We start from the raw sequence: 288,358 nt of genomic DNA, 5'->3' as shown, positions 1-288,358 counted from the left end.
TTTATCCATTTCATTTAGATTGTCAAATTTATTGGCATACAGTTGGGCAAAATAGTTCCTAATTATTGCTTTAATTTCCATTTCATTGGTGGTGAAATCACCCCTTTCATTTTTGTTTGTTTTTTTGTTGTTGTTTTAGTGAGGCAATTGGGGTTAAGTGACTTGCCCAGGGTCACACAGCTAGTAAGTGTTAAGTGTCTGAGGCCAGATTTGAACTCAGGTACTCCTGACTCCAGGGTTGTGCTCTATCCACTGTGCCACCTAGCTGCCCCATACTCCTTTCATTTTTGATACTGGTAATTTGGTTTTCTTCTTTCTTTTTTTTTAAATCAAATTAACCAGTGGTTTATCTATTTTATTGGTTTTTTCATAAAACCAGTTCTTAGTTTTATCGATTAACCCTCATTGCCCTGCCAAAAAAAAAAAAAAAGAATAAGCTAAATTTCTTTGTCCAAATGAATGTACGTTCGGCTATCTTTTGGAGCAGCTGGAGTCAGGAGTTCCTGAGTTCAAATTCAGTCTCAAAGACTTGAAACTTACTAGCTGTGTGACCCTGGGCAAGTCACTTAACCCCAATTGACTCACTAAAAAAAACAAACAAAAAGAAAACAAAACAAAACAAAACCAAATGAGTATGTTATTCCCTCTTTGAATTGAATCTAATGAGAGTAAGGTTGAAACAATGTTCATTCCTCCCTGCTTTCCCTCTATTATAACAGATTTTTTTGTACCTCTTCATATGATGTAATTAACCCCATTCCACACAAACTCCTTTTTTTAACCCCTTAATTTTCTTTATATCATCACATAAATGACAACTTATGTTTATGCCCTCTGTGTATAATCCTTCTGTATACCAAAATAGATATACAGTTCTCAAGAGTTATAAGTATTGTGATGTTTAAAATCTAAATTGTGGTCGCCTTAAATCAGAAGCTTCAGCTCCAGTCTAGCCTAGAGTTCCAGCCTGGTTGGGTTCTTCCTGAAGTCCTCCTCCACGAGCCTGCTTTAATCAGGAACTCCCTCCTGCAAGCTGTTTGTGGAAGCTTTTTTATACATCTGGAACAGAGGCGGTCCTTACACACTGCTTCAAGGTGATTGGTTGGCATCATCCAAATCCATTGTCTTTGAAGTTGAGTTCACAGTCTAGTTTCTGAGAACAATACCTTCTTAAGGGATAGCCAGGTGTGATTACAATACAATTAACTTGAAGTAGGCTTAATTAGCAGTCAATCACTCTCACTTGATTCAATCAGTATAGATTAATCTCCCGGTGGGTCTTTGAGCATCTGCTAAATCCCATTATTTCATCACATTCCCCCCTTTGTTTCTTCTAGGAACAGGTGTTCCTAGATGAAACAGTAAAAAAATAATTAAGTCTTTGTAAGTCTTTGCTCAGTTCTCTTGTCTTCTTGGAGTGGGTAAGATGTCATCAGGAGGAAGCTGGATTCTGGTCTGGAAAGCTGGATTCTTCTTTAACTGAATTGCTAGATTTTTTACTAAACCTTAGCATAGCGTTGTCAATGATCAAATTTAGTACATTCCATTACATTCCCTCCTTTATATAATAGAGGGTTGAGGTAGTTATGCAATCTATAACACTTCTTACCACCATGTGTCTGGATCAAAACCAAATTTAGTAATGCGTTCAGGACACCTGAAAATGTTATGGAAAGGTTATCATACCACATCTCATGGTTTTGAGACATCCAGTAATTGTTCTAGTAATTCTGACTATGCCATCAGATTTAGTGAAAGAAAAAGAAAACTTTTAGAAGGGAGAGAGGAAGAAACTGGACTGTGTCCAGCAATTATGGTCTATATAGTTGCCATCATAAGCAAACCATAGACTTACATGTACCTGTCTCTCCTCCTGTTGTACATATATTCTCTACAGGGCCTATATCAAACTCATTGTAAGAGCAGTTAGTCTCAGAGATGATAAGTTTCCATAATTCATAAATCTCATATTAATTTCACCAAAGACAGTATGATGGTAAAAATGCATGTTATGCTGCATAACTGATGATGTACTTGTAATATATACAATAATTCCAAACCATACCCACAATATACATAGTCACAATGACATGTAAATGATATATGAATGTAAATGACTGATAATATTAGACATTATTACATAATCTTCTTTTAGCAAGTAAACACATTATCTTATACATGCATTCTCTATCTAATATGACAGTAACAGATACTTAAAGTGATAAACAATTCATCAAAAAGAAATAAGACTCAATATTCAATATGTCCATTGATAAATCAAGCAATAGGTTTTAAACATAATACCATAAACAGACTCATTAAACTCATGGTTCAAAAAAAAACCAAACAAACAAGCGGTTTACCTGCAGAAGGAAAAGCTTGTTAAGGTTAAAGTATTTAAGCAGTCAGAATTTGGGGTATGCCACATTGTTTTAACTGGTTCCCCAATTTTCTGCATGTCAAAGTGGCAGGGGTTTCCGAATTGTCATTAGTTTTTCTAATGCTATCATAATGTTCTTTATGGTAGAAAATGTGGAGTTCTCTAGCATCAGTTTTGTCTGTGCCACTGATTTTCAATAGGGGCTGATTCAGCTGATGAACTACCACATTCAGTTGATGATGTCTAGCAAATGCTGCAATCATATCATTCCCTCCCCACTTTCCAAGTTGTTTCAATTCATTAACATATTCTTCAAAAGGAGAGTTATTCATTGTAAAAGATTCAAAATCAGTTCTATGGTTAAGCATATAGGAAGCAAATTCTTATCTGTGTCTGAGATGATTCCTACAGTGACCTTCTAGCTGATCTGCTAAGGCCCTAAAGAGGCAATTTCCATCTCCCAATACTTTATGAAGACTGAGTCCCAAAGCATTTAACTGATCAGTGGGACTATCAAATGGGAACTGCCTGTTGCTGTTGGGCTCTCTTTGCTCTTTAACAGTTGCTATTGTTAGGGTTTTTTGCTCTTTAGTGTCTACTTGAGTTTTATCTGAAATCTCTTTACCTATGAATGGTGCAGGCTTTACATGAGAACAATGAATCCAAGAGTCTTTTTCACCAATTTTAATGGCAGTAGGAGTTGTCAATAATACCTGAAAAGGTCCCTCCCAAGCAGGCTGTGTTCCACTGGTTCTCTGAAAATTCTTTACATATATTTTGTCTCCTGGATTTAATTCATGCAAGGAAAAATCTAAAGGACCAGCCTGGACCACAGCTCCTGCCTCATGGAGTTCACGTTGTCTAGTCTGTAATTCCTGTATATAGGAGGCAACAGAAGTATCACCTCCCACCAGTGATGTATAAACTGGGGAAAAAATTTTAGCTTGGATAGGAGGGTGACCAAAAAGCATTTCATAAGGAGATATATGAAGTTCTCCTCTTGGTCTACTGCGTAGATAGAATAATGCCAATGGTAGAACATCAGGCCATTTCAAATGGGTTTCAGTACATAATTTGCCAATCATACTCTTAAACTCTTTATTCATACGTTCAACCTGGCCTGAACTTTGTGGGTGGTAGGGCATGTGGAATTTTGGAGTCACTCCCAAGAAAGAGTAGATTTGGGATAAAATCGAATCAGTAAAATGTGTGCCTTTGTCAGAATCAATGCGGGCTGGTGGGCCAAAACGAGGAACTATCTCTTTAAGAAGAGTCTTGGTTTAGTTTGGGTAAGTGGTAGAGAAAGCTATCCCTGGTGTTTAAAATGTGGTGCTCTCCGCTGACTTCTGTCTGGTTTTGGCTTTTCTACATAAAGAGGATTGTTGAGCAAAATCTGAGCCTTAGGTTCAAACTGAACAGACCAATCCCAAACGGTGAGGAGACTCAAAGGATTGCTTTGTGAGTCCTGGCTTTCCTTACCCATGTTAATATCTTTCTGATATGGTAAATTGAAGAAGAAGGTACTAAAAATAGGTATGTACAGGCTATCTGACAAAACAGTCAAGTAAGTCTCTGTGAACTCAAAAGCTGGAGGATGCTGTTGTACCAACTGCCAAACACAGTCTAAGAAAAGCAGGAAAACAGGAACCTCCTCTTTATCATTCTGGCGTAGATGGTTGCATCAATCCAAGAAACAGTGCCCGCCCATTACCCATTCTTTTTGGATGAGGTTCTGAAAAACCAAACCTGATTCTACAGTATGGGTCCATCATCACTTGTACCAGAGAGGAGATTATGTAGCACAGGTCAGATGCATTCTCCTCTATGAGAAGAACATTTGCATTTTGTACTTCCAAACATTCAACAACTTCTATTGCTTTTTTCAGACAGCGTCTGATGATGTCCAGCCAGTCACTACTTTCCAATAATGAAAACCATTTCACGTCTGTGTCCCAAAATTCAGAACTGTTGTCTATTAGGAATAGCTGTTTAAATTTAGAGTACGAGGCCTGGATTTCCTGTAGGGATATGAAAGTATTTGACAGTTCTTCAGTTTTAAATTTTCATAAGGTGGCTTGTGGATGATCTTGTAAATTCTATCCAAGAAAGCCTTCTGTACTTGTAAAATGGAGTCATCCTGTTCTTTGGGGAAAGCTGACATTTTCAGAAGAGCACAACCATTATGGCAAGACCAACACCAAATTGGTATACCTCGTCTTTGAAAACATGAGATATCCTCTTCAGGCAGAGAAACAGGAACAACAAAGTAGGCTGGCAGTTTTTCACAGACTTTATAGCCTTCATTGGCACTCACTGCTTTGTATTTTATATTTCCTTTCGTTCGCTCCAGCTCCCAATGCCAGTCTTTAATCGTGTCAAACATCACAGTTTGGTGTGGGGGGCCTGTGGCTGTACTGTTTTGTTTAGCACTTGCATAGGAAAACAGAAACAATCGCTTAAGTAGTTTAGGAGCCTGGGTATGATGAATTATGCCACTGACAATCCTTTTTGAGAAATGTCTCTGGAGCAAAGCAAAAGGAAATAAAGAGGACAAGCGAGCAGGCTTCCTTAGTAGTGAAAGGGTATCCAGAGGAGAGGCCATCTGGCTGTTGTGCTTTTCATCAATTTTCTTTTGCAAGCTCTGAACCTCTTCCATCATTTCCAAGACTCTGTTCATAGTGGCCACTGGGCCACCTCCCAGGATCTGGGCTTCTGGAATCCAATGCAGGCAGCGCTGGGCCCAGACTTTAATTTCCGGACCCTCTATGTGAGGGAGCAACAGTCGGTGATCGTCAACAGTTTTGCTGTGCCAGCTATCATAGAATTCTCGAAAACTGTCATGAAGTTCATCAGAAGAATTGATTAGTTTGCTAATTCTCTCGCCCAGGTTTTTGATTAAGTGGTCTGTTTCTTCCCTGAAAAATCCTCTTTTGGGAGATGATAACTTCCTCTTCCTTTGTGTACCTCAGGCAGAAGTGAAATACTCGGAGGTCTTTGCAGTGGATGACGAGCTTTTCAGGGTATTTCTTCAGTTGTCCAAACAATGGTTTTTTTTCTCATCAAACACTCCATAAATTTCGTCAACACAGTGCAATGTAATATCATTTTCTCCTATCACCTTATTCTTAAATTGAGGCTCATTATCATCCAATGTAGATACATCTCCGAGGAAGGCAATCTTGAAGTCTGTGCAAACGAGTTTCCCACAGATTCTATGCTGACCTGAATCATCCTGGATACATTTAAGCACTGTGCTGGCTTCACAAAGAAGTTGTTCACCTGGTAACAAGTGAAGATTTACTTCCTTTTAATTATACAAAAGGACACGATCCTATTCAAGTGGCAAGTTATAACACCTTGCAGTAAATTAACACTCCTAGAGATAGTTTCAGTTGCATAGTCTTTCAATAACCATGTTAAACAAAATACAAAACAAGGACCGTCCATTTTCCTAACCACTGGGCTAGTGATGACATAGCTGAAATCACAAAAATTCTCTCCATATTAGGCCATACCATGATACATTTCAGTGCCTAGAGACAGAACATCTGACATCCATTACAATCTTCATGGTTCCTCCTTTTCCACAGTTTCTGAGCAACTGAAAAGAAAATTAAGTCACACGTCACCTAGATCAACAAACTCATCTTGTTTGGCCAAGTCTTCCTCATCTCCCAAAACCTTCCAACTATTGGTGGGCAAAACTGGCTTAAGGGATAGCCAGGTGTGACTACAATCCAATTAACTTGAAGTAGGCTTAATTAGCAGTCAATTACTCTCACTTGATTCAATCAGTATAGATTAATCTCCAGGTGGGTCTTTGAGTATCTGCTAAATCCCATTATTTCATCACAGTATTATTTTCCTATGTAGGGATGTAAACTGTTTAACCTTATTGAATAACTTTTCTCCCCCTGTTTACCTTTTTAAACTTCTCTTGAGTTTTGTGTGTTGAGATTAAATTTTCTATTTGGTTCTGTTCTTTTCATATGGAAACCTTGAAAGTCCCCTATTTCATTGAATGTCCCATCTTTTCCCCTGAAAGAGAATGATCAGTTTTGCTGAGTAATAGATTCTTGGCTGCAATCCAAGCTCCTTTGCCTTCTGGAATACCATATTCCAAGCCTTGCAATCCTTTAATGTTGAAGCTGCCACGTCCTGTGCAATCCTGGTTGTGGCTCCATGATATTTAAACTGCTTCTTTCTGGCTGCTTGGAGTATTTTCTCCTTCACTTGATAATTCTGGAATTTGGCTACAATATTCTTTGTAGTTTTCCTTTTGGGGTCTCTTTCAGGAAGTGATTGGTGGATTCTTTCAATGATGATTTTATCCTCTGATTTTATAATATCAGGGCAGTTCTCCTTGATAATTTCCTGGGATATGGTGTCTAGACTCTTTTTCTGATCATGGCTTCCAGACAGTCCAATAATTCTCAAATTGTTTCTCCTAGATCTATTTTCCAGGTCAGTTGTCTTTCCAATGAGTTATTTCACATTTTCTTCTGTTTTTTCATTCTTTTGATTCTGTTTGACTGATTTCTGGTGTCTCAAGGAGTCATTAGCTTCCAATTGTGCAATTAAAAATTTTAAAGCATTGCTTTCTTCAATGAGATTATGCACCTCCTTTTCCATTTGGCCAAATGAATTCTTTAAGGAATTGTTTTTCTTCAGTCAATCTTTGTGCTTCCTTTTCCAAGCTGCTGATTCTTTTTTTGTTTGTTTGTTTTGTTTTGTTTTTTTGTTTTTTGCAGGGCAATTGGGGTTAAGTGACTTGCCCAGGGTCACACAGCTAGTAAGTGTTAAGTGTCTGAGGCTGGATTTGAACTCAGGTCCTCTTGAATCCAGGAGTGGTGCTTTATCCACTGTGCCACCTAGCTGCCCCCTGATTCTTTTTTCATAATTTTCTTGTGTTGCTTTCATTTCTCTCCCCATTTTTTCTTCTACCTCTCTCAATTGATTTTTTTTTTTTTTTTTTTGCTGAGGCAATGAGGGTCAGGTGACTTGCCCAGGGTCACACAGCTAGTAAGTGTCAAGTGTCTGAGGCTGGATTTAAACTCAGGTCCTTCTGACTCCAGGGCCGGTGCTCTATCCACTGTGCCATGTAGCTGCACCCCTCCCCCCACCCAGTGGATAGAGCACAACCCTGGAGTCAGGAGTACCTGAGTTCAAATCTGGCCTCAGACACTTAACACTTACTAGCTGTGTGACCCTGGGCAAGTCACTTAACCCCAATTGCCTCACTAAAACAACAACAAAAAAACAAACAAACAAAAATGAAAGGGGTGATTTCACCACCAATGAAATGGAAATTAAAGCAATAATTAGGAACTATTTTGCCCAACTGTATGCCAATAAATTTGACAATCTAAATGAAATGGATAAATATTCACAAAAATACAAACTGCCCAGGTTAACTGAAGAGGAAATAAAATCCTTAAATAAGCCCATATTAGGGGGGCAGCTAGGTGGCACAGTGGATAGAGCACCGGCCCTGGAGTCAGGAGTACCTGAGTTCAAATCCGGCCTCAGACACTTACACTTTGTAATTCTGTTCTAGAGTTCCTGGGTTTGTCTTGGCAAGTAAAACTACCAAGTATTTTATATTGTCAACTGTTACTTTAAATGTAATTTCTCTTTCTGTCTCTTGCTGGTGGACTTTGTTGGTCATGTATAGAAATGCTGACGATTTATGTGGATTTATTTTATATCCTGCTACTTTTTTTTAAAATCCTTTTTAAGCTCTTCCAAGAAGGCTTTTTGATCTTGAGGACAAATTCATCTTCCCTCTTGAGGCTTTACATGTTGGCAATTTGAGAGTATTGTCCTCATCTGAGTTTGTGTTTAGCTCTTCTCGGGGGACACAGGAACTCTCAATGGTAAGAGCTTTTTTTGTTTCTTACTCATGTTGCAGCTTTTTTTTTTAAGTTGAAGTCTGTTCCTGGGGCCCCAGGGTCCCTGTTTCAAGCTTCTTGTGCTGGGGGATAGGGGCTGTGTCACTGGCTTTTCTACACTGAGGCCTCTATGGCTTGTAGATTTCTCACTGCCCTGAGCTTGCTCCCTGTGCTTGCTCTTGACATGCTGTGATGGCCAGGTCTAGTCCTGTGGGTGGCCTTCTAGCTGGCAGCCTGGCTTCTCAGCTGGTGCTGGTGGATCTTACCACTGGCCTGCTGCACCATCAACTTTCTGAGTAAGGATCAAGGGGCCTCAGTTGCTTGGCTGTGGCCTAGAACTTCCTACTTACTTGCCCTGACCCCCTCCATGCTGCTCTGCGCTGAGGTGTGCTGCGCCCTCTTTTTGCCCGAGTGAGACGGACCTTTCCTGAAGTCTTCTAAATTATCTTCAGTTGGAAGATTGTGTCTCTCTGTCTTTTTGTAGGTTCTGTAGTTTCAGAATCCATTTAGAGGCTTTATTTAATGTTCTTTTTGAGGGAACCAAAGGAGAGCTCAGGAAACTTGCTGGCTTCTCTTCTCCATCTTGGCTCTGCCCCTCCCTCCCTCCCCCGCCTTTTTTTAACATTGCATATATTTTCAAACTTTTTTATCCATTGATTAGTTTTGCTGATATTTTCTCTTCTTCCTCTTTTTTTCCCTTTAAAAATATAATCTCTTATATGGGATGGCTCTCTGAGAAGGGGAAGGGAATAGATACTGGTTGAAATTTTGGTGACATAAAAATAAAAGATAACATTTATTTAATAAAAACATTAAAAATAATTTAATAACTCCATGAGACAACAGGAAATATTAAAATAAATTCAAAATATTGAAAAATAAAGTATAGGCATTTCATATTAAAAGCAGCTGACCTATAAAAAAAATAGATTAAGGGGGGATACTTTTAGTATCCTTGAAAGCTCTGTCATATTTCAAGAGACTGGGAATGAAAACTGTTCAGACCTATTCGAACCAGAAGGCAAAGTGAAAAGAGAAACAATTGGTCATCTCCTGAAAGAAAGTCTCAAATGAAAACTCCCAGGAATGTCATAGACAAAATCTATAGTTTCTAGGTCAAAGAAAAAATCTGCAAATAGCCAGAAAGGAAGAGTTCAAGTACCAAGGAGACACAATCAGGATCATGTAAGATTTGGCAGGTACCACTATCAAAGTGAGCAAAGTTTTGAATGATATTCTCAAAGACAAAAAATGTAGGCTTTCAGCTAGGAAGAAATTTACCTAGGAAAATGAAAAAATAATCATATGGGGAAGATAGGTAGATAGATAGATAGATATACACACAAACATATGTGTGCATATATATATATATATGTGTGTGTGTGTGTGTATTTAAGTATATTGGTGGTTGTTGTTCTTCATTCTCAAAGAAAACCAAAATGATATCACTATGTTGGGGTCAAGGTACAGTTTGTCCAATTGTAGATCATCAGACCAACACAAACTTGGTATGAACACAAATAGTCCACATTTTGAAGTGGAAATGTTTCTAAATGTGCACATCTCATTTCTTTTGAGTTGCAATTCTGCTTGCTCATAGAATACAATGCAGCAACACTATGCTAGGTGGTCCTGTGCCAGTGTTTCCTATGTTTTCACAATCAATTCCAAAATCTTCAGAAAGACCTTGGAAATATCCTTGTATCACTTCTTCTGACCTCCAAGTGAGTGCTTGCCTTATGTAAGTTCTCCATAAAATAGTCTTTTAGGCAAATGTACTTTTGGAATTTGAACAATGTGTCCAGACATTTGGAGTTGGCCTCTCTGCAGTAGAGTTTGAATGCTTGGCAATTCAGCTCAAGAAAGGACCTGTGTCTGTACCTTATTTTGCCTGGTGAGCTTCAGAGATCCTCCTGAGTTCAAATGGAAGGCAATTTAGTTTCTTTCATGGTGCTGGTATACTGTCCAGGTTTCACAGGCATACAACAATGTCAGCTCTCTAGACCTTCAGTTTGGTAAGCAGTCTAATACCTCTTCTCTCCCACACTTTGGAAGCCTCCCAAACACTGAGCTAGCTCTGGTAATGTGTGTATTAACCTCATTATCTATGTGGACATCCCTGGAAAGTATACTTCCAAGGTGAGTGAATTTATCCACAGCACTCAAAATGTATCCATTTTACTGTAACCAATGGTTTCACATACGCATAGTTTCTACAAAACAGAAAACCTCTGGTTTTTTGGTGTTTAACTATTAGACCAAAATTAGCACAAGCAAGCAAGAATTGATTCCATATTTTATTGCATTTCAGCCTCAAAAATTGCATTGGGTGCACAATCATCTGTGAACAAAAAGCCAGCTTCCCTCCACTTTAGTCTTGGCCTGCAGGCTTTTCAAATTAAATAATTTACTGTCAAGGGTAGTAGCTAATCTTGATAATGTTTTGTCTTTGTTGAAAGTGTCTGACAACATTGCAGAAAATATCACGCATCGAGGCAAGCACAGCCAACCTGCTTCATTCCATTAGTGACTGGGAAAGCATGAAATCATTGTCCATTATCCAGAACCTGGGCAAGCATGCCATCATGAAACTGATGTACAATACTGATGAACTTCTCTGTGCAACCAAATTTTGCCATAATTTTCCACAAACCCTCATGACAGACAGTGTCAAAAACTTGTTAGATCTTTGAACGTTGTGTATGGACCTCTGTTCTGCTTCTGGAATTTCTCTTGGAGTTGTTAAGTAGCAAATACCACATTGAACATTCCTCAACCCTTTCTGAAGCCACAATGGATCTCCAGTAGATGACCATCTTCTAAGTGAAGGTTCAGCCTATTAAGGGAGATTCTGGCAAGAATCTTGCTGTCAGCGACTAAGAGAAAAACCTCCCTGTGTTTTCTCTTTTCTTTGTAGAGATGGACAGTGGAGCATTCTAGAATTCCTGGGGAATATCCTCCTCTTGCCATGTAGCCCAGAAAAATTGTGTCAGCTTTTATATGAAGCAGTGACCCTCTGCCTTAGTAAATCTCAGCTGGAATAGAATTAGCACCTGGTTTCTTTTCCACTTGAGAGGAGCCTAATGACATTCAAAAACCTCTTCAATAAGAAAGTCAGCTATGAGAGGGATTGACTTCAACCTGAGCTATATGGTAAAATCGATCAGTATTGATTGATAGTGGTTGAGAACACTAGGAAGTGTTCAGCTCATCTCTCCAAGGTCATGTCCTATCACTAATCAATGTGGCTCTGTCAGCTATGAGTAATTAAGATGCACTATTTACCTTTAGCCCATATATAGCCTTCCAGGACATAATGAAAGCACTTTGATTTTTCTATTAGTGTAAAATGGAATTTCATCTCCCTTCTTACTGAGGTAAAGATTCCTGTATCCTCTTTAAGTTTCACTTGCACTTTATTTTTTGCGGGGAAATGGGGGTTAAGTGACTTGCCCAGAGTCACACAGCTAGTAAGTGTCAAGTGTCTGAGGCCGGGGATTTGAACTCAGGTACTCCTGACTCCAGGGCCGGTGCTTTATCCACTGCACCACCTAGCTGCCCCCTGCACTTTATTTTTGATGGAGTTAAACACTGCCTCTTAAAGACAGAGGAACTATCCTGCTGGTAAATCCTGTGGAGTTCTCATTTTTTGTTTAGCAGCTACTGAATTTCCCCATCATTTTCATCAAAGCAGTCTTGATGTTTGCCAGTGTTCTGGCCCAGATGAGTGAATGCAGTGCTGCACACCAAATCCCCTGAAAGCTGTCCACTTCCTTTTCTGCTTGTGTTGCCAACTGTGTGTTGCCTCAGCTTTTGCTCCAAGTTAGCAATGAACTGTTTCTGCTCAGAGAAACATTTTAATCTGTTGGTAGTCATCTTGCCTAGGGCTGCTGCTTTTTGTTGAATGTGAATGTTTAGCTTGTAGAGGATAAATCTATGATCAATCCAACACTCTGTGCCACACATCATCTTCATCACTCTCATATCCTATGTTTTCCTTGCAATGACATAGTCTATTAATGCAAGATATTTGTAGTGAGGTTGCATACATGAAGTCTTATTGCATTTAGATAAATGGAAGACAGTGTTGGTGATAATAAGGTCATGAGATGCATAAGTTTTCCATAGTAAGTAACCACTGCTGTTGATGTTTCTGATTCTGTTCTTCCCAAGAGTTCTCTGCCATGTCTGATAGTCTGTGCCTTCTATTGTATTAAAATCACCAAGAATTATAAGCTTAGCCGTTTTTAGCATGATGCTTATGAGGGTCTTCAGGTCTTCATAAATTTTTTCTTTGACCTCATTAGGTCCATTATGGTGGGAACAAATGCACTGATGATAGCATGTGGTACTTTCCTGAAAGTGACAATCATACTTGAACTCAGGTCCTCCTGAATCCAGGGCCAGTGCTCTATCCACTCTGCCACCTAGCTGCCCTGATTAGATTAGTTTTGATTGCAAAAATCTACTCCTGCTCCACAGTGCTCCACATCACTGCAACCATTTCTCCCAAAAAGGTGTAATTTGCCAGTGCCAGTGCCTTCTTTGATGCATCAACACTATGCTACGTGGTACTGTGCCAGTGTTTCCTATGTTTCACAATCAATTCCAAAATTCTTCAGAAAGACCTGCTATTTGGATGTAATACCTGCCGAGTTCTCTTGCGACAAGAGCTATTCATCTTTCAGGTCTACTGGACTTCATGTTGTCATAAGTGTGTATACATTCCATGTACCAGTGACGAATTGAATCATCTTTACAAAAGTTTTTGTACTTTTTTTGTGTTTTGACCACAGTGTAGGATCCCTTGCCTGCTACACTAAGTAGGCCAGGGTTAGATTAGGTTAGCAGACAATTTTTAGAGCACCTTTTCCAGCCCCTTCCTCCATCAGCAGGTGAGCTGTGCAGTACTTTAAAAAGTCTACTCAGGGGGCAGCTAGATGGCGCAATGGTTAAAACACTGGCTCTGGATTCAGGAGTACCTGAGTTCAAATCCGGCCTCAGACACTTGACACTTACTAGCTGTGTGACCCTGGGCAAGTCACTTAACCCCCATTGCCTGCCAAAAAAAAAAAGTCTACTCAGACACTCAGGAGGCTGCTGACTCCAAATACTGCCTCAGTCCAGTAAGAAGGCAAACCTATGTCCTGGGCCACCTGTGGGCAGGGTTGTGATAACAGCTGCCAGGGTATCCTCACCTGCTGCTTCATCACTTGCCCATCACTGCAGAATTTTGAGATAGGTAAAAATGATAAAATGGTATGAGTGATGTCTTTTGACACAAATAAATTGGATTTAAGTGAGGCAGAGTTGCCCAAAGTCATCCACCTCACTTTCTTTGCAATCATCATCAAAGTCCAGTGTCAAGGCAGAAGTCAAGATGACTGGTGATGATTCAGGATGTGGCGGATCATCTTGGCATTTTTGCTGTCTAACCAAGCTCTAAGTGCTTTGCAGCACCTGCTTCAGCCACCTTTATGGCCACTGGAACAAATTGTTCTCATCTATCCATTCCACTGGGAGAAGTCTTCACGTCCTTGGGGCAGACACCCCTGTTAACTCACTGACAAGTTTGAGACCCTTTGGTTACCTTCAGCATGATTTAACTAGGTCTGCCTAGATGGTTTTTACTGGGTTGTGTCCACTGAGCATGCTACAGTTTCTTGGAGCCACGGGTGAGAATTGGGTGATTCAGGTGGACACCAAAGGTGGAAAGCAGCCCCGAAAAGGGCTCAGCAGCCCTCACACCAGAGTCACGTTTTCCCTGAACACCCTACACTCCTTATATATACATATACATGTAATCAAATAAATTGCGTCTAAGAATTCATGATGATAAGACCAGAGCTGAATAGAAATTTTGAAACACACATACAGATAGGGAAATTTAGAAAGAAAAGTAAACTTGAATAATTGGTAGAGACTATGATGAGGATGTATAATAGTGAAAGAAGAAACAAGTGTCTCCTCAGACCTTTAATGGCTTCAAGGGTCATTGAAGAAGTTAAATAAAACACATCAAGAGCTTATTGGTGGTTTTGTTCTGTTTTGACAATCTTAAGAGAAGAAAGAAAGAGAAAGGAAAAGGAATACACTGGGGAAGAAAGGAGAAGGTGAGCTTAACAGAACCAGATGTCAGACTATACTATTCAGTAGTATATGGTTTGAGACATATATACATACATAGACACACACACACACACATATGTATATATATTATAATTTTTTTAAAGAACCCTTTCATGTCTATGCTTTTATTTTTTTTTTAATAGCATAAAAGAGTACAGGGTAGGGGTGGCTAGGTTGCGCAGTGGATAGAGCACCGGCCCTGGAGTCAGGAGTACCTGAGTTCAAATGCGGCCTCAGACATTTGACACTTACTAGCTGTGTGACCCTGGGCGAGTCACTTAACCCCAATTGCCTCACCAAAAAAAAAAAAAAAAGAGGACAGAGTGGAATAGTGATAGAGGGCAAAACCTGGGTTTAAGTCCTGCCTCTGACACATACTGACTTGTGACCCAGGGCAAGTTATATCTTTAGTGATGTGTTGGGGGTGGGGAGACACGTAGTGCACAAGGGAGAACAAAAGACAGAATGACTCTAATGTAGGGAGACTCAGTAACTGGGAGGATTGTGGCATCTCAACAAAAATAGGGATGTTGGAAAAGTGGGCGAGTTTGTGGGGAATGCTGAGTTTCATTTGGAACTTCTGAGTCTTAGATGTCCAGCAAATAATTAGAGAAGAGGTACTAAAATTGAGGAGATAAAATCAATATTGAATATACAAATTTAGAAGTTATCTGGTTTGAGATGATAATTGACCTGTAGAAGCTAATGATATAACCAAGAAGTAAAGAGAGAAGAGAGGACCCTGGACAGAGGGTCCAGAAAAGGAGACTGATCAGAAGTAGTCAGAAAAGTTGGGAGAGTACCAGAATAAAGAAGTATCATGAAAACTCAGGAAGAGGAGAATATCTGGGAAGCATACCACTCAGAGACTTAAGGTTCAGATTTTTAAAATTACTTTATAAAAATATGAATTAGAAACATTCTGGTAAAAGCAAAATGTGCAAGGGAGGGTAAAAGAAGTCCTCAGGAGGTATGAGGTCTTAAGAAGCCTGTTATAGGTCTTTGTTGCAAAGGGCCCACAGATGGATGTTAGAATCTACTTGGGGGCAAAGCTAACTCAGATTTCCTGTCTGTTCTATAGTATTCTGGCTCCCAATAGCTTTGTTTGGTGGTATGGTTTGGTGAGGGTGGTTCACTTAAGCTTGCCTTGGTTTGCTTAATGTCCTGAACCACAACATGATCCCTCATCTTTTACAGAAATCCCATTGTTGTTAAAAAAACAGCCTGGCCTCTTTAGTGGCATGCAGCGCTGAGGAGGGAGGGGTACAGGGTTGTTAATATTCACTAATACTACTTTGTCTATTCTTACAACTAACAATGGGAAGCTAGGTGGCTCTCAGTTAAGTGTTAGATATAGTGGATGAAGCATCAGCACTTGGAGTCGGGGAGGATGAGCTGAGTTCAAATGTGGCTTCAGAAACTTAGTAGCTGTGTGAGCCTAGGCAAGTCATTTAACCTTGTTTGCCTTGGTTCTGCATCTGTAGAATGAGCTGGAGAAGGAAATGGCAAACTACTCCAGTATCTCTGCTGAGAAAATCCCAAATGGAGTCATGGAAAGTCAGACACTACTGAAATTACTCAACAATAACAACAAATAGCTAATACTAGTCAGGAGCAGTTTGCTTTAACTTGGTAAGGAATTCAGCATACCTTTGTCATTGTGGCCTAGAACTACCTGAACTCTGCCTCATACTAGTGAAGATTCTTAGAGTTGCTGCCTTGCTTGAATAGCTCTGCTCATTGCAAGAGAAGTATAGACAACTGGATCTTGGGGGACCATCAATCAGCAATCAGGAGATATTCTGAGTTATGGAGGTCCTGGAAAATCCTCTTAGTAGGCTGTTTTGAGTCACCTGGCTGGCATATAAGAGAACCTTGAGGGATGACGCAGGTAAGTCATCTCCACTGATTCATAGATGGCGGTCATGAATGGTCTGGGGTCTAGAAGAAACAGGACTGAACAATTAAAAGCTTTTCCCTTTGGGGTAAAGACAAATGAAGAAAATTTTCCCAATGTATTTTCTTTTTTTCTCCATTTGTTAAGAATTTTATTCCCCCCCCAAGTAATTTAATGTCCATTTTGAAAACTTTATGGTCCAAATTCTCTTCCTTCTTCCCTCCCTACTCCCTCTTAAGAACACAAGCATTTCAATATAAGTTATACATGTGTAGTCATGCAGAATATTTCCACATTAGTCAGGTTAAGAAAGAAAACAGACAAAAAACTTAAGAAAAAGAAACTAAGAAAATATGTTTCAATCTGTATTCAGATACCATCAGTTCTTTCTCTGGAGATGGATTGCATTTTTCATAAGTCCTTCAAAGTTGTCTTGGATCCTTGCATTGCTCAGAATAGCCAAGTAATTCACAGTTGATCATTTTACAATATTGCTGTTACTTTGCATACATCTTACTTTTCATCAGCTCATGTAAGTCTTTTCAGGTTTTTCTGAGAGCATCCTGCTCATCATTTCAGTCACTATTGCTAACTGAATTTCCCTCCATCCACTCCCTCCCATGTTTATTTACTCTATTTTTTTTCTATCTTCTTTCACCCTTTCTCTCCTCAATGGTGTTTTGCTTCTGACTGCCCCCTCGCCCAATCTGCCCTCCCTTCTATCACCTCCCCCACCTTATCCCCTTCCCCTCCTACTTTTCTGCAGGGTAAGATAGATTACTATACCCAATTGAATGTGTATGTTATTTCCTCTGAGCCAATTCTGATGACAGTATGGTTCACTCACTTCCCAGCACCTCCCCCATCTTCCCCTCCTCTGTATAAGCTTTTCCTTGATTCTTTTATGTGAGATACTTTACCTCATTCCACTTCGTCCTTTCCCTTTCTCTCAATGCATTTCATTCACCCCTTATTTTTATTTTTTTAAGATATCATCCCTTCATATTCAATTCACAACCTATGCCCTCTATCTAAATATACTCCGTCCAGCTGCCCTAATAATGAAAAAGTTCTTATGAGTTACAATATCATCTTCCCATGTAGGAATGTAAACAGTTTTAACCTTTTAATCCTTATGATTTCTTCTTCCTGTTTACCTTTTTATGTTTCTCTAGAGTCTTGTATTTGAAAGTCAAATTTTCTATTCAGCTCATGTCTTTTCATTAAGAAAGCATGAAAGTGCTCTGTTTCACTGAATTCCCATTTTCTTCAAAAAGGATTATATTCAGTTTTGCTGGGTATGTGATTCTTGGTTGTAATCTCAGTTCTTTTGCCCTCTGGAATAGCATATTCCAAGGCCTCCAATCCTAGTTAACTCATTTAATCCTCACAGCAACCCTGTGAAGTAAATACTATTATTATTATTATCTCCATTTTATAGATGTGGAAACTGAGGCCAAAAGAGATTAAGTGATTTGCCCAGGGTCATGCAACTAAATAAACATTTGAGGCAGTTTTTTAAATCATGTCTTCCTGCCTTCGAATTCTGGGCAATATTCACCACACCACCAAAAATTTCAAAGTTAAGTAAGAAAACACTACTTAACACTCACTTAAACACTACTCAATAACACCTTTGATTAATTTGATTAATTCAAATTTTCCTAAGATCAGAAAAATAATCTTCAATCTGACAAAAGGTATGGAAAATTTTCCAAATATGAAATTCAGAAAGGTGTATCCAAGCAAAAAGAGGTGGCTGTAATACAGGATCCAACATATTCCTTAATGTTTTGTTCCTGGCCCATAAGTGTAACTTTCAATATTCTCAAATTAAAGGAGTACCCAGAAAATGTCCTTTGATAAGAAGGACAGCAGTACATTGGTATACATGTAAATGGCATAGTGAATAGAATTCTTAGCCTGGAATTAGGAAGGCTTTAGATGCTTATTAGCTGTGTGATCTTGGAGGGGGGAGGGGAGGGGAAGGTATCACTTAAACCTCTGTTGCCTCTGTTTCCTTAACTGTAAAATGGAAATACTAATAGCACCTACCTCCCAAGGTTATTGGTAGGGCTGAATAAGGTAATATTTGTAAAGTGATTAGCATGGTGTCTGACAAGTCCTTTATTATATCTATATTACAGCTAGCAATTATAAGATAGGCAAAATGAAAATTTTATTGTGTGGAGGTGCCAGTGGGTCAGGATATAGTTATCTTCTCCTCATGATTACTTTCTTTCCTTTTTTGTTTGTTTGGTTGTTTTTTTTTGGTGGGGCAATGAGGGTTAAGTGACTTGCCCAGGGTCACACAGCTAGTAAGTGTCAAGTGTCTGAGGCTGGATTTGAACTCAGGTCCTCCTGAAACCAGGGCCAGTGCTTTATCCACTGTGCCACCTAGGTGCCCCCCTCATGATTACTTTTTTTTTCTTTTTAGTGAGGCAATTGGGGTTAAGTGACTTGCCAGGGTCACATAGCTAGTAAGTGTTAAGTGTCTGAGGCCAGATTTGAACTCAGGTACTCCTGACTCCAGGGCCGATGCTCTATCCACTGCTCCATCTAGCTGCCCCCATCATGATTACTTTTTAAAAAAAAACACTATCCACTCCATTTTTGGTCTGAGTGGGATGGTTAGCGAGCAGAGAGGAGTGGTTTCCTAATTAACATAATTATTTTTTTCCCCAGTACTTTTAACACATTATTTTTTTAAACGAACTTCTCTTCTACCAATTGTAACATATCTAATCTATGCAGGCTCATGGGACTCTTAAAAACAGATAATTTATCAGGATGTGAATACTAAATTCAAGTGATCAACTAAGTGGGTTTTTTTGTCTTGTTTTGTTTTGTTTTGTTTTTTAGTGAGGCAATTAGGGTTAAGTGACTTGCCCAGGGTCACACAGCTAGTAAATGTTAAGTGTCTGAGGCCAGATTTGAACTCAGGTACTACTGACTCCAGAGCCGGTGCTCTACCCACTGTGCCACCTAGCTGCCCCTACTAAGTATTTTAATAAACAGTTGTGCTTAACTCATATTCAGTTCAAGAAATACTATTGAGTTTTTATTAGCTTTAGTAGTTACTCAGATATTTAGTACTTCAGTGTCTTGCATCTCCTCAGTTTGGAAATTCCCTATAGTTAATGCATCTGGTAACTCTATACCTTACTATATCATACAATTCTTATCCGTGTCCTTCCATAAGTTCCTCATAGACCCAACATACTAATTAGAGTTCTTCGTTATTTTTTCCTGGCACCATGAGAGTACCAATGGAGAACTCTGTGATCCATCTTCATCCCTCCTCCTCCCCCTCACCACGCAGGACCTACTATGTAACCATAACATCTTCCCTTCCTTTCATATGGTTACTTGATGACATCTTTTAATCCTGTTCTTCAACATCCTCATTTCTCATATGTTGCATCTTATTCACACCCATCACAGGTTTCTCCATCACCCTCTGTGGGATATTCATTTTTAATTCTATGAAGACAGTGATATTTCATGTCTTGACTTCATATAGCAACACAATTCTAACTCAGAATTAAAAATATGGGCTTTGTTTCTATGAGAAGCTTGGGCTCATTAATGGAGCCTCACAACATCCTGAAGACAATCCAGCCTACTTGTCTGTTCACCTCTGAGCCCAACCTATTGTCTACCCATACTGTCAGTCCCAGATTTACATATTGATAGATAAGATCTATAGGTTGTACATCCAAATGCATATTATAATCTGGACAATAGACTTTCTTCAACTACTTGGTCTTTCTTGTGTTAGGACCAACTGTTCTCCGTGGTTGCAGATTTTGTTTTCATCTTAAATCTTTTTCTTTCCTACTCCTTTCATCTTCTGGCTATGACTGAAACATGGTCCTTCCATGCAATACCAATAAAACTACCAAAAGATTACTTTAGAGTGCTAGAAAAAATAAAAGCAAAATTCATCTGTAAGAACAAAAGGTCAAGAATATCAAGAGAATCAGTTTATTTAAAAATGGGAAAAAAGGAGCCCTAGTAGTCCCAAATCCCAAACCATACTACAACACTATAATCATCCAAACAATTTGGTAGTAGATAAGAAACAGAGAAACTTATCAGAGGAATAGATTAAGTTCACAATGTACAAAAGGAAGGGAATATGGTAACTTAGTGTTTGATAAATCTAAACATCCTAGCTATTGGGGTAAGAATTCACTATTCAACAAGAACACTAGGAACATTGAAAAATAGAAACTAGGTATAGACCAACATCTTACACTATATTCCAAAATAAGCTCAAAAGTACATGATTTAGAGATCTTAAGCAAATTAGTCAAGCATGGAAGAAATTATCTGTTGGGTCTATGGATAGGAAATTATTTATGACTAAACAAGAGATAATTTGACAGGAAGTAAAATGTATTATTTTAATTGCAATAAAAACAAAAAGGTTTTGCACAAACAAAACCAATGCAGCTAAAATTAGAATAAAAGCAGGAAACGAGGGAAAAATCTTTGCAGCAAGATTTTCTGATAAAGGTCTCACTTCTAAGATGAGCCAACTACTGAATTTATAAGAATAAGAACCATTCCCCAGTTGATAAATAGGTTAAAGGATATAAACAGACTTTTTTCAGAGGAAGAAATCTAGGCTATCAATAGTTATGTTAAAAATGCCCTAAATCATTAGTAATGTTCAAGCAGTAAAAATTAAAACTCTGAGGCTAAGTTTGGCTTAGATGACCAAAAAGGAAAATGACAAAAGCTGTAGGGAAAGTGGGAAAACAAGTACATAAATGCCCTATTGGTGGAGCTGTGAACTGGTTCAATCATTCTGGAAAGCAATTTGGCACCATGCCCAAAAAACTATTGAACTGTGCATACCCTTTGACCCGCAATACCACTACTAGGTCTATACCCCAAAGAGATCAAGGAAAGATGAAAAGGATCCATGTATACAAACATTTATAATAGCTCTTTTCATGGTGGCAAAGAATTAGAAACTGAGGGTCTATCCATCATTTGGGAAATGGTTGAACAGTTTATTGATATGTAAATATGATGTGATATTATTGTGCTATAAGAAATGATAAAGCAGTTATCAGAGAAACCTGGAAAGACTTATATAAACTGATTTAAAGTTATGAGAGGGGCAGCTACGTGGCACAGTGGATAGAGCACTGGCCCTGGATTCAGAAGTACCTGAGTTCAAATCCGACCTCAGACACTTAACACTTACTAGCTGTGTGACCCTGGGCAAATCACTTAACCCCAATTGTCTCACCAAAAAAACAAACAAAAATAAAGTTATGAGAAACAGGTGTAGATCACGTTTTCAAAATAAGTTCTTTCAGAGGCAGCTTTGGTATTACAAAAAGCCTTTATAGCATTCTCATGAGAATGGAACACCCACAGTAAAGCCAATTACTGAGTGCCAAAAGTTGAAAGCAAGCACTCTGTATTTATCCTGAGCCTGACTCAGTAAGTCCCTCCCCTGAGCCACTATAGGTGGCTAGGCTCAGGTTCACAATCTTCCCAGAAGAGTTATAACTAAATACTGTTTGATATGTTACCCCTCCCATACACATACACCTTCATGCAACCCATGATCAAAAATGGGGTGGAGATTCTAGGCATGGGAGGAGAAGTTAATATTCATAAACTTATTAAGCAAGCATAGTAGTGACTAGGGTTGAATTTTTACCTACTTTTACTAGGACGCTGGCAAGAGTCAGCTCAAACTAGTTCCTATCTCTAGCCCTGAAAAACTTACTTTTCTCTTCCTTGAGTTGAGGTAGTTCACTATGTGAGAAACAGGTGCAGACCACCTCAAAATAAGTTCTTTCAGAGGTAGCTTTGGTATAACAAAAAGCCTTTACTGCATTCTCATGAAAATGGGCACTCACAGAAAAAAAAGCAGTTAGTGCAAATGCTGAACTAAGTACCTTCTATATATGCTACACCCTGCCACAATCAGTCCCCTCCCCTGAGCCACCATAGGTTGCTAGGCACAGGTTCACAATCTTCCCAGAAGAGTTCTAGCTAAATCCTCCTTGATAGGTTACCCCTTCCATACATGATCAAAAATGGGGTGGGGGCAGCTAGGTGGCGCAGTGAATAGGGCACCAGCCCTGGAGTCAGGAGTACCTGAGTTCAAATCCGGCCTCAGACACTTAACACTTACTAGCTGTGTGACCCTGGGCAAGTCACTTAACCCCAATGGCCTCACTAAAAAAAAAAAAATGGGGTGGAGATTTTAGACAGGGGAGGAGAAATTAATATTAATAAGTCTATTAACAATTACAGTAGAGACTAGAGTTAACCTTTTTCGTACTTTCTCTAAGACACCAGTGAGAGCCAGCTCAAACTGGTTTTTATCTCTAGCGCTGAAAAACTTATTTTCTTTTTCCTGGCTTGACATAATTCACTAGATAATACTGTCTGTTGTTCTCTATACAGGCATGCTTTCCTTGAGAAGATCTCCTCATGTATTAAGTTATTCTGAGAAGATTCTACCATATATCAAGCCATTACCATGTCTCACAACTAGATAATATTGTCTTTTTTTTTTTTGCCGGGCAATGTGGGTCACACAGCTAGTAAGTGTCAAGTGTCTGAGGTCAGATTTGAACTCAGGTCCTTCTGAATCCAAGGCCGGTGCTTTATCCACTGCATCACCTAGCTGCCCCTGATAATATTGTCTTGCTGTTCCTCACATGGGCATGCCTTTCCCTAAGAAGATTCCACCATGTACCATGTGTTTCCCACAATGTAAAATGAGTAGAAACTGGAGAATAATTTATACAATCACAACAATGTTGTAATGATGTTATTTGACAATTAAGTACTGTGACTGAGCCTAGGGTGGTAATGGCAATTTGACCTCTTCTCCATTGAGGTTGCCCTCTCACTTCTGGGCCCATGAATATGATCCAGGTTCAGTTCCAGGGAACCTCATCACTCACAAGATAGGTCATACTGCTTTTCATGTGCTTCTTGTCTTACTTTACCCTCAATCTAGTGCCTTAGGGGAAAATTACTTAAAGTTTACATTTGGCCCATATCTAAGCTGTCCTCAAAGTGGAAAGTAGAAAATTACTTGACATCCAATATGAATCAGGATTTGGACAGTGAATTGTTTTCTCCACATAAATGAAATACAGTTATCTCTTCTACAACATGGGGCTTAGGGCACAGTGCCCTGGTGATCCAGAAAATCTGTGTAAAAATTTTTGACCCTCCCTTTGTACCAGAAAAGAAATCTTAATTATTGTGTTATTAAAAGATAAATTTATTGGTGCTATATAATACTATACATATATTTTATGCATCCCAAGCACCTTGGCTTCTCAGGGCTTCTTACTGGCTTTGCTAGATCTGGAACATCTGTCCCAGAATCCTGCCTCTAAAGTCACAATGGATCAATTCTAGGTCCAGGGATTCTACTGCCTTTGCCAAGAAAGGAAAAAGGACAAACAAAACATACCAGAATAAATCTCTAAGTCCATTTCTCATGGCCTAAAATGGAGAAGAGGAGTTAAGTAGCCCTTTCTCCCACTCAGTTCTCAGCACCCATGCTGTAAGAACTTTCAATCCCTTGCGACACTCCCAGGAAAGATAAAGAAACTGTCCCAGGTTGGTAGTTGTTTTTGTTTGTTGGTTTGGTTTTGCGAGGCAATGGGGGTTAGTGACTTACCTAGGGTCACAAAGCTAGTAAGTGTCAAGTGTCTGAGGCTAGATTTGAACTCAGGTCCTCCTATCCTTCTGAGCCAGTACTCTATCCACTGTGCCATCTAGCGCACTCCCAGGTTGGAAGTTTTAAGATGGGACCTGTTCTGGCTATACTGCTAATGAACAAGAGGCCATTCCCAACCATGAAGTAGGAAATGCAGAATGTCTTCTCCCAGAAACAGGACTCTGGCATCCTCTGATGTAGGTTCCTTCATGCTAGATAATCTGGGCATGTATCAAAGCTCTGTTTGTTACATTCTAAAAAAAATAATAGGTTTTTGTTTATTTTATAGCACTTGGTTTGCAAAGCGCTTTACAAAATGTTATGTCAGCTTAATCTTCACAATAACCCTTGGAAAATAGGTGCTATTATTAGCATCATTTTACAGGTGAGGCAAAAGGCAAGGCAGAGGTTAAGTGACCTTGTTCTTGGATTACAGCAGCTAGTAACAATTATGGAAGTTGAGAAAATGAAAAGAAAAAAAAGAATATGAAGTTGGATTTAAATTCAGGTCTTCCTGACCTCCAGGTCAAAGCTTTATACCTGCTGTTATATTCTACCGACAAATGATGGGCAGCAGATTTTGTAACCACACATTGCATATGCGTTGGACAAGAACAACGTCTACATATTGACTTGTGTTTTGGAGTTTCAGATAAAGGAGGTGATAAAATACTTGTACTAAGCCTAACAGGTCGGCACAACTTCAATTTAAAAGAGTAATGACAAAAGTAAGAGAGGTAGAGGAAAAAATGGAAAGAGAAATGAAGAGTGATGCAAGAAAATCATGAAAAAAAGTCAACAGCTTGCAAAGTCAAATTGGCCAAATGGAAAAGGAGGTACAAAAGCTCTTTGAAGAGCAACAACAGAAACACATGACATATGATCTAAGAGTGTGTTATGAAACACTTTCAATAAGGAGATAGACTTCTGTTTAGGAACCTTACTATTTAAGGTTCACAGTTTAGCTGACTTCATGGAAAGCTATGTTGCTGAAATACTAGGCCAATTTGCTGTTTATTAAAAAATTTAAAAAAAGAAAACACACACAAAATATCTTTTACTTAAACATATGCACAAAAGTGGTTGTTTTTATAAAACGTTTTTAACTTAAATATTCTTCCTATAAGCCTTTCCCTTTCTTTCTCCTTTTTATTTATCTACTTATTTATTCATTTACTCATTCATTTATTCATCTATCTATCTACTTATTCATTCATTCATCTACTTATTTAGCAGGGCAATGAGGGTTTAAGTGATTTTCCCAGGGTCACACAGCTAGCAAGTGTTCAAGTGTCCTGAGGCTGGATTTGAACTCAGGTCCTCCTGAATCCAGGGCCCATGCTTTTCCCACTGGGCCACCTAGCTGCCCCCATATTTCTCTTTTTTAATAGTATAATTCTTAAACTAATAACATCTAGATTATAAAACAAATAGTTTTGTAACAATATAGCTGATGCAATTGTTTACCAAATAAGAAATTTAGAAATATAATACTTCCCTAAATAATTTTATGTATGTAATACTTTAAAACAAAACCTATTGCCAACCAGATGACCTTAATTTAGTTTGAATGCATTTCAAATTACTTTGCACAGAAAATGATTCCTTTATCAACATTCACATCTAACAATCCATATAAAGTTATCAAGTATGAAAAAATTACCTCTATTAAAGAAATTAAAAAATAGTTAATTTTCATAGTATTTTTTCTTATGCTAAACACTGCCAGGGAAGCAGTTTACAATCATATAATCCCTACAACACTGGACAGGTAGGTTCCATTATTACAGAATAGTAAACTGAGGCAAATAGAACTTTCTTACAGCCAATAAATTTCTTTTTTTTTTTGTTTTTGTTTTGGTGGGCAATTGGGGTTTAAGTGACTTGCACAGGATCACACAGCTAGAGTTAAGTGTCGGAGGCCAGATTTGAACTTCAGGTCCTCCTGAATCCAGGGCCAGTGCTCTATCCCACTGCGCCACCTAGCTGCCCCCAATAAATTTCTTAAAGTCAAATAACAAATATCTTCTCATGTTATGTCCTAATTTACTGTAATAATCTTGATACAGAGAGAATTCTCATACTTGTTCTTATTTCCTTCAGGACAGATTTTAGCTTAAATAAATCAAATCTAGATTTATGGTAATCAATTTAATTTCAAAGGCTTAATACTCAGCACTTGTAGAAAACATTATTATTATCTATAAATTAATATATTTCATTTTCTTTTCTTTCTCTAAACTCATGTGGTGACAATTCCCAGCTTTCTATACCTTGTTTTCTACTTCTTTAAAGAGCTAGATAAATTCTCAGTCCTGTTCCTTTGTCTTTGAATTTATCTCACCAAAAAAATCACATAAGACTCCACATATCTTATAGTCTCTTCTTGAATTATTGTAATTATAATAATGATATCTCTAATTCTAATTCTTATTTGTTTTTTTTAGACTTACACAGACCTTTTCGTCACTTGTGAGCAAAGAAAGGTTTAAGTAGTCCTCCTTGTTCAATAAGTGGAAACTTTTTCCCCTTCACCTGAAGATTTTGCACTAGTGGGGTTCCAAACCTTCCAGATAATAGTGTGACTGGCAAATTGCCTTTAAAAGTGATTTTTTCTCAAAATCTCCAAATCTGTTTGCTTTTAATCTGCTGTTCATAGTCAGTGCAAACAGATTACAGCTTTCTTTCTGCCCATCACTCCTCTCTCAGTCCTACATACTTAAACTTTATTGCTTTCTCTTCAATATAAATCTCTTTTAAAACTGCACATTCTTGTTTTTTTCTTATTCTGCTTTGGTACTTCTTTCATCTTCTCTATTTACTTAAATCATCTGAAAGCAGCAAAATGACAATTGAACCAATACATTACTAAAAACCCTATTTTTCCAAAGTTAGACCCGGGGCATTCTTTTATTAATCTGTTTATTACAGTATTCAGGCATTCCCTAGAAGCCCTTGATTGCTTACTGAACGATTTTGGAAATTAAAGAATCATACTCACCCTCCCCATTGTCTTGCAGCCTCAATTTTTTAGGATTGGAAGGGTTAATTTAACAGATTAAGAGAGCCTTCAGCAACATTAATCACTTTGTGTCTGAGGAACATTAATCACTTAAAAACAACTCAGCTTTTCCAAATTCATCCAAGGCTATGACTACATAGTAGCGGAGAAGCTACATCTCCATGCCTAATTCAAATCTGAGTAATTTACAATGCAGACATCCTGCAGTCAAATTCTAACGTCCCCCACCTTCCTGAGGTTTAGAATCAGCTTCATGAGCTACAATCAAAAACTTATTGTTCACGACAAATACATCTGACACATAACTGACACAAGACACACATAAAACATAAAACCAAATCTTAATCATTTTCTTTGTACTCTTATGTCTCTATATTTTTTTTCTAATTCCCAATTTTGCAACCGAGTCAAGAAGACTGTTCTCCAGAAACTCTGGCAGGGATTCATGCCCCTGCCTGAATCTATTTTGGAAGATTTACCTCCCATCCCAACCTTTTCAAGCTTGGAGCCAGAACCTGCTGTTAACTGAACTCCCCCTTGGAATTTCGCAATGGTCCTACTGTAGGTTTTGTGTGTTTTTTTTGGCGGGGCAATGAGGGTTAAGTGACTTGCCCAGGGGTCACACAGCCAGTAAGTGTCAAGTGTCTGAGGGCAGATTTGAACTATGGTTCCTCCTGATCCAGGGGCTGGTGCTTTATCCAACTTCGGCCACCTAGCTTGCCCCCCAGTGGTCCTACTTTAAATCAGGTTCTGTTTTTCAAGCTTTGAGACAGAAGTTGCTGTAAACCAGTCTCCCTTTTCAAGCTTTGGGACAGAACCTGCTGTAAACTGGGCACCCCCTAAGAACTTTGCCACAGGTCCCATGGTAAACAGGACTCTACTTCAGAGCTACAAGCCAGAATCAGCAGTAAACCAGGTTCTAACTTTGGAACTTTGCAACACTTTCTCTACTAAAACCCCTTAAAACCTATAATTATTGGGGAATGGCTGAACAAGTTGTGGTATAGGAATGTAATGGAATACTATTGGCTGTAAGAAACGATGAGCAGAGTGGATTTCAGAAAAACCTGGAAAGACTTAAGTGGAGTGATGCTGAGTGAAGTGAGCAGAACCAGGAGATCACTGTACACAATAACAGCAATATTGTGTGAATCATCAACTGTGATAGATTTGCTCTTCTTAGCAATGCAATGATCCCAAACAATTCCAAAGAACTCGTGATGGAAAATGTTCTCCACATCCACAAAAAAGAATTGTGGATTCTGAATGCAGATTGAACCTATACTGTTTCTACTTTTTCTTTTTGAGTTTTTTCCCTGTTCTGATTTTTCTTTCACAACCTGACTAATGTAGAAATATGTTTAATGTGATTGTACCTATATCAGATTGTTTTTTGTCTTGGGGAGGGGGGTAGGGAAGGGGAGGGAGGCAGAAAAATTTGAACTAAAAATCTTATGAAAATAAATAGTTGAGGGGCAGCTAGGTGGCGCAGTGGATAGAGCACCAGCCCTGGAGTCAGGAGTACCTGAGTTCAAATCCGGCCTCAGACACTTAACACTTACTAGCTGTGTGACCCTGGGCAAGTCACTTAACCCCAATTGCCTCACTAAAAAAAAAAAAAAAGAAAAAAGAAAATAATATTGAAAACGATCTTTACATGTATGGAAAATAATAAAATACTTTTATGATAAAAAACCTACAACTAAACTGAAATCCTTAAAACCTATAACTAGGGCAGCTAGATGCGCAGTGGTTAAAGCACCAGACCCTGGATTCAGGAGTACCTGAGTTCAAATCCGGCCTCAGACACTGACTTGACACTTACTAGCTGTGTGACCGTGGGCAAGTCACTTAACCCCCATTGCCTAAAAAACAAAAACAAACAAACAAAAAAAACCCTATAACTAACTGACCACCCAGACACTACTTAATAGTCAATTTGCCTATCTGGGATTTGTGCACAAACTTATGTGGTCAAAGAACCCACTTCCTCATTCACTTTTCCTTCAGTCCAGACCAGATTTTTACTTTTTTCAGCATTGTGATACCATTGTTGCTCCTCTTTGGCCTTGTGGAAAGACTGGACCACCTTGTTGCCATTGACTGATCGCCACCCAAGGAAATAATATTCTCACAATGGAACATCCTGCCAATCAGGCAAGGGCTCTGGGGTGGTCCTGAGACCCCCCAAAATCCTAGACCTGCCCCATGTTGAGCACCAAGTGTGAGAAACAGGGCAGATCACCTTCTCAAAATAAGTTTTTTCAGGGGCAACTTTGGTATGACAAAAGCTTTTTATTGCATTCTCATGAGAATGGGCACCCACAGTAAAAACAATCAGTGAGTGCAAGTGCTAAGATGTGTGCAGTCTAGAGTTTATCTTAAGTCCCTGACTCAGTAAGTCCCTCCCCTGAGTCACTACAGGGTTGGCTAGGCTCCTGTTCACAATCTTCCAAGAAGAGTTCTAACTAAATTCTCCTTAACATGTTACCCCTCCCATACACATACACTTTCATACAACTCATGATTGAAAATGGGGTCGGTTTTAGGTAGGGGAGGAGATATTAATATTCATAAGTATATTAAGCAACTACAGTAGTGACTAGGGTTGTACTTTTACCTGCTTTTACTAGAGCACTGTCGGAAAGCCAGCCAAACTGGTTCCTATCTCTATCCTGAAAAACTTACTTTCTCTTTCTTGAGTTAATGTAGTTTACTAGATAATATTGCCTTGCTGTTCCTTATATTGGAATGCTTTTTCCCTGAGAATATTCCACTATTGTATCAAGTTATTTCTGTTTCCCATACTAGTCATTACTGTGCTTACTTAATAGACTTACTCTTTTTTTTTTTTTTTGCGGGCCAATGGGGGTTAAGTGACTTGCCCAAGGTCACACAGCTAGTAAGTGTAAAGTGTCCTGAAGCTGGATTTGAACTCAGGTACTCCTGAATCAGGGCCAGTGCTTTATCCCACTGCGCCACCTAGCCACCTCCTTAATAGACTGTTTAACATCAACTTCTCCAGTGCCTAAAATTTCCACCCCATTTTTGATCATGGGTTGCATGGAGGCATATGTGGATGGGAGGGGTAACATATTAAGGAGAATTTAGTTAGAACTCTTCTTGGAAGATTGTGAACCTGAGCCTAGCGGTAGTGACTCAGGGGAGGGACTTTACCTGAGTCAGGGCTTAGGATAAATAAACTGCACACTCTTAGCACTCAAACTCACTGACTGTTTTTACTCTGGATGCCCATTCTCATGAGAATGCAATAAAAAGCTTTTGTCATACCAAAGTTGCCTCTGAAAGAACTTATTTTGAGAAGGTGGTCTTCACCTGGTGTTTGATTGCATAATATTTAAGGATGATGGATAGAGAATATCACCTCTCCCAATTAAAAACAATTTAATAGCTCCTTTAATTATTCAGAAATCTGATTCTCTCTAAGAAGGTGATATATTTAAAAACAACTTTTACATCCTCATGTGAAAAATGGTGATGGCTTGATACATGGTGAAATCTTCCTCAGAATAACTTAATACATGAGGAGATCTTCTTAAGGAAAGCATGCCTGTATAGAGAACAACAGACAATATTATCTAGTGAATTATGTCAAACCAGGAAAAAGAAAATAAGTTTTTCAGCACTAGAGATAAAAACCAGTTTGAGCTGGCTCTCACTAGTGTCTTAGAGAAGAGTACGAAAAAGGTTAACTCTAGTCTCTACTGTAATTGTTAATAGACTTATTAATATTAATTTCTCCTCCCCTGTCTAAAATCTCCACCCCATTTTTGATCATGTATGGAAGGGGTAACCTGTCAAGGACGATTTAGCTAGAAATCTTCTGGGAAGATTGTGAACCTGTGCCTAGCAACCTATGGTGTCTCAGGGGAGGGGACTGATTGTGGCAGGGTGGAGCATATATAGAAGGTGCTTGCTTTCAGCATTTGCACTCACTAACTGCTTTTCTTCTTTGAGTGCCCATTTTCATGAGAATGCAATAAAGGCTTTTTGTTATACCAAAGCTACCTCTGAAAGAACTTATTTTGAGGTGGTCTGCACCTATTTCTCACACTCTTAATTTCAGAAATGATTATATTAATATGGTTTATATATAGATATATAGTATAGTATAATTATATATATATATATATATATGCTTCATTTTCAACTGTGATGCTAATTGTTATCAGCTGTCTAGAATGTTGGGACTGCTAGTGCTGTTTTCCCACTGGCTACTCTACTGGTTTTTAACTGCTGTAAAGAAACCAGTAGAAATCAATAGAACTCCACATCCATAGCAATATGAAGTTCAGCCTTTAACTTTTCAACACCAAAAAAGGTAATTATTTTAGTATTTCTTTGCTTTTTGGGAATTTTTGCTGTACATAATGGCAATGATTTTTCTCATTTGAATACCTGTCTGTAAACTACTATCTACATTAAGTGTTCCTATGATTTCTAATTGAAAGTGACACAACATGGGTGACATTTGTCTTTATTGCCTCTTCCCTGCTTTTCTGTATTGCTCCCCTACTTAGGTGAATCCAATACTGGTCATTATCATCTCTCATGTTTCTGTGCTGTTTTATGACTTACAAAGTGCCTTTTACTCACCATTCCCCAATATACTGCAAGTATTTTTTTCAATTTAAAATGAGAAAATGAGTCTCAGAGAGGTTCAATAAGTGGCCATGACAGTGATCACATGGCTAGTGAGTGGAAACTTCAGGAGGACAAGCCATGTCTTCTGACTGCAAGTCCAGATCTGTGACCATATCTTAGGCTTCCCAGTGTCACCCTCTACCCTAATGGCACTTCCCTAATAATGATCTTTTCTTCTTTTCCACCATCAACTTTAGTATCTCTGCTTATTTTCTACTAATTCTACACTCTGATAACGGAAAAGTTCAGTTAAATTAAGATGTTAATGGCTACTAATGGTTTAATGTGTCATCCCTGCTGGTTAATTTGCATTTTACCTTTTGCCTTTAGTTATAACATGCAGAAATTTAGGAGGAAGATTTTTGGATTCCATTTTCCCCCCCTGGTGTCCTGACTCCTTCTAATCTTTAATAAGTAGATAACTTCCTAGAGGGAAATGTGATGCTTCAAACATGAAATTCTAATTAATATAAAATGGATATTTTATGTTTTAAGATTATATACTATGAAAGAGAAACTATTTTTACTTGAGGATGACATGATGAGGTAAACCTAGTCTAGGAGATTAATTCAGAAACAGAATCATAAATTTAACTATATCTCAGGTTTGATTCCAGTAAATATATGTGCCCTCAACACAATAATTTCTATTGTAAAATGTGGATAATGTAGACCTGCTTTAACAATGATGTTATGAAAACTGACTAATTAATGACACATAAAATATATTAAAATCCAAAGCAGGAAATAATAACAAGAAGTTAAGTTTGTATACTTACTATTAATTCTAGGGGGAACTTTACTCATTAAGTTAAATAGATGTGAATTTGACCTGATAATGATTTTGTAATTTAATAATATGTAAAATGTCAAATTCATATAAAAGGCATCATATCAAGCTTCCAAGATTAAGAAATAATGTTTAAAACTTTGTTATATGTAATATTTACATTTTCTATATATTTGCTATATGTTAATTTAAGCAAAATAGTGATGTGATATTTGTTTTTTCTAAAGGAAAAATTGTCTGGCATCTTGCTTAGTGCTTCTTGATTTCCTGTTGTTTTAAAGAAATGGTTATGATTTCCAGTTTATCTTTTTTGCAAGTTTATGTGAACACTTCAATAATCACACCTTCCAATTTTAGGCAGTAGAACTCATAAAATTAATTTTTAAATTAGGGGATATATTTTAGGTTCTAGAACTATTAGCTAAAAAATTGGATACAATTTTAGAAATATGATATTTTTAAGTTATTGACATGGAAATGTTCTAAATTCCTCATAATTGAGATAATTTTATTTACCTTCAGTATTTATGGATACTTTGAACATTCTACAGTTATTATAAGATCAAAGAATCATAAATTTAGAGATAGAAAAGGGCTGATTGTACAGGTAAGAAAACTGTGACCCAAAAATTTGAATCCTTGTCCTTAACCCAAACAAGAGCCCTTTCTGGTGCACTATCACAGAAGGATCTCCCTCACTTCAGAACTCTACAGATGTGGGCTCATAAGAAAGCAATTGATGGCTAGTCTATGAGGGTGCTAGTAAAACTATACAGGGAGGGGGCAGCTAGGTGGAGCAGTGGATAAAGCACCAGCCCTGGATTCACAAGGACCTGATATGGTCTAAGACACTTGACACTTACTAGCTGTGTGACCCTAGGCAAGTCACTAACCCTCATTGCCCCGCAAAAAAGAAAAAAAAACTAAACTAAAAAAACAAAACAAAAGAAAAAACACTATACAGGCAATCTAGCATCAAGGGCAATAGGAACCTGTCAGCCCCATCCAAATCTTAAGCATGCTCTAAAACCTTTTTGGATCATAGGAATGGTGGTTACAGAGGGCAAATCATGGAGAAAGGCTATATCATGAGTATCTATGCAGGTCCTTTCAGCAACCTCTATGAACGTTATTATGGAAATGTCCAAATGGAAATCCTTGGAGTTGCCCAAACTGTCTAAAGTAAGTAACAATAAATATAGGATCCCTGTGGAGGGAAAGATATTTCTTCTCTAGAGATGAAGACTAGATGTATTGCTAAGAGTAGTTAAGTCATTTACAATTGCTCATCGAACAATACTACTGTCACTATGCACAATGTCCTCCTAGTTCTGCTCATTTCACTATACATCAATCAGTTCATACGAGTCTTTCTAGGTTTTTCTGGTATCATCCTGTTTGTCATTTCCTATAACACAATACCATTCCACTACAACCATATACCCACACCTTCTTCAGTCATTCCTCAGTTTAATGGACATTCCCTTGATTCCCAGTTATTAGCCACCAAAAAGAGTTGCAATATATATTTTTTGTACAATTTCCCCCCCCTTTTCTCTTTTTCATGATTACTATTGTTAACTATTTCCCCCCATCCTGTTCTCTTCCCCATGATATTTACTCTATTACCTATCTTCTTTCACCCCTATCCCTCTTCAAAAGGGATTTGCTTCTGTCTGTCCCCTCCCCCAATCTGCCCTCCCTCTTTTGGCCCTCTCACTTTATCCCCTTCCCCTCCTATTTTCCTGCACGGTTAGATAGATTACTTTACCCAATTGAGTGTGTATGTCATTCCCTCCTTGAGCCAATTCTAATGAGATTGAGGTCTTTGAGCCAGTTCTGATGAGTGTTAGGCTCATTTACCTCCCACATTAAACAGATTATTCCACCCAGTTGGGTGTGTGTGTGTTAGTCCCTCCTTGAGACAGCTCTGATGAGTTTAAGGTCTTTAAGCCTATTCGATGAGTGTAAAATTCATTTACTGCCCTGCTCCTCCCTCATTTCTTCCCCCACTCCATAAGCCCTTTCCTGTTTCTTTCATGTGGGGATTTCACCCCATGCTACCTCTGCCCTTCCCCCTCCCCCAGTGCATTCCAGTCATCCCTCAATTTTACCCTAAAGATGTCATCATGGGGGCAGCTAGGTGACACAGTGGACAAAGCATCCACCCTGAACCCAGGGGGATCCCAGCCAAAACCTGGCCTCAGACACAAGACCCCAGGTATGTCCCCCAGCTCCAATTTTTCTATGGTTCTCTAGGGTCTTGTATTTGAAAGTTAAATTTGCCATTCAGTTCAGGTCTTTTTCATCATGAATACCTGAAAGTCCTCTTTTTCATTGAAGTCCATTTTTTCCTCTGAAAGATTGTGATCAGTTTTGCTGGTGGGTGATTCTTGGTTGTAATCCCAATTCCTTTGCCCTCTGGAATATCATATTCCATGCTCTCTGGCCCTTTTAATCTAGAAGCTGCTAGATCTTGTGCTAGGACCCATGTTTTTAGAATTCTCTGTCCATAAAGATCAGGTTGAGAGGACTATTCAGCAGTCACCAAAGAGTAGCAAGGATAAACAACCCATAGGCTTCTGGACCTGCGAGCTCCTCAAAGTGATTAGTTTCTGTGCCACTTTTGAAAAGCAATTCCTCTCCTGTTATTGAGTCATTTTATTAACCTTTTATTCAGTTACCTATTATGAATTGGGTGATATGGCCCCTCTAACAAGATGGGTAGGACAATGGGGGGTTCTATCATTAAATAGAAATGGTTCATTTGAAATTGTGCTTGCCCAGGACCCTCAGATTCTAGTGCCTTTCACAGCAACCATGTCATGACTATGCAGAGACTGAGGTTCTAGGAACACTGCCTTTTCTGCTAGCCCAATGAGTCCTCATCTATAAGAACCTAGCTTCTGAGAAATACTGCTTGTCCTAGTTTACTAAAGGGTTCTTGTGCTATGAAGGAGGCATATGTACCAGGAGTTCAACAGGCACTAATCTGGTAAAAAGATACCTTAAGAAATGGAGGTCTGACAAATTCTCCTAGTGAGGGTGAGTTTGAAGTTACATTGCTGGCATGGGAAAGAGTCTTAAAAGATGGGAGAAAAGAGCATCCTTACTGTTCCCTTGGCAGTGGTCATGGGACTGGTCAAGTGGTAAAGGACATGGAAAGAACAAGACTAAAGATTCTTTCCTTTGGGGCAAGGGCAAATGGAGGAATTTTGCTGATGTTGTCTATTGACTATAGGTGTTTGTGAGGCATGTCAGGAACCATTAAGCACATCATATATTTTCTGCTGAACTGATCAGGTTGGAACAGGTTGAGGGGTGTATCAATTACCAATCTGATATGAGGGTGGTGAGGCCATCTTATGCTGGGCATGGGACCACATAATACACCTAAGGATGAGAGAGCTATTCCTGCCCAATGGAGATATTGTATCAGAGTCCCTACCTAACCCAAGTTACCTTCAACTGTTCTCAAATATAATATAGGTTCTTACCCAATCTCAGGCCAAGAGGTTTTCTCCCTGCTATTCAACAGCTGCACTTGACTGCCCAGGTCCTCAAGTTCACCATCCAGAAAGTATTGCTGCAATGAATAAGCCACTCTAGGAAGGAGAAGGTCCCTCTATCCAGTGTGGTTCTTGGATTCTGTCTTCAGTATGACTTCAGAACGACTGATAAGGATTACTTGCTTTTGGACATTTTCTGGCTGACCCAGCACAGAGTCAATTGAGCCTCAAGAGGGCTCCATACATCCTGTAAATAGCTCAGGTCCTCCTCAATTGTCCTTTTTTCTGGGATAATTTGGACAACTCCTTCCAAAGAATGGCTTAGGGAACCAAAAGGGTGGTATTGTTGGGCGGTGACTGTTTTAACAGCTTGGGGCGGGGGTGTGGGGGGCGGAATGTAGGGTGGTAAAACTATGGAGAATGTGTATTTACTTGGAAGAAAGAGGATCCTCTAGCTGATCTGCTGGCAATCCTTCAGTCTTGGATCAAGGTTTTATATAGCCCCCATGTTAAAAAAGGGCAATAACTTCACAGAAGCTTATAAAGTTACAAAGATATTAATATTAAACTCCTCACATTCGTGAGATTAGGATTATTTACTAAAGGCCACTTAAGAGTAGAAAGTCCTCTTTAAGACTTAAGAACTTTATCATCTCCATTCTGGAGAGCAATTTGGAATTATGCCCCAAGGGCTATAAAGCTGTGCATACCCTTTGACCCAGCAATACCACTTTTGGGTCTTTTTCCCCAAAGAAATCATGGAAAGGGGAATGGGACCCACATGTACAAAAATATTTATAGCTGCTCTTTACGTGGTGGCAAGGAATTGGAAGTTGAGGGGGTGCCCATCAATTGGGAATGGCTGGACAAGATGTGGTATATGAATACAATGGAATACTATTGTGCTGTAAGAAATGATGAGCAGGAGTAGTCAGAGAAACCTGGAGGGGTCTTGCGTGAGCTGATGATGAGTGAGATGAGCAGGAAACCAGAAGAAACATTGTACACAGTAGCATCAACATTGAGTGTTGACCTACTGTGATGGACGTATATTCTTCTCACCAATGCAATGGTTACAGAAGAGTTCCAGGGAACTCATGATAGAAGAGGATCTCTAAAATCCAAGAATAAAGAAAAAAAAGAACTGTGGAGTATAGATGCTGAATGAACCATACTATTTCTTTTGTTTTGATGCTGTTGGGTTTTTTTTCTATTTTGAGGTTTTTCATCATTGCTCTGGTTTTTCTCTTATAACAGGACTAATGCAGAATAGGATTAATGTTATTATGTGTATATTATATATATATATATATATATAACCTATATCAGATTGCCTGCTGTCTGGGGGAGGGGGAAGGGGGGGGGGGGGGGGAAGGGAGGGAGAAAAATCTGAAATTGTAAAGCTTGTATAAACAAAAGTTGAGAACTATCTTTAGATGTACGGGGAAAAAACAAAATACTTTATTAATTTAAAAAAAAGATTATGATCTGAAGAACTTTATCATCATGGGGTGAAGTGTGGTGGGATCAATATCCTAATCCCTTCCCTATGCTTATTAGGTTAGTTTTTTCTCTGAAATTTCAATAGTGTTGTGCTAGAGACTTGATCAGTCCAGAAGACTAAGGCTCAAGCTGCACAACTTCCTAGTAGACTCTGCCCATATTGACATGGCTCTTATGCATATGAAAGCATAAAAGACTAATTCATATGGAGTTGGGATCCTTCATACTTGGTGGATATTGCCAAGAAAACATGATTCTTCACACCCTGCCCTATTGACCAAATACTTCTCCAAATAGAAATGGGGGTGGGGGTGCATCTACCTAAGTCATAGTACTGAAATATCCGTGTTTAAAAGATTTTTTCCATGGAATTGGCTAAATAAACTTTCATCTGTTAACTGTTAAATGACCTTTGAGTGCTTCATTTCATTCTTTCTTTTCTTTTCTTTTTTTTTTTTTGGTGAGGCAATTGGGGTTAAGTGACTTGCCCAGGGTCACACAGCTAGTAAGTGTTAAGTGTCTGAGGCCAGATTTGAACTCAGGTCCTCCTGAATCCAAAGCCGGTGCTCTATCCACTGCACCACCTAGCTGCCCCACTTCATTTCATTCTATATCAAATTGACAAGGTACTGGCCTGAGTCAAGTCCTTCCCTAATAGGTAGATAGACTAAATGCCTCTGAGGTTCCTTTCTACTCTAAATATATGATCCTATGAACAAAATGTCATCTACAAACAGGAACATCCAGAGGATTTTCACCATTCTATTTGGCCCTGTGTAGGACAATCCACAATACAACAATGAATATCCTGGCAAGCAAAGATATCTTCTCTGTGGGTTAATATCAAGGAATTGTGTATGATACTAACATATGCATGAGAGACTCCTTGTTGGAATTGTGTTTTCTCTGAGTCAAATGCTTTTTTGTTATCTACAGATACTTAGCAGAACTTGTATTCTTTGCATCACTAGTTGTATGAATGAAGATGTTTAACTGTTGTAGAAAATCATTTTGTAAAAGCTTGCCTGTTCTCTCTCTTTTTTTTTTTTTTGGTGGGGCAATTGGGGGGGTTAAGTGACTTGCCCAGGGGTCACACAGCTAGTGGTCAAGTGTCTGAGGCCAGATTTGAACTCAGGTACTCCTGAATCCAGGGCCAGTGCTTTATCCACTGTGCCACCTAGCTGCCCCCCTGTTCTCTTCTTATAACTTTATCAAGTATGCCACATATATATGTATATGTGTGTATATATGTGTATGTGTGTATATATATATATATTTCTTGTAAAGATTTAATTATCGTGAGAAAATAGTATATGGTTTTATCTGTCTTCCTGATCACCATTTTGGAGTAATCATGTTTGCCTACAAGCTTTTCCATTCTTTTAGTTTCTTCCTCTTCTGGGACATATCTTGTAAAATAATCTTCAAATGTCTTTAAGAATATAATAATTATTCTGTGTGCATAGATTATATAAACACAAAAAGTAGAGCTTTGTGATAATTTCTAATCTCAAGGAATATTACAATATTCTAATGTTCTCGTACTCCAATAAAATCCCACTATCATGCCTCAAAGTGATATGGAGTTGACCCCCAAAATTATGTCAATGGAACCAGGCTTTGGCAGATTCTGCCAAACTGAAAAGGTTTAAGTATATAAGGCAACAACTTGTATATTTGTTTTCTAAAGACTAACTTAGCTAAACCTGAAAGCTGACCACATTTGATATACATTTTGAGTCAGAGACACTCATGAATATCTACTAAAAGCATACTCTATGCTTGGATATGCATCAATGCAAAGGTCCTCCCTGCTTCATCCCCACCCCTCCTCAATGCACCACAGATCCTTAAAGTACTGAAAAAAGAGTAAAAACTCTCTTAGCAGGCAGGTATTATGTACTGTAGCAAGCAAAAAATGAGGTATCAGAAAGATCTAGACCTGACTCTTGGTTCTACTATTTCTGTCTGTGAGAACCTCTGGGTCTGTTTGCTCCTTTACAAAATGAAGGGGGTTGAATTACATGATGCCTAAGGTTCCATCCAGTTATAAATCCAATATGTGCATAGCAGTGACAGTGGTGAGCAAAAAGAGTAAACATTGGTAATTATGATCCATATTAATAAAAATATTATAGATTAATTTTGGCACCTATTTTTTATCCTTTTATTCAAATTATCGGATTTGATTAATTTTAGAGAAAAGTTTTCCTGTGATAATTTTTTAACTTTATTCATCCCCTTTCTCTTCCCTTTCAATTGCTATTGCTTCAGTGCTTGAAATAATGGAAACATTGAGCTATCATTGAAAACAAAATGCCTCTAGCTACATAAATAGTTTTATGCCAAAGTTCCTGGAGATGCAAATGTAGTCATTTAGGATAATCTTATGAAAAAAAAACATAGGGGAAGCTAGGTGGCACAGTGGATACAGCACCAACCCTGGATTCAGGAGGACCTGAGTTCAAATCCTGCCTCAGACACTTGACACTAGCTGGTGACCTTGGGCAAGTCACTTAATCCTCATTGCCCCCAAAAAGAAAAAAAAAATGTATTGACAACAAAAACATAATTGATAAATATCCAAGAAGAAAAGTCAATCATCTAAAAATAATTAGCAAAAGCATAATGCTAAAAACAGATAATTTCTATTAAAAATATCATTTATTTTTTAAAAAAATTCTTTTCTTTTTAAATTTGAGTTCCGATTCTCTCCCTCCCTTTCCACACCTTCCCACCTACTGAGAAGGCAAACAACATGTTATCAATCATACATGTGAAATCATGCAAACCATATTTCCATATTATCCATATTGCATTATACTTCAATTTGAATTCAGCATTCATCAGTTTTCTCTCCAGAGGTGGATAGCATTTTTTCAATTCCCTTTGGAATTGTTTTGGATCATTGTAATGATCAGAGTAGCCAAGTCTTTCACTGTTGATTATCATTACAACACTGTTGTTCTTTTTGCTGTTCTCACTTCACTTTGCATCAGTTTCATATAGGTCTTACCATGGTTTTTTTTTTTTCTGAAACCACCCCCCTTGTTATTTCTTATATATAGCACAGTAGTACTTCATCAGAATTGTATGCCAAAACTTGTTGAGCCATTCCCCAATTGATGAGCATTCCCCTCAATTTGTAGTTCTTTACCACCAACAAAAAGAGCTTCTATACATGTTTTTGTATAATAGGTCCTTTCCTTTATCTCTTTGGGAAATAGACCTAGTAGTGGTATTGCCGGATTAAAGGATATGTACCGTTTTCTAGTCTCTTGAGCTGTAAGAAAGTTCCAGATTGTTGTCCAGAATGGTTGGACCAGTTTACTAGTCCACCAACAGTTTATTGGGGGCAGCTAAGTGGCTCAGTGGATAGAGCACTTGGCCCAAAGTTGATGAGGACTTGGTTCAAATCTCACCTCAGATACTTACTAGCTGTGTGACCCATGGGAAATTACAATTCCAATTGCCTTAAAAACATCTGGGGCCATCTCCAGTCATCCCAATATATATATCGTTGCCAATAGACCAGATGGCTCTGGAGGAGAGAGTGACGGTTGGTGACTTTGCACAGCCCTCCCTCACTTAAATCCAATTCAGTGCAAGTCATGAAATCACCCAATGTTCCATAGGTCCTCTGCAAGAATGAAAGACAAACAAAAACAGTTCATTAATGTACCTAGTTTTCCTCATCCCCTCCAGCATTATCCTTTCTGATAAGGTATGAGATCATGCTTCAGAGTTGTTTTAATTTGCTTTTCTCTAATCAATAGTCATTTAGGGCATTTTTATATGACTATAGATAGCTTTACCTGTTCATATCTTAAATTTGACTTGGTTCCCTTAGATTTGAGAAATGAGGCCTTTATCAGAAAAAACAGGCTACAATTTTTTTTTAATATTACTTCATTGTGTATGGTTCGTTAGCAAAATGTAGTTTCCCTGCTTATCTCTTTTAATTAGGTCTATTTGTGCTTTGCCTGAGGTCATGATTGCTGGCCCCTGCCTTTTTTTTTAACTTCACATGAAACAATAGATTCTGTTTCAGCCCTTTATTTTAACTGCGTGTGACTTTCTGTTTGTCAAGTGCATTTCTTGTAAACAACATGTTGTTGGATTTTGATTTTCTAATCCATTCTGCTAACTGCTTTTTAAATAAGTGAGTTCATCCTATTCACATTGACAGTTATGATTACTGACTATTTATTTTCTTCCATCCTATTTTCTTCTGTTTATCCTTCTCTTTCTCTATTTTTTTCCTTTGTCAAAAATCTGTTTTGCTTCTGGCCATTGCTAACCTTCCCTTAATCTACCCTCCCATTTGTCAATCCCCTGCCCCCTTAGCCCCTTCCTCTCCTACTTCTCTATTGGGTAAGATAGATTTATATACCCAATGAGTGTGTATATATAGTCTTCCCTCCTTTGAACCAAAACTGATGAGAGGTGAGGTTCAAAATTTGCCAGCCACCCTTCCTCTGCATTTCACACCCTCAAGTAAAAGCTCTTCTTTGAACTTTTTTTTTAATTGAGGTAATTTCCCCCATTCTTCTCCCTTCCTTCTTCTCCCATGCATCCCGCTTTCTCACCCCTTCATTTTTTTAAAGTAATAAACATTTTTTATGTATAATTTGGGGTTCCAATTTTTTCCCTCCTCCCCTCCCTCCCCTCCCCCCTCCTTGAGGTGGCAAGCAATCAGATATGGCTTATACATGTACAGTTTTGTAAAACATTACCAATATTAGTAATTTTGTATAAGAAAACTTGAATAAAGATAAAAAGGAAAGTGGAAAATAGCATGGTTCAGTCTGTGTTCCAACAATATCAATTCTTTCTTGGCAGGTGAATAGTATGTTTCATCAGTAGTCCTTTGGGATTGTCTTGGATCATTGTATTGTTGAGAATAGTGTTCATTCATAGCTCTTCATCAAACAATATTGCTCTCTCTGGGCACAATGTTCTCTTGGTTCTGCTCACTTCACTTAACATCAATCCAGATAAGTCTTTCAGCCTTTCTGAAGTCATCCTGCTTGGTATTTCTTATAGCACAATACTATCCCATCACTATCATATACCAGAGTTTGTTTAGCCATTCCCCATTGATGGACATTCCTTTGATTTCTAATTCTTAGCCATCACCCCCCTCATTTTTATGAAATCATCCAATGTAATTGAGTTTATGCCCATGGCCTCTATGTTAAACTCCTCTAACTGTCCTAATAATGATAAAGTTCTTAGGAATTACATGTATCATCTTCCCATAAAGGAATGTAAACAATTTACTTTATTGAGTCCCTTGTAAATACTCTTCATGTTTAACCCTATCTATGTTTCTCTTGAGTCTTCTGCTTGAATGTCAGATTTCTATTCATTCCTGGTCTTTTCATCAGGAATGTTTGGAAGTTCTCTATTTCATTAAATATCCATTTCTCCCCTGAAGAATTATACTTAGTTTTATTAGGTAGGTTATTCTTGGTTATAATCCCAGCTCCTTTGCCTTCTGGAATATCGTATTCCAAAGCTTCTGTCCTTTAATGTAGAAGTGCTAATCTTAAATGATCTTAACTGTGGCTCCATAATATTTGAACTGTTTCTGGCTGCTAGCAATATTTCATCCTTCACCTGGGAGCTCTGGAATTTGGTTTTAATTACTCCTGAGAGCTTTCATCTGAGATCTCAGGAGGTATCAGTGGATTCTTCCCTTTCTTTTTTTATGTTTAGAATTTTATTTTCCAAATTACATGTAAAACAAATTTTGACATCAACTTTTAAAAACATTGTGTTCCAACTTCTCTTCCTCCCTCCCTTCCCACCCTCCAACCCAAGAACTCAAGCAATTCAATATAAGTTTATACATGAGTAGTCATGGAAAACATCTCCACATTAGCTAGGTTATGAGAGAAAACAGATAAAAACAAAACTTCAAGATTAAGAAATTGTCAAAAAAACAGTGTTTTGCGGCAGCTAGGTGGCACAGTGGATAGAGCACCGGCCCTGGAGTCAGGAGGACCTGAGTTCAAATCTAACCTCAGACACTTTATACTTACTAGCTGTGTGACCCTGGGCAAGTCACTTAACCCCAGTTGCCCAGAAAAAAAAAAAAAATGTGTTTCAATCTGTTTTCAGATACCATCAGGTTCTTTCTCTGTAGATGAATTGCAATTTTCATAAGTCCCTCAGAGTAACATTGGATCATTGCCTTGCTGAAATAACCACATGCTTCCCAGCAGATCATCTTACACTATTGCTGTTATTTTGTATGTAGTAGATTTCTCTCTACTTCAGTTCATGTGGGTCTTTCCAGGTTTTATGACAGCATCCTGTTCATCATTACATTTATACAGTACCTTAAACTTGACCAAAGAATTTTCTTTACAATAGCCCAGCAGAGAAGGTACCATACATTTTGCCATTGTAGTCAATCATCATAACTATTTCCCTCCATCCCATTTCCTTCCCATGATATTTACTCTATTTTCTATCTCCTTTTACCCTATTCCTCCTCAAAAGTCTTTTGCTTCTGACTGCTCCCTCCCTGCTCTACCCTCCCTTCATTCACTCTTCCCTCCTTATCCTCTTCCCCATCTACTTTCCTATAGAGTTAAATAGATTACTCCTCCCAAATTGGGTGTGTATGTTATTCCTCCTTGAGCCCACTCTGATGAGGTTAAGGACTTTGAGCTAATTCTGTGTTCTAAATTTTTCTTCCCTCCCTCCCTCCTCAATCCTCCCTATAAAATCAAGCAATTCAATATATGTCAATATATGTGCTGTTATGCATGACATCTTTACTTCCTTGAAAGTGTTTTGCTTTTACTGCTCCCTCCCCCAAACTTCCCTTTCCTCCTTCCCCTCTTCTCCCCCCATCTCCTTCCCCTTCCACTTTCCTCAGCGCAAAATATATTACTATATCCACTTGAGTAAGTATGTTATTCCATCTTGAGCCAATTCTGATGATAGTAAGGTTCACTCACTTCCCCACTCCTTCCCTTTCTTCCCCTCTCCTCCATAAGCTTTTTTTCTTGTCTCCTTCATGTGAACTACCTTCCCCCAGTCTACCTTTCCCCCTCCCACTCCCCCAGTGCATTCCTTCTACCCCTCAACCCTATTTTAAAGATGTCATCATGGGTTAGCTAGGTGGCACAGTGGACAGCAAAGCACCAGCCCTGGACCCAGGAGGTCCTGAGCCCAAATCTGGCTCCAAGACATTAGACACCCCATCCTGCTTGCCCCAAAAGAACAAGGATAAACAAAAATAAATGCTTTACAGATATCATCCTTCATATTCAGTTCAGACCTGTGTCTTGTTGGGAAAAATTTCTAAGTCTGACGGAGGAACAGAAACAGCAAAGTCTCCAAGCCATAGAACATAGATTTATTGAGAGAGGGCCTACCTCACAGTAAAGCCGGTCATTCAGGGGTGGACCTGAAAGACCCTGAGTTACAAAATCAACAGGTTTTTTATACACCTCCAGAGCTTGAATGCTTCTGTACAATACTAATTAAAAGTATCTAAAATTAAAGCATCTTCTTAAGAAATATCAAAAACTGCCTACATGACAAATATCAGCATTTTCCTATTTACTCATATCAACCATCTTTGTCACAAGATTAGAAGGGTTATGACCCTTCTAATCAAGTATATCACTAGTGAGCTGCATGACCCTCTTGAGTCAAGAATAACACTTGTAGCTTCTAAATATAGTATTGGTGACTATTGTATCTTGTGATATTACTTAATGCTTGACATTGGAAAGTATCATCTGACATTATTAAGTAGTAAGAAGAGAGACTTAATCCATGAATACAATTAAAATAAGATATCTAAATATAATAAATCACAATTTTTCAGTTAATATGCTGATTGTTATCATATTAAATCACTTTAACTATATTAAAATCTCTTACAACTAAGGGGTGGGGAAATCTCACTCATAGTCTTCTAAGGTGTATTATTCCTTTCAGCTGCCCTAATACTGAGAAAGTTCTTATGAGTTAGAAGTATTATCTTCCCATGTAGGAATATAAACAGTTTAATCTTTTAATATCCCTCATGAATTCTTTTTCCTGTTTCCCTTTTTATGCTTCTGTAGGGTCTTGTATTTGAAAGTCAAATTTTTCATTCAGTTCAGGTTTTTTTCATCACAAATGGTTGAAAGTCCTCCTTTTTCATTGAAATCCCATTTTTTCCTCTGAAAGATTATATGCAGTTTTGCTGGGTAGGTGATTCTTGGCTGTAGTCCCCAGTTCCTTTGCGTTCTGGAATATCATATTCAATGCCCTCCAATATGTTAATGTAGATGCTGCTAGATCTTGTTTTATCCTTATTGCAGTTCCACAGTATTTTAATTACTTTTTTTCTAGGTTGTTTGCAATATTTTCTCCTTGACCTGGGAGCTCTGGAATTTGGCTATAATATTCCTGGAGGTTTTCCCTTTTGGGATCTCTTTCAGGAGGTGATTGGTGGATTCTTTCAATTCTATCTTGCTTTCTGCATCTAGAATATCAGGGCAATTTTCCCTGACAATCTCTTGGAAGATGCTATCTAAACTCTTATTTTGGTCATGCTTTTCAGGTAGTTCAATGATTTTCAGATTTTCAAATTATCACCTGGATCTATTTTCCAGGTCAGCTGTTTTTTCCAAGGAGATAGTTCATATTGCCTTCTATTTTTTTATTCATATGGATTTGCTTTATTGGGTCCTTGGTTTCTCATAAAGTCACTAGCTTCCATTTGTTCAATCCTAATTCTTAGGCAATAATTTTCTTCAGAGAGCTTTTGTATCTCCTTTTCCATTTGGCTTTTCAAGCTATTGACTTTTTTCTCATGACTCTCCTGCATTGCTCTCATTTCTCTTTCCATTCTTTCCTCCTCCACCTCTCTAAATCTTCCTTCTGTCTCTCCTACTTTCTCTTCAAAGTCCCTTTTTATTGCTTCCATGGCCTGAGATGAATTCATATTTTTCTTGGAAGCTTTGGATGTAGGGTCCCTGAGGTTGCTATCCTCTTCTGAGGGTGCACCTTGATCTTCCTTGTTGCCAAAGAAACTTTTCTTTGCTTGCTCATCTTGCCATCTTTTACTTGACTTTTAACTCCCTCTTACAGTAGGGCCCTACTTCTAAGCTACACTGTCCCACGCTTCAGAGGGTCCCAGGTGTTTTGGTTGAGAGAGGGCAGGTTTTTCTCTTGCCTGGCCTATTCTCTGGTCCAAAGATAACCTCAAGCCAGCTTACTAATTAACCAGCCAGCAGAACTTTGTGTGCTGTGGTTCTTAACTCGGATGAGCCTGTGTCCCTCCCCCATCTGGGTCTCCCACTGCTCAGGATTTCTTCCTGGTTCCCTGCTGAGGTGGGAAAGCCGAATTCCTCCCTAGGTCCTGCTGACACCCCTGCACTTTCCCCCTGGTCAGCCATTCAGCCTTCTTACCCAACAGCAAGCTCAGTTCCAGAAGACACTGGTGCTGCAGCTGTTTCAGAGGCTTGGGTGTAAGTTCCTCTGGAGCAGTGTGCCTCAGGTCTCTCTTGGTGTGATCGTGGGGTTGGACTTTTCTCACAGCCCAGCATGGCCCCTTTTAATCTGTTTATGTCTGTAAAATAATCTCAGCTCATCTTTCTGTGGGTTTTTCTGCTCCAGGGGGTTCTTTTATTGCTGTTTTGGGGGGTATCAGGAGCTCTGTGCATTTAATGCCTTTCCTCTGCCATCTTGGCTCTGCCCAAATATCTTAATTGGTGAATTCTTTCAATTTCTATTTACCCAATGATCTAAGATATTAGGGCAATTTTCCTTCACTATTTCTTGAAATATGATATCCAGGTTCTTTTTTTTGATCATGGCTTTCAGATAGTCCAATAATTGTTAAATTGCTTCTCCTTGATCTATTTCCTAGCTGTTATTTTTCCAATGAGATGTTTCATATTTTCCTCTAATTTTTTAAATTCTTTTGACTTCATTATTTCTTGAAGTCTCATAGGAGTTATTAGCTGCCAGTTACCCAATTCTAATTTTTAAGGATTATTTTCTTCATTGAGTTTTTAACCTCTTTTCCCATTTGGCCAATTTTATTTTTAAGGAAATTTTTCCTTCAGTAAATTTTTTGTACTTCCTTTTCCATTTTGCCTATTCTGCTTTCTAAGGAGTTGTTTTCTTCAGTATTTTTTGTGCCTCTCTTTACCAAACTGTTAATTCTCTTTTCACAATTTTATTGCATCACTCTCATTTCTTTTCCCAATTTCCTCTCTACCACTCTTTCGCTTTCTTTAACTCTTCCAGTTTTTGCTGGCCTTGGGTCCAATTAGCATTTTTCTTTTAGACCTTTTCTTGTAGTGGGTTTTTTTTTTGTTTGTTTGAAGTGACTTGCCCAGGGTCACACAGCTAGTGAGTGTCAAGTGGCTGAGACCCAGATTTGAACTCAGGTCCTCCTGAATCCAGGGCTGGTCCTTTATCCACTGCTCCACCTAGCTGCCCCACTTGTAATGGTTTTTACATTGTTGTCTTCTAAATTTTTGTCTTGGTTATGCCTGCCATCATACTAGCCTTTTATGGTTATTTTATTGTTGTTGTTTGCTCATTTTTCAATCCTGTTTCTTCACTTTGACCTTTATGTTAAAGTTGGTCTCTGCTCACCTAGGGTAGGGAGGCAGTATCTCAAGCTTCACGTTTTTTTGTACTGTTGTTTTCAGAGCTAGTTCTGGAGGTCTGCAAGTTTTTTGGTGTTTCCAACATGGTAATATCCCCAGAGAGGTGTGGTTACTTATTTTATAATTTTTTTATCTTAAAAGCATTTTTATTTTTTCCCAGTTACATGTAAAGATAGTTTTCAACATTTGTTTTTTATAAGATTTTGAATTCCAAATTTTTCTCCTTCCTTCCCTTCCCTTCCCTATAAGTTATACATGTACAATCATGTTAAACATATTTATGTATTAGTCATTTTGTGAAAGAAGAATCAGAAAAAAGTTAAAATAAAAACAAAAAAAAGTAGAAACAGTATGCTTCAATCTGTATTTAGATTCCACAGTTCTTTTTTCTGGATGTGGAGAGGATTTTCCATCATGGGTCCTTTCTTGGATTACTGTATTGCTGAGAAGAGCTAAGTCTATCACAGTTGATCACTGCACAATATTGCTATTACTGTGTACCATGTTCTCCTGGTTCTGCTTACTTCACTTAGCATCAGTCCAGTGTAGTTACTTCTTTCCTGATCTTTATCCAGGAATGGTCCCTACTCTTTAGTAGTCACAAGTGTTAGTGCTCCTTTTGGTCTGAGAACTGTGACCAGGGCCCCTCCTGGTGTTATGACCAACCATAATGCTACCCTCTGCCCTGGAATTGCGACCCAGAACTGCTTAGGGGCAGTAAAGTTGCCAATCAGTGTCAGCTATACTCAGTTCCAGCAAAAGGTCCTTTGTAATCTCTTATTGACTAGTTGTCCGAATCCCTTACCATCTCTGGTCTGAGAACTGAAGCTGCTGCTAGCCTATTGCTGGTGCTCCTGTCATGTACCAGGCCTATGCCCAACCAGGTGTTATAGACCTCTCCTATGGACCTTCTAAATTGTCCTTAGACTGGATAAGTATCTTCCTCAATCTTTTGTTGTCTCTGCACTTCAAAATTTGATTTGAGGAGTTATTTTAAAGTTGTATAGAGGGGAATGTTGGAGAGTTCAGTTGGATCTCAACCTGTACTCTATCATTTTGTCCAATCAAAACCTAAATTACTTCTAAAATTAAAGAAGTATTTGGTGACCCTGGGCAAGTCACTTAACCTCATTGCCCCGCAAAAATTTTTTTTAAAAAAGTATTTGCTGTCATCATGACTTCTAGGCTCCTTTTGAATTTTAAAAAGAAATTAATAAGCATTTATTTTCTCTCTTCCCATTATCTCCAATTGAAAAAGAAGAAAAAGCCCCTGTGGACATATGCATAGTGAATTAAAAACAAATTGCTTCACTAATTCTGTCCAAAAATATATGTTTCACTACATATCTTGAGTCCATCATCTCTTTGTAGCATGCTTAATCATCAGTTCTCTGGAATCATGGTTGGTCACTGCACTGATTAGAGTTAAGTCTTTCAAAGTTTGTCATACATTGTTATTGTAGAAATTGTTCACTGGAAACTATGGGTATGCTTAATAATCAGGGAGTGGTTGAACAAATTATAGTATATTAATAGTATATTATTGTACCTTTAGTCTCTTTCTCCCTGCTCTAGTTTCCCTATTCCATATCTACTACTCTGGCTTCACTTGCATCCATACCCACCTTGACTCTCTAGGTTGCTACTTTAATGATTTGCTTGCCACTATTTTGGAGTCCTTCATCCATGGGATTCCCGACTTCAGAGAATAATAGAATTTCACAACTGAAAAAAGACCTCAGAGTGCAATCCATACTTAAAACAGAATTCCCTCTATTACATCTCTATAAAATCTCTAGTCATCTTCTAGCCCCCAGTGGAAGATTTCTAGCCTTCAGAAAGCAGCACATTCTACTTTGTAATAGCTCAGATTAGGCTTCTTTCCCATTACATACCACACCAAAATCTACCGCTTTTCCTATTTTCTATTTCCTTTGGTTCCAAGCAAAACAAGTATAAACTTTGTGTCAAACGTTCGTGGGAAGGGGAAAGAGGCGAGGAGAAGGGAAGAAGAAAAAATCTTCTATTGAGCATCCTTTGATGAAAATCTATGTGCGGGTTCAGTGAAAATTCCAACACGGCGGCGTGCTCTTTAGTTCTCCCGCGCTCCCGGCAGGGGTCGCCAGGCAATCTCTGCCACTTACCAAGGTCCACGGCTCCTGGCAGGACCCTTACCCCATCCCTCCTCCTCCTCTCCCGCACCATTTGACTGAAGGCCGCGCAAAAGGCCGAAAACCCTCCGTCTTAGCGAAGCGGGCCGTGTGCCGCAGTGCAGCAGCAGCAGCCGCCGCCGGGGAGCCTCGAGCTGTTGCCTCACCAGCCAGAGAAATGGTCTTCGTCGTCACTGTCGCGTTGCGTGGGTGGCGGGCCAGCCGGACGCCTCACTTGACCGCGGGCCGTGGCTTCTCCGCTTGGGCCTCCAGCCCCGGGAGAAGCTCGACCGAAGGAGGGCGTCGCCGTCCTTTCTAGCCTTGGGACAGGTCCTGCCGCCGGCTCGGGGCCCCGCCGTACCCTCTGCTTAGCTTCCAGTCCTCTCTCCCTGTACCTGCTAGAGGCGGGAGCCACTGACCTTGGAGGGTTTAGAGCAGTCTTAGGGGTGCCGGGACCCTTCGGAGCCCGAGGGCAGGAATACGCCCCTCGGGAGGAGCGTGTTTTTATCCTTAGGCTCAGAACTGAGGAATGTGAGCCCCTGATCGGTTTGATGCTTATTGCCCGACTGTGCAGAAGTGGCGGCGGCGGGGGAAGTGCCGGACACTCACCGCGGCCCTGACGCGGCTCTCACCGGGCAGCGGGCTCTCATCGGGCAGCGGGCCCTCACCGGAGGCAGCTGGCAGAGCCACTGAAACAACAGGCGCGGAGCATCCACTCCGAGGAAAACAGAAGTGCCCGGACAACAGGAGCCTATTGTGGACAGAAGATCAGATGGCAGCTGGAGGTGAAAATAATTTTGTTAGTAGGGTGATGATCCTGACATCTTCAGCAAGTCAGTTAATAAACATTTATTAAATGCCTGCTATATGCCAGACCTTGTAATAAGTGCTGGGGGAGACGAAGGAAGGCAGAAGACGGTTTCTGCCTTGAAGGAGCTCCCAGTCCAACGAAGGACACAAAACCAATATGTCGAATGAGCTATACACAATAAGAGATAATCAACTGAAAGAAGGCACCAGAATTAAGAGGGATTAGAAAAGGCATCCAGTAGAAGGAGGAGGGATTTTTAGGGAGCGCTTAAAGCCAGGAGGCAGAGGTGAGGAGAGAAGGAGTTCCCAGAATGGAGGACCGCCAAGGGCAGGAAGGGCAATGTCTTGTGTTGAGGAACAACCAGGAGACCAGTGTCACTGAATCGAAGAATAAGAGGAGCATGGGGGTAAGTTGTAAGAAAACTGGGAAGGGGGTGGAAGGGGGAAGGGGGGGAGGAGGCTCTGAAGAGCTTTGAACACTAAATAGAGGATTTACGTTTGATCCTGGAGGAGCTGAGGTTTGATCCTGTTATTTAAAAAGGAGTGACATGATTGGACCTTGACAGCTGAGTGGAGGATGACTGGATTGCGGAAAGGTTTTTGTTAAACTACAAGGTGATAGGTACCTACACTAGGCTGGTGGCAGGATCAAAGGAGAGAAAACCTATTTGAGAGGTGTAACAAAGATGAAATCTACAGGGCTTGGCAACAACTTGGATATGAGAGGTGAGAGATAGTGAAGAATTGAGATGACATCTGGGTTGTGAGTCTGGGGGACTGGGAGGATGATGGTACCTTTTGACAGAAAGAGGGAAGTTTGGAAGCAGAAAAGCATTTGAAAAGGACTGGAATTTTGCACGGGGTTGTGTAGATATTTGAGAATCATAAACATCAGAGATGCTGATAATTGAATCTATGGAAGCTGATGAGATTGCCAAGTGAAATAATATATAGAGAGAAAAGGGCCCAGGACAGAGCCCTGTGGGATACTGATGATTAGTGGGTGTGACTTGGATTCAGCAAGAAAGTGATGTCAGACTAACCTACAAAGAAGAGAGTATGAAGAAGAGGGTGATCAACAGTGTCAAAGGCTGCAGAGGAGGTCAAGAAGGATAAGGAATGAGAAAAGGCCATTAGATTTGTCAGTAAAAGATCATTGGTAACTTGGATGAGAGCGTGTTCAGAGTGTAGAGATTTAAGAAGAAAGTGCTAGGACAGGAAATAGTGAAACATGTTGTAGCCAGCCTTCTCAGACACCAGGCCCATTGGGGAATAGTGCAGTGACAATCGTGGAGACATTGTAGCAGCAGATATGTGAATTGTCTTAAGACATTTGTGTTTCCTACCCGTGTGGCCTCCCTACTTCTGTTGTACTATGTGTGGGCTTGACCACTATGTGTATCTGTGGGAGATTGCACCTCAGGTTTTTAGGGGTGAATGTTTTGTTACTATAGTTCATATTATACGTTTCATGCAAACAGCTTCTAAACCTGATTTTTTCCACTGGCTCGCTTGAAGATAAATACATCAATCAGTTGGGGATAATAAGCTTTTATATTACAGACCCACAGAGTATCCTGAACCTAGACTAGTCATCTCTGAGATAAACCAACCCTCACTTTGGAGAAGAGATTCCAGACTGGGATAAACTATGGGTCTACATAGTTTACTTACAATTCCATTGTATGCATCTACCACAAATTATTTAGGCCATTTTCTTTGCCACTACAAATGGTGCTGCAGTAATTACCTCCCATTCAACAAATTGGTAAAAATGACCCAAAAAGTCACTGTTGGAAGGGTTGTGGAAAAGCAGGCAATCAAATTCATTGTTGGCAGAGTTTGATTTGTTAAACCATTCTGGAAAGAAATTTAGGATTATGCAAATAGAATGCTTAAGATATCATACCCTTTTAAATCCAGAGATTAATTGCTAGGCATATACCCTGAGGTGGTTATTGACAAAAAGATGAACTCCATATATTTGCCAAAATATCTATAGGAGCACTTTTTTTGTGATAGCAAAAACCTGGAAACGAAGTAGAAGCCCCATCAATTGGAGAATAGATAAACAAATTATGTTAGCTGCATATAATGTATTAGTAGCATGACGTAAGAAATGATGAATATGATGAATAGCATGGAAATATGAGAACCATGGAAAGACTTACATTAACTGATTGCAAAGGGAAATAAGAATCTAGGAAAGCATATACATAATGATGACAACAGTGTAAGTGGAAAAAAAACAATAGCCACATTTGTTGAAAATGAATCTTAGGGGGCAGCTAGGTGGCCACAGTAGATAGAGCACCGGCCCTGGATTCAGGAGGACCTGAGTTCAAATCCGCCTCAGACACTTTACACTTACTAGCTGTGTGACCTTTGCAAGTCACTTAACCCCAATTGTCTCACCAAAAAAAAAAAAGAAAGAAAGAAAATGAATCTTATACAAAAATATTTATAGCAGTTCTTTTTGTGGTGGGCAAAGAAATTGGAAACTGAGGGGGTTGCCTGTAAAGTGGGGAATGAAGGAACAAATTATGGTGTATAAAATGATAGAATACTATTGTGCTATAAGAAAGAATGTAAATGATTTCAGAAAAACCTGGGAACACTTATATGAACTAATGCAAAGTGAAATGAGCAGAATCTGAAGAACAGTTTACACAACAGCAACAATTACTGTAGAGATAAACAATTTGAAAGACTTAAGGACTTTGATTAATGGAATGACAATCACAATTCTGAAGGACTGACTCATGATGAAAAAGGCTATCCACTTCAGATAGAGACTGATGGAGTCAGAGTCAGACTGAAATATCTTTCTTTTCTTTTTTTCCCCCTCTCCTTTCTCTTTTCTTTTCACCATGGCTGCTATGGAAATTTCTTTTGCCTAAACTGTACATATTTGTAATGGGTTTTATTTTTCTTTTCCTTTTCAATGGGGGGAAAAGGGGAAGAGGAAGGGAAAATTCAGAGCTAAAAATAAAATAATATTGAATTTAAAAACCACAAAAAAATGAATGTTGAAAAATTATAAAGAACAAGGTTGCAGCACAGTGAATAGAGTGCTGGCCTAGAGGTCAAGAAGATCCAAGTTCAAATATGACCTCAGACACTTACCAGCTGTATGACCCTGGGCAAGCCACTTAACCACTGTTTGCCTTAGTCTCCTCATTTATAAAATGGGCATCATAATAATAATAATAGTACATACCTCTCAGGGTTGTTGTGAGAATCAAATGCAATAATAATTATAGAGCTCTTTGCACAGTGCTTGGCATATGGTCAACACTGTATAAATGTTAGCTATTATTATTATTATGAGAAGACACCTTCCCCTCACTCCTTTGCAGAGACTGCATATTATGTCAGTTTTTTAAATGTATCAATTTTGCGATTTTTTTTCTTTTAAAAATTTTGTTATAAGGGATGACTTTCTGGGAAGGGGAAGGAGGTGAGATACAGGGAGAAAGTTAGGCAATGTTAAAGCAAAAGATGTCATAAAAATTGATTTAAAAAATTTAAAAAGTAAGTCTTTGAATATTTTGGTGTATTTGAGACCTTTTGAATTTATTGTCTTCCTTGTTTCATGCCTAGCAGTGGAGTCTTTGAGTCAAAAAATACTGGATATTTTAGTTACTTTAAAAATGTAATTCCAAATTGTTTTCTAGGATGATTGAACTGATTTCCTGTTCCACCCTCATCCTAATAGGATACCTGTCTTCCAGCAACTCCTGCAACACTATTTCCATCTTTTGTCATCTTTGCCAGTTTCTGACTGTGTAGTGCTATGGACTTTCATTTATTAGTTTATATCATGATAATGTATGTATGTGTCATACATGCCTACTTAGAAGCCATAAGGGCTTCTGTCTCCTTCAATGCTTAATAGAGTTCTCTTCACATTTTGCTGCTTATGATTTATCAATTTGAATAATGAAGACCAAATTTTCCATACTTCATACAAATTTGGGGTATTTTCTAGCTGTGAGATTGGAATTCTATGCACAAGTTGCCCTTAGGTAACTAATTCAATTGGACACAACAAACATTTAAATACCTACTATGTACAATGCACTGACCTCAGCAGTGGGCATATAAAGATTAAAATAGAACAGTCCCTGTCCTTAGGGAACCTTACATTCTACTTGATGGTAGTGGTAGTTGTAAAGGAAGGGCTATAAAAATACTTCTAAAAAATACACATAAGAGAGCAGAAGGAAGTTCAGAAAGGGACACATATAAGGAGGGCAGTGTTGGAACCTAATGTATTAATTTAATATATAATGAAGAAAATCCAAGGTATTCATAATAGTCTTTCATGATATCATATAGAATACACTTTTCCCATTTTTGTATGAGGAAATGTTCATGGTTGTTGATTTTTTAAAAATTCATAAAAACCAAAAAATGTTTTAAAAATAAAGAAAGAGAAAAAATGTTTTAAAAAGAAAGAAAGAAAGAAAGAAAGAAAGAAAGAAAGAAAGAAAGAAAGAAAGAAAGAAGGAAAGAAAGGTTATGTTTACATAAGGACTGTTTTAGTGAGGAATGGGGACATTCTTACTCCAGCATAGGGTTGAGGCCTAAGGCACTAATCTGATTGGTCAATAAATGGAGCAATCTGATCGGGTCAAACTCTAAGTCAGGTTTTCTTTCTTGAAGAGTTATGTAGTTAACACAGCATTGTTCTAAGGAGGAGCTGACACTCTTACCCAGAAAAGGTTAAGACCTGGTATTGTAGTTGTAAAATCTTGTTGAGCAACTGGTACCATCTGACTAGTTTCTAGCACTGTTATTGGTCTACTTAGTACAATTTGATTGGTTGTTATTGTTATGCCATATGTTGATAGGGGAAAGTATGTAAATGAGGGAATTATAAAATACTGTAACGTGATTGGTTGGAGGAGACCGCCTTGAGGGGTATAAAAAGAGGTGAGGGACCTTTCTTCAGTGCACTCTCCAGCACATTCAGAAGATTGCCCATCTTCACAAAGATGAATAAAGAAGCCTTTACCTACCAACTGCTGCCTGCTTGGATTCTTTGAGCAGCGACCTGCTAGCAACACTAGAGCTGCACAACACTATTGAGTGTTTAGCTGCCTTTCTAACAATCTTGTGAAACCGATTTGGATAAGGAAATTGCAAGCTACTCCAGTATTTTTGTCAGGAAATCCTCATTGTATGAATAGTTGGACTGAACACAATGACAATAACAAAAACAAAAACAAATTGCACAATAGGTAATTTTTGTTTGAATCCTGGCTCTGCCATTCACAACTTGTGTAACCTTGGCAATTCAGTTTAACCTCATTCGGTCTAATTTCCTCATCTATATAGGGTGGTATTGATTAATTAATCCCTGATCAAGTCAGTTCCTCACCAGCCCACTTAATGGAATTACAGAACTTAAGGGGTAAGTTTACAAAAGCAATGGAGGTTTTAGTGTTTTACTTCTTCCCACTACATGTGGACGATTCACTTCAGCAGAAGAGGGTTAGCTTTCTTTTGGGGAAACCATTAACAACAAGTCGTATTTTCAGTTAGAGAACTGCATAGGTCCCTGTGGGAGGTGAGACTAACTGAAGAGAGAAAGAGAGTTGTTTTCTAATTAATGAGCTTGATTTTGTATCCTTTGTGTTTTGTATTTTCTTTTAGGTGAAATAAAGCCTGTCTTGTATTAGAGTATTGTTATCCTGAAAGCTTGCATGGTAACTGAAGGTTGTTTTCCTTTTCTATAGAGATCTAATCATATTTACCAGGAGAGAGAGACCCTGTGTGAGGAAAAAAGCCCAAATGATATGAATAGTAAGAATATTTAACTGGCCTATGTAAAACAGATCTTTGGTCTTAAGACAGGTTAAAATATTCTTTATGGGACATCCAGGAAGAGATATAGGCAGCAAACAGTTAACCATGCATCTTTGCCTCAGAAAAGAGATTAGAGTTTGGAGTTGTTTGCATAGCAGTAATAGCTAAACCCTTAACAACTGATGAGATTTCCAAAACAGCACATATAAAATGAAAAGAGAAACCAATGCAGGAAAGAGCCCTGCGGGCCAGCCATACCAAGTGGGCAGAAGGTAGATAATGATCCAGAAATGGAGAATGAGAAGTAGTCTATACTTCACATGCAGAGTAAGGTATCATTGGAAAGTCACACTGTCTTTTTCAAGTATGAAATCTTTAGAATAAAGATTTTGGAGTACACCTAACCCAGTTAAAAAGAAACTTAGTCAATTCCTAATCTTGCTCCACCAAGCTGCATGGAGTTAATAATTTTAAAAATTTATTATTATTAATTTAAAAAATAACAAACATGAATATTTCCTCATACAAAAATAGACAAAAAGTATTCTATAAGAGATCATGAAACTATTATCAATAGCTTGGATATTTTAGTCATATATAAATTTAACATGGTAGTTTCTAACATTGTACTTCTATGTGTCCCTTATGAACTGCCTTCTGCTCTTGAATGTGTACATTTTAGAAATGTTTCATGATGCATTTTCCTTTTTTTTTTTGGTTTCACTATCACTGTTCTTCAGTTCAAGCCCATCATAACTCTTGCTTACCCAAAGAAATCAAAGCCTACCCTTGTAACAAATAAATGTAGTAAAGCAAAAGAAATCTACAGTTAATTGTATTTGAGCATATATTGCCATTTTACTCTTCTAATCAATCATTTTCTCTGTTTTGAGTGGTCATTGCATTGATCAGAGTTCTTCAAGTCTTTCATAAATTGTTTTTCTTTGTAATGTTGTAATCATTGGTTTGTGAACTTGTTTTAAAAAACATTTTGGTAACTATTTCAATAAAATTGGTTTCCTTTGTAATCTTATGTACTTTATTTTGTGCATTTTAAAACAGTATTCTGAGAAAGAGTATATAAGATTCCCAAGACCATCAAAGCATTAATGACAGGAAAAAGATTAAGAATCACTGGTACAAATTATTCTCCTGGTTCTACTTATTTCATTCATCACTAATTGATGTAAGTCTTCCTAGGTTTCCTTCAATCCACTTCTTTCATCATTTCTTAAAGTACAAAAATATTCTATTAAATTAATACACCACGGAATTTGTTAGGTTTTCTATAACAAGTGTTTCTATAAAGAATTTTCTCTTTAAATTATATTTCTAGCATTGCATTGCAATGTGAGAGGGTAATGCATAGTGTGGTAACTTTTTGAATATGGTACCAAATTAATTTCCATATTGGTTGGATAAATTCATAGCTCATTGAGCTGTGGAGTGTGCCATTAGTAATCTCCATTTTCCTGCATTCTCCTTCATTGACTATAATTGTCCTTTTTTGTCATCCTTGCTTGTTTATTTTCTCTTTGCTTTATCATATTCTATCTGATGTTGGGTATCAATTGTGGATATTTCTTGGAGATCAGATCTTTATTAGAGAGAATTGCTACAAAGGTTCCCCCTTACCCTTAGCTTTATCATATCTATCTGATGTTGGGTATTAATTGTGGATATTTCTTGGAGATTCAGATCTTTCTTAGAGAGAATTACTACAAAGGTTCCTCCTAACCTTAGTTAACTGATTCTCCTTCTAAATCTTAGGAAATTGATTTTTTTGGCTATGGAAAAACTTATGTAAAATTTTTTATGTAATCAAAATTATTCATTTTATCTCCTGTGATCCTCTCGATTACTTGCTTGATAAGAATTGTTCAGTTATCCATGGTGTGAAGTATCTCATTCCCTGCCCCTATAATTTATTTATAACATGACCCTTTAGATCTAGGACATGTCTTTATTTGGAAGTTATTGTGATATGTGGTGTGAAGATACTGATCTAATTCAATATCTGCCAGACTTTTCCCCAGGAATTTCTGTTGAATCAAGGGAGTCCTTTTTCCAGTAGTTTGAGTCCAGCTTGACTGAACTACCATGTTTGATTGTTTCTGAGTTTTGTGTATTTCATCTGTTGCAGTAATCACTTTTCCTGTTTTTAACCTATACCAGATGATTTGATGATTGCTACTTTGTAATATAGTCTGAAATTGATACTGCTAGACCCTTTTCACTTTTTATCATTGTTTTCCTTAAGATTCTTGATTTTTATTCCTCCAGTTAAAATTCATTTATTTTTTCTAGTTATATAAAGTGATAACTCTGGTGTTTTTATTGGTATGGGCATTAAATATGCAAATAAATTTAGTAGGATTTTCATTTTAATTATATATATAGGCTCTGCTCAACCATGAGCAATTAATTAATTTCGATTATTAACTCTCAGTAAAGAGTTTTATAGTTACGTTTATATATTTGCTATGTGTGACTTGGCAGGTGGATTTAATCAATTAATAAGAATTTATGTGCCAGTCATTCTGTATTTATTTTGAAAGACATTTCTTTTTTATCTCTTTAGGTTGAGTTTTGTGGTAATGAACAGAAATCTTTTGGGGGGCTTTATTTTATAAAATTAATTTGGGGGGGTATTTTATAATAAGCTACTTTACTGAAGTTGTTATATTGGCGAGGCAATTGAGGTTAAGTGACATACCCAGGATCACATAGTAAGTGTCAAGTGTCTGAGGCTGGATTTGAACTCAGGCCCTCCTATCTCTAGGGCTGGTGCTCTATTCACTGTGCTACCTACCTGCCCCTACTGAAGTTATTTCAATGAACTTTTTTTTTGGTAGGGCAATGAGGGTTAAGTGACTTGCCCAGGGTCACACAGCTAGAAAATGTCAAGTGTCTGAGGCTGGATTTGAACTCAGGTCCTCCTGACTCCAGGGCCAGTGCTCTATCTACTGTGCCACCTAGCTGCCCCCTCAATGAACAAAGTTAAGTTGAATTTTTAGGATTCCCTAAATGTGACATTTGCAAAAAAAATAATAATTTTGTTCCTTTTTACCTATGTGTATGCTCTCAATTCCTTTTTCTCAACTTATTATTATATCTGATATTTCTATCACTGTAGTAAATAATAATGGTGATAAATATGACATCATTGGTTTTTTTTCCCTGTCTTTTTTGGAAAGGCCTTCAGCATTTTGTCATTACTTATAATGTTAGCTCTTCATTTAGAGAGACACTATTTAACATGTTAAGTAAAGGTCCATTTATTTCTATACTTTTTAATATTTTTGACATAATGAGTATAGCATTTTTGTCAGAAGCCTTTTCTGCATCTGTTAATATAGTCATGTAATTCTTATTTTTTATTAATGTGGTCTATTATGTTTGTAGATTCTTGTTATGCAGTCTTTAATATATAATATTGTAGCTTATTTGCTAATGTTTTACTCAATATTTTCACATTAAAATTCATTAGAGATGGGGCAGCTAGATGGCGCAGTCGATAAAGCACTGGCCTTGGATTCAGGAGGACTTGAGTTCAAATCCAGCCTCAGACACTTGCCACTTGCTAGCTGTGGACCCTGGGCAAGTCACTTGACTCATTGCCTGCAAAAAAAAATCATTAGCGACAAGGTTTATAGTTTTATTTCTCTGCTTTGTCTCTCCATTGGTTAGATATCAGGACCATATTTGTGTTATAGAAAAAGTAAACTGAATTCCTTTTCCTGTTTTTGCAAGTGATTTACATGATAATTAGAATTGTTCTTCAGATGGTTCATAGAATTTGCTTGTAAATCTATCATGGTTCTGGGTGGTTTTTTCCTTGAGAGTTCTTTTATGGCTTATTTAATTTCTTTTCCTAAGGTTGGGTTATTTAAATTCTCTATTTGCTTATTCCAATTAATCTAGTATTTCATATTTATAAAATATCTACCCATTCACCTGCATTATTAATTTATTGACATCTAATGAGTCAAAATAGCTTCTGATTCTTCCCTTTCATGTTCATTTGTTATGAGTTACTTTTTTTCATTTTAATCTTGGTAATTTTGTTTTCCTCCCTTATTTTCTCAAATTACTTATATTTTTGTCTATTAGTTTTTAAAACAGGTCCTAATTTTAATTAATTCAATAGTTATATTGTCTTTATAATTTGTTTTTAACAATTTCTGCTTCTATATTCTGTTGGTGTTTTTAAAAAAATTTGTTGTTTTCCTAATAGATACCATGCTCACATTGTTTTGCTTTTTCTTTCTTTTACTGATGGGAGTTTAAAGATACTGATTTTCCCCTTAAGGAATGGCTTGTATACAAAAGTTGTCCGTTCATTGTGTCATCTTCTTTGATGAAATTATCTGTTGTTTCTTTGATTGTTCATTGATCCATCCATTCTTCAGTGTTAAATTAATAAATTTATTCTCCTTTTACGTTTGAATCCAAGTTAACAAGTCAACAAGAATTTAATAAAGCTTACTATCTTCAGGCTCTATGCCAAAGCACTGGAGATTGGAAGAGAGTAAAAGAAATGCCCTTCCTTGTCCTCAAGGGGTTTACATTCTAATCAGGGAGACAAAATGCAAATAACATTGCATACATATGATAAATTTGGGGTGGATCGGATGTAATTTCAGAGGGAAAAGAGGTGGATGAAGAAAGGCTTCTTGTAGGAGGTGGGATTTTAGCTGAGATTTGAAGGAAGCTAGGGAAGCCAGGAAGCATAAACAAGGAGGGGACAGAATTTCAGAGGAGGACGGCCAGGGAAATGCATGGTTGAGAGTCATGTATATGAAGAATAGCAAGGAGACAAATGTAACTGCATCAGAGAATACATGTAAAATATTGAAAGGAGCAAGGTTAGGAAGGACTTTAAAAGCCAAACAGAGGATTTTAGGTAGGTAATAGGGAGCCACTGGGGTTTATTGAACAGGGGAATGACATGGTGAGATCTGTGCTTTAGGAAGATCACTGTGGTAGCTGAGTAGGGGATGGATTGGAGTGTGGAAAGACCTGAGGCAAGGAGACCAACCAGAAGCTTAGTGCAGTGTTCAAGTGTGAGGTGATGAGGGCCTGTACCAGTGTGGGTAGCAATGTCAGAGGAGAGAAGGAGCCATATACTAGAGATTCTGTGAAGGTAGAATTGACAGGATTTGGCACCAGATTGGATAAGAAGGAATGAAAGATAATGAGGAGTGGAGGATGACACCTAAATTATGAACCCAGGTTCATGATAATGATCTTGAATAATGGAGAAATTAGGAGAAGAAAGGGCTTTCGGGAAAGATAATGAATTTAATTTTGGATCTGTTGAGTTTGAGGTGTCTACAGGATATCCAATGTGAGATGTCTAATAGAAAACTGGAAGTGTGAAGCTAGAGGTAAGGAGAGAGGTTAGAGTTGGAGAAATAGATCAGAATCACTTGAGGAAGATAATAATTGAATCCATGGGAACTGATGAATTTGTCAAGTGAAATAGTACAGAGAGAAAATATGAAGAATGTCAGGACAGAGCCTTGGGGGAATATTCGTGGAAAGTAGGCACAACTGGGATAAAGATCCAGCTAAGGAGACTAAGAAGGAGTGTTCAGATAGGTAAGAGAACAAGAGAAAAAAGAGTATCAAGAAGAGATGATTGATGGCATAAAAGGCTGCAGAAAGGTCAAAAAGATGAGGATTGAAAAAAAGGCTATTAGATTTGGTGATTGAGAGATAATTGGTAACTGGAGAGAAAAGTTTTGGTTCAGTGATAATGTCAAAAGCAAGACCATAGAAAATTAAGAAGAAGAGAAATGAAAGGATGTGGAAGTACCTATCATTGATGACTTTCTCAAAGAATTTTAGCCATGAAAGGGAGGAGAAATGCAGGATGATGGTGACAATACTTTCTTCAAATGTCCTCCATTGATTATATTGTGTATGGTGTTATAGTCATTAAAGGATAAAAATTTTATTCTAATTTTCTGCATTTGTTTATTTGGTTTTTATGCCTTAGCACATGGCCATTTGGGGCAGGGGTAAAAGTACCATCTTCTGCTGAGAACTATGTATTTCTCCTTTTTATTCTCATTCAGCAGTTACCACAGATCTCTCATATCTAATTTATCTGAAATTCTATTCAGGTCCCTTAAATTATTTTTTCTTTATCTTTTTATTAGATTCTTCTAGTTCTCAGAGATGGATATCAAGGTCCCCAACTATTAAAACTTGCTTTATATTTTTTCTTTGTAATTTAGTTTTTGTTCTTTTTCTTTTTTTTTTTTTTTTTTGGGAGGCAATCGGGGTTAAGTGACTGCCCAGGGTCACACAGCTAGTAATTGTTAAGTGTCTGAGGACCAGATTTGAACTCAGGTTCTCCTGACTCCAGGGCCAGTGCTCTATCCACTGAGCCACCTAGCTGCCCCCAAATAGTATTACCTTCTCTATGTTATTATTTTATTCTTTTTTTTTGGGGGGGGGGGAGGTTGAGGCAATTGGGTTAAGTGACTTGTCCAGGGTCACACAGCTAGTGTAAAGTGTCTAAGGCCAGATTTGAACTCAGGTCCTCCTGACTCCAGGGCCAGTGTTCTATCCACTGTGCCACCTAGCTGCCCTAGTTTTTTCTTTAAGTACTTAAATGCTGTGCCATTTCTCACATTTATATCTTGTATTTATATTATTTCCTTATTTATGACTGCTTAGAGTATATTGTAGTTTCCCTAATTATTCTTTTTAAATCATGGCTACTTTTAGTCTTGACTTGTTTGAAATTGTGGTTGCTATCCCTATTGGTTTTTTGTTTTTGTTTTTGTTTTTTTTGGTGAGGCATTTGTGGTTAAGTGACTTGCCCAGGGGCACACAGCTAGTAAGTCAAGGGTCTGAGGCCAGATTTGAACTCAGGTCCTCCTGACTCCAGGGCCATTGCTCTATCCACTGCACACCTAGCTGCCCCTATCCCCTATTGTTTTTTAATTCTCTTGAAACATAAAATCTATTTCTGACTCTCCTTTTTAACTTTATATGTGTCTGAAGCAGTAAGGTATCCTGAGGAAGAGACAGCATGTGCCAAGCAAACCAAATCATCACCACCCCACTTTGACCATTATCTCCACTCAGATCCTGATGGGGACAGCCTAGAACCTTGAACAGAAGAGCTTGGAAATAGTAGTGCTCCCAAAACGGGATATACTGGTAAATGTTTAAAATTGACTCTGAATTGCTGGTTATTTTCAATCCTTGTTTCTTTGAGAAAGTGATTTGTGGATTCTTTATATTTTCTTTCTTTCTATCTTTCTTTTTTTTGTGTGAGGCAATGAGGGTTAAGTGCCCAGGGTCACACAACTAGTAAGTGTCAAGTGTCTGAGGCCAAATTTGAACTCAGGTCCTCCTGAATCCAGGGCTAGTGCCACCTAGCTGCCCTGATTCTTTATGTTTCATTTAAATTTTTTTTTTTAGTTGAGTTGAGCTTTTATTTAATGTTTCAAAAAAATTTAGTCAAAACAGACCAAAGTCCATGTCACCATCAGACTCCTCGGATTTCTTCTTCTTCCCCCCCCCCCCTTCTTCTTCTCCTCAGCTGGGGCAGCTGTTGCTAACAGGAGCAGCACCTCTAGCAAGGGCAGTACCACCAGCCAGCTGCTGGGGCACATCCACCAACTCCTACATTGCAGATGAGACTTGCAATGTTTACATTGTTCAGGGCCTTTGCAAATAATCCAGGCCAGAGTGTTCAACATTTATACCTGCTGCTTTAATGAGGGCATTAATTTTATCCTCCCTGACCATAACCTCATCGTCGTGAAGGATGAGAGCAGAGTAGATTGCAAGTGAGCTGGAGACAGCCATTTCGGGAGATGGATAAGGAGAGACTTGTTTGTAATGGTGCTAGGTGCTGGCTGAAGTGAGGATTTCACCCCAAGGCAGCCAGCTTAGCTTCCAAGGAAGAACTGAACACCTTACAGACAACTGAAGAGAAAGTGCCCTGATTCTTTATATTTTCACTTTGACCTCTTGTACTAATAGATTTGTATAGTTGGTTTTGTTTTTTTTTAATTTCAATATGTTTCTTGTAATAAGCATAATGTTGAATTCTGCTTGTAATGCATTTTTTACTACCCTCCTCCATTTTATGGGTGAGTTTATCACATTCACTTTTACTTATTATTATTGTTAATGGTATATCCACTCCATTATAAACTTTTTTCTACTTTTTGATTTTGCCTTTCTCTTCACAATGTGAAATGTCCAGACCACCTGAGATGGTATCTCACATGAGGATGCTAGATAGGTGTATCCAGGAGAACTGTAATGACATGTAAGGGAAGTTCCTTGGAGAAATTGGAGAATGTTTGGACATTTTGCAACTGGTATTAAAGAGTCAGCCTTTTTGATTGGATGTATAGTTTATTCAAAAGGTCTGTCAGTTTCAGGCTCCTATTCTTTGCCAAGTTTCCTTCTAAGAGATTTCAGTCATTTCTTCATTCATGATTTATGGTGAAGAGAATATAGTCTTGCAAAATGTGGGTCGAAATCTTGGTTAAAAGACCAAGCCACAAGAATACAGGAATCTAAGTCCAATCCCAGTTCTTGAGCCATTTGTAGTATCAATGTTTCAGGGAGCAAGGGACAATCTTTGGAGTGACCTTTGGGGCTCCAATCCAATAGAAGAATTCAGGCAAGCAGTCAAGCCACTTTTGGACATGAACTTGGTAAGACCAGTGCTATGTAGGAATTGAACTAAGCCTAATACTACATGGATAGTGAGATGAAATAAAGGAGCTTAAACCTCTGAGGTACTGGGGGAATATATTTCTATGTTTTGTCCTGCATACATTTGAAACAAAATGCCTTTGTAAAAACATAGATATTAAATGGTTAAATTGACCTGGAGTATTAGTCACTGCCCCTTCTCCCATGGGGAAAGATAGCTATTGGGGGCTGAGCCAATGGCAGGAGACAAAAGGACACCTGAATCCCTCTCAGTGTATTTGAGAACCCTGATGGGGAGATATAACAGACCTGTCCATGAGAGAGTGGGGTCAGAGAGAATCTATGTTACACAATGAAGAAAGGATAAAAGAAAAATAAATGGTCCAATAAACACTAGTAATCTAGAGTTGAAGTGGTCTGTTCCCATTCCTGTTAGTCCTCTCTTTCCAAGTCCATACCCCAAACATTCGTTCTTATACTTTCTCTCTTTTATAATTGTTCTTTTATGACTAACCATCAGCAAAGTTTGCTTTGCCTCCCCAACTCATTATAGAGGTCTCATCACATCAGCTCTCTCCTATTTCCCTTTCCCTTGTTGAGTTTGATGTATTTATACATAAAACACTTTGTGTATTTGTTCAATACTTCTTTATCAGGTTGATTAGAGTGACCGTCATGTGATATCTAACCCTGCCCCCATCCTTTCCTCTATGTTTGGATATTCTTCTGCACTCCATACTAAATTCCTGGGGCAGCTAGGTGGTACAAGTGAATATCAAGTGCAGGCCTGGGAGTCAGGAAGACTTATCTTCCTGAGTTCAAATATGTTCTTAGATACTCACTAGCTGTATGACCCTGGGCAAGTCACTCACCTGTTTTTCTTAGATTCCTAATCTATAAAATTAATTGGAGAAGGAAATGGCAAATCAGTCTAGTATCTTTGCCAAGAAACCCCAAATGGGGCCATGAAGAGCTGGACCTAATGAACAACAAATTCCTCCCATTTCTTCCTGAGTATATTTTTCTTCTGCCTTTTCATTTTCTTCCCTTAATACCAAACAGAACAAACCACATCTAATTCCTATTTTTTAAAGTTTTCTTAATTTTCTATGTGACTCCTGAAATAGCAAGATTCTAATGGGACACTTGTCTCTTCTCCGCTTTTCAGAAGGTTCTTCATCATCATTTAACATCTTCTGATTGTTCAAATGTAATTATCTTTGGAGGTTTCTCTTGATTTCTGTTTTCATTTCAAAGTTTGTACTTACCCATGCCTTTATCAGGATAGCAAGCAACCCTCTAGGATATACTCAATTTTGCAGTAAGCCTTTGGGAAATCTGCCTTTGTGAGATATTTTATTCTAAGATTTTTCTCTTCTTTAAAGTCATTACAGTGTAGTATAGTGTAGTCCTGACTGCACTTTCTTACTATTTGACTACTTTTCTATATTGTAGGATTTTTTTCTTGATCTGAATTGGCTTTGAATTTTCCTGGTTATTTTCAGTTTTGTATGTTTGGAGAAGATGATTGCTGGATTCTTGATATTTTCATTTTACCCTCTTCTAATAGATCATTATTACTATGTAGCTTAATAATAAATACACAATAATGTAGTTTTATGATTCTGGTTTTTATAGAACTTTCATGATCATAATTATTCATATATAGAATTTTAGAATCTTAAATTATATGTTCTTTACCTGTTTTTTCCAGGTCATTTGTTTCTGATAGTTGGTACCTTATATGTTCTTCCAGTTCCTTAATTTTATAATTTATTCTAATATTTCTTGTTGGTCATGAAGTTATTGAGTTGTGATTGCTCAATTCTATTTTTCTGAAACTGACTATCCTTCCAATTCTTTTCCTACAGAGCTCTTATTTAACTTTTAATTTCATTTTTTATCTCTTGCTTCATTTCTTCTAGCTTTTCTTATAGCTCTCATCAAGAAATCACTTTTTTCTGTGGCTCTGCTTCCTGGGATTTTCTCTGAAATTCTCAATTTAAAATAATTAAGTTAAAAATTACAAAGCACAGGGGCAGCTAGATGGCGCAGTGGATAGAGCACCAGCCCTGGAGTCAGGAGTACCTGAGTTCAAATCCGGCCTCAGACACCTTAACACTTACTAGCTGTGTGACCCCTGGGCAAGTCACTTAACCCCAATTGCCTCACTTAAAAAAAAATTAACAAAGCACAAACATTTTAATATATTAAGAAGCCTGGGAAAGTATATTTTATGTAAAATATATGCAGTTTTTCCCATTAATTTATATAATATTCTGGGTTTTTTCTTTTTTTTTTTTTGCGGGGCAATGAGGGTTAAGTGACTTGCCCAGTGTCACTCAGCTAGTTAGTGTCAAGTGTCTGAGGCTGGATTTGAACTCAGATCCTCCCGAATCCAGGGCCAGTGCTTCATCCACTGCCACCACTTAGCTGCCCCCTAATATTCTTCTTTAGTTAATCCCCCACACTTGTATTTACACTTCTGAGTTTGATACTTAGAGAGGACTACTATTTCTAGATTTATGGGGTACCCTGTAGGACCATGGGGATGATACTACCTTTCTCTTTTGGACTGTGTACTGCCACCTATTAGTAGAATTGCTTTCCTTCAAAGTATATATAGATGATGGGGGGTAGGGAAAGAAAATTCCCTCTTTTTTCTTTCCCTTTGTAGGAAACTCCTTTGTAGACAGATTTTGAAATGTACTCCCATAAACCCCTAGAATTTCTAGGGCTTAGCTTTTAAAGCCCTGAAAAAATTTGTTAAATTTTTGCTGGTCCAAAGGAGGTTTCTTCCTTTAAAGTACTCACACCTCACAAAAGGATCACCAGTTGTTAATACATTAACATCTCAATATCTGTGTTATCATCTGTCTGTGTGTGTCTGTCTGTCTCTATCTCTACAAAACCAATACTACATGCTTATTTGTATTTCCTTCTGAATTCCTCCTCTCATTTATATTTTTTAAAAAATGTTTTATTGTTATCCTTCTCTTCTTCGCACTTCTTTCTCTCCCTTCCTTCTTCTTTCTTTCTTCGTCCACTAAGAATTGGGAAGCTGGGAAATATGCTTCATCATGAGTCTTCTGGAGTCCTGATTTGGTCATTGCATTGATTAGAGTTTTTAGTTTTTCAAAGGTGTTTTTATTGATGGCATTGTGGTCATTGCATAAGTATTTCTCTTTGTTCTTATTTCATTCTGCATCCGTTTACTATAAGAGTTCCCAGGTTTCTCTGAATTTATCCCTTTCATAATTTATTATTATGTAATATTATACTACATTAGTATAATTTGTTCTTCCATTTCCTTTTAATTTTTTTTTCAATTTTCAAGGCATTTTTTTCTCCCACCTCCACTCCACTGGAAAAAAAATACAAACCTCTGAAACAAATAATCATATTCAAGGAAAACAAATTCTCATATTGGCCAGGTCCAAAAATGTTTCTATTTTGCTTCTTGAGGTCCTCTGTGAGGAGGATGGCTAAGTATTATTGTATTTTTTTTCAATCATCAGAAGACCTTCCTTCTCATCCTCCCATCCAGATACCTCCATTCTCCTGCTTCCCAGTTGAGAAATAAAAAAAGAAATAAAACTTATTACAATCATGTACAAACAATCAAAACAAACTTTCATATTGGCCATGTTCAACAAAACTCTTGTCTCATTCTTAAGTTCTTTATTCTCTTTATCAGGAGGTGAGTGGCATGTTTCAGCATTAGTCTTCTAGGTTGATCATTATTGCTGATAAGAATTCCTGATTGTCAGAGCTGTTTGACTTTACCACATTGTTTTTATTATATAAATTGTTCTTTCTGGTTCTGTTCACTTCACTCTGCAACCAGCTCATACAAGTCTTCCCAGGTTTCTTTGAAGCCATCTCCTTCATAATTTCTTATAGAATAATAGTATTCCATCACATTTATTTGCCATAACTTGTTTATACATTCTCTAATTATTGGATACCTCCTCAGATTACCATTATTTATACCTCAAAAAGATAGAAACATTTTTTATACATCCTTAGAGTTTGTTTTGCTTAAGACTACTCCCTCCTTTAATGTACTTTCTCTCAAATCACCCCTCCTCTGTTTTCCCTTTACCCTCCTATTTGCCTGTTAAGCAAAATATATTTCTGTTCCTAATTCTATGTGTACATATGGTATATTTTAGCTAGTATTTTTTAGCTAATTCAGATGAAAGTGATGTTAAAGTATCACAGTTCTTCATACTCCCTCCTCGTCCATTGTGTACCCTAATTATGTGAGATGATTTTTTTCCTTGCCTTACTATCCTTTTCCACTTCTCAATATAGTCTTCTTCCCCTTTTTTTTCCCATTCTTTCCTTAAGATGATCAACATAGGGGCAGCTAGGTGGCGCAGTGGATAAAGCACCAGCCCTGGATTCAGGAGGACCTGAGTTCAAATCGGCCTCAGACACTTGACACTAGCTGTGTGACCTTGGGCAAGTCACTTAACCCCAGTTGCCTCACTTAAAAAAAAAAAAGATGATCAACATATAGCATAACTACTCCCTAGGCCATGTCTAATTGGACTCCCTCTATAACCCCTTATGATAAAGAATTCTAAGAGGACACATGTATCATCTCTCTATCTGAATGAAAATATACATATATATATTCTCTATATAATATTGTTAATAGTATTATATTATCCTTGTTTAGTCCATTATCACTGTCCATTTTATAGTTACCATTTTGTTTCTCTTTTTAGTATTTATTTAAAATTTATTTTTGTAATATTAATATTTTATTTCTTTTTTTAAAGTAATAAACCATTTAAATTTATAGTTTTGGGGTTCCAATTTTTATTCCTCCTTCCCTCCCTCCCCTACCCCTTCTCTGAGGCAGTAGCAATCAGATATAAGTTATAATGTATGGTTATGTAAAACATTACCATATTATTAATTTATATAAGAAAACCTGAATGAAAGAAAAAATGAAAGTGAAAAATAGCATGCTTCAGTCTGTGTTTCATCAATATCAGTCCTTTCTTTGGAAGGGATAGTATGCTTCGTCATCATTAGTCCTGTGGGATTGTACTTGGATCATTGCATTGTTGAGAATAGTTAAGTCTTCACAGTTCTTCATCAAATAGTATTGCTGTCTCTGTGCATAATGTTCTCTTGGTTCTGCTCACTTCACTATACATCAGTTCATACAAGTCTTTCCAAGTATTTCAACATTCCTTTTTTTTTTGAGTTTCAAATTTGTCTCCTCCCTCCATCCCCTCTCCTCCCCCTTACCCTGGATGGCAATCAATCTGAAATAGGCTATACATGTACAATCATGTTAAACATATTTCTACATTTACTATTTTGTGAAACAAACAGAACAAAAGTGAAGAACCATGAAAACAAAACAAAACAAAAACACCAAAAAAGTGAAAGTAGTATACTTTAATCAGCATCAGACTTCATAGTTCTTTCTCTGGATATGGATAGCATTTTTCATCATGAGTCTTTTGGAATTATATTGGATTATATTGGAATTATATTGTATTGCTGAGAAGAGCTAAATCTATAATAGTCGATCATTGCCTAATGTTGCTGTTACTGTGTACAATATTCTCCTGGTTCTGCACACTTCAGTCAGCATCAGTGAATGTAGGTCTTTCCAGGTTTTTCTGTAATCTGTCTGCTCATCATTTGTTATAGCACAGTAGTATTCTATCACATTAATATACTGCAAGTTGTTCAGCCATTCCCCAACTGATGGGCATTCCCTCAATTTCCATTTCTTGCCACACAAAAAGAGTTGCTATAAATATTTTTATACATGTATGTCCTTCCCCCCTTTTAATGTTCTTTTTGGGATACAGATTGAGTAGTGGTATTGCTGGATCAAAGGGTATGCACAGTTTGATTGTCCTTTGGGCATAGTTCCAAATTGTTCTCCAGAAGGTTAGATCAGTTCAGAATTTCATCAACAATGCATTAGTGCCCCAATTTTCCCACATCTTCTCAACATTTCTCATTTTCCTTTTCTGTCATATTAGTCAATATGACAGATATGAGTTGGTATCTCAGAATTGTTTTAATTTGCTTTTTTGTAATCAAGAGTGATTGGGGCGGGGGGGGGGGGCAGCTAGGTGGTGCAGTGGATAAAGCACCAGCCCTGGATTCAGGAGTACTTGAGTTCAAATCTGGCCTCAGACACTTGACACTTAGTAGCTGTGTGACCCTGGGCAAGTCACTTAACCCGAATTGCCCTGCAAAAAAATAAATAAATAAACAAACAGATAGATAGATAAATGAATGAATGAATAAAAATAAAATAAATAAAAGAGTGATTTAGAGTATTTTTTCATATGACTATAAATAGCTTTAAATTCTTCATCTGAAAACTTCCCATTCATCTCCTTTGACCATTTATCAATTGGGGATTGACTTGTATTCTTATAAATTTGATTCAATTCTCTATGTATTTGAGAAATGAGGCCTTTATCAGAAACACTGGCTTTAAACATTATTTGTCAGCTTTCTGCTTTCCTTCTAATCTTGATTGCATTGTGGGTTTTTTTTGTGCAAAAACTTTTAAATTTAATTTAATCAAAATTATCCATTTTTCATTTCATAATAGTCTCTATCTCTTATTTAGTCATAAATTCTTCCATTCTCCATAGTCTGACAGGTAAGTAAACTATTCTTTGCTCTCCCAATTTGCTTATGATATCAACCTTTATGTCTAAATCATGTACCCATTTTGACTTTCTCTTGGTATACAGTGTGAAATGTTGGTCTATGCCTAGCTTCTGCCATCCTATTTTCCAGTTTTCCCAGCAGTTTTTGTCAGTTAGTTCCTATCCCAGAAGCTAAAGTCTTTGGGTTTATCAAACAGTAGATTTCTATTGTCATTTACTACTGTATCTTGGGTACCTAATCTATTCCACTGATCCAGCATTCTATTTCTTATCCAGTACCAAATAATTTTGATGATTGCTGCTTTATAATATAGTTTTAGATCTGGTATGACTTTCCATTCCTTTCCATTCTTTTCATTAATTCCCCTGATATTCTGACCTTTTGTTCTAGATGAATTGTTATTGTTTTTCTAGCTCTATAAGATAATTTTTGGTAATTTGATTGGTATGACACTAAATAAATTAATGTAGAATTGTCATTTTATTATACTGGCTTGTCCTACCCATGAGCAATTGCTATTTTTTTCCAGTTTTTTAGATCTGACTTTATTTGTGTGAAAAGTATTTTGTAATTTAGTTCATATAGACTCCCAAATATTTTATATCGTGTACAGTTATTTTAAATGGAATATCTCTTTCTATCTCTTCCTTCTGGACTTTGTTGGTAATGTTTAGAAATGTTGCTAATTTATGTGGGTTTATTTTATATCTTGCTACTTTACTAAGTTGTTCATTATTTCAAGTAATTTCTTTTAGTTGATTCTTTAGGATTCTCTAAGTTCACCATCATATTATCTCCAAAAGAGCAATAGTTTTGTTTCTACATTGCCTATTCTAATTTCGTCCATTTATTTTTCTTCTTTTATTGCTAAAACCAAGTTCTTTTTTTAAATAATAAACATTTTTTGTAGTTTTGAGTTCCAAATTTCATCCCTCCTTCCCTCCCTCCCCACCCACTTCCCTGAGGCAGTAAGCAATCAGATATGGGTTATACATGTGCAATCATGTAAAACATTAACGTATTAGTCATGTTGTACAAGAAACTTGAAAAAAGACAAAAAATGAGAGTGAAAAATAGCATGCTTCAGTCTGTTCAATCAATATCAGTTCTTTCTTTGAAGGTGGAGAGTTTGCTTCATCATTAATCCTTTTGAATTGTCTTGGATCATTGTATTACTGAAAATAGTTGTCATTTACAATTCATCAAATAATATTGCGTCTCTTTGCACAGTGTTCTCTTGGTTCTACTCACTTCACTATACATCATTTCATACATGTCTTTCCAGGCCTTTCTGAAATCATCCTGCTTGTCATTACTTATAGCACAATAATATTCCATGACCATCATATACCATAGCTTGTTTGGCCATTCCCCAATTGATGGGCTTTCCTTTGATTTCCAATTCTTAGCCACCACAAAAGGAGCTGCTATATTTTGTACAAATAGGTCTTTTTCTCTTTTGGGGGATGTCTTTGGGATATAAACCTAGCAGTGGTATTGCTGGTTCAAAGGATATGCACAATTCTATAGCCTTTTGGTTCCAAATTGTTCTCCAGAATGGTTGGATCTTTCACAACTCCACCAACAGTGGATTAGTGTTCCAGTTTTCCCAATCCCCTCAAATATTCAATATTTTCCTTTTGTGTTATATTTGCCACTCTGATAGGTATGAACTGATACCTCAGAGTTGGAGGGGGGGGTTTGTTTATTCTTCAGGGGCAGTGAAGGTTAAGTGACTTGCCCAGGGTCACACAGCTAGTAAGGGTCAAGTATCTGAGGTCAGATTTGAACTCAGGTCCTTCTGAATCCAGGGCTTCTGCTTTATCCACTGTGCCACCTAGCTACTGCCCCCAGAGTTGTTTTAATTGCATTTCTCTGATCAATAGTGAACTAGAACATTTTTCATATGATTTAGGTGGTTTTGATTTCCTTCTCTGAAAACTTCCTGTTCATATTCTTTGACCATATATTAATTGGGGAATGACTTTTTTTTTTTTATAAATTTGACTCAGTTCTCTATATAACTGAGAAAAAAGGCTTTTATCAGAGATATTTGTTCAAAATTTCTTTCCAGTTTTCTGCTTCCCTTGTAAGCTTATATTAGTTTTGTTTGGGCAAAGACTTTTCAATATTATATCAAAATGATCTATTTTACATTTTGTTTTGCTCTCTATATCTTCTTTGGTTCCAATTTCTTCCTCTGCCCATAAATCATGACAGATAAATGATTCCATGCTCTCTTAATTTGCTTATGGTATCATCATTTATGTAGTAAATCATGTACCCATTTTGCCCTTATTTTAGTATACAGTGCGAGATGTTGGTCTATACCAAGTTTGTGCCATACTGTTTACAGTTTTCCCAGCAGTTTTTGCCAAATATGAGTTTTTGTTTCAAAAGCTTGGATCTTTGGGTTTATCAAATACTAGATTACTATAGTCATTTACTATAGTGTAATTTCTACCTATTCTATTCCACTGATACACATCTCTATTTCTTAGCCAATATCAGATTGTTTTGATAATTACCACTTTATAATATAGTTTGAGATCTGGTACTGCTAGAACATCTTATTTCCTTTTTTTTTTCATTGAGTCCCATGATATCTTTGGAGCTTTTGTTTTTCCAGATGAATTTTATTATTTTTTTCTAGATCTATAAAATATTTTTGATAGTTTGATTGGCATAGCACTAAATAAATTAATTAACTTAGGTAGGACTGTCATTTTTATTATATTGGCTTGGCCCACCCATGAAAAGCTAACATTTCTAATACATTATTGAATAATTGTCATGATAATGGGCATCCTTGCTTCATCCCTAATCTTTTTGGGAATACATCTAGCTTATCCCTATTACAGCTAATGCTTGCTGATGGTTTTAGATAGATACCACTTATCATTTCAAGGAAAGCACCATGTATTCCTATGTTCTCTAGTGTTTTTAATAGGAATAGGTGGGGCAGCTAGGTGTCGCAGTGGATAGAGCACCGGCCCTGAATCAGGAGTACCTGAGTTCAAATCCGACCTCAGACACTTAACACTTACTAGCTGTGTGACCCTGGGCAAGTCACTTAACCCCAATTGCCCCGCAAAAAAAAAAAAAATAGGAATAGGTGCTGTATTTTGTCAAAAAAATTTCAGCATCTATTGAGATAATCATATGATTTCTGTTGATTTGGTTGTTGATTTGGTCAATTAGGCTGATAGTTTTCCTAATATTGAACCAGCTCTGCATGTCTGGTATAAAGCCCACCTGTTCATAGTGTATGCTGGTGACAAATTGCTGTAATCTACTAATATTTTATTTAAAATTTTTGCATCAATATTCATTAGGGAAATTGGTCTATAATTTTCTTTCTGTTTTGATGCTTTCTGGTATAAGTATCAGCACCATATTTTTATCATAAAATTAATTAGTAGGACTCCACCTCTTATCCCAAGTAGTTTGTATAATATTGGAATTAATTGTTCTTTAAATGTTTAGTAGAATTCAGTTGTAAATAAATCCTTCTGACCCGTGAGATTTTTTCTTATGGAGTTCATTGATGGATTGTTCAATTTCTTTTTCTAAAATGGGGTTATTTAAATATTTTATTTCCTCTTCTGTTAATCTGGGCAATTTATATTTTCATAAATATTCATCCATTTCACTTGGATTGTCAGATTTATTGTCATACAGTTGAGCAAAATAGCTTCTAATTATTGCTTTAATTTCCTCTTCATTGGTGGTGAATCCACCATTTTCATTTTTGATACTGGTAATTTGTGGGTTTTTTTCTTTTTTAAAACCAAATTGGGGCAACTAGGTGGCGCAGTAGATAGAGCGCCGGCCCTGGAGGTCAGGAGTACCTGAGTTCAAATCCAGCCTCAGACACTTAACACTTACTAGCTGTGTGACCCTGGGCAAGTCACTTAACCCCAACTGCTTCACTAAAAAAAAAAAAAATTAAATTAACCAAAGGTTTATCTTTCTTTTCTTCATAAAACCAGCTCTTAGTTTTATTTATTAGTTCAATAGTCTTTTCTTATTTTCAGTTTTATTAACCTTTGATTTTCAGAATTTTCTAATTTGCTGTTTAATTAGGGATTTTTAATTGTTTCTTTTTCTAGCTTTTTTAGTTGCATGCCCAATTCATTGATCTGTACTTTCTCTATTATATCGATGTAAGCATTTAGAGATAGAATTTTCCCCTAAGTACTGCTTTGGCTGCATCCTATACATTTTGATATGCTGTCTCATTATTGTCATTCTCTTTATAAAATTATTGATTGTTTCTATGATTTGTTGTTTGACCCACTCATTCTTTAGGATTAGATTTAGTTCCAATTAATCTTGACTATACTTTTCTTTGTCCCTTTATTACATTATGATCTAAAAAGGATACATTTAATATCTCTGCCTTTAAACATTTGTTTGTGAGGTCAGTTTTTGTATAGGTGCCATGTACCACTGAGAAAAAGTTATATTCCTTTCTATCCCTATTCAGTTTTGTCCAGAGGTCTGTCATATCTAACTTTTCAAAAATTCTGTTCACCTCCTTAATTTCTTTCTTGTTTATTTTTGTGGTTATATTTATCCAGTACTGAAAGGGGGAGGTTGAGGTCCCCCACTAGTATAGTTTTACTATCTATTTCCTTCTGAAATTCCTTTAACTTCTCCTTTAGAAATTTGAATGTTATACCATGTGGGGCATCCATTTCCCCCCCTGAAAGATTATGCTCAATTTTGCTGGTAGTTGATTCTTGTTTGTGATCCAGCTCCTTTGCCTTCTGGAATATCATATTCCAAGCCCTCCAGTCCTTTAATGTAGAAGCTGCTAGTCCTGTGTAATCCTGAGTGTGGCTCCTTGATATTTTAATTGTTTCTTTCTGGTGTGAGAATCAGAGTGCCACTCCTCTGCTGAGAAAGACATTGTGAAAACCAAAGCAGCACCACCCTGAGGAGAAAGAATATGACTAGTGTCCAGAAGTTACATCTATGCCTAGAACCATTACATCTATTAATAGAACCACTTGTAAGTCATGTCAATCAATGCTACCAGCCAATTAGCTTGGAGCTGTGTGTGTGGACCACCCCTCTTGCGGGGACATGCAGGGAGCTTCTACTCTAAGAGAACAGGGATCTTTCTTTTCGGTTGGAGATCTAGGTGTCAGCTGTAGGGCCTGGATAGCTAGGCTTTTTCTTTCTTTTTTTCTTTTTTTTTGTGTGTTTTTTGTTTTGTTTTGTTTTGTTTTGTGGGGGCAATGAGGGTTAAGTGACTTGCCTAGGGTCACACAGCTACTAAGTGTCAAGTGTCAAGTGTCTGAGGCCAAATTTGAACTCAGGTCCTTCTGAATCCAGGCCAGTGCTTTATTTTATACACTGTGCCACCTAGCTGCCCCCTTAGGCTTTTTTCTTCTGAACTCCATGTGTTCTTCCTCTCTCTTTTGCTAACTTCTCATATACTTTAATAAATGCTGAATGCCCAAACACTAGTGCTATAATCTTCTAATTTAAGGTGACCACACATTAGATTTTTAGTCTTAACAGTTAGATTTTAAATATCACACTGGCTGCTTGCCATGTTTTCTCCTTGACCTGATATTTCTGGAATTTGGCTACAATATTCCTGGGAATTTTCATTTTGGGATCTCTTTTAGGAGGTGATGGTGTATTCTATCAAATACCATTTTGCCTCTGGTCTAGGGGATCAGGCAGTTTTCCTTTATATTTCTTGAAAGAGTGCTGTCCAGAATCTTTTTTTTTTTTTATCTTGACTTTCAGGTAGCCCAATAATTCTTAAATTATCTTCCTGGATCTAATTTTAAGGTCAGTTGTTTTTTCCAATGAAGTATTTTACATTTTCTCTATTTGTTTTCATTCTTTTGATTTAGTTTGACTGATTCTTGATTTCTCATAGAGTCATTAGCTTCCACTTGCCCATTCTATTTTCAAGGAATTGTTTTCTGTAGTTAGCTTTTGTAAATCCTTTTTCCATTTGACCAATTTGCTATTTTCTTCAGTGGATTTTTTTCCCAGTTGGTCAGTTCTATTTTTTTTTTTTTTAGTGAGGCAATGGGGATAAGTGACTTGCCCAGGGTCACACAGCTAGCAAGTGTTAAGTGTCCTGAGGCCAGATTGAACTTGGGTCCTCCCGACTCCAGGGCTGGTGCTCTATCCACTGTGCCACCTAGCTGCCCCCCAGTTCTATTTTTTAAGGAGTTGTTTTCTTCATTTGGTTTTTGTGCTCCCATTTCCAAGCTGTGGACTCTTTTTTCATGATTCTCTTGCATAATTCTCAGTTCTTTTCCCAATTTTTCTTCTACCTCTCTTATTTGATTTTTTTTTTTTGTGAGGCAATTGGGGTTTAAGTGACTTGCCCAGAGTCACAAAGCTAGTTAAGTGTCAAGTGTCTGAGGCTGAATTTGAACTCAGGTCCTACTGAATCCATGGCCATTGCTCTATCTGCTGTGCCACCTAGCTGCCCCTCTTATTTGATTTTTAAATTTCTTCTTGAGCAATTTGTAATTATGCCCAAAGGGCGATAAAGCTGTGCATACCCTTTGACCCAGCAATTCCACTTTTAGGTCTTTTTCCCAAAGAAATCATGGAAAGGGGGAAAGGGGACCCACATGTACAAAAATATTTATAGCTGCTCTTTACGTGGTGGCAAGGAATTGGAAGTTGAGGGGGTACCCATCAATTGGGGAATGGCTGGACAAGTTGTGGTATAGAATACAATGGAATACTATTGTGCTGTAAGAAATGATGAGCAGGAGGAGTTCAGAGAAACCTGGAGGGTCTTGCGTGAGCTGATGATGAGTGAGATGAGCAGAACCAGAAGAACATTGTACACAGTATCATCAACATTGAGTGTTGACCTACTGTGATGGACTATATTCTTCTCACCAATGCAATGGTACAGAAGAGTCCAGGGAACTCATGATAGAAGAGGATCTCCAGAATCCAAGAAAAAAAAAAAGAACTGTGGAATATCGATGCTGATTGAACCATACTATTTCTTTTGTTTTGGGTGCTGTTGGTTTTTTTTTTTTTCTATTTGAGGTTTTGCATTACTGCCCTGATTTTTTCTCTTATAACAGGATTAATGCAGAAATAGGATTAATGTTATTATGGATATATATATATATGTTAGTGTATAGATATATATATGTATATGTATATAGATATATAGATATAACCTATATCAGATTACCTGCTATCTAGGGGAGGGGGGGTGGGGGGGGAGGCAGAAAAATCTGAAATTGTAAAGCTTGTATAAACAAAAGTTGAGAACTATCTTTACATGTAACGGAAAAAATAAAATACCTTATATGTAAAAAAAAAGAAGAAGAAGAAGAAGTTAGGCCTCTAATATTAAACTGTAAACTTCAAAAAAAAAATTCTTCCTGAATTCTTCCAAAAGTATTTTTTGGGCCTGAGACTAATTCATATTCCTCTTTGAGGCTTCACATGTAGACATTTTGACATTGTTGTCCTCTTCTGAGTTTGTGTTTTGATCTTCCCTGTCACAATAGTAGTTTTCTGTGGTCAGGGTTCTTTTTGTTTTTCGTTTTTTGCTCATTTTCTATCCTATTTCATGGTCTACAGGAGGCATCATTCCAAGCTTCTTTTTCTGGGGTCCAGGGACTTGGTCACTGGCATTCTGTGCTGTGGCTTCCAGGGCTGGTGGCTTGCCAACTGTGTTAGGGTGGCCCAGCCTAGTTGTGCCTATTGTTCCTGGAGTTCTGGGACTAGGAGTTTGCTTGCTACTCTGGGGCTTGAGGCCTTACAGCTGATCTGCTGGTCCAGGACTTTGGGTCCTGATATGTACTATGGCTAAGAGTCTTCCACTTACTCAGACAATGCCTGTGTTGGGCTGTGCTTGTCTTTTGCCCAAGTGAGAGAGACCTTTCTCAAAGTCCTTCTCAGTAATATTGGACTAGAAAACTGTTTCACTCTTTTTGTGGGTTCTGTCACTCCATAATTCATCTAGAGCAGGGCTTCGTAAACTTTTTCCACTCATGACCTCTTTTTGCCTGAGAAATTTTTACACGACCTTAGGCATATAGGCATATCAACTAGGTATACATAAACTTTTACTGTTGCCAAATTTGGGGGGCAGCTAGGTGGCACAGTGGATAGAGCACCAGCCCTGGAGTCAGGAGTACCTGAGTTCAAATCTGGCCTCAGACACTTAACAATTACTAGCTGTGTGACCCTGGGTAAGTCACTTAATCCCAATTGCCTCACCAAAAACAAAAACAAACAAAAAAAAACCTTTTGCCAAATTTTCGTGACCCCCATATGGGGTCATGATCCAAAGTTTAAGAAGCTAGGATCTAGAGGACTGATTTCACATTGTTTCTGAGGGAAATTGGGAGAGCTCAGGTAACTTCTGGGCTTTTCTCTGCTGTCTTGGGTCCCTATGTTTTTCTTAACTCTTGTGTTTGAGCTCCAAAGTTATAGCAACTCTGGTTTTTCATCAGGAATTCTTGGAAAACTTCTATTTCATTAAAAATACTTTTTTCCCCTAGTAGTATTATACTCAGTTTTTCTAGAAAAACTTTGCTAGTAAGTTATTATTGGTTACAAGCCCATGTGCTTTGCTAGCTGGAATATGGTTTGCTTCACTCTCCTTTATGAGACAGCTAGCTGATGCAGTGAATAGGATGCTAGGATCCTCTTGCTGAATTCAAATCTGGCCCCAGACACTTACTAGCTCTGTGACTTTGGGCAAGTCACTTATCCCTGTTTGCCTCAGTTTCCTCATCTTTAAAATGAGCTGGAGAAGAAATTGACAACCCCCTCCACTATCTTTGCCAAGCAAATCCCAAATGAGGTCACAAAGAGTTGGATATGACTGAAAAATGACTAAAGCTTTCCTTTATAGTGATGACTGCTAAATGATGTATTGTAGTAGCCAGAATTTAACAAAAAGTAGACTGAGCATTTAGTCGAATGAGATATCCTTTATTAGCAGAGGCATGCAACCTGGTAACAATGGGATCTTATGGCTAGCCTCCATTTGTGCTAAAGACACTGAACAGTGGCTGACAATGTCTTTTATGCCTGTGTGTCTTCCTTCTGATTGCCCTTACAGTACAACATTTGGTTCTCCCCTGGAAAATGTAAGGCAGCCCCTTAGTGGTAAACATTTTAGAGAGGAGGTAGGTTAATGGTTTTCAGCTCCTCCCTATTATTTCATTGTTAGGACGCAGTACTAATCCTTAGAATCAATCTACAACTAGTAAAAGGGGGCTGGCTTTCAGATGTGGCTGATCACACCCTTCTCTGACACCCAAGGAATGCCAGTTGCTCTATGAAAGACAGCTGCCTCAAGCAATCTTGGTTAGAAAAACAAGTCATCTCAGCTAGGATTTTATTGGCTTGGTTTCCCTTTTTTTTAGACCAGGTCACCCCAAACATTGATTAGGAGAGGCAAGGTCACAAGAGTCATCCCCCTGTTGGGGTGGAGGGATGGACAGGGGCACAGCTCAAGCTGGCTTCTATTTATGAGGTAAACAAAAGCAAGGGTCCCTGCCCAGGGGCTTGGAACCTTACTCAGTTATGAGTTTGAAATTGCCTGATCTTCAGAGGTTGGGATATAAGGAAATGGATGGATTCACATAGAAATATTGTTAATAAATAATATAATCCAACATTATTTTTTCCTCATTGTGATCCTGACTGTGGCTCTTGGGTTCCTAAAATCTTTCTTTTTGGCTTCTTGCCATATTTTTTTCCTTGGCCTGGAAGCTTTGAATTTTGGCTCTACTGTTTTTAGAAGTACTCATTTTGGGGTTTCTTTCAGGGAGTGACCTGTGGAATCTTTTTATTTCTACTTTGCCCTCTGGTTCTAACAGGTCTGATCAGTGTTCTATGGTTTCTTGAAATATGATGTCTAGTCTCCTTTTTTGGTCATAGGGTTCAGATAGTCTAACGATTCTTAAATTTTTTCTCTTTGATCTCTTTTCTGCTTCCCTAGTAATCTTGTTTATATTAGTTTTGTTTGTGAAAAAACTTTTTAATTTTATATAATCAAATTATCTATTTTACATTTTGTTTTGCTCTCTATATCTTCTTTAGTTCTAAATTCTTCCTCTGCCCATAAATCTGACAGATAAATGATTCTATACTCTTTAATTTGCTTATGGAATTTTATCTTTTATTTGTAAATCATATAACCATTTTGACCTTATTTTAGTCTACAGTGTGAGATGTTGTTCTATACCTAGTTTCTGCCATACTGTTTTCCAGTTTTCCCAGCAGTTTTTGTTCGAAAAGCTTGGATCTTTGGGTTTATCTTATACTAGATTACTATGGTAATTTTCTATAGTGTAATTTCTACCTGTTCTCGTCCACTGATCTACTCTCTATTTCTTAGCCAGTACCATATTGTTTTTGTTTTTTTAATTTTAATTTTTAATTTTTTTAGTGAGGCAATTGGGGTTGTGACTTGCCCAGGGTCACACAGCTAGTAAGTGTTATGTGTCTAAGGCCGGATTTGAACTCAGGTACTCCTGACTCCAGGGCCGGTGCTCTATCCACTGCGCCACCTAGCTGCCCCTCATATTGTTTTAATAATTACCACTTTAGGGGGCAGCTAGGTGGCGCAATGGATAGAGCACCGGCCCTGGAGTCAGGAGTACCTGAGTTCAAATCTGGCCTCAGACACTTGACACTTACTAGCTGTGTGACCCTAGGCAAGTCACTTAACCCCCATTGCCCTGCCCAAAAAAAAAATTACCACTTTATAATATACTTTGAGATCTGGTACAACTAGATCACCTTCTTTTGTATTTATTTTGATTGATTCCCATGATATCCTTGAACTTTTATTTTCCAGATGAACTTTGTTATTATTTTTTCTAGATCTATAAAAATTTTTTTTATATACTTTGGTATAGCATTGGTATTAACTTAGGTAGGATTAGTCATTTTTATTATATTGGCTCAGCCTACCCATGAGCAATTAATATTTTTCCAATTATTTAGATCTGTCTTTAATTGTGTGAAAAGTGTTTTGAAGTTCTGGTCATATAGTTCCTGGGTTTGTCTTAGCAGGTAGACTACCAAGCATTTTATATTTGCCACAGTTATTTTAAATGGAATTTCTCTTTCTATCTGTTGTTGCTGGACTTTGTTGGTAATTTATGTAAATACTGATGATTTATGTGTGCTTATTTTGTATCCTGTAAATTTGCTAAAGTTGTTAATAATTTCAAGTAGCTTTTTAGTTAATTCTCTAGGATTTTCTAAGTATAACATCATATCATCTGCAAAGAGTGATATTTTTGTTTCCTCGTTAGTTATTCTAATTCCTTTAATTTCTTTTTCTTCTCTTATTGCTATAGCTAACATTTCTAGTACATTATTAAATAATAGAGGTGATAATGGGCATCCTTTCTTCACCCCTGATTGTATTGGGAAGGCTTCAAGCCTATCCCCATTGCAGATAATGCTTGCTGATGGTTTTAGATAAATACAAATTATTTTAAGGTAAGCTTCTTTTATTCCTATGCTCTCTTGTGTTTTTAATAGGAATGGGTGCTGTATTTTGTCAAAGGCATTTTCTGCATCTATTGAGATAATCCTATGATTTCTGTTGGTTTTATTATTGATATGGTCAATTATGCTGATAGTTTTCCTAATAGTTTACCAGCCCTGCGTTCCTGGTATAAATCCCACCTGGTCATAGTGTATGATCCTTGTGTTGTATTGCTGTAATCTTTTTGCTAATACTTTATTCAAAATTTTTGCATTGATACTCATTAGCGAGATTGGATCATTATAATTTCTCTGTTTTGGCTCTTTGTGGTTTGAGTATCAACACCATGTTTGTCTCATAAAAGGAATTTGGTAGGATTCCTTCACTTATTTTTAAAAATAATTTATATAATATTGGGATTAATTGTTCCTTAAATGTTTGGCAGAATTTCACTTTTAAATCCATCTGATCCTGAGGATTTTTTCTTTGATGGGTGGCTTGTTCATTTTTTTTTCCCCGAAAATGGGATTATTGAAGGACTTTATTTCTTAGTCTGTTGATCTGGGTAATTTATAGTTTTGTAGATATTCATCCATTTCATTTAGATTGTCAAATTTATTGGCATATAATTGGCAAAATAGTTTATAATAATTGTCTTAATTTCCTCTTCATTGGTGGTGAGTTCACCCCTTCCATTTTTTTATACTAGTAATTTGTTTTTCTTCTTTACATTTTTTGATCAAATTAACCAATGGTTTGTCTATTTTATTGGTTTTTTCATTAAATTAGCTTCTAGTTATATTTATAAGTTCAGTGATTTTCTTACTTTTAATTTTATCAGTTTCTCCTTTGATTTTCAGGATTTCCAATTTGGTTTTTAGTTGGGAATTTTTTTTTTTATGAGGCAATTGGGGTTAAGTGACTTGCCTAGGGTCACACAGCTAGTAAGTGTCATGTGTCTAAGGCCAGATTTGAACTAAGGTCCTCCTGACTCTAGGGCTGGTGCTCTATCCACTGTGCCACCTAGCTGCCCCTCCCAATTGATTTTTTAAAATTATTATTATTTTTTCTTTTAGTGAGGCAATTGGGGTTAAGTGACTTGCCCAGCATCACACAGCTAGTAAGTGTCTGAGGCCAGATTTGAACTCAGGTACTCCTGACTCCAGGGCCGGTGCTCTATCCACTGCGCCACCTAGCTGCCCCTTCTCCCAATTGATTTTTTTTTTTTTTTTTTTTTTTTTTTAGTGAGGCAATTGGGGTCAAGTGACCTGCCCAGGGTCACACAGCCAGTAAGTGTTAAGTGTCTGAGGCCGGATCTGAACTCAGGTACTCCTGACTCCAGGGCCGGTGCTCTATCCACTGTGCCATCTAGCTGCCCCTCCCAATTGATTTTTAATCTCTCAGTTGTCCATTATTGAGTGTAATTTTTATTGCATTATGATCTGAAAAGGATGTGTTTATTATTTCTCCTTTTCTGCCATCTGGTTGTAAGGTTTTTATGGTCAATTTTCCTGTAGGTTCCATATACTGATGAGAAGAAGGTATAGTGCTTTCTATTCCCATTCAATTTTCTCCAGAGTTCTATCATATTTAACTTTTCAAGAATTTTATTCATTTCCTTAACTTCTTGTTTATTTTTTGGTTAGATTTATCCAGTTCTGAGAAGGGAAGGTTAACATCCCCCACTAGGATAGTTTTGTTATCTATTTTCTCCTATAACTCATTCAACTTCTCCTTCAGAAATTTAGATGCTATATACCATTTGGTGCATATGTATTAAGTATTGATATGATTTCATTGTTTATGGTACCTTTCAGCAAGATATAGTTTCCTTCTTCATGTCTTTTAACTAGATCTATTTTTGCTTTTGCTTTGTCTGAAATCATGATTACTACCCCTGCTTTCTTTGCTTAGCTGAAGCATAATAGATTCTGTTCCAGTCCCTTACATGTACCCTGTGTGTATCTCTCTGCTTCAAATGTGTTTCTTGTAAACAAGATATTATAGGATTTTGGTTTTTGATCCATTCTGATATCTGCTTCTGTTTAATGGGTGAGTTCGTCCCATTCACATTTATAGTTATGATGACTAACTTTATTTCTCTCCATGCTATTTTTCACCTGTTTATCCCCCCTTACTATTACCCCCTACCCTTTCCCTCCTCACAAGTGTTTTACTTATGATCACCACTTCCCCAATATCCCCTCCCTTGTATCAGTCCCCCCCCTTTCCCTTCTATTATCTCCTTTCCTTTTTACTAAAGTCTCTGACATAGATTGTTTCTCATTGTTTACATGCTTAAAGTGCTAATTTTCCTAATGTAAAATTTTCATATTTTTGTGTAGTTCTTGACTAGCTGGAAGAATTTACTCTTTGGTTTTCTTTTGCTGAGGTGTGTGTGGGAGAGCCAGGCTCCTTTATAAATATCATGTTGCTATTTTTTTTGCGGGGGGGGGGGGGGGGGAGGAAGGCAGTTGGAGTTAAGTAACTTGGCCAGGGTCACATAGCTAGTAAGTGTCAAGTGTCTGAGGCTGAATTTTAACTCAGGTCCTCCTGAATCCAGGGCCAGTGCTCTATCCACTGAGCCACTTAGTTGACCCTATCACGTTGCTATCTTAACTACAAATATGACATACGGAAATCAGAATCAGTCTAGCCAGACCTGTTGCTGCTGGCATCTTTAAGGATGGTTAGGGTATAGAGTAGAAGCAGGACATGAATATAGTGGGTTCTTTTTTTAAAGTTAATGAGAAACTTGAATTACCTCTGAGATAGATTTGGAAATTTCTGTTTAACTAAATAATTTTATTTAAAATTTTATTAACACATATTTGAATACACACATATAAGCTAGGTTACCTCTGTGACATGGTGAAATGCAAGATGGGATGTGAAGTTCTGTTGGCCAGAATGAAATCTTATGGTCGTCATGCGTGTAGAGAGGTATTCTACCCTCACTTTTCCAGGAACGCTGGATATCTCTCCCCGTTAGGGTTCTAGGGGTATCCCTCAGGGGTTGAGATTGTCTTCCTGTTATTCTATAAATTTGAACCCCTATTCCAATTGTGTTCCCTCTATTCAGCTGATAGTTGATAGCACTCCAATTCCATGTAACCAATTAAAATCAATTATTTTTTAAACAAAGGGATATTTATCTCAAAGATGTAGCAAGAAGAGAAGTATAATTTTTTGGGGGGTGAGGCAATTAGGGTTAAGTGACTTGCCCAGGGTCACACAGCTAGTAAATATCAAGTGTCTAAGGCCTGTGGAGACCAATTTTTAATTGGGGAGTGTTAGCTAAGCGGCTAAGGAAGGAGACCGGCAGCCTCCCTCAAAACAGAACAGGATTTATTTTAACAAGAACGAACTTTAAAAAAAAAAAAACACAAACAGGATCAGTAGGATCAAGGGAAAGGAAATAAAATGGGGAAAGGGAAATTATACAACCTCAAAAGATACCACCGCCCAGGAATCAGCTGAGAATATTCAGCAAAACGGTCCAGCTTCCAGCTAGAATGTCCAATTCTCCTCCCCCAATTCCAGAAAAACCCAACACAGCCCCAGCCAAGGGGATGGCTGCTCTGACAGTCACATGACTGCCCTCACTAGGCTTCCAATCATTATAATTTTGCCAGACCCATGTAGGTGTGGGTGAGTGGTGATGACATGAAGTGCCAGCGTCATGGCAACGGCTACAACCAGTGAGTGGAGCACCGTGCGGTTTGCGGAGCCCCAGGCCAGTGCGTGCCGAGGCATAAAAACCTCAAATAACAATTAATTCTTTACAGGCCATATTTGAACTCAGGTCCTCCTGAATCCAGGGCCGGTACTCTATCCATGGCACCACCTAGCTGCCCCAGAAGTATAAATTTCTACTTCCAACAACTTGGAGCATACTCTCCATTATGCCACTTTGTTCTCTGAAAATAGTGGTCTTGGATTTAACCAAGTTTCAACATAGCTTTGGTCCCACCAGTTCATGTTTAAATGTAGCATCACTGCTGGATGAATCTGTGTTTCAACTACCACTAGACTTTGTCCCAAAGCTCATTCTACTTTGCTCCTCAGGGTCTCAAAATTAGACCACATGGTTACTCACTCTGGCATAGGCTCCATTCTCAGCCTAGTTTATTCTTTTGACTTTTAAAAACTTACAAGGTTGTAGCTTAAAGATGAAAGAACAAATGTTCAGGCAAAAAACTGAGGCCTTCTTTCATGACCTATATGTTGGGGAGAACCTAAGATGGAGAGGGTTTGAGATCTCTCCCCTTATAACACTCTCTCACCAGAATGCCTTAGGACAAGAAGACATCAGATGTCAGCAACAAAGCCCCCAGAGGGAGAGATTGGAAGCAGCATGTGTCAAGCAAGTCAAACCACCATCTCCACCTTGACTACTATTGCCCTTCAGACCCTGATGAGTACATTCCAGGACCCTGAATCCAAAAGCCTTGGGGATAGCACTGACCCCCAAGCCATTGGATCTGCTTCTAGCCCAGCCTAGATAGCCATCATCTGGGGAAACAATTCCTAGAAACAAGTTTGAGTAGTGTCTTTTGAATGCATCTCTATTTCTTGCTATGCACAGCCAACAAAAGAGGCTTTCATTCATCATGTGGTTTAGCATATCAGAACCAGTTCCGGAATGTTTGTGTGTGCTTGAAAGTTCACACGGAGGGGCAGCTAGGTGGTGCAGTGGATAGAGCACTGGCCCTGGATTCAGGAGGACCTGAGTTCAAATCCAACCTCAGACACTTGACACTAGCTGTGTGACCTTGGGCAAGTCACTTAACCCTCATTGCTCAACCAAAAAAAAAAAAAAAGAAAGTTCACACAGAAATTGAGTCCCACCTTACCTTATGCGGAGCCAAGATGGCAGAGGAGAGGCTGTGACTCCCACAGGCTCCAGATAAACCTGTCCACTCACTCCCAAATAATGTGGTAAAAAAAAACCCAACAATAACCTAGAGCAGCCTAATGCACATAAGAACAGAGTGAGACTATTTTTCAGCAAATGAGGGCAATTGCGATCACCTACTGATCAGGCTGAACAGCTCAGCGTGCAGTCTGAACCCAGCCAGGAACAGACAGTGCTTCCAGAGTGCCTCAGAGTCTTCAGCACCAGAAGCTTCTGAGACTCCGATCATGGACTGGTGAGGAGGTTTGGCGGTAGGCTAGGGTGAAGAGGAGGCAGTCTCTGCTGGAGTTGGGCCGAAGAGTCCTGGTTTTGAACCAGTGGGCTGAATCAAGTGGTGGTGGCCCAGTGGGGGAGGGGCGCAGGCATGCCAAGCTTCCAACCATAGAGAATCAGAGTTCAATCAGACTTCTGTTTCTAAGTCAAAGAGAAAGCAACCGTGGTTACTCACAGGCCAGACAGGCTGAGAAGAAGCCCAATCACCCCCTGGGCCACGCTGTAGCTCGAACAGTGTGTCCTGGAAGCAGTGCTACACTTTAAGGAGTTAAAAGCCAAGAAATAGGCAGCCAAGATGAGTAGGCAGAGAAAGCAGCAGACCATCGAAAACTTCTTTGGGAGAAAGGTAGACCATAATACACCCTCAGAAAAAGAAGATAATAACAGGGTCAAAGCTCCAACATCCAAAGCTTCCAAGAAAAATATGAATTGGTCTCAGGCCATGGAAGTGCTCAAAAGGGACTTTGAAGAGAAAGTAGGAGAGATAGAAGGAAGATTTAGAGAGATGGAGGAAAGAATGGAAATAGAAATGAGAGCAATGCAGGAAAGTCACGAGAAAAAAATCAACAATTTGAAAAGCCAAATGGGAAAAGAAATAGAAAAGCTCTCTCAAGAAAATAATTGCATAAGAATTAGGATTGAACAAATGGAAGCTAATGACTTTATGTGAAACCAAGACACAGTAAAGCAAATCCAACTGAATAAAAAATAGAGGGAGATATCAAAATAAGGGACTAGTCCCTTCATTATATATGATCTGTGATGAAAGAGAGACTGTGTATTTCAGAGGGACTGGGTTTTATTTTTTCCTCAGAGAATCTTTCCTTAGAGAAACAATGTCCATGGGTACAGAGGATTGGACAGTGTTCCCCTATGCCAGAGAGATTTGAACAGAGCACTGGTGCATTAAGTCAAAGTTTGGGTTTTGCTTTAAGTTTGGTGAGTTACAGAGGAGGAGAACATTAAGCAATTTGAGTAATGGGGAGGGGGAGTGATCAAGATAGAGGGGGATGAGAAAGAGGCAGCATCCACAGCTACAAGGAAGTACCTCCATCCACTGTAGTTAGAAGGGACATTCCTGGAATGGAGGCAAAAGGCAAGTCTGATTGTTCTGAACTTTCCCCTTTTAGAAAACTCAGGTAGATGTGAAAATTTCTGGAGGGGAGAAATTGATTTCAAAGTTTTTATATTGTTTAAAAGTTCAAAAGATTTGATTAATCATAACTGCTTTGGGTTTGTGCTTTATTATTAATGGTCAAGGATTTGCAAAAGAAGGAAGAACAATTGCAAGTCTGTGATAAAAAGAAAAAGAGGCAGAGAACTATTTCATTCTATTTCATCATTAGGGAAGATGGAGGGGTTTTTTTTCTTCCCCTTTCTTTCTCTCCTGACTGTTGTCTCAGGATCTTTCAAAGAGAGAATCTTAATAGTTATATTTTCTGAATTTTCCCAAATCAGAGAAAGGCCAAACCATATTAATCTACTCTTTTTTCCTACCTTAGGCTGAAACCATGAACTTAAAAAATAGTAGTATTGATATCTGATGGGGCAAGTTGATAAAGCTCCTCCTGGGGAATGTTGGCCAAGGATGGTGACTAGAAAGTGGTAGCTCTGGTGGAAAGAAAAAGAGAGTGGCTGGGAAAGAGGCTGTTGTTCCAAGAGTTGGGGCCTCTCAAGAGAGAGTAGCTAGTTTTCCTTTTTTAAAAAATATCTATCTGTTCGGTTATTTATTTTTGTAAAGCAGAGACTTAATTTTTTTTTCCGTTCCAAATTCTGTCCCTACCCCATCCACTCCCATACCCAATGAGAAGGCAAGAAAAACAATGTATCATCATACAAATAAATTTCCACATTAGTCATGTCCTTAAAAAAGGCAAGAAAAAGAAAAGAATATGTTTCAATTTGTGCTCTTGAGTCCATCATTTCTTTATCTGGGAGTATATGTCATGTTTCATCAAGAGTCCTCTGGAATTGTGGTGGGTCATTGTGTTGATTAGAGTCCCAAAGTCTTTGAAAGCTAGTTATAGTATTGCTATTACTGTGGAAATTGTTCTCCTGGTTCTGCTCCCTTACCTTTGCATCAGTTCATACATTTCTTCCTAGGTTTTTCTGAAATGGGAGTAGTTAGTTTTTCTCCTCACTTATCATTCTATGTGTGAATAAAAATAAATGGATCTACAAAAAATGAAAACAAATGAGACAAAATTATGGTTTTACACATAACTATACTTCTGTTATCGACTAATTGCTGAAAGAATCAGTCATCGCTCTAGTTATTCAAATGATAGTCTTTTTAAAAAATTTTTATTAGATGTCTTAGTGACTAGTGATATTAACTGCTGCCAGATACATCATGTGGTGACTCCACTGATTTAATTCTTTCATCAGCAAAAGAGAAACAGATGTACTTGAAGTCATAATCACTCAGGAAGTTTTGCTTAGCTTTTTTTTTAATAATTAGGAAGTATTATAGTTCTGGGTGGGGACTATAGTTTATTGAAAAATTATTCATCTAAAGAATGTATCAAAAATGTTTTAAAGCAACAAGAACAACAAAAACAAAACACCAAACCAAGGAAGAATGGGATAGTATCACCTTCAGGAAGATAGGAGAGGGTGGTACTTAAAAATTTTTTAAATAACATTTTATTTCACTTCTTTATTTCACATGTTAAAAATAATCTTCAACATTCATTTTTAAAAATTTTGAGTTCCAAATTCTCTCCCTCCTTTCTGCCCCCCGAGACAGTAAGCAATTTAATATAAGTTATGCATTTACAGTCATACAAAACATATTTTCATATTAGTCATGGTGCAAAAGAAAACACAGACCAAAAAAACCAAACAAACCCGGATAAAGAGGGAATGATGCAATTTCAAGTAACCGAGTTGAACAAAAAACTGCTTCCATCCCAATACATACACACACACACACACACAGAAAGTGAAAATGGTATGCTTCATTCTACATTCAGATTCCCTCAGTTCTTTCTCTGGAGCTAGATGGCATTTTTTTATCTTGAGTCTTTTGGAATTGTCTTGGGTCATTGTATTGCTGAGAATAGGTGAAACATTCACAGTTGATCATCATATAGTATTGCTGTTATTGTGTACAATGTTCTCCTGGTTTTTCTCCCTTCTCTTTGCATCAGTTCATCTAAGTCTTTCCAGGTTTTTCTGAAATTGTCCTACTCATCATTTATTTATTTATTTTTTAGTGAGGCAATTGGGGTTAAGTGACTTGCCCAGGGTCACACAGCTAGTAAGTGTTAAGTGTCGGAGGCCGGATTTGAACTCAGGTACTCCTGACTCCAGGGCCAGTGCTCTATCCACTGTGCCACCTAGCTGCCCTTCATCATTTATTTTTAATGTGTTTTAGCAAAAGTATTTTATTATTTTCCAATTGCATGTAAAGATAGTTTTCAGCCATATGAAAAAAGGCTCTAAATCAGTATTGATTAGAGAAATGCAAATTAAAACAACTCTGAGATACCACATCACACCTATCAGATTAGTTAATATGACAAAAAAGGAAAATAATAAATGTTGGAGAAGCTGTGGAAAAATTGGAACACTAATGCATCTGGAGAGCAATTTGGAACTATGCCCAAAGGGCTATAGTACTGTGCATACCCTTTGACCACTACTGGGTCTGTATCCTAAAGAGATCATAAAAAAAGGAAAAGAACCCACATGTACAAAAATATTTATAGCAGCTCTCTTTGTGGTGGCAAAGCATTGGAAATAGAGGTAATGCCCATAAATTGGGGAATGGCTGAATAAGTTTTGGTATATGAATGTAATGGAATATTATTGTGCTGTAAGAAACGACGAGCAGGCAGATTTCAGAAAAACCTGGAAAGACTTAAGTGGACTGATGCTGAGTGAAGAGAGCAGAACCAGGAGAACATTGTAGACAGTAACAAAAACATTATGTGATGATCAACTGTGATAGACTTGACTCTTCTCAGCAGTGCAGTGACCCAAGACAACTCCAAAGGAACTCATGATGGAAAATGTTCATCTAGAAGAAAGAACCGTGAATTCTGAATGGAGATTGAACCATATTGTTTCTACTTTTTTTTTTAGATTTTCCCCTTTGTTCTGATTTTTCTTTCACAACATTACTAATGCAGAAATATGTTTAATGTGATTGTACATATATAACCTATATCAGATTGCTTTCTATCTGGGGAGGGGGGAGGGAAGAGAAAGGAGGGAGAAAGATTTGGAACTAGAAATCTTATGAAGACAAAATTTGAAAACCATCTTTACATGTAACTGGAAAATAATAAAATACTTTTATGATTAAACAAATTAAGATAGTCTTCAACATTCAATTTTGTAAGACTTTGAGTTGAAAATTTTGTTCCCTTCCTCCTTTCCCTCTCCCCTCAAGACAGCAAGCAATCTGATATAGGTTATACATGTACAATCATGTTAAACGTATTTTCACATCAGTCATGTTGTGAAGGAGGAAACAGGACTAAAGGGAAAACCATTAAACAAAAAAACAAAAAATGTGAAAATAGTGTGTTTTGATCTGCATTCAAACTCCATATTTGATTCTCTGGATGTGGATAGCATTTTCCATCATGAGTCTTTTCGAATTGTGTTGGATCATTGTATTGCTGAGAAGAGCTAAGTCTATCATAGTTGATCATTGTCCAATGTTGCTGTTACTATGTATAATGTTCTGGTTCTGCTCACTTCACTCAGCATTAATTCATGTAAGTCTTTCCAAGTTTTTCTGAAATATACCTGCTCATCATTTCTTATAGCACAATAGTATTCCATTACATTCATATACCACAAGTTGTTCATCCATCCCCCAACTGATGCGTATCCCCATAATTTCCAATTCTTTGCTGTCACAAAAAGAGTTGCTATAAACATTTTCATACATGTAGGTCCTTTTTTATGATCTCTTTGGGATATAAACAGAATAGGTGTATTGCTTGATCAAAGGGTACTGCTCATCATTTTTTATAACACATTAGAATTCCATCAAAATCATATACCACAACTTGTTCAACCATTCCCCAATTGATGAGCATTCCTTCAATTTTAATTCATTGCCACCAGAAAAGAATTGCTATAAATATAAATATGATAGTTCAGAGTTGTTTTCATTTTCATTTCTCTAATCAATAGAACATTTTTTTCATGTAGACTATAGACAGCTTTGAGTTCTTTATCTGAAAATGGCCTGTTTATATATCCTTTGACCATTTATCAATTGAGAAATAGTGGGTACTAGTAGGCCCCTTTCCCACTTTTAAAATTAATAAGTTCTTAGTGTTCCAGGTAGTTTCTTTTTCTTTTTTTTTTTAGTGAGGCAATTGGGGTTAAGTGACTTGCCCAGGGCCACACAGCTAGTAAGTGTTTAGTGTCTGAGGCCGGATTTGAACTCAGGTACTCCTGAATCCAGGGCCGGTGCTCTATCCACTGCACCACCTAGCTGCCCCTCAGATACTTTCTTTTTAAAAAAATTATTTAGTGTCTTATTTTTCCCAATTATTTATATAGAACTATTTTCAACATTTGTTTTTCAAATTGAGTTCCAAATTCCCTCTCTACCTCCCAACCCCTCTCATTGGGAAGGCAGACAATTTGATATAGGTTACATGTGTATTGTTATGCAAAACATATTTCCATTTTAGTCATGTTGTAAAAGAAAACATAGACCAAAAAATTTAAAAAACCCAAGAAAAATAAAGTAAAAAAGTATACTTTAGACTGCATTCAGACTTAGTTCTTTCTCTGGGGAGGGATAGCATTTTTCATCATAAGTTCTTCAGAGTTGTCTTGGATCATGGTGTACCTGAGAATAGCTGTCATTCACAGTTGATCATCTTACAGTATTGCTGTTAGAATGCACAATTTTCTCCTGGTTCTACTCATTTCACTCTTGATCAGTTCATGTAAGTCTTTTCAGGTTTTCTTGAGAGCATCTGGATCATTATTTCTTATAGCAAAACAGTATCTCTGTACAAAATCATATACCGCAATTTGTTCAGCTATTCCCCAATGATTAGACAATCTCAGTTTCCCAATCATTGCCACTACAAAAGAGCTACTATAAATATTTTTGTATACATAGGTCTTTTTCCTTTTTTGTTTTTTCTCTCTTTTGGGATTACAGATGTAGTAGTGGTATTGGCTAGGTGAAACGAGTATGCTTGGTTTTATAGGCCCTTTGGACATAGTTCCAATTGCTCTATAGAATGTTTGAATTCAGCTTCACAACAGTGAATTAGTGTTTCAGTTTTCCCCACAATTATTGTCATTTTCCTTTTCTATTCTATTAGCCAATCTAATAGGTCTGACATAGTACCTTCTAGAATGTTTCAATTTGCCTTTCTCCTAGTCAAGTAATGATTTAGAACATTTTTTCATATGGCTATAGTTAGCTTGATTGCTTCATCTGAAACTTACTGTTCATATCTTTTTGTTCATTTATCAACATTAGGGAAGTGGCTCCTTAGTTTTATAAATTTGTCCTCATTTCTCTATATATTTGAGAGATTGAGGCCTTTATCAGAGAAACTTGCTTCAAAATTTTTTCAGTTATGATTGCTATCTATATTTTCCTCCAATCCTATTTCCCCCCACTTATTTCTGTCCCCTATCCCTTTACCCGGTCCCTCCTCAACAGTGTTTGCTTCTGACCACTGCCTCCTCTAATCTTCCCTCCCTTCTATGAGCTCTACCTCTTTTTTTATCTCCCCTTTCCTTTCCTACTTTTCTGTAGGGGTAAGAGATTTCTATACCCAATGAGTGTTATTCTCTCTTTGAGCCAATTCTGATGAGAGTATAAGCGTTTAAGTCCCCCCCCCCAACTTTTCCCCATCTTCCCCCTCACTATAACTCTTTTTCTTCACTGTAACTCTTTTGTGCCTCCTTTTATGTCAGATAAATTACCTATTGTAATTCTCCCCTTAAAGGGTGAGAAACCCTTTAATTTAATTTTTTAGCTATCATTCCATCATGTTCAACTAACACTTGTGTTTTTTGTCTAACTGCTTAAATAAGGAGAAAATTCTTACAAGTTATAAGTATTTTTCCATGCTAGAAAATGTTAACAGTTTAACCTTAGTAAGTCCCTTATGATTTTTTCTTCACTATTTACCTTTTTATGCTTCTCTTGAATCTTGTATTTGAAGTCAAATTTTCTATTCAGCTCTGGTCTTTTCATCAGAAATGCCTGAAATTCCTCTCTTTCATTGAATATCCACTTTACTCCTGACGGATTATACTCAGTTTTGCTGGTAGGTGATTCTTAGTTGTAATTCATAATCCTTGCTCTCCAGCATATAATATTCTAATCCCTTTGATTCTTTAATGTTGAAGCTGCTTAGGTCTTGTGTTATCCTGACTATGTGGCTCCACAATACTTGATTTGTTTCTTTTTGTCAGCTGGCAATATTTTCTCCTTGACTGGAAGCTCTGGAATTTGGGGATGATATCTCCTAGGATTTTTCATTTTGGATCTCTTTCAGGAGGTAATCAATTCTTTCAATTTTTATTTTCGTCTCTGGCTCTAGAATATCAGGGCAGTTTTCCTCAACAATTTCTTGAAAGATGATGTCTAGGCTTTTTTTTATTTTTTTTAAAATCATTGCATTCAAGTAGTCCAATCATTTTTAAATTATCTATCCTGGATCTATTTTCTAGGTCAGTTGTTGTTTTTCTAATCAGGTAGTTCTATTTTTTTCATTATTTTAGTTTTATTTTATTGTGTCTTGATGTTCATAGAGTCAATTAGCTTCTACTTGCTCAATTCTAATTTTTAAAGAACTATTTTCTTCAGTGAGTTTTTCTACCTCCTTTTCCATTTGACAAATTCTACTTTTTAAGTCTTTGTGGGTTTTTTGTATCTCCTTTTCCCATTTGACCAATTCTGCTTTTCAAGGCATTCTTCTCCTCATTGGATTTTTGTACCTCTTTTCCATTTGGTCTATTCTGTGTTTTTTTTTCTTTCTTTTTTGCAGGGCAATGAGGGTTAAGTGACTTGCCCAAGGGCACACAGCCTAGGAAGTGTTAAGTGTCTGAGGCCGGATTTGAACTCAGGTCCTCCTGACTCCAGGGGCCAGTGCTCTATCCACTGCGCCATCTAGCTGCCCCCTATTCTGTTTTTAAGGTGTTGTTTTCTTTATCATTTTTTGTGCCGTCTTTACCAAGCTATAGATTCTTTTCATAATTTTTCTTGCAAGACATTTCTCTTCTCAATTTTTCCTCTACCTTTCTTACTTGATTTTTAAAATCCTTTTTCCAGCTCTTTCATATACTGAGACATTCATATTTGTCTTTGAGGCTTTGGATTTAGGTGTTTTGATTTTTTTTCTGAGTGGTGTTTTGATCTTCCTTGTCACCATAGTAACTTCCTGTAGTCAGAAATTTATTTCTGTTGTTTGCTCATTTTTCCAGCCTATTTCTTGACTTTTAACTTTTGCTAAAGTGGCACTTTAGGGTGGACAGTGCACTGTCCCAATTCTCAGGGTATTTGTGCAGTTGTTTTCAGAGCTTTCAGTTCTTCCAAGGTGGTCTGATCTGAGGAGAGGTGTGTTTACTGCTTTCCTGGCCTATGCTCTAGTTTGTAAGTGACCATGATCACTCTTTCCTGCCCTGGAACTGTGATGAGTGTCCCTGTTCCTCTCTGGTTGTAAGCTCTGGTGTGCTACTGATTTCCTCTTTGTCCTGGGGCTGCTATCCAGGACTGAGACCTAGATTAAGTATGGGCAAAGCAACAGAGTCCTGCCCCCAGTCCAGCAAAGAGACTCCTGTAATCTCCTTTTGACCAATTGTTTTACCCCCTTCCCGGGAGCTCTGGAGGTAGTCACTTGTGAGAAAATAATTATTAATAATGAGTTTCTTGGGGGGACCCAGATGAATTTTAGTCCCTTTCTCCCTTTCAGTTTCAGAAAGTTTAATTCTTGAGGAATTTAATCTTGTTCAGGGCCAGCCCAAGGGTACAATAGAGATGATTCTTTTGTTTAACTAAGAGGACTGATGGGATTAAACCCTACCTAAAGATTGGACTTTACCCTTTGCCCTTTTAAACATTTAGAATTTAGAATTTAAAAATTTAGAATTAATTAAAGTATTAAAAATTGTTCTCTCTGGTATTCTGACTTTTGAAGAGATTCAGAAATTAATCAAATGAATTGGCCTATTAAATGTTTATGATCCTGTCATTCTGTTGTTAAAACAAAAAAAAATTTTAATATCATATTATTTGGATGATACTTTTGTAAAGAGAGTTGATCAGGGAGTTACTGCTTAATTCCAGGAGTTATCCAAACAATGTGATTAAATTACAAGGTGTGTTCCTTTTCTTGATGTCAACGAAGGGGTACTGCTGTATGGATTGTGAGCATATCCATTTGTTCCTTGTTGACAGGAAAGAAGAAATTAAAAATGATTGACTGATGAAATGCAGGAGAGGGGTTCTCATAAGAGAAATATCCAGTCCTGTGAGATCCACTCCTCCCTTTTTTTCCAACTCCCATGTCCTATTCTCTCTCTCATCTTTCTATTTTCTTTCCAAAAATGAATTTACTCATGGAAATTAGGAGTAATGAATTAGAATTGTTGTGGTAGACTGTTGGAAGCAGGAATAAAAACAATAATGACTTCATTGAGGGCCGTAATCCCCGTGGGGAAGGGGGACTGTCTTCTTCACCACCAATTTCAGCCACCATCAATTGCATCTCCCCTAAGTAAGCCCAAGAATTCCTGGACTATTGTTGCCCCTCCCCTCTCTCCTTCCATCAGCCCTATATCCAACCCAGTTCTCTCAATAGGATGGAGTTGAGACTTGGCAAGTGCCACTGCAGATGCTCTAGGGTCTATTTCCTCAGCAGCCAAATAGTGCTTTACAAATTTGTATTAGATGCAGAACTAGAAATCTTATAAAAACAAATGTCGAAAACTATGTCTACATGTAACTAGAAAATAATAAAAATACTTTTATGATTAAAAAAATTTGTATTAGATAAGCCTAAGGAAATGATATTTGGGTCCTGACTTGGAAATTGTGTAGACAGTTCCTGGCATACAGGATGGCATGGAAGTATATTACTGACTGAGAAAATCATGGCAACATTTTAGAGTATTTCAGTGAAGGGACAGTAAACATTTTTTAAGTGCCTACTATGTATCAGGCACTGTACTAAGCACTAGAGATACAAAAAGTGACAAAAGATAGTCCATGCCCCGAAGAAGCTCACAGTCTAATGGGGGAGACAATAAGCAAACAAATCTGGACAAATAAGCTACTTACAGCATCAGTAGTAAGACAGATGGCACTAGAATTAAATATTTGGGATTTAGAGAAAGCTAGTGAAGTCAGTAAATATGAGGAGGGAGAATATTCCAGACATGAAGACCTGAGAAAATTACCACAGCAGAGAGGAATGTCTTGCTCCAGGATAACCAAGAGGTCACTGTCATCAAATTGAAGAGTTTGTGGCTGAGAGTAAGTGGAAGAAGACTGGAAAGGGTCATGAAGGACTTTGAATCTCTCTCTCTTTTTTTTTTCTTTTTGGTGAGGCAATTGGGGTCAAGTGACTTGCCCAGGGTCACACAGACAGTAAGTGTTAAGTGTCTGAGACCAGATTTGAACTCAGCTGCCCCTTTAAGATGAATCTCTCTTTTTTTTTTCTTCATGAAGACTTTGAATGCCAAATAGGGCATTTTGTATATACTCCTGGAAGTGATAGGGAGCCAATACAGTTTACTGCGTAGGGGGTGACATGGTCAGATCTGTGTTTCAGGAAAATCACTTTGGCAGCTTGAATGGAGGATGGATTGGTGTTGGGAGAGATTTGAGACAGACAGACCCTCCAGCATGCTATTATAATTTTCCAGGTGTGAGGTGATGAGAGCTGTAACCAGAGGGGTTGCAATGTCAGAGGAGAGAAGTGGGTTTATTTGAGAGCTATTGCAAAGGTGAAATCAACAGGCCTTGGCAATAGATTGGATAGGGGAAGGGAAGTGAGAGGTAGTAAGGAATAGTGGGTGACTCCTAGATTCTGAGCCTGAGGGAGTGGGTGGCTTGTATTACCCTCTACAGTAATGGGAAAGGTGTGTGTGTGTGTGTGTGTGTGTGTTAGAGGGAAAATAATGAGTTCTGTTTTGGATATGTTGATTTTAAGAAGTCTACTGAACATCCAGTTTGAGATGTCTAAAAGGCAGTTTAGAGAGTAGAGTTCAGTAGAGAGGTTAATTCAGGATAGGTAGATTTAAGAATTATTAGCATCATTAGAGATGGTTATTAAATCCTTGGGAGTTGATGAGTTGATGAGTTCACCCAGTGAAGTATTATAGAGGGAAAAGTGAAGAGGGCCCAGAACAGAATTGTGTGGGTCACCTATGGTTAGAGGATGTGATCTAGATGAGGAGCCAGCAAAGGAGACTGAGAAGCAGCAGATAGGTAGATGGAGAACCTAGACTGGGTAGAATCTAGAATTCAGGGTACTAGGGTGAGGACACACAATGGGGCAACACAGAAACAATTAGGGGATTTCTTCTAGTTATCAACATGGCAGGGCATGCAACCTTCCTAGGGACAACATGCTTATTGACAGTGGAGAAAGTGGACTACAATAGTAGTCTATGGGGCAGCTAGGTGGTGTAGTGGATAAAGCATTGGCCCTGGATTCAGGAGGACCTGAGTTCAAATCTGGCCTCAGACACTTGATACTTAACTAGCTATGTGACTTAACCCTTATTGCCCTGCCAAAAAAAGCCACAACCCAATAAAAAAAAACAATAGTAGTCCATAGAATGGCCATTATAATACCTTTTACCTTGTAGTGCTCTGCTAGCCTGTGTCACCCAGAAATTGTGGGCAGCAGAGTTTGGAAAAGGAGACAGACAATAGTCTTTCTGCTCATGGTCAGACTGTGCTAATGGCACCCTCATTTCTCAGACTATGTATTTTTTATGTATTTCCACACCCTACTTTTTTTTTTTTTGGCCTCAGGAGGAAATAGCCTTGTCCATTCCTTTTGAGAACTTCATCAGTATAAGGAAAGAGAGAAATAGGATGATAGCTATATGGGGCAGTGGAATTAAATGAAAAAATTTCAAGTTCAGGAGGAGCTATATATGTTTACGGTTAATAGGAAGGAACGAGTGGAGAGGAAGAGGGAAAATATGCAAAGGAGAGGGGATAATGGAATGCACAAAATTGGGGTGGGGGTAGGGCAGGAGATAGAATAAAAAACCTAGCTTGAAGTAGGAGGGAAAGAAAAGAGGATGGGTCTACACAGTCATAAAATAGTAGGAAGAGTCCAGTGAAATGGCTGAGGCTATCAAGCATGAAAGGAGGTGATGTCATTTTCTAAGACTAGAGCTAGAGGCTAGAGCTAGAAGGTTGGAAGAGGTCAGTGTAGGACACATGAAAAGGAAAGAATGATTTTTATAAAGCTGCAAAAAGCTCATGTATCTGTTTTGCTTTCTGACTGACCACAACTAGAAGCACATTTACAAATTATTTTCACATTGTTATAACCATTAACTTTTTTTTTTTAAAGTGAGGCAATTGGGGTTAAGTAACTTGCCCGGGGTCACACGGCTAGTAAGTGTTAAGCGTCTAGGCTGGATTTGAACTCAGGTACTCCTGACTCCAGGGCCGGAGCTCTATCCACTGCGCCACCTAGCTGCCCCCTAACCATTAACTTTTACACATAACAAATAAGATAAGTTAAATCTAATTTCCACCTTTTATCCTTCAGACAGTTAGTCACATATGTAAATAATATATAGAACTCCTTAATATGTACAACCACAAAGGGGGTAATAAATGTCTTGAATTTGTTATCCTTAAAGAACAATACAAACTAAAAATGTAAATAGGTTCAAGAAAGGGCTTCCACCAAACAATTGCTGGCAGATTCATAATGAACTGTTAAGAGAAGTTTTAGGATATAGCTCTGATTTAGCAGTTTGTCAAGTTTTATGGCTTTGATGTGATCCATTATTAGCATTTTTCATATTCTTAAGGGTTGTGTGTATAATATATAAGATTTTAAAAATTAAGAATAAATTTACTTCATTTTAACTTCATTTTAAAGTATCTTTAAATATTTGGCAAGAGTTTATTTATAAGAACCTATAATTTTATCATGATTTCATGAAAAGTAGTAAAAAAAAAAGGTTGTGAAAATTTTGCAAAACTTGGTTACAGAAATTAATTTTTAATTTAATATCTTGTCCGGTTTAGACCTTAGAACTTTATTTCACATTCTATCATTTTTTTTCCTTTCCAACTCTTAGTTGTAATAGTCTTGCCTTTCTAAAATGTCCTAAACTTATCAAAAGATTTTGCAAAGTGAGATTATGTGTTTCTTAATTCTGACATTTTGAAGTACACAGTGTTCTTATAGTTATGTGCCTTCCTCACATCAAACTTAATTGCTTGTTTCACATGCTAACACCTACATATTTTGCCTCAGGAACTATCTAAGATTCTTCACATATAAACTTAATGAATATAATTGTTATATTATATATCTTAGAAAAATCTTGCCTTATGACTAAGAAATACCTATCATGTGATGTCAGTAAATATATGTACAGTTTTCATTACTTAGATATAAGCTAATGAAAAGTAGTAATGTTTTTGTTATATTAAATATATTCCTCAGAAACATATTATGACATTTCTTAACAATTATTTGCTTCTTGAATAGCCACTGCTAAAAACTTATGTTTCAGTTTATTTGAAAATCATCAGCAGTATGTCTACATAATAATAGAATCCAAAAAGCAATAATAGGGAAGTCATTCAAAATAACTACAAAATATATAATGTTTGGAAGTCATTCTTTTAAAGCCCACTTATTATTTGTGTAAATCCAATTAGAAAATTCTTCTTAAATTAAAAAAAAAGCCTAGTTAAATAGCTGGAGGAATATTTAGAGCTAATGACTGGGCTTATGACCAGTGAACAAGATATTTACTCTTTCCTTCCTCCTCTTTTTTTTTAGTGAGGCAATTGGGGTTAAAGGGACTTGCCTAGGGTCGCACAGCTAGTAAATGTTAAGTGTCTGAGGCCAGATTTGAAATCAGCTACTCCTGACTCCAGGGCCGGTGCTCTATCCACTGCACCATCTAGCTGCCCCCTTCCTCCTCTTCTATGCCTCCCCCTAATGTCTCTTCATTTGGGGAGGGATTAAGTGAGTGTCACAGAATGAACAAGCAAGGATAGATCTTTCATCTTCCCTGACGCTCACTCTTTTTTCAAACTTCCTATTTCTACTGAGAGCAGAGCATCATCATCCTTCTAGTCACCCTGGTATGCAACCTTTATGTCACCCTGATCCTCACATTTCCTTACCCACATTCCCAAGCATTTACCAAATTTTGTTGTTTCTTTCTTTACAATATCTCTCACATATGTCACCTCCTCTCCATCAGCCTAGTTCAGTCCCTAATTATCTTTTTTTTTTTAGGTCAGGCAATTGGGGTTAAGCGACTTGCCCAGGGTCACACAGCTAGTAAGTGTTAAGTGTCTAAGGCTGGATTTGAACTCAGGTACTCCTGACTCCAGGGCCGGTGTTTATCCACTGCGCCACCTAGCTGCCTCCCTAATTATCTTTTGCTTGGACTATTAGAGTGGCATCCTAATCAAGCTCCCTGCCTCAAATGTCTTCCCCACTCCAATCCATCCTCCAAACTTGGACTAAAGCTAGGTCTGACAATGACGTGCTGTACTCTGTAAACTTGAGTGACTCTCTCCTGTAGGATCAAATATCATTTCTTCTGTTTGACACTTAAAAACTTTCACAACCAGGCCCCAAATAATCTTTCTGATTTTACACATTACTTCCCTTTCTGTCTTCTAGACTGACCTTCTTTACTTCATACTTACATGATTAAAATATAAACTTGAATAGGAAACTAAAGTATTAAGCTGAACCACATAAAGAATAGGGAATGGATTTATATGAAAAGCTTCCTGCTGAGTTCAAATTAGGGATAATTTGCTTCTGCTTGTTGTTTTCGCACATGGAGAGAAAGATGACTCCTGCTAAAAAGCTGTTATGTACACTGATTATCATGACCCCTTAGTTTATTGTTATATTGTTTATCTTTCAATTAAAAAGACCTTAAAAATGGAGTTTGTCTGCTTGACTAGCTACATTGATCATATTAACTGAATAATTAACTACAAAAATTGTTATTTATAAGTTTACCCTCTCCCCCAGGAAAACACCGTGATTTTTCAAAAATAATGAAGCATATTCAATCATGTTGTACTCAAGAGCAGTGAGACTTTTTATCTCATTAATAAATAAAATAATTTAAAATAAAAATACTTATTTCATCTTACTCATTTAAAATAGGTCTTGTATATTACTAACTTATATAATGTATTCATATAATAGCAAATATATAAAATTATAACTACATATACATAAATTATGCATACACAAAACATTTTGATGGGGACATGCAATCAAAAGTTTGGACACAACTAAATACAACTATGTGATACATATATAGAAAATGTTAGGGCAAGATTCCAAACCAGTATTTTACTTATCTACAGTTTATAAAAATGCAGTTTTTTAAAACATTGTAGACTATGAGTTTCCTTCCAGAAATGAAGTCTAAGATGATCCTTGAATTTCTAATTTAGGGAGCAAGTAAAATAGGAGTAAATGCACAGTAAATGAAAAGTTGGGAGGGCATTAAAAGATTTTGCTTATTTGCCTAGTGCTTACTGTGTACTTGTCTAGTCTTTTGACTTCTGTGATCACTTCTGTGCTGATTACTTCCCAGTCTTTCCAGCAGTGAATTCTTTCCTGAAGTCTAGTTCCATATTTCCAAGGCAGGAACTGTCTTTTACCTTTTTTTAACCTCTTTTGGTATCCCTGGCACTTAGCACAGTGCCTGGCACATAGTAGGAGCTTAATAAATGTTTATTGACTGACTTGGTGGACATTTCAGATATCCTATGAAATACTTTAAATACTTCAGCATATCTCAAATTGACACCTCTGTTCCTTTTACTGGTACCACTCTTTTCCTTTTGAAAACTTTGCCCTACTCTGCTTCCTCATATTCAGTGTCAACAAGTCCTTCAGTTTTTCGTTTGAAATTTTTTCTGTATTTAATCAGTTTCTTACTTTCCATTCTCAATTATACTACTCTTGTTCAAGCCCCCTTCACCTCACATGCCTGAAAAAATCCTTAACTGGTCTTCCTGCTTCCAGTTTCTCTCAACCACAGTTTATATTGGATATCACTGTCAGATAAATCTTCCTACAATGTCTTTTGATCATTACTTCCTTGCTCAAAACCCTTCACTATATACATGATAAAAACTCAAATTCCTTGGCTTGGTGTTCAAAACCCTCCATAATCTAGTGTTAACCTACTTTTCCAGTCCTATCTCACTATTCCCCTACATGAACTTTCCCTTCTAGCCAGACTGGTTTATTCACATGAATATAAAAGTTTGCCCTTTTGATAAATGCCACCTTGGTTGGTTCACATGCCATTGGCATTGCACTAATTTAGTATGACAACTTTTTAGATTATTGAAGCTTGCCTTTTTCATCAATTGTCTCCCTTTCATGCATGCTTGTGCACACGCACGTTTCCTACAATTTTCTATAGCTGATCTGCCTTTAGATGGAAATGATTCCTTTCAAAGTTTCTCTTCTTTTTTTTTTTACTGAGATAAATGATACAGTAAATACTAAACTAGGAAATAGAATGGTACCTGTTTAAAAAAAACACCATATGGTACATAGGGAGCTTTCTGAGACCCCCCTCTCCCCCCAATCAAATATCTTCTGTTCACTCCCTAAGCCCTACAGACATGACCAGACTATTGTATATTCTGCTCTCAAAGAGCTGATAGTCTACTCTGGGGTAGTAATGTGTACAAGTAAAGGTGTATATGAAATATGTACAAGGTGATTTTGAGGGGAAGGCAGTAGTAGCTGGGGACAAGGGAAAGGTCAGGAAACTGTGTAGAAGGTGGCACTTGAGCTGAGCCTTGAAAGAAAATAGGGAAGGACATTCTAGACAGGGGGACAGCTAGTAGAAAGACAAGGAGATGGGAGATGGAGTGCCATATATGAAGAATAGCAAACAGGTCAGTTTGGCTGACCTGTAGCTTGCTTGTGGGGTGAGGATAGGAGTGAGAAATGGGCAATAAGGCTCAAAGGGTTTGGAAGGGCTTTAAAATGCCAAACTGAGGAATTTATGTTTGAGCCTGGAGGCAATAGGGAACCACTGAAGTTTATTAACTGGGTGGGAGGACAAAGTTATATTTTAGGAAAACAAGTTTGGTAGCAGTGTGAAGGATGGTTTGAAGAAGGGAGAAACTTGAGGAAAGGAAACCAATTAGGTGTCTGTTGCAGTAGTCCAGGGGAGAAGCAATGAAGGCCTGAATTAGGTCTCCACATATATGGGCAAAAGAGGCTGCCAGGTTCTGTACAAACACTCAATGAAGTAAAAATATTTCACCCAGCTCTCTACTCCCATATGAAAAAATGCTCTAAATCTCTAATGATTAGAGAGATGCAAATTAAAACAACTCTGAGGTACCACCTGACACCTATCAGATTGGCTAAAATGACAAAAAAGGAAAATAATAAATGTTGGAGAAACTGTGGGAAAATTGGAACACTAATTCATTGTTGGTGGAGCTGTGAAGTGATCCAACCATTCTGGAGAGCAATTTGGAATTATGCCCAAAGGGCTATAAAGCTGTGCATACCCTTTGACCCAGCAATACCATTTTTGGGTCTTTTTTCCCAAAGAAATCATAGAAGGGGGAAAGGGACCCACATGTACAAAAATATTTATAGCTGCTCTTTACATGGTGGCAAGGAATTGGAAGTTGAGGGGGTGCCCATCAATTGGGGAATGGCTGGACAAGTTGTGGTATATGAATACAATGGAATACTATTGTGCTGTAAGAAATGATGAGCAGGAGGAGTTCAGAGAAACCTGGAGGGTCTTGCGTGAGCTGATGATGAGTGAGATGAGCGGAACCAGAAGAACATTGTACACAGTATCATCAACATTGAGTGTTGACCTACTGTGATGGACTATATTCTTCTCACCAATGCAATGGTACAGAAGAATTCCAGGGAACTCATGATGGAAGAGGATCTCCAAATCCAAGAAAAAAAAAAAGAACTGTGGAGTATAGATGCTGAATGAACCATACTATTTCTTTTGTTTTTGGTGCTGTTGTTTTTTTCTATTTTGAGGTTTTTCATCAGTGCTCTGATTTTTTCTCTTATAACATGACTAATGCAGAAATAGGATTAATGTTATTATGTGCATATATAGATATCGATATCTATATAGATATAGATATATATAACCTATATCAGATTGCCTGCTGTCTGGGGGAGGGGGAAGGGGGGAGGGGGAAGGGAGGGAGAAAAATCTGAAATTGTAAAGCTTGTATAAACAAAAGATGCAAACTATCTTTGCATGTAACAGAAAAAAATAATAAAATACTTTATTAATTTAAAAAAATTTTCCCCCACCGAATATGCAGAAAATGCAAAGGAATCATAGGAGACCATTAATATAAAAAGATGGGGGAGAAAGAGAGCAAGCATTTATTTATTTATTTATCTATATGCCAGGCTGTACTGTGCTAAGGGCTTTACAAATATTCTATCATTTGAATCTCACAACAATCCTGTGAGGTAGGCTCTTTTATGACCCCCATTTTACAGTTGAGAAAACTGAATCAAGCAGTATTTAAGTGACTTGCCCAGAGTCATGCAACCATTAAGTGTCTGAAGCAGGATTGAACTCAGGTTTTCCTGACTCCAGGTCCAGCATTTTAACCACTATACCACCTAGCTGCTCCCCCGCCCCAAAACCCCCACAACTTATAATTGACCATAAATAGTACTTCTCCTTTTCTGGTAAATCTAACTTTAATCTAAGGATTCCAAAGTCCACCAAACTCAATGTTGCCTTATGGTTTGGACTCACCTTAGACTTTAGAATTGCCATAAGGGCAACCACTAGATCCGGAGATGTCCCAGTTTCCACAGGGATGCATATATTCCTCTCACCATCACTCATACTGATGGTGCCAAACTCAAATAAAAATGAATCCTTAGGAGCCACTCATTAACTTAGAAAATCACAAATTAACATGATCTATATTGTATTGTATTTTTATTTATTTTGTTAAACATTTTCCAATTGCATTTTAATCTGCTTCAGTCAGCACTCTGGAGTTTTGCTGGCTCAGAGCATTATATAACTAAGGAATTTTATACTAATGTGGGCAAAAAATAAGAACTTTTGGTCATCTTTTTTTAACTTCTGTTCTTTTTTGTTGTGGTAGGTGTTTTTTAATTATTAATTTTATTTTTTATTTTGGTCATCTTTTAACCACCATAAATATTGCATGTTATGAATAACTTCACATAAAGAAACACGAATTTTGTCAAGAAGCTGTTATGTTCACTGTTACTAGCATCATGTAAAATGGACAGCTATATATTTAACTGCTCATCTCTCTTAGGATGGTGGTTAGTTTTACTTTTCTGGACTTTAGGCACCTCACTAGAAAAAGTGGGGGTTGGATTGGTGATTTTTAAGGTTTCTTCCACTTCTTTGATTCTATGATTGGGGGGGATTTTTAGATGTTCATGATAAACAATTGAAAATTTCAGAATCATAGTATTATATATTTAGTGCTTGAAAAGAAAACATAGACATCATCTAGTACAACTCCCTCTTCATAGTTTAATAGTATAGCCAGATGTCTTTGGAGGTTGCATATATAAGGTACAATTGTCATCTACTGGACTACCTAATAGGAAGGAAGGGGATGCGTACCTTTCTTCTCTGTCTTCCCTCATCCTTGCAATGTAGGTGTCACTTGTCTTGTCTAGCGCCTATACTTCTCCTTTCCCCAAGTGCCCTCTGCTCCACCCCTCCACTAGCATGTCTCTGCAAATACATGGAAAAAAACAGGACCTTGTGATTTAATATGGCAGCCCAGCCCCCACCAGACAAACTACTTTTCCCTTGAAAGTTGCCTAAGGGGAAATCCTGGATTCATTCTTCTTTTACTCAGGTTTGGGAAATTTATTCTTTTTTAAAAAATGATAAGATTCTTTCTCATAGCTCCCAAGCTACCAGTAGTATCCTGGAAAAATTCAGATAGAGGGAGTTTATGGTCTCTGTCTCTTTCTCTCTGCATTATGTGCCAGCCACTGTTCCTTCTTTCTTTCTAATTCCTTATTCACAAATAATGAAGTATTCAAACTAGAGCTTTTATGATCAATCGAACTTTATCCAAGTCAACATTAGTATTATTTAGAACAAAATTGGAAAAAAAATTAAAAGGGTCATCAAATTATTTTTTTAATGGTCAGAAGAAAATGGAATGCTAAGAGAAAACACAAAAAAGACAGCTTTGAAAGTTACATAGAACGTTTATTATCTACATTAAAGAAAAAGCCAACTGTATGTAATAGAGATTTGCAGTTTCATGTACAAAACTTCACTTCTATACCACTTTGTATATAGAAATGCTCATTTTATTTGGTGTTAAATTCAGAATAAAAAATAATCACAGGGGCAGCTAGGTGGCGCAGTAGATAGAGCACCGGCCCTGGAGTCAGGAGTACCTGAGTTCAAATCTGGCCTCAGACACTTGACACTTACTAGCTGTGTGACCCTGCGCAAGTCACTTAAGCCCAATTGCCTCACTTAAAAAAATAATAATAATCATAATAAAACAGAACTGGAATTAGACTATAAAGAACAGGAACATTTTGGATTGGCTTACCCTCCCTATCATAGATTTAATTACCATCTCTATGCTGATAATTCTCAAATCTACCTCTTCCTTAACCTCTCTGTTGACCTCTAATGTTGCATCTTCAACTGCTTTCAGACATCTCAAACTGGTCCCACTTCAGTTCATTAAAATGACATTTCAGGGGCAGCTAGGTGGCACAGTATATAAAGGACCTGCCCTGGATTCAGGAGGACATGAGTTCAAATTCATCCTCAGGCACTTGACACTTACTAGCTGTGTGACCCTGGGCAAGTCACTTAATCCTCATTGCCCTACACACACACACACACACACACACACACACACACACACACACACACGACATTCCTAAAGTGTCCATGTTACCTCCTTATTCAGTAAAACCCACTGCCTCCCTATTTCTCGCATCAAATGTAAAATTTCCTTTTTGACTTAATACCCTACCCCCAAATCCCATCCAGTACTCTACAATCCAATGACTTTTGTGTCCTTGCTTCTGGCTTCCGTACTGTTTGTTCCTCACACAAGACACTCCATCTTCTAAATCTGTGCATTTTCACTAGATGTCCTCCATGCCTGGAATTCTCTCTCTCCTTATCTTTGCCTTCTAGATTCCCTGGCTTCCTGCCAGTTTCAGATAACATTCCACCTTCTACAAGAATCCTTTCGTGGCTTTTCTTAATGCTAGTGTCTTCACAGTGGGATTATCTTCGGTTTATCCCACATATATCTTTTTTGTACATATTTGTTTGCATGTTAGATTGGATTGTGGGCTCCTACAAGGCAAGGACTGTTTTGCCTTTCTTTGTGTATCTCCAGGCTTTGCACAGTGCTTGGCATATAATTGGAATTTAATAAATGCTTTTTGACTTGACTTGAAAAGACAGAGGGGAGACAGGCACTTCAATGCCTTACTGTTCTTCTGAATGGAAAGTCAATAATGACTGGTGAATGAGACACTTCTTGTTACCTCAGCCTATCCCAGGTAGATACTGAGAGTAGTATATATAAGGTAGAAATAATCATCAGCTAGACTACTTACAACTACAGGATACTGAAGCATGCAAGGTTCAATGCATGAAACTCTAGAAATGACTACATAGGCTGCCTCTAGCCTCCCAATCTCTAGTCTTACAGTGTCTTAATGTGAATAACAAACACAGTCACATGCTTCAAGTCTCCATTTCTTGCCTTCTCTGGCAAAATCTCTCTCTAATGCTGTCCTTTTCAGACTCACTTGGTACCTACATCTGCCAGAGACAAAGCTAGGCTCTGAGGACTTCTTTGCCTGAGGAAAACTGATCTGCAGTGCCCTTCTTCAAAGTGTTGTGCTTAAATGTTGTGTAGTATGTAGTTATTCTGTGTGATATAACACATGGCATCATATGTAGCAAATGTGTGGTATTCCCCAATAAACTTTCTATCATCTTCAGGATCAAATACAAAATCCTGTTTGGCATCCAAGCCTTCATAACCTAGCTCCCTCCTACCTTTCCAGTCTTTTCCCACCTTACTCTCAGACACACACTCTTCAATGTAGTGACACTGGATCCTGGCTATCTTGAAACAAAACAATCTATCTCTCGTCTCCAGGCATTTTCTCAGGCTGTCCTTCATGCCTGGAATGTTCTCCTTCTTCATTTCCACCTACTGACTTCCCTAGCTTCCTTTAAATCCCAACTAAAATACAATCTTCTACAGAAAGCCTTTTCTAACCCCTCTTAATTTTAGCACCTTCCCTCTTCCAGTTTTTTCCTATTTATGTTGTAAATAGCTTGTTTGTTCTTATTGTCTGAAAGTTGTATGATCCCATTAGATTGTGAGTTCCTTAAGGGCAAGGAATATCGTTTTACACATGTTGATTTTGAGATTCATTAGTTTGGGAGAGGGGCTGCGTATTATGAGCTGGGCCTGACTAAGTTCAGTATCCTGGTAGTTTAGGTCTGAAAGTGTAAGAAATTAAGGTACACGGAGATCATTCAACAAGTAATAGAAGTAGGATATTCAACAAGGATAGGCATTGAGAACACCGCAAGTTAATTCAGCAGAGCAAAGCCCCCTTTGATGGAGTTGCCCATCATTTTTCAGTAGGCAAGCTTATGAGAGAGGGGGGAGGGGATGGAGAGAGAGAGAGAGAGAGAGAGAGAGAGAGAGAGAGAGAGAGAGAGAGAGAGAGAGAGAGAGAGAGAGAGGGATGGGGGATGTTCAGCAATCAAGAGTCTTGGAGCTCTTTGCAACTGTGTGTAGTCAGGTGATAAGAAATCAACAGTCAAATCCTTTAGTCCTCTGAACCAAGTCTCAAGGAATATCTGAATAATTTAATGGAAAAACTAACCAAGCTGGCATTGGGCAGAGGATAGGATATTCCTTAAATATCACAGAAGAGAACATAATCTTGATATCGCAGACTGTAGGGGATAAGGGATCAGCTTTGGGAAAACAAAGAAGGACTGGAGAAAGAGGGCATTCCAATACCTGCAAGCAATTCCTAACGGGTCTTTTCCATCTATATACTCTTGGGACTTTGTTTGGAGGTGACAATGAAAATTGAAAAAATGGATTGTAATGTCGTCTTGAATAGTAGAGCACAAGGAACTATTGTGTTCCAGTTCTTCCATGAAGACATCTGAAGAAAAAAAAAATTTTATTTAAGATTTTACACAATTTTTTTAATAGCTCCTGTGACTTTAAAAAGATAGAAAGTGCCTCCCACGGGTTGTGGCATTTAGGAATAGAAAATATCTTTATAGTCTCTTGTACAGTTTGGTCTTGGTGGACCAAGTGACAAAACCTACTTATATTTGGGATACATTGAAGTGACTTTAGGGCAGCTACGTTGTGCATAGAGTGGACCTGGAGTCAGGAAGATTTGAGTTCAAATCTAGCCTCAGACTTAGTATGCTGCATAGGTCAGTCACATAACCTCTTTTTGCCTTAATTCAGAGGATTATTTTCAGTTCACTCTGTCTTTATAGTTTGTACCAACCATGTTGGTTTTTCATTCCTTGAGGGATTTTTAGGCCCATTCCTTTTATCTCTTCAGGACTTAGCATATGTGCTTAATAAATGCCTGCTAACTGCTTGCTTGCTCCCTATCTAGTATTTTTTTTCCATGAGTGCCTTCAAATATGCTGGTCTTCCCTATTCTTTAAAAAAAAAAAAGCCTTTACTAGACCTAGTCATTCCTTTTAGCTATAGTCTTGTATCTCACTTCCCTTTAATAGTCTAATTCCTAGAAAAACAAAACTATCTACACTGATTGAGTACACTTCCTTTCTTTTCACTCCTCAACCCACTGGAATCTGATTTTTAACTTAATCACTCAACTGAAACTGCTCTCCACTAAAGTTATAAATAACCTGTTATTTAATTATTTTTAAAAATACATACTTGCTGATGTCTTATGGTTTTAATACATCATCAAAATTCTCCCCCCAGGATGCCTCCCTGTTCTTCCTCCTAGACAGTCATCTCATATGACAAACAATATTTTTAAAACAAAAAAGGAAATATTAGCAAAATTAAATAACATATTGAAAAAGTATGAAAATATATTCAATGTACCACATTTGTGGGCCTCCAATATGGTGGTATGGAATGGGAGGAGGGGAGTCTCTTCTTAAGTCTATCATTTGCAGCCACACTTGTCCTTTGTAATTTTATAACATTCACTTTTGATTTTTTTTTCTTCATTTTTCCATTGTTGTAGTCATTGTATATGTTGCTTTCTTGGCTCTGCTAACTTCACTCTGCATCAGTTCATGTAGATTTTTCCATGCTTTTCTATATTCATCATTCTTGTCATTTCTTACAGTAATATTCCTTTATATTTTGGGGGGGTGGGGCAATGAGGGTTAAGTGACTTGCCCAGGGTCACACAGCGAGTAAGTGTCAAGTGTCTGAGGCCACATTTGAACTCAGGTCCTCCTGAATCCAGGGCTGGTGCTTTATCCACTGTGCCACCTAGCTGCCCCCTATTCCTTTATATTTTTATACCACAGTTTGTTTAGTCATTCTCCAATCAATGGGCATCTACTTTATTTCCAATTCTTTGCTAACATAAATAATGCTGCTATAAATATTTTTGTATATATAGGGACTTTCTTCTTATCAATAGATAAGAACCATCCTTGGGGGAATAAACCTAGTATTAGAATATCTGGGTCAAAGGGTATTTTAGTCACTTTATTTACCTAATTCCAAATTGCTTTCCAAAATGGTTGTACTGATCCATAACCCCATCAACAGCGCAGTAGTGTGCCTATTTCCCAAAACCCATCACTGTTTACTATTCCCATTTTTAGTCATTTTTGTGAATTTCAGGGTATGAGGTAAAACAACATCAGGGTCGTTTTGATGTGTATTTCTCTTATTATTGGTGATTTTGAACAATCTTTCACATGGTTGTTAATAGTTTGTCATTTCTTCATTTGAGAACTGCTTGTACATATCATTTAACAACGTATTCACTGGGGAATAACTTTTGGTAATACACTTACAAATTTGTTAATTGCTTATATATCTTGGATACCAAACCTATATCAGAGAAATTTGATATAAAGATTCCCCCCCCCATTCTAACACTTCCCTTCTTTTCCGAGGTGCATTAATTTTGTCAGTGTAGAAGCTTTTCAGTCTCTAGTAATCTAAGTTAATTAATTTATCTTTTGTATTTGCCTCTACCCCTTTTTTATTTAAGAATACATCTTCTGTTCAAAGTTGTGAAAGGTATCTAATCTACTTCTTTTCTAATTTTTAATATTAGTGTCATATATCCATTTAAAATCATTTGCGGAGGGTGCAGCTAGGTAGCACAGTGGATAAAGCGCTGGCCCTGGATTCAGGAGGATCTGATTTCAAATTTGGCTTAGACACTTGACACTTAATAGCTGTGTGACCCTGGACAAGTTACTTAACCCCCGTTGCCCCACAAAAAAACCAAAACAAAACAAAAACAAAAATAAAACTACAAAAAAAAACCAAACCCAAACCTAGAATCATTGTGGAATAATAGTTATAACTAGCATTTATATAATACTTTAGGGTTTGTAAATCACTTTACATATATGAAATCTTTTTATCCTTTCAACAAACCTATAAAATAGATGCTGTTATTATCCTGATTTTACAGATGAGGAAACTGAAGCATAATAGAGGTTAAGTGACTTGCCTAGGGTTACAAAACTAGTAAGTGTTTGAGGCAGAATTTGACCTCAGGTCTTCCTGACTCCAGAGCCCACATTCTTTAAGCTTTACTACCTAGCTGCCTAGGAATATGGTGTAAAGTTTTGGTCTAAGCCTAATTTCTGCCAAACTGCTTTCCATTTTCTCCAGTAGTTTTGTTTGTTTGTTTTACCAGATAGGGAGTTCTTTTCTAAATATTTTATGTTTTCTTGTTTATTGAACACTGTGTTGTTGAGTTCCATTCTCTCCTGTCTAGTAGTTCCATTGATCTACCTCTCCATTTTTTAAACATTATCAATCAAGTGGTTTTGAGGACTGCTATTTTATAATGTAGCTTGAGGTCTGAAAGTTCTATTCCTACTTAATTTCCATCATTGTTTCCTTTTTAATATTATCTTTTCTTTTTCTAAATGAATTTTGTTGCCATTTTATTGTTATGTAATAGCCTTTTTTTTTTTTTTTTTTAGTGAGGCAATTGGGGTTAAGTGACTTGCCTAGGGTCACACAGCTAGTAAGTGTGTGTTAAGTGTCTGAGGCCGGATTTGAACTCAGGTACTCCTGACTCCAGGGCCGGTGCTCTATCCACTGTGCCATCTAGCTGCCCCTATGTAATAGCCTTTTGAAAAGTTGATTGTTGTAATACTAAAAGTGTAAATAAACTTTGTTGGTATTGTCCTTTTTATTATAGTGATGCATTCTAGCCATGAATACTAATTATTCCTTTAGATAGTTAAGATATATGTGTGTGTGTGTGAAACAGAATTTTTTTAATTTAGAATTTTTATTTTCCCAAATTACATGTAAAATCAAATTTTGACATCAATTTTTCTTTTCTTTTTTTTTTTTTTGGTGAGGCAATTGGGGTTAAGTGACTTGCCCAGGGTCACACAGCCAGTAAGTGTTGTGTCTGAGACCGGATTTGAACTCAGGTCCTCCTGACTCCAGAGCCAGTGCTCTATCCACTGCGCCATCTAGCTGCCCCGACATCAATTTTTAAAAAACTTTGTGTTCCAAATTCTCTTCCTTCCTCTCTCCCTACCTCCCCAAGAACTCAAGCAATTCAATATGTTATACATGAGTAGACATGCAAAACATTTCCACATTAGCCAGATTGTGAAGGAAAAAAGACAAAAACAAAACTTCAGTTAAAGAAACTAACAAAAAAATTATGCTTCAATCTGTATTCAGATACCATCAGTTCTTTCTCTGTAGATGGATTGCATTTTTTCGTAAGTTCTTCAGAGTTGTCTTGGATCATTGCATTGCTGAAAATAACCAAGTCCTTCACAGAAGCTCATATTACAATATTGCTGTTATTTTGTATATGGTACATTTCACTTTGTATCAGCTCATGTAGGTCTTTCTAGTTTTTTTTGGTACCATTCTGCTCATCATTTTTTTTTATATAAACTACATTTATATAGTACTTTAAAGAGAGATTTCCTTATAATAAAACCATGAGGTTGATTATTGCAACAACAGTAATAGATATTTATATATTACCTTATACTTGACAAAGAATTTTCTTCACTGCCCAAAGTAATTTATCATCATCATCAATCAATCAACCCTCATCAGTCAATCCTCATCTTCATCTAACTTATCATCAATCCATCAATCAGTCATCATCAAGTTTTTTTTATATTTTAAGGAGCACTTTGTAATTGAATTTATACAAGTATTTGTGTGCTTTGGCAGGTTGATTCCCCAAATATTTTTGGCATTTTGTACTTATTTGGAATGAGATTTCACATTCTTTTATAGCCTCTTGAATTTTTAGATTATTATATGGAAATGCTGTTTATTTTTGAGGGTTTATTTTATAGACTGCAATTTTGCTGAAGCCATTGTCTCATATTTTTGCTGAGCCTTAGGAATTGGATTTTCTGTTTTCTATTTTAAATACATTTTAATGATGTCTTTTGCTTTTTATACCATCATATACCATACTAGTTTTCCTAATATCCCTCCTCTCCCTCCGAAAGAACCATCTCATATAATAAATAATGTTTTTTAATGATAGAAAAAGAGGAAAAAAGCAGTCTGAAAACATGTATAATATATAATACCTCTCACCTCCATGGTTGGGGAGTGCCCTTTCAAGTCATTCTTGATCTTTCTAATTTTACTACATTCATTTTTGATTATTTGTGTGTGGTTGTTCTTTCCATTTACATTGTTGTAATCATTATGTATATATTTTTCTTGGCTCTGTTTACTTCATTCTATATCACTTCATGTAGACATGCTTTTCTGTATTCATCATTTTCATAATTTCTTATGGCACAGATTTAATATTCCATTACATTTACATAACAGAATTCACTTAGGCATTCTCCAATTAATGAGCATCAATTTTGTTTCCAATTCTTTGCTATCACAAAAAAGTGCCAATATAAATATTTTGGTATGTGTGGGGACTTTCTTCTTATTAACGACTTCCCTGGGGAAAGTGCAATAATGGAGCCTCTGGGTGAAAGGGTAAGGACATTTTAGTCATTTCATTTACATAATTCCAAATTGCTTTCCAAAATGTTTGTACCATATCACAGCTCTACCAATAGTGTGTATTAGTGGCCTGTCATCCCACAACTCAGGCAGCATATTGCATATTTTGTCACTTTTGCCAATTTACAGGGCATGAGGTTGAAACTTAGGATTGATTTGATTTGTATTTCTCTTATTATTATTAAAATAGAGCACTCTTGGGGCAGCTAGATGGCACAGTGGATAAAGCACCGGCCCTGGATTCAGGAGTACCTGAGTTCAAATCCAGCCTCAGACACTTAACACTTACTAGCTGTGTGACCCTGGGCAAGTCACTTAACCCAATTGCCTCACCAAAAAAAAAAAATAGAGCACTCTTTCATGTGGTTATGGATACTTTGTAATTCTTTTGAAAATGATTTGTATCCTTTGACTACTTATGTTATTGGAGGAATGCCTATTAGTTTTAGATATACTTATTAATTGTTTATATATCTTAGATACCCAACTCTTATCAGAAAAATACAATACAAAGATGTCCCCCCCCCCTCCATTTGACTGCTCCCTTTCTTATCCTACGTACACTAATTTTGACTGTGGAAGCTTTTTAGATTCATGTAATCACAGTTATTTATTTATCTTTTGTAATTATCTCTATATTTTGTTTGGTTAAGAATGTGTATTATACCTATAGTTGTGAGAGGAATATAATATGCTTATTTTGCTTTCTCCTTCTTGCCCTGGCTTATAGTAGGATTTTTAATATTAAGGTCATTCATCTATTTAGAATAAACTGTGGAATATGATAAAAGGTGTTAGTTTAAGCCTAATTTATTCCAGACTGCTTTTTAATTTTCCCAGCAGTTTGTATTAAATTAGTTCTTCACTAATGCATTGTTGGTGGAGCTGATTTGGAAATATGCCCAAAGAGCTATGGGACTGACCCAGTGGTACCACTGCTAGATCTGTACCCCAAAGAGATCATAGAGGAGGGAAAAAGGACCCCACATGCGCAAAAAAAATAAATAAATAAATTATAGCAGCTCTTTTGTGGTGGAAAAGAATTGGAAATCGAGGAAATGTCCATCAATTGGGGAATGTCTAAACAAGTTGTCGTATATGAATATAATGGAATACTATTGTGCTGTAAGAAACAATGAGCAGGAGTTCAGAGAAACCTGGAAGGACTTACATGAACTGATGCTGACTGAGAGGAGCAGAACCAGGAGAACATTGTACATAGTAACAGCAATATTGTGTGATAAAAATGGTGATAGACTTGGCTTCTTTCAGCAGTGCAACGATCCAAGACAATTTAAAAGAATTCATGATAGTGTTCTCAACATCCAGAAAAAAGAACTGTGGATTATGAATGCAGATTGAACCATACTGTTTCTACTTTTGGGCTGTTTTTTTTTCCCTTCTTTCCTGAGGTTTTTCCCTTGTGCCCTGATTCTTCTTTCACAAGATGACCAATGCAGAAATATGTTTAATGTGATTGCACATATATAACCTATATCAGATTGCTTTTCCATCTTGGGGAGGGGGAAGGGAAGGGAGAGTGGGAGAAAAATTTGGAACTAAAAATCCTATGAAAAGAAATGATGAAAAACTACCTTTATATGTAACTAGAATAAATAAAAATACCTTTATTTATTAAAAAGACAAACCAAAATAAACAAGGAGTTCCTTCCTAGGTAACTGGGGGTGGGGGGGCAGGGCAATGAGGGTTAAGTGACTTGCCCAGGGTCACACAGCTAGTATGTGTCAAGTGTCTGAGGCTGGATTTGAACTCAGGTCCTCCTGAATCCAGGGCCGGTGCTTTATCAACTGTGACACCTAGCTGCCCCCTTCTCCATTTTTTAGCCAATAGCAGATGACTTTGATGACTGCTGCTTTATAATTTGAGGTCTGGAAGTGCTTTTTCTTCCTTTGTCTCTATCTCTTTTCATAATTTACTACTCGATAATAGTGGATAAAAGTGGGCATCCTTGTTTTACTCCCATATTTACTAGAAAAGGTTCTAGTATATGCCCATTACATATGGTGCTTCTTTTTTGATTTTAGATGAATGCTTTTATGATATTAAAAAAAAGTCCTTCTATGCCTATACATTGTGGATTTTCATGTGGTTTTCAATGTTTTAGCTTTTAATATGATTATAGATTGTTTTTCTAATGTTGCTTACCTGATGTAAATGCAACTTGATCATAATGAATGATATTTTGGATAAATCACTGTAGTCCGATTGGATTTTGTTCTAAAATTTTGAATCAATATTCATCAATTATGTTGGCTTGTAGTTTTGCTTTTCTGTTATTTTTCCCTTGTTTAGGTATTAGGATTCTATTTGTCTCATAAAAGGATTCTTGTAGAATACTTTCTTTTGAGAATAATTTTGAAGTATGAGTACTAATTGTTCTTTAAATGTTTGATAGAAATCACCTGTGCATCTATCAGACCATGAGGGTTTTTTCCCATTTAGTAGTTCCTTTACATACAATTCTACTTCCTTTTTGGAGATGGAGTTATTTGATCTCTCACTCTCTCACGCTCTCACTCATCTTCTGTCTGACAGGTTGCGTATTTTATATTCTTGAAGGTTTATATTCTCTATGTCCTTTGTCTTCTCAGTTTTGTTTGCATGGAACTATGCAAAATAGATTCTGATCTTTTTATTTCTTCTGGTTTGCTGGAGAGTTGATTTTGCTTATTTTCTCTTTTATTATTTTATTTTCTTCCCTTTAAAAAATCTGATTACCTAAACCTATTAATTTTATTGGTATTTTCAGAGAACCAGCCTTTAGTTTTATTTATTATTTCTGTATTTTCTTTTTGGTTTCTAGTTTATCTATTTTTAATATTTGCTTGTTTGTGCTTATTTTAGGCTTATTTATTTGTTGCCTTTCTAATTTGAAAAATGCATATTCAGTTAATTAATCCTCTCTTTTTCTATTTTGTTAATGTATGTTATAGGGATATGATTTTTCCCTGAGGACTGCTTTAGCTGCCCATCCCAGAAATTTCGGTATGTTATTTCATCACTATAATTTTCTTTCAGATAATTACTCATTGTTTCTTTGATTTTTTCTCTGACACTCATTATTAGAATTTCAATGTTAATCTCCATTTGGGTCTGTCTTTGTTTTTGGTCCCTGAACCAATGACTATTTTTTAATAAATTATAGTCTACAAAGGATGTATTTACTATTTTTACCTTTTTACTCCCCCTTTCCCATACATGGTCAATTTTTGTAAAAATTCTGTGTTTTGCTTAGACATATGTTGTTCTTTTTGCTGTCCTATTAGAACATGGCATAAGTCTTTTAGATCTAGTTTTTTCCAGCAGTTTGTTGTTAGACATATTCTTTTTCTTTATCTTTCTGTTAGACTTATCCAAAACTCAGAGAGGGACACAGGAGTTCCCTGTCATTGCAGCATCCATATATTCTTGTAGTTCAGTTAATGTTCCTTTTATGAATTTGAATGCTAAACATTTGAAGGATATAAGTTAAGTACTAATATTGGTTTGTTGTCTAAGGTTTCTTTCATCATAATATAGTTTCCTTTTTATTTTTATTTGTTTCAGCATAATATAGTTTCTTTTTTATCCCTTTTTGGTTTTTTCTCTGTTTAGAAATTTATTTTCCAGATTACATGTAAAAACAAATTTTGACATAAATTTTTTTAAAACTTTGTGTTCCAACATCTCTTCCCCCTCCCTTCCCACCCCTCACACCCAAGAACTCAGCAATTCAATATGTTTTACATGAGTAGTCATGGAAAACCTCTCCACATTAGCTAGGTTGTGAGAGGAAAACAGATAAAAACTGTCAAAGTAAGTAATTGTCAAAAAAAAATTTGTGCTTCGGGGGCAGCTAGATGGCGCAGTGGTTAAAGCACCGGCCCTGGATTCAGGAGTACCTGAGTTCAAATCCGGCCTCAGACACTTGACACTTACTAGCTGTGTGACCGTGGGAAGTCACTTAACCCCCATTGCCTAAAAAAAAAAAAAAATTGTGCTTCAATCTGTTTTCAGATACTATCAGTTCTTTCTCTGTAGATGGACTGAAGTTTTCATAAGTCCTTCAAAGTTATATTGGATTGTTGCCTTGCTGAAAATAACACACGTGCTTCCCAGCAGATCATCTTACACTATTGCTGTTATTTTGTATATAGTACATTTCACTCTGCTTCAATTCATGTAGGTCTTTCCAGATTTTTCTGATAGCATCCTGTTCATCATAATTTTTATATAGTACCTTAAAATTGAACAAAGAATTTTCTTCACAATAGCCCAGCCAAAGTAGGTACCAACATTTTGCCATTATAGTCAATCATCATAACTCTTTCCCTCCATCCTATTCCCTTCCCAAGATATTTACTCTATTATCTATCTTCTTTTACCCTATTCCTCTTCAAAAGAGATTTGCTTCTGACTGCCCCCTCTCTCACTGTGCCCTCCCTTCTTTCACCCTTCCTCTCCTACTTTCCTGTAGGGTTAGATAGATTACTCCTCCCAATTGGGTGTGTATGTTATTTGCTCCTTGAGCCCACTCTGATGAGATTAAGGTTTTTGAGCTAATTCTGTGATCTAAATTTTCTTCCTTCCTCCTCAACCCTCCCTATGAAAGCAAGCAATTCAATATATGTCATACATGTGCAGTTATGCATAACATCTTCACCTTCCTTGAAAGTGTTTTGATTTTTACTACTCCCTCCCCCAATCTGACCTTCTTCCTTCCCCTCTTCTCCCCCCCCATTTTCCTTCCCTTTCCACTTTCCCTCAGGGCAAAATATATTACTATACCAACTTGAGTATCTATGTTATTCCCTCTTTGAGCCAATTCTGATGATAGTAAGGTTCACTCACTCCCCAACTCCTTACCCCTCTTACCCTCCCCTCCATAAGCTTTTTCTTGTTTCCTTCATGTGAGCTACCTCTCCCCAGTCCACCTCTCCCCTTCCCCCTACCCCCATTCATTCCTCCTACCACCTCAACCCTTTTTTAAAGATGTCATCATGGGTTAGCTAGGTGGCACAGTGGACAAAGCACCAGCCCTGGACCCAGGAGGCCTTGAGCCCAAATCTAGCCCCAAACATTAAGATACCTCACCGTGCCTGCCTCACAAAAAACAAGGATAAACAAAAAATAAATGCTTTACAGATATCATCCCTTCATATTCAGTTTAGACCTGTGTCCTCTAAGTGTATTCCTTTTAGCTACCCTAATACTGAGAAAGTTCTTAGGAGTTCAAAGTATTATCTTCCCATGTAGGAATGTTTAATCTTTTAATATCCCTCATGAATTATTTTTCCTGTTTACCTTTTTATGCTTCTATAGGGCTTGTATTTTAAAGTCAAATTTTCTATTCAGTTCAGGTCTTTCGACCACAAATGCCTGAAAGTCCTCTTTTTCATTGAAGTCCCATTTTTACCTCTGAAAGATCATACAGAGTTTTGCTGGGTAGGTGATTCTTGGCTGTAGTCCCAGTCCCTTTGCCCTCTGGAATATCACATTCCATGCCCTCCAGTCCTTTAATGTAGATGCTCCTAGATCTTGTTTTATCCTTATTGTAGTTCCACAGTATTTGATTTCCTTTTTTCTAGTTTCTTGCTTCTCCTTGACCTGGGAGCTCTAGAATTTGGCTATAATATTCCTGGAGGTTTTCCTTTTGGGATCTCTCTCTTTTTTTTTTAAGCAACAAACATTTATTTTATTTTTTCCAGTTACATGTAAGGGTAGTTTTCAACATTCATTTCATAAGATTAGAGTTCCCAATTTTTCTCCCTTTCCTCCCCACCACAAGATTACAAACAGGTTATATATGTACAATCCACAAGTGTTCTTTTTATCAGTTCTTTCTATGGGGGTGAATAGTAAGCTTCTTCATTAGTTCCTTGGGGTTGTCTTGGATCATTGCATTTCTGAGTCATTCACATTTGCTCACTGAACAATACTGCTGTCACTATGCACAATGTCCTCCCAGCTCTGCTCACTTCACTATACATCAATGTTCCAGGTTTTTCTGGGATCATCCTGTTTGTCATTTCCTATAGCACATGCCCATTCCACCACAATCATATAACACTGCTTTTTCCATCATTCCTCAATTGATGGACATTCCCTTGATTCTCAATTCTTAGCCTCCACTAAGAGTGGCTATAAAATATTTTTTTGTACAATTTTCCCCCTTTTCTCTTTTCATGATTACTATTGTTAACTGTTTCCCTTCCATCCTATTCCCTTCCCATGATATTTATTCTATTATCCTTCTTCTTTCATCCTATCACTCTTCAAAACAATTTGCTTCTGTCTGTCCCCTCCCCCACTCTGCTCTTCCTTCTTTTGTCCCTCTCTCTTTATCCCCTTCCCCTCCTGTTTTCCTGCAGGGTTAGAGAGAATACTCCACCCAATTGAGTGTGTACATTATTCCTTCCTTGAGACAATTCTAATGAGATTGAGGTCTTTGAGCCAGTTCTGATGAGTGTTAGGCTCATTTACTGCCCAGATTAAATAGATTGCTCCACCCAGTTGGGTGTGTCTGTTAGTCCCTTCTTGAGGCAGCTCTGATGAGTTTAAGGTCTTTGAGCCTTTTCTGCTGAGTGTAAAGTTCATTTACTGCCCTGCTCCTCTCCTATCTCTTCCCCCAATCCATAAGCCTTTCCTGTTTCTTTTTTTTTTTTCAGGCAATAGGGGTTAAGTGACTTGCCCAGGGTCACACAGCTAGTAAGTGTCAAGTGTCTGAGGCTGGATTTGAACTCAGGTACTCTGAATTCAGGGCCGGTGCTTTAACCACTGCACCATCTAGCTGCCCCCTGTTTCTTTCATGTAGGATTTCACCTCTGCCCTTCCCCCTCCCCCAGTGCATTCCCCTCACTCCTCAATTTAACCCTAAGGATGTCATCATAGGGCAGCTAGGTGACACAGTGGACAAAGCACCACCCTGGACCCAGGGGGATCAGAGCAAAACCTGGCCTCAGACACAAGACAGTCACCACTGTATGACCCCAGGTATGTCCCCCAACTCCATTCTAGGGTCTTGTATTTGAAAGTCAAATTTGCCATTCAGTTCAGGTCTTTTCATCACAAATATCTGAAAGTCTTCTTTTTCATTAAAGTCCCATTTTTTTCCACTGAAAGATAATGCTGAGTTTTGCTGGGTAGGTGATTCTTGGTTGTAATCCCATTTCCTTTGCCCTCTGGAATATTATATTCCATGCCCTCTGGTCCTTTAATGTAGAAGCTGCTAGATGCTGTGCTATCCTGGCTCCCCAGTACTTGAATTCTTTCTTTTTGGCAGCTTGCAATATTTTCTCCTTGACCTGAGAGCTCTGGAATTTGGCTATAATATTCCTAGGAGTTTTCCTTTTAGGATCTCTTTCTGGAGGTGATCGGTAGATTCTTTCAATTTCTATTTTAGCTACTTCTTCTAGAATTTCAGGGCAATTTTTTCTGAGAATATCTTGGAAGATGGTGTCTAAGCTCTTTCCTTGATCATGGTTTTCAGGTAGACCCAATAATTTTCAAATGATCTCTCCTGGATCTATTTTCCAGGTCAGCAAGTTTTTCCCAGAAGATATTTCACATTGCCCTCTATTTTTTTATTCATTTGGATTTGCTTTATTGTGTCTTGGTTTCTCATAAAGTTACTGGCTTCCATTTGTTCAATCCTAATTCTTAGGCAATTATTTTCATCAGAGAGCATTTCCATTTGGCTTTTCAAGCTGTTGACTTTTTTCTCATGTCTTTCCTGCATCACCCTCATATCTCTTTCCACTTTTTCCTCTACCTCTCTAACTTTATCTTCAAAGTCCTTTTTAAGCACCTTTATAGCCTGAGACCAATTCCTATTTTTCTTGGAAGCTTTAGATATAGGGGCCCTGATGTTGACATCTTCTGAGGAAGACTCCTCGGTCTTCCTTGTTACTGAAGAAACTTTCTATGGTCCTCACCTTTCTCTGTTGGCTCATCTTGCTTTTCTTTTACTTGACTTTTAGCTCCTTAAAGTGGGGCACTGTTTCGAGGCTGCAGTATCCCAAGCTTCAGAAGTCCCAGGGGGTATGAATTAAGGAGGATCAGGTTCTTCACTTGCCTGGCCTGTTTCCTGGTCCTTAGATGACTCCAGACCAACTTGCTAATCATCCAGCTTTGTGTGTTGTGGTTGTTAGCTTTGACAAGCCTGTGTTCCTCCCCTATCTGGGCCACTGCTACTCAAGTCTGCTTCCTGCTTCCCAGCAGGGGTGTAAAATCCAAGTTCTGCTTCAGCACCAGCATAGACCCCTGTAGTCTCCCCCCTGCCCAGGGCTCAGCCATCTCACCTGATTGTGAGCTTAGTTCCAGACAACACTGGTGCTTTAGCTGATTCAGAGGCTCTGGGGGTCTCCTTCTCTGGTGAGGCCTTCCTGGGACTGGATCTGTGTCAGGGTGACTGTCGGGTTGGGCCTGACTCCTGTATTAGCACAGCATCTTCCTCCTTCTGACCTTCCAAGCTATTGTTGGTTAGAAGATGATTTCAGCACATTCTTCTGTGAGTTTTGCTATTCCAGACATTTTCCTATGGTGTTATTTGGATGTTTTTTGGAGCAATTGTGTCATGAATTCAAGAGCTCACTGTCTTTCCTCTGCCATATTGGGATCTCTTTCAAGAGGTGATTGGTGGATTCTTTCAATTTCTATTTTACCTTCTGCTTCTAGAATATCAGGATGATTTTCACTGACAATTTCTTGGAAGATGATGTCTAAACTCTTGTTTTCATCATGGTTTTCAGGTAAGTCCAATGATTTTCAGATTATCTCTCCTGTATCTATTTTTCTAGGTCAGCTGTTTTTCCAAGGAGATATTTCATATTGCTCTCTATTTTTTTATTCATTTGGATTTGCTTTACTGCATCTTGGTTTCTCATAAAGTCACTAACTTCCATTTGTTCAATCCTAATTCTTAGGCAATAATTTTCTTCAGAGAGCTTTTGTATCTCCTTTTCCATTGGCTTTTCAAGCTGTTCACTTTTTTCTCATGACTCTCCTGCATTGCTTTCATTTCTCTCTCTATTCTTTCCTCCATCTCTCTAAATCTTCCTTCTGTCTCTCCTACTTTCTCTTCAAAGTCCCTTTTTATTGCTTCCATGGCCTGAGATCAATTCATATTTTTCTTGGGAGCTTTAGATGTAGGGTCCCCTGAGGTTGCTATCCTCTCCTTTTTTTTTTAATTTATTTTTTTTAATTTTACATATAAGGTATTTTATTTTTTCAGTTACATGTAAAGATAGTTCTCAACTTTTGTTTATACAAGCTTTACAATTTCAGATTTTTCTCCCTCCCCTCCCGCCCCCCCCCCCTCCCCTAGACAGCAGGTAATCTGATATAGGTTATATCTATATATCTATATCGATATAGATATAGATATATACACATATATATATACACATAATAACATTAATCCTATTTCTGCATTAGTCCTGTTATAAGAGAAAAATCAGAGCAATGGTTGCTATCCTCTTCTGAGGGTATACCTCAATCTTCCTTGTTGCCAAAGACAACTTTCTTTGCTTGCTCATCTTGCCATCTTTTACTTGACTTTTAATTCCCCTTAAGTGGGGCCTACTTCTAAGCTACACTGGTCCCAAGCTTCAGAGGGTCCCAGGTGTTTTGGTTTGAGAGAGGGCAGGTGTTTCTCTTGCCTGGCCTGTTCTCTGGTCGAAAATAATCTGAAGCCAACTTGTTAATTAACCAGCCAGCAGATCTTTGTGTGCTGTGGTTTTTAGCTGTGATGAGCCTGCCCCTACCTGGGTTTCCCACCACTCAAGATTTCTTCTGGTTTACCACTAGGGTGGGACAGCTGAATCCTTCTTAGGTCCTGCAGACATCTCTGTATTTTCCACCCCGGCCAGCCTTTTAGCCTCTTACCAGACTGTAAGCTTAGTTCCAGAAGGCGCTGGTGCTGCAGCTGATTTTGAAGCTTGGGGTTAAGTTCCTCTGGAGCAGTGTGCCTGGGGACTGTGTTGGTGCAATCACGAAGTTGAACTCTTCTTGCAGGCTAGCATGGTCCCCTCTAATCTGTCTTTGGCTGTAAAATAATCTCAGCTCATCTTTTTGTGTGTTTTGCTACTCCAGGGGTTCTTTTATTGCTGTTTTTTGGGTAATGTGTCAGGAGCTCTGTGCATTTAATGTCTTTCCTCCACCATCTTGGCTCCACCCCTGGAAGTCCCCTGTTTAGTTTTTATTCCTTTCAGTATAATATAGTTTCTTTTGAAAAACTCTATTTTTTTTTTATTTTTAATTAAAAATTTTTTTTTTCTTTTTGGCGAGGCAGTTGGGGTTAAGTGACTTGCCCAGGGTCACACAGCTAGTAAGTGTTAAGTCTCTGAGGCCAGATTTGAACTCAGGTCCTCCTGACTCCACAGCTGGTGCTCTATCCACTGTGCCACCTAGCTGCAAAAAACTCTGTTTTTAAAAAAATATGTTTTTGCTTTGTCAGATAGAATAATTGTGACTCCTGGTTTTTTGGGATTTACTTGACATATAGTACATTTCCCTCCATTTCTTCAGTTTTATTCTACATATGTCTTTGTTTTTAAAATGTGTTTCTTGTAAGCAACAGAGTGTAGGGTTTTGTTTCCTTATTTTAGCAACAGGTTTTTTCATTTTATTGAATTGTTTGATCAATTTACATTTAACGTTAAGAGGTTTTGGGGCAGCTAGGTGGCACAGTGGATAAAGTACCAATCCTGGATTCAGAAAGACCTGAGTTCAAATCCGTCCTCAGACACTTGACACTTACTAGCTGTGTGACCCTGAGCAAGTCACTTAACCCTCATTGCCCTGCCAAAAAAACAAAAACAAATAAACAAAAAAAAGTTAAGAGGTTTATATTTTATTCCATTTGTCTTTAATATTAGGTTTTCTTCAAATTACATTTTTCCCTTCTTTTCTATAAACACAGTAGTATATATCTCTTCAATTACTTTAACTTAATCTTTTTTTTAAAATCAATAACCTATTTAAATATTTATTTATTTATTTATTTTGTGTGTGTGTGAGGCAATTGGGGTTAAGTGGCTTGCTCAAGGTCACACAGCTAGTAAGTGTTAAATGTCTTAGGTCACATTTGAACTCAGGTCCTCCTGACTCCAGGGCCACTGCTCTATCCACTGCACCACCTAGCTGCCCCTAACTTAATCTTTTTTAAGGTGGTCTTTTTTCCACTAGTTCTCTTACCCTTATCCTTGATCATCTCTCTCATTTGTTATCCCTTTCTCTTTAGAATTTTGTTTATTAGTTCCCTTTTCTCCTTTGCTTTGATCTGGTTAATTCTTCCCCTCCCCCCTTCCCCTTCAGTTCCCTCTCCTCTCCTTCATCTAGTCCTGTTTATTAGGTTTTGAATTTCATTTTTGTGCCCCTTTCCAGAGAAGATTTCTTTCCCGCATTCTTTGATTTGTAATCCCTATCCTTATCTAGACCCTCTCTCTATTCTCTACAATCGTCATGGAATCAAAACTTCCAGAGGTATCTGATATTTTGGGTTTTTCCTAAGCAGTTTCTGCCACTGCCTTGTAGAGCTCGCACCCTGGTGCCCCCCTTTTTATTGTGCCTCAATCCCACAAAAATGCCAATTTCTCCAATTCTTACAGAGAGGACACTGTCCCATGAAAGGACTACTCCTCTTCCCCTAAAATACACATTCCCAAATATGTAGTCCAACCTTGACTTATACCCTCCTGTACTCGCCTTCTTTCCCCATTTGCCTAAAAATTTCCTCAATGCCCTCCCACTATCCCAGGCACCAGTTGCCCCAGGAACTTCTAACTCCTCTCCACCACCACCACCACTAAGGCAGATAAATAGTCTTTTTAGGTACCAAATCCTCCACACAACATTCAGCACAAGGTCCTCATCTCCCTTCACAGAACATTTCTCTTCCTCCAAAGAAGCATTCATCAGTGGTCCCTTCTCCTACCAACAAAATAAGGCCTTTCTCTTCCCCCCCCCCACCCCTTTTCGATCATTCAAAACTTCCCCCAAACAGCAATTATTCACCAAATATAAAGCAATTTCAACTGTTTCCATGTTCAAGGATACAAGGAAAACAAGGTAAAAACTCTAATGAGTAACTCACTCAGCACCCCATGCCCTTCAGAAAGACTGCATTAACTCTTTGAATTGTGTGGCCCTGTGACAAAAGTTCAGACCTACATGCTGAACTTCTTTTCAGTGTTGTGGCGATCCAACCGGCAAATGGCAGAAATTTGCTGAGGTTTTGATAGCCAGAGCAATAGTGTCATTCTGCACTATAAAAGTCCTTTGCAGGAAAGTGGAGGAATAGAGAGAAAGGGGCAGAACACATATCTAGCTTTGAAATAGAGCTTAACTCCACACCCTGACCCCCAGAACCTCAGAGAACCAAACCAAGAACAATAGAAATCTGCATAGGCTGCAATATTATCAGGTAGCATTGCTCTGTACTGCCAGTACAGAGAGTCTGAGTTATGGAACTAATGATAGAGGGAATGAAACAGGACACTGTGATACTTTACTAAACCTAAAAGAAAAAAGAGCCCATCAACCATCTATGTTCAATTCTGTCTCTCTAAAAAGTCACTTGTGGCAGAGATCTAAACTGGTGACCCATGGAATGCCCCAACATGGAGATAGCTGAGACATTCTGAGATCTAGAGAAACCACCATTAGAGCAATAGGGAAAATAAAGGGAAGAAAAAAAAATTATCAAAGATCTCAGGAGAAAGAATATTAATAGTTGAAGGAAATATGATTTCCAGATATAGTAAAGAGTTTAGACATCTATGAATAAACACTGAAAAACAAAGGAAAATGATTAGGAATATTTCTTTCATATAAGAAAACTGGTAGGGTGCTTTCTTCATGATTTTTGAGAATAATTTGTGTTGGAACTAATTTAAAAATTCTGTGAATCATAAGGAGCAAGAGAATTTTCTCTAGTAATTCTATTTCCTTTTATTATATTGGATCATCTAAGATTTTTAAATTTTGCCTTCTGTTAATTTGACGGTTTTACATTATTGAAGGCATTCCTTTATTTCTTTTGTTTTCAAATTTTGTCAGCCTATAATTGTGCTTAGTAGGTTCTGATAATTCTTTTTATTTTGGTTTTGCTGTGATTTCACCTTGTTCATTTGCTATTTTGTTGATTTAATTTTCTGTTCTTTTCTTTTTAATTAAATTGACTAAAAGTTTTTCAATTTCACTAATATTTTTAGAGAACCAGTTTTTAGTTTATCATTTCTATGTTTTCTGATATTCATTTTACTTCTCCTCTAATTTTTAATATCTTTTCTAGTACTTACTTTAGGTTTGTCAGCTTTATAATTTTTAAGTGAGTATTTAGTTCATTAATTTGCTTCCCTCCATTTTGTTAATATATGTTTTTAGGAATATTATTTTCTCCCTGAAGACTGCTTTAGCGGCATCACAGAAATCTTGGTATAGTGATCATCATTTGTATTGTAAGGTTCCCATCCCCATTATAAAATATTTTTCTCCACCCTGCCTCTCATGGGAGAGTTTTTATTGGGACTCTTTTCACCACCGAATGGAGATTTCCCCTTCTCCCTCTCCCTATTGCTTCTTCACCTCTTCTTTTTGAGTGAGTACTAGAGACATTTTTGCTTTAATGTTAACCTTGGAATTGATTATAGTTCCCCCCTTATCTTCTTCCCTTCTCTCCTTTTTATATGCTTTCCCATTCCGTAATTTAGTCCTGCAGAAAACAAAGATTCCCTTGTAGGTAAGGTATTGTGAGGTTTTTAGTCCATGATATTTCAGGTCTGTTCTACCGTCACTTCTGTTTGATTTTCACTTGTTTGCTTGTGTACAAAATATCTTAGTAGCTTCTCTCCTGCTATTTTCCTGTTGTTAACCCTATTGGTGTCTTCTCTCTTTTTTTCCTCTTGCTCAATTTATTTCATTACCTTTGCCTTCCTTTGCAAAAGCTGTATTTGTATTTCTGTTGTCTTGAGTGTGTTTGCAAAGTAAACAGTTTGTTCAGGTCTGATTACCCTTGTAGGAATGCTTTGAATGCCTCGTTTAAAAAATTCAATATCCATCTTTTTTTTTTTTTATTGATTATTAGGCTTAGGATTGCAGGGTATATCATCACACCAGGCAATTTACATTCTACTGGCCTTGGTCTCTTGCCTTATGTGACAAAACTGGCCATAGTTGAATGCTAGTCTTTTTTTTTCAGGTCTGGTAGAATCTCACATATGCTGGCAGAGTTCCCTCTATTCTTCATTTCTCTGGCTGAACACTCTTGTAGCATAGCTCACTGCAGTCTATCCAGAGCAAGGCTTTCTGTGACACATTAGGGGTGGGGTGGGGGAAGCAGAGCTGAGTTCTGTTGCAAACCTGTGAGTGAGCTTGTGTGGTCTTGCAAGGAGAGTGGTGGCTGCTGCAGGGAGGGGTGCTGAATGAATGTGTTATAGGGATTAGGGATTAGCCTTTTTTGCTTTTAGTTCATCAGATAGTTAGCTCATAAGGTTCTTGATGTCATCCTGTGGAGATTGTTGAAATCCCCTTATATCTTGAACATAATTGTTATTTTGGAAAGGTTTGAGAAGTTAGGAGGATCAGAGAAAGTAGACATCTAGTCCTTCATCTTTTTGGCCACATGATATTAAAGTAGTTCCAAATGTTTTGACAAATCTTACAGTCTTTTTTCAGTCTTCTTCATCCTTGACCATTCTCTTGCATTTCATAGTTGACCTCTTTATCTTCACTGATACTCTTCTGTATGATTTTGTTATTCTCTTTTGCTTCTCTTCCTATTATCCAACTTTTCCTTCTCTCCTTTGTTGGCTCTTTATCAATGTTATGCCTCCACAGTCACCCATCTGTTCTCTCCATAACTTTGTACTAGCCATTTCCCATGCCTAGAATGCACATGCTCCCTTCTCATATCTACCCCATAGATTCCCTCACATCCTTCAAATGATGCTCACAAAACATTTCCTAAATGATACCTTTCCTAATTGACCCTTCCTCTTGCTCCTAGTAGTCCAATTCATTAACTACTGTGTATTTTAGCTCCCTCATATTAATTCTGTATTTATTCTATATAACCAGAAGGTACCATGAGGCTGACTCAGGGGCAGAACCTTCCTTTAGGTCACCACCTCTACTGCCTACACTCTTTCCTTTCATGCTGGAGGCTTGAGTTTTGCCTTGCCTGTACACCCACCATCCATCCATCCATCCATCCATCCATCCATCCATCCATCCATGTTTTAATAACCATGACCTCATTTTACCCTAAGGGCAATTCTGGGACATGGTGTTGTTGAGTCTTTTTTAGTCATGTCTGACTCTTCATGACCCTATTTGGGGATTTCTTGGCAAAAACAATGGAGTTATTTGCCACTTCCTTCTCCAGTTAATTTTACAGATGAATAAATGAAGGCAAACCAGGTTAAGTGACTTTCCCAGGGTCACATATCTAGTTAGTGTCTGAGACCAGATTTGAACTCAGGAAGATGCATCTTCCTGACTAGGCCTGGTGCTCTATTCATCGCACCACCTAGCTTCCCAGAGAGTTTATATGACTATAAGTTATTAATAAAAATCACATAACTATATATCATTTGTCTATCATCTTATCTACACACTTACACATACATCTGTATATAGCTGTTCAGTCCTCAGATCAGAATCAAAGTCTGATCATCACAGAACTTTAGATCCCTGTCCTATTTGAATTCTGTGTATTTTTAGCTAGTTGTATACCTAATTCCTTCCTTTCTCTTTTCCCCCTCTTTTTGGTATAGAATCAGACATATTAAGTATGGCTTTTTTATAAGAAGCAAAAATAAATACAAAATAGTAGCAGCTTAAAGAGCAAGAAAAATTATATAAAAACTTTTGTTATCTAACACAGGGAAGGGAATTTGGGGAGAGAAAACCTTAGTCACTGAAGTTGTGATTGCAACTGTAAGCCCATTTTAATTCTTTGATCATCTTGCAAATGATCAGCTCAGATCAGCTCCTCCTATTCAGTCCCTTGTCCCAGAACAAAGTACTTGCAGAAATCCATAGGCTTTCCGCATCTTGCTCTCTGATTCTCTGTCTTGTTTGCTGCTATGATAGCCTATGTGCTCCTCTTTTCAAAACTCTTGGTTGTGCCAGGAGTCTGGTTCATAGCTTAAATGTAGTCCAAGACTCATTTTAGATTTGGGAAAGTAGTCCTTCTCTCTAAAGCAAGAAACTATTCCTACAGCTTATTAGCCCTCACAGAAGAATTTACAGAACCCAGGGGCTACTGACAAGTTTAAAAAATATGTCCTAGACTCTACCCTATTACCTGACAAGGCTGCCACCAAGACTACCTGTGTCCAGCTCAGGATCTCACCTGTGCTTAGGTAGCAACACAATGAAACAAAAAAACAAAAAGCCAGAGATTTTTCTGCGTCAGTATTTGTATTCTATTTTCCACAGAAGGATACAGGGCTACTTTTAGAGTGCACAGGGCCCAGACAATTTTTTTTTTTGAGGAAAGCCCTGTCTTTATAACAATTTGATTAAAAATACAAAATTCATAGGCCCATGCTATACTGATTTATCAATGAAGATTTAGAATAATTAATTTATAACATTTACCTTTTCATAAGAAGTACTGTGATGGGGGCAGCTAGGTGGCGCAGTGGATAGAGCACCGGCCCTGGAGTCAGGAGTACCTGAGTTCAAATCCGGCCTCAAACACTTAATACTTACTAGCTGTGTGACCCTGGGCAAGTCACTAAACCCCAATTGCCTCACTTAAAAAAAAAAGTACTGTGATTTAAAACACTGAACTGTACAGAGCTGAAATGACTATCTAAATTTAGATTACTATTGTAGTTCCTATGGGCAACTAGGTGGCAGAGTAGATAGAATGCCAAGCCTAGAATCAGGAAGACCTGAGTTCAAATCCAGACACAGACACTTACTAGCTATGTGACCCTGGGCAAGTCATTTAACCCTGTTTGCCTCACTTTATCAATCTGTAAAAAAAGCTGGAGAAGGAAATGGCAAATCACTCCATTATCTTTACGGAAAAAACGCCAAATAGGGTCATAACTGAAATGACTAAGCAAAATTTGCAGTCTGTTTAACCACTTGAGTTACAGTTCATGCATGGGCCATCACCGATGAGTTCAATTCAATTCAGTAAATATTTATTAGGTACCTACTGTCTTTTGCACTGTGCAAAATGCTAGGGACACCTGAAAAGTTCTAAATGAAGGCTTTGGGGAGAAAGACAAAAAGACTAAGGGAGTTGAGAAGGTGTTGAATATCAAAAGCTGAGTCAATATGGATGGTGACAAGATTCCAGAAAATCAGCTTATCCTGGGGGAGGTATGATGTTGATATTCTGTGGGGTAAAGACCAAGTAGAACAAAAGATGACAGAAAATGGAGAGAGGTTAAAAGGTAAATCTCACCCATCCTCCCAGCTATTTGAGACACTTTGATAATTCTAGGAAAATGGTTTATATCTAACATGATGTCTCTTCTCACTCTTATGCTGCCCACAGTTCTCCAATGTGTTGTAAATTATCCATAGCTTCATTTTCAAAGTGTTTTCAAAGAATGGCAGAGAATCAGAAATTAGAACACACTGAATATAGCTTACTGTCATTCTACTATAATACACATTCCAAGAACCGAAAATATTTTATTTTTTGCAACAGCATGTGTGTCAAAGAAAACACAATGCACTTTTTCATGTATTGGAACTTGGTTTTGGTGTGTTTTGCATGAAAAAAGGCCCTTTTCTTAAAACCTGAGATACAATATCTATTCTTAAAATTAAAATAGTCAGTTTGTCTTAAATGTATTAAACATATCAAAATTTTAATTTAAGAAAATAAACTGAAATGGAATTTAACATTTCAATTGCTAATGCAAACTTTTAATAGTATTTTCACATTAAAAATTTCATTCGATCTTGGTTTTTTTACCCTGTTGTTCCCAATAGTTTAAACACAAAGGGGAACAGTGCAAAATTTAAAATATTTTGTGTATAGTTTTGTGTGCATACAAAATATACACAAGCTATCCAGCTTCTAACATGAAGATAAGTAATAGAAGATATCCACTGTCCTATACAATATAGATAGTGTATGTTTGCACTTTAATGGTAACTGTAAATCTATGCCTTCTTTTGATGGGAGAATTTTAAAATTTAAGTAATTACAGTTGCAGTCATAATATGAATGGGTATGATATTATTCAAAAGTCAATTTGAAGAAATAGTGGCTTATTGATGAATTATTAAGAGTTTAAGTAAATTTTAAGGCAGCTGGGCAGCTAGGTGGCACAGTAGATAAAGCACCAGCCCTGGATTCAGGAGTACCTCAGTTCAAATCCGGCCTCAGACACTTGACACTTACTAGCTGTGTGACCCTGGGCAAGTCACTAAACCCCAATTGCCTCATTGCCCCACCAAAAAAAAAAATTTTTAAGGTAACTAATCAATGCAGGATATACCAGAGATTCTAAGAAGTAAATACAGGGCATCAAAAACAGTTAATTGCTCAGAACATTGAGAGTATATTATTAACATCAAGATTTAAAGATTTTAAAGTTAATATTGTAGTGAAATATGTTTTGTATTAATAAAACATTTTAAAATTGCTTTTCAACTTTATTTCCTTTTTAATGCCTATTTTTGTGTATTTTCATAATGTAACATTAGTACAGTAACACACAAGTAATTTGTAAGCAAATAAAATTTTTACTAACAGGGTTTCATTGTCAAAACACTTAGATAAATGTTCCATTTGCCTCTTTTTGTATCCCCAGTGTTTAGTAAAAAACTTGCCACATAGTAGGTGCTTAATACATATTTATTGATTTAGTGAATATTGCTTTTAGGGGACTTAAGAATTTCAGTATCTCACCTGTGATCACACATGGAGCATTCTGACTGCTCTAAGCCAGGTTGCTTACAATAACTGAAACTGAGCTGAAATCTGTCTCCCATCACTTCTAGTCTCCTCCCTGAAACAATAGAGAATAAGAAAATGTGTTTTCAAATATACCATTTTCAAGGTTTCAAAGATAGTGATTGAGATGTTTAGTCAAGGTGGTGCAGTGGAGGGAGCAGGATGTCTGTTGTTGTTGTTGTTAGACCAATGACATCACAATATTGGAGTCAAGGTACCGTGTTGGGCTGTGGCCGATCAGTTCAGTACTTCCCAAGGTACTAACCACAGATCAGATACAAGTGGTCAACTAAAATATTTAGAGTGGAAGTAGCTCTGGATTTGCACAGCTCATTTCCTTTGTGTTTCTATGATTCTGCTTTGCTCATAACCTAAATTAAAATCCTGCCTCTAACTCTGACCCCAGGCAAAGTCACTTAAGCTTTCTCCTAATGGCTCCTACCACTGAGGTAATTGTGAGGATCAAGATAATTCAAGCTGCTTTGCATTTACATAGAGCTTTAAATACAACTACAAACATTGTTGGCTTTATGTTTTCACTAGTATACTAGGTCCCATTACACAATTTTTGGGGATAGGAGGGAAAGAGGTACTCAGCTTGACTGACTACCCATTCCGGCTCTTGCCTGCCTTATCCTGTGAGAGACACCTGAAATTGATTCAGCTGAGGAAAACTCTTTTGCTTGAGTGACCCATTGTTTTACACCACTCTCAAAAATCATAGAAAGATGTCTGGAGTTCCTTGTGGCTGTTTTGTACTTTGGTATCAAGGAAGAGATGTCAACAATCTGAGCCTTTAGTTGTTGCCCCTCCCTCCACCCCACCCCAACCAAGTTCTAAGTACAACCTCAATACTTGTTAAGGAAAAACTAGCCTAATTTTCACAGGGGCATGGTTTAGGATATTGGGGCTCGAGATGGCCGAAGCAGTATGTCACTGAGCTCCTCTGAACCTGAATGTCTTCATTTTTTTCATATTTGCCTCGCAGACTTTTTTAGTTAAGGAAGCATTTTGTAAACTGTCAAATCTTACACAAGCTATTGTAATAATAATTTTATAAGAATGTAATAATTATTATAATGTCTACATTTATGGGACAGGACACAAAGAAGGGGTCAGTGAATAGAAAAAAAAAGTCTTCTGAGAGGTAAGAGAAATAGAAGAGTGCAGTGGTCTGAGAGGATTTCAAGGAAATTTGTTCAGGCAACATATTTCCATTTTAACTAGCCTTCAGCTCTTAGCCTAAAACATGGTACTTTTATTTCATCATGGCAGGTAGGGACATTTTTAGTGAGATGTTTTTGGGCTAGAGGGCCTGCTAGTGCATTTAAAATTAAAACATGGAGGGACAAGTGAGGGTTAAGTGACTTGCCCAGGGTCACACAGGTAGTAAGTGTCAAGTGTCTGAGGCCAGATTTGAACTCAGGTCCTCCTCACTCCCAGGCCGGTACTCTATCCACTGCATCACCTAGCTGCCCTTATAAGTTTGTTTTTGAAAATGAATATTAAAGTATAAAGTTGTATTTCTGCTTTTGTTAATATTATTACTGGGATACTTGACAATGAGATCAAGAATCCTACAGATGAAATTCTGTTGCTTAGGGTCTTCCAAGACTCTGGCTACAACAGACTGAGCAGAATCCTAAGGTCATGATCCAATTAGTTTTTCTTTTTGTCTTATTGCCTCTACCTGGAGTACTCCTGGAAAATTTCCAAATATACTCATGGTAACGCTCAAATTTATTTATTCCCAAATATGGACAACAGGACTCCTCCACTCCCAAGCAATCCCTCCCATTGGAACTAAGCAATATTGGTGATGCCTAGTACTTAGGCTCCCCTGGTAAGCCAGGTTGGTCTCTAAGAAGCATATTGATGAAATCTATCTTGAGGAAGCTGGTGGTTCAGGGGGGAAGGTTTGAATTTTGGTATTATTCTAGGAAACCTCCAAAGCTGGGAAAGTCAATTAGGATCTATCTCCTCTTGGGCCTCTTGGGCCTCAGGCTATATCAATGTTGCCATACTTTGGGCAAGTGAAGTCTGTGTTTTGGAACTCTAGTACTTGACCTGTGCTCAGAAAACAGAGAAGTGTAAAGCAAATAGGAATTTGAAGTGCTCCCTGGCAAGCACATGCAAATAGCCATGTGCTGCTTTTCTTACAGTCACCATTAAGTTAACTGCTGAGGGGGGTGGGGGTGGGGTTGTTGGGGAAAAATCCTAAAAGATGCAAGGAAAAATATGACTAGGACATACTAAAAACAAAAAGAGCATGCCCACTTTTATCAGGCCTATGAAAGGAGTGGCATATCCTTTAACAAAAATCCCTCCACCTGATGCTTAGTTGTCAGTCTCCTTGGAGACAGTTACATTGGGATCATGAATAGTTCCCGGTGTTCTTTCAGCAAAGTGCCAGCACATGTATGCCTTCCCTTAATGGGGAGGGGTCCCTCAGATGCCTCCAAATAGGGGTCCATACCTGGTAATCACTATTTCAACAACACTTTTTGATATGCGTGAACTAAAAGCTTATAGTAACAACAGATTCGATCTTTAGATCAGAGTCATCAGAAAACATTTGAAAAAACAAGTATGTTAACATATTAAAGGAAACCTTTTGGGTGTAACTATTTTGTTCCATGATAAAATATTTTATTAATTAAGCTCATTCGGCTCCACCATTTATTACTTTTGTGATCTTGAATAAGTCACTTAATTTTTCTGGGATTCAGTTTCCTCATCTAAAATGAGGGGGTTTGGGCCGGATGGCCTCTTCGGGCCTAAAATCTAAGATTTTATGATCCTTGCTGAAATTTCTTCCTGCGTCTGAATAATTAATTCTACTTGAGTGAACTATTCTCCAGTATTTTTTTTCCAAAGGTGTATGTTGCCACAAGTAGATTAAAAAAAAAGAAATTCTAATTTTGAAAGAGCCAAATAATTTTCTTCTTTTATCTCTTATAATCAAAGTAAAAAAAAATATTTTGGATCCCGTTTCCCCAATGTATAGTAACACTTTGGTAGCCACTTTGAGTATGAAGACTTCAGTTTCTTATTTATGAAAAGATCTTTCCCAGATCTTCAGACTCATAATCTCAAATATGGAGGATGCTTCTGATACTTCACAAGGAACTGCTCCATTCATTAATAATGTAGCTCTCCCAGGCTTCTCTTTAGCTTGCTATCTCTTCCTGTAGCAGTGACAAACTATAAAAGTCATTGAGCAGCCAATAAAAAGGTAGAAGAGAGACGTGCAAAGCTCCTCCCCAGAGTTCTTCCTCCTTTCGAGCCGAAAGTAGATAAAAAACAAGACACACGCAAACTTCCTAGGAGCTAAGAGTTGAGCAAGTGACGGTGGGACTCAATCTAGCAGAGCAGTAGTAGGAGGCAAAAGGGGAGAGAACAGGGAAAGAACGAGGAAGACTATAATCGATCTCCAGAAGAACCTCGTTTTTACTCTTACTGATAGTTAGGAAGTGGCATTTTTCGTGATTGCAGGTAAGAGGAGACATCGTGGAGTAGAGAGTTGGTTGGGCTGATGTCAGCTGGGTGGTAAAGTGGGGAGGAGAAACAAAACCTGAGAGGAATTGGATCCGGGGGCTTCCCCCAATCCACCCCGCCTCTGTTTAGCACTTTGTGTGCGGGGCTGGGCTGGGGGTGGGGAGGTGGACCACTCCGCCGGCTGTGCGGTTGAGCGTCAGCGCCCCATTGTGAGCGAGGAGGGGGGAGGAGGGGAAGAAGAGGAGAAGAGGGAGAGGAGGAGGAGGAGGAAGAGGGGGAGGAAGAGAAGGAGGGGGAGGAGGAAGAGGAGGGAGAGGAGAAGGAGGAGGAGACTTGGGAGGAGGAGACGCGGGGGTGGGGGAGGGAGGCTAGTAAGGAGCCGCGGCAGGGACGGCTCGCTCACTCATTCACTCCTGATTCACTCACTGGGGCCGCCGCCGGAGCCGGAGCAGCTGTGGGAAGGAGCTCCTCAGTCACACAAAAGGGGCGCACGGTTTTTTGCCAACGCCCTCTGTGGCCGCGGGTCCCGGAGCGCCGGACGTCCCCCACCTGACCGGCTTTTCCCCCTTTTCCGATTTTGTTAGGGAAGTGGGACAAGCGCCGGCGGCCGAGGGTCCGGGCCACCACGCGGGTGAGGGGAGATGCCGCTGCTGCACCGAAAGCCGTTTGTGAGGCAGAAGCCGCCGGGGGACCTGCGGCCCGACGAGGAAGTTTTCTACTGTAAAGTTACCAACGAGATCTTCCGCCACTATGAGTAAGAGTCGGGACGGGGTGGCGGAGGGGCGGGGGTGGGGGGGTGGGAGGGCAGTTTGGGGACACTTCTGGCGCGGCTCTTCCGTCTTTTCACCCCTTGGTAGCGCTCCTTTTGTCTCGGCTCGCCCCTTCGCCACTCTGGGCATCTGGCGGGCGATGGAAAGGGGACTGGCTCCTCCGGAGCTCCCGCCGCTGTGCTCCCAGGCTCTGTCCGAGCCGGCTGGGGCGGCCCTGGCCCTGATTCGAGAATTGGGGAAGAGAGTGTATGAAAGGAGCAGAGGTGGGGGAATCCCACGCCGAGCTGCCGGCAGGGTGCGCCGGGGGAGGGGGAGCTCCGGGCCGCTCGGCGCGGCGGACCCACCCCCACCCCCACCCCCGGCGGTCTGTGCTGGCCCGACGCCGGCAGTTCCGGGATCCCGGCCGCCGCGGCTGGGGCTGCCCCGCTCTTGGGGGCAGTTGTAGGATGTTGGTCTCCTGGCCCAGGCGAGGGAATCCCGCCCCCAGAGGCTGGAAGCGGCGGGTGGAGCTCGCTGACTTTGAATGCTTTAGTCGGGGATTTGACGTTGGTGCTGTCCGTTGGCGGGTCCGCGCTGAGGTGTGGGGGACGGGGCCAGAAAGGGAAGGAAGTGAAAGTTGTAGGTTCTTTGGGCAGCCGGTGTGTGGGCTTTGGACTCCCGCCCTGCCGGCCTCTGCGAGGTAGAAAGAAGCGCCTCAAGCTGTCGGCCCCTGGGGAGGCTTCAGAAACTATATAGGCCTAGGTAAGTCCCAGGCTTCCACCCCCCCCACCCCCGGGCCAGTAAATGAGCATTTCCGCCCCCCCCCCCCCTCCCCGCGGCCTGAGCGGGGGCCCGGGGCAAGGAAAGAAATCGGGGTAGGTTTCTAGGCAAGAAGGAGGGTGAAAAGAACCGTTCCTCCCCACCCCGTGGGGTAGTTGTTTGACTCTAGTTGCCACCTCTTTGGGGCCTCTATTGTTTTGATAAGAAGCTCACTAAGGCTTGTGCCATTTCTACCGCCAAATTTACAGCACAAATTCATATTACTACTTTATAAACTGTAGCCTCGTATACGTATTATTGATAAGAATCTAGCCAGTTTTCTCTTTAGTGTGTGTGTGTGTTAGATAAGACACATAATACTTATTGTGTAGTAGACATCCCTGTTGAGTAGGGACTGTGAAAGTGGGAGTGGTTTAGGAGAATGTGTAACCTCCTTGAGGATATTATAACGTGTTGGGATTAGGTTATTCCCAGATTACCTCTTTTCTTTAGGCATTCATTGTGTAGCAAGGAAGTTTTTTTGTTTTTCACACCCATAGAAAATGAAAATTGCAGATGTATGACTTCAGAAAAGTGTGCTAGTATAAACTAACAATCTGTGGCTCCAAAAAGAATTTATTGTTAAATAGGTTTTCATCAGGTAACTCCCAAGTGAAATCAAATTAGGTAATTTGGTTGTCTTTGAATTGAAATAGTTTGTGTCTTTGGTTGACTCTTGGCCATGATTTTTAGGGGAAAATGTCATTTTTGTTTGTTTTTCTTTTCTTTTTTTTTTTTTTTACTGAGGCAATTGGGGTTATAAGTGACTTGCTCAGGGTCACACAGCCAGTAAGTGTTAAGTGTCTGAGGCCGGCCCTGAACTCAGGTCCTCCTGACTGCGACACCTGTTTGCTTTTCTTTTAATTATTGCAAAGGATATTACAAAATTATTGTCAAGACATTTGATGGCATGAAATTAAGTTTTGGACTTGAAATCTTGATTAAGGTTGAGCTTTTTTTTGGGGGGGGGTGAGGCATTTGGGGTTAAGTGACTACTATATACCACTCTTTTCTTGTAAGATGAAAATTAGAGTTAGTCATTATTTTTAGAATAATACATTTTGAAGTAAATACGGAAGCATTCAGGATCCTGATTTCTAAAAACTTGAACATTAAAAAAAACCCACCACAATCAAAGCCTTTTATTCTTGGAACAAGTCCCCCCTCCCCCCCATTCTCTTCTTCTCCCCCTCCCCCTTTTGAGACTAGAACAATTAAGAGAAATATTGGAGGGGGCGGCTAGATAACACAGTGGATAAAGCACCGGCCCTGGATTCAGGAGTACCTGAGTTCAAATCTGGCCTCCGACACTTGACACTTACTAGCTGTGTGACCCTGGGCAAGTCACTTAACCCCCATTGCCCCCCCCCCCCCCAAAAAAAAGAGAAATATTGGATTGAGAGACATATGTTTGGGTGTGAATTTAGGCAGATAAAGCCATAATTACTTAATTGTGTAGAGTGTCATTCAGTTGAATGTTAATTTTTTTGTTTGTTTGTTTTTGTTTTTGTTTTTTTTAGTGAGGCAATTGGGGTTAAGTGACTTGCCCAGGGTCACACAGCTAGTAAGTGTTAAGTGTCTGAGGCCGGATTTGAACTCAGGTACTCCTGACTCCAGGGCCGGTGCTCTATCCACTGCGCCACCTAGCTGCCCCAGTTGAATGTTAATTTAAAATCTCTTGTGTGAGTTTAAACTGGGAACAATTTTAAATACTATTAAGATTTTTTTTTTTAGAGATAGGGATGGGACCGATGATAACTGTGAGCAAATTCCCTCTATCAAGTGTAGTTGAGCATGTTCTTTGCAATTTAGAATTTTTGGGGTTTCCTAGAATACTGAGAGGTTAAGTGACTTCTCAAGTCAAAGAGCCAGTAGTGTCAGAAGTGAGCTCTTCCTGGCACCAATTTTCCAGTCTCCCAGCTTTGAAACCCTAGGTATTATCCTCATTCACCCTCACCCGTATATCTAATAGGTTGCCAAATATTGCAACTTTTCTACCTTCACAAGTCATCTATCTTATCCCACCTTTTCTCGCCACATACAAAGCTACCTTAGTTCAGGTCTGTATCACCTTTCACCTAGATTACTGATGCAACCTCCTATCAGTAAATCAGGAATTATTTGTTATGTTCCTTCCATATGCCAGGCATTGTGCTAGGAAAACAAATACAAAGAATGAAACAATCCTAGCTTGCGTTTGTGTTTTAATGGACAAACTTACTTACTTACTTACGAAAATATATCAAGCCTAAGTATAAAGTGAATAAATGCAAATATGTAAAAGATAGTTTGGAGGTTAGGGGAAAGACAGAAAAGGCTGCTGACAGAAGATAATGTAAGGGCTTCTTTATAAAGGAAGAGAGGCCTCTAACTCTAATCCAGTATGTTACTGCCAAAGTAATTTTCCTTAACTATAGATCTGACCTTTTAATTTCCTTCAGTCAACTCCATTGGCTTCCTATTGTCTTTAGGATCAAATGTAAAGTCCTGTGTTTAATTTTTAAAGTCCTCTGCAATGTGGACCCAATTTATATCTTTCTGGTCTCATTGAACATTTACTGACTTGGACCCTATGATCTAACCAAATTGGCTTTCTTTCACTTCCTCACATCATACTCCATCTCTTGTTTCTGTCCCAAATTCCTTGAATATACTCCCTCAGCTCTGCCTCATAAGACTTTCTTCCTTTAGATGCAGCTCAATCACCATGTTCCACTTGAAGCCTTTCCTAATACCCTCTCCCTTTCAACTTCCTAGTGTCTTCCCTACCAAACAAAACTATCATGTGTTTACTTTTATTTATTCAATTTATATTTTTAGACATATGCACACATGTATATAATATATGTATAGAATTAAACAATTTCTACTCACAAGGAATTGATGTCCCAATGGAGGTAATAAGAATGTATATGCACATATACATACACACCTCTTATAATCTCCTCTGAGACTTAAATTCCTTGTGAGTAGGAATTGTTAAATTCTTGTTGCTTGTATTTCTGTCACCTAGCACACTGTATGACACAAAATAATTGTTTAATAAGAATTTACTGATTTTTTTTTTTAATTGAACCTGGCTCTAAGTACTACTAGCCAGTCTACCACTACATTTTTGAATATAAGATCTATAGAATTTAAGTTGGCTAGGGAAGCTTACTGAAACATCCGCCTCATTTTGCAGGTATCAGGAAACACAGACCCTGAGAAAATTACTTACTCGCGGTCATATAGCTTGTATAGCAGATTCAGAGATCTGAACCTGAATTTGTCCGACTCCAAATTCGGCATTCTTTTCCCTACCTCTTCCACCTTGTTTTTGCTTTTCTTTTTTTTTCTCTCTTTCTTGCTTTCTTTTTTTTTTTTTTTTTTGCGGAGCAACGAGGGTTAAGTGATTTGCCCAGGGTCACACAGCTATTAAGTGTCAAGCGTCTGAGGCTAGATTTGAACTCAGGTCCTCCTGAATCCAGGGCTAGTGCTTTATCCACTGCACCACCTAGCTGCCCCCTGTTTTTGCTTTTCTTAAAAAATGTTTTTTATAAACTCACAATATCATTAAAAAAACCTTCCACACACTCTTAGCTTTTGCACAGATACGGAGAAACTTATCAAAAGGAAACACTGTATTTCCCTTATAGGTTCAGTGGTTTGTTTATATTGAAATGAGGCTTGTTGACGTTGTAAGTTATGGGATTTTAGAATTTATTGAAAGTTGAACTAAGATTTTTCTTTAGGGGCACTATGGTGTAGTGGATAGAGAGCTGTACTAGAAATCAAGATGACCTAGGTCTAGCTTCTGACATAATGGCTGTGTCACCCTGGGCAAGTCACTTCTTTGTCAGGCAACTCTCCAAGACTGTTACAGAGAAGATACAGGCTTGTATTGGTAAAGGAACTGACTCCCTGCTAATGAAATCAGAGGTCCATTTCCTATCTCAAAAAGGAAAAAAGTAAGTACCTAATTGTAAATAATGGTGTTTTTAATGTCTCCCTCATTACATAGGGTGGCAGTATATTACAGTGCACTGTTTCAGAAGAGCACCCTGTTTCAAAAGTTAGAGGACCTTGGGGTTCAAATTCCAATTTTGTCACTACTTTCATGACCTTGGGCAAACTACTTAAACCTCCTTCAACCTTAGTTTCCTCTTCTGCAAAATGAGGGGGGTTGGACTGGAGAGCCTCTGAGTTCTAGATCTGTATGTTCTCATGACCTGGCATTTACTTACTGTGTAGCCAGACCTCACCGTAGGAGAAAAGCTAATCAAGATTTTACATGTTTTTCAAGAAGCATATTTATCTTGAGACAGCATGGAGCTGGCCTTGAGTCAAGAAGACCCAGGGATTCAAGTCTTCTGTGAAATATTGGCTGTGTAGACTTAGGCAAGTACCTGAACTCCCCCTGCATGTCCCAAGCAACTCTTGGAGTTGTAGAGAAATTGCAGCTATGTGTAAGAATCTTAAACCAGATGAAATCAGAGGTTCACTTAAAAAAAATTACAAGTGCTGTCCTAAGTTGGGAGGTTCTTTTTTTAGATCATCTGGTTCAACCCTCTATTTAATTTCTTTGAAGTGTGTGCTACCAAAGTAATTGCTAACTCCTGTTAGACCTGCTTTAATAAATGTAGGAGACTCATCTTTTGAATGTGTTGAACAATAATTGTATGCAGATAGATGCTTTTAAATACTTGATTCTCTTAAATGAGTTAATTGTGTCCTTCTTTAACCTTGTTCATACTAACTGGTTTAGCAACCCTCCATACCCTTTCTTTTTTGAGGGGAGGGAGGTTATAAAGTTTAGATGAAATGTCTGAATGATTGAGAAGGCAATATTTATAGCAATCTGAATGAATTATTATTGTATAGGAGGTGATACAACCTCTTTTTGATAATAGTTTAGTTCAACTTTCCTACCTTATGTAGGGAACTTCTGAATTAGATATCCTCAGGTGAAGTCAGGATGACCACTTGTTGGGGGATTGTTGTAGAGGGAATTTTGTACAAGTTCAGTACCTTTTATTTGTTAAAACACCTACTGTGTTCTAGGTGGTGGGGACTTAAATTAGTTATTGCCCCAAGGTTCTTATCTTCAAGTGGTAGGATACAGATGAAATAAATCAGAGTGTTTGTGTGGTTGTTTTTTTGGTGGTGATAGGGAGAAACCCTCTTTTATGAGGTTACAGTGAGAATGAGCTTTCAGTAATAGCTAGGATTTACATATTTATCTCATTTGATTTTTCAGAACTATCCTGTGAGATAGGTGCTATTATTCTCATTTTGCAGATGAGGAAACTTAGGTTGAAATTTTTCAGTGCTTTTCAGTGTCTGGGACAGAGTTTGAACTTAGGTCTTAGGTTCTGAAGTCCAGTCTTCAGCCAGTGAGCCTATCCAGTTACTTCTGAGAGAGCTTAGGGTTTCTAAGAGGCAGAGATGAGGAGGGAAGAGCCTTTTAGGCATGAGAGATGGACAGCCTACCTTGCACATAATAGGCACTTAATAAATGCTCATTGACTGACTGACTTCTCCTTTAAAGAAGCACATAGATGGGATATGGAACACTAGGCATGAGTACAAATGGTACAGTTTGGCTGGAATATAGAGTATGTGAGGATGGAATGGTGTGTGCCTGAAATATAGGCTGAACCTGGATTGGAAAAGGTCTTAATTTAAGAAAAATTTTATTGTAGAGGCAATAAGGAACCTGGGTACATTTTTCGCAACCCTCACATTCAGTTACACCACCCCATATAGGGCTGTGACCCCCAGTTTAAGAAGCTTTGATGTAGAGGGTTAATTAGAAGAGAGTGAATTGGATAGAGGAGCCCCTTAGGAGTATCATGCAGTAATCTAGGGGAGAAAGAAAACAGGTTGGGTATAAGAGATATCATGGAAGTAGAATTGGCAGTACTTGGCAACTAATGAAATATGTGAGGTGAGAGTAAAACATTTAGGAGACTTTTGAGTGTAACATTGGAGGGGTACCCTTAAAAGAAATAGGGAATTTTTGGAAGAAGAGTGAGGTTGAGGGAAAGACAATTTGGATGTATGGAGTTTTAAATTTCTGTGGTTTATATATAATTTAAGATGCAGTTCTGGAGGTTAGAAGAGAAATACAATGCTAAATATGTAGATTTGGGAATAATTTGAATAGAAATGATAGTTGAATCCAAAGAACCTAATGAAATGATGAAACTAGAGTAGAGAGAGATGAGAAAGGGGTTTTGGATACTGAGAATGATCAGTTATGACACATAGATTGGAAAAGAAACTTAATTGAGTAGTATCAAAACACAGGGATCAAAAGGGAAGGAGTGGTCAGCTGTGTCAAAATTTGTTGCAAACCTAGTCAGTTAAAGGAAAAGGCCAATATTGTATTTAATGATAGGTTATCCTGGTGACTTTGAAATGGCTTGAATGCAGTTGGACTAGATAGCTTGCTGCTCCTGGAAGCTGAAATTCTTTCCTTTTTAAAAATTTTTAAAAATTATTATTATTTTTTAACAGATTTGTAATCCCATTAACCTCCAGTGACAGTTTCACTAGTCCCTGCTTCTTCCTAAAAATCCTGTTTTGTAACAAATAATCATAGAAATAGTGAATGAAATTGTGAATTCATTGATACAGGGAGCTCCGGGTGAAGTTCCTGATCTGCAATTTAGGCTGGTCCTGACACCTTCTCTGCAGTTTATACTTCTAGTCTGATTTATCTGTTGAGGAACTAAAACAGGAATTGAGGTTTGTGTGTGTTGTATTTGCTTGGACCATTCTCAAAAATCTAATCAAAAGGGTTTTTTTAAATTGAAGAGATGGGGGAAAATAGCCTAGGTAAAAATCTACCAAATTAAGATTCTTTTTTTAAAAAGATGTTATCATCTTTATTTTATTTTATTTTTTTTTAATTTTTTTTTTTTTTTAGTGAGGCAATTGGGGTTAAGTGACTTGCCCAGGGTCACACAGCTAGTAAGTGTTAAGTGTCTGAGGCCGGATTTGAACCCAGGCACTCCTGACTCCAGGGCTGGTGCTCTATCCACTGCGCCACCTAGCTGCCCCCATCTTTATTTTTTACATATAAGAAACCCAAGGTGGCTAGCACAACTAAGTTTCTGAAGTGAGTTTCTTTTTTTTTAATCATAAAAGTATTTTATTTTCTAGTTACATGTAGAGATAGTTTTCAACATTTTTTTCTTTTCTTTTCTTTTCTTTTTTGCTTGGGGCATTGAGGGTTAAGTGACTTGCCCAGGATCACTCAGCTAGTAAGTGTCATGTGTTTGAGGCCAGATTTGAGCTCAGGTCCTCCTGAATCCAGGGCTGGTGCTTTATCCATTGTGCCACTTAGCTGCCCCCTCAACATTCGTTTTTATTAGATTTCTAGTTACAAATTTTTCTCCCTCCCTCCCTTCCCTCCCCTCTTCGCAAGACAGCAAACAATCTGATATAGGTCAAGCTAAGATATTTTTAAGAGAGTAGTCACAACCTAGGAGGAAGAAAAGCAGTAGTGATGTTCACAAAATTCACAGGAAATGAAATCAAAGGATGATTCAGAAAACCCATGGGTTCACAAATGAATAACAGGTAAGATGATCTAGCTATCAGAGACTTGTTAGAATAAAACACATGACTATAATATAGCTCTGGATGGATTTTAAAAGAAAGAAAATAAAGAAAAAAGGTAGGTAGGTAGTAGACTAGCAAGCACATAGTATATTAACACTATATACTCATGAAGAAATCCAAGAACTGGGGGAGGTTAGGGGAGAAATGGTAGAGAGAATTTGGGTAAAGATTAGTGAAGCAGAAACTGAAGTGATGTCATAATTGGAATATGTTACAGATTACCTAGACAAAAATAGAAAATAGTTTAGGAAACAGATCGCAGGCTTGGTTCAGATACATAGTAGTGATGGGACCCTTGTGATCTTGCTGGATTTCTCTCTGCCAAAAGATGGGCAGCTTACAATTTACTAATTTTACCATTATCTTTTTTTCCCCAAAAAAGATGGGGAGATCCTTGGGGAAGGAAATTTTATTCTGTATCTGATAAGAGCAAATCTTGGTTTCTGGAGTGGAAATGATGTGACCTTTTCAAGAAGTGAGTATTATTTCACTGTGGAATTTGTGATAGTGGTACAGTGGTTCTCAAGTATAGTCCAGGGACCCTTGGGGAGAGAGGAGGTCTGTGAGGTCAGAATTATCTTCATAGTAATACTTGGATGTTTTAATTTCTAATATGGTAAATATGATACAAGTTCTTTGAAGAGGTGTCCACAGTAGTTTTTAAATTTTAAAAAGGGGTTCTGAGACCTAAAAGCTTGAGAATCACTTGAGTAGAGGAAAGCTTCACGTTGTCTTACATCTGGATGATATTTTGGGTTTGGATTGCATGAATTAAAATTCTACTAAAGAATTCAGTTTGAGGATGGGGAGCCCTCCTGAATGAATTAATAAAAAGGCATTGACTAAGTACGTATTAGTATGTCCCAAACACTGTTTTAAGCATTTGGGATCAAAAGAAAAGGCAAAGATGGGTCTTCTTGCTCTGTAGGGCCTGTAGGCTCTGTGAGACTACAGTAAAATGGAGGAGATAACAAAATACAGGGAAATGGTGCCCAAGGAGGGACAACTTGGTTCAAAAAGTTACAGAGGGGGGCGGCTAGGTGGTGCAGTGGATAAAGCACCAGCCCTGGATTCAGGAGTAACCTGAGTTCAAATCTGGCCTCAGACACTTGACACTTACTAGCTGTGTGACCCTGAGCAAGTCACTTAACCCCCATTGCCCCCCAAAAACAAACCAAAACAAAACAAAAAAAGTTACGGAGGTGGTGAGTGGGGTTACACAGTCAAATCAACAAGCATTTATTCAACACCTAGAATACAAAGAAAGGTTAAAAACAGTCCCTATTCTCAAGGAGCTCACAGTTTAATGGTGGGTAGTTGGAGGAGGGAAAAATGCTTTAAAGAACAGTGGCAGTTGATTTGATCATGACCTCTGGCTTGGATTGCAAGGTGAATTTCTGAGCAAGATAAGTCAAAAGCATAATCATTTGTCTGAGCCAATTGAACCTTGGGTGGAATCTTGTAGAAAGCATAAGTATTGAAGATAAGTATAAAGGCAATATAAAGCCTAGTAATAGATCAATATGTGAAAAAATTATCATAGTGGCAGAATTCCTTATTCATGTCATTTAAATAAATGACAATTTTAATCTAATGTTGTGGGGGGGGAAATCTCCAACATGGCCAATTCAAATTTAATTTGTACTGTATAGCAACTATAAAAACTCACATGCCTTATTACTTGATTATTTTACGATTTTATATTTGTTTTTCCTTCTTTTCTGGCTGTGACTGGACACAAGTACAACATACAAAGATTTAGGGGAAGTATCATGGAATAATAAATGGTAGTTCTGGGCATTGGAAACTTTCATTTAAGTATTGCCTCTGACATATTCTGTTAGAAGGACTTTCCTGACAGTTATTATTAGTCCTTTTATCCGTGGTCTGCAAACTTTTTTGATCATGCATTCCTATCAGTAAAAAGCTTGTGAGCTTGTACGGCCAGTATGTTTATATTTACTTTAAAAATTAATTATGTGCATTTACTGTTCAATAATGTATACATTTTAGAACTTACACTTAGCTGTAAATTAAACAAGGATGAGAAAAAGATGAAATAATGTTTGATCTTACAGTAAATAGAGAGCCATTGGAGTTTGAATAGGGAAGTGATAAAATGAGACTGGTGTTTTAGGAAGGTTGCTTTGGCAGCCATATGGGGGATGGATTGGAGAAGAGGAACCTTAGACAGAGAGACCAATTTAGGCTATTACACTAGTTCGGGAGAAACATAAGGATCTGAACTAAAGTGGTGGCTGTGTGAGTATAGAATGCCAGGAGGGAAAGAAGTAAATAAGTATTTATTAAATAGTACCTGCAGTATGCCATGTACTGTGCTTTACAAATACCTTCTCATTTGAACCTTTACAGTGTTGGGAGGTAGGGGCTATTATTATTCCTATTTTATAGTTGAAGAAACTGAAGCAAACAGAAGTTAAGTGATTTGCCCAGGATCACACAACTTGTAAGTGTCTGAGGTGGGATTTGAACTTTGAACTGGGTCTTCCTGACTTCAGGCCCAGCAACTTTATCATCCAGTTCACTACCTAGCAAGAAATGTGGAGTAAGAAACAACAGTATTTGGTTACAGGAGAGTGAGGAGTCAAATGTGAACTGAATGACTGGAAGGATGGCAGTGTTTTCAGAAGAAATAAGGAAGTTCAGAATAAGGGTAAGTTTTTTGGGAAAGATGAGAGAAACAATACATATTTTTCAACAATTTATAATCTTTTCCTCCTCACTGCCCTTTCTCCATTGACCAAAAAATAAAAAATAAAACCCTCATCATAAATATGCGTGGTTCAGCAAAGACAGTCCCACATTGCCCATGGTTCTTGCATTTAATTTTTACGATTTCATTGGCAGTAGATGGGTAAGTGTTGTTTTTCATCTTCAGTCTTTTGGTTTCGTGATTTAGGTAGGTCATTGCATTGGTCAGAGTTCTAAAGTCTTTTAAAGTAGTTTTGTTCTATAATGTGGTTGTTACCATATAAATTGTTCTTCTAGTTCTCATTTCTGCTCCACATCAGTTCCTAAAGATCTTCTTGGAATCCTCTGGAATTGTACCTTTTGTCATTTCTTATGGTACAGTGATAGTCTATTATGTTCACATGCCACAGTTTATTTAGCCATTTCCCAATAGGAGGACAGACCCTAAGTTTCCAATTTTTGACTACTAGGAATAGGCAGCTATAAATATTTTTGTACATATAAATTTTGTTCTTTTTCATTAGTGACATACTAGGATGGCTGGGCTATACACAGCTTCACCAGCAATGCACTTAGTGTGCCTGTTTTCCTGTAGCTTCTCCAGTGTTTGCTCTTTTCCTCTTGACATTTTTGCTAGTGGAATAAGTTTGAGATGAAGCATAAGATTGTTTAAATTTGTGTTTTTCTAATGCAGATTTAGAGCATTTTCACATGGTTGTTTGATAGCTTGGATTTCTTCCTTTGAAACTTCCTGTTGGAGGAATGGCTCTTAGTAAATTTTTATTGTGTCCTCTTATCTTGGATATGAGGCCTCTATCAGAGGAATTTGTTGCAAAGATTTTTCTCCCTCATTTGCCTCTTTCCCTACTAATTTTAGCCACATTGGTTCTGTTTGTATATAATTAAAAATTTCCATTTTATCTTGTGTGATCCTCTTTATTTTTTTGTCATGAATTCTTCCCCTCTCCATAGATGCGAAAGGTAATTTTATTCTTGTTCTTCAAAATTTTTTAAATGTGACTCTTTATAGCTAGGTCATGTATCCATCTGGAACTTATCTTGGTATATGGTATGAGGTATTGATGTAAACATAATTTCCACAAGACTGCTATCTAATTATAATTTTCCTAGGAGTTTCTGTCAGGTAGTGAGCCCTTGTGCTGTGTCCCCTCCCCCCAATGGGTTTTTGGATGAACAGGAAGCTATGCTACTGGGTTTGCTTCTATATGTTGTATAGCTAATCTATTCCAATGGTTTCACATCTTTTTGCATCTGTACCACGTTGTTTTGCTTGCTACTTTTTGAACTACAGTACCTATTGCATCCTAACCTATATGACTTCCTCTGCCCCACCCAAAATGAAGGGGGGGAAGTGAGTCTTTTATTCATAGATCATTTCCTCAGAGCATATGTTAGCAGTAGTACCTACTATAGTCCTGAGAAAATGATCTGGGAGTATCTTGTATTCCTCTTTATCTCCTGCTTCTCTCTCTGCCCCCCCCCCCCAAATCATTGATAGGTAGGACATGGACAGACCTATCTGAAAGGTGATTTCTTCCATCTTCCTCTAATTTGTTCACCATGCCACAGTTGATGTCTTAAGTCGTGCCCATTTGGAAGTTATTTTGCTATACTGGGTAAGGTGTTGATCTCTAACTAGTTTCTGCCAGATTTCTGGCCAGTTGTCTTAGCAGTTTGTGTCAAGTATGATGGGTAGCTTAAGGTCTTTGGGTTTATCAAATACTAGGCTACTGTGCTCCTTTGTTCTGTATGTTGTGAACCTAATTTGTTCTTTGATAAATTCTCTTTGTTAACCAGTACCAAATTGTTCAAATGAGTACTGCTTTGTAAAATAGCTTGAGATCTGGTACTCCAGTGGCCTTCTTACTTTTTTAATTTCCTTTGAAATTCTTGACCTTTTATTTCTCCAGATGAATTTCTATATTTTTTTCTATCTCTGTCAAGTAATCCTTTGGCACTTCTATTGATTTGTCCTTGAATAAAGTAAACTAATTTAGTAGTAGTGTCTGCCCGTGAGCAGTTAATATTTCTCTATTTAAGTATATTTCCATAAATTGTGTTTTGTAGTAGTATTCACATAGTTTTCTGTGTGTCTTGGCAGGTAGATTTCCAAGTAGTTTTTAAAATGAAATTTCACTTATCTTTTCCTGTTGGATTTGATTGGTAATACAGAAATAATCATGTGGGTGTGTTTTTATATCTTTCAATTTAGTTGAAATTGTTTCAATTTTTAGTTGACTCTTGGTTTCTCTAAGTATTTTATTATCATATATCATCTGCAAAAAACTTTAATTTTGTTTTCTTATCCTCAGTTTCTTTTTCTTTTTTGCTATAGTTGGTAATTCTAGCACTGTATCAAATAGTATTTGCCTTTTTATTGATATTTTCCCCCTTTTTCCCCATTCTCCAGTACACAAAATTTGGCTTCATTGGAATTTCCTCAGTATTTCTTTAGTCCTTTATGATGGTGGTACAGTGGATAGAGTGATAGTCTGAAAGTCCTAAGTTCATATATAGCCCCAGATACTTAATAGTAGCAGTATGATCCTGGGGAAGTCACTTAATTTCTGTTTTCCTCTATTTCCTCAACTATAAGTATAGATCAAAAGCTCCTTAACTCACTGAGTTATTAAAGTGCTTAGCACAGTGCCTGGCATGGAATATGTGTTTATTTCCTGATGATGATAATAAAGTACACATTTACTAGCCAGGAATTAAAAACTATTTTAGAATATATTAGGAACAATTTTTTCCTTAGTAAAGAGAATTGATAAAATATGCTTCAATCTGTATTTAGATACCATCAGTTCTTTCTCTGTAGATGGATTGCATTTTTCAAAAGTGCCTCAGAGTTGTCTTGGACCATTATATTGCTGAAAATAATAAAGTCATTCACAACAGATCATCTTACAATGTTGCTGTTATTTTGTATACAGTACATTTCACTTTGCATCAGCCCATGTGAATCTTTCCAGGTTTTTCTGATAGCACTCTGCTCATCATATCTTATAGCACAATAGTGTTCCATCATAATCTTAATCCCACAATTTGGAATTAATCATAATCTCATCCCACAATTTGTTCAGCTATTCCCCAATTGATGGGCATCTTCCCAATTTCAATTCAACTTTTAAAAAAATCTCTTTTTGGGGCAGCTAGGTGGTGCAGTGGATAGAGCACTGGCCCTGGAGTCAAGAGTACCTGAGTTCAAATCCAGCCTCAGACATTTAACACTTACGAGCTGCGTGACCCTGGGCAAGTCACTTAACCCCAATTGCCTTACTTCAAAAAAAAAATCTCTTTTTGGATACCAACCTAGTAGTAGTATCACTAGGTCAAAGAATATGCATGGTTTTATAGCCCTTTGGCCCTAGTTCCAAATTACTCTATAGAATGTTTGAATCTGTTTACAACTTTACCAAGAGTGTATTAATGTCTCATTTTCCCCATATCCCCTACAACATTTGTCATTTTCCTCTGCTGTCCTATTACCCAATCCAGTAGGTATGAGGTAGTACCCAGAATTGTTTGACCTGAATCTTTCCAATCCATAGTGAGTTAGAGCATTTTTTTTATATTGCTTTGATTATTTCATCTGAAAACTTCATGTCTTTTGATCATCTATCAGTTGGGGAATGGCTTTTTTTTTTAAACAAATTTGACTCCTATATGTGTTTGAGAAATAAGGCCTGTCAGACAAACTTGCTTCAATTTTTTTTCAGTTATTATTGTTAATTGTATTTCCCTCCATCCTATTCCCTCCCCATGACATTTACTCTATTTTCTCTCTTCTTTCACCCTATCCCTCCTCAAAAGTGTTTTGCTTCTGACTGCCCCCTCCCCCAGTCTGCCCTCCCTTCTTTCACACCCCTCCATCCCCATCCCCTTCCCCTCTTACTTTCCTGCAGGGTAAGATAGATTACTATACCCAATTGAGTGTGTATGTCATTCCCTTTTTGAGCCAATTCTGATGAGAGTAAGGTTCACTCATTCCCCCTTACCTCCCCTATCTTCCCCTCCACTCCATAAGCTTTTTCTTGCTTCTTTTGTATGAGATGCTTTACTTCATTCCACCTCTCCCTTTCCCTTTCTCCCAGTGCATTCCTCTCACCCCTTAATTTTATTTTTTTAAAGCTATCCCTTCATAGTCAACTCACACCCATGCCTGCTGTCTAAATATACTCCATTCAGCTGCCCTAATAATGAGAAAGTTCTTGTGAGTCACAAGTATCATCTTCCTATGTAGGAATGTAAGCAGTTTAACCTTTTAATATCCTTTTATGGTTTCTTTTTCCTATTTACCTTTTTATGCTTCTTTAGGGTCTTGTGTTTGAAAGTCAAATATTCTATTCAGCTCAGGTCTTTTCATCATGAATGTCTGAAAGTCCTCTTTTTTGGGGGAGGGGTAGTAGGGCAATGAGGGTTAAGTGACTTGCCCAGGGTTACATAGCTAGTAAGTGTCAAGTCGGAGGCCGGATTTGAACTCAAGTACTCCTGAATCCTGGGCCCTTGCTTTATCCACTGTGCCACCTAGCTGCCCCCCCAAAGTCCTCTTTTTCATTGAAGTCCCATTTTTCCTTAAAGATTATACTCAGTTTTGCTAGGTAGGTGATCCTTGTAATTCCAGTTCCTTTGACCTCCAGAATATCATATTCCAAGCCCTCTGATCCTTTAATGTAGAAGCTGCTAGATCTTGTGTTATCCTAACTGTGGTTCCACAGTATTTGAGTTGTTTCTTTCTGGCTGCTTGCAGTATTTTCTCCTTGACCTGAGAGCTCTGGAATTTGGTTATAATATTCCTGAAAGTTTTCATTTTGGGATCTCTCTTTCAGGAGGTGATCAGTGAATTCTTTTAATTTCTATTTTACCTTCTGGTTCTAGAATATCAGGACAATTTTCCCTGACAATCTCTTGGAAGATGATGTCTAGGCTCTTGTTTTGATCATGGCTTATCTCTCCTGGATCTATTTTCTGGGTCAGTTTTTTTCCAAAGGAATATTTTACATTGCCTTCTATTTTTTCATTCTTTTGGTTTTGCTTTATTGTTTCTTGGTTTCTCATAAAGTCATTCGCTTCCATTTGCTCAATCCTGATTTTTAAGCAATGATTTTCTTCAGAGAGCTTTTGTACCTCCTTTTCCATTCAGCCAATTTGGCTTTTCAAGCTGTTGACTTTTTTTTCCATGATTTTCTTGCATCACTCTCATTTCTCTTTCCATTTTTTCCTCTACCTCTCTTACTTTTTGAGCGCCTCTATGGCCTGAGACCAATTCATATTTTTCTTGGAAGGTCTAGATACAGGAGCCTTGACTTTGTTATCTTCTGAGGGTGCATTTTGATCTTCCATAATGCTGGGGTCAGCGTTTTTTCTGTTTGCTCATTTTCCAGCTTATTTCTTCATTTTTAACTTCTTTAAATGGGGCACTGCTTCCAGGGTAGAGGAAGCACTGTCCCTAGCTTTAGAAGTTTTGTGCAGCTGTTTTCAGAGATACTTCTAGGAATTTGTAAGTCTCTAGTTCCTCCAAGGTGGTACGATTCAAGGAGAGGCATGTTCACCACTCCCCTGTCCTGTGCTCTGGTCTGGAAGCAACCACAGGCCTGCTTCTTTGCCCTCCAACCCGGAATAGAATCCTACTGCACTTTGGCTGCAAATTTCGTTGCACCTGTACCCCCCCTTCCCTGCCTGGGCTGCTGCCCAAGACCACTACCCGGACCTGAACACGAGCAAAACAACAGAGTCCTACGGGTCTTTGCCCGTGCATAGGGCTACATTCCACCCACTCCACCCCCAGAACTCCCCAAAAGACCTTTCCTGCTGACCTTCCAAGTTGTCTTTGGCTGGAAAATTATTTCACCCTGTCCCTTTGTGGGTTCTGCTGCTCCAGGAATTGTCTTATGGCTTTATTTGGATGGGTCTTGGGGAGAGCTCAGGGAAGTCACTGCCTTTCCTCAGCCATCTTGGTTTCCACCCCCACCCCCCCAAATAGATAAAATAGAAGCAACATACATGGGGAATATGAACTGCGTAATAGTCTTCTGTGAAGTGGTACCGTGATTGGCATAGTGGGAGGAATGGGAAAATAAGTATTTTATTAGCATTTGTAATTCATAGCTTATAATTTAAATGTTATTATGTCTAGAACAGAAGTTCAATTAATTGTAAGCCTCAAAGAAGAAACAAAATTGATTTTAATTTTAGATTATGATTTTTGTTGGGGGGGGAAGGTGAAGGAGCGGGAACTAGACTTGTGATTTCTTTGGTGTTGGGAAGTCTGTCTCTGCTGCTCAGCAACTTGGAGTGATTGAGACTTGTCCTAAGGATTCTGGGTGGTGATTGATTTCTTTGGAGGCCTACAAAACCAGTGTGTGTCATAGTCAGGACTTGAACTCTGGTTTTCCTGGGTTGAGCTGTCCTGATTGATAAAGGAGTAAAAATTCACTCTATCAGATCTCAGACATCATGTTTCTTCATATTTCATCCATTCTGCTATCACCTTTGGTTTCATTTATGATCTTACTTGATATATGCACTATTGCTATCCTTATGGTCATACCTGGATCCAACCTTTTTTACTCTCATGGGAGAATTAGTCCATTCAATTTTGAAACTTGATAACTTGGTGCTGATTGGTCCTGTTTGGTGAATGAATTGAGTAAGTGAAAATTTATTTAACCCACCACATATAACTAATGATATTTCAAATGTCATTTACCCTGGGCATCTCTATAGGTGCCCTGACTCTCACTCTCTGTCTGTCTTCCCCTCTAGCCCCCATCTTCCTGCCCTCATGATAGCAATAAAATCATTTGCTCCTAGAAAGGATATGATAATTTCCACTTATTAACAGTCCTCAGACCAAAACTGCATTCTTTGGGTATCACTCCTTTTATGTGTTGTCTTCCTACTGTTAGAATGTAAGCTCCTTGAGAAAGGAGTGTCTCTTTTTTGTATATTTAGTACCAGCTCCTAGCATGGTGCTTAGTATATAATAGATGCTGCTTAATACATACTTATTTGTTTCTTTCTGACTAGTTTTGTAGCTATAGTTTACTGATTCCTAGATGGTCTCAATCTTGTTGAATTTGTGACTTATAATGTTATAGCAGATATGATCAAGTTCTGATTATAAATGGTTGGCTTTATTGTAGATATAAACTATAAGTTTGGGGGGAAGAAAAGCTGAATTGTTAAAGTTTAGACTTATCTGTCTCTAATTTTGCCCCAGAGGTGGCATGGTATATATTATTAAAATGAATCCTGGGTAATTTCTTTCTTTTTTTTAATTGCAGTGATTTTTTTGAACGAACTATTCTGTGTAATAGTCTTGTGTGGAGCTGTGCTGTGACTGGCAAACCTGGACTCACCTATCAGGAGGCTCTCGAATCAGAGAAAAAAGCAAGACAGAATCTTCAGAGTTTTCCAGAACCACTAATTATTCCAGTTTTATACTTGACTACCCTTACCCATCGCTCAAGACTGCATGAAATTTGTGATGATATCTTCGTTTATGTCAAGGATCGTTATTTTGTTGGAGAACTTGTTGAAGTAGTTAGGAACAATGGTGCAAGGTAAAGCATTTTGGATGTAAATATTTCTAAATTGTATATTTTCTGTTTATTACATAATATGCTTGGTGTTCTAGCTCATAATGGGCATTTACTAAATGCTTATTTCTTATTTGCACATTTCTTGGGTCAAGCGTTTTCTTCATCTGTAAGGCTAATGTGACTTTGGGGATTCTTTTTTCCTTATCTGTTTTATGAATTTGCTTAACTTTGAATTAAATTTGCCTTAATAAATGTAGAAATCTTGAATTTCATAGGGACGTTTTTCAGTTTGTCTAAAACATTGTTAAAAAGGTTGGTTTTCTGTTTGTTTGTTTTTGTGGGGCATTGAGGGTTAAGTCATTTGTCCAGGGTCACATAGATAGTAAGTTTAAGTGTCTGAGGCTAGATTTGAACTCGGGTCCTCCTGAATCCAGGGCTGGCGCTTTATCCACTGTGCCACCTAGCCTGCCCCAAGCAAGGTTTTTTAAAAAGAGAAAATTATTTGATAAACTGTAGTAGTATTAATAGCTAACATTTAAATAGCCCTTTTAGATTTACAAAGCTCCTTGCCATGTATTCTTTGTGGGGGGGGGGCAATTGGGGTTACGTGACTCGCCGCCCAGGGTCACACAGCTAGTAAGTGTTAAGTGTCTGAGGCTGGATTTGAACTCCTGTCCTCCCGACTCCAGGGCTGGTGCTCTATCCACAGTACTACCTAGTTGCCCCTAATAGGTGATGTGTTTCTTTTTTCTTTTCTTTTTTTTTTTTTTTTTGCCATGCATTCTTACTTGATCCTCACAACAACTCTGTGAGATAGGTGCTGTTGTTATCATCCCTATAATATAGGTGAAAATTGGAGCTGAGATTAAATGACTTGCATAGTCAAGTATCTGAGGCTCCATTTGAACTTGGGCCTTCCTTACTCCCAAATCTATTTTCACTGGATCACCTCAGTTAATGACTGATTTGCTTCTGTACTAATTAGAAATTTGCCAACCAAAAAAGTTTGTAATCACTGCATAGTGGCTTTTATGACTTTTTGGGGAGGGTAGGGGAGCAATGAGGGTTAAGTTACTTGCCCAGGGTCACACAGCTAGTAAATGTCAAGTGTCTGAGGCCAGATTTTTTTTTGTTGTTGTTTTGTTTTTTTGGCAGGGCAGTGAGGGTTAAGTGACTTGCCCAGGGTCACACAGCTAGTAAGTGTCCAGTGTCTGAGGCCAGATTTGAACTCAGGTCCTCCTGAAATCCAGGACCGGTGCTTTGTCCATTCCACTGTACCACCTAGCTGCCCCTGACTTTTAAGGCTTTTTTAAAAAATTAAAGAAATGGTGAAGTGTACTTATATCTATGAAATTAATTTACAGCTTTTTTGCTTCTTTAACAAACACTTATTGAGTATCTGCTCTATGTGTCATAATATGTGTTAGGAGCAACCCTTGGAATTTTTTCCTGTTGAAGAACAACCATATTTTTAAAAGCTTGACATTTTAGTGAAATGAATGGTTCAGTTGTGAAGCTTAATTTTTAATTTATAAGGAATATCCTTATTATTAGTACTTTGTAGGGGGAAAAGTAATTTTCCTGAAATGAACTGAGTTTAAGTTCTAAAATGTTGTACCTAAATCTTAAGAAGCCTAGTAATGTTTATTTACATTATTATATTAATTACATAAAGCTTATTTTTAGGATTATAGTTTGTTGAGGGTGGTAAGTTGACTATTTATCTGGTAAAAATAAACTAAATAGCCTTATGTAAAAACCATTGGATTTTTATTTGTTCGTATCCCTTTAATTACTTAGATCCTTGTAGCAGAAAATTTGATTGAATAAACTTTCAAGATGATAAGGAAATCAGTAGTGTAGATAGTACTACTCTTTAGTTTTTGTTCTTCAATTTTCATCAGTCAATGATGTTCATGGGGTAAGGGAGGACCCAAGTTATTCTTTCTCTATGGTCAGTGATAGTAGATGGACTACAGTGCTTTTCAGAAATACTTTGTAAACATCATTTTGGTGACATCTAAATTATTTTGAGGGGTGATATTTCAATGAACTTGAGAAAACTCAAGATACTTAGTATCTTGGTTGGATATTATTTTCTGGATTTAGATCTTTTGATTAATATTTTAAAAATTGAAAATTTCAGAAATTCAAAAATCTCAAATATTGATTTAAAAATCAATTTAAAAACATAAGACTTAGGGGGCAGCTTGGTGGTACAATGGATAGAGTACCCGTCCTGGATTCAGGAGGACCTAAGTTCAAATCTGGTTTCAGACCTTTGACACTTACTAGCTGTGTGACCCTGGGCAAGTCACTTAACCCCAATTGCCTCACCAAAAAAAAAAGAATGCTTGATCATTCATTGGTTTAAAAGCACAGTTAAGGGGGCAGCTAGGTTGCGCAGTGGATAAAGCACTGGCCCTGGATTCAGGAGTACCTGAGTTCAAATCCAGTCTCAGACACTTGACACATACTAGCTGTGTGACCCTGGGCAAGTCATTTAACCCCCATTGCCACCAAAAAAAAAAAAAAAAGCACAGTTAACTTCAGCCATTGGACCTATTCCTAAGTTTCTCACATTAAAAAAAAAAATGGCCCAGGTGTTTTTAGGGACTCATTTTTACTCTGAAACTGTTTGGCCCTATTCTGAAGCAAAAGGAAATGGGTTTAAATGTGGAATTTGCTTTTGCTGGGACATTGTGCTATAAATAGCCTAGCTGAAGACTTAGTTGCTTGATAATTGATCTATGAAAAGGAGTTGGGAATGCAACATGAGAAGGTGATCTTGGGGTACTAAGACCAGGAGATAGACACAGAAATTAAGTTAAATTCAATAAGAATGTTAAGTACCCACCACGTATAAGACATTCACAAAGAAGGGCATCTTGTCTGATAGTGGTGAGCCTTTATGTTTCACATCTTGATAATAATCAAGGAGCTGTAGAGCAAAGTTCTTTTGTTAGAAAATTTCAAGAAATATAGTAGCATTTTGGCGTTGTATCATATACCTCATTGAGGAGAAGAAGATATTGTTTGGCTCCACTGAATCAAATACTTTTTTATAGTTAATAAAATATTTGATTCTTTTATTACTTCTTGTAGTGTATTTTGCAGTATTATTTGCTTTAAGCCCCAGAACATTTTAGAACTTTCTAAAATGGGATCCACAGAGAAAGAAGAATTAAACACAGCAAGAATTCCAAATGTCCAGACTCAACCCAATCCATAGAGCTGGTCCATTCAACGAGAAATGAACTGACCTAGAATTGAACCAGGAGGAAGAGAGTGGGCTAAATTGCATTTGGAAAATTGTGTAGTGCTTTTAATAACCCTAAACTTCTCTCTAAAAGAAAAAGCACCCTTTTTTTAATACTTGAAAATTTTTTTCCAATGATTAAACATTTTATTTTTTCTTCCACTCACCTACCTTGCACTCACTAGGAAAGAAGAAAGAACCTTTATATCTTGTAAGCCTAGTTAATCAAAACAGATTTTTATGTTGACCGTATCATATATGTCTCTTATTCTGAATATTAGTCCATAATCTTTATGTTATAAGGTGGGAAACATTCAGTTGTGATAAATCATGGTTCTTATATGTATTTTGAAAATAAGTTAAACTCTATGTATTTTGTACATTTTATAGTTATTTCCTGCCACTTTGCCATCCCTGAGGCTTTGTTTATAGCTATTTTGGAGTACTTTTCTTCAGCATTTTTTGTCTTTGCTTGTAGCAGTTTTTAAGTCATTTGGCTGGGGGGGGGGCGGGGTGTCTTTTTTGTTTGCTCATTCTTCAAGCTTCTCATTCTTCAAGCCTGTTTCCTAACTTTGGACTTTATGATAAGACTTGACTCTGCACTTCTGGAGTGAATGTCTTGAAGATTCTGTCCTCTTGTCCTCTTACTACGTTCCCAGCTCAAGCTGGGATCTTTACACTTTCTGTGTTCCCAAAGTGATGTGATCTGGGCAAGTCCACTCTGTGCCCTTCTAGTCTTAGTTCTGCAAGTTCTTGACTCTGGTTTGGGTCTGTCCTCTTGTCCTTGCTTGGGAGTTTCAGTAGATTGCTACTACTGCTTTGAAGTTCTTGAATTTTTGCTTAGATTTTTTTCACTGCAGTATTATTATTCTGCCTTGAGCAGGGGGCTAGAACTGAATCCATGATGTGCTCCTGGGTTTAGCTTCGGGAACTTGTTCCTTGCTCAGTACACATCGAGGGTCCTACTAGTGACAACTGCTCTGGAACTTCTCCATGACCTATCTATTCCATCTATGACCTAAAGGTAGGTTGTGAGGGACAAAGTTGCTGGATGGTACCTGTTCCTGTGTATTCTGCACTAGTTCAGGGATTCCCTGGTATCTTTGCCTGGCCTGGTGCTTCCTGCCCTACTGCCTTGTTGTTAAGTCCCTGGTGCTGGAATCATCTGTGTGGTGTGATGTCCCAACTCAGTCATCAGTATCTGCAGATCTTTGTCTCTTTAAGTCACCTTGAGCTGGAAAAATGATTTCTGCACCAGAATTTTGTCTCCTGTTTTTTTGTTTGTTTGTTCATTTTGTTTTTTTTGTTGGTGGTGGTTTTTTTTGCAGGGCAATGGGGCTTGAGTGACTTGCCCAAGGTCACACAGCTAGTAAGTGTCAAGTGTCTGAGGCCGGATTTGAACTCAGGAACTCCTGAATCCAGGGCCGGTGCTTTATCCACTGCACCACCTAGCCGCCCCTGTTCATTTGTTTTTTAGATTGTTCCTGGGGAGATTTGGTGGACAAGCCAGTCTATGCTTCCCTCTTGTCTTTTTCATATTTCTTTGGAATGTCTTTTTTCATATTTTTATTCTTTAAAAACTGCAGAATTAAAAAAAAAAAGAAACTGAATCACACATGTGTGACACATTGTACTGACACAGCTAACTAAAGGTGGGAAAAATAGCCTAATCATGCTTGAATCTGGTCAATCTTGGACTTTTTTTTTTTTTTTTTTGTGGGGCAGTGAGGGAGGGTTAAGTGACTTGCCCAGGGTCACATAGCTAGTATGTGTCAAGTGTTTAAGACCGAATTTGAACTCAGGTCCTCCTGAATCCAGGGATGTTGCTTTATCCATTGTGCCACCTAGCTGCCCCCAGACTCTGACTTCTTTAGTCAGCCTAGTGTTAGTAGAAGCACAAACCTCATGTCAATCACTGGCATAAAATGAAACTCTATCGGAGTTATTGTTTTTGCCTTAAATAGTTCACATACTATTCTACATTAAAGAAAGATGTTTTCTTTTGTACACCACCCCTACCCATAGCCCCTTGTCTCCTATATACATATATCAGGAGTGTTGGAAGAAGCATCAAGAATGAATTCTTAAGCAGTTGAATTGTAGATGATTCTAGTGACAGGAAAACAAGGCATATCTTAAGATACTGTTTTCTTTGTAGAGACTTATTCAAATTTGTTATTTTATTTTGTGCCAGGCAGTAAGGGTTAAGTGACTTGCCTAGGGTCACCCAGCTAGTAAGTGTCAAGTATCTGAGGCCGGATTTAAACTCAGGTACTCCTGAATCCAGGGCCAATGCTTTATCCACTGTGCCACCCAGCTGCCCCCTGTTATTATCTTAAAAAAAAAAAAAAAAGATTTTAGGGAAAGAGAATAAGACCTGTTTAGGTTGTTTGGGAAGATAATGGATAGGAAAGAAAAAGTAGTGCTATGCTCAGTGAATTTTGCTTCTCTGCCCAATAAACTTTGAGGGCAGACAGTGATTCTTTTTAAAAAATATTTATAGAACCTAGAACAGTGCCTGACAGAAACTGGCTTTGTGTTTTCTATATAATAATATCTATAGCTTGATATTTCTCCACAAAGGAAAAGGTTCCTATGATTGAGCAAGATAAAACAAAAATAATTGACAGGAAATTGAAACCCAAAATAAATGAGGAAATAGTCCAGAAACTCCTAGCTTACCTCAGTGAGCTGAAGAGTCCCCTAGTTAGATGAACTATGTTTCAAGGCATTGGAAAAAACTTCTATACACTTTTTGAACTGCTTTTAGTGATCTCGAAAGAATTACAGAAGTGGTATAGTGGAGTCAGTGAAGGACAAACAACCTGATTTTTTCAAAAAAGAGAAAATACAATAGATACTTAAATGGTTGGTGAACTTAAGATCAGTTATTAGTAACGATCTGGAATTTTTGTTTTATTTTTTAAAATGTCTTATTGGGTGCAGCTAGGTGGCGCCGTAGATAGAGCACTGGCCTTGGATTCAGAACGACCGGAGTTCAAATTTTGTCTTTATATCATAGTCATTTAGCCTCTATTCCAGAGTGAATTCTCCTTGTGACCAAAAAACCCCCAAATTCCTAACCAAAAATAAAAGTTGATAAAATGATTGAATTTAACAATTTACATATTCTTTCCAAGACTTTCATTGACTTTTCATCTTTCATCTTCCTTACAATTCGGCTTTGTTACCTTTTCATTTGGTATTCATTGTGCATATTCTCTTGGTTTTCATTTTGCTCTGCGTTACTTAATATAAATTGTCATATTTCTTTAGATTCCTCGGTTTTTGGCTTCTTGCTGCACAGTATTATTTTAATGCATGCATATGCCATAATTTGTTCAGCTCTTTGCTATTCATGGGCACCCACTCTACAAAGAATGCAGGTATGAATATTGAAGGTATAAATGCAGGTAGATATTAGATCATCTAGGTAGTACAAGGGATAGAATGTTGGATTTGTAGCCAAGAAGACCTGAATTCAAATTCCGTCTCAGTCCTTTACTAGATGTGTGACCTGTGGACGAGTCATTTAACCTCTTACCCTCGATTGTATTTCCTCATCTGTAAAATGGTGGTTAATTGCATCTATCTTATAGGGATGTTGTAAGGACTCAGTGAGAACATTTTAGTGAAGTGTTTTGTGAATCTTAAAGCACTATGTAACTGCTAGCTATTACTATTTATTATTTTGGTTTCTTTGTAGTATATGCCAAGTTGTAGACTTTGCTAGGTTAAAAGGTACGAACAGTTGAGTCACTTTTTTTTTTTTTCAGGGCAATGAGGGTTAAGTGACTTGCCCAGGGTCATACAGCTAGTAAGTGTCAAGTGTCTGAAGCCAGATTTGAACTCAGGTACTCCTGAATCCAGGGCCAGTGCTTTACCACTGCGCCATCTAGCTGCCCCATGTCACTTTTTTTTCATGTAATTTCAAAGTTCTGTTTAGAGTGGCTAAAATAATTTTACAGTTTCTCCATAAAACTGATTATTTAAATTTTTAAAAAGTAATTTAAAATAAAAACTTAATCATCAACATTAAACAATTTTTAAAAATAAGCAAAATTGGAGCAGCTGTGTGGCGCAGTGGAAAGCATCAGCCCTAGATTCAGGAGGACCTGAGTTCAAATCCGGCTTCAGACACTTGACACTTACTAGCTATGTGACCCTGGGCAAGTCACTTAACCCCCATTGCGCCCCCCCCCCCAAGAAGAAGCAAAATCTTAGACTAAACTCCTAATTAATTAAGGCAGAGTCAAAGGGATTAAGAAAAACAAAAACCAGTGTTGCCCTCTTTTGGGTCTAAAACAGAGTTTGAAAAGCTAGAACATTGTTGAATGAGGTGCTTAGAGTTAGGGGAGACCTTGGTTTGAGTTATATTGCAGTAGGCTTCTTTGAGTCTCACTTGTTTTGCCTGTAGAATAGATCTGTTTTCATTACTATAGGGATTTTTTCTTAGGTGAAGAAATTCCTACCAGTGCAAGTTGGTATCTTCTTGGCGCTTTGGAGGTTTGTCTATACCTCTTAAAGGTTAAGGGACTTGTCCAGAGGCAACACAGACAGTATCTCAGAGAAGGAACTGGAACCTAGATCTTTGAGATCAGGTCTCTAGCTATTCTATTTTATTCATAGAATATGGTTGATATTACTTATCTATCCTGGGGTTATTGTGGGAATCAAATCAGATAATATGTGAAAGATACTTTGCAAATTGTAAAGCTATATGAATGTCATCTGTTGTTTTCCACCACCACCACCACCACCACCCTCCCCCCCCCCAAAAGCTAGTGAGGTATTTTTTGGGGAGTTTTGTTGTTGTTTTTTGATGGGGAGAGAAAAATTTCTTTAGGCTTTTGATTTTGTTTTAATATTTCTTGTTCCTGGAGTCATTGAGTTCTAGTTGTTCCATTCTAATCTTCAGGAAAGCCTGCCATTTGAGTAAAGTTTTCTGCTTTATGCTCAAAGTTATTTATTCCCCTTCCATTTTTTTTTCCCTTCCAAAACTCCTATTTAATTAAAAAATTTTTTTCTTCATTTTATCCAGGTACTGTAATCTTTGTGGCCAGGCCTGTTTGGTCCCAACCTTAATTTCCTGGGCACCCGTCTCCGCCACTGCCCCAGAATCTCCACTCAGAACCTGCTAAGCTAAGTACTAAGACAGTACTATTGAGCATTGGTTCTGTGTTTGTGCTGATTTGGGGCCTGGGGGGGGGATCCCTCTTATTGTCAGTAAGGCTCTCTTTCTGTGCCATACTGGTTGAATACATTGACTTTTTCTTTTTAAACTTGGTCATTTTTTGATCCACTGCCCATTTTGGATCTTTGTAGAAGTGTGTGTGTGGAAGAACTGAGCTCCTCCAAGTGTTCGTTTTAACTGGAACTGGAAGATGTTTTCAAGTTACTTGAGGACAGGAACACTTATTTTACCATCCTTTAGTGCCCCACTCTACTTATTTCCAATAAATTAGCAGGGCATCAGATAGTTTTTATCTTATATATAAGAATACTGGAAGAGAAATATGGATTAGATGCTAACAGAGTTAAGTAGGTTGAAAGCATAAAAATATGTTGTAGTAGCTAGACTGAAAATCAGACTTAGGTTTGGATACTAAAGTAGACCCACCAACTGTGTTCCTCTTCCCATCTCCCTCCTTTCCCTTTTCTAACTCTTATTAGAATTTAAAGTCCTTGAGGTTAGGAATTGTCACTGCTGCTTGTGCATGCATTCTAGCACTGAACATAGTACTTTACCTTGAGTTGGTCACTTAATCTCTCAACCTCACATTCTTTATCTCTAAAAATAAGTATCATAATGACTGCAGCATTTCAGTGTTATGAGGATCAAGAGATTGTGTGTGTGTGTGTGTGTGTGTGTGTGTGTGTGTGTGTGTAGTGCCTTATAATCCTATGTGTGCTTATAATTTTTTAGTTATTGATCACTGGTTGAATAATAGGACCTAAAGTTTATGAGTAACCTATCGTATTAATCCAAATCTATGTCATGTGACATGGGGGGGGGAAGACCTCCATTTAGTTTAGTGCACAGTGAAAAATTTCACAAAATACTGTGTATAAAAAATGTATATACTGGTGAAAGTTTTTTTTCCCCATACTCTTCCAAATATATAAGTAAGTATATCAGAGGTGTTAGAAATTTAAGTCATTTAGTTAAATGTTCATTGTTGATTAAAAGATCCATGAAAACATATTTAGATACAATATTTTTCAGTTGTTTGCTTGTGATTATTACCTAAACTGACAATACATTTCTTCATTTGTGTAATTAGTTGCTTCATTCGCCCGTTGTTTCTGTAACTTGATGCCCATAAAGTGTTTCAACATAAACTAAAATCAAATGAGTTTCAAAATACATTGTTATATTTCAGATTACAGTGTAAAATATTGGAAACTATCTCTCCATCACATCTCAATGGGATTGCTAATGGACATATCAGCAGTACAGATGGAGAAACAATTATCATCAGTGATAGTGATGAATCGGAAACACACAATGGTTCACCACAAAATGGGTAAATTAAGATTTTTATTAAAATTTATATAAAACCAAAGTAGGCAAATGTTTCATTGTATGAAATTGTTCTTTATTTTAAAGAAAAACTTGGCATTCTAGCCAGTCAAACAGTATGTTTAGTAGATTCATTGGTGTTTAAATTTTAAAACTGATTTTTTTTTTTTTTTTTTTGCGGGGCAATGGGGGTTAAGTGACTTGCCCAGGGTCACACAGCTAGTAAGTGTCAAGTGTCTGAGGCTGGATTTGAACTCAGGTATTCCTGAATCCAGGGCCAGCGCTTTAACCACTGCGCCATCTAGCTGCCCCCCAAAACTGATATTTAAATGGTAAAAAACTAACAAAATTATCAAAATAGTTTACAAGAAGAAACATTTCTTGCTCAAGAGATAATTTATCTGATAATTTATAATTTTTCAGTTATCAGTTACATATGTTGACTAAATAATATGGTTTTATTTTTCCTTGTAAATTTGTTTACTTATGACCTGACTTATGAGCTAGCTATTCTGGTGTTTTTGTGAAGTGCCTGTTTTGAATATATAGGAAAAAATAATTTCATATAAACAGGAAAGCTCTGTCACTGTAATAGTTCATTATGGTGAGATTCTCTTTTTTTGTCTGCCCATTATCCCATTATGCCTCCTTCCTAACTTTGGACTTTATGTTTAGGTTGGTCTCTGCGACCCTTCTGGAGGAAAGTTGTGGGCCAGTCTCATTGCTGTTTTTTTTTGATTTATTGAGTGTTGTGTTATTCCAGGATCTCAGGGTTAGGCTGGGGACCTGCAAACTTTCAGTGTTCTCATAAGGAGAAAGTCTGATTACACCCGCCTATAGCACTTGAGCTCTACAAGTTCCTTACCTCGGTCAAGGAGTACAGAACTCTTCTCAATAATGTATTAAATTAATAATAGAAAATAGAATTGGCAACAGAATTGCCAAGGAAACCATTTAAATTGTAAGAGTAATTAAGATATCAAAAAAACCAAAGTTATGGTGCCTAGGTTTAAGAACTTCTGACCTAAAGTATAAAGTGAAAACTTAAGGCACTGAAGGCTCTTCATAATTAAAGTCCTAAAATAATTCTCTGGTGCCTATTCAATGTTATTTGTCACAACACTGTACATATCTCAGTTCCTGAAAATCAGCAACCCCCAATATCCTTATTGTTTTCTGCATATTCAAGTCCTACATATTTTTCAAATATCAGCTAAAATCCTACCTCCTTCTTTATGCTTCTCTGTGCGTAGCAGCTGGAAATGATATTTCTCTTCTAGAGTCCCTATACCTCTTTTTTTTTTTTTTTTTGGTGAGGCAGTTGGGGTTAAGTGACTTGCCCAGGGTCACACAGCTAGTAAGTGTTAAGTGTCTGAGGCTGGATTTGAACTCAGGTACTCCTGACTCCAGGACCGGTTGCTCTATCCACTGGGCCACCTAGCTACCCCGTCCCTATAGCTCTTAAAAATAAACAAAAAATCTTTCCATGTGTCTATTTTCACTCAAACAAAAAAATAAAATTCCTAAGATTAAGGATTGTGTTTTTTCTTTCCATGTTTCTTAACTAGCACAGTCCCTTGGAGTAGTTATTGTTTTTCTGATAATTAGTGGTCCCCAAAACAATTCTAAGGACCTTGGCTTTACTAAAAAGGTTTTTGAAATCAAGTGGAATAAGCTGTTAGAGGTTTCTAATTATAAATTTCCAAACAAACATATTTTGAATATCCTATTTGTTCTTTTCAGGAAGAAAAAATCCACAGTTGATCCCTCATTGGTCAAGTACAAGGTGCAACCCATTAAAAAGGAATTATATGAACCAGTTGTAGTTAAAGCATCTCAAATAAGGTAAACTCAGTTCCTGAAGTACAGTAAAGCTGGAATGAAGTGTGTGTGTGTGTGTGTGTGTGTGTGTGTGTGTGTGTGTGTGTGTTTTGGGGTGGGGGTGGGGTGTCTTTATATATGTCAGGTGAACTATGATGTAGAACACAGTTGAATTCTTTAAGCCCTTTGACTTGGATCAACAAATGGCACAAACTAAGAATGGAATCTGTCAGAATTCCTTACTTCCATGAAATAATGCAGTGTTCAGTGAATAATTCCTAAAAATGCAGTGGTGTCCATGAATATTTTTTATCTTTTGAAAGAAGTTGACAATGGAAATAAAATAGTGTTTTTTACAAATACAACTTTGAAACCTTATCAGAATGTGTCAGAGGGTACTTTCTGCCACCAGGTGAGTTTGGTAACCTCTTTTAAATAGAATGTTAGAATGGTAAATAAATTGTTAGAATACACAGTTAAAGGGTACATTTTACAGTATGCCTGGTAATCTTTAGAAAGGAAAGTACTAATTTTCCTATTAATGAATCCACTAGTTAGTGAATATAGACACCTGTCTTGTATTTGATATGATACAGACTACCTAAAATTACCTGGTTTATTTTACATAAAATTAGCAGTTCTTTCTGGGTGTAATTCATATTGTTAAATATTAAACTAGATTTTAGGGTTTTTTAACTTGTAATTTATTATTAGCAATTTAAGAACTGGATTAGTATTTTAACTGATCAGTATTTCAAACTGAATGACAGAAATATTTAGAAACAATTGTTATTCCCAACATTCCTAGATTTCTAAAAAGATTTCTAATTCTTTTTTATTTGTGGGCTGATGGTGACAAAACGCTTGAAAGGTATTTGGTTAATTTTAGAAATGAATTTTACATTGATAATATTTGGTTTTGGAAAATTTACTGGCTAACCTGACCTTTTGTTTCATGGGTTGGATGGAAAAATCTTCCAGGTTCTTTGTTCCTATTTGTGGATGACATTATATTGATTACATCAAGCCCTGAGTGTTGCAGAGCCTTATAGAAGAGATTGTTAATTAGGACAGTGGTTTGGCCTGTCTGTAATCCACTGCACAGTGACCAAGTGAATGAAGAATGTCAGTTGCTCAGATTTTAACTTCTTTTTTTATACCTTTTGCAGCAATAAAAGTCTCTCTTTTTAATGCTAACATTTGACTGTTTTTATGTGGCATCAGGACCTAGAATACCATTGTTTTCAGAGAACCAAAGATAAATATCATATAGAAGAATAATGGACAGGCTCAGGATGGTTACAAGCAGGCTGTAACATATAAGGAACTCCAAAAAAAGAACTGGAGTAAAAGATGCCATCAAGGAATTGTATGACAGGGAGGGAAAAAATCTGCCTATTCACATGAGATGAGCAATAAGTATTGAGTGATTCAGAGGTAATCTTTAGGTGTCAAAGGAAACAAGGAATGCTTCTAGCATATTGAGTGGACTCCCTAGGGTGGAACTTTTGGAGGAACAAGGACAAGAGTTATATAGTATGGGAAGAAATGGAAGGATTTATAATACTATATTATTAGAGAAAGGATATAAAATTAGCTCACATAACTTTTTAAATGAGTATACATTCCATTCAAATGAAAATATGAGTGAATAGATAAGAAAACAAAATCCCACATTCTGTTCTTTACAAGAAACAGTTGAAAAACAACAATGTGAACATAATGAGTTGGAACAGAATTTACTGTGCAGTTGAATTTTTTAAAAAAGGAGTCCAAATAAATATTCATAATAGAAAAAGGAACAAACAAGGAAATTACATTAAACTGAAAGGTATTGTAGACAACAAACTGGTATCAATATTCATCTTTCATGCTCCATAGCATCTAAATTAGGAAAAGGAAAAATTAACAGCTTTAAGAAAATATAGACAGTAATATAACAGTGGCAGGAAATTTCAATATCCCTTTCTTGGTTTTGGATAAATCTAAATGAAAGATAAACAGCAAAGTGGAATTACAGAAATGACTAAATTGCTGGAAAACCCAGAACTAAAAGATTTACTGTCTTCTAAATGAAATTGCTAAAGAATCTATTTATCGATCCAACCATGCTGGAGATCAATTTGGAACTGTGTCCAAAAGGCTATAGAACTGTGTATACCCTTTGATCCAGCAATACCATGATAGGTTTATGTCCCAAAGACATCCCTAAAAAGAGAAAAAGACCTATTTATACAAAAATACTTATAGCAGCTCTTTTTGTGGTGGCTAAGAATTGGAAATCATAGGAATGCCCATCAATTGGGGAATGGCTTAACGAACTGTGATATATGATGGTGATGGAATATTATTGTGCTGTAAGAAATAACAAGCAGGATGATTTCAGAAAAGCCCAGAAAGACTTGTATGAACTGATGCATAGTGAAATGAGCAGAACCAAGAGAACATTGTACGCAGACAGCAATATTGTTTGCTGAAGAACTGTGAATGACTTGACTATTATCAACAATACAATGATCTAAGATAATCCCAAAGGACTATTGATGAAACACACTATCCACCTCCAAAGAAAGAACTGATATTGATGGAATAGACTGAAGCATGCTATTCTTCACTTTTTTTTTCTTTTTTATCAAGTTTTCTTGTACACAGTGACAAATATGGTAATATTTTACATAATCATACATGCATAACCCATATCTGATTGTTTGCCGCCTTGGTAAGAGGTATGGGGAGGGAGGGGAAGAGGGATAAAAATTGGAACCCCAAACTATAAATAGAAACATTTAATACATTTTTTAAAAATCTATTTCTTAGCCCCATAGCAAATGTTTACAAAAATTGACCATGTATTAGGGTACAGAGATCCTGAAAACAAATTTTAAGAAGACAAAAATAACCAGCACATTTTTTAAAGACCATAACCCTCCCAAAACAGCCATCAGTTCATGGAGCACAAACCAAAGACTAAAATGGAAACTTAACAGTATAGTCCTAAATATTGAGTGAATGAAAGTACAAAACACAATGAATAGACATGTGAAAAACATAGTAATGATAAAGCAATATACAGAAATTTCTGAAATGCAATTAAAACTGTTCTTGGGGTGGAAAATCACACCCCTATAAACATACATTAATAAAATAGAAAAAAAGAGGAGTATGAATTCAATATGCATTTAAAAAATTAGAAAGTTAACATACATATCTAAAAGTACAGAAGAAGGAATATTTAAAATTAAGGTAGAAATAAATAAATTAGAAAGTAAAGATTTAAATTAAAAACTAGTTCTTGGGGGAGGGGGGGTAGAGCCAAGATAGTGGACGAAAGGCTGTAACTTTTGAAGCTCCCAACACAATCTGTCCACGTACCTCAAAAAAATGCCATAAGATGATTCCTGGAGCAGCAAAACCCACAAAATAACAGAGATCATTTTCCAGCCAAAGATTGCTTAAAAGGGTGGCAGGAAAGGTCTGCGGTACTGGGCTGAGAGTAGAGCATAGCCGTACTGCGCAGATCTAGCCCCAGGCAGACTGTGCCTCCAGAGCCTCGGAATCATCAGTGTCATCGGCTACTTCTGGGACTCGGCTCACGAACCGATGAGGGGGTCCAGTGTTTGGCCAGGGGGAGATAGCAGGGGTCTTTGTTGGAGCTGAGGCTGAGTGCTCTTGTGTTGGCAGGAAGCTACCTGGAGTGGAGTGGCCCAGTGGGGGAGGGGCACAGGCACACCAAACTTTCAATCACAGAGAATCAGGTTTTTGCTTCTGGGTTAAAGAGCAAGCAGGCCCGGGTAGTCTGAGAACAAGGCTCCCATTAAATTGTACCACCTGGGACCCCCTGAAACTTGGGACAGAGTGTCCTGGAAGCAGTGCCCCAATTTAAGGAGTTAAGGGCCAAGAGATAGGCTGGGATAATGAGCAGTCAGAAAAAGATTTGGATCATTAAAAGTTTCTTTGGTGACAAGGTAGATCAAAATACACCCTCAGAAGAAGATGGCAAAGTCAAAGCTCCTACATCCAAAGGTTCTAAGAAAAATGTGAATTGGTCTCAGGCCATAGAAGCACTCAGAAAGGACCTTGAAGATAAAATAAGAGAGGTAGAGGAAAAAATGGAAAGAGAAATGAGAGTGAGGCAGGAGGGTCATGAAAAAGAAGTCAACAGCTTGAAAAACCAAATTGGCCAAATGGAAAAGGAGGTACAAAAGCTGTCTGAGGAATCATTTCTTAAGAATTAGGATTGAGCAAATGGGAGCTAGTGACTTTATGAGAAACCAAGACACAATAAAGCAAATCCAAATGAATTAAAAAATAGAGGAAAATTTGAAAAATCTCCTTGGAAAAAGAGCTGACCTGGAAAATAGGGCCAGGAGAGATCATTTGAAAATTATTGGTCTACCTGAAAACCATGATCAAGGAAAGAGCTTAGACACCATCTTCCAAGATATTCTCAGGAAAAATTGCCTGACTACCAGAAAACCATGATCAAAAAAAGAGCTTGGACATCATCTTCCAAGAAATTGTCAGGTAAAATTGCCCTGATATTCTAGAAGCAGAAGGAAAATAGAAATTGAAAGAATCCACCAGTCACCTCCAGAAAGAGATCCCAAAATGAAAACTTCCAGGAATATTATGGCCAAATTGCAGAGCTTTCAGGTCAAGGGATGCTTGCAATAGCAAGCAGTCAGAAAGAAACAATTCAAGTACTGTGGAGCCACAGTCAGGATAACATAAGATCTGGCAGCTTCTAAATTAGAGGATTGGAGGGTTTGGAAAAAGATATTCCAGTGGGCAAAGGAACTAGGATTACAACCAAGAATCACCTACCCAGCAAAGTTGAGTATAATCTTTCAGGGGGAAAAAATGAGACTTCAATGAAAAAGAGGACTTTCAGGCATTTGTGATGAAAAGACCTAAACTGAATGGAAAATTTGACTTTCAAATATAAGACCCTAGAGAAACATAAAAAGATAAAAAAGAAAAAGAAATCATGAGGGATGTTAAAAGGTCAAACTGTTAAAACTCATAAGAACTCTCTCAGTATTAGGGGAACTGAAAGGAATATACTTAGAGGGCACAGGTGGGAATTGAATACAAAGGAATGATATCTGTAAAGCATTTATTTTTTGTTTATCCCCCTCGCCCCGTGCCTTTTTTGTGGGGCAGGCAGGGTAGCTTATGTCGGGGCTGGATTTGGGCTCAGGGCCTCCTGGGTCCAGGGCTGGTGCCTTGTCCACTGTGTCACTTAGCTACCACATGATGACATCTTTAAAATAAAATTAAGGGGTGAGAGGAATGCACTGGGAGAATGAGAAAGGGAGAGGTGAAATGGGTAAAGTAGCTCACATAAAAGAAACAAGAAAAAGCTTATAGAGTGGAGGGGAAGGTGAGGAAGGAGCTTGGAAGTGAATGAGCCTTATTCTCATCAGAATTGGCTCAAAGAAGGAATAACATATACACTCAAATGGGTATAGTAATATATCTTGCCCTGCCAGAAAGTGGGAGGGATAAGGGGGGAGAGGTAAAGGAAAGGAGGGTAGATTGGGGGAGGGGCAGTAAAAAGCAAAACACTTTTGAGGAGGGATAGGGTGAAAGAAGCTAGAAAATAGACTAAGTATCAAGGGGAGGGAATAGGATGGAGGGTAATACAGTTAGCAATAGTAACTGTGAAAGAAGTGATGAGCTGCATGCTATCAGAAGGACTTAAGAAAAATGCAGTCCATCTACAGAGAAAGAACTGATAGTATCTGAATACACATTGAAATGTAATTTTTTTTGTTAGTTCTTTCTAAAATTACTTTATCTGTTTTCTTTCATAATCTGACTAATATGGAGATGTTTCGCATGACTGCACATGTATAGCTTATATTGAATTGATTTATTTCAAAAGTTTTAAATCAATGTGAAAATTTGTTTTTACATGTAACTTGGGGAAAATTCTAAATAAATTTATTTTTATTAAAAAAATAATAGAAAAACTAGTTATTTGAAAAATAATGACATTTATAATCCTTTAGCCAATTTGGTTAAAAAGAAGAGAGGAGGAAAATAAAATCAAGGTGATATCACAACAACCAGAAGAAATAAAAAGAATTATCTGTTATGCTATCAAATCTGAGTATACAAAAGAAATAAAATACCTCTAGGTGGTGCAGTGGATAGAGAGAGCACCAGCCCTGGAGTCAGGAGTACCTGAGTTCAAATCTGGCCTCAGACACTTAACACTTAATAGCTGTGTGACCCTGGGCAAGTCACTTAACCCCAATTGCCTCACTAAAAAAAAAAAAAATTCACTGAAGAGAAGCAGTCCTTAAAAGCAGAATTGGCCAAATGGAAAGAAGGGAATAGAGGGCTTGGGATATGATATCCTGGATGGCAAAGGAGGTAGGATTACAGCCAAATATCACCTACTCAGCAAAATTGAGTATAATACCTTAGGGGGAAAAGTAGAAATTTAATGAAATAGAGGGTTTTCAAGCATTCCTAATGAAAAGACCAGAGCTGAATAGAAAAATTGACATTGAACAAACACAAACTCAAGCATAAAAAGTTAAACAGTTTTCATAAGGGACTAAATAAAGTTAAACTTCCTTTATGGGAAGATACTTGTAACTCCTAAAACTTTATCACTATTAGGGTGGTAGAAGATTGACCATGATGGGGAAAAAAAAATAAGAGGTAAGAAGGGATGCAGTGGAGAAGGACAGGGAGAGGAATAATGTGGAAAATTATCTAATGAAAAAGAGGTGCACAAGGAAGATCTTTTATAGTGGGGAAATGGGGGTGGGGTAGGGAATGGTGGGCAGTGCTTGAACCTCACTTTTTTTTTTTTTGGTGGGGCAAGGACTGTTAAGTGACTTGTCCAGGGTCACACAGCTAGTAAGTGTCAAATATCTGAGGCCAGATTTGAACTCAGGTCCTTCAGAATCCAGGGCCAGTGCATTATCCACTGTGCCACCTAGCTGGCCCCATTGAACCTCACTTTCATTTGAAATAGTTCATAGAGGAAATAACATACACAATCAGTTGGATGTAGAAATTTGTCTTGTCTAAGGGAAATAGGAGGGGAAAAGGATAAGAAAAGTGGTGTGGCTGATAGAAGGGAAGGTGGATTGAAGGAGGCACTGGTTAAAAGCAAAACATACTTCTGAGGGGGGACAGGGTAAAGAGAGAAAATAGAATGGAAGGATCAATCATTTTTCAATTTCAATCATTTTTCAGTTATGTGTGACTCTTTGTGACCCCATTTGGGGTTTTCTTGGCAAAGATCTGAAGTGGTTTGCCATTTCCTTTTCCAGGTCATTTAAATGAGGAAACCAGAGTTAAATTATTTGCCCCAAGGTCATATTGCTAGTAAGTGTCTAAGGATGCATTTGAACTCATTAACATGAATCTTCCTGATTCCAAGCCCAGTGCTCTATTCACAGTTAATCATAAATGTGAATGAAATGAACTTAACCTACAAAATAAAAGTGGATATCAAAATGGATTAGGGGCCAGGATTCAACAGTGTGTTAATTATGAGAAAGATACTTGAAACACATACACTGGTCAAAATAAGGGGCTGGACAAAATCTATAACGCTTCAATTGATATTAAAAAGGCAGGGGTAGCCATCATGATCTCAGACAAAGCAAATTCAAAAGTATACCTAATTAAAAGAGTTAATCAGGGAAACCATTTTGTTAAAGGTAATATAGACAATAAAGTAATAGTTGATACTTGACATATTTTCACCAAGTGGCAGCACAAATTCTAGAAGGAAAAGTTGGAGAAAAAAACGAGTAAAATTATACTATTATGGAACCTTACCTTCCCCTCTCAGAACTAAATAAATCTGACCATAAAATAAAAGAGGAACAAGTTAAGGAAATGAATAGAATTTTAGAAAAGTGAAATGATAATTATCTCTGGAGAAAATTGAATAGAAATAGAAAGGAGTATACCTTTTTCTCAGTGGTACATGGAACCTTGACAAAAATTAACCGTGTATATTAGTGCATTAAAAACTTTGCAGCTAAATACAGAAAAGCAGAAATATTAAATGCATTCTTTTTAGACCATAATGCAGTAATAATTAAATTTAGTCAAGGGCTGTGGAACCATTAAAAATTAATTGAAAATGAGTGAGTCAAAAAAGAAACGTAAGAAACAAAAATCTCATTAAAGAGAATGGCTGTGAGACAACATACCAAAATTTATAACATACAACCAAAGAAGCACTTAGGGGAAAATTTATCTTTAAACGCTTTTTCATCAATAAAATAGAAAAAAACCCAGATAATCTAATTGGGCATGCAATTAAAAAAAACACCTAGAAATATTGCAAATTTACAATCCTCAATTAAAAACCAATTTGGAAGTTCCCTAAATCAAAGGTGAGATTAATAAAAGGGAAAGTACCAAAAAAAAAATTGAATAAAAATTTAAAAAAGAATAAATAAAATTTGGAGTTATTTTCATGGAAAAAAACAAAAACAAAACCCCAAACCTGACAGTACAGATAAACAACTGGTTAATTCTATTTTTCTTTTTTTTTATGAGGCTGGCAAGGGTCACACAGCTAGTAAGTGTTAAGTGTCTAAGGCCGGATTTGAACGCAGGTCCTCCTGACTCCAGGGCCGGTACTCTATCCACCTAGCTGCCCCTGGTTAATTTGATTTTTTTTGTTTTGTCATTTTTCTAGCAACAAACATTTATTTTATTTTCCAGTTACATGTAAGGGTAGTTTTCAACATTCATTTTCATAAGATTTAGAGTTCCAAATTTTTCTCCCTTCTTCCCTCCCTTTCCTCCCCCTCCACAAGATCGCAATCAGGTTATATATGTACAATCCACAAATGTTCTTTCTTTTTGGCAGCTTGCAATATTTTCTCCAGAGCTGAGAGCTCTAGAATTTGGCTATAATATTCCTAGGAGTTTTCCTTTTGGGATCTCTTTCTGGAGGTAGATTCTTTCAATTTCTATTTTAGCTGCTTCTTCTAGAATTTCAGGGCAGTTTTTCCTGAGAATATCTTGGAAGATGGTGTCTAAGCTATTTCCTTGATCATGGTTTTCAGGTAGACCAATAATTTTCAAATGATCTCTCCTGGACCTATTTTCCAGGTCAGCAAGTTTTTCCCAGAATATATTTCACATTGCCCTCTATTTTTTTATTCATTTGGATTTGCTTTACTGTGTCTTGGTTTCTCATAAAGTTACTGGCTTCCATTTGTTCAATCCTCATTCTTAGGCAATTATTTTCATCAGAGAGCTTTTGTACCTCCTTTTCCATTTGGCCAGTTTGACTTTTCAAGCTGTTGACTTTTTTCTCATGTCTTTCCTGCATCTCCCTCGTTTCTCTTTCCACTTTTTCCTCTACCTCTCTAACTTTATCTTCAAAGTCCTTTTTGAGTGCCTCTATGGCCTGAGACCAATTCATATCTTTCTTGGAAGCTTTAGATATAGGGGCCCTGATGTTGACATCTTCCTCTGAGGGTGCCCCTTGGTCTTCCTTGTTACTGAAGAAACTTTCTATGGTCTTTACCTTTCTCTGTCGGCTCATCTTGTCTTTCTTTTACTAGACTTTTAGCTCCTTAAAGTGGGGCACTGTTTCTAAGCTGCAGTATCCCAAGCTTAAGAAGTCCCAGGTGATATGAATTAAGGAGGATCAGGTTCTTCACTTGCCTGGCCTGTTCCCTGGTCCTTAGATGACCCCAGACCAACTTGCTAATCAACCAGCTTTGTGTGTTGTGGTTGTTAGCTCCAATGAGCCTGTGCCCCTCCCCAATCTGGGCCTCAGCAAGGGTGTAAAATCCAAGTTTTGCCTTAGCACCAGCATAGTCCCCCCTGCCCAGGACTCAGCCCACTCACCAGACTATGAGCTTAGTTCCAGACAACACTGGCGCTGATTCAGAGGCTCTGGGGGTCTGCTTCTCTGGTGAGGCCTTCCTGGGACTGGATCTGTGTCAGAGTGACTGTATTAGCACAGCATCTCCCTCCTTCTGACCTTCTGACCTTCCAAGCCATTGTTGGTTAGAAGATGATTTCAGTACATTCTTCTGTGAGTTTTGCTGCTTGGGGCATTTTCCTATGGCATTATTTGGATGTTTTTTGGAGCGATCATGTCATTAGTTTGTTAATTTGATTTTAAAAACAAACAAAAACCCAAAAGAAAATAACCAAATTAAAAGTATCAAAAATGAAATGGGTAAATGTACCACCAGCAAAAATTAAAGCAATTTTTGAGAGGAATTTTGCCTAATTGTATGTCAGTAAATGTGACAATGCAAGTGAAATGGATGAAAATTTTCAAAAATATAAATTGCTCAAATGAAGAGGAGAGGAAGTAGAATACTTAACCTTCATTTTAGAAAAAGAAATTGAACAAGCTATAAATGAGCTTCCTGAGAAAAAATCCCCAGGACCATATGGATTCATAAGTAAATTTTGCTGGATAAAGCACTGGTCCTGAAGTTGGGAAGACCTTAGTTCAATTATGACCTAAGACCCTGAGGTCTGTGTGTGTGTGAGCCTGGGCAAGTCACTTAACCCCAATTGCTTTAAACATCTGGGGCCTTCTTTGGTCATCCTACTGTATTGTTACTCTGATAAATATCTTCCCACTGTACCCAGTTGGCTCTAGAGGAGAGACTGTATGGTACTATGGTGACTGTATAGCCCTCCATTTATATCCATGAAGGGATGATGAACCCTGCGGTCTTCTGAATATTTCATGGTCACCATCTGAATACTTGCTGTCTGTAAAGTGGCTAAAATCCTAGCTATACAGTCTAAAAATCTAATGAGTGGTTGCCAATGAATTAGAAGCTTTAGCAAGAATTTAGATTTTTAAGCATTTATTAAGGAGCATAAGAATTTGGTGAGGAGAGAGAAAGAGGCCTATCTATCTATCTCAAGGAGACAGTATTTTTCTTCCACTCCCCACAAGGTCCTGGTGAAAGCGAGAGGATCACCCCTTCTTCATCCCACAAGCCTTCTGAAAACCAGAAAACAGCCCATCCACACACACACAGTTCCAAGCTAATTGGCTGGTAGCTTAGATCGACAGTACCCACGAGCAAACGTCACTTCCTGACGCCAAGGAACTGAACTTCCAAGCCACATGGCTTGCCCTCAAACGCCTTCTCCTCATGGTGGAGGTTTCCTACAGTATCTCTCCAGCAGGGGGCAACACTCTGTCATACACCCTGGGCCCAGGAAGACCCTAGACCCAATCCAGACTCAGACAAAAGATACTCACCCACTGCATGACCCCAGGCATGTCACCCAACTCCAACTTTTTATGATTCTCTAGGATCTTGTATTTAAAAGTAAAACTTTCCATTCAGTTCAGGTCTTTTCATCATGAATACCTGAAAGTCCTCTTTTTCATTGAAGTTCCATTTTTTTCCTCTGAAAGATTATACTCAACTTTTCTGGGTAGGTGATTTTTGGTTGTAATCCCAATTTCTTTGCCCTCTGATCCTTTAATGTAGAAGCTGCTAGATTTTGTGCTATCCTGACTGGGGCTTCAAATGTAGTGTTTAATAAAATTGTTCTTTTAAACGCACTACAAAGAAATACATTAATATTTAAAATTCTTACATGCTATTTATTTAGAATGACAATTCTAAAACTTCCTCCCTTTCTTGTTTAACTGTGTGTAATTCTTTGTGAGCATGTGGACCATACCATGCCCAAACCATGAGATTTTCCTTCTCAAAGATACTGAAATGGTTTGCAAATTCCTTTTCCAGTAGATTAAGACAAACAGGTTAAGGGACTTGAATAGTGTCTGAGGCCAGCTGTGACAGCTAGGCCCTGTTTCACTGAGTCATCTAGATGGCTCCTTTTACATAATCATAATTAAACTTTGCTTTTAGAGGCACCTTTTTGGTGCTCTTTTAGTTCACATGTTTATATGGGGGTTAGAACAAAAACAGCATCATCTAATATGTAGTAGTTATGCTTTATGCTTTCTTATAAATATAGCATTGCAAACCCAGCTTTTCTGAAAACTTCAGGAAGACTTAACTCTTCTCCCCCCTCCTCCCCCACCGCCAATACTGTCCCCTTGATTTCCAAAATTGTCCACGGGGCTTCTCCCACTTGTCTTTTACATTTCCTGCATATGGATAAAAGGTGCAGAACCAATACATGGGTGACATACTATGCTTATGATACTTTTTTTTTTTTTAATTTAGTGAGGCAATTGGGGTTAAGTGACTTGCCCAGGGTTACACAGCTAGTAAGTGTTAAGTGTCTGAGGCCGGATTTGAACTCAGGTACTCCTGACTCCAGGGCCGGTGCTCTATCCACTGCGCCATCTAGCTGCCCCGATACTTTTTAATCATATTGGCTGATTACAGTGGGCAAACAAATTCAGGTAGTTGATAATTTCATACTAAAAAGCCTCTGTTCTGTTATTTGTCAGGTACTTTGTCTTTTTTTAAGCTGCTGTATAAATTTTTTTCTAAATGAGTACTTATGATTTTAGTGATTTCTTAGTCTGGTTTGATTTTAAGCAGTCTCTGAAATTAATCTGGTGAAAATACAAACTTTATGCCTCTTTCTAGAAACCCATTGATTGATGTTCTATCCATTAACCAGCTGAAAACATGACATGAGAGTGATGAGGTTAAAATATATTCTCATGAGAGATGGGGACCTGCCCCCAATGTCTGTCCATGTATTCTTTGCCATGCGCAGGGATACTGGGGCGAAGTGTAGCCAGCCAGGAACAATCTCAGAAGCCCAGCCCTACTGAGGAAGTAAGGTCCCATGGTGGCCTTTTCCTCCAAAATTAGTTTCATTGCCTGTGGAATAGTAATTGCATTAGTCCTCTTGTTGTTTTCATGGTATTGAAACTTTTGATTGCTATTTTTAAGCTTCTAAAGTAGTCCTATTCATTATAATAATATAATGTCAGCTCTTTAAGAAAGCTGGTATGTGTATCTAAAATAAAAAACTGTACTTGGACCTAGAAGACCTGGGTTCTTCTGACATTTATTAGTTATGTGATTATGACCTAACATCTCACGACATTAGTTTCCCTGTCTGTAAGATGAGGATAATTGCTGCAATTCTCACATCACAGGGTCATCATAAGGAAAAGGAAAGGCAAAAGGGAACAAGCATTTTTACATTGTGCCTGCTGGGTGCTTTATAAATATCTCATTTGATCCTCACAACAACCCTACAAGTTAAGTGTTATCTCCATTTTATAGTTAAGAAAACTGAGGCAAACAGGTTATACGAGTTGTCCAGTGTCATAAATCTAGTATCTGAGGCTGGATTTGAACTCAGATCTTCCTAGGCCTAGCTCTCTAGCCACCCCTCCACCTAGCCGTATAGGAAAAGTACTTTACAAGCCTTTAAGCATTATACAAATGTGAATAGTTATTAGTAATACTTTTCCCATGGAATTCTTAGTAAATTTATTATTCCCTATGGTACTTAAATGTTCCAAGATTACTTTGAGGAAACCTAGAAATGTCATTGAGAGAACTTTCCTTATTTTGATTTTTTGTCATAAAACACAAAGTTATGAGTAAAATACTGGAAACTTTTAGATTTTACTCTTTGGTACTAATAATAATTTCTCCCTTCTTTTCCCCTGATATAGCCGGCGGAAACATCTCTTTTCTCGTGATAGACTAAAGCTTTTTCTGAAGCAACATTGTGAACCACATGATGGAGTCATTAAAATTAAGGTAATTAGAGTGGTAAAATTACTTACTGGTAAGGAAGAGAAAAGAGCAGCATATCATTGTAAAAAAAATACTTATTCAGCAGAAATTTTAGTACTTTTTTAATATGAGAAATTAAGACAAAATGCTTTCTATTTCAGTAGTTGATGTAAAATTTTTAAAAAGTGAATTGTTCATTGTCCTGTCATAAAGTTTAAATTTGTAGTTGCCTAATTACTGAATGATTGCCAGTTATTTGTTCTTAATTATAATAGCAAAAAAATTTAGCCAGTTAGATAGGATATATACCTCTCTATGGACACTTTACTCTATTTATTAGGTTAGATACCTTGGATTGCAAAACAATTTTATTTTCTTAAACTTGAATACACTTAAGGATATCTTATATTAAGATTTTGAAACAAATCAGCCATGTATTCTGTTTTAGTGTTGTTAGGGGTGGTGTTTTATGCATCAAGCATTTAGTGGTTGCTAACTGTATGTTAGGTACTGTGATGTGAAGGGGATACAAAGAAAGGTAAGAACACAGTCTCTACCTTTGAGGAACTCTTATTCTAATGGGAAAGATATGCAAACAACTAAGCTATAAACATTCAAGATGTATATAGAAGAAATGGAAGGTAGTTTTATAGGGAAGGCACTACAATGGAGAGTACTGGGAAAGGCCTTCTATAGAAGGTGGGATTTGAGCTGAATTGAAGGAAACCAGGAACTCAGGAGTAAAGATGAGAGGGAGGAGCATTCTAGATATTTAAAAGGCTCTCTGTTGGGAGGCATGTTGTGTTCATAAGACATGCAAATGTTGGCCAGTTGCAAAGAACATAGTGTTAAGCGTTAAAATTCTAGCTAGTCTGTCTAAAATATCCAATGAGTGGTCACCAATAAATTATAAGCTTTAGCAAGAGTTAGACTTTTAAGCGTTTATTAAGGAGAATAAGAATTTGGTAAAGAGAGAGAGAAAGGCCTAGATTCCTATCGATTAAAGGGAGAGCGCATTTCTAGCTCCCTTCTCCGCCAGAGTCCTCAGGAAAAAGCGTGAGACCGAGTGCCAGTCTCTTCCTTCCTCCTCCCACTAGCCCGCGTCACTTCCTGACGCCAAAGAAAAGACTCCTGGTCTTTCCCTCAAAGACCTTCGCTTCATGGGCAGAACTCTTCTACAGTAAGTCTCCAGCAAGTGGCGTCATTCCAATCGTTACAATAGCAATGGAAAGTAAAGTGTAAGAAGACTGGAAAGTTGGAAAGGGGACCAGGTTGAGACAGGCTTTTAAATTCCAAAGCATTTTATCTTTGTTCTGGACTTAATAGGGAGTTTTTTGCTTTCTGCTGTTCCTAACATAAATTTTATTCTCATACTTAAATGTTCAGTGTTGCTTATGTTATAGGATATGAGAGTGGGTAGAAATGTGCATGTGTTAATGTCCGTTGGAAAGAGTGCATGGGTGGGGCAGCTAGGTGGCACAGTGGATAGAGCACCGGCCCTGGATTCAGGAGGACCTGAGTTCAACTATGGCCTCAGACACTTGAGACTTACTAGCTGTGTGACCCTGGGCAAGTCACTTAACCCCAATTGCCCCCCACACACACACACACAAATGAAAGCTATTTATACAAATTAAACATTTAAAAAAATAAAAAGAGTGGATGGGACCAGCTTGCAAAACATGGAGTGATAATTTTTCCATTTTTAAAAAAAAGATTGACACTAAATAATTCTGATTAGGAGACACATTATTAGGCATTCCTATTGTCATCAATTTTTTCTATCCTTGGATTTCAGTTAGCATCAGTTTGGCCTAGAATTTCCTCAACAGATCTATACCATTCCCAGTTTTGAGAAGTCTGAGGAGATTCTGTTGTTTTTGACTCCTAACCTATTTTCCTAGAGTTTTTTTGTTTCTTTCTCAGGGTCTGCATTGACCTAATATGTTTCAGCCTCACACAGTGAAATTTTAACTTCTCTTGAAAGGAGATAAAAGTCTATGAATTTAACTTGAAGTCATTTGAATTCTTCTTGGCTTCTCTTAGAAGATACTGGATTAGAACCAAAAGGATTTGACAGAAATTGAACTAATCTGGAGAATGTGTCATAAGAATAAGGGGATATTTTAATTACTTACTGAGACAGTGGCAAAAGATATTTCTTAGAATACCAATGAAATGTGTGTATTTTTATATATGTGTATATATATAATATGTATATATGATTTCCTAATAATAATTAAGCTTGACAAAAGAATACTTATGATTTTTATATATGGAAGTGGCAATTTCTCAGCTTTTTGAGAAGAAGTTTATTACTTTCCTTTCCGTTTCCATATTGGATATTTGTTTAGAAAAAGTTGAAATTTGTCTTCTGTCAGTTATAGCGTTTCAGTTATGTTAGCACATCATAACAAATTAATTCTCAACCCTTTCCAAGTTTTATTTTGTGTACTTGGGACAGTGGCGGGGGGAGTAAATAATAAGGCTTGATAACTGCTGGCTCTAGTACAGGTTCTTATACAGTTGTCTATGGTAGTAATTCTTTATAAATATTCTGAAAAATAAAAATTGTGTTTTTCCTGTCAACATTCTTGAAGCTTGTCCCCCTCATGTTGACTCCCTTCATTCACTAGAATTACTGTCTTTTCCTGTTTCAGATTTATACCCCTTATTGCATTAACTAGTTAGTTTCTATTTTCAAAAGCCCTAAAATGGAGGGATTTGCTGAGATTATGGCTGCTGAAGTTATGTGTTGGAGCAGCAGCCCACTTATTATATATATCAGTACTTAGTATGGCCTGAACTGGATTAAAATATAATTGGGAAAATTTTAACACATTAAATAAATGTATAAGATAATATAAAAAATGCTAATATATAGTTTTCTAAGTTAATTTGCAACCCACAGGGATCGTTTTGTGTGTTCCTTTTCTCTCATTTTTTGTTTTTTTTGGAGGGGGGAGCATGACAGTTAAGTGACTTGCCCAGGGTCACCCAGCTAGTAAGTATCAAGTGTCTGAGACTGGATTTGAACTTAGGTCCTCCTGAATCCAGGGCCGGTGCTTTATCCACTGTGCCACCTAGCTGCCCCCCTAGGTGTCCCTTTTCTATTTGAGTTCTTTCAGCACTGCATTAGATCATTGACTGAACTTCTTAAGAATAGTTTGCGGGCTTTAGTTCATCATTTATGCTGTAACCAATTATTACCCTAATGTGTAGAAGAATATAGTGAAAGATTATTGGATTTGGAATTAAAAGAACCTGTGTTTTTAATCCTAGCTTTGCCAGTTAATTACCTGTGTGACCCTGGGAAAGACTTAACCTCCATGGACTTCTTTTCCTTTATCAATCAAATGCAAAGTAGAGGAAATGATCTCTAAGGTCCCTTCTAGTTCTAAATCCTATCGCCCTGCATTCTTGGTTAGGTAATATTACCAGTTTTCTGCTTATTTGCAGAGCAGAGATGACTGTTCTGTTCTATGCTTAAATGCCTCAGTGACTAATTGTATCCTGGCTCAGGTTCCGTTCCTTCTCCAGAGTCTCTTTATTGATTACCATGGGGAATATTTTCCTCAAAATCACATAATTAGAGCTTTTACTTTTTACTTTATGCACATAGTAGCAATAATAATTTCTACAAAGAATGAAAAAAAGGGCTATTTCTCTCTCTCTCTCTCTCTCTTTTGTTTTTTTTTTTTTTTTTTTGCGGGGCCATGGGGGTTAAGTGACTTGCCCAGGGCCACGCAGCTAGTAAGTGTCGTGTCTGAGGTCGGATTTGAACTCAGGTACTCCTGAATCCAGGGCTGGTGTTTTATCTACTGTGCTACCTAGCTGCCCCACTGCCAATTATATTCTTATTTAGTTACTATTTGTGGCTTAATTAGGAGAATGTAATTTAAGGGTTTTTTTTCCTAGTGGAGGTAGCATATATTTTTTAAGTATTAAAATGATTATTTTTAGCATTTTCTTTAAATTTTGAGTTCCAAATTCTCTCCTTCCCTCTCTCCTATGCCCTTCCCCACCCACTGAGAGGGCAAGCAATATGTGAAATCATGCAAAACACAATTCTGTAATTAGCTATATTTATTTTAAAAGCAAGAAAAATAAAGTGAGAACATTATACTTCAGTTTGCACTCAGTTAGTTGATCACTTCTCTCTGGAGGTGGATAGCATTTTTTTCATCATGATTCCTATGGAATTATTTTGTTTTTGTTTTTTAGGCAATGGGGGTTAAGTGACTTGCCCAGGGTTACACAGCTAGTAAGTGTCAAGTGTCTGAGGTCGGATTTGAACTCAGGTACTCCTGAATCCAGGGCCAGCACTTTAACCACTGTGCCATCTAGCTGCCCCTCCTATGGAATTATTTTGAACAATTATTGATCAGAGTAGCCAAGTTTTTCCCAGTTGATTATCATTATAATGTTGCTATTACTGTGCATAATGATCTCCCAGTCTTCATTTTATTTTACATAAGTTCATACAGGTTTTGCTCTACTTTTCTGAAACCATCCCCCTTGTGATTTCCCATAGTACAGTATTCATTCAGATCATATGCCGCAGTCATGTTCAGCCATTCCTCAAATAATTAGCAACCCCTTAATTTCCAATTCTTTGACACCATAAAAAGGAGCTGCTATAAATATTTTTGTACATATAGGTCCTTTTTCTTTTTCTTTTTCTTTTATCTTTTTGGGATATAGACATAGTATCTCTGGATCAAAGGTTATGCACAGTTTTATAGCCTTTTGGGCCTAGTTCCAAAATGATTGGGCCAGTTCACTACTCGTTTCATTACTGTACCTATTATCTCCTACAGTTTTTGTCATTTCTGATAGGTATGAGGTGTTACCTCAGAGTTATTTTAATTTGCCTTTCTCTAATCAATTGTGATTTAATATATCCTCCCTTTTCCTTATCTTCTTACTCTATTTCCCTCTTGGATAAATTACATTTCTGTACACAACTCTGTGTGTGTGTGTGTGTGTGTGTGTGTGTGTGTGTACATGTGTATTCTTCCTTCTTTGAATCAATTCCAAAGAGAGTGAGGTTCAATTATTGCTTCTCCCCCCGCCCAACACACACACACACACACACACACACACACACTCTTCCTCTCTACTGTAAAAGTTCTTCCTTGGGGGCAGCTAGATGGCGCAGTGGTTAAAGCACCGGCCCTGGATTCAGGAGTACCTGAGTTCAAATCCAGCCTCAGACACTTGACACTTACTAGCTGTGTGACCCTGGGCAAGTCACTTAACCCCCTATTGCCTGCAAAAAAAAAAAGAAGAAAAAAAAAGTTCTTCCTTACATGTCTGTTTTATGTAAGAAAAATTTCTCCATTTTACTTCTCCCTTTCCCCAGATTATTCCTCTTTCTCATCTCTTCTGTTTTTTTGAAGATCATTTTAATATAATTGATTCACATTCATGCCCTCTATCTACATAAACTCCTTTTAGCTACCTTAATAATGATAAAGTTCTTACGAGTTACGTGTCTCATTTTGCCATATAGAAATGTAAACAGTTTAATTTTATTAAGACTGTTATATTCTTTCATTTTTACCTTTTTATGCTTCTTGAATTTTATGTTTGAATGTCAAATTTTCTATTCAACTCTGGTCTTTTTATCAAGAATGCTTGAGGGGGTGGCTAGGTGGCACAGTGGATAAAGCACTGGCCCTGGATTCAGGAGTACCTGAGTTCAAATCCGGTCTCAGACACTTGACACTTACTAGCTGTGTGACCCTGGACAAGTCACTTAACCCCCATTGCCCCGCAAAAACAAAAAACAAAAACAAACAAACAAGAAAAAGAATGTTTGAAAGGCCTTTATTTAATTAAATATCTGTTTTTCTCCCTGAAGGATTATACTCAGTTTTGCTGGGTAATTTATTCCTTGTTGTAAACCTAGCTCCTTTGCCTTTCAGAATATGATAATATTCCAAGCCCACTCATCTTTAATATGGAAACTGCTTAGTCTTATCTGATCCTGACTGTGGCTCCACAGTATTTGAATTGTTTATTTCTGGCTGCTTGCAATATTTTCTCCTTGACCTGAGAGCTCTGGAATTTGGCTCAATATTTCTGGGAGTTTTCATTTGGAAATTTCAGGTGGTGATCAGTAGATTCTTTCATTTTCTATTTTATCTTTTGGATGTAAGATATCAGGGCAGTTTTCCTCAATAATTTCATGAAATACTATGTCTGGCCCTTTTTTTATTGTGTTGCAATGAGGGTTAAGTGACTTGTCCAGGGTCACACAGCTAAACACAGTGTCAAGTGTCTGAGGCTGGATTTGAACTCAGGTCCTCCTAAATCCAGGGCTGGTGCTTTTATCCACTGTGCCACCTAGCTGCCCCCCCCCCCCCGATCTATTTTTAAGGTCATTTGTTTTTCCAATGAGATTTCACATTTTCTAGTATTTTTATAAAAACTTTTGTTTTATTGTTTCTTGATGTTTCATGGAGTCATTAGCTTCCACTTGCCCAGTTCCAATTTTTAAGGAATTAATTTCTTCAGTGAATTTTTCTACCTCTTTGTCCATAAAAGTATTAATTAATTAATACTTTAATTAATTAAGATGAAAGTACATATTAAGAGAATAGATAAGGATCTGTTTTTCTTAGGCATAGGAAACTTTTATTTCACTGGTACAGAGAACTCCTGTGTATGGAAACTCCACAGATACAGACTAGCACCTTCTTTCCAACCTTAGAGAGCTTACCTAGAGCTCTGAGAGAATAAGTGATTTGTCCAGCATCATATGGTTAGTATGTAATAGAAGTGATACTTGAACTCACATGTTCCTTTAAAAAAAAACAAAATCTATGGGGGCAGCCAGGTGGCGCAGTGGATAGAGCACTGGCCCTGGAGTCAGGAGTACCTGAGTTCAAATCCAGCCTCAGATACTTGACACTTACTAGCTGTGTGACCCTGGGCAAGTCACTTAACCCCAATTGCCTCAAAAAAAATTTTTTTTTTAATTATGGGGGCAGCTAGGTGGCACAGTTGGATAGAGCACTGGCCCTGGAGTCAGGAGTACCTGAGTTCAAATCTGGCCTCAGACACTTGACATTTACTAGCTGTGTGACCTTGGGCTTAACTTATCTGATCCTGACTGTGGCTCCACAGTATTTGAATTGTTTACTTAACCCCAATTGCCTCACCAAAAAAAAAAAAAAATCGTGTAATCTTAACTTATTTAACATAAAATGCAGTGCTAGAGATGACTGCCACATTTTGAGTAGTTGATAAAGTTTCAGGACCTTTAGTCTTGCAGAATTCAGAAACATGTGGCAACAAACATGCCAAATAATGATTTGTAAATCACACTGCTAATTTATTTACAGTGGAAGATCAATTAGTATGTTAGAAGACAGTTTGTACCTGGTGGTTATATTCATTTCAGAAAACCAAGTTGTAAAATCTGAAGGGTTCTTAATTAGTATAGCACTAAGGCAGAGGGAGTTGAAATGTCCTAAGTAGAGATTATTAAGCTTTTCCCTTCTCTACAATATAGAGGAAATATTGGCCAAATGTATCAGTCATCTTGGATTGGAATGCTTCCTGTGGACACAGCTGAGTAAATACTAGTTCATATGAATTAACATTTATTTGGCAGTGTGGTATAGTGGATATAAAGCAGGTCTTGGAGTTAGGATGATCTTGTGGATGTCATTTATGTCACTTATCCTCTCAGTGCTCTGGGTAACTAAAATTTTATTGTGGAGACAGCGTCCATCTGCATTTGTAGTCCTTTCTTGTTCCCTGCACTGATGAAATCACAGATCTGGCAAAAAAAAAAGTATTTTTGTATTGTAGACAGTAGGTATACAAAGATTAAAAAAATGACAATGCTCTTACCCTCTGGGAGAATACAGTCTAATAACATATTTTTACTCTATGACTATCAGCAAGCAGATATATGTAAAATATGGAGTGGGGGGAGATAGCAGCTAGATGGTACAATGGGAGTCAGAAAGACTTTGAGTTCAAATCTGGCCTCAGACATTTACTAGCTATGTAGTCCTGGGCAAGTCACTTAACCTGTTTGCATCACTTTCTTCATATGTAAAATGAACTCTAGAAGAAAATGTCAAAACACTCCAGTATCTTTGCCAAGAAAATTCCAAATAGGGTCAAGAAGAGTTGGACTTGATTGAAAGGACTGAACAACAACATATTTATATCCATACATCTATGTATGTATCTTCTATCTGCACAACCATGTGTTATGGGAGATAAAGAGCTTAGGTCAAGACAGTCATAGAACTTATAGTTTAGTACCTTATGCCTCACATCTTTTTTAGGTCTTCATTTAGATTGGTGTCTCCCAGAGGGAGTTTGAGGACATAGTCTAGTTAGTCTATTAATGAATATGTGGCAGACATTTTCCCCAAAGTTCATGAGGTCAAGATATTTCCCCCCCTAAATTTAGTGTCCCTCTCAGGCTCTATGCATATTTGGAACTTAATAAATGTTACTGAATTGACTCATCACATATACAAACTATTGCTTAGGGTGGGTTACTTCTGCAGCTTAATAAATCCCCCTTTTATTTTAATGGACCCCTTATTAGAATTATGTTTTTAAATGCCTAAAATAAAATGCATAAGATTATAAAGGCAATTATATTGAAATATAATTGAGTATTTTTTAAAACAGCAAAAAAAAAATTAATTTGTGTCAAGAACTCCTGGCTTCCAAGTGGTTTTTTTCGTTGTTTGTTTGTTCTTTTAAAAAAAAATAGTATATATTTTTCCAGTTACATGTAAAAACAATGTTTTACATTCTTTTAAACATTTTTGAGTCCCAAATTTTCTTCCTCCCTCCCTTATTCTCTTTTCCTAAAAAGCTAAGATTTTAAAATCAGTTATATATATGCAATCATGTAAAACATATTTCCATATCAGTTATGTTGTGAAGGAAGAAACAGACCAAAAGGGAAAAAAAAACACAAGAAAGATAAAGTGAAAATAGTATGTTTCATGATCTGTATCCAGACTCCCATCAGTTCTTTCTTTGGATGTAGATAGCATTTAACATCATTAATCTTTTAGAATTACCTTGGATCATTTTATTGCTGAGAAGAGCTAAGTTATTAATAGTTGATCATTGCTCAGTGTTGCTGTTACTGTGTACAATGTTCTCCTGGTTCTACTCGATTCACTTTGCATCAGTTCATGTAAGTCTTTCCAGGTTTTTCCGTATTCTGCCTCTTTGTCATTTCTTAGAGCACAATAGTATTCCATTACATTCATATACCAAAACTTATTCAGTTGTTCCTTAATTGATGGGAATCCCCTCCATTTCCAGTTCTTTGCTACCACAGAGAGAGCTGCTGTAAATGCTTTTGTACATACTTTTGTAAATACTTTTGTACCTTTTTCCTTTTTTCTGATTTCTTGGGATACAGACTTAGTGGCGTTGCTAGATCAGAGTATGCACAGTTTGATTGCCCTTTAGGCATATTTCCAAATTGTTCTCCAAAATGGTTAGATGAGTTCACAACTCCACCAAGAGTGCATTGATTCCCAGTTTTCCCACATCCTCTCCAGCATTTATCATTTTCCTTTTCTGTCATATTAGCCAATCTGATAGGTATGAGGTGGACCTTCAGAGTTGTATTAATTTGCATTTCTCTAATCACTGGTGATTTAGAGCATTTTTTCATATGACCATAGATAGTTTTGATTTCTTCATCTGAAAACTGCTTGTTCATGTCCTTTGACCATTTATCTATTTGGTAATGGCTTGTATTCTTATAAATTTGACCCATTTCAAATATATATATATTTGAGAAATGAGACCTTTATCAGAGACACTTGCTATAAAAATTGTTTCCCAGCTTTCTTTTTTCTATGTAATCTTAGTTGGAATGGTTTTGTTTGTGCAAGACCTTTTTAATTTAATATAATCAAACTTATCCATTTTTTATCCCATAATGCTCTCTATCTCTTGTCATGAATTCTTCCCTTCTCCATAGATCTGAGAGATAGAAGTAATTAAGGGGAGCATAGAATATTTTATCATCCTTTAAATCTATCATGTACCCATTTCGACCTTATCTTGGTATGCAGTGTAAAATGTTGGTCTATAACTAATTTCTGACACTTTCTAATTTTCCCATCAATTTATGTCAAATAGTTCTTGTTCAAAGCTTAGATCTTGGTGTTTATCAAACACTAGATTACTAAGGTCCTTTACTACTGTGCACCTAATCTATTCCATCAATCCACCACTCTATTTCCTAGGGAACTCCAGATTGTTTGGATGATTACAGCTTTATTATAATACAGTTTGAGATCTGGTACTGCTAGGTAACCTTTCTTCACATTTTTTCCCACTGATTCCCTTGATACTCATGACCTTTCTTCTTCCAGATTAATTTGTCATTGTCATTTTTATTATATTGACTTGGCCTACCCATGAGCAAGTAATACTTCTTCAGTTGTTTAGATCTGCCTTTATTTTTGTTAAAGTGTCAGAATGAATTGTGTTCTTATAGTTCCTAGATTTGTCTTGGCAGGTGGTCTCTCAAGTGTTTATATTGTCTCTCTCTCTCTCTCTTTTTTTTTTTTTAGTAAGGCAGTTGGGTTTAAGTGACTTGCCCAGGGTCACACAGCTAGTAAGTGTTAAGTGTCTGAGATCAGATTTGAACTCAGGTCCTCCTGACTCCAGGGCCAGTGCTCTATCCACTGCGCCACCTAGCTGCCCCTGTCTCTTTATTTTAAATGGAATTTCTCTTTATCTCTTTCTGCTGGACTTTGTTGGTAATAAGGAATGCTGATCATTTCAAGTAGCTTTTAGTTGATTATCCAGGATTCTCTAAATATACCATCATATAATCTACAAAGAGTGATAGTTTTATTTCTATAATGCCTATTTTAATTCCTTTCATGTATTTTTCTTAGTGGTATAGCTAACATTTCTAGTATAATATTGAATAATAGTGGCGATAATGAGCATTGGGAAGGCTTCTAGCTTATCCCCATTGCAGATAACATTTGCTGGTGGTCTAGGATAGATACTATTTAGTCATTTTAAGGAAAGCTCTATTCCTATGCTCTCTAGTGTTTTTAATAGGAATAGGTGCTGTATTTTGTCAAAAGCTGTTTCTGCATCTATTGAGATAATCGTGTGGTTTCTGTTGGTTTTGTTATTGATATGACCAACTCTGCTGATATCAAATCAGTCTCGCATTTCTGGTATAAATCCCACCTGGTGATAGTGTATGATTCTGGTGATATATTGTTGTAGTCTCTTTACTAGTATTCTATTTAAAATTTTTGCACCAACCTTTATTAGATAAATTAGCCTATAGTTTTCTTTCCCTGTTTTGGCTCTTTCTTGTTTAGGCATAAAAGAAATTTGCTGGGACACCTCCTTTTTCCCCAAATACTTTATATAATATTACAATTCATTGTTCCTTAAATTTTTTGTTTTTTTTTTTTTTAGTGAGGCAATTGGGGTTAAGTGACTTGCCCAGGGTCACACAGCTAGTAAGTGTGTGTTAAGTGTCTGAGGCCGGATTTGAACTCAGGTACTCCTGAATCCAGGGCCGGTGCTCTATCCACTGCGCCACCTAGCTGCCCTGTTCCTTAAATTTTAAGCTTTTTAGTCATATTCACTTATAAATCCACATGGCCCTGGGGATTAATTTGTCTCTCCATGGCCCTTTATTAAAATGTACTTTTTTATTGCATCATGATCTAAAATTGATGCATTTAATATTTTTGCCTTTCTGCATTTGATTGTGAGGTTTGTTTGTTTTCACAGATGGTTAGTTTTTGTGTGGGTGCCATTGAGAAAAAGGTGTAGTGTAGTCCTTTCTATCCTTACTAATTTTTCTCCAGAAGTCTGTCATAATCTAACTTTATTAAATTTCTATTCACATCCTTAACTTCTTTCTTGTTTATTTTGTGGTTAGATTTTTCTGGTTCTCAGAGAGGAAATTTGAGGGCCCCCCACTATTATGGTTTTACTGTCTATTTCCTCCTATAACTCTTTAGGCTTCTCCTTTAGAAATTGGGATACTATACCATTTGGTGTGTGTGTGTGTGTGTGTGTGTGTATATATATATGTATATGTATATATATATGTGTGTGTGTGTGTTTAATATTGATATTACTTCATTGTCTATGCTACCTTTAAGCAGCATGTAGTTTCCTCCCTTGTCTCTTCTAATTAAATTTTGTTTTTGCTTTTGCTTTATCTGAGATCACGATTACTATCCCCACTTTTTTTTTTTTTAACTTAAGTTGAAACATGTTCTTTTACCTTTTACCTTGACTTTGTGTGTCTCTCTGCTTCAATTTGTTTCTTGTAAACAATATATTGTAGGATTCTGGTTTTCAATCCATTGTGCTATGTGCTTCAATTTTTTTTTATCATCCCATCAAAGTCAACTTATACCCACACTCTATATAAACTCCTTTAACTGCCCCAATAAAGATACAGTTCTTAAGAGTTACTAGTATCATCTTCCCATGTAGGGAAGTAAACAGTTAACCTTATTCTATAACAAGTTTGCTTTTTCCTCTTTGCCTCTTTATGTTTCTCTTGAGTCTTGTATTTGAAAATCAAATTCCTATTTAGCTTTGGTCTTTTCATCAGGCATGTTTGAAAGTCCCCTATTTTATTGAATGTGCATTTTTTTCCCTGAAAGATTGTGCTCAAGTTTTGTTGGGTAGTTGATTCTTCATTGTAGTCAAAGCTCTTTTGCCTTCTGGAATATTAGAAGCTGCTAAAACCTTGTAATCCTGTGAACTCCTCGATATTTGAATGGCTTCTTTCTAGCTGTCTGGCATTGTTTTCTTCTTGACCCAAGAGTTCTGAAATTTGACTGTAATATTCCTGGGAGTTTATGTTTTGGAACCTCCATTTCAAGAGGTGATTAGTGGGTTCTTCAAATTATTACTCTCTGGTTCCAGGATGTCAGGGCAGTTTTCCTTGATAATTTCTTCAATGATGCTCTCCAGGCTCTTTTTTTGATCTTGGCTCTCAGGTAGTCTAATAATTCTTAAATTGTCTCTCCTGGATCTATTTTCCAGTTTTTACTTTTTTTTTTTTACATTTATATTTTCTTCTATTTTTTCATTCTTTTGATTTTGTGAGTCTTTTTTTGTGTGTGTGTGAGGCAATTGGGGTTAAGTGACTTGCCCAGGGTCACACAGCTAGTAAGTGTCAAGTGTCTGAGGTCAGATCTGAACTCAGGTACTCCTGACTCCAGGGCTGGTGCTCTATCCATTGCGCCCCCTAGCTGCCCCCTTTTGTTTGATTCTTGATGTCTCATAGAGTCATTAGCTTCTACTTGCCCACTTCTAGTTTTTAAGGAATTATTTCCTTCAGTTAGCTTTTGTACTTCCTTTCTGTTTGGCCAGTTCTGCTTTTTAAGGAGTTGGGTTTTTCCCTAAAGTTTTGCCTTTTTAAATGAATCTCTTACGTAGCTTTCATTTCTTTTCCCAGTTTTTCTTTTACCTCTCTGATTCTCTGATTGAGCTTATTCCAGAAGGACTTTTTGGGCCTAAGACCAATTCATATTTTTCTTTGAGGTTTTGCATGTAGACATTTTGACATTGTCCTCTTCTGAGTTTATTTTGATCTTCCTTATTGCCATATTAACTTACTGTGGTCAGGGCTTTTGTTTTGTTTTGGGTTTTTGCTCATTTCCCAGCTTATTTTGTGATTTTTAAAGTTAAGCTTTGTTCCTGGGATACGGGGGTCATTGTCCCAAGTGTCTTTTGTGGTAGGGGGAAGAGGAGTTTGGTCATTGGCTGTCTATGCTGGGGCCTCTGTGCCCTAGGGTTACCTGACCTAGTCCAGTGGGCTGCCCAGGCCTGACCATTAGCCTGCTGTGTCAGGACTGGGGGCCTCACTGATAGCCTACTTTGCTGTTGACTTGCTGAGTTGTGATTGTAGGGCCTAGGGTGCAGATCTGTGCTGGGGTTAGGGGCCTCATGCTGGCTTGCCCTATACACTGTACTCCCCTTTTACCCAAGTGAAATCTTTCCTGCAGTCTGTCTAAGTTATCTTTGGCTGGAAGATTGTTTTACCCCATCCTTTTATAGGTAATGTTAGTTTGGAATTTATTTTGAGGCATGATTAAAAGGTTTTTTGGGGGGCAGCTAGGTGGCGCAGTGGACAATCCAGCCCTGGATTCAGGAGGACCTGAGTTAAAATCCAGCCTCAGACACTTGATACTTACTAGCTGTGTGACCCTGGGCAAGTCACTTAACCCTGTTTGCCTTAGTTTCTTATCTATAAAATGAGTTGAAGAAGGAAATGGCAAGCCACCATAATATCTTTGCCAAGAACAACCCAGATGGGGTCAAGAAGCATCAGAAATGACTTGACAACAACATAATACTGAGTATTGAAAATTATGTAGTTCCTCATAGGACTGTAGTTCTAAAACTGAAGGGGACCTCAGGGACTGAAATTCTTCATTTTACACAAGAAACAAAGACCCAGTAGAATTGTGATTTGTCCCAGGTAGCACAGGGAAAGGGGAGGGGGAAAGAAAAAGCATTTATGAAATGCCTACTATGTCTCAGGCACTCTGTGCAAACAACTTTTTTTTTTTTTTTTTTGCGGGGCAATGGGGGTTAAGTGACTTGCCCAGAGTCACACAGCTAGTATGTGTCAAGTGTCTGAGGCCGAATTTGAACTCAGGTACTCCTAAATCCAGGGCCAGTGCTTTATCCACTGTGCCACCTAGCTGCCCAAGAAAGTTTTTTGGGTTTTTTGGCGGGGCGATGAGGGTTAAGTGACTTGCCCAGGGTCACGCAGCTAGTAAGTGTCAAGTGTCTGAAGCCGAATTTGAACTCAGGTCCTCCTGAATTCAGGGCCGGTGCTTTATCCACTGCGCCACCTAGCTGCCCCTCAAACAACTTTTTAAGGTAGGTGCTGTTATGATCCTCATTTTATAGTTGAGGATACTGAAACAGATACAAATTGAGTAACTTTGCTAATAAGTGTCTGAGGTCAGATTTGAATTCATGTCTTTCTGACTGGGCACAGAGCCCAGTGCTTTCTTGATTTACTGCATTACTGAGCTTCCTCCAACAGATAGTTGAATATCAAAAATGAGATTTGAATCAGAGTCCTCTGATTCTGGAGCTTCCTTTCACTTTTCACTATTTCAAGCTACCTCATTCTTGTTTATTTTTCTGATTACATCTCGTCTTAAATCCTTAGGTCTTTTTTTTTTTTACCCCCCCCTCATGTTATGGATCAAGCTCCATTGATGCTTTTATTTTTTTCTTGTTTTTCCATTTTAATAGTATTTTGTTTCTGTAAAAATAAGTACCCTTTACTCTTTTTTAAAAATTTTTTATTTTTTATTTTTGCGGGGCAGTGAGGGTTAAGTGACTTGCCCAGGGTCACACAGCTAGTAAGTGTCAAAGGTCTGAGGCCGGATTTCAACTCAGGTACTCCTGAATCCAGGGCTGGTGCTTTATCCACTGCACCACCTAGCCGCCCCTCACCCTTTACTCTTAAGCAATTTTACCTCCACAGTGTCCTTCTCCTTTCTACCTTAGTTATTGTTCTTTTCTTTATACAACCACCTAATTCAATCTCTTTTTCCTCAATTCCTACAATATCTATGCAGCCCCAGATATTACTCTGCTTCTTTTTTTTTACATTTAAAAAAATTAATTTTAGTTTTCATCATTTGTTTAGTTAAGATTTCCAATTTCAAATTTTCTCCCTCCCCCCCTCCCCTAGACAGCAGGTAATCTGATATATATATATATATATATGTGTGTGTGTGTGTGTGTGTGTATGTATATGTATTTTTTATATATTTATATATATGTATTTGTGTGTTTATATATATGTATATATAAAATAACATTAAACATTTCTGCATTAGTCATGTTATATGAAAAGAATCAGAGCAAAAAGGAAAAACCTCAAAAAAGAAAAACAGCACCAAAATATTACTCTGCTTCTTAATCCTTCACATTTTCTGCCTTGCCACTGCTGCTGTGATTGCTCACATCATGGAACTATGTTATCCTAACTGGTGAAAACTCTTATCTAGCTTGCCCCAGCTGTCCATACTACTTCATGTAGTAGAACTATAATCAGGTCCACATTAAAATTTTCCTTTTCCTGATTCCTATCCAGGTATTAATGGCTCTTTTCTTTCCCTTTTGATTTTTATCTATTTTCTATTTAATTATATGTTGTTGTGGTTTTTTTGTTTTTCCAATAAATATAAACTCTCTGAAGGACCAGGCCATTTAATTTTTCACTTTGTTTTCTTTGACTAGCATGTTGTTAGTACTTAATAAATATTTGACAGTTAATTGACTGGGGAGAAGGAGGGAATGTTTCCTGGAATAGATGGTGTTTGGGATAAAATTTCAAGGATGGGCAAAGTATCAAAAGACAGAAGTTAGGAGTGGGTAATAGGGCATTCCAGGTATAGAGAATGGTGTTATTGCAAGATTAGAAGCAAGAAATCACATACACACATGTAAAATTTTAATATATTTAATATAAAATGTATATTAGCTACAAGTTTGGCTAGATATGTGAATGTGAGGTGTTATGATATAAGCCTGGAAAAGTAGGGATGGGGCAGGCTATGGAAGGCTTGAAAGTTTTTTATTTAAATTTGCACTTTTTAATGATCAACACACAGCAAAATACCAGAAGATTAACGTTATTATCCTATTATGAAATAATGAATATTATCCTGTTACAAATCTTATTATATTTTATTTGATGTGTTAAAACACAAAGGGTGCATATGGCATTTATGTATTTAAGTGTATGTACAGGTATGTACAGTAGACTACTGCACAGGTTTCAGAAAATAAAGTGTCCTGCTTTAATACAAATTAACACATTTTTCTTTTTTTTCTTAATAAAGGCAGCATCTCTTACAAAATATAAAATAGCAGAACAGCATTTTTCCTACTTCTTCCCTGATGATCCACCCACATTTGTCTTTAGTCCTGCAAGTAGACGAAGAGGGAGGCCTCCCAAACGAATATCTATTAGTCATGTAAGTAGGGGATAAAGTAGAAATGTTTCATTTAGATTTTGTAAAAAATTATCTCCTTACTTTTCCCTAACCCTTAAGAATGAAATTGAAATGTAAAATTCCTAACATCTTTATTCCTGACATAAGATACTTCATGAGAATAGCTGTCCCATATAAATGTCAGCGAGCATTATTATGTTTCAAGTATTTAAGCATGTTATGAATGAAGATAAAAACTGCTATTAGTATTTTAAGTGATCAGATCAGATTAGAATATTTTGGGTACAGACCTGGATTCAATATGAGTTCTGTTACTTATGTCATTTTAGCGAAGTCACGTAACCTCTCTGGGCCTCATTTTTTTCTCAATAATACAATAATAATTTACTTAAGTAGCATTTTATAGCACGTTATGGTTTATAAAAACACTTTGCAAATATCTCATTTGATTCTTATTACAACCCTGGGAGACAGGTGCTATTATTTTCTCTTTTACAGATGAGGAAACTTAGGCCTAGAGAGTTTGAGTGACTTGCCCTAGGTCACACAGCTAGTAAGCGTCTAAGGCCTGATTTAAACTCAGGTCTTCTTGACTCCTGGCCCTGCACCTAATTTATTTATATGTAAAATGATGGGATTAGACTAGATAATATCTAATATCTCTTATTAGAGAGACCTTACTAGAAATACTGCTCTTTTAGTTCTATAATCCTGTGGCCTCTCTGAATAGTTTCTTGTAGTGACTGTCTAAGATTTTAAAATTGATTTTGTTCATAATGCTTGTATGGGGAGGAAAGGAAATGGTAGGAAGAGTTATCAAAAGGATAATGTTCAAAAACCTTTAGGATAATAGAAATGCTTTGGGAAGGAAGAAGGAATGAGAGAGGCAGATTCTTTGTATTTCTCTTGGTTTTCCTTTTCTGTGTCTATACTCCCCCAAACCCTTAAACAATGTAGGTAACTGTCTTTTCCCCCTTGATTCAAGAAGGCTACTAATATGGTCCAGAGATCAAGGACAATTTATGCCATTGCCAGGAACAAAATGTAGTGAAAGTAGAAGAGAAAGGAGTAGAGAGCTGTGTAGACTGAATTATTGCTATTTCTGTGTCCTAACTCTTCAGTAATTTTTCACTTTCCCCTTTTGTCCCTTACTCCTGTTATTTATGTTTCATCCCATTACAGGTTACTATTATGACTCACAAATAAGTATGAATGGATGAAGGTTTCCCCCAAGTCAGTAGCAGTTAGGAATGTGTTTTAAGAACCTTGTATAGACTCAGGTTCTCTGCTGTGTATTGCTTACTAAAAAGAAGTAATCTACAAAACTAGATATCTTGAAGGATCTGGAAAATTGAGCATAAAACCCCTAATATCTCTTCCTACTCTCTAATTCCTCTGAAAGGGGCAGCTACGTTTTGCAGTGGATAGAGCACTGGCCCTGGAGTCAGGAGTTCAAATGTCACCTCAGACACTTACTAGCTATGTGACCCTGGGCAAGTCACTTAACCCCAATTGCTTTAAACATCCAGGGCCTGATATATCCAGGTGTCCTGATATATATATATTGCCACTGAACCTAGATGGCTCTGGGGGAGAGAGTATGGTTGATGACCTTGCACAGCCCTCCCCCACTTAAATCCAATTCAGTGCAAGTCATGATGCCACCCCAATGTCATGGTGCACATTGAGATAGAAAAACAAACAGCAAACCAATCCCTCTGGTAACTGACCTTTTTTCAGGCTTACCCCAGCAGGACTTTTCTGATGAGACATGTTGAATGAAGTCTTTTTCATATTCTTTTTCTCCAAAAATAGCAGGACTTATACGACTGATATATGCTGAATGAATTTTGAATGATGTTTAAATTTTTTTGTGCCCTTTGTGACAACGATAATTTCCCTAATCTGTCTCAGAAGAGAGATTCAGGCTACTTGAAAACTGGAGTGGAAACATGACTAATGTAGAAATTTGTTTAATATGATTGTACATAGGGGCAGCTAGGTGGCTCAGTGGATAAAACACTGGCCCTGGATTCCAGAGGACCTGAGTTCAAATCCAGCCTCAGACATTTACTAGCTGTGGCCCTGGGCAAGTCACTCAACCCTCATTGCCCTGCTTTAAATTTTTTTTTAAAAAACAACAAAACATGATTGGACATGTATAATTCATATCAGATTACTTGATGTCTTAGGAAAGGGAGGGAGGGAGGGAGAAACATTTGGAATTCAAAATCTTATAAAATTGGATGTTGAAACCTATCTTTGTATGTAATTGGAAAAAAATACTATTAAGTTTTTTTTTAAGTGGAGTGTAGGGGGCAGCTAGGTGGCACAGTGGATAAAGCACCAGCCCTGGAGTCAGGAGTACCTGAGTTCAAATCCGGCCTCAGACACTTATTAGCTATGTGACCCTGAGCAAGTCACTTAACCCCCATTGCCCTGAAAACAAAAAACAAACAAAAAAAAGTGGAGTGTAGTAGAGTAAATGTTACCAAATCAAAAAACATCAAGAGGTAGAAAGAAGGGTGACATCATTTGCATCTAGTCCAACATATACCCGCATAAGAATCCTCTAAATAGTACCATACGAGGGGGCGGCTAGTTGGTGAAATGGATAAAGCACCGGCCCTGGATTCAGGAGGACCTGAGTTCAAATCCAGCCTCAGACACTTGATACTTACTAGCTGTGTGACCCTGGACAAGTCACTTAACCCCCATTGCCCTGTCCAAAAAAAAAAAATCAAAACAAAACGAAAACAACAGTACCATATAGATAGTTAGTCCAACTTGAAAACCTTAAGTGATAAAGAACCCACTGTTTTCTGAGTAGTCTGTTCCACTTTTAGATAACTTTCACAGTAACTTCCTCATTTTCCTACTTGTCTACTAAGGCCAACCAGGACAAGATTTTAAATCTTTTTCCACATGACATCTTTTTAAAGACAACTAAGATGGCCTTCTGAATTCTTTAGTCTATATATACATGCCTATTCCTTCAATCTGTCCTCGGAGAATGTGACTTCAAGGTCCTTTACCATCTTGGGTTCCCTCTTTTCAGTTTTCCTACAGCATTATTGATAGGCTTACTAAAATGTGGTATTCAGTTTGAGGTCCTTCACTATTTCGATTGTCTTCTTCTGCTGTTTCCTTGGGTTGCCTCAAGCTAACACAGTTGAAACTCCCATTCCATGTCTGCTACAGGTACTATACATGCACATGCGTTATATATGCTCATGTGCATGTGAAGTACATGTATATGTAGTATATGTGTAGTCAGGACAGAGATAAATAGTTAATATGAAATGAAAGAAATACTGATGTAGCAGTTTTCTTCTACCTCTTCTTACTTTTACATTGTAAGTTTCAATTTGTTAAGGAATTACAGATATAGGCATTTTTGAGTGTTTTATTTATGATGAATTACTTAATTTCATTTTAGTTAGATTTATTAAAAATAACAAATTCATTGCCATAGACTGGGGTTTTCTTTTTTCTTTTAATCATAAAGAACATGATGAAGCTCAGTTTTCAAATTATACCCTTCTACTTCCTAGCTTTATAGTCAGATTATTTTAATTCATTCCTCTTTGTTTTTAATGTCAAATCCATTTCTGAATATATTTATCTTTCCCCTACCTAAGTGAACTTTTCCTTGTAACAAAGATTTTTAAAAATCAGTGTATCAGGGGCAGCTAGGTGGCGCTGTGGATAGAGCACCGGCCCTGGATTCAGGAGTACCTGAGTTCAAATCCGGCCTCAGACGCTTAACACTTAGTAGCTGTGTGACCCTGGGCAAGTCACTTAACCCCAATTGCCTCAATTTAAAAAAAAATCAGTGTATCAGAGCCATCTTGCACATTAACCTCATCTGATGGCATATACAACATTCTATACCAGTAGCAGCCCACCCCCAATCTGTCTAGTGAGGGGAGGGAAGTACCTTTTCTTACTTCCTTTCTCCTGCCAAATTTGTCATTATAATTATATGGTGTTCAGGTTTTTTCCTTCCAATTTACGTTGTAATTGCCATTGTTTTTCTGGTTCTGCTTCATTTTATAGGAGTTTTGTACAAGTCATTCCTGTGTTTCTCTGAGTTCTACATATTCATCATTTCTCATGGTGCAAGAATATTCCATTATGTTAACATGGCAGTTTGTCTAGCTCTTCCTCAGGTAGTGAGCACTTATTTTGTTGCCAATTCTAGTTTGTTATTTATTTTTTAGGAGGATGGAGTTGCTGGTAAGAAAACTGTTCAAGGAAATGGGAATAAAGCTACAAAGGAAAGAGAGAGACTTCTCAAACAAAAAGAAGAAATGAAATCTTTAGGTAAGTAAATTTCAACTTTTTCCTGCTAAATCATATTAATGTATAAAAAGATAATTTCAGGGGGCAGCTAGCTGGCACAGTGGATAAAGCACCGGCCCTGGATTCAGGAGGACCTGAATTTAAATCTGGCCTCAGACACTTGACACTTGCTAGCTATGTGACCCCGGGCAAGTCACTTAACCCCAATTGCCTCCCCCTCCCCACCAAAAAAATCTATGATAACTCCTTTTGTCTTTGGAATAATATACAAAACCGTCCTGGCATTCAACATCCAAGCACTATGCTAAGCACTGAGGATACAAAATGGGACAAAAGATAGTCACTGTACTTAGCTCACGATTTAATTGTGGAGACGACAGGCAAATAAACATGTACAAAAATGCTATATACAGGATAACTTAAGAAGTGATTAAAAGAGAGATTGGAGGGGCAGCTAGATGGCGCAGTGGATAGAGCACCGGCCCTGGATTCAGGAGGACCTGAGTTCAAATCTGGCCTCAGACACTTAACACTTACTAGCTATGTGACCCTGGGCAAGTCACTTAACCCCAATTGCCCCACAAAAAAAATTTTTTTTAATTAAATTTAAAAAAAGAGAGAGATTGGGAAAGGTTTCCTGTTAAAGATTAAATTTTAGTTGGGACTTAAGAGAAGCCAGTAGGTGGAGATGAGAAGAGAGCCTTCTAGGCGTTGAGGGACTGCCAGAGCATAGGGAGACACTGAAGCTTGTTGAGTAGGAGGGTGACATTGTCAGACCTACCTTTTAGAAAAATAATCACTTTGGCGGCAGACCCACCAGTAAGCTATTGCAGTAGTCCATGCATGAGGTGATGGCATCTGTACTGTAGTACAGGCTGTGTCAGAGGAAAGAAGGAACATATTTTGAGAGATATTATAAACATGAAATCACCAGGTCTTGGCAACATATTGGGGGATGTTGGGAAGGAAGTGGGGGGCAGGGCTGAGAGATAATTAGGAATCTAGGATGACTAGTAGGTTGTGAGTCTGAGTGCCTGGGGGTTTAGGAGATTTAGGTAGAAAGATAATTGGTTCTTTTTAGGACATGTTGAGTTTGAGGTATACTGGACATCCAGTATGTTTTCTCTCCTTCCTCAAATTACCTGATATTGCGCTTCATGTTGTAATAGAATGGAAACTCCTTGAGGGGAGAGATTATTTCATTTTTATCCTTGTATCTTTAGAGCCTAGTAAAATATATGTGCTTTAAAAACCTCTTATAGTCCTTTCATACTCTCCCTGTGTTCATTTCTGGGCTACACTGTTTAAAAAGGACATTGATAGAACTCCAAAGGACAGCAAGGATGGTGATAGGCCTTGAATTAATGCAGTATGAAAATTATCTTAGGAGTTTGAAATCCTGAACCTGAGAAGAGAAGACTCGGGAAAGTATATGAAGTGCTGTCATGTAGAAAGGGCATTAGGCTTCTTGGCTTCAGAGGTGTTTAAATAATGAATTTGAAAGTGTTAAACAAATTTCAACTTACGGTCAGTAGGAACTTCTTAAAAACTAGAGCTGCCCAAGAGTGCAACAGATTGCCTTGAGAGAGGTATTGTGTTCTTCTTCATTGGAGGTCTTCAAGGTCTTCATATTTGGTCCTAGAGGCCAAATTGATCTACTAATCAAGCCAGGGGAGTGACTTAGTCAGACCTAGTGTTTGGGAACATTGCAGTAGTCTAGGTGAGGGTTGATGAGAGCCTTATACTCACATGAACAGAAAGAGGGATGGATTTGAGAGATGTGGAGATTATGAACCTAGGTTACTGGAAAGGTGGTGGTACCCCAACAGAAATAAGGAAATTTGAAAGAGGGTGGTGGGTTTTAAGGAAAAGATAATAAAGTGCTTTTTTGCACATGTTAAGTTTAAGATCTTCAGAACATCCAGTTTAAAATGTCTATTAGTTGATGATAAAGAACTAGATCTTAGCAGATCTGGATGTGTACCTATGTATGTACGTGTATCTTGAGGACATCTGCTTAGAGAATTTGATCCTTCACTATGTAGCTTTCTTCATTTTGCAGCCCAAGGAAATTCTGTCATAAAGGTTAAGTGATTTACTTTTGCAAGTATATAAGCAGATCAAGTCTCTTCTGATTCCCTAGTTCATCACTTTTTCTACTGCTGTACTATGTTGCCCACTAATGCATTGTTGGTGGAGTTGTAAACTGATCCAGCCAGTCTAGAGAGCAATTTGGAACTGCCCAAAGGGCTATAAAACTGTACGTACCCTTTGACCCAGCAATACCATTACTAGGTCTATGTCTCAAAGAGATCATTAAAAAAGAGAAAAGGCCCCAAAAGTACAAAAATATTTATAGCTGCTCTTTTTGTGGTGACAAAGAATTGGAAATTGAGGGGATGCCCAACACTTGGGGAATGGCTAAACAAGTTGTGGTATATGGATGTAATGGAATATTATTGTGCTGTAAGAAACGATAATCAGGCAGATTTCAGGAAAACCTGGAAAGGCTTACATGTATTGATGCTGAGCGAATGAACCAGAACCAAGAGAACATTGTATTATCAACAACCTTGTGTGATGATCAACTGTGATAGACTCTTCTCAGCAATACAGTGGTCCAAGATAATTCCAAAGGACTAATGATGGAAAATGCTCTCCACATGCAGAAAAAAAAGAAGTGTGGAATCTGGATGCAGATTGAACTCATACTGTTTCTACTTTTTTGTTTGTTTGTTCTTTCTTTTTTGAGTTTTTCCCTTTTGTTCTGATTCTTTTTTTTCACAACATGACTATTGCAGAAATAGGTTTAATGTGATTGTACATATATAATCTATATCAGATTGCTTTCTGTCTTGGGGAGAGAGGAAGAAAAATTTGGAATATTGAAAACTATCTCTACATGTTACTGGAAAATAAAAAATATATATTTTTATGATGTACTATGTTGCCTCATTCTATTTTGCATTTCCAGGCTGAGGAAATTTTCAATTTGACCTTTGATTATTTTTGTTAGGGATTATATGATTTAATAGAATTCATTAAAGAAGCACTTACTGAATGGCTGCTTTGATTCAAGGTGCTGTAGTGGGGAAGATGTAATAATGAGGAAGACTCATCCCCTAGTATCAGTGAGCAAGAGAGAGAAGCTATTTGCATAAACAACTGTAATACAAAATAGAATGGGATAAATGCTCAAATAAGATCCAAGATACCATGGGAGTTCATAGGTAGGAAAGATAACTTCTCATTGTGAAGGTAGTAAAGAATTGTGGAAGAGGTACCATTTGAGCTAGGTGCCTTGAAGGATGGATACGATTTTTTTTTAATATTAGCTGTTAGGGCAGAGGACATTATTTATTGGGAACAAATGCCCAGAAAGCATAGGGCATATTGGGGGGAGTATAAGAATTCAATTCACCAAACATTTTTAAAGAATTTAGTATGTGTACTGTGTTAGATGATAGGGATACAGTGACAAATTGGGGGGTTTAGTATATTGAGTATATTTGCAAGTAAATAAATTCAAAGTAACTTCAGAAAGAGGAAGAGTGTCCTATTAATAGGAGGGTGTGGGAGCATGTGAAGAAAAAAGTCATATAGAATGTAGCAACAAGGGATTCTCAATGTCAGAAGTGTTGAATACATTTTGAACAAGGTGTCAGGAATATAAGCACAAGATGACCCAAGACTAAAAAGGTAAATTGGAATCAAATTGTAGTCAAATGAATGCCACAATAGGGAGTTTGTTCACCGTTATTTACATAAAATGTCCATTTCATTTTTGCCAACACATAAAGCTTTAAATTTTGCTCCCTTTCCACAGCTTTTGAAAAGACAAGATTAAAAAAAGAAAAGGCTAGTGCCATAGAAGCCAAGAAAAAAGAAAAGGAATATAAAGAGAAAAAGAAGGAAGAATTAAAGAAAATTGTTGAAGAAGAAAGATTGAAGAAGAAAGAAGAGAAAGAGAGACTTAAACTAGAAAAAGAAAAGGTATGCTTATATTTGCTGCCTTCTACAAATGAAATATTATTTCCTTTATTCTGGGTAGCATAGGTTTGTATACCCAGGGAATTTTTTTTTTAAGGTGAAATTTTAGCACAGAATCTGGAACATAGTACATTTATTAAATATTTATTGGTTGATAAGTTATGGAATATAAAGGACATTTTTAATCAAAAAAGCTAAAGCTTATGTTTTAAAAATTAACAACAAGACTTTGTTTAAATATTGACTTTGTCAAGTTCTCCTTTTAATTAACCCTTTCCCTTACCCCATAATGCAGAACAAACTTTTCATCCTAGTTTTGGCATAAAAAGCAACTTTCCAACTAAGCTGTTTCCATACTCCTCCACTTTGCCAGGGAGGAGTTAGTGGTATTTCAGAAATAGTGACTACAGGTGCATCCTATCTAAGTTTAAAATTCTAACTATATCAATATATAATAATATATAAATATAAACCTGAGCTCCTATATGCTGGGAACTAAAGTGACAGTGACTAGAATAGTTGGGGGTGGAGAGGGATGTGTATTTGATATTTCTCTGACCCTGCTACATTTGGCTAGAGTTTTTGTGCAGAAGCTGTGCACTTTGTTAAGGTCAAGAAAGAAGAATGATAGCCCACCTAAACCCAAAAGGAGCTGAGTGATACACCCAGTAGAAATATCTGCAGAGCACATGAGGTTCACAGAAAGAGTTTGGAAGAGAGTCGAAGAGGGGCCCTGGATTACCATGACACTAGAGGCCTCCTTGCTTCATTTTCAGAGGCTCATGGAAACTCCAGAGTGGGGAAGCAAGTGGGAAACAGGAAGAAAGCAGGATTTATGGCACCAGTGGCACCTGCAACAACCAAAGGTCCCCAGAGTTGGAAAGCCACTCTTTTTGCTGCACAGCTCCTAGGTACTCCCACTGTGGTGAGAAGGCTTTTGGCACATTAGTGCATACCTGGGCAAAAGCCTGTGTGCACACTTATGCTAGGAGCATAAATCGGTTTTCAGTTTTTACCTTTTTTTGTAAATAGATAGTTCATAGCTATATCTATGTCACATAATTCCCATTTTTTTGGACATATCTAGATTCAACACAGATATAATTATCTTTTAGAAGAGAAATTTTAACAGTGCATAAATGGATTTTTTTAATATAGCAATATGTATAAAATATCATTTGAACATTCTCAAATATATAAAATACAGTATATCCCAGCAGTTAGGGGGGCTTAGAGAAGGTTTTGCAAAAGTATCCTAGACAGACCATTAATGCATAAAGCAGAGCTCTTTATCAGAGGGCCTTTTAATTAGTGCAAGTAGAGGCTGAAGGCCTAAAATAAAATGCTTAGGAACTTGGACAGTAATGGAAAAATACAGCCAAGATGGGTAGCATGACCTCAATTGCATTGGTCAGAAAGTCCATATCAGAAGATCTGGGATGTGTCGACAATGGCCCTTCAAGAGACCATCTTTACACTTATTTTCACTTGACCTTCACTCCCTCACTCTTTGGTATCTCTAGGCTGCTTGGGCTACAATCACCTTCACACCAAGACAAATCACTTGGTAGAAGGTAGAAGGTTTCCTATTTCTAATGTTGCAGACCAGAAAATACTAGATATTGGATAGGGAAGGCCAAAGTAATTCAGAAAGAGTATAAGAAAGGAGTACTTCCATACAAGGTATGGAAGTTTCCAGAAAGAGGCCCAGCAAGCATTATTGCTCAGGAAAGGGAGACATGCCTAGAGCTGATGTAGCCAGCCACTGAACCTAAGTTTGTTTGAGAGTATAAGATAATATTTATAAATGTGTATAAATGTATGCACACAGAAAAAAATATATTTATATAAAATATATTTCTAAAATAATTTAAAAACATATAAAATACAGAAATCTAGTATATAAATATATAACATGTGTTAAAATTTCTATATAAAATTTTATATTAATATACCTAAGGTAACTTTATATATATATATTTAAAATTATATGGACAAGTCACTTTATCTCACTGAGATTTCATTCTCTTATCTGTAAAATTTAGTTGTTGGCTTATATGACCTAAAGTTACCTTCAAATTCTAAATCTTGTGCTCCTAAGAATTAATATCATATGTAATGATTTATATTTAATTTTAAATTGACTTTAAAACAGCTTTTATAGTGTAATGCACTAGAAAGCTCTATAGTATAATACTTTTACTATTACTCAGTAGTTTTTTAGTTGAACATTTGATCTATGCACATTGCTGTACAAAGGAGAATTTTTTAAAAAATGTAGTTTCAAGTGAATTTTCAAAGAAAGCCAAACACACAAAATACTAATATGTATATGATTCTTTTCTTTTTTGGGGGGTTGTTTTGTTTTGTTTTGTTTTTTGCGAGGCAATGAGGGTTAAGTGACTTGCCCAGGGTCACACAACTGTCTGAGACCAGGTTTGAACTCAGGTCCTCTTGAATCCAGGGCCAGTGCTTTATTCGCTGCACCACCTAGCTACCCCCTATAATGTATATGATTTTAAAGATCTGGAATGTAATCAGAAATTAAAAAGAGATGACAGCACATCATTAACACAGCAGTCTTAACTATCTGAAGCATACTTGTTAACCAGAAAGTTTAAAAAAAAATAAGTGTGAGATAGTCTTGTGAATGAGCATAGACTAGGATAGAAGAATTGAATGCTAGCCATTACTTCCATTTCATTGTTTGTTACTTTGGACAAACCACTTTTCCTCTTTGAGCCTCTTTCTTCATCTTCTCTAATTTCACAAGGTTGTGAGAATTGAAAGAGGGAACGTACCGAAAGACACTTTGAAAATCTACAAAGCGGGGCACAGTGGATAAAGCACCGGCCCTGGATTCAGGAGGACCTGAGTTCAAATCTGCCCTCAGACACTTGATACTTACTAGCTGTGTAACCCTGGGCAAGTCACTTAACCCTCACTGCCCCTCAAAAAAAAAGAAAATCTATAAAGCATTATACAAATGTTTGTTACACTTGGTAATTTTTTTTTTTAATTCAGTCATTTTCAGTTGTGTCTGACTTCTGTGGCCTCGTTTGAGGTTTTCTTGGCAAAGATACTAGAGTGGTTTGCCATTTCCTTCTCCAGCTCATTTTACATATGAGGAAACTGAGGCAAAAAGAATTAAATGATTTGCCCAGGGTTACACAGCCAGTAAGCAGCTCAGACCATGTTTGAACTTGGGAAGATGAGTCTTCTTGATTCCAGGCTGGGCCCTCTATCTACTGCACCACTTCAATGCTTGTTTTTATTTTATATATAGTTTTAATAATCCTGTAGCATGTTAGAAATGAGGAGAGTTTCTTGACAGCTCGACAGCATGCTGTAAGTGACAAATTGAAAACCTGGCAGTAAGGGAAGCCGCATCCCTTTTCCCCTTTTTTTGATTTCTTTGGGGTATACCTCTAATGGTGGTGTCACAGGGTTAAAGGGCATGCATAGTTTACTGACTTTTGAGGCATAGTTCCCCAAAATGGCTTTTCAGAATGGCTAGATCAAATGAAAGCTCCACCAGTAGTGTAATAATATGCCTATTTTCTTCAACCCCTTCAACATTTTTCATTTTACTTTCTCCCCCCCACCCACACCCTCCCATCCTTGGTATGAGGTAGAACTTTAGAGTTATTTTCTGGCTCATTATTATAGATAATTTAGATTCGTGTCACCTTATTCAGAAAATATATAAGAATTTGTCTTGATTTTGTTTTCTTGAACATAATAATTTTTTAATTATAGGAAAGAGAGAAGTTGCGTGAAGAAAAAAGAAAGTATATAGAATATTTAAAGCAGTGGAGCAAACCTAGAGAAGATATGGAATGTGATGATCTCAAGGTACTATATAAAAAGTTAAATGGTGGTATCTGTTTTATTGGTTGCATTGTATTATTCTCACAGCTTTTACAGGAAAGAATACATTCAAATCTTCCTTTATACTAGAGTGTTCTAGAGTGATTCCTTACCTCCACAGTGGTTTTTGTTTCATTGTCCTTTGTTACCTTATAGGGAGCCAAAGGAAGATCAGGCTGAAGATTGTCTAAACCCACTTAACATCTCCCAACTTTAGGGCTATTTCTGAAAGGCACATCTCTGACTGGCTTGTTACTATAGGCCTAAGATTTCTTAGGCTTTAAGTATTTCCAGTCTGTCTGCATTTCCCAAAGTGATGTTCCTATCCATATCTTAGTACACTCAGTTGAGTGATTTGGGTCCCTGTGATGATTGACATTTCAGAATTTTAAAATTAACATATTTACTATGTTTAGGGAGGGGAGAGGGAGGGAGAAAAATCTGAAATTGGAAAGCTTGTATAAACAAAAGTTGAGAACTATCTTTACATGTAACAGGAAAAAAATAAAATACTTTATTTTTTTAAAATGGTAGGTTTTATTTATTTTGGGGGGAAGTAAATAGGGGTCTGAACTTGAGATTTCTTTGATGTGGTCAATTTCTCACATGCAAAATCTCTTCACGAATTTATTCTATAGGGGGAAGTCATCTTTTAATCTTACTTGTCTGGTACACTGAGAAGTTAAATGACTTACTTGCCTATGATCATACAGCTTCTTTGTGTCAAGAACTGAAACCCAGGTCTTGATGGTTCTTTAGCCATTATGTAATGCTGCCTCTTGATCAATTTTGTTTGTTTGTTTGTTTGTTTAGTGAGGCAATTGGGGTTAAGTGACTTGTCACACAGCTAGTAAGTGTTTAGTGTCTGAGGCCGGATTTGAACTCAGGTACTCCTTACTCCAGGACCTGCTCTATCCACTGCGCCACCTAGCTGCCCCTTGATCAATTTTTAACATTTTGCTATTAGGATAGTGTATTCTGGGTACATTCCCTGTGGTAAAATTAATGAGATAACTAGACACTAAACTTTAGCTTTTAAAAAATAACACGTTTTTCTATTTTGAGGTTTTTCGTCATTGCTCTGATTTTTCTCTTATAACATGACTAATGCAGAACTGTTTAATATTATGATGTATGTATGTGTGTGTGTGTGTGTGTGTGTGTGTGTGTGTGTGTGTGTATAACCTCTATTAGATTACCTGCTGTCTAGGGGAGGGAGGGAGAAAAATCTGAAATCGGAAAGCTTATATAAACAAAAATTGAGAACTCTCTTTACATGTAATGGGGAAAAAAATATTTTATTGATTTTTTTAAAAAATCACAATATAGCCCTTTCTTATGTTATTCCCCTTCCCTTCTTATACTTTATGGTCCAGCCAAACTGGCTTTTTTTTTTCTTCTCCTCATATGTAGTGTGAAGATCTCTCATCTTCCGTCCTGCCTAGCATGTGTTTTGTCTTCATTTCTGCCCCACTGCATCGTGTGTGTGTGTGTGCGCGCGCACGCGCGCATGCGCATGTGTCCTCTCCTTGTCTGTCTGTCTGTCTCTCTCACTTTCCACTATTTCCCTAGAGTGAGTGCTTAATAAATGTTTATTGTTTTATTAAAATACTTCCTTCCTGTCAGAAGTACAACAATCTTGTTACTTTACCCTAAACTACAGGTTTGAATTATGTATGTAGTTCTTTGGACAGATTATAGCTGGAAATCTCAATATAGTTTAAATTACTACTGTTATCTTCTGTTATTATTGTTGTGGTCTGAACAATTTCTGGGATATATAAGTAATTGAGGGCCCACATCATATTCTTGTACAACTGACCTCCTGCTCATACTGACTTCTAGCATGCAGGGGCAGCTGGAAATACAGAAGTATAGGACCCGAAATCTCTGATAATCACCACCATTGCTTAGGAAGAAGCAGCTGACTAGACAAAGAAAAACTGAATGTGTTTGATTTAGATCATTAAAGAGTAGGAAACTAGATCTCTTGCAAGCAAGTTCTTCTTTTGAGCAGACACTTTGGCATGTTGACAATATAACTTTTAAATTTCTTGACATCTCTTCCTTGGTTTTCCAGGGAAATTGAATTATAAGTATGTGTAAGGCACCTATGGGTTTTATTTATTCTGAGCTAGCGTGTCTGAGAATGTTAACAGCTCATTGCTTTTTGAACCATAGATACTTATACTTTTTTTAAAAAGTAATCATTTTGATTTTTTCAGTAAATTGCAGTTCTGAGAAGTCTATGTAGTATAATTAAAATGTATAATAATGACCACATCCCATTCATCTTTTCTAATAAAGTTATTGACTTTTAAAATAGTTATTAACATTTAAAAATAATTTTAAATAAAATGAAAGTTTTTAAATAAAATAATTATAATTTTAAAGTAGTTATTAATTTTTTTTTAATTTTCCAGGAACTTCCAGAACCTACTCCAGTGAAAACCAGACTGCCCCCTGAGATCTTTGGTGATGCTCTAATGGTGTTAGAGTTTCTTCATGCATTTGGGGAGCTTTTTGACCTTCAAGATGAGTTTCCCGAGGGAGTAACTCTAGGCAAGCTCTTATCTTTAGAGGAAATTCATCATAACCAGGGGTTTATTAAGGGTTTCCATGGCATAGATTCTGAAGGGAAAGCTCACATTGTGGCTCCATTATAAAATGATAATAACTCTCTTCTAAAGATTTCTTGATTATTTTCATATTATCTTATGATCACAAAGTGCTAGGTAGTGGGAATGGTGGTGGTGGGTAGTAGTCATTATTGTCATCTTGCATTACAGATGCAGAAATGGAGACCAAAAAGTTTGGGCTTGTTATTTAGGTCATATTAGGGACTCAATGGTAATGGTATACGATTAAAATTTAGTTATTCCAGGAGCAGCTAGGTGGCGCAGTGGATAGAGCACCAGCCCTGGATTCAGGAGGACCTGAGTTCAAATCCGACCTCAGACACTTTATACTTACTAGCTGTGTGACCCTAGGAAAGTCACTTAACCCCAATTGTCTGACCAACAAACAAACAAATTTATTTATTCCAGTCCTCTAACTAGTAGATTAAAGTACTTCTCAAAAATATTGACAGTAGCACATTTTTCCTATTTGCTGTGCAAATTATAATTTCATTTGTAGTGATCACCTTATTTCATAAATTTAAGCTTATATGTAATTTTTGAATTGGCATACATATTATAATACTATGCCACTATTTTGATGTTTCATTATGTGTGTATGTGGTTTTGTTCTTTATTTAGTAATGGTTTTAGTTACATGTTAAAATTAAAGGAAATTAGTTTTTAATATTCAGTACTTTAAATAATGCATGTTTTTATTTCAGTGATCACTCCCATCTTGGCCTTGCTGTATCTTTGTCCCCTGTATTTGTAACATTAAAAAAAACAAATCACCAGGTGATGATCCTGGTGATGATCTTAGCCCCTTTTAATTTAACTAGACTGGTACTTGATGAATAGGACCTTCAAGGCTTAGGTAGGACCTGTAGCATTTGTGCTATGTTGACATAGCCTTCAAGACCTTAGTGTCACCTTGTTTATGGAAACATAAGACATCATTTTAATTCTTGGTAAATAAAAATATCTCTATTGCAAACATAAATTTTAATTTTCTAATGCTATTGTGTTTCCTATTTATATAGAAACAATTTTACATTAATTTAAAATATTTTGTTTTCAGAGGTTTTAGAGGAAGCTCTTGTGGGAAATGATAGTGAAGGCCCACTATGTGAATTGCTTTTTTTCTTCCTCACTGCCATCTTTCAAGCAATAGCTGAAGAAGAAGAAGAAGTAGCCAAAGAACAAATAACTGATGCTGACACCAAAGGTTAGAGTTCAGCTTTATATTGCTGTTTGAATTGATATTAATTTGTTTGGATGTAAAAATAAATTTCACAAAGACTTATAAAAATTATTTCCTTCTAGAAGTTGAAAAAATTCATTTGTGGGTATGGCATAAGTTGTTAGATGTTGGTATGTATTCTAAAGGTGCATTATTGTTTTATATAAATAAGAATTGTTTTTACTACAGCATGGTTTTGAAGAACTTAAAGATTTTTGTTCCCAGTTTTTCCCCTTTTTGACTTTAAACTTTTGTTCTATAGCAGAGCATATTAAGAGTTACTGCTTTTTAGGCAGTTTTTAGATTTTGTTTAGGCAGTTTTAGACTCTAAAATTGAGTAATGTTCTCTTCAGTTTCTTTTTCTTAGAATATTCTTAGCTGTGGGGGTAGGGATTTCATTTTTAAAAATTTATCCTGTCAATTCCAAGTTCACAGTTATTACCTTAATATTTCTTCATTATCACTGTGGCATTTTAAAAGTATGAGAATGTCTTAAGAAAAGTCTCTAATATTTTTATATGTATCTTCCATTTATCCCTTACTTTCTCCCCTGTTTTAAAATAACATTTAGAGAGAAATTCTTGAACCATGTAATGTATATGCAGGTGAAAATAATTGCCTACAAATGTGTTAATCACAATGTGGTATTCTTTATTAGCAGCACTCAAGATGAGATTTGTGTCAAAAGAAATTAAAAATGACCACCCTGTCACCTCTGCATCAGGAATTACAATTGTGGTTAAATAATTTAATGAATTTTCATTTTGAAGGAATTAAGTACTACTTAGTTTGACAGAATTTGAAACTTTAAATCTCTAAGGAATCCCATACTTAAATAGATATAGAGCCAAGGTTGGCAGATATTTGACCTGGCTAACTTTGCATTCTTTTACCAAAGTCAAATAGCTTGCAAACTGTAACTTAAATCTTAGACATTCTTTCTTCTAGGCCTAAATTAAATAATATACTAACATATGTTGCATAATGATTTTCTGTTATTATATGTTTATTATATAATATGAGTATGTATACACAGTTCTTTATTGGCAAAGTATATATGCATACCCGTATACAGCAGGGATACCTACCAATGAAAATGGAGATATTCTTTTTAAAGATAAGCTTGAAAAGAGTAAAAGGAAAAATATAATAAAGACTTTCTAAAATGGCGATATTGAGGAGGAATATTGTGGGAGGAAATTTACATGTAGAAAAACATTATCGCAAATATTTTTTCTTGTAGCCATTAAATTTTATTGTGAGCCATAATAATGTCAATTGTGTTGTACTGAAGAGTTAACCAAGTCAAAAATTGATTAGAGATTTGAGGCTATATATTATAAAAATATCTGGAATCCCAATGATATTTATGAAAGGAAAGAATCAGTCATATATAAGGCAACTACACTTAGGCTGGGATACAGTGGCAAAAATTAAATAGATCTCTGCCTTGAAGGGGATATACATAAATATATATCTACACTTATATACAATTAGAATGAAAAAAATATTTGTATAGTTTGTTTTTCTATGGATTTCCCTTGCAAGAATCAGTATTTTTCATAGAAATCATCTTTAAAATTCTTTACCTTTCCCATCTTTTCCCGTCTTGTCTCTAAAAAGAACATTTACTTTTGATAAGTACGTATGTATACATAGATTAAATTATGACTACTTCAATTAGAGGACAAAATTATGCTAATAAAACTTAATTCTCAACACTTAAATTTGGTGCATCTATTTTTATTGAGATATACCCTAGAATGCCTTTGTCCCTTATTGACCCAATAATGTTATTCACTGATTCTAGAAACCTCCAGTCAGACAAATGGAATGCTGTTGATTTATTTTAATGTGATTGTATAATTTCCAAGTTGTACCTCCAGTTTATTTCTCTAGGGCCTTTTATTTCCCTTGCAATAGGTTATTATAAGGTATGTATTTTCACTACAGAAAGTAATCTGAATAAAGTCATAGCGTGGTAATCAATTGACAAGGAAGAAAATCAAACTTATAAAAATTAATATTCCATATCTGAGTATTTAGAGGTATTGGAAAATTTATGTTTCTTACCATTATAATTCAAAAGTATATTTGGCTAGATAAGTTTATATGGGAAGAATAAGGAAGTTTTAGATCAGATGTTTCCTTGAAGACTTCAAAAAGGCTCATTTTTGTCTTTTGAAACCTAGCTTCAGGTTTTTTTTGGGGGGAAAGTAATTTGTTTTTTTGTTTTTTTTTTTACTTTTCACACATCATATGCATTCTTGTTTGTGCTTATAATATATTCCTTGAAGCATTTGATGATTATGGTGTTGTCATCATTAGTGTAGGTTGAATTTAGATAGCTTGTACAAGTTAGGAACAGAAACATGCAATTGTTAACTTGGAATGTATCTCAAATACCATTTAATTCAAACCCTTTTATTTTATAGATGAGGAAACTAGAGCCCAAGGAAGTTATATGAAATGCCCAAAGTCACATCAACTAACCATTGGCAGAGCCAGGATTAAAAGCCTAGGCCTTTTGACTTCAATCTAGTTTTCTTTCCATTCCACTACAAGTCACCAATAAGTGTTTGGGGGTTTTGGGGGGTTTTTTTTGCTTTTTTGATTGAAACATGAACATTCTGTTTCTTACCATTCTTTGGTTTCAAGATATACTCCAAGGAGATTTTCTTCCTTTTGCCTCTGGGATTGCAAGATTTTTAAGACTTAGAAGAACTTTTTTTTGTTAAGTGGAAAATTAGTGAATTTCCCTGAGCACTAGACAGCTGTGAATTTTGATCATTTCTAACCTAGAGGATTGTGAATACAGTATTTGGAACTGTGTGGGCTAATATTTTATTATTGGATAGTGTGAAAGGGCTGACCATATTTCTGTCAACCCTCTGGAGAACTATCCACAGGTGCTGAAGGGTCATTGTTTGAGCCTAATGAGATTTTCCTAGAAATGACTATATTGGTAATTGATATGTAAAGTGTTACCGTTTTTAGGCTTTCTTACTAACAACTTATGTTTGGTTTCTAAAAATTATAGCATTAAATGACCTTGTCATGAATTACCTTTCAAAAATCTTTGTAAAAGACTGGGTTATCTGAATTGTTTGATTTTAATTTTTGAAATAGCCTTTCCAAAGACCAAAATTTTAAGTCAAGAAACACAGTATTGAGAAGAATGATTTCTTTAAATGATTTTCAAAGCACATTACAACTTTTATGTAAATGTTTATGTGCGTCTATTGTGAATATCTCAGTAATTGTCTTTTTTACATAAAATGGTGAGAAAAATTTAGTGAGTATTGCATGATTTAGGATATTTAGTTTTTAGATGGAGTGTAGGAAGAATGAAAAGTGATAATTTCTTGTTGTACTTAGTGTCGATTCTGTTGAGGCTTATGAATGCTAAGTTGTCTCTTGAATCTTTTTAAAAGGGCCGCTTTCCTACCCAATACACAAGCTTTGATTTGCACTAGAATAAAGTATTTATTTCCTTAAAGATTTAACAGAGGCTTTGGATGAAGATGCAGACCCCACAAAATCTGCACTGTCTGCAGTTGCAACTTTGGCAGCTGCATGGCCACAGTTACACCAGGGTATGTGTGGGTTTACTTTTTTTTTCATTTAATTTTTCATTTTTATTTTTATAAAAAGGTACATTTTACATTACTAAATATCTGTAATTGTTTATATTCTAAGTAACTATTTTATTTTTTTTAACAACTGTAGGCTGCAGTTTGAAAAGCTTGGATCTTGATAGCTGCACTCTTTCTGAAATCCTCAGACTTCACATCTTAGCATCAGGTGCTGATGTAACATCAGCAAATGCAAAATATCGTTATCAGAAACGGGGAGGATTTGATGCAACAGATGATGCCTGTATGGAACTTCGTTTAAGTAATCCTAGTCTATTGAAGAAACTTTCAAGCACTTCAGTATATGATTTGTTACCAGGTAAAAGGGAAAAAAAGATAAAAGAAAAAGCCTTTGTGATCCATTTTTAGAACAATATGCAATATCTACCTGACTCCATTTTTCTTAACTATTCTGCTTCTCTATTCTGAAAAGGCTAAGAATTTTATATTATTTGACAAAAAAAAATTTTAGGTAATATTCAGGAAATTTAATGTTTTCTTACATGTAAACAATAGAAAAATAATATCATATTGCTTTTTATTATCATTGTAGTTTGTTTATAATTTTATTTTTATCCTTCCCTTTGTTTCATTCTAAATTTGAACTGTATTAAATTGTATAACTTATCTTTAACAAACATTTCTTAAGTGTCTACTATGTGCAGTGCACTGTGTTAGAGGTGATAAGGATTTTAAAAAGCCATCCCTACTTGTGGGAAGCATATGCCTCATAGGAGATAAGATATATAAACAAACCATTATAATACTGTACATAAGTGTCATAAGAAATGTATAAATAGAATGCCATTTTATGTCCTACCTGTATGTCTACACCGCTCAGTTTTCTTTGTGGGCTCATCTTTCATGTCCTTCCTGTTTGTGGGTATACCCTAGGGCTCTGTCCTGGTCCCTCTTCTCGTCTTTCTCTATACTCTCTGTGATTTCATAACTCCTATGGGTTCAATTACTATCTCTTTTTAGATGACTTCAAAATCTACATATTTAGCACTTCTGAGTTCTAGCTCTTACAGCTCCTTGCTCATATATCACGTAAGCATTTCAAACTCAGTATGTTCAAGATAGAGCTCATTAACTTTCCCACTAAGCCCACTCCTTTTCCTAACTTTTCTTTATCTGTCAAGGGTCTAGGTGTCCTAATCACCTGGGTTCAAAACCTCATTGTTATCCTTGACTTTTCCCATTCCTGACTCCCTATTTCCTGTTAGTTCCTAGTTCTTATCTATGCTGCTACCTGTATAACATCTCTTCCACCTGTCCCCTTCTTTCACATAGCAAGAGGTCAGACGTTTATTAATTCTTGCATTAATATGGGAATAGAACAAAACTGCCTACCTAATGCTTCCCCCACTCCCAGCCATGCCATTTTACATATGTAAAATGTGTGTATGTGTAGTTTTTGTCTTTTCAACTAGATGATAATTGTGTTAATAATCAGAAGTCATGTCTTATTTTTTTTACTCTTGGATATTTTAATGTATTGCTAGGTACCCAAGTACTCAAATGCTTATAGAATGAATGTACTAAAGAGACATTTTTAATGATCAGTCCCTAACCATGCCTTCCATTAAATGTTAAAATAAAAGGGAAAATTTTAAAAATGTTTCTTTATTAAAGTCATGGTAAAAGGTATCTTAACCTAAAAGACCAGTGTATCAGGAGTTGTGATTATAGATTTGGAAGACTTTTTTTTAAAAATCTTAAAAGTATAAGGTATGAAAAACACAAATACATAGCACTAATATTTATTCTTTTAACTAAAACAACTTAAAATTGGGCAAATAGTTATATCTTTTTATACTTGGTTAAGGGAACATTCAAAAGTTTAATGAAGTTTCAATTAAGTTGTTTAACAGTTTACACAATTGAAAATTAAAACTGGCCCAAATGGTTCAAAAATAGTGTTAAATATTGAAAGCAAAACTCTCATGTTCATTTGAGAAATTCAGGATCTACTGTGAAAGTAATTCATCTAATTATTACAGGTAGATGGATGGAAGGTGAAAGCAAAGTTTCTGTCCTTGAAGAATTTATTATCTATTTCCTAGTTGGAATAAGAAAATAGATTATTATAAATGCTACCAAAGGAATTTAGAGAACTATGAAGATCCAGAAAAATGAAAATACCATATTAGGCTTTCTGATAATGAGTAGAATTTTGACAGGTGGAAATTTTATGGAGGAGATATTCTTGAGAGATTAACATGGAAATATAAATATCAATAGAAATAGCAAGAAGTAGAATTATTGTTACAGGGTAAAGTAGCAGAAATTATAGTTGAAAACAACTGCAAAAAAACTGGAGAATTGCACATGAAAATGATTTATTTGCAGGCTAAATTAAGAAGGAAAAAGCTCAGAATTGTTGGGATTCCATAGAATTTTGAAAAAATAGAATATGTCTGCTGTTTTTCGGGAAATTGTACAAAAAACTTTTCTAGGTTATATTAGGGAAAATTGTAAGAGCTTGAAGATTTTTTTTTTAAAGCTTGTAACAAGATGAGAGCACTGCTCTTTTAGAAAACTGACTTTGGCAGTGATGAATGGGTTGACTTGGGAGGGAGGAACATAGAAAAAGGAAGAAAAAAAAGGCTGTTTAAAATAGTGGGGGGGAGGGGAGCTAGGTGTCACAGTGGATAAAGCACTAGCCCTGGATTCAGGAGGACCTGAGTTCAAATGCAGCCTCAGCCACTTGACACTTACTAGCTGTGTGACCCTGGGCAAGTCACTTAACCCTCATTACCCTTAGGGGGAAAAAAAAGGAAACATAAAATAGTGTAGGAGTGTTGCAGTGTTATGGAAAATATGATGTTGGGAAACTTAAGAAAAATCATCAGTCCTTGGCAACTAAATCAATCAAAGGTGACATGAGGGTTTTTTGAGCCTGAATGATTGGATGGTTTCTATTAACAAAAATAGTGAAGTCAGGAGACATTTGAATTCAGGAGATGTGATGTCTGGTTTTCAGTAAAGATTTTGGGATGTTGATAGAGCATCTAGGTAAAGCTCTCTTGTAGGCACTTTCACATATAGGTGGAAGGGAGAAGTTCTTATGTCATGGACCCCTTTGATGGTATGGTTAATCCTTTGGACTCTTTAGAACAATGTGGGTTTAAAAATATTGAAGTGATTGCTGAACATCAGTTGGAGTTTAGTGAAATCTTGTATAATTTTTCTCCTCATCCATGTCATGTATGCCCTGAAATAGACTTGGAGAAGAGATTTGGGTTAAAACTTTTAGGAAAAATCCTTACTTGAATGAATAGTTGAAGCTTACTGATAGAAGTGATACTAAGTGGTACTAAGGAAGAAGCAGTATAGGATTTCAGTTATAGGTTTTAGTAAAACCTAAGGAAGAGTTTTGACAGTAAAGTGATAAATAATAGCATCAGGGATAAGGCAATATGATGTAATAGAACCTTAAAAGTCAAAAAGGGGTAAGTTTGGGGACCAGCTCTGATATTTCCTAGACAGGACACTTTATTTTTTTTCTTCATTTGTAAAATGGGACTGTTACATTGTGCGCACAACCTGTACCTCAGAACAGACGTTGTAAAGAAAGTATTTTATCCAAAAAAAAAAGTGTTTCCATCTGTTTTCAGATACTATCAGTTCTTTCTCTGTAGATGGATTGCAATTTTCATAAGTCCTTCAGGGTTATATTGGATCATTGCTTTGTTGAAAATAACCACATGCCTCCCAGCAAATCATCTTACAATATTGCTGTTATTTTGTATACAGTACATTTCACTGTGCTGCAGTTCATGTAGGTTTTTCTGATAGTATCTTGTTCATCATAACCTGTAAATAGTACCTTAAACTTGACAAAGAATTTTCTTCATAATAGCCCAGCAAAGTAGGTACCATACGTTTTGTCATTATAATCAGTCATTAATGATGTGGGCTGGAATTTGGGGTCAAAATGATCGTGAGTCATCCCAAAAGAATTACAAGACTCAGTGACTCAGTTTCCCAAGTTTTACTGCAATGCTATGAGTGATCACAGGGAGAGAACCAGAAAAGTGGAAAGGTTTCTCTCCAATAGTGAAAGAAAAGACAGTTATATTTATATATATATATTTATATATATTTATAGATAAATTGATTTTAGTCCCATTATAATAATCTCTACCTTGGGGGGAGGTATAGGGGAGGGCTTATCCTAATTTGGAGTTCCTGGGGTCCTAAGCCAACCCCCAAGGCGGGTCCCTTTTTCAGTGGAGGTGTGTTTTGGGGGTTTACATGTCATATGGTGAATTTGGGGACAGATTTGGTATTTTCTGCGCATGTCTCTGTTTCCCATGACTAGTTTCAAAATATCTTCATTTTTCTTTATTTCTAGTCTAAGTTTCTATAGCCTGTCAATTTTATCATTGTTATATTCTTAGGGCTTCACGGCCTAGCTCCCTCTGTTACCGTTATGTGCACTGATTTCTGTGGGTAAGAGAACCTAGCATCCTGACTTGTAATATCCATTAACTGGGCTCTAACTCCCTTTTGGAGCTAGTATCTGAATTAAAGCTTGGGTGTGAATGTTATTGCCTCTTTGAGCCCACTCTGATGAGATTAAGGTCTTTGAACTAATTGTGTTCTAAATTTTTCTTCCTCCCTCCTCAATCCTCCCTATAAAATCAAGTAATTCAGTACTTACTTGTGCAGTAATGCAGAACACCTTTACCTTTTGCTTTTTACTGCTCTCTCCCCTAATCTGCCCTTCCCTCCTTCCCCTCTTCTCCCTGCCTCTCTTATCTCCCTTCCTTCCCTCAGGACAAAAATATATTAGTATACCTACTTGAGTATGTATGTTACTCCTTCTTTGAGCCAATTCTGATGATATTAAGGTTCACTCACTCCCCCACTCCTTCCCTCTTCCCCTCCCCTCCATAAGCTTTTTTCTTGAAAGTATTTTATAAACTTTAAGTTGCTATATGTATATGTATATGCTATCTGATTTGTGAGTTAAGTTGAATATAAATGTGAAAATAAGTATACAGTAATGAATAGCTACCTTGGAGTCAGTAAGATCAGGGTTCAAGTTTCTTCTTTGAAATATACTGATTGTATGACCCTGGGCAAGTCTTTTAACCTCTCAAAAGTACTGCTACTCTCAGTTTCCCAAGAAACTCTATAAGATTATAGGTTGCATAATGGTTGCCAAGTCTCCAACAAGTAATAGGAGTTTTCTCATCAAGAATTTCCTGTCTACTTGGTGAAATCATGATCTTCTTCCCTCCACACTTCCCCCAAATCCCAAAGAGAACTATTTATGGTATTAGTGAATTCTGTGATAGATTTTAAATTTAAGATCTAGTACGCAATGATTTTATTGCTGCCAAGGAAAAACCATGTTTCACTTTAGTCCGAAGTTGGTTTCTGTCTTTTGGGTAAATAACCTAAAAATGAATACTTAAAGAGTAAATGATTCTGCATTAACCATAAAAACTATTTCATTTAACCAGTGAATAAGATTTTTGTTGATGGTATTTTTATTCATTACACTTAAGTGCCATTTTAGGTAATGTCTATATTGAGTCACTCCCCTGATTTTTTTTCCCTTTAAATGTGCTTTTTTTCTTTTAAAAAAAAATGTGCTGTTTAACATGTTTGACAGCCTTTTCACTTTATTAGGCATTTTTGCATTAGATCACAAGAACTAGGGATTTTATATGCTCCTATTATTTATAATTTAGAAATCATATTCTTGATTTTTTAACAGGGGAGAAGATGAAGATACTTCATGCTCTCTGTGGGAAACTATTGACCCTCGTCTCCACTAGGGATTTTATTGAAGACTATGTAGACATATTAAGACAGGCCAAGCAGGAGTTTCGGGAGCTCAAAGCAGAGCAACATCGAAAAGAGAGGGAAGAAGCAGCAGCCAGGTCTGAATCAGATAAAGTTATTAGACATAAATGACTGTAACTTAGCATTCAAATGGAAGAGTATTGGCTCATTTGTGGCAAAAGCTTTATCTTCCTACTTGACACATGGATTAGTGTGATGTAGAGGAAAAAAACCCTTGGCTTAGGGTTAGAAGACCCATATCTGTGTCATAGGTCTTTTGCTTCTGTGACTTTCAGGAAATAACTTAAATTCTTTTGGTGTCTTAGTTCCTTCATCTGAAAAGTGGAATAAAATACACTGCCTACTTCAGAATTCTTGTTTAATGATCACATGATATTTATAAACCTTAATGTTATATAAATATAAATTACAATTTACTGGCTGTCTTGCCATTCATCTTTGCCTGAAGAGAAATTATAGAAGATTTAATTTTTTTTTTACATCTTTGGGGCTGTAATTGACAATCCAGTACTAAAAGTAGTATTTTCCATGTCCCTTATAATTAAAGAAAAGATTCATATAGTGCTTGTGATACCTCCTACATACATCAAATAAGTTGAAGCATCTTATAATATCTTCATGATTAGGATTCGTAAAAAGAAAGAAGAAAAACTTAAAGAGCAAGAACAAAAGATGAAAGAAAAAGAAGAAAAACTTAAGGAAGAAGAACAAAGAAATCCTACTGCAGAAGTATCTACTGGGTATGTCTTTAATTACTAGCTTACTCATTAATATTTTTTAAATCCTCGAGTTTTATGGACATTAAATGTTATAAAATGCCAAGTGTTTCTATAATTTAGGAGAGCAGTTTTTATTACTGTGAACTTATTTAAGTATAAGCTATGCTTATAGCTTTTATACATTTTCTCCATGGAAATTATTTTTTGTTTTGTTTTCTTTTTTGGTGAGACAATTGGGGTTAAGTGACTTGCCTAGGGTCACACAGCTAGTAAGTGTTAAGTGTCTGAGGCTGGATTTGAACTCAGGTACTCCTGAATCCAGGGCCAGTGCTCTATCCATTGCACCACCTAGCTTCCCGGAAATAATTATTAATGATAAAAATCTAATTAATCCATAATGTAGATGTACTGTATCTTCTGAGTCCTAATGAAACCTTAGCCTAGTGAAGGATAGATGACTAAAAAAGGTAGAAAGTTCCTATTTGGGAATTCAACTGGCTATAATTCTTAGCTCCCATGAAATATATTGCATGGACAGTTATTTTTTCACTTTAGCAAATGAAGTAATAATTTTTGGTTGATTTTTTTAATAGTCTTTATTTTTATATTTCATCTTTTCATTTCTACCCAGTGAGCCATTCTTTAGGCACTAGATTTGGAATCAGAAAGACCTGAGTTTTGAATCTTGCATTAGATACAATATGACCCAGGGCAAGTTACATTTAACTGCTATCTATTGTTGCTATTTATTATCCTCATTTTCCTCATTTTAAAAATGAGGATAATAAGATTACTCAGGATTTGTTATGAAGATCAAATAAAATCATGAAGCAAATTTTTTGAGTGCTATATAAATCTTAGCTATTCTAACAAGTAAACTATAAAGTAACGTATGAATGTTAGCTATTCTTACAGAAGGGGAAAAAGCAGTAAAACTAAGCAACATACTATTTATGACAGTCTATGCAGTATTCCAGATTCATAACTCACCACTTCTGCAATTAAAGTCAAAGAAAAAGTGTACTTTCTTAATTCTTCTTTAGACCAAACATTTATTATTGTTGTAATTGAGTGATGTTTTATAGTTTGCATCTAATTTTATAATTTTTTCCCACTTACATAAACACACACACACACACACATTGCTGTGGTCATTGTATATGTTTTCACTGTCAATTTATACAAAAACTTTATTTTGTTGGAAAGATAGAACCATATTATGGGGTTGAGGAAATTTTTAAGTTTCTAGAAATGGAAATAAAGTGTCCTCTGAACAGTTGGTATACTTGACTATATTATATTGTATATACACTTAGTGAATTTAGTGCTTTTTTTTATTAAGGGAAGAAGAGCGAGAAGATCTTGATACTAGCACTGAAAGTAAAGAAATTGAACAGAAGGAACAGGATCAGGATACAGCCACAGAAGATGAAGAAGAGTTGGTACTTCATAAAAGAAGAAGGGGTAATTACTATCGCTTTTTTTTTTTTTCAGCTAATTTAAAAATTAAATTTAAAAAAGAGCAGCTATATGGTATAGTGGGTATAGAGGCAGCCTCAAAACCCAGAAGCCCTGGGTTCATTTTTACCTTTGAACTTATACTGTCAAGGCATTTAAAGTCCTATAGTTAGCTCCCTAAGTCTGTAAATGACAGAGAAGGTGCTAATCTACACTGGTTTCCTCACCACTGTTTCCTATAAAATTAGTTTCCTATGCCAATGAAATCATAAGACCAGTCCCCATCCTTATCTTCTTAATTATAGAAATTATTATCAAATATTTATCCAGTTCTAATCAATTATGAGTAAAATGCTGTTAATCTATTTTATTCATAAGATAGAAGTAGCACCATAGGATTGAAGAAGGGAAAGATTGTTGTCATAAATGAGAAGAAAATGGAGCCCTGTAAGCTTTAGGCTACTTAATATCCATTTCTGCAAATAGCAATTACATATAAGCAAATATGGCATCATCAAGAAATCATGCCATACTAACTTCACTTATTAAATAGATTAGCTAAACTAGTAGGTTAATAATGCTATAAATGAAACCTTATGCAGATTTTAGGACATAACTTTTTTTAAATTTCATATTCTTATATACAGTGGATCAATATATGAGCTATATGATAGTATAGTTAGTTGGATATGGTTAATTGGATTTTGAAACTGGTTGAATAACTGGATCCAGAGTAGTCATTAATGATTGGATATCATCTTGGAAAAAGTTCTATAGTGGAACACCCCTGAGATTCATACTTGGCCTTGTTCTGCTTAACATCTCGTTTTTTTGTTTGTTTTTGTGGGGCAATGGGGGTTAAGTGACTTGCCCAGGGTCACACAGCTAGTAAGTGTCAAGTGTCTGAGGGCGGATTTTGAACTCAGGTCCTCCTGAATCTAGCGCCTAGTCCCTAACATCTCTTTAAATGACTTGAATAGAAATATAAATATTGTGCTTATCATATTTGTAGCTGACAGAAAACTGGAAGTGTCAGATCATCTATTGGATGACAGAATCAAGATACAAAAAATTTTAATAGACTAAAACATTTAGTAAACTAAATGTAATAAAATGAAATTTAGGCTATGTCATGTAAAAATCAGCTTCAAAAGTATAAGATGAGGAAGGTGTGTCTGGATAGCAATTCATCTAAAAAAAGATCTTGGGATTTTAGTGGACTTCTTGTTCAATATGAGAAAAGCTAATTCAAACTTAGATTACATTGAGAGGTTATAGTATCCTGGAGTAGGGAGGTGATAGATAACCCTGCTCTATTCAACCCAGCTTAAGCCATATGTAGATTATTGTTTTCAATTCTGGACACCAGATTATCCAAAGGAGGGTACCTAGAATGACATATTCTGCTTGACCCGAAAAGGCTTGATGTAATGTAAGATAAAAGTAGAATGGGGGCTACCTTAGGGAGAAGGAACCCATTACCTAGAGGTCTTCAAACAACACTGAGGTTTGTTGTAGAGCAGGATCTTGTTTCAGGTATAGTGGTCTCTGAGGTCCTTTCCCGCTCTGTGATTGTGTGAACAAAACTGAACATATTCCCTGTGATTTCTTTCCTCTATTTTGGCATGATCACTTAGGATAATTAGATGTTGAATTAAATTTATTTTATCTTCAGGAGAAAAAATATATATTAATGTCAGTGATTAGATTGAGACAGTATTTTTAAGATTGTTTATGGTGGGGGCAGCTAGAGTACCGGCCTTGGATTCAGGAGTACCTGAGTTCAAGTCCAGCCTCAGACACTTAACACTTACTAGCTGTGTGACCCTGGGCAAATCACTTAACCCCAATTGCCTCACTAAAAAAAAAAAAAAGATTGTTTATGGTGCCAAAGCAATAATTTCTTCATTATAAAATTAATATTTTGTAGTAGTCACTTTTAGACAGTGAGACATTGTATTTACATTTGTTAATGAAACAATTGGAAATTTTAACCGTTTAGATAACATTAAAGTTGTTCCTTAATCCATATTGAAACTTTTAAATTATTCCTTGGTAAGAGGATTAAATGTTGAATATAAAGTGGAATGACTTAGTTTTCTTTGGGGACACGGTGGTGAAGAGGCATTGTATTTCACCTAGAAAGTGTAATAATAAGTACATATATTTCCTTTGTTTCAGATCTATTTAATTTCATATCTTGTTTTTTTACTCTCACAATTGAGTATCTTTAAACTTTTAGGCTTTGCATTGGTGTAAGATATCCCTATACTATTTGAAAACTTCAGACTTGTCACAGGGACTTCCTCCCAGGGTTGTTGGGACTTCCAATGAGACAAATGATGCAAAAAGTGAAACTGTGTAAAACTTTAAAAGTGTTGTATGAATACCTGTTTTATTAAGATAATTCTGGTGAAAATTGTAAATATGACATCACTAACAGTTCTTCCATTTGTAGGAAAAAGAGGGCAGAATGAATTTAAAGAATTCTTAAGTCAAGAAGATTCTGGCTACTCAAAGACTGAACCACTTACTGCTGATGAAGAAGAAACTTTAAAACAAGAACAACAAAAAAAGGAGAAAGATCTTTTAGAAAAAATTCAAAGTGCCACAGCCTGTACCAATATTTTCCCCTTAGGTCGTGACCGCATGTATAGGCGTTACTGGATTTTCCCTTCTGTTCCTGGATTGTTTATAGAAGAAGATTATTCTGGTCTCACTGAAGACATGTTGTTGCCTAAGTCATCATTTCAAAATAATGTACAGTCTATAGTGATGAGTGAACTTCAAGAACCAACTAAAACTGCAGAGTCTTTTAAGTGTGAATCTACCTCCAGTATTGACTCTACCCAAATACCAAGACCAGTGCATAAGCCAAATCGGTGGTGTTTTTATAGTTCTCGGGAGCAGCTAGACCAACTAATTGAAGCTCTTAATTCCCGAGGATATAGAGAGAGTGCCTTAAAAGAAACTCTTCTACAAGAAAAAAGTAGAATTTATGAACAGCTGGCCAATTTTTCTGAGGAAAAGTTTCATATTCCAGGTAAAATTGTACCAGAGGTACTTTATTTTTTTATTTTCATAACTCTAGTAAAAAAAAATAGCTATTGGGTTTAGTTCTTAACCACATTTTATTTTTACAGCTTTAAAAGTTTTATTAATGCATGTACCACAGTCATTTCCCCTTAAATACCTCCTGTTTTGAACTCTTCCTTATACCAAAAACATTTTCTAACTTAATTTTTTTTACATATATATTTATTTGGAGAATTTTTATTTAAGATGGCAGTGTGAAAGGTCATAAGAGAGGCCTAGCACATATCTGGAAAGAACCCATTAGAGACCTATCATAAAGAAAACTAAAAGGAAACAGATACAAATTCCTTCATCCAGTTAAGAATAACACAAAAAAATCTTCTGGTGGCAGGGAGGTGTGCTACGATGGGGAATCCCTTGTACACTCCACCAGGCATCTGGGAGTACAGCTACAAAAACATACACAGGAATATATGAATATAATTGCGAGACATTCTTTATATAAAGATATATTGGGAAATTTGGCCTATCTTAATGAGAGCAGCTAACATTTTATCACTTTTACTAGCTTAAAAAAAATTCCTATATTTTATCAAAAGATTTTTCACAATCAGTTTCATTTTTCTTTGGCTTTTCTGCATTTGTTGATGAGGGTTTTTAAGCTCCAATACATTTAATGTGGTCACTATTTGTAAAAGTGCCACACACAGCTTAGAAATACCCATCCTCCTTTGTATGATAACCCCAATAAATCACCACAGATCACATCTAACTTTGTTAAAGTTCAAATCAAATGCTTAATTTCTTTCTTGTTTAATCTTGTTAGATTTGTCAAGATCTGAAATGGATTTATCCTAAGCTTGTTTGTATATACATTTGCATGCTGTCTCTTTTAATGATGAAACTGTGAGGTCCTCAAGAGCAGGGACTGTCTTTTGCTTCTTTCTGCATAGTACATAGTACATATAGTACTATAGTACATAGTAGTTGCTTTATAAACCAAACAAACAAACAAAAAAAAGCAAAGCATGAAAGTATGACAATTGGGTCCACTACAAATTTATGTTGCATATCTTTAATTGGACCCTCACTTCTATACAGCAGTTCTTTAACACCTCTATAATTCACTCACACCCACTCACAGTGGCTCTTTTAAACTTTTTCCCTTCTCAAACCTCCCAAGGCTCCTCCTGTACCCTCTCAGCTAAGAACTTTGCCTCATATTTTACTGCAAAAATTGAGCCCATTCAATGAGAACTCCCTCTTCTTCCTTCTTTATTTCACATCACCTCCTCTTTCACCCTTCTCTCATATGAAGAGGTGGCCTTTCTCTTTACCAAGACAAACTACTCCACCTGCACAATTGAATCAATTACATCCCAACCTCTCTGAGCATTTCCCCCATTTTATCATCCCCATTATCATGTATTTTCAATGTTTCCCTGGCTACTGGCTGCTTCCCTTCTGCTTTCAACCATCCATCCCGTTAGTGGTTATCTACAGTAGGTGCCTCCACTTCCTTTCTTCTCATTGTCTTAATTCCCTATAGTATCATTCAACTAAAACACTGCTTTTTCCTGGTTCTCCTACCTATCTTGACCAATTTCCCTTGCTTCAGGCCACTACTGCAAAACTTGGGTGTCTCACAGGGTTCTGTCCTGGTCTCCCTCTATACATTCTCCCTCTATACTATTCAGTTGTTGATCTCATCAGATCCCATGGATTCTTCAGTTATCACCTCAGATCTACCTATCCTCTCTCCTGGCCTCTAACCTGTGCTGACCTTCATCTCCAATTGCCTGTTGAACATTTTAAACCCAAAATGTCCAAAACTAAACTCATTATCTTAACCACTCCACCCCACTCCAGCCCTCCTATACTTCAAAATTCCTCATTACTGTGGAGTTTACCACCATACTTCCTGATGTACTGAGTGAGTACTCAGGATTATTTCCTGCATCCTTGACTGCTCATTCTCCCAATCTCATTCTGTTGCCAAAGCCTGTTGATTTTGCATTCCTTATGTCTCTTACCCTTGATGCTGTCCAAGTTTTCAGTTCACAACTCTCTCCTGGTTCTCCTGCTTATCTGATCACTCCTCAGTCTCCTTTGCTGGATCCTCATCTAGGTTATACTCTTTAATTGTAGGTGTCACATAGAAACAAATGGGCCCCCTTTTCTTCTCCTTCTATACTACTTCACTTGGTGATCTCATCAGCTCCCATGGATTTAATTACCATCTCTATGCTTATGATTCTCAGATCTATCCTGACCTAATCTTTCTGCTGGTGCTGTCTCACATCCCCCATTTGCCTTTTAGATATCTCAAATGGGATCACTTCCAGTCCAGTAGACATTTTAAATTGACATTTCCAAAACAGAGTTCTTTATCTTTCTCCTTAAACAGTGACACCCTCCCCCCACCCCTTCCTTCTTTGATATTACTGTAGAGGGCAACATTATCTTCCCAGTCTCTTGAGCTTGCAACCTTACAATCATCCTAATTTCCTCACTATCTCTTACATCCCTCCTTTATACCCCTGCCCTCCATAATCCAATCTGTTGCCAAGTCCAGTTTTACCTTTGCAACATCTCGTGAATATGCCCCCTTCTCTCCTCTGATAACTGCCCACTACTCTAGTACAGGCCCTCTTCACCTCATGCTTGTACTTTTGCAGTACCCTGCTGGTGGATCTACTTGCCTTAAGTTTCTCCCCATTCTAATCTACCTTCCTTTTCAACTACTAAAATGATTTCCCTAAAGCTTGTGTCAAACTAGGTCACTCAGCAAACTCCATTGGTTCCCTATATCCTCTAGGATCTAATGCCAAATTATCTGTTTGGCATTCAAAGCCCTACTCTCCCCCACCCTCTTCCAGTCTTACACTACATTCCCTGCCTACCTTATATTGCTATTCCAGGAACAAGACCCTTTATATCTTAGCTCTGGACATTTTCTCTGGAATACTCTTTCCTCCTCATCTCTGCCTACTGGTTTCCTTCAAGTCCCAAATAAAATCCCATCTTTTACAGGAAGCCTTTTGAAACCTTTCTTAATTCTAGTGCCTTTCTCTTTTTGTATGTTGTCTCCTCCATTTTAGTATGAGCTTCTTTAGGTCAAGAACCATCTTTAACTTTCTTTGTATTCCCAGCACTTAACAGTGCCTGGCATATAGTAGTTGCCTAATAAATGCTTGTTTACATTCAAATACAGTATTAAAATCAGGAATTATGTTCCTAAATCACCTTGACATTCTCATATTAATGCAGTATAGTTTTTTTTTGTTTTTTTTTGTTTTGTTTTTGTAAGGCAATTGGGGTTAAGTGACTTGCCCAGGGTCACACAGCTAGTAAGTGTGTAAAGTGTCTGAGGCCAGACCTGAACTCAGGTCCTCCTGAATCCAGGGCCGGTGCTCTATCCACTGCGCCACCTAGCTGCCCCAATGCAGTATAGTTTTAAAGAACTATAACATTTATCATTTATCTTGAGTTATAGTTGGAACTGGGAGAATACATCTCCCTCAACTGCAATATCAAAAACTCTCCTTCATTTATACTGTCTTTGTTCACTTCCACTTCATCCCACTCCCTCACCTAGAACAGCTAAAATGAATAAACCTTTTCTAAACTTAAGAGTGGGGTAGTAGGGGTAGGATTTCTATTCAAAAGAGACTCTAGCAGTAGAGATGTCTAAGGAAAATAAAGGGGAGAATTGTCATTCCTTTGTGACCAGACTTAGAAGAGAAGAGTAGTAGGGTGGGTAGAGTAAAGTGATATGTTATAGATTGATTATTTATAAGGTGCTAACATATTTGTGGTTTTTTATGGTTTATTCAGGCCAGACTAAAATCAAAAGCCATAAATCACTATTCTTTAGGCTAATTTTTAATATCTACCATGATTGTTAGCATTAAAATTTAAATATTTACCTTCTTCCCTTCCTTTTTAAACACACAAAGTATCTGTTTAACAATTTAAGGGGCAGCTAGATGGCGCAGTGGATAGAGCACCAGCCCTGGATTCAGGAGTATACCTGAGTTCAAATCCGGCCTCAGACACTTAACACACTTACTAGCTGTGTGACCCTGGGCAAGTCACTTAACCCCAATTGCCCCACCCCCCCAAAAAAAAACAATTTAAGAAACATTCTACCTAACCAAAAGCCACTAAAACTAAATTTTTCAATTTAAAATAATGGCCAAATTAAGGAACAGTCTTGGAATTAATACTCATTCAATTCTTACTGTGTGTCTTTGGAAATAACTTTATGGTTATTATGAAGTCCATCTCTTTTTAACCCTTCCTATTTACCTTTTTTGTTGTTTTGTATTTTGCCTGTTATTTTTTTACTTCTTATTCCCAGAAATATAATTTATCATTTCTTGTTCTTGTATCTCTTTTTCTCATTCTTCTACTCATACCCCTCTTTCTTACTCTTCCTTCCCTGCTGACTTTATGGACAAAGGTCTTTTTAAATAAAACAGAATATTTCCCTATTGTATTGGTTGCTTTCAATGAAAAAAAATAACATCACTTGTAAGACATACACATTTTCTACAACTGACTTGAGCTGTAAAAAGGTGCACCATATATTTGAAACAATAACGTAATTTTTATGACTTAAGACATATTATTGTAGGTCAGTCCCTGAAGAGAAAATTCCATTTCTTTTATATATGTGTGTATATGTGTGTGTGTATACATACACATACATATATATTTGTTTCTTAGATGTAAATACAAGTGGAATACTGTAAAAGTATAATTAGAAGATAATAACTAAAAGCCTAATAATTAAACATACTTGGTCATTGTTACAGATAAACTTCAGAATGATAGCAAACCTATTTGTGGCCGAGGAAAAATATCAAATACACATGATACATTCCAGATATCTGCAGAAAAGCAACTTGAATTGAGGCTTAGAGATTTTCTTTTGGACATTGAAGAAAGAATCTACCAAGGAACACTAGGGGCAGTGAAGGTTTGTACTTGTTCATAAAAAATGTTTCATTTTACAATATTTTTCTTTTAAAAACAGATTGATGGTTCTCTGTATTCATTACCTTAAGGTAACATAAATATATATTTTTGTGATGTGCTTTTGAAGAGCTTTTATTCTTGGTAAGTGAATTTTCCATGTTCCTATTTATGTGGTACTTATATGGAAATTTTTCTCCAAAGTCATAAATATGCTTTCTTTTGTGTATACACTTTTTACTTAGGAAGATATAAAACATCTGTTTCCAGATAGAGAGCTGATAGATGGACTTGGAATGCAGATTGAAGAACTTTTTTTCTTTTTTACATAACTAGTGTGTGAATATTTCTTTTTCTTGAGTATACATTATTTGTAACAGGTTTTGGTTTTTCTTGACTTTTCAGTGGGAATGAAGAATAGTTCGGAGTGGGAAAATTGGAAACTGAAAATAACAGTTGTATTTTTTATAAAAGGAAAGACCTAGAAATTTTTTTCCTACTTAAAATCCAGGCTACTATAATTCAAGTTCTTCTTCTGCTCTTTGTAGTTTTTCTTTGGCATCCTTCTCTGAGAAAGCTATGGAGTGTTCTGCTATCAGTTGAGCTAATTAGAATTGTGTCTGAAATTCAAGTAACTAATCTCTAAGTGGAATCCTAAAGGATTCTAATTATATAAACTCTGCTATCTCTTTTGGCTGAGATGCTATTTTTGTTGGCTTTTGTGATTCGTGATTCTTATCTGTATGCTGGGTAGTTGAAAAGTTAGATTTCAGACCCCTGTTGAAGTATATTTAGTTGGTAAACATGAGAGTTGCAACATAATAAAGTGCAAAAGTAGCCAAACAAAGCCTGTCACTCCCTTCCATTTCCTTTTTTTTTCCCTGTTGAACACCAGTGTTTAGCAACAATAGGTGTCATTTATTCAAGGTTACCAAATAAATGTATTTTGAGTCAGGTTACAGACAGACAAACTTGGAGAGCAGCCTTAGAAAAAGGACGGTATGAGCTACTAAGTGAGGAAAACAAGGAAAATGGGATCATTAAGTCTGTGAATGAAGCTGTGGAAGAAATGGAAATAGATGATCAAGCAAAGTTCATTGTAAAAGACAGGTAAGATAAATGTTAATTTTTTTTCCCCCAGGAAACATAATCATACGTATTCTTGCAAGTCAAGTTATTCCGGTATGATTTCAGTTATAGAGAACTTAATATTTCTCTTCACCATTTAAAATTTTTCTTCACTGATCTTTTTTGTGGGAGCAGGGGAGAAAGGCATAGTTCTTTGTGTAAAGGGGAGATGGATTTTGTCTGAGAAAGGTTTTTAGACCCATAGTTTCATTGGCAAAGAAAACTCCCACAGTTGGAAACTCCTTCAGTTGATCAGATCCCCTAAGCCATTTGGAAGGGGGGGGGGGGATGAGGGTTAAGTGACTTGCCCAAGGTCACACTGCTATTAAGTGTTAAGTTTCTGAGGCTGGATTTGAACTCAGGTCCTCCTGACTCCAGAGTGGGTGCTCTATCCACTGCACCACATGGCTGTCCCCGCCTTTCATTTTAATCTGTACATATAGAATTAGTACACATATACTTTTGACCAATGAAATTATGTATCTTTGAATCTTAAAACTAACCTTTTCTTGGCAGTAATTATTTTATTACATTTCCATTACATTTGATTTTTGATTATCAAAGACTCTATAATACTTTATATTTCAGTCTAATACTTTCTTAAGCAAGACTTCTTAAGATGTGGTGATAAGGGAACCATCAAGTCTTAGTGGAAAATATACTGATTTGGAGTCAGTAGACCTGGATTCCAAGCCCAACTTTGCTACTTAACACTTGTGTGACTCCTGCCTGATAAGTCATCTCACTTCAGTCTTCCATTTTCTTAACTGTTTAATGAGAGAGTTGTATTGAATGATCTGTTCAATCCCTTAAAACTCTAACTCCTAGTCTTTAAATTTGTAGGGAAAAGGGGCAGCTAGGTGGTGCAGTGGATAGAGCACCGGCCCTGGAGTCAGGAGGACCTGAGTTCAAAGCCAGCCTCAGACACTTAACACTTACTAGCTGTGTGACCTTGGGCAAATCACTTAACCCCAATTGCCTCACCCAAAAAAATAAAAAAATAAATCTGTAGGGGAAAATAAAAGTTGTAATTCCCCAGTACAAAATTGAGTTTTTTCTAGGTCTTTTAGTGATCAAACATCAATTTGATCAGATTTTTGGTTGGAACTTGCCCCAAGCAGAACATATGGATGTTTTTACTTAAGAATAATGTGGCAAAATATCTTGTTCTTGACAAGTCTTAATGAAACTATGAGAATAGTTCTGTTCTATAGAAAAATGACCAAGAATTAAAAAGCAGACACAGTCTTACTATCCATTTAACTCAAATTTACCAATATCAGCATAAATCTTTTTTTAAGGAGACAGGCAAAAATTACTTAAAGTTACTATCATATCTAAAAGACTTAACTAAAACTTTTTAAATACTCATGAAATACTTTCTTATTTAAATTGTAGACTGCTTGGAGCCAAAACTGAAGTGCCAAATACTGTTTCAGCCAATACAAACACACCACAACCAGTCAGTAAAGTGGTTCATTACCTGGCAACTGCACTACTTCAAATAGAGCAAGGCATTGAGCGTCGATTCCTCAAAGCACCACTTGGTAATATTTGGTTTTTATTATTTTAATTTTATTAGTACATTTTAAATTAATGCTAGAACATTTTATTGAACGAAAGATAAGAAACCAAATGTATTTTTCTTCTGTGTTGGAGCTAATGATTTATGAAAAACTAAACTGAAATAATTATAAGCCATTATATTATAGTGTTATTTAAGTTATAATGTTTCTTCATTTTCATACTTCTAAGGTTTTCTCAGATGAGATCATAGCATTCAAGTATGATGAGTCATTGTCTTAAGCTGAAATGTATTGGTTTATGTATCATTAAAAAGTACCTATGCTAAATGATATATTTTTGTTTTTCTTCTTAGCCCCTTTACCTATGCTTGGGGTTCTCTTTATGTTTAAATTTCATGTCCTTTTTGATTTCCTTTGTTTGGAAAAATAGTTCAAGAGTTTCTATATTGGTAATGGTATTTTGAAATGTTAAATTTGCTATTACTAAAGTTGACAAATCCCAAATTTTTAGTAATTAGATTAATAGTGCTTTCTATTAAAACAGAAAGGGGTAGTAGCCAAGTTTATAGATTTTCATTGCAGTAGTAGTAGACATCGACTTTTATTTTTGCTAAGTTTTTTCCTTGCTTGTAGTTAACTATTTTACCTTACACCGATTTTAGGTTTTACTGTTTCTTCCTGGCCATTTTTAGTAAGTTTTGAATAAGAATAATAGCCAGCCTAAAGATGCATATGACCCCCCCCCCAAAAAAAAAAAAAAAAACCAAACAGCGAAGACCTTGTTAAATTCTTTAAATATTTAAACCCTGAGTAATTGACCTCACTTTGTGAAGAGTGCATTTACCCATATTCATTTGGGTTATGTGTAGGCCAACCCAGAGTGTGTAACCTTCTGTAATAGTTATCCTTTGGTTCCTAATACAGAATTATCTGGAGAACAATTAGTTGATCTAGTTAGTTTCTCATAGTGTAGAAAGGATTAGAGGCAAAGAAATGTGTTCCTTGCAGCCAAGTTACAAATGCTTTTTCTTAGAGAAATAATCTTAGAAATGGTGATTTGCTATAGTTGAAATGACTTTCTTAGTAATATGTTAAGCACTTGAATTTCCTCAAGAATGAATTAATGTGGGGGCAGCTAGGTGGCACAGTGGATAAAGCACTGGCCTTGGGTTCAGGAGGACCTGAGTTCAAATCCAGTCTCAGACACTTGACACTTAACTAGCTGTGTGAACCTGGGCAAGTCACTTAACCCCAATTGCCTCACTAAAAAAAAAAAAAGAATGAATTAATGTGGGGCAGCTAGGTGGCACAGTGGATAAAGCACTGGCCTTGGGTTCAGGAGGACCTGAGTTCAAATCCAGTCTCAGACACTTAACACTTAACTAGCTGTGTGAACCTGGGCAAGTCACTTAACCCTCATTGCCCTACAAAAAACAAAAAGCAAAACAAAAAGAATGAATTAATGAAAACTTCAGATACTTTTATTTGTTAGTAGATTTTTGTGTATTACCCAGGAACTTAACTTACTACATCATTTCTCTAGAGAAATGGTTCTGTATTCAAAATGGGGGGGGGGGTAAACTGATTTCATGTACCTTTTTTTTTTTTTTTAAGTGAGGCAATTGGGGTTAAGTTACTTGCCCAGGGTCACACAGCTAGTAAGTGTTAAGTGTCTGAGGCCGGATTTGAACTCAGGTACTCCCTGACTCCAGGGCCAGTGCTCTATCCACTGTGCCACCCAGCTGCCCCTCATGTACCTTTTCATATCTGAAATATTGTACTACTTTTCTGTAAAAAAGAGATGTCCAAAAAGTATCTGTTAGGGGACAGGGAAGGTTTATGTTTATTTGTTTTTTAAAGTTTGAATAGAAATTCTGCCTCAATGTCCCTTGGCTTATTTCTTAGGAAGGTACTAGTTTAAGAAAGTATCTCAAACTCATCTAAAACTTGGGTCTTTGGGATCCCAGGATTTCTTATTTAATGATTTTGAAATTTCTATTAAGCAAAATCTATTTCCCCAATGATGCTTAATGCCTAGCACATAATAATTTTTTTCATTCATTCATGTATTCAAAAATGGAAATTTATTTAGGGATATAAAATTTTTTAAGCTCCATTTATAGAGATTCATTTGCTTCCATAGACCTGGATTCTTTAATGAGAAAATTCCCTGCAGATATCATTTATGTGAATTATTGCATCAACTGTGCTATTGTTTCTAGATGATAGGATATTTCAGTATTCCCCTACTGACAATTCCAGTAATTTTCCTGACTGAAGTGCCCCTCCCTCGCTACAGTCTCCCCATGTGTATGTATTGTTGCCTCTGTTAGAATATAAGCTCCTTAAAGATAGGTATTGACTTCACTTGTGTATTTGTATTTCCAGCGTTTAACAGTGTTCAACATATTGCAAGTGCTTAATTTATACATTTTCATTTCTGTTTTTCTCAGTGGAATCAGTTTTTCAACTTATTAGAAATTACATTATTTGGTCACATTAATTTTTCAATAATAAAAACTTAAAAGACCAGGATATCTGGATCATCTTTTATTTAGTATTTAAAGCAGTTTTAAATACAGCATATTTTAATGTTTAGATACCCCTCACTTGAAAAATATATTGTATCTGCATTCTTTTCTAAATATTCAATTAAAAAACTTGGATTTGGCCTATATTAATTGTTTTATTTTAAGATAAATATTTTAGCACTTATGCTTACAGTTAACTAGGCTATAAAATATTTGGATTAACTTTATCAATTTAAAATTAGGTAATGCAGAAATTAACAAAAGAGATCAAAAGGGAGATAGAAAGAAAAAGGAGGACAAGAAAAAGAGAGAGGACGATCAGTCTAGTGAGAAAGATGGTAAATTGTTCTTTTTACTATTTTAAAGAATTTCTAATGCCTAAAGCCAGGGTATTATGTTATTTGTCACTGATTTTCATTGGTCTTATGGTTAATTCTACTATTTTAATTTCATCTTAGTAACTACACATAACATTTTAGAAAGATAAAAGTATTTTCATCTGACTTTGGTTTAAACATTTGCATAAATATCAGAAGAGAGTGTTTGTTTACTTTGCCCTTCTGGACCCTTCTTCAATATGGAGATTCTGGGAGGAACTTAGCACTGGCAGAACGGTGCTGCTGGGGATGGAGGGAGAAAGCAGCAAAAATATGTTGGCAAAGTCCTAAGAGTAAAGCATGACTTTGTGGGAAAAAGTGAGACTGTCCAGGCTCAAGAAGCTATTATTTTAGTAGGTTTAGGCAGCACATATAGAGATATGGGGGGGGGCAGCTAGGTGGCGCAGTAGATAGAGCACCGGCCCTGGAGTCAGGAGTACCTGACTTCAGGTCTGGCCTCAGACACTTAACACTTACTAGCTGTGTGACTCTGGGCAAGTCACTTAACCCCAATTGCCTCACTAAAAAAAAAAAGAGAGAGAGAAACATGGGGCAAAGGGGAAGAGTATTTTGCCTGGGAAGTCACTAGGACATAGAATGGAACTACTGAGTTTTGTCCATCTGTATACCCTTTCCAGAAGCAATTATAATACTGATTACAGTTCTCCAACAGAAGTTGGAAAGCTGAGGAGAAAGGAATGAAGATAAAGGATGCATGATCCCAGGGAATTCATAGCTGAATGGCTTAGCTACTGCAGATCCACTTTGTAAGGAAGAGTTATAGCAGCAGCAAATCAGAAAATGGACAGGATGAAGATTCTTTCTTCCACAGAGTTCAGAGTACTTTGTATATAGTTACTTAGTCATTGTTTGTTGATTGATTTTAAAAAATTGCACATAGTCTTCATCTTTGATGGGTCTTTTAATTTGATTAGAAAAGACAGAATTAGGAATTTTTAAAAAATTACCACAATGCAATCTTCATTCACTTAGCAAGTACCGACCATTCATAATAGGCTATATGGGGGGAGAAGGATACAAGGATGAAATAAACTGTCCTCTCAAAGAATTTATAGCTTAGTAACAAAGAATTGGAAACTGAGGGGATGCCCATCAATTGGGGAATGGCTAAACAAGTTGTGGTATATGAATGTAATGGAATACTGTTGTGCTGGGGGTGGTGAAGTGGATAGAGCACCAGCCCTGGATTCAGGAGGACCTGAGTTCAAATGTGGCCTCAGACACTTAACACTTACTAGCTATGTGACCCTGGGCAAGTCATTTAACCCCAATTGCCTCACCAAAAAAAAAACAAACAAACAAAAAACCATAGACTTTTGGGGGCAGCTAGGTAGCACAGTGGATAAAACACTGGCCCTGGATACAGGAGGACCTCAGTTCAAATCCGGCCTCAGACACTTGATACTTACTAGCTGTGTGACCCTGAGCAAGTCACTTAACCCTCATTGTCCCGCAAAAAAAAAGAGGAATACCATTGTGCTGTAAGAAATGATAAGCAGATGGATTTCAGAAAAACCTGGAAAGATTTAGATGAATTGCTGAATGAAATGAGCCGAACCAAGAGAACATTGTACACAGTACCAGCAACATTGTGTGATGATCAACTGTGATAGACTTAACTCTTCTCAGCAATACAGTGCTCCAAGACAATGCCAAAAGACTTATGGTGGAAAATGCTTTCCACGCTCAGAAAAAGAGCTGTGGAATCCTTATGAAGACTGAAGCATACTATTTTCACTTTTGTTGTTGCTTTTTTGTTATTGTTCTTCTTTATTCAAGTGTTTTTTCCTTTTGTTCTGATTAATGTGGAAATATGTTTAACATGATAGTAATATATAACCCATATCAAATTGCTTACTGGCCTTCGGAGGGGGGAGGGAAGGAGGGGTGGGAGAAAAATTTGGAACTCAAAAAATATCTTTATATGTAATCGAGGAAAATTTTAAAATAAAAACAAACAAAAAAGAATTTATAGCTTGGTGTATGAAAAGGGACCTACACAAATAACTAATAATATAAGATAAAATATAGCATATAGCAATATAGGTAAAAAGAATTCAGAGGGAGAGATTACATATGGCAAAATGATCAGGATGCTTAATAGAAGTGGCAGCTTTTTTAGCTAGACTTTGAGGAATGGGAAGAATTCAGGCAGGGTAAAGATGTATGAAGATATTCAGAAGATGTTCTCAACTCCAAAAATAGGAAAAACACAGGGTGTATTTAGTTTATGGTGACCTGTCTAAAACATAGGATGCATGAAAGATAATACTAGAGGGAGACCAAACTGAAAAAAATGAATATTGAGCCTAAAACTACAGAGCCTTGGATACCAGGCTAAAGAATTTAGACATTATTTGGTAAAACAATAAATAATCATTGACCGTTTTCAAGTAGTAGAATGACATGACCTCATCAGAGCTGTATTTAGGGAATATAATTTTAACACTGAAGATGGAATAGAAAGAGAATAAAAGTAAGAAGACTGATCTTGTTATAATGAGGATAGCATTGGGAATAAGAATGGAGTGGGGGAAACCAGATTGTGATATTACAGAAGTAGAATCAACAATACTTACCAATCTGATGTAGGAAAGAGAGGGGGAGAAGTCAGAGATAATTGAAGTTGTAAACCTGGGTGATTGGGAAAATAGTAGTCCTATCAACAGAAATATGGTGTTAAGAGGAAGGGAACAGGTTAGCCAGGAAGGTGATAAAGGGTGGGCTGAAAGAAAACACAAACAAAAAACAAAAAACAAGAAAAATCTTTATAGCAAAGTCATTGGTGAACTCGCTGCAAGAGTGATAGTATGGAGTTGAAAGCTCAAGAAAGAGAGATTTAAAATAGCTGCTATGATACTTTAAACTTTATTTTTCTTGGGTTTTCTTTTGCAACATGGCTAATATGGAAATAGACTTCATGTATAACAATATCAAATTGCCAGCCTTCTCAAGGGTTGGGGGTAAGGGATAGGGGGAGGGAGAGAAGGAATTTGGAACTCAAAATTTATTTAAAAATTATTGTTGGGGCAGCTAGGTGGCACAGTGGATAGAGCACCGGCTCTGGATTCAGGAGGACCTGAGTTCAAATTTGGCCTCAGACACTTAACACTTACTAGCTGTGTGACCCTAGGCAAGTCACTTAACCCCAATTGCCTCACCAAAAAAAAAATTGTTACATTTTTTACATGTGATTTGGAAATATTTAATGAAATAACATTTAAAAATTTTTTAAAGCTGCTGTGGAAAATATAAGGGAGTAAATAAGAAATGAGCATTAATATTTCCACTTGTGTAGCTTTTAGGGTCCAATAGGTTAGGGCGCACAGATTTGAAGTGGTACTTTGTTAGTACAGTTTTGTAACATCTCAAGTTGAGTCAAGCATTTACCTGTGTACCAGAAACTGCTTAGGGCTGAGAATACAAATACAAGCAGAAATACAGTCCTTGCCCCTAAGGAACTTACATTCTAATGAAAAGGAAGACAGCACATAAAGGGAAACTGAAAAATGAGAGGGAGGAAAGGGGAGAAGGTACTTGCAAAGGCATGGTAGACAAAGTCTAGTGTATCAGAAGTGAAGACATGATTGGCTTGGGCATCCTCCTTCGCATGAAGGTTCTGGGAACATAAAAGGCAACAGGGGACCATAGAGGTATATTGTAGTTCCAGAACAAGAAACACAGGGATAAAATGAACTTTGGCATGAGGAGGATTCTTTGGCATAATAGGGAAATGAGGAAGGACAGTGAAGAGGCCGCCTGCCAGATTGGCACTAGAAGAGCTTGTACTGTAATTGTTGCTTAATTGTGTCATTCATGTGCAACTCTTTGTGACCCCATTTGGGGGTTTTTTTGGTTGGTTTTTTTTGGGGGGGGGTGAGGCAATTGGGGTTAAGTGACTTGCCCAAGGTCACACAGCTAGTAAGTGTCAAGTGTCTGAGGCCAGATTTGAACTCAGGTCCTCCTGAACCCAGGGCCGGTGCTCCATTCACTGCACCACCTAGCTGCCCCTGGGGTTTTCTTGACAGAATTACTAGAGTGGTTTGCCATTTCCTTCTCCAGGTCATTTTACAGATGTGGAACTTAAAAGCAGATGGTTAAATGACTTGCCCAGGGTCACACAGCTAAGAGGATGAGTCTTCCTGACTCTGGGCCCAGCACTCTAGCCACTGTACCACCTAACAGCCCTTGTATTGTAATAGTGGGATCCAAAGTCAAAAATAGGGCCAAGTTTGTGTTAAAATTAATTTAGATTTGATGAGGTAGGCATTAGCTGTAAGAAAGATATAATGGGGTAGGGAGGAAGGAATAGAGGCAAGAGACCTGATATGAGATAAGGACCAGGACTAGATTGGTGCTCATTAAAGAGGGAAGGGTCACAATTCATGATAATGCAATAAGGAGTCTGTTAACTACCATACAGAGCCTGTTAACTTAAAAATAAAAGAATGGCCCCATGTACTCCAAAATATAGTAGCAAAGAACTATAAATAAAATTTGAAGGCCAATAGTTTGGAAATGATTAAACAGATTGTGTCATAGAAATGTAATGGAATATTACTATATGCAAGGAAATAAAGTGAATGCAGAGGGTTTGTGGGGGAGGACCTGGAAAGACATATATGAACTCTGATGCAAAATTTAAAAGGCAGAAATAGGAAACAATGACTAATCATGTAAATGGAAAGAAAATAAAGCAAAACTGAATGTTTTGAAAGTATAATAACCAGATTTGGGTCTCAAAGAACAGATATGAGAAGACATTTTTTCCTTTGCAGAGGGAGATGGTAAAATGCATATAATGTCAGATATTTTCATTGCTGAATGTTTTCCCTCTTTTTTATTAGGCCTGTCTCTCTGGAATGAGAAGGGAGGACTACACTAGGAAATAAAAATGAAGAGTTCTTAACTTTTAAAAGAGAGCCTGTTGGCAGCTAGGTGGCACAGTGGATAAAGCACTGGCCCTGCATTCAGGAGGACCTGAGTTCAAATCCAGCCTGAGACACTTGACACTTACTAGCTGTGTGACCCTGGGCAAGTCACTTAACCCTCATTGCCCTGCAAAATAAATAAATAAATGAAATGAAAAAGAGAGCCTATTAAGAATATTTTGAGTTTTATGAAGAGAATTGAAGGATTTAGGGGCCCAAGTGGTGTTTTCATCACTTTTGCAAATTGATAATTAATAAAGTAGGATACAGGAAATAAAAGCAGGAATGATAGATTCTTGCCCAGGGATAGAATATAGCTAATAAGGATTAAAAAAAAGAATAGATTTGCTTAGAGATTAAGAATTTTAAACTGAGGGGGCGGCTAGGTGGCGCAGTGGATAAAGCATCAGCCCTGGATTCAGGAGTACCTGAGTTCAAATCTGGCCTCAGACACTTGACACTTACCAGCTGTGTGACCCTGGGCATGTCACTTAACCCCCATTGCCCCGCAAAAAAGAAAAAAGAAAAAGAATTTTAAACTGAAAAGAGAGTGTGTGACCATGACTATAAGGACTTACTGATTAGCGAGAAGGGACAAAGTAGTGACAGGAGTTATACAGTATAGGTGTCTAACCTAAAAGAATGGAGGAATTGTAGTTGCCAGTATTAGCCAATAAAAAAATCTCTGTTTTAGATTATTAATAGTTATAAGCATTTATTATACTATTACTTGAGATCTATTACTTGACCTATACCCAAAGAGAGATTAAAGACAGAAAAGGCAAGTCCCATATATGCTAAAATAATCATGTAGCATTTTTTGTGGTAGAAAAGAATTGCAACAAAGTAGGTGCCCATCAAATTGAGGAATTGCTAAAGAAATTGTAATGCATTAGTATAATGGAATATTGCTACAACAAATATACAGAATTTAGAGAAGCATGAAAAGTCTTATATGACCTAAAGCAGATTTAAGTAAACAGAAATGGGAAAACAGTGTGTACAATTATAACTGTGTGAACTAAAAGAAGAATAAAAACAAAGCTATACTATGTTTAATTAAAATGACCAAGCTTGGACTTAGAGAAGGCTTGAGAAATTATGTTCTCTCCTATCATCTGAGAGTTGAGTTTATAGGTGTAGAATACATTCTTGGATTCAGTCAATGCATTGGCTTTGCTGAGCTTTTTTTCCCCCTCTTTAAAATTTTTTTTTTGTTACAAGAGAAGGCTTAAAAGGGAAGAAAGAAAATATTTTGTCTTGTAGCCCTTTTGGGGGGCAAATAAAAAATACTAAAATGCTGCTTTTGCTAAGAATTCTACATTGCTTAACAAAACTACATTTTATCTTAAAGGATAGGAAGACATTTCTTGCTCAGTGTGTGCTTTAAACTATTAGTATTATGTTCATTTTTGTTATATTAGATTATCTACTTATAGTTACATCTCTATGATATATTTGTAGTGCAAGTAAGTTCTGTTAGATCAGGCAAGGGGCATGGTAAATAAGAACACTGGGGCAGCTAGGTGGCGCAGTGGATAAAGCCCCGGCCCTAGATTCAGGAGTACCTGAGTTCGGATCTGGCCTCAGACACTTGACACTTACTAGCTGTGTGACCCTGGGCAAGTCACTTTGCCCATTGCCCCACAAAAAAACAAACAAAAAAAAAAAACACTGGACTTGTGATCAGGAAGATCTATGTTCAAATCCTGTGCTAACCAATAGTGAAAAAAAGGTATTTTAATATTTCATGAACAGTTGAGATACACAGGAAAACAATTCTAACAGACCACTTGGAATTTTAATAAGAAAAAGTTTATTCCCTTTTTCTTCTTTTTCCTCAAGATGCCAGTGACAGTGGACGTTCTTACAAAACAGTCCTGGATCGTTGGAGAGAGTCTCTTCTTTCTTCTGCTAGTCTGTCCCAAGTCTTTCTTCATCTTTCTACCTTGGATCGTAGTGTCATCTGGTCCAAGTCTATACTAAATGCTCGTTGTAAGATATGTCGAAAGAAGGGTGATGCTGAAAGCATGGTGCTTTGTGATGGCTGTGATCGAGGTCATCATACCTATTGTGTTCGGCCAAAGCTCAAGGTATTTCATTTATCTATGTTTAATATTCAGTCGATGTTCACTCTCCAGTGACACATTTTAAGTAAGACATTTTCTGTAATTTGTCAGACTGTACCTGAAGGAGACTGGTTCTGTCCAGAGTGTCGACCAAAGCAACGTTCTAGACGACTTTCCTCTAGACAGAGACCATCTGTAGAAAGTGATGAAGAGACTGTAGAACAGATGGAAAATGAAGAAGAAACAGATTATGATGAAATAGGGCAGAGTGAGGAAGAGGAGTATGAGGTGGAGCAGGATGAAGATGATGATTCTCGAGAAGAAGAAGAAATGACGTGAGTTCTAATTTGAGAAATAGAACTTGAAATTGACATTCTTAGATTCAAATTACTGTTACTTAATAGATATGAAAGAATTGCTGGGATAGATATACTTTATTTTTATTAACCTTGTAAATGTAGCACTTTTGAAAGTACATAATCCAATGGCTATATTTCTGAAAATACATAATCCAGCTAGCGGGGCAGCTGGTTGGCACAGTGGATAGAGTACTGGCCCTGGGCAAGTCACTTAACCCCAATTGCATTGCCTCACCAAAAAAAAAAAAAGCTCCTAGAAGCATAATCCAGCTAGCTATATTTCTGAAAGACTTTCATGACTTTTGTTTTCTTTATCATTGAAGTACTTTATACACAAAAGAGGGCTTTTGTGGTTTAATTGAGGGTAGAAAACTGTATTTGGAGATACCAGAGTACCCTGCAGCATTGGAAATTCAGCTTTTGTTCTTTATTCCAACTCTCTAAGGATGGCTAGTTGGAATGATAGAGGTATTAATATTAAATGACGAACAACAAATGAACAAATAGGTAGAAAACCGTATTAAGCACTTACTGTTTGTCAAGCACATAGTATAGAATGCACTCTGAGGTTGCAAATAGGACATAAGAATGAGAAAATTGATGATTGTCTAACAATAAATACGTTCTTTTATATCTAGATTGTGTGGGAAAATTCTGTATATTTATATGTGTTCAAGGTTTGTTTTTAAACAATAGTTGGGAGCTACTGGAAATGCATCCCTTAGCTTCTCATGTCACTGGGAGCTGGAGTTGGAAAAGTTAGAGAAAGAGTATTGAGAAGAGAGGGAAAGGTAATTCTGTATATAAGGTCACCAGGGAAGTAAAGTTGTATAGATCTGCCATACTACATTCTAGGTAAACAGATTTGGAGGAGAAAACAACGAATAAAGCAGGTTGTTCTGTACTTGTAATATCTTGGTCTAGAAATCAAGTTGACTCTACAGTTCTTTTTCAAAATAATGGGATGCTTGATTGAGGCCTGATTTGTAAAAGCATCATTAGTTTATGCTATAATTCTTATGTTTAAAATATTTCTAGCCCACCCAAACGAGGAAGACCACAGCTTAGATTTCCAATAAAAACAAGAGGCAGACTCAATACTTCTTTTTCAAGTCGTGGTGGTCAGCGACAGGACTCTGGAAGATATACTTCACGGAATCAACACAGTATACTCAAACCAACTGGATCTTCATCTAAAACTACTGGAAGACATCCAAGAAAGATAAAGTCTGCTCCTCCTACGGAAACTAAAGCATCTTTAAGACTTACCAGCCGTTCAACTCGTCAGAGTCATGGTTCATTACAAGCTGATGTGTTTGTGGAACTAATTAGTCCTCGTAGAAGGCGTAGAGGCAGGAAGTCTACTAAAAATACACCAGAGAACAGTCCTTCCAACTTCTCTAACTTTAGAGTCATTGCTACAAAGTCAAGTGAAGAAGCAGGACTTCTGCATTCTACGCCTAAACTTTCTGTTCAGGATAGAGAACCTAAGAGAAGAGGCAGAAAGAGACAATCCACAGGTATGAAGATATTATTTAACTGGAACAGTTCCTACTTCCTCAATCCACAATCTCTCTCATCCCCTGACAATCAGATACAAAGTGCCATATCTAGTGACTTTCAGTATCCTTATTTTCAAATTCTCTACAGCTTTTCCTACTTTTGCTTTGATAACTACCCATTGCTTCTTGAAATTCTCTTCTCTTCCTGTGACATTACTCTGTTTTGGTTTTTGAAGTCTGACAGTTACTTTGCTTTATTTCTCCTCTCCCTTAAATATAGTTATTCCTTAGCTTTCATCCATCTTCTTTACTCTTGCCATCACCTGTCTCAACTGTGCTGAATTTCCATTTACATCTTTGCTCTCTTATGTTTTCAGATATCTTCATCTGACCAACAACCTTGCTACCAAAACTAAAACCTCAAGTTCAGTATATCAAAAGTAGAAATCATTATTTTATTTTTGTTAATGGCATCAGCATTCTTCATAACTCTTAAATTCTCTCATTCTCCTTCAGTCTCTCATAGAAACCTCCAATCCTAACCAATTTAGTTAATTTAATAGCTGGAATTTATGTAATGCTTTAAGGTTTTCATAGCACTTTACAAATATTATATCATTTTATCCTCACAACAACCCCGTAAGGTACATGCTGTTATTATCCCCATTTTATAGATGAGGAAACCGAATTAGACTCAAGGTATAACAGCCAGTATCTGATGCAGGATTTGGACTTGGATATTCTGACTTGAGGTCCAGTGCTCTATATACTATGCTACCTAGCTGCCCAAATCCCATATGTCGATTCTTTCTTTGCGGTGTTTTTCATCACCCCTTCCTTTTCATTCCTATTTCCTACAAACCTCGCTCAAGCCCTCATATACGTGTTAATTACTAAAATATTGCTGTCTGTCATTTTTCCCCTGTTCAAACACCTTTTCTGATCTTACACTGACTACTGAATTAGTTCCAAACTCTAGAAACTAGCATTTAAAACTCCACAATATGTTTGCAGCCTATTCTCTCCATATATTCTCTTCTACCCAAAATAAACTACTAGCAATTCTCCAGACATGTCCTATATCCTTTGTAGCTTTGCTTATATTGGAGGGCCCTTTTACGGGAGGGCCCAACATCTATCTCTGTCAAGATCCTACCTGTTATACAAAGCTCTTCTCAAATGCTACCTTATTCTTGAGCCTTGAAAATTTTGTATAGGAAAGAGGAATAAGGAAGAGATGCATTCATGTGTTAGCAGAAATAGCATGGAAGAGGGAAAAATATGAAAATCACTTTTAATATCAATTTATGCTATAATATTCTGAAGCGAAATACAGAGTGCAAAAGGTAACCTCATAGTAATATTGTTTTGGCTGTCAAAAAGACCTTTTTACAATTTATCTCTTTTTTAAAAGCTACCCCATAAAAAAACAGTTCCTTAAAGGTCAAATTTAACTAGCTTGAATTTATATACTTCTGTGAATTGTAATCACCTTTCCCCACTAAATAGATTCTTTCTGTCTAAACGAACTGATGTTTTTGAACAATAATATTTTTACATGTGTCTAGCTTTTCATCTTGTTTTAACTTGGGTTATAATTTCCTTTAGCCATAACTGCCTCCTTCATTCAGTTTTTCTCTCTTAAATCATATCGTTCATTTATCTCTTTATGTGAAAAGCAGTAATAGGAAGCTAGCAAAGACAGAATGTAATATTAATCTCCATTTTTCTTCAACACCTGGAAAAATATAAAGCAGGGCAGGATTGTATTGCATTGCCCAGAAAATAAAAAGGATCATAAGTTTTTTGGCACACTGCCTTATTAGCATAATTTTATCATCAGTATGAGACATTTCTATATCCTCTAATAATAGAATATATTAGTTTGATAAAATTTAGCTCTTAAAATTACAGATGTGGTTATAAAAAATAGTGATTGATTCAAAAATCATATAGCTCTTAGGAATAATTTTTTAATATTTGTCTTTAATACATGTATTATGGAAACTAACTTCAAATAATAAATACTGAAAATCCAGTGTACAGGCATGAGGAGAAACTAGAAAAATCACAACTTCCCCATTCATTTTCCAGAGTGGGTTGGGAAAATTGGGCTTTTTTGGGTTCACTTACTATGAAAACTTATGTTGCTTTTCATTGTTCAATGAACAGTTGTTTTTCCTATGTGGCTTTAATCTAAAGGCAACAAATAAACATTTACCATGTATAAGATACTGTATTGGGCATTGGAGATAGACCGACATGAAGGGGGGCCCCTCCTTCCTTAAGCTTACATGTAAACAGTTGTGTCCTCTGTTAAGATAATGGAAAAGTTTAAATAACTGTGTGTACACACACACACACACACACACACACACACACACCTTTTTTGTTTTTGTGTTTTTTTTAGTGAAGCAATTGGGGTTAAGTGACTTGCCCAGGGTCACACAGCTAGTAAGTGATAAGTGTCTGAGACCAGATTTGAACTCCAGGTACTCTTGACTCCAGGGCCAATGCTCTATCCACTGCGCCACCTAGCTGCCCCCCCCCCCACACACACACACATCTTTTTAACACAAAAGACCTCCCCAGCCTAAAGAAACTTTTTCCTCTCTCCCTTTCTCTCCCTCTCTTCCTCCCTCCTATATCTATCTAATTTATAATTTAAGTAATAAAAGTGTTTTGGTATGAAAAAAATTTTAAAGTAATAGTTACAAGGCTGTTCCTATGTATATAGAAATATATGTATATATGTCTATACATATGTATATAGAGAGCAGACATAGTCTGCCTTCCCAAAGATGGTTAAATATGATGCTCCAAATATAGGCAAATCATTATATCTGAAGAAGTCACATTTACAAAGAAGTGATGGAACCATTTTGCTTCACCTGCTTTCAGTTTTAATCCTTTTGTTTATTAAGGAAACCAAAAGAAAAACTAGTCACTTTTCTAAGTCTCAGTTTCTTCCTTCAATTTGTTACTGCTTTTTAGGAATCTTTTCCCAATGAAAAGCAGGAAAATTAAGACTTAAAAGGAACAAGTAAGCATTTTGATTTTTCCTGCCCCTTGAGAAAAACCTACAAAGTATATAAATTTAATACTTTGGGTCTCTTGCGCCATATAAGTTGATTTTTTTTTGTTTTGTTTTGGGTTTTTTTTGGTGGGGCAGTGAGGGTTAAGTGACTTGCACAGGGTCACACAGCTAGTAAGTGTCAAGTGTCTGAGGCCAGATCTGAACTCAGGCCCTCCCGAATCCAGGGCCACTGCACCACCTAGGTGCCCCCCATATAAGTTTTTTTTTTTTTAATGTTTCAAGCAACAGCCTAAACTGTCCTGTTTTCCTGTTTGATTTTGGTCTCTGAATTATTTTTTGAATTTACATGCATTTTTATTTTGTTTTAAATGTTAAGTATTTTCGACTTATCCTTTAATTTTCTAAGACACATTTTCTCCTTTTATATTTCAGACTCATCTCCTAAGACATTGAATCGAAGGAGTTCGGGCAGACAGGGTGGAGTCCATGAATTGTCTGCTTTTGAACAACTTGTTGTAGAACTAGTACGACATGATGACAGCTGGCCTTTCTTGAAACTGGTTTCCAAGATACAGGTAAGTGAGGGTGGATGTAAATTGATGACAATATGATAAATATATCCACCTTCATATTTTGAATCAGACAACTAAGTTGTCTGAAATAATTCATTTTTCCTATTTAAAACAGTTGCTAAAGTTTTCCAACAGTAGTAATATATTAGTAATATAGTTGATGGGAAAATATGTAGTTGTAGATGAAACAAGAGTAGCTTACCCTTCTAGTTATTTAATCAGATGACGACGACAATGATGATGATGATTCAGACCTGTTGTAAGTTTAACAGGCTACCTTACTATTGACAGCTCTGAGGTTTCAGGATAGTTATATTAAAAGTTTCAGATAGTTAAACTGAAGAAACTATTACACTTTTTAAAAACTCCTGGTTTTTATTACGCCATTAGAGTAGAACAATGGATTCTCTACCTTCTTGCCTACTTATTTTCATTATTCTTAGTGATCCATTTACTTAATAACAATGTATGCTGTAGTCCAAATCAGTATAAAGAAATTTGGAAATACACTGACCTACAAAAATCAGGTTTGATAATCTAAGATGTTTTCTGTCTGCTTTCCTAAACTTAATTCTTGTGGAGAAGGGGGAGAAAGGATGGATGGAGGTGGCGTTTTGTCTCACTTCTGAATTATTTGTATTTGCTGAAAGTTTGACATATTTGTCTAGTCTTATTCATCTATTTTTGTCAAGAAGACAGTATGATAGAATGTAGACTACTGGACTTAAGAGTTGGAAGACCTGAAACTGAGTCACTTAATGCTTCTGAATACCCCTCAGACTAAGTACTTCATAGGGTTATTGAGAGATCAAATGAGATAAAAGGGACTATGAATTTTAGTTCTTATGCTTTCGTCTCTGGGTGGTGTTTACTGCTTATTGCTTGGAATGCGATGCACATTTCCTGATCAGTAACCAGAAACAATATTTGGAATAATTGGCACTATTAAAATACTGGCATCACATTAGCAAACCTTTAGTGAGTCTTATTGCTTGATGCTATGGCAATATTGGCCATTATCTGCTTTTATGATTTTACCATTCCTACCTAATCTGTCAGAAAGATATAGACACTGAAGCTGCTGTTAGTTTTATATTTGAAGAGAATGGAGATCAACAGATATTGACAAACTCATCTTTATAATTTACAGGCTTAGGGATAAGTTGTCTCAAGGTACCAAGAGGGTTGAGTGTTTTGTTCCATAGTCACAGCATGTGTCAGAGTCAGGATTTGAACTTAGCTCTCTATGGCATACTATCTCTCTATTCTTACATAAATGTAAAAATATCATTTGTGAACAGTTTTGTGCAAAACTATCTTATATTACTATCTTAAAACTTTATCTTAATGTTTAATTTTTGTTTGGAACCGTGCCTTCATTTGTTTTATGCTTTTTTTTTTAATGTTAAGGTAGTTAATATTGAACATCTGAGGAGGCTGATAGTTTCTTTCTCTGTTTTCTTGAGCATTTAATAATATCCAGTTGTTAAGTTGGTAATTTGGTTGAAATGTCTTTGGTTAACAATATTTTCTTTATTAAATACTATGCTTACACAATTATTTTCCAGGTACCAGACTACTATGATATCATCAAAAAACCTATTGCCTTAAATATAATCCGTGAAAAAGTGAACAAATGTGAATATAAACTAGCTTGTAAGTAATTTAAATTTGTTTCTCTTAAGTTTTTTTTTAAAGTTTGTGTTTCTAATTCAATTCATATTATTAGCATTGTGCTAAGAAAGAAAAGGTTAGCAGTAGTAGAATATTATTTCATTGTTCTTATAAAAACTTTTATATGAAGATAAATTATTTTCTTTTCAATTGTGTGGATGCTATTTAATTTTAATTATGGATTTTATGGTGTTTTATGGATAATATTATCTGATATTTAAAAGGCTACCAAATAGGGGACAGCTAGGTGGTGCAGTAGATAAAGCACTGGCCCTGGATTCAGGAGGACCTGAGTTCAAATATGACCTCAGACACTTGACACTTACTAGCCGTGTGACCCTGGGCAAGTCACTTAGCCCTCATTGCCCCACAAAAAAGAATTTTTTTTTTAAAGTAAATTTACCAAAAAAAAAAAAAAAAAGAAAGGCTACCAAATAAATAGGAATTGAAAACAATTAAGGATTGGGTAAAAAGTGCTACATATAGAATAATCAGAGATAAATCTTAATATAATTATAGATATATGGACTGAAACACTCAGCTTTGAAATTGCCTTGGCCTCTGCACTATATTTTTATAGGTACATAGGATAAAAGTTCAGAATATCATTCTACTACCTTTTACAGGCCCCCAGTTTACTTAATATTTAAAATAATAACAAAGTTCCATTTTCTTAATGTAGTCAGAAGATCTGGGTTAAGATTCTGACTCTAGCACTTGGTAGCAACCTTGGGTAAGTTATTTAATCTCTGTGAAACTCAGTTTCCTCAGATATTTGCACTTCTTAATTTGTGAAGAGTGAAGTAGGGATTTATATAAAACACTTTAATAAGCCTTTTGTAAATGTAAGCTGTTGTTTTTGCTGCATAACCATTTTATAATTTTCATATTAACTCCTTTTTTGTTCCTAGCTGAGTTTATTGAAGATGTTGAGTTAATGTTCTCAAACTGCTTTGAGTACAACCCTCGTAATACAAGTGAAGCAAAAGCTGGAACGAGACTTCAAGCATTTTTCCACATTCAGGCCCAAAAGCTTGGACTGCATGTTACACCTGGTAATCTGGACCACACTATGCCTCCAGCTGCAAAAAAGTCACGAATATAACTTTGTCCTTCTGAAGGATTTATTCTGAGGAAAACCTAATGCTATTCATGAAAATGGAATATTAAATCATGCTTAAAGCAGTCATGTCATAAAGCAATAACAACTCTTTAACCACCTTGAAGTGTGGCCTGCACTATGTTCTCAAATTTTAATATTAAGCACTCAGGAGAATGTAGGAAAGATTTCCTTTGCTACAATTTTGTTCGTTGTCTGTTTGATAGATGTATTGGATACAGTACTGGTTTACAGAGGTTTTTACGTATTTTAAAGATCATTCATGTGTCCAAGTATCTTGCAAAAATGATTTTTTTCTACACCTTTGACTCTTTTTTCATCTTTTACTTTTTTCTAGACTCTGGCATTGTTGGGGGTTTTATACAATGAAATCTACTTTAGCACAGTTTAGAAATTGTAAATGACTAAGAATTGTTTTATGGAGCACATTCTTTGAACACTACACATGAATGAGTACAATTTTTTTGCATATCAATAAAAAGTGCTGTACCAGTGCTAGCTGGAGGTATTCAGTTGGAGTTTGTTAAGTAGATATTTATTTAGTATTCAAAGAAATTTGTGAATTTGTTTTTGTATTTATAAAATTTGTACCTGGAAAAAGTTCCTTAATTTTTTTTTTAATTTACTGTGTTTTTGTTTATTCCTCTAACTTTTTCTAATGATCAACCGAAAAAGGTAACAACCCTCCCTTTTCCCTGGCAGTTCTTCCAGCGATAAGTAGCTTCTACAGAACTGTATTATAAGTTTCAATGTACAACTTTTTAAGTGTACAAATAAAATGATACATTTTTCAAAGTATCCTGGCCTTGTGGAATTCATTTCAGCAGTCTATGCCCTCAGTTACAGGCTTTTTAACACATAAAGGTTACATGAACTGACAAAAATTCCTGACATTTGAGAAATAGGGTTGATTTTGGGCACAAGCTACATCTGAATTATAAAGCCAAAATATCTCATCACTCAGGGGGTATGGAATAGGCATCCAGTAACACTGAGTTTAGATATTTGTTCAGCTGTTTTTTCTTGTACATGCCATCTGTTTTCATGGCCAGAATAGTAAAGACTCTAAAATTTAGCACAAGCTCGGTTCATTTAGGAGTCATGGCCTCTGTCTTAGAACCTCTGTATCCCTTGTAGGAAATTATTCATATCAAAAAGAGTATAGGGCAGCTAGGTGGTGCAGTGGATAAAAGCACCAGCCCCGGATTCAGTAGGACCTGAGTTCAAATGTGGCCTCAGACACTTGACACTAACTGTGTGACCCTGGGCAAGTCACTTAACCCTCATTGCCCCGACCAAACAAACAAACAACCAACAACAACAAAAAGAGTGTATACATATACTTTATATGGTACTATAAAGGCCTGGTTGATTGTAAACAATCATTTAATGTGTTAATATGAATATATGGATCACCTGGATATTTGATGAAGGTACCTTATTATCCAAGGGGTTTTTTATGAAACCCTAAATTAATAGGATTAATAGGAGCAAAATGTCCTTCAACTGAACTCCAAACCTGAACCCAGATAGCTAGCAGATAAAAAGACCAGTGACTTCTTTTTCCCTCAGGATAGTAAGTCCCTATCTTATGGTAACATCTGGACATCCTCATCCTTGCCAAACCCTTTTTTTGGGAATCCTGTAGTCTTATAATGATGCTTCTGTATTTCCTCCATACTTGTTATAACTGAAATTGTTAAACTGCTTTTTGCTTCTGGGTTTGATTTCTGTATCATACTATTGAAACTGACAACACCCTGTAATCAGTAGACTAAAACCATATATACCCTCAGAAATGGGGAGTCCCCTGAGCTTCTCTCTTAGGAGGGAAGTCTCCACATGATCATGTCTTATCTTTCTTCTTGAGACAATAAAATATTAAATTGATATTATGTATTTTCTCTCTGTCTCTGATCTGTTTCATAGGAGGACAGGTATGGATATGTTCTCTTTCTAGTTGTAGAAGATATTATAAAATATAATTTCTCTGATCTGTTTGTAGGAGATAGGCAAGATGCAAAAACTTTTAATATTCAACAAATGTAAATTTAAACATTGTCAGATTAGAAGTTACAAAATTTTCAGTGAACAGACTAAAGAACAGTAAAAGGAACTGAATTATACTAGGTGTATGTGTATAGACAAAGATTCATAATGTCATTTCTTCATCAAGGCTTACAAAATAAAATTATTTGCCAATATATCAGTTTCAGAGGGCACCTAACAACTGAGATGTAGCTATTTTAACATCTTAATTTCTTCCTAGGATACAGAAAAAATTTGTGTGGGTGCTATTTTTACTACAATGTGAATTTCAGGAAAATGAAGCAAATTGCAAAATCAATATCAGATATTTTATCTGTATTTACCTAATACCAAATTAAATAAATATTTCCATATATAGATAACTTAAAATATTATACTTATTTTATATTTGTTTTTATATTTTGTTTTAATGCATAATTTTTAAAATGTTCATTAATCCCCCTTTTTCTTTCTATTTTTAAATTTTTAAAATTTATGTTTGTAAGGATTTAATTTTTCCCCTGAGGATTGCTTTAGTTGCATCCCAGAAATTTTGTCATTATTTCATCATTCTTATGTTATGGTTTGTAAAGCATGTATTGGCTATTTCTGCCTTTTTTCATTGGTTTGCAATATTCTGTGGTTCATGGTCAACTTTTGGTAAAAGTCCCATATGGTGTGAACACACACACACTTATATGTAGATACATATGTTCTTTTGTAGTACCTTTTAGAAGACACCATATGTCTTTAGTTTCTTCAGAAATGTATTCAGCTCCATATTTTCTCTTTTGTTTATATTTCTGTTAGTCTTATCCAAAACTGAGAGTAGGCTATTGAAATGTCTTTTCACTGCATGTTCTTATAGCTCAGATGTTTCCTTTATAAATTTGGATTCTAAGGCTTTTGAAGCATGTTAAGTTTATTACTGATGTTGGCTTTGTTGTCTATGGTTCCTTTCAACATAATGTAGTTTCCTTTTTATCCCTTTAAAAAATTTTTGTGCCAATTGTAGATGTCAAAGACAATACTGTCCAGTGGTAGGGTCCCTCTCCCACCACATCCCTGATTATGTAGCCCAATATTCCTTCCCTGGTTACTTCCACTCTGTCCCCATTTACCTCAAAGTCTCCCAGGGTCCATACTGTCCTACTCCTTTGCCCCTTAGATTTCAAATTTCCCCCCTTTTTTTTTAGTGAGGCAATTGGAGTTAAGTGACTTGCCCAGGGTCACACAGCTAGTTAAGTGTTAAGTGTCTGAGGCTGGATTTGAACTCAGGTACTTCTGACTCCAGAGCTGGTGCTCTATCCACTGTGCCACCTAGCTGCCCCAAAATTCCCCCTTTCTTGAGGTAGGACACAAGACTTTTCAAGCACCAAATCCCAAAGGCTACTGCAAATACAAGGTCCCATCTCCTTCCAAAGACCATAGGAGCAGTCATTGGTATAACCCCATCCCACCACCAAAACCAGATGGCCTCTCTCCCCTCCTTGTTCTTGTTTTTGTTTTTGTGTGGGGGGGGGGGGTTTGGGGGGGGTGATGAGGCAGTTGGGGTTAAATGACTTGCCCAGGGTCACACAACTAGTGTCTAAGGCCGGGTTTGAACTCAGGTCCTCCTGAATCCAGGGCTGGTGTTCTATCTGTAAAGGGGTACAGGTTGGATCAGGGGTTGGGGTTCTTAGGAATTCCTCTTTAAAGAATTATACCCTCTTGCACACAAAAGTAGTTAGAATAAGGTGGTAGTTTATTTAGGGCCAAGGGAAGGGAAGGGTGGGGGGAGGGAAACCATGAAAGAAATCCTTGGACTTCTCATGGGGAGATAGGCACAAAGCATGTGGCTCAGAGGTACCAATCCCCTTGAGCAGGAGACCAGCAGGTACTTTTATGGGGGTGACCTTCTGCCTGTGGAAAGTTCCTTTAGTGAAGGTGGACCATCCCCCACTGGTAGTGACTAGAGGAATAGGGTGAGGGGTGGCTACGGATCCCTCTTCAGAACACAAAGGCCGCAGCCACACCCAAATTTATCTCCCCAGGGTAAGGGAGACCAGAATGAAGGGTAGGAATCCCAAGCTAGCTCAGTCCAATTTGGTTCCACTTATCTCTCTAGGCATTATCTGTCCTCTGGTTTAGTTTCTCAAGGAGAAGATTCCTTGATGTCCCCCAGAGAACTTCTGGGGTGCTCTGCACCCCATGACATTTCCCCACTTCTCTATATATAAGGAAAGGGGATGAAGATTCTTCTGAAACTGCTTCATGCTGACTGGGGGTGGAAGAAATCATGGCGCAAGGGAGGGGGAGGGGAGAGAAGTGGAGAAGGCCTGGAATGCTCGGAGCCTGTGAGGGGCCCAGAGAGTCCAGAGTCAACACATAGACACAATGGGTATCTGCCATGAATCCTTGAGCCTAGATGGAACAGACTTAAACAAAAAAATTAAAACTGACCAGAGCAAAACCAAAAAAGGACTTTATCAGATCAGAAGTTAAGTAATTAGATCAAACCTAATTCTGTGATAGGCAGTGTCTGTATACATTTAGGGTCCTTTTATCCCATCCCCACTTTGTGCCTTGATTGCATGCTAGGACTTGAACCAGAGAGTAAGACAAAGGTCTCCCTAAAACCATTCCTATTCCTAGGCTTGCCTCCTATGGCCAGCTTGGCCATGGGCCTGACAAGGTGTTGGCCAGGAGAGCAAGCTGCAGAGCGCTGGATTTTCGCTAAGCCAATCTCTTGGGTGCTGCCCTGGGAACAAAGAGGTAGGAGAGCTGGCCTCACCTTCGTGCAGCGTCCCCCACTTCTTTGTCCCGGTTTACTGCAGCTGCCAGAATCTCGGCCAGCCAGAGTTTTGCTGGTAGCAGATGTGGTGATGGCTGCTGCTATTATAGAAGCTTGGTCTATGGAGCGGGCACGAGCCATCTTTTCTCTCTCTTTGGCAAGGTCCCTGTTATTAAAATCTTAAAAGCAATATCAAGTAGTTGTGAGGATGGGATCTGGGGACCCCAGTCTAACTTCTGGAGTTCTCTCCTAATGTCAGGAGCAGACTGGCTGATGAAATGAATATTGAGGACAGTTATTCCTACATCTCTTTAGGGGTCTCGGTTGGTATATTTCTTCAGAGTCCGCTAAGCGGCTCATGAAGACAGCAGGATTTTCGTCAGACCCCTGTGTTACCTCCTTCACCCTTCCATAACTGACTTGTTTCTTAACCCCCCTTCTCATTCCCTCAACCAGGCAGATGACCATGTGATTTCAGCTGGCAAGAATAATTTGCAAATCGGTCCAGGAAAAGTCAAACTCCAGTGTCACAGACTTAAAGCCATCTATGAACTTTGTGGGGTTCTGAGTAACTCCCCAATTTCTCTTTAATCTGAGATAACCTGCTTATAGAAAAAGGAATATGCCTTAATGTTGTGCCCTTCCTAATGGGAAATTCCCTTAATGGAAGCAGGGAAGCAGTGGGAGACCCTGGTAAGGACCTGGGTGAAGCTGGTTGTGGAGATAGGTCAGGTGGAGACAGAGGATTGGGTGGAGGACCCAGTGGGGGAGGGGTGACAGTCTTTGGCTGTAGCGTGGGTGGGGGAGGGGAAAAGGAGATGGGTGTAGGCAACTGCAGATTAGGTAAAGCAGATGGGGTCAACTGCTGAATGGAAAAAACAGGAGAAATGGGAACATATTGGAGTTCCCCCAGATTGTAAATGGGGTAGAGCAGGATAGAAGGAGACTGACATCCACTCCCCATGTGGCACAGGGAATTGGTTCTGAGATCAGCCGGTGGGCAAGGGGAGGTCTCAGTCATAGAGTGATAAGACAGTGGTTGACCCATAGGTACGGAAGCAGGCAGGGAAGAAGGAGTGAAACGAGAAACAGGTAGGGAATGAGTTTTGAGGAGGAGGGGAGGCTGAGGTCTCAGAGGAGGTGCCCGAAGGGTTAGCTAATTACTTGGACTTGCAGTGATTCTCAACCGGCAAGGGGACCTCATCTTTTCCCTTTGACTTCTGGCTTAAAGTCATAAAAGCCGATATGTATGGAATCTCTGTCCATCTCCCTTCCCGCTTGCAAAACTTGTCCAATTGCGAGATGGTATTATAATTAAGGGTGCCGTGTACAGGCCAATTTCCTTCACTTCCTAGAGGATAATGTGGCCATAAATTGTTACAAAAATGTATCATGCATCTCTTTCTCAGGTTTTTAAGCTCTAATTTAGTCCAATCTCTTAGGATGCACCCCAGAGGTGAATTTTTCAGAACACTCCCTTTCTGCCCCATAACTACTGTCTAAGGAGAATGGTCTGAACCAAGAGCAGAGAACTGGTAAGGGATAGACACATAAGTATAAATGTTCTTACCCAGAAACGTGTAGTCTGAGGGTCTGAGCGTGGTTCGGACATCTAGGAGTCCCAGGCTGCTCTCTGCTGTTGTGCAGACACCTACCATATCTACCTCTCTGTGACTCAAAACGGGAGGTTGAGTCCGGTGGGAGAGGGAGAAAAGAAACCCAGAAGGTAGGGCCCTACCTCCAGGTTTTGTGTGCCAAGCGTGGTCCAGACGTCTGTTTGAGCTTTCAGGGAGGGAGGGAGACTCAGGCTGCCCTCCACTGTCGCATGCGAAAGCTCATCTTCTCTCTACCTCTCTGTGACTCAAACGGGAGGTTGAGTCAGGCAGGAGAGGGAGAAAGGAAACCCAGAAGGGAGGTTCCCACCCCCGTTTTGAGTGCCAAGAGGAAAGAGGAAATTCCTGTGTCCCTGCAGACATTCGGGCGCCAAAATGTAATGGAGGGAATGAGATACGGGTTGGGGTTCTTAGGAATTCCTCTTTAAAGAATTACACCCTCTTGCCCACAAAAAGTAGTAAGAATAAGGTGGTAGTTTATTTAGGAGCAAGGGAAGGGAAGGGTGGGGGGAGGGAAACCATGAAAGAAATCCTTGGACTTCTCATGGGGAGATTGGCATAAAGCACGTGGCTCAGAGGTACCAAATCTCCTCAAACAGGAGCCTGGAAGGTACTTTTATAGAGGACTTATGGGGGTGGACCATCTGCCTGTGAAGAGTTCCTTTAGTGAGGGAGGACCATCCCCCACTGGTAGTGACTAGAGGAATTGGGTGAGGGGTGGCATCTCTCTTCAGGACACAAAAGCCGCAGCCACACCCAAATTTATCTCCCCAGGGTAAGGGAGAGTGAAGGTTGGGAATCTGAAGCTAGCTCAGTCCAATTTGGTTCCACTTATCTCTCTAGGTGTTATCTGTCCTCTGGTTTAGTTTTTCAAGGAGAAGATTCCTTGATGTGCCCCAGAGAACTGTGCCACCTAGATGCCCCCCTCTCCCCTCCTTTTTAATGCTTTCTCTCATGCAATCCCCTGTAATCTTTTCTCTTTCTGGGGGGGCAAGTCACTTAACCCCCATTGCCCTGCAAAAAAAAAATAAATAAATTTTTGAAAATTAAAAATAAAAATCTTTTCTCTTTTTGAGACAACAGGGATCGCTTTCCCTCTATTACAAGCCCTAGATAATAGCCAGGCACCTCACACATGTCTACCCCCCTGCCTATTTCCCTCTGCTCCCAACCCTACCCCAGTCTATATACTTTCCCAAATTATAGTGGTAGTCCCACAAAAAAGTGAGTGTTGCCAGGTTCTGACTGAAATGCCCTATGCCCACCTCTTCATTGTTATCTATCAGACTTTGACCATCATCCCTGTCTCCCTGTGTATATTTAGAAAAAAAAAATTCTTAGTTGTGATAAGGGGAAACTGATAGGAGAAAGCACGTGGGTCCTTAGGATTCCTCTGTAAAGAATTACACTCTCCCACAAGACCTAATCAGGAATAAGAGAACAGGTTTATTGGGGTACAAGAGAAACCGGCCGGGAAGAAGGTTTTGCCAGAACAAAACGCTTCCCCCCAACTAACTTGTGGGGTGCCATTTTATAGGGTTTAGATGGGGGTGGATAAGAGTCTCTTATTGGGTGAGGGGCTGGTGGTCTTCCCAAGTTGTGCTGGCGTAGGAGGAATCCCTCCTGATCGATCTGGTGGTGGGTGTCAACTTTGTCCTGATGGGTCTAAGCAGTCTGCTGATGGGCGGTTCCAGGTGGTCTTCTCCTGGATTACCTCATCCAGATGCTTAGGAGGACTGGAATGTGGGGTAATGGTCCTGGAGCATGCTCAGTTCAATCTGTGCCGCTTATCTCCGTTAGGTGAGTGTGTGTGTCCTTGATTGTGTTCAAGGAGAGGCCTACTTGATTTCAAGGGAAAACCCCTGAGGTTTCAAGGAAAAAGTTCCTTGAACCCCCCAGAGAATTGTTGGGGTGACCAGGGCCCATAATCCTCCCATGACAGTTGGGTCTCTCCTGTTGCTTTGTTACTGTTTCTGTCCTTGGCCGCTGTATTTATTTACTCCTGCATGTCTGTTGTTTAGGGTGTTCAAGAAGCAAATAATCACTTCAGATCTGGTTTTCTTTCTGTTTCAAACACCTTTTTATTTTTTGAATGTTCTTATTTTTTCTTGTATCTTTAAGCTCAGATTTGTAGGGTAAAATCATCCTGGACTTCATCCTGAGCTCTTCAGAACCATTATTCCATTCCCTTCTAACTTTTCTGGTAGATACAGAATATTCATGCATTATTCAAATTTCTTTTCCTTTGTATTTGAAGGTATTCTGTCTTTGGATCCCTTGCAGAACTTGTTTCTGAATTGACTTGTTAAATTAAACCATTATTTGTCTTGGAGTTTACTGCCTTGGGTTTGGTTGTTGTTTTTTTACCCTGAAGGTGATTTGTGAATTCTTTCAGTTGCTACTTCATTTTCTAAATGTGTTCAAAAATTCTGAACAATTCTATTGTTTCCTGCATTATGATGTTAAAAATTTTGGGGTTTGGGGGGGGTTTGGTCCTCTTGTGTTCTTCTAGCTTCTTAAACTGTGGGTCACCCCCCATAAGTGGGTCATGTAACTGAATGTGGGAGTCATGAAAAATTTGGCACCAGTAAAAGGTGCCGATTTTCTATGCCTCTATACCTGGTGTTGAGGAAAATTTTCTCCGGCGAAAAGGGTTCATGAGTATGTCATAGGGCCTAGCACCCCAGAAGTTCTCTGGGGTACATCAAAGAACCTTCTCCTTGAGAAACTGTCATGGGGCGCAGAGCACCCCAGAATTTCTCTGGGGCACACCGAGGAATCTTCTCCTTGAGAAACTAAACCAGAGGACAGCTAACGCCTAGAGGAACCAAATCGGACTGAGCTAGCTTGGGATTCCTACCCTTCATTCTGGTCTCCCTTACCCTGGGGGGGGGGTGTTCTCTGAGTAGCTCCCCAATTTCTCTTTAATCTGAGATAACCTGCTTATAGAAAAAGGGGCATGCCTTACTGTTGTGCCCTTCCCAATGGGAAATTCCCTTAATGGAAGCAGGGAAGCAGTGGGAGACACTGGTAAAGACCTGGGTTGGGGAGATAGCTCAGGTGGAGACAGAGAATTGGGCGCAGGGCCCAGTGGGGGAGGGGTGACAGCCTTTGGCTGTGGAGTAGGTGGGGGAGGGGAAACAGTCTTTGGCTGCAGCGTGGGTGGAGATGGGGAAAGGGAGATAGCCATAGGTGACTGCAGATTAGGTAAAGCAGATGGGGTCAACTGCTGAATGGAAAAAACAGGAGAAATGGGAACATTGGAGTCCCCCCAGATTGTAAATGGGGTAGAGCAAGATAGAAGGACACTGATATCCACTCCCCGTGTGGCACAGGGAATTGGTTCTGAGATCAGCCGGTGGGCAAGGAGAGGTCTCAGTCATAGAGTGATATGACTGTGGTTGACCCATAGGTACGGAAGCAGGCGGAGAAGGAGTGGAATGAGAAACAGGTAGGGAATGAGTTTGAGGAGGAGGGGAGGCTGAGGTCTCAGAGTAGGTGCCCGAAGGGTTAGCTAATTGCTTGGGCTTTTGGTGATTCTCAACCGGCAAGGGGACCTCATCCTTTCCCTTTGACTTCTGACTCAAACTCTTAAAAGCCGATATGTATGGAATCTCTGTCCATCTCCCTTCACGCTTGCAAAACTTGTCCAATTGTGAGATGGTATTATAATTAAGGGTGCCGTGTACAGGCCAATTTCCTTCACTTCCTAGAGGATAATGTGGCCATAAATTGTTACAAAAATGTATCATACATCTCTTTCTTAGGTTTTTAAGTTCCAGTCTAGTCCAATCTCTTAGAATGCACCCCAGAGGTGAATTTTTCGGAACACTCCCTTTCTGTCCCATAACTACTGTCTAAGGAGAATAGTCTGAACCAAGAGCAGAGAGCTGGTAAGGGATAGACACATAAGTATAAATGTTCTTACCCAGAAACGTGTAGTCTGAGGGTCTGAGCGTGGTTCGGACATCTAGGAGTCCCAGGCTGCTCTCTGCTGTAGTGCAGACGCCGACCGTCTCTACCTCTCTGTGACTCAAACGGGAGGTTGAGTCCAGTGGGAGAGGGAGAAGAGAAACCCAGAAGGTATGGTCTTACCTCCAGGTTCTGTGCCAAGCGTGGTCCAGACGTCTGTTTGAGCTTTCAGCGAGGGAGGGAGACTCAGGCGAAAGCTGACCCTCTCTCTACCTCTCTGTGACTCAAACGGGAGGTTGAGTCAGGCGGGAGAGGGAGAAAGGAAACTCAGAAGGGAGGTTCCCACCCCCCAGTTTGTGTGCTAAGAGAAAAGAGGAAAATCCCACGTCCCTACAACGTTTGGGCGCCAGATGATATGGTGGGAAAATGGGGTACGGGTTGGGGTTCTTGGGAATTCCTCTTTAAAGAATTACACCCTCTTGCACACAAAACTTAGTTAGAATAAGGTGATAGTTTATTTAGGAGCAAGGGAAGGGAAGGGTGGGGGGAGGGAAACCATGAAAGAAATCCTTGGACTTTTCATGGGGAGATTTGACATAAAGCACATGGCTCAGAGGTACCAAATCTCCTCGAACAGGAGACCGGAAGGTACTTTTATAGGGGACTGATGGGGGTGGCCCATCTGCCCGTGAAAAGTTCCTTTAGTGAGAGAGGACCATCCCCCACTGGTGGTAGCTGGGGGAATTGGGTGAGCAGTGGAGGACCATCCCCCACTGGTAGTGACTAGAGGAATTGGGTGAGGGGTGGCTACGGATCCCTCTTCAGGACACAAAGGCCGCAGCCACACCCAAACTTATCTCCCCAGGGTAAGGAAGACCAGAATGAAGGGTAGGAATCCCAAGCTAGCTCAGTCCAATTTGGTTCCACTTATCTCTCTAGGCATTATCTGTCCTCTGGTTTAGTTTCTCAAGGAGAAGATTCCTCGGTGTGCCCCAGAGAAATTCTGGGGTGCTCTGTGCCCCATGACAAAACTAAACCAAAGGACAGACATACCTAAACAGAGAAGTGGAACCTGATCAGGACTGAGCTAGCTCTGGGACCACCACCCTTCATTCCAGTCTCCCTCACCCCTGAGGATAGGGTGTGGCTGGCCTTTGTGTTCTGAAGAGAGATCAGTAGCCACCCCTCACCCAATTCCTCCTGTCACTGCCAGTGGGGTATAGTCCTCCCTCACTAAAGGAACTTTCCACAGGCAGATGGTCCACCCCCATCAGTCCTCTATAAAAGTACCTACCAGTCTCCTGTTCGAGGAGATTGGTACCTCTGAACCACATGCTTTGTGCCTATCTCTCCATGAGAAGTCCAAGGATTTATTTCATGGTTTCCCTTCCCCCCTCCTTCCCTTCCCTTGCCCCTAAATAAACTACCACTTATTCTAACTACTTTTGTGTGCAAGAGGGTGTAATTCTTTAAAGAGGAATTCCTAAAAACCCCAATCCCGTACCCAAACCCCATACCCCATTTCCCCCATTACACCTTCTCATGAGAAGTCCAAGGATTTCTCTCTTGGTTTCCCTTCCCCAGCCCCTTGTCATGGGGTGCAGAGCACCCCAGAAGTTCTCTGGGGCACATCAAGGAAGCTTCTCCTTGAGAAACTAAACCAGAGCAGATAAAATAAGCTGAACCAAATCAGACTGAGCTAGTTTGGGATTCCCATCCTTCATTCTGGTCTCCCTTACCCTGGGGAGATAAATTTGGGTGTGGCTGCAGCCTTTGTGTTCTGAAGAGGAATCCGTAGCCACCCCTCACCCTATTCCTCTAGTCACTACCAGTGGGGGATGGTCCTCCACTCCTCACCCAATTCCCCCAGCTACCACCAGTAGAGGATGGGCCTCTCTCACTAAAGGAACTTTCCACAGTCAAATGATGACCCCTCCCCACATCAGTCTTCTATAAAAGTACCTACCAGTCTCCTGCTCGAGGAGATTGGTACCTCTGAGCCGCGTGCTTTGTGCCTATCTCCCCATGAGAAGTCCAATGATTTCTGTCATGGTTTCCCTTCCCTCCTCACTTCCCTTCCCTTGCTCCTAAATAAACTACTACCTTATTCTAACCACCTTTTGTGTGTAAGAGGGTGTAATTCTTTAAAGAGGAATTCCTAAGAATCCCAACCCCTAACCCAACCCGTACCCCATTTCTCCCATTACATTTGTTCCCTATGTGCTCAGACTGATACAGGTGGAGCCTTAAAGCCTCCCTCCCTTTTGAAGCCCGTCCAGCACAGGGGGGAGCTCCCAGGAGAGGACTGGCAGATTGACTTCACTCATCTGCCCACATGCGGGAGACATAGAGTTCTCCTGGTCTTTGTTGATGCATTCACTGGTTGGGTGGAGGCTTTCCCTAGCAGATCCGAGAAAGCCTCTGAGGTAGCCAAAGCCCTCTTAAATGAGATTATTCCCTGATTTGGTCTACCCTAATCTCTCCAGAGTGATAATGGCACTGCCTTTACCTCTCGAGTTACTCAACTCACTTGGCATTACTTACCACTTTCACTCTGCCTGACATCCCCAGTCCTCAGGGAAGGTAGAACGCATGAACCAAACTCTAAAAACAACCCTTACTAAGATCTGTACAGAGGCAAAAATAGATTAGGTCCAGGCACTCCCCATTGCTCTGACTAGAGTACTAATGGCCCCTAGGACTAAGCTGGGTCTAAGCCCTTTTGAACTCATGTATGGTAGACCATTCGTTGTAATGGATCCCCTCCTCGACTCAAACACTCATGCCATTACCAGTTTTTCCAGACAGCTAAGGTCTGTGCATCAGGCCATACGGGAACACGCAGACCAAATACTGCCCAAACCTTCACCTCAGGACGACTTGGGCATCCAATACCCTGCCCAGCCAGGAGACTTAGTCTTCCTTAAAGTCTGGGACACAGGCAGGGCCTCAGACCAGCTAACCCCTCGTTGGGAGGGGCCTCATCGGGTAATCTTGTCTACCCCTACAGCAGTAAAACTGGAGGGGCAAGGGGCAGCTAGGTGGCAGTGGATAGAGTACCGGCCCTGGAGTCAATTGCCTCACTAAAAAAAAAAAAAAAAAAACACAAAAAAAACCCTGGAGGGGCAGCACTCTTGGACTCATCTTTCTCAGATTAAACCTTTCCTCCCTATAGCACCTGATACAGAAGACAGCTGAATATTCATGTGAACCAGTCAAGGACCTGAAGTACCTTTTTAAAAGAAAGAGCTGATCCGGAGACAGCCTTTGACTGGTCTGGTACCATTATCGGTGTACCTTCCCCTCACTATCACTCCATTATGCTACTCCTCTTGTGCTCTTTGCTTCTTTGCCCTCCTTCCCCTCCTCAGTCATAAGCCCTGGCACCTGGCAGGATAATGCAATCGTCCAACTAGGTGATGCAGTCGCCAGGGCTGGACCATCAGATTGCTGGGTGTGTAAGAGACATCCCCAGGATAGTGATGGATCCCTACTGTATGATATGATTATGGATTTGAGTCAGATTAAACTCTGACCATGGGGTCTGGAAGGTACCCAGACCTGCCCCAGTATAGTTTGTTAGAAGTTTATTGCTTGTCAAATTCTCACTGTCTCCTTTAAGTTTAATTGCCAATTATTTCTTTGACTTCCCAACATAGCCGAAGATAAATTTTAACCCTGTCATCCTTATCTTTAGAGACAGGGGCCTGGAGAGGGGAGTCAGTGGGAACTGTGAGATTTGAAACATCTGACTCTCACTCCCCTGTTTCCTTTTCCTTTGGTTTGACCTTGTTCCCCCTCCCCTTTTCCCCCTTGCTCCTGGAACACGTATGCATGTCTCCATACATTGATCACGAGCTGAACACGCACCTTGGATGAGACAGGATTGGATGTTAGATTGTGAGCCCATCCACCCTAGGTGTAAGTGGGGACAGTCCTTTTCAAGATTACTATAAAAACCTAGAGGATTGGGCATATCTTTGCAAGACTTCAATGTGTAATTGGGTTTTGCCCGTCCTCATGAGGATGTAATAAATCTGTCTCTGCTTGACTTGGTGATCTCCTCGAGTTATTTGGGTAAACTGAGGCAGTTTGCTCCATACACTACCTATAGTACATGGTGCAAATTTTTCTACTCCTATGCCTCTTCCCTTTATGTCCCCTCGCTATGCAACCCTCCCTATATTCGCAATACCACTGTGGGAGACCTTTAGGTGCATTCCATGCTTCACTGCTGGTAGGCCTTTTTTCAACATCACTTATCCCAAGAAACAGTACACAGGGACAATGATGATTAAGGGAGGGAAAGTGATCAATGGACTTCACAAGCTAACGTGCCTCAAGAATTGGAAAGGTACCTCCTTTCCATTCAACCTCACACATGCCCTGTGTGTAAATTGTCCAGGATCACCAATCCCCTTGAATGATAAAAAGGGTTTATTTTACTTGTCCAGGTGTACATACTGGTAACCTGATTACACTGTCCTGACTCCAGGTGACAGTTTTAAAGATTACTCCACCCAGGGGTGGCTAGGTGGCGTAGTGGATAGAGCACCGGCCCTGGAGTCAGGAGTACCTGAGTTCAAATTCTGCCTCAGACACTTAACACTTACTAGCTGTGTGACCCTGGGCAAGTCACTTAACCCCAATTGCCTCACTTAAAAAGAAAAAAAAAAGATTACTCTACCCCCTAGCATCCCTGACGGCCTCCAGCTTCTTGGGGTATGTTAAAGACCCTTAAGAACAGCCAGATTTGTCCTGGCATTATACCTCATGCAATCCAACCTCAAAATGGGGCAAGGAGATTGAGACATTGCTCAGGAACACCAACGGGTCCTTATGTGCCCCTCAGGGGTATGTCTTTGTCTGTGGACACCAGAATCTGCCAATTTTTGTTACAGGCTTAACTCCCAAAGAGCACCCCCAGAAAGTCTTGACAACCTCATGTCCCAGCCCCTATATACAATATGGATAATGCACAATGGGATTTTTGGATCCTTGAGTAAAGGTTTTCCACAACCCCTCAACCCTTCCTGCTAATCACCCCTCGAGAGTTAAACGGGGTTCCTGGGATAATTTTCTCTGGTCGGTTAAGAAGGCAGCAGCTCTCACCATCCCTTTCATAGGTTATATTGAACAGGATGCCACATTAACCCATCTTACTGTGGCCATAGAAAGACTCTCGAATGAAACAGCAGCTGGGCTAGAGGATTTACAAAAGTCCCTTGATACTCTAGCCAATGTAGTGTTAGATAACAGAATAGCCTTAGACTATCTCCTAGCAGCTGAAGGTGGTGTGTGTATGGTTCGGAATACATCTTGTTGTGTGTATATTAACAATTCAAGGAAAGTCGAGACCCGAGTACAATATTTCCATGATATCTCTCACTGGATGAGGGACACACGTGAGCAGCTTTTGTCTCCTCATTCAGGTTCCTGGAGTTCTCAGTTTCTTTCTTGGTTGACTCCCTTCATTCCGATAGTGATATTAGCCGTTGTTCTTTTAATCTTTGGCCCTTGACTCTTTAACCTTTTTGTTAAATTTGTCTCAAGCAGACTCAAAGGCTTTCAACCTTATGGCAGCCACTACCCCCGCCTACATGCCTCTTCACTCCCTGGACCAGGCCCATAATGACTTCTGCTGTACCCCCAATAATTCAGGGACATCTCTACATCCATAACCAGCAGGAAGCAGTTACAAAAGATGAGACTGCCGGCCTTTTTCCCTAGATATAAGAAGGGGGGAATGTCATGGGAGGATTATGGGCCCCGGTTACCCCAACAGTTCTCTGGGGAGTTCAAGGAACTTTTTCCTTGAAACCTCAGGGGTTTTCCCTTGAAATCAAGTAGGCCTCTCCTTGAACTCAATCAAGGACACACACACACACACACACACACACACGCACCTAACAGAGATAAGCTGCACAGATCGAACTGAGCATGCTCCAGGACCACCACCCTACATTCCAGTCCTCCTAAGCACCTGGATGAGGTAATCCAGGAGAAGACCCCCTGGAACCGCCCATCAGCAGACTGCTTAGACCCATCAGGACAAAGTTGACACCCACCACCAGATCGATCAGGAGGGATTCCTCCTACGCCAGCACAACTTGGGAAGACCACCAGCCCCTCACCCAATAAGAGACTCTTACCCACCCCATCTAAACCCTATAAAATGGCACTCCACAAGCTAGCCAGGGAGGAAAGTGTTTTGTTCAAGCAAAACCTTCTTCCCGGCCGGTTTCTCTTGTACCCCAATAAACCTGTTCTTTTATTCCTAATTAGGTCTTGTGGGAGAGTGTAATTCTTTACAGAGGAATCCTAAGGACCCACGTGCTTTCTCCTATCGGCTTCTCCCCCATATCATTCTGAATAAACTATTATCTTACTCTATTGGATTTGTGTGCAAGAGGGTGTAATTCTTTAAAGAGGAATTCCTAAGAACCCTTACACCAAACCCCTACCCCTATCCAAACCCCCCTACCCTATATCCCCACAAGGAGAAAAAGTTTAAGAAGCCCTGTTCTAGGAGTTCTATGATTCTTAGATTGATTCTATTTCTTGGAGACCAGTATTTTTGCTTGCATAGTGAGCATATTTTCTACTGTTGTTTTTGCTTCTCTTCTAGATACATCTATTCTCTCCTTTTTTTGGTGAAAACAAATTCCAGTTTTTCTGTTCTGCCTATTTTTGTTGTTGTGTACGACATAGACTCTGTTCCTATACTTCTCATTTCTTTTTTAATCATTCAGAAGAAGCATGTTGTGTCCCATTGATGTGGGATGGAATTTGGGGTCAAATTGATTGTGAGTTGTCCCAAAAGAATTACAAGACTCAGTGATTCAGTTTCCCAAGTTTTATTGCAATACTGTGAATGACCACAGGGAGAGAACCAGAAAAGTGCAAAGGTATCTTTTGAATAGTGAAAGGAAAGACAGTTAAATTTATAGTATAGTATATTATAATATTCTCTACCTTGGGTTGTTACAAGGGAGGGCTTATCCTAATTTGGAGTTCCTGGGGTCCTAAGCCAACCCCCAAGGAGGGTACCTTTTTCTGTGGAGGTGTGTTTTGGGGGTTTACATGTCATAAGGTGAATTTGGGGACAAATTTGGCCTTTTCTGTGCATGTCTCTTTCTGATTCCCATGCTTAGTTTCAAAACACCTTCATTTTTCTTTAGAATTTCTATTTCCTGTCATTTAGTCTAAGGTCATCATGGCCTCTCTCCCTCTTCCTGTTATGGGCACTGATTTCTGGGGGTAAGAGAACCTAGCATAAGTTATCCATTAACTGGGGTCTGACTCCCTTTTTGAGCTACTATTTGAGTTAAAGCTTGGGTCTTAGGTTTTTCTGTTAACCCCTCTTTGCCTCCTACATCACCATGAGGTCCTCTGTCTCATTAAGCATTTATTCATTTTCTTTTGTTTTGTTCCTGAAGAGCCGAAATTGGGGTGTGCTGGTTGGCTTGTTACACCCAAGCAAATTTCTGCAGTGTAGGAGGTGAGGGAGGTAGGTGCTCAGTGAGCATCACTTCATTGGTTTTGAGGTTTTTTTTTTTTTTATCTAACTTTTGGATTATGGGTATCCTACACCTAGAGATGGTTGAAGTTGCTTTATCTTTGGTATATAATTTCTGTTTTGGAGAGGTTTGATGGGTTGTGGGGAATCAGAAAATGTCTTTTTAATTAATTTATTTTTTTTAATTAATTAATTAAATTTTTTTTTTTGCAGGGCAATGGGGATTAAGTGACTTGCTCAGGGTTACACAGCTAGTAAGTGTCAAGTGTCTGAGACTGGATTTGAACTCAGGAACTCCTGAATCCAGGGCCGGTGCTTTATCCACTGTGCCACCTAGCTGCTCCCTAGAAAATGTCTTTTTAAATAATTAATCAGTTCAATTTCCAAAGCTGCCTTTTTTGTCTAAGATCCTTACCTTATCTATTCTTTTCTATGTATTCTTTCCTTTTTGTTTTCTTTCCTTTTGGGGAGCAACCCTACTCCTAAACCCTTTAACTCTTCCAGATCCTTTTGTTATGGGCCCATAGCACCCCAGAAGTTCTCTGGGGCACATCAAAGAACCTTCTCCTTGAGAAAGTAATCCAAAGGACAGACACACCTAAAGAGATAAGTGGAACTGGATCACAGTGGAGCTAATTCTGGGACCCCCACCCTTCATTCTAGTCTCCCTCACCCCTGGGGAGATAAGATTAGGTGTGGTTGCTGCCTTTGTGTCCTGCGGAGAGAGATGGCTTGAGAGATCTATAGCCACCCCTCACCCAACTCCTCTAGCCACCACCAGTGGGGGATGGTCCTCCCTCACTAAGGGAACTTTCCAGTCAGATGGTCACCCCCATCAGTCCTCTATAAAAAGTATCTGCCTGTCTCAAACCACGCTCTGTGCCATGCCTTTCTCCCTATGAGAAGTCCAAGGATTTCTCTATTGGTTTCCCTTCCCCTGCCCCTAAATAAACTACTATCTTATTCTAATTGCTTTTGTGTGCAAGAGGGTGTAATTCTTTAAAGTCGAATTCCTTCAGACCCCAAACCCCTAACCCCTACCCTGCTAAGGACCCCTATCCCTATCCCAAACCCCCCTACCCTATTTTCCCCGTGTCACTTTTTGTTTGTTTGTTTTTTTGTTTTTTCTTTTGAAGGGCAATGAGGGTTAAGTGACTTGCCCAGGGTCACACAGCTAGTCAAGTGTCTGAGACTGGATTTGAACTCAGGTCCTTCTGAATCCAGGGCCAGTGCTTTATCTACTGCGCCACCTAGCTGTGCCCCCCCCACCCCATGTCACTTTTAAAAAGAAAATCCTTGCAAAAAATAGTCATAATCAAGCAAAATAAAATCTCACATTGGCTGTGTCTCAAAGGCATATCTCATTCATATGATTATAAATGATATTTTTTCCTTGGTCCTTAAATTTGTTTATTATGTGACCTTTTATATCTTGTCATTTATCTATTTGGAGGCTTTCTTTTTAGTTGCCTATAAATAGGGTCCCTAAAATAATTATGTAGATGGTACATTAATGCATAATTGGTCCTTGATCTTCTGGACATTTCAGAATTAGAAATCTCTTGGTATTATGAGGTGAAAGATAAATAATCAGCCTTTGTTTTGTTTGGGCCAAATTTAGTATGGGGAGAGTTAATTGGGCGGTTCACCATAATATTGGGGTTCAGAAAATAATAAGAGACCTCTAGGTCCAGAGTTTCTCCTTCTCCAAACTGCCTCTTTTTCAGTTATGTCTCCCAGATTGATAAGAAAGGAGATTAACAGCCTCTTTTCCACAAACAAATCAGATTTTATTAATGGGAACAAAATTTACAACACAAGTGGAATTAATAAAGCCAGGGATTATGAGAAAGGGGATAGGGAAAGAACAAATATGTTCCCCTTCCCAGATGGTTGGAATCTAAATCTCTAGGGTAAAAAGGCCCCAGGTACTTTGAATAAGCTCTGCTTCTTCAACTACTCAGAACAGCTTGGGTCTGGCAAAAACTAATTCAAACCCAAAACTTGTTTCCAGCTCAGCTGGCTTAACAAGCCAGCCTCGCTTCAACAACACAAACTCACTACCACCTAGAATCTGTAGTTCTAAGGAGAATCAGCTTTGCAGTGTCTCCTGGTTAGGTCCCAAGATCAAAACATACCATCTCTCTCTCTAACCCTAACCACAGCCCCCACCCCCACCCCTCCCCCATCCCCATTATAATTTGGCCAGGCCCATGTGGATGTGGGGAAATCCTAGGTGGGGGTTAGGTACTTTAGTTTGATACTTTGACTCAATAAATGTTCTTTGTGTTGTTTGTTCTATAATCTCTTAAAGTACACACCCATCTTCTCTTAGGCTTTTAAAACTTGCATCTTTTCAGTCTGACCATGATGAAGCAAAGACTATAAAAGCACCAAGTCACAATTAATTCCTTACAGTTGTAAATCCAGATATATCTAAATGATATGCTCATCTAGTCTTTTTTTTCCACATATGAAAAGAATATTGTATTATAGAGATTATGGTAATAATATTCATCCAAATTTGGTCAGACCACTTAAATTGTTTCTCAACCACTGATAAAAATTGCACCTGAGTCTTTCTGTGAATTGACTCAATATAAAATTAAAATAAATTATAGCATTTTGTAAATAACTTTTGTATTAAAAAATTGAGAATTGTAAGAAACTATTTGTGATGAACACAGAGAAGCATGGAATGATGTATGTACTGATGCAGAGGAACCTGAGACAAACAGATGGTATGACTTACCTAATAGTCACATAGCTAATAAATGTCTGTGGTTGGATTTTAATTCAGTACTTCCTAACTTGAGTCCCAGCACTACGACACTAGGGCTTCTTAAACTCTTTCCCCTTGTGACCCCTTCTCACCTGCGAAATTTTTACATGACCCTGGGTATAAAGGTATATAAAATAGGTATACATAACCTTTTACTGTTGTCAAATTTTTCATGACCCCACATTGTTATGTGACCCCCTCATGGGGTCATGACCCACAGTTTAAACTTTGTACTGCACTTTAGCAAAGTCTAGATTTATCAAAAAACTATACTATTTGCTTCTATATGGGACATTACTAATCTGTTCTGCTAGCTGATGAACCTGTCCTATTTTTTAAGCAGCACCAAATTGTCATACCACTTCATAGTATAGTTTTGACATCTGGAACAAGTAGACTCCTTACCTTTTTCCCCCTTCCTTTCCTTGAGATTCTTGACCTTTTTCTTTGTTGAGTTTTTTTCTAGCCCTATAATTATTTGGTAGCTTGCTATATGGCACTGAAGGACTAAACTAATTTACGTAGTGCTGTTACTTCTGTTTTATTGACTTCTACCTATTATTTCGCTCTGCAAAGAAGAGTTTTTTGTAGTTATTTTCATATTGTTCCTGTTTCTGTCTGTCTTAGTAGATAGGGTCCCAAATATTTTATATATTCTGTAATTATTTTTAATGGAATTTCTTCCAGCTGGGTTTTGTCAGTTGTCAATATTATTATATATATTATTTAAATTATTACATATTAAATAATATATTGTTTAAATTTTATAACCTCTCCTAAAGTTATTAATTTAATTAATTTTTTAATTGATGAAGTGTTCTTAACTTGAGTCAGTGAACTTAAATTCTTTTTTTGCTATTTTCATTTTTTAAATTTATTTAGTCATAGAAGTATTTTATTATAAGATTTCTAGTTCTAAATTTTTCTCCCTCTCTTCCCCCTCCCCAAGACAGCAAGCAATCCAATATAGGCTATGTATGTACAATCACATTAAACATATTTCTGCATTATTCATGCTGTGAAAGAAGAATCAGAACAAAAGGGAAAAACCTCCCCCAAAAGGTAGAAACAATATGGTTCAATCTGCATCTAGAGTCCACAGTTCTTTTTTCTGGATTTGGAGAGCATTTTCTATCATGAGTCCTTTGGAACTATCTTGGACCATTGTATTGGAACTTAAATTTTTTAAAAATAAATTTCAGTGTAATGGTTTCCCTTGCAATCCTATGAATTTATTTTATGCATTTACAATTTTAAAATTTATTCTGAGAAGGTTTCAACATAGTGGTAACAGAATCCATAACACACTGTAACGATTGGAATAACGCCACCTGCTGGATACTAACTGTAGAAGAGTTCTGCCCATGAAGCGAAGGTCTTTGAGGGCAAGACCAGGAGTCTTGTCTTTGGTATCAGGAAGTGACGCGGACTAGTGGGAGGAGGAAGGAAGAGACTGGCGCGGAGTCTCGGGGCTCTTTCCTCTGGACTCTGGTGGAGAGCGGAGCTAGAAATGTGCTCTCCCTTTAATAGCTAGGAATTTAGGCCTTTTTCTCTCTCTTTACCAAATTCTTATTCTCCTTAATAAATGCTTAAAAGTCTAACTCTTGCTAAAGCTTATAATTTATTGGCGACCACTCATTAGATATTTTAGACAGTTTAGCTAGAATTTTAGCCCTTAACAGATGGCTGACCACGAAGAGGAAAGCTAAACTTCAGTCTTCTGATCTTCTGGTTGGGTAAGAAATTTCCCCTCCCTCTCCCTTTAACTGCTAAGTACTGGCGTACTGGCTGTGTTTTCCTTTAAATTTTTTCGAATGGACCTTTTAAACTCCCTAATTACCCTATTTTTGATTTTAGTCTGTTTAACCAGACAAATGGGGGATAAGATCATGTTAATGCTTTGTTTTTGTGGATTTTCTATTTTTCTTTTTATTTTTGTTAAAAGAGCCAGCAACTTACTCACACAAGGAAATATCTCTCCCTCTCCCAACCATGCTTTTTCAGAGAAACCTGAAGAGATTCCCGCAGCTTTTCCCAGTTCTAACACTAATTGTTGCTTTAATTTTGCATGCCTGGAGGCAATGACCCACCCTCTAGAAGCTTTTAATCCCCTAGCACCTGGAGGCAAAGTGGGGGAAGAGGAATCCAGGCCTGAGTTCAAAATCAAGTCTGATTCAAATTGCTCTGGTCCCTCCCCTCCTCTCCAGACCCCACCCTCTACTCCTCCTATGGCCAAGCCCATTGCTTCCCCTGCCTGGGAAGTCCAGAGATCTGATGCGCATGCTCAACTTTCTGTAACTACATTTGCAGCTTCAGGCTCAGTCCTTCCCCAGCCTGGCTGTGCTTCTGAGACAACCTTAGAAAACCCTTTAAATTCCAGATATGCTCGTTTTGTTCATAATTTTGCTAACCTGCTTTTGTCTTTAATTAGTAATCTTATAAAGCATTTGTATGGTGAAAAGACTGACAGACAATATAGAGGGGTTAAAGAAGAAAAAGTTAAGCTGAATAAGAATAATAACAATCAACATAGTTCAAGACTCTGCTTCTTTTGCCATGGAAGTATATATATTTTACAGAAATGTAGAAGTAAGAAGCAAGGTATTGATATGAGTATTGGGGATTTTAGATATCGGAATCAAAAGTGTTCTAAATTCACTCAGATTATTAATAGTATCAGTTCAGAGGTTACATAGGATTTCTATGCTATTACACCTACATTTTGAAATTAATGGTATGGGTTTATTTTCATAGAGATTTTCATGCTTTTGAGATTGTGTTTTATACTTAGTTTTTAAAACAAGGAGAATATTTGTAAAAGCTTTTTATAGTCATGTGATCAAGTTTATATTTTATAATACTCTTATTAATATTAAGTTCATATTCATTTAGATTTCCCTAGTTTGAATTTCATTGTCTTTTATTGTTCCATGTGTATTTTTTTTCTATTTATTCATCTCTAATTTTGAAACATTGCAAGATGGTTTTGATTTTATTATACAATGTTAATTCTAGGAGTATTGTGCTCCCATATTCTGAGTTGTTTGTTTTTGTTATTTTTTCTCAACTGATTATTTGATCAAACTCTTTAAAGCATTTCCCTGGCAAATTGTTTGCCATGGCAAGTGTAAATTGATTCTAGAAGTATTATTTTTGATAAGCATATTCCAAAAAAAAAAAAAAAGAGGGGAACATTTGTAAAAGTTGTCTTTGAGATTGTGTTGTGCTTTAACTTTTATTTAAATATGTTCAGATTTTTCAAAAAAGTAATTGTATACTAAGTAAAAAAAAGGGGTATTATTTGAAATTGTTGCATAATTATATATTGTGTTCTGAGTCAAGATGTATTCACATTTTTTGCAATCATTTATTATCCTCAATTTTTAAATCCATATGAGACTTGGATTATGGGAACTTATCATTTAAGACATTAATTGCCTTTATTCTGAGTTATCAGATGCCAGTTGGCCAAGATGCCATCCAATCACAAGAGGAATACATGCAAGAGCAGACACTGAATTGTCACATGAGGGGAGACATGCATGAAGTCAAGGTATGGCCGAGGGAACGGCTTTTGACTAATGTTGAGGTTGGATTCTCTTGGTTTAATATTTTATTTTATTTTTCCCCACAATATTGTACAGATGGCTGGAAGTATTCATCCCACCCATCTCACTTCTACACCTGGCTTCCATGCTCCCTCCTATATGCCTGATGCCATGGACATCTCAGTCCCATGCATCTGATTAAGTCTGACTCAGTTTCTTCCAATATGTTCGGTGGCATGGACATATATTCCATCCACCTATTTTAAGCCTGGCATACTGTATGGGCAGTACATATTGCTCAAGTGTGGGAATGCTCATATCCCATCATTTCTCTGTTCTTTTATGGTAACCCCCATAATTATCTCAGGTGTCATGATAAATACAGTGTTGAATTTGGCCTTGACACCTGTTACCAATTATATTAGATTTTTTAATTTCTCATAATGGCATGAGGATAATTAGGCAGATGATGCAAAAAGTGATAAAACAAAGATAAAAATTATTTTTATTAATTAATATTGCAGCAATTGTCTTCTCAATTACCCTCCATAAGGGGGGACTATAGTAATATTATAATTTTAAAGAATGGTTCAATTTTTGTTTTATTATATGTTTCATGTGTAACAACTAAGATTCTGAATTCCCTTAGACATGTTTTTGAGAACTTTCATTGTTTGATTTGATTATTGACAAAGCTATTTTAAAGTTGTGTTAAGCTCAATTTTGTAGGAAATTTCCTGGCTGATTACCAGTATCCACACATCAACCCCTGAAAAGACTTCCATTCCACGACTACACCTAGAGGACATCTAAGAAAAGACTTTCAGAGACTTTAAATGAACAGTTTTGATTTGTTGTTTTTGTTTTTGTTTTTTTTTTTTTTCTCTTTCTGTTATAATATACACCATCTGTAATATGTATTCTCTGCAGAGGCCCTCCCTTTGCAAGACTAATGTCAAAGCGTCAGTTCATGAGGACAAAAAAAATCGCCCCTCTGGACAAAACTTTCCTCTCTTCCTTTTCTATATTGTTGTTCACATATTATTAGTTATCAATAGTTATTATATTCTTTTTACTGTTCCGTCAAGGAAACATTTTGCTTCTTGAGGAACAACAGGGGGGACTGTAACGATTGGAATAACGCCACCTGCTGGATACTAACTGTAGAAGAGTTCTGCCCATGAAGCGAAGGTCTTTGAGGGCAAGACCAGGAGTCTTGTCTTTGGTATCAGGAAGTGACGCGGACTAGTGGGAGGAGGAAGGAAGAGACTGGCGCGGAGTCTCGGGGCTCTTTCCTCTGGACTCTGGTGGAGAGCGGAGCTAGAAATGTGCTCTCCCTTTAATAGCTAGGAATTTAGGCCTTTTTCTCTCTCTTTACCAAATTCTTATTCTCCTTAATAAATGCTTAAAAGTCTAACTCTTGCTAAAGCTTATAATTTATTGGCGACCACTCATTAGATATTTTAGACAGTTTAGCTAGAATTTTAGCCCTTAACAACACAATAAAAGTTAAGAACCTCTGCTCTAGATTGATTATCATATGATCTGCAAAAAGCATTAGTTTTGTTTCTTCGTCACCTATGATTAATGCCATGCTTTCTTTTTTACTCTTGTCCTATTGCTGTTGCCAGCATTTCTAGCACTCTGTTAAAGAATATTGATGCTTAGTAGATGCCCTTGCAAAATTCTTGGTCTTGTTGAAATTGCAGCTAGCCTTTCTATATTACATATAATTTGGCTCTTTCATTTAGATAGATACTATTTACAGATAAAGCAAAGATTCATTTGTTCCTATCCTTTTTGGTGTTATTTTTTATTAAAATAAATAGATGTTGGGGCAGCTAGGTGGCACAGTGGATAAAGCACTGGCCTTGGATTCAGGAGGACCTGAGTTCAAATCCAACCTCAGACACTTGACATTTACTAGCTGTGTGACCCTGGGCAAGTCACTTAACCCTCATTGCCCTGGGGAGGGGAAAAAAAAAAGATGTTGGATTTTGTCAAAACCTTTTCCAGAATCTGTTGATATGTGATTTTATTTATATTAATATGTCATTGTGTTTATTTTGCTTATATTGACCTAACCCTGAATCCCTGTTATAAATTTCACAATATCTTAGTATATGACCTTTGAAAATATATTATTGTACCCTCTCTTAATATTTTATTTAAAACTTTTCCTTCAGTATTCATTAGGTATAGTTTTATTTCTTTGCCTCTCCCTTGCTTTAGGATATCAAGGTCATATTTGTATCACAGAAATTGAAAGGATCCATTCTTTTCCCTTCTTTTCTTTTCTTTTTTCTTTTTTTGGTGGGGCAATGGTGGGGTAACTTGTCCACTTACAGCTAGTGTCAAGTGTCTGAGGTCACATTTGAACTCAGGTCCTCCTGAATCCAGGGCTGGTGCTTTATCCACTGTGCCACCTGGCTTGCCCCCCGTTCTTTCATTTTTGATACAATTTGATTTCTATATCTTTTAAGATCAGGTTAGCTATTTTATGTTTTTAAAAAACCCAGCTCTTTTCTAAATCCAATTTAGATTTTTTTTTTCTGGGTAGGGGGAACCTTTCAGTTTTGTTTATCTTTTCAGAATTTCTACTTTGGTGTTTAATTTTTTTATTGTTGCTTTTCTAGTTTTAAAAAATTCATGTCCAATTTGTTGATCTCTTATTTCTGTTCAGAAAACCAAGAGATTGGCTGTTTCTGACAATATATATGCAATATTCCAAAACCACAGTCTCTTACTTTTGCAGTGAAAAAAAGGAGCCATGTTTTCTATAGCCAAGCTTGGTTGATGCATGTATATGTTTCATAATAATGATACTACTATTTCATTATAGTGTCTAGAAACATAATGTTGTGATAAATCTGTGATTAAGCAAAACTGAAACACAAAAGTTTTGGCATAATCTATTTATTGGTATTACCAATAATAAAGGTCAGTGGCTCCTCACCTTACAATCTGAGCAGTCTTATAAGTCCATTACATAATGTATACAAAACTAAGACCATAATCATGTTGACTTGCAATAGAGGTCTTCCAGATCCCATGTTAACAGGGACACAGAGTAAATCAACATCCTCAGAAAGTCCCCAACCCAACACTGCTATTTTTATTAGAGAAACCCAGTGCTAGGAAAAACATCCCATCACCAGATTGAATCATTCTTCATTCATCTTCAAGAGGCAGGCTCAATTAAGTTAAATGCATAGTCTCCTATTAGTATTGTACTGTCTATAGCCTATACAAAATGGTTTTAAATCTAAGACTTTAGACTTAATCTTAATCTTAAAACTTTAGGTTATTGCTGTGATGAATAAAACTCAACTACCAATCAATCAATAATCATTTTTACATAATGTGGTTTCCCTTATCTATCTTAAATGTGTTTTGGTCATTGCTTTGTCTGAGATCATTCCATCACTATTTTCCAAAGATTCATCTGACATATATTCTTACTCTTAACTATTTATTCTAACTCTGAATTAATTTTTATGGAGGTATCATGGCATAGGCGAGAGCTGACCTCAGTAAGGAAAACTTGGATTCAAGTACCTCCTCTGACATCTTGGCAGTTGGACTTTGGCAATAACCCAAGCTCTCAGGACTCTAGGCAGTTTTGTAGCACTATAAATGGCAGAGAAGTTGCCGTGTGCATTGGTAGATAAAGTTCCCCACCTAGAGTCCCTACACATATGAAATCAAAATGTCCAGTGTTGTTTTTTATTAAAAAAATTTTATTTCATGTGTGGTTTTTTTGTGCTCTTATTGCTTCTACTTACTCTCTCCTCTGACCTCATTAATCAAATGAAATTACTCTCTCCAAACTTACCAATGATTACTTAATTGCCTGATGTCTTTTTTTTTTCCCAGTCTTCATCCTTCTTGACCTCTCTGTAGCATCTTCCACTCTTAACCACCCTTTCTTACTGGATACCTTTTTTTCTCAAGGGAAGTGGTGACTACTACTTTCCAGTCTTCTTTACTGTGTAATCATCTATATCCAATCTGTGGTTATTCCAAAGCTCAGACCGTGGTCCTCTTTACTTTTCCTATTTTTTTATTTGGTGACTTAATTACCCTCCCACTGGTTTAAGCTGATGGTTATCAGTTCTATATATCCTGCCAAAGCAATTCTCTCTAATCCAGCATGACCAACTGCCTACTGGACTTTTTGAACTAGATGCCCTATAGACCTTTAGTATGACTTATTGTGTTCAAAATAGAACTTATTCGTTTTCATCCAAAATAGATTTTTGTGCAAGAGCACTACCAGCCTTCCAATCAATCAGACAAATATTAAATACCCTCTTTGTATTATATGCAGAGAATCCAAAGACAAAAAAATTCCATTACACAATGGGCTTACATTTATTGAAGGAGGCATATACATAGGTACATGCAAAATCTCAAGCAGATATGAATACAAGGAAACATGAGGAAATAGGGGAAGAAAAGTACTAACTACTGAGATTAGAAAAGAGCTCAAATAAGCTAAACTTTGAAGGAAACCAGGGATTCTAAGAGGAAAAGATGAGGAGAGTGTATCTTCCAGATTTGGGGAATACCCTATGCCAAAGGTTTCAAGTTGAGAAATAGAGTGTTGAGTGTGAGAAACAGCAATATGATTCACTAACAAAATATTTACTAGTTATCAATTGAGTCGGTGTTCTTGTATTCTAGGAAATATGTGTGTTTTAGACAGTGGTGGGGGTATTATAGCTTATGTTGAGGTGAATGGTATTGGGTGAAAGAGAATAGGAAGGGGGCCAGCTAGGTGGTGCAGTACATAGAGCACTGGCCCTGGAGTCAGGAGTACCTGAGTTCAAATCCAGCCTCAGATGCTTGACACTTACTAGCTGTGTGACCCTGGGCAAGTCACTTAACCCCAATTGCCTCACCAAAAAAAAAAAAAGAGAGAATGTGAAGGGGGATGAAAGATTTTTATTTAGGATGTTTTCTTACAGTAAACTAGTCCACTAAATTCAGTAATATATATTCAAATCAATAGTCTATACTTTTTATCATCAGGAATTTTATCAACAGGCTTCAAAAGATGGGAGATGGAGTTACATGTATGTGAATGACATAACTAGGTATCTGCAGTTGTATTTGGGCCATACATTAGTGTGCATACCAAAAAACATTTATAAAACCAACTAAGAACTTTTTCAGTCTTTGATGATTTGGTATTTATTAGTCATGTTTTTTACTTAAAACAGATACCTAGAAAAGATATCCAAACACAAAAGTCATTGTAAAAAACAGCTAAAATAATTTAAGTGTTTTTTCTCTCTCATAAAGGCAGCCACAATGTATTTAGTTTGGTAGTTGGGGAGTTGTTTCTTCATTCTAATTATCAAGAATTTGATTATTATATGTTTTAAATACGTTTTTCCCCCTCTAGTACAGGTAGTTCCCAAGTGAATGGTTTGTTTCAAAAATTTGATTGTAATTAAGAGAGCATGGAAACATTTATCCGTCAGATTTATGGACAGAGGAAGAATTTAGAACTAAGGAAAATAAAGAGAGCAAACCAAAATGTAAGATAGATCACTTTGATTATATAAAATTAAAAAGCTTTTGCACAAAACTAATGCTACCAAGATTCTATGGGAAGCAGAAAACTGGGAAAGAACTTTTAAAACAAGTATCTCTGACAAAGGCTTAATTTCTCAATTATATAGAGAACTGAGTCAAATTTATAAAAAATACAAGTCATTCCCCAATTGACAAATGGTCAAAGGATATGAACAGGCAGTTTTCAGATACATCAAAGCTATCTATATTCGTATGAAAAAATGCTCTAGAGCATGATTGATCAGAGAAATGCAAATTAAAACACCTCTGAGGTATCAACTCACACCATTCAGAGTGGCAAATATAACAAAAAAGGAAAATATTGGATGTTGGAGGGGATTTGGGAAAAATGGGACACATCCACTGTTAGTGGAGCTGTGAAAAGATTCAACCATTCTGGAGAACAATTTGGAACTATGCCCAAAGGGTCATAGAACTGTGCATACCCTTTGATCCAGTAATAGCACCCCACCCCCAAAAA

The 288,358-nt window shown here is 37.6% G+C and overlaps 1 protein-coding gene and 1 pseudogene across 3 annotated transcripts; one reads left to right on the top strand and one right to left on the bottom strand.

Annotated features, from left to right (window-relative positions):
- Positions 1-3,635: 3,635 nt before the first annotated feature.
- On the bottom strand, positions 3,636-12,255 carry LOC122738707 (annotated as a pseudogene).
- A 37,331-nt stretch (positions 12,256-49,586) lies between these two features.
- BAZ1A (bromodomain adjacent to zinc finger domain 1A) lies at positions 49,587-258,917 on the top strand. Of its 3 annotated transcripts, none has more exons than XM_043984698.1 (27): positions 49,587-51,075; positions 140,448-140,617; positions 159,065-159,343; positions 168,965-169,108; positions 170,848-170,949; positions 184,529-184,616; positions 201,482-201,616; positions 205,819-205,921; positions 209,727-209,893; positions 213,650-213,745; positions 216,184-216,322; positions 217,460-217,606; positions 221,122-221,217; positions 221,351-221,575; positions 226,991-227,156; positions 227,706-227,819; positions 229,141-229,262; positions 231,715-232,299; positions 237,113-237,276; positions 238,228-238,382; positions 239,799-239,947; positions 249,632-249,879; positions 249,967-250,190; positions 251,253-251,734; positions 255,186-255,328; positions 256,894-256,981; positions 257,911-258,917. In XM_043984698.1, exons 2-27 carry the CDS (start codon positions 140,505-140,507, stop codon positions 258,102-258,104), a joined length of 4,668 nt encoding a protein of 1,555 aa, XP_043840633.1. In that variant the 5' UTR covers positions 49,587-51,075; positions 140,448-140,504; the 3' UTR covers positions 258,105-258,917. The 3 variants fall into 3 exon arrangements, with proteins under 3 accessions (XP_043840633.1, XP_043840631.1, XP_043840632.1); XM_043984696.1 differs by having other exon boundaries at positions 49,587-51,507; XM_043984697.1 differs by lacking the exon at positions 49,587-51,075 and adding an exon at positions 139,668-139,860.
- Positions 258,918-288,358: the final 29,441 nt, after the last annotated feature.

Source organism: Dromiciops gliroides, chromosome 2 (assembly GCF_019393635.1).
Source record: "Dromiciops gliroides isolate mDroGli1 chromosome 2, mDroGli1.pri, whole genome shotgun sequence".
In the NCBI taxonomy this organism is placed as follows: Eukaryota; Metazoa; Chordata; class Mammalia; order Microbiotheria; family Microbiotheriidae; genus Dromiciops; species Dromiciops gliroides.
Note: the sequence above shows the minus strand (reverse complement) of the source record. Positions and strands in the feature narration are given on the sequence as shown.

What these genes read in the sequence shown, in the direction of transcription:
- BAZ1A (XM_043984698.1), top strand. Translation starts at nt 140,505, where the DNA reads ATGCCGCTGCTGCACCGAAAGCCGTTTGTGAGGCAGAAGCCGCCGGGG. An exon ending in ATGGAGTCATTAAAATTAAG is followed by an intron (nt 184,617 to 201,481) that starts GTAATTAGAGTG and finishes TTCTTAATAAAG; the next exon opens with GCAGCATCTCTTACAAAATA. An exon ending in AGTATATGATTTGTTACCAG is followed by an intron (nt 221,576 to 226,990) that starts GTAAAAGGGAAA and finishes ATTTTTTAACAG; the next exon opens with GGGAGAAGATGAAGATACTT.